Below are 288,358 nucleotides of genomic sequence, written 5' to 3'. Positions count from 1 at the left end.
CGTAATATGGTTTCCGTTCTGCTAGATCTACAGCAGATGTGCTTACAGTTATATCTCATCGGATTAGCGAATCTCGATGGAGGCTACCTTTCTAGGGCAATTGCTCTTGACATATCAAAGGCCTTTGATAGGGTATGGCATAAAGGTTTACTTCACAAGATCTCCAGCTATGGTGGAGCTGGAAATGTCTGCTCAATTATTAAATTATTTCTCTCTGATAGGTTCATAAGAGTTGTGGTTGATGAGCAGAAATCAGAAGCTCTTAGTATTAATTCTGGAGTCCCTCAGAGGTTCAACCTGGGCCCAACTCTCTTCCTGACCTATATCAATGATATTCCAAATCACATCCTTAATCATTTGTAGACATTTATGCTGATGACACTACTCTCTATGGTAACACATCTAAGACCTTAAACGACCAAGTTCTCTCTGATTCTCTCTCCTCTGATCTTGAGCAAGTGGTACAATGGGGAAAGAGGTGGCTTGTTACTTTTAATGCATCTGAAATCAAGCTTTTATCTTTACATCATCAACGCTCTGATCCCCATCTGGCATCAATGTAAATGAATGGCTCTCGTCTTGGGGAGGCCCTATGTTTTGACAAGCTTCTGGGCTTGACCTTTACTCCTGATCTTAAATGGAACACGTACATCAAATCTGTTGCCAAAGCCGCTGGAAAAATGATGGGATCCTTCTATAGATCAAGAGGATATCTCACTACTGATGCAATTCTCTATCTATATACGAGGCAGGTACGTCCTAGGATGGAGTACTGTTACCACATCTGGGAAGGAGCTGCTAGAAAGGACATATCCTGCCTTGATAGAGTTCAAAATAGACTTCGTAGCCTCGTAGGGGATATCTTTTTCTCTTCCCTGCAACCTCTTTCTCACAGAAGAGACGTTGCGAGCTTTTCTCTGCTTTATTGTTATTTTCATGGCAAGTGCTCGACTGAGCTCTAATCTATGCTCCCCTCGCCAAACTTTCACAAGAAACACTCGTCTAGCAGAAAACACTGTAAATAACTTCCCCCACTCTTTATCTGTGCCTAAACCTAAACGTAGATTCCATGAACAAAGCTTCTTTCTTAGAACTGCTCGCCTGTGGAATTGTCTTCCGTTATCCTGCTTTCCAGCTGACTACAATATGGTTGTCTTCAATTCTAACGTGGCCCTGTCGGTGGGGCATTAGAATACGCCGACTGCCCCCCTGCAGAGGGTGAAAGTCCATCAATGGGGGTCCTGGATATGACCTTAAACTATATCCAGTGGTGAGGCCTCAGCTTGTGGGCTTTGGGGAGTGTGGAGCCACCCTTTAATTACTATTGCTCCCAGGTCCACTCTGACCCGGAGTGGTAGTACCTGTTAGGGTCCCAACTATGGGTTAAATAGAAACCGACGTGAAAACAACAAATATATTCTATTAAAAAAGATTTTCAACAAAATCTTTGGATTCGGCATTAAATAACCCGAAAGGGGTTGATATGCCGTAAAACAAAAACAACCAACCAACCAATCATTTCTAACGTAAACAAGTTTTGGATGAGCCGTTCCATATAAGTTAACAAATTTACTGAATTTCCATTACTAACGATTACTATATTGTCCAATTTTCTACTGTACACTCTTTATTTTGATAAGTGAAGATGCCTATAAAAAAAAAAAAACTCTAATAGTTTCTTCCCCAGAACTGCTAGACTTTGGAACTCCCTTCCGGGATTCTACTGACATGAAGAAGTTCAAGTGTAATGTGAACGGACACAGACATCTTGTTGCTTATTTCCTTTCATAATATCATCTCCTTTCATAATATCATCTCCTTTCATAATATCATCTCCCTTCATAATATCATCTCCTTTCATAATATCATCTCCCTTCATAATATCATCTCCTTTCATGATATCATCTCCTTTCATAATATCCCTGCAAATTCTGTTCCCGATAGTATCCCCACACCCCTACTTCAAAGTGGCACTGTGCCTTGTTGAGGTGAAAATGGAATAAATACAAAAAACAGTTCACGTTAGTACTTGAAAAATAATGTTTCATTAGTTCTGTTGTCTAAGAATAGAATTGTGTGTGTGTGTTTTTTTTGGGGGGGGTTGTTTTGTTTTTTGTTTTTTTTGTTTTTGTTTTTTTGTTTTTTGTTTTTTTCGTGTGTACAGTTTATAGATGTTTCGACAAGCTTGAATTTGTAACGATATTTTCTATTTCTTGTGTTTTGGAAGAGGAAAGTGTAGTATACGGTGTTCGCTTGAAGTCCATATCTAAGGGGGTCAACGTCTAAGTATTTCATGAAATAAAATAATAATGTGCTAAGATATGAATTCCTCATAGGTTGTCTGGGATTTTGCTATGCTATTAAAACTTGTTTTTCCTAGGCCGGTCATGACGATGGTCTGTCTTAGTTTATTATATTTTTGGTTAAAGGGTGAGATCCCTCACTGCCCCACGGGCCGGCACTTGTCTAGGCTGGCAGTGGTCGGCTGGTATTAGGCAGCGGGCCAATACAGCCCCTTACTGGCACTTCCAAAATCGGAGAAGCCCAGACCTACATTGCGACCGTAACTAGAGGCTGCTCGCACACAGAGGTCGTTCGTGTGTGCACCGAAACGATCCCGGACCGGCCTACAAATGGGGGCAGAAAATGAGACTGCCCTATCGGCGACATAGGCTTCAGCGGCACAGACGGAAGGAACGTCTCCCCCAAGGTTGACTCATTATAGTGATAGTAGGTCTGTTCTTATGTTCCTCGCATGTAAGTGTCATTCTTTTGAGGTTTTGCGATGCTATCTCTTGAGGTTTTGCTATGCTACATGACATGTTAGTGAAAACAAAATCGCTGCACACATTCAGTTTTGAACCCGCTTTAAAAACTTTGAAAGTTTATTTAATTCTGATTAGGAGTATATTCTGAACCAAAGTCGCCTGCGTAACATCCTTGTACATTAATAAATACTCTGAAACACAGGCAATAATTCTTGGGCGAATCTTTGCTTCTGAAACTCAGTGTTTTAAATCCGTATAATTATAATTATCTAAGCTCTATATGTATAATTATAATTATATAAGCTCTCTCTCCATATATATAAGCTATGTATATATATAATAATATATAATTATATAAGCTCTAATTTATGGAACTGATAAGCTATTAAGCTTACTTAGAATTTCAGAATCGTTTTAATTCACGTAGATGACTCATAGTTTTCCTAATTGATTTTTAATTTACTTGTTCAATTACTTATATAACAAGCAGCCCGTTCGTAAAATACACTTAAATATGATATTTTGATTAATGCAGATTTCGTATTTATTATTATATTATATTGGACCTAATATATAGTAATGATTTAAAAAGTTTTTTTAAATGATTTGTGCGCCACCACCGAGAATCGAAACCAAAATGTTTAGCTTACGATTTATTTTTTCTTCTGCCGTTAATGACTGAAATATGAAGACATGTTTGCTGCAAGGTTAAAAATTAAAACATGAACCCATATCTACTCCGTTATGCATGCACACTCGTTACCTGGCAATTTTTTTTTTTTTAAATTTTCAAACTTTTGTACTTATTTTCCCGGGTTAAAACCCAAATATTAAGTTTCGCATGGATTTAAATATCTTATATATGAAGTTTCATGTCTGTAGACCAAAAAATCTAGGAGGAGTTTGGTATGCAAAATTTGTTAAACAAAAATATATATGCATACATAAATATATATAGAAAGAGTTTTGTGTTTACTATAAACCTTTTTACGCAAATATTATGCAAGTATAAATCATGTAGAATATCTGCATGAATATAATGACACGTAATAGTTAAGTAAAGATGATCATCCGATAAGAAAACCGAAAAAAACTAATAGGGAATTAATTAAAATGAGTGTTTAAAAAAATTTGCAAATTAGCTAGATCTTTTGCTAGTGACTGCAATTCCACGACCCATATGTAAGAAAGTTTTTAAATAAATAGAAAGTAGAGTTTTTAATATGAATATCAATACACAAAAATGTAGAGTTTTTAATATGAATATCAATACACAAAAATGTAGAGTTTTTAATATGAATATCAATACACAAAAATGTAGAGTTTTTAATATGAATATCAATACACAAAAAAGTAGAGTTTTTAATATGAATATCAATACACAAAAAAGTAGAGTTTTTAATATGAATATCAATACACAAAAATGTAGAGTTTTTAATATGAATATCAATACACAAAAATGTAGAGTTTTTAATATGAATATCAATACACAAAAAAGTAGAGTTTTTAATATGAATATCAATACACAAAAAAGTAGAGTTTTTAATATGAATATCAATACACAAAAATGTAGAGTTTTTAATATGAATATCAATACACAAAAAATCAAATTATAGAAGTATAGATTCACACATATACATATATGTGTATGCATGTGTTTTTCCTTTTTTTTCTCTTCTGCTAACCACTTTTTCTTTCAATCTGTCTCTTATTTTTAATATCTTCTTTAGTTTTCTCTTTTACGCGTTTCATTTGTACTTATATCACCCTCGTTTTCCACTGTTATACACCATATGTATTTATATATTCATATGTATTTATTTTGACTGGCCTTCTTCTCTTTCTCTCTCTCCCTCTCTCTACTCTTCTCCCACTCTCTCTCTCTCTCTCTCTCTCTCTATCTATCTATCTCTCTCTTTATATATATATATATATATATATATATATATGTATGTATGTATGTATCCAAGTGCACAAAATGTATTTTATACATCTCTTTTTAAATGCCTCCTATTGTCTTCTCCCATGGCATTTCTTTCCCTCTTTAGCTAACATAGACCGCTAACTCAAACACTGTTCACTCCTCCCTTTTGGCCGCGAACTCACAGTACTACATGACCTATCCAGCGACGCATCTTTACATAAGGATCTCGTTTGTCCTCAATTTAATCCCAGTGACTAAACGAATGACAAACATTTTGTTTATCGGACGCACAACCGAAACAATGATAGCAAGCCACTGACCTGGACAAAGACGGACTAAAACAATTTCGATACGTTCAACTTCTTTAGTAAGACATTTCATGCCAGAAACATTTTCTCTTTGAGATAAAGAAAGAAACAAAAGTAATACATGAAAAAGACGCTGATGGTAAAGAAACAACTTTAGAAAATCATGACATTTCTACGGATTTCGAATGAGCATCGTGCCATTTTCTGGATTCTTACAATGGTGAGAGTCTTCAAAATCTATGTCTCATTACTTTCTCTTATATTTACAGGAATTAAGAATGTAAAACACACACACACATTAAAAATGAAAAATAATTTACTGTGAATGACTGTGAAAATTTAAGGCTTTTATTGCATCATATTAAGAAAAGAAAAAGAAAACCGTAACACTACCTCGTATATAAACACACACAAACACATCATTTATCTATTATTATTCCAAATCTAAGTTTATCAACATTTATTTTTATAAGGCTTTTTTACTCTATACTTTACTAACAAAAGATGTATACGAAAATATACCATTGTTCTTGAATTGATTTATACTTGAAAACAATTCTGTTTTCCTTAATCTATGTAATTAACTGAATATGTCAACTATCTCTCTCACTCTCTCTTGATTATCTGTATATTTATCTTTATGTTGACTCAACCACTCTCTAATGTGTCTTAATATTTCTGTGCGCATTTAGATTAAGACTGGCTTTCTTTTTTAACGTACATATTCACTTACTTGTTTCTGTACGCACCACAAACACCTATGTAAAGTAGATTGCAAAATAATTTCTTTGCTGCTATATATGAATAATAAAGCTTATGTATAATATCGAAAGAGGTGGAGAGTACTGGAAATCTGGGAAAATTGCTGTCACTCAGACTCCAGAGAACACCACAAGTTGTTCTCAAAGAAAAATCTTTGATGCTGACCTGTGTTACTACTCCTTATGAGCAAATAATGGTAAAGAGATTACCTTTAATTATGTAATGTATGTCAGTTTATAGATTTTCGAAGGAAATTTAAGTCGAATAAATAATGGAAGTCGTCGTGAGCCAACCGGTCGCAGGTATAATCTAGTTATTGTGATAAAGTTTTATTTGAAAAAATTATGTCTTTATATGTACAACGTCTATTGTTATAGTATTAATATGAATTAAGAAAAGAGTGTATTTTAAGATAACAGAATATTTTTAGAATAATCGTTGCTTTTTAAATGATATTAGAGTTTTTTGTAGGCAAATACAGTATTAAGTAAACGTCTTTTAGAACACAAAATGGGGAGACTCAGACGTGATTCGAACCTGTTCAGAAGAAATAGAAGTCGTTTTAAGTCAGTGTTAGCGATAATTTATCAAACGATTTAACATATCTGTGTGTGTTCGGGTGTAAAAAGAAATTTGCCATTGTCGCGATCGTTTTCGCCTTCCACGAGTTATCCTCAGGCGTGTGATGAATTAAAAAGTTGCGTTTAGTGAATTGTATCAATCAGGCTCAATGTGAGGGTGAGAATGCGCTTAAGTGCTTTTTTAACGATTTTAAATGATTTTGATTGGCTTTTTCAATAAATTCATTAAACGCAATTTTTTAATTCATCGCTTGTCTGAAGACGACTAATGGAAGTTGAAAACGTCACGACTATGGCAAATTTCTTCTTACACTGAAATAGAACGTTCGAACATTATCCTTCCAAATGGAAAAACTGATCGAAAGAGAAACAAACAGGAATTATACCTCCTATTCAATAAAACATGCATAAGAGAAAAATTGCTACACAAATATATATATATATATATTAGTGTATATATATATATATATATATATATATATATATATATATATATTGCATTTTAAATCATAAAGCAAATTAAATATGAAATCAATGTTAATACCAGAAAAGAAAGTCACATTATAAAGACGATATTTTAAAATAAAGAGGAGTGAATCATGTGGCAACATTACGTCACATACTTTTAAAAAATGGGTTATTCATGAGTTTATTTTCATGGCCAGTTATTATTTGTATTCAAATCTTTTATACTGGCTTGGGTGTAGACATTCTTAGTATTTTTCTTTAAATGAAAGTAAAAATAGCATATGTAATATAAGGTTAAATAATAAAAAAAATGTTTGTGTTTTAAAGAAAACGTCATTTTATAAATTAAAGTTATTTGTTTTTATTCAATGTTTTTAATGTTTATCTCTTACAGAGACGATGCAATATTATCAACTATTTTAGGCAAAAAGTATTAAATCGTTTCTGTATAATTCTTGACGCTGCGTTTTCTGTAGAATACTGTAAAACGGCAAATGAATTTAACGGATGGAACAAAATCGTTTTATTTAATTATTTTAAATCTTAAAAATACCAATAAAATTATTATTTAAATGTTTAAACATTTTAAATATATTTTTCATTGAGATATTTTTATTTAATTTTGAAGCGAGGAATATTTTTTAATTTTTATTCTGTACATGCTAATATAATTCAGTTATTTTATTAACCTAACCGATAATTATTCATAATGACCACAGATGAACTCAAAGGAAAATTTAAATTGTAATTTTAGATTCTCTGAAAAATATTATCTTTATTGAAACTAATTTCTTGTTAACATACCGATTTCTATAACACACAAACAGATACTAATTCAATTTTAATTGGATCAAATTTAATACAAATCTTACATATTTCAATTTTCAAATCATAGGTTCAGCCCATATTAAAATCTATTTACCATAGCAAAAAAAAAACTAAAAATTTGAAAATATTTATGAATTGATAATATTAATTTAAAATATTAATTGATATCTAATTGTTAAAATTTCACAAAAATCGAAGATATCTGAATTTTCACGAAGAGTTCCTAGCTCTTCTTTGTATATTTTTCATAAGACCAAATTAAACTAAATACAGCTCACACATCACTCACGCCGCTGTGTTCTACAATACATAATGATCGGTTTATTATTTTGTGACTGAAAATACAAATAAATAAACTTGTACATATACTTAACTTAATATAGATATTAACGTGGTTTCTTTCTTTTTTCTTTGCGAGATTGTCTATCATTGCGAATCACATGGCATCTTAAGCATTCGTCTACTTCAATATGAGAATGCTTACAACCGAACATTTGACGGAAACTGCTGTGACCACCGTCCGATGTCAAATATTTTACAACCAAAAGATTGCACCGTTCAATGTGATTATGTCCTAAGACTACTTATCACTGGATTAAGCAGGTAAGAAAAGCATTTTTTTTTTCTAATTAGAAACTGTACTATTGGCATTGTAAATGCATATATTCCTGTCAATCTTTTTAATTAACCCTGTTAATCGTTTTCTTTTAAACAAATACATTTACAACAATATTTTGTCAGAAATAAATCTGTTAACACGGCATCTGCATGAATGAAATGAAATTCAGACCACATAAGCTTTTAACTACGAAAGAAACAATTCCGCAATGTGCAATTTCATAATTGTCTTTCCGGAAGCTTGCAGACTGATATCTGATGATTCGTATCTTTTAGTCTCTTGTTATGATGTATATCTCAAAGCAAGTTGTCATTAAGATATCTAATCTTTTTACGTAAATGTTTCAAAATACTTTTAGTAATATGATTTTAAAAAATTTACAGCTTGATGAGGATACCGAGATCAGATACCTAGAAGAGCAGGAAAAATACAAATATCTTGGCATAGACTAAAACGATGCAATTCAACAGAATGAGAGATAAAATAAGCAAAGAGTCAGAAAAATTTGCAAAAAAAAATGACAAACAAAAACAAAGTGACTGCCATCAACCAACTAGCTATGCCAGTGGTGACGTATAGCTTTGGTATTGGTGACTGGCTACAGAAAGAAATTAACAAACTAGACACTAAAACAAGAAAAATCTTAACATTATACCGAGTCATATACAGAAACCAGTGTCTACTAAGACTGTATCTACCAAGAAGAGCAGGAGGTATGGGTTTGTCAGAGATTAACCATCAACACCGAGTCACTATTGTGAGCACTATGCAATAGCTGATAAGCTTCCAAAATCCAAACCTTAAAATGGTATATGAACACCAAGAAAAGAGAGCCAGCAGGACTACTTCCATTACAAAACTGGCCAAATATTTTGCACAACTGAGACAGAAACAGAAAGCAAGCCCGCGACGAAAATAGCCCCAAAAAGTCGGCAAAAATAGGCTTTTCATTGCAGAAAACTGGAAGAATGGGCTAACCAACAGCGTGGATGAATTATCACAGGAATATATCTATAAAGAAAGATAAATGTAGATTGGCTTAAAAAGGATCTCTTCACTATGATCAGGAGAGAATGATAATGCCCGCTCAAGATCAAAGCTTCATGACCAATGTTTTTAAAAGGATGAGTGGTTTCAACAATAACAACAAGTGCAGGTTCTGCTGCACAGAAGTAAAGAGTGTGATCCACCTTACATCCAGTTGTAAAGTCCTGTTGGGGGACGGCTATTATACAATGCGACACAATGGAGTGTGTAAATATCTCCACTGGAAAATCAGTAAAAACTTGAATGAAGCAATTCTTGGGAACATGTTTACCAGAAAGAACAGTTGGAAATAAGTCATACACTATGCACTATGACTACGAAATTCCTACAGCTACATACCTAGAAAATGGGGCTATTAAACCTGACATAGTGATATGGGACAAGAAGGAGAAAGTGGCAACCCTAGTTGAAGTAAGCGTTCCTAATGATGCTGGCCTTAACAGAGCAGAGAGGAAGAAAATAACAAAATACCAAGGACAGAATAGTGCAAGAGGAGACAAATAGAATAAATGTACGACATGAAAAGAAACTGGAATCTTAAGAAGGTATCAACCATACCAGTCATCATAGGAGCAACAGGACTAATGAAAAAGAATTTCAAAAATTATCTCGCGCATATACCCGGTGAACCAAGTGCAAGAGAAATACAAACAATAGCACTTAACGGGACGGTTAGAATCTTAAAACGATCTCTCGGTTAGAGTAACTAAACTAATGGGAGAATGCTTGGCATCCGGTAGAATGCCCCATCCCCAGGGAACACACAATAAGAAATTTAAAACAAAAAAGAATGGGTGTAATTAATGTGACATATACAAATGACTTGAAGTTGAATAATCCACTGATGACGCAATATTAATTAATATTGAGAGATAAAGGCACTTAAATTCTCTATGAGTATAATGCAAGTTGAAGAAAGTCTTTGGTAAGAAACATATGCACATAGTTAAAGTAAATAAATCATACAGATCGATATCTCCACATGGAATCAATATAAATTTCACGTTTTTTACAATCTAATCACATGCGGTATGAATAAAATTCATTGTATGTTTGACTAGTCCACCAAATTTCAGGCATAAATGTCCAACAGCGCAAAAAGAGGAACCTGTCAGAATAATTGACAATTTTGCAAGTCGTCTCGAGATGAGCTTATCGTTGAAATGCGATAGAACAGACTGTTGATCATTTATGGCCGAAACTTTACGAGCAAGTCACATAAATTAAGAGTAATTTATTGTAACATTTTTAGGGAGACACCCTATATTTAGATTTATATATATAATATCGTGTTAGTCAACGTGGAAAAGATCATAGTCACCGCTTTTCTACGATAGGCGGATAACAACATTGCTCTTATTCTATTTGGATGGAAATATGTAGCATAACTAAAACAAACGTAAGATTTTTATCTTCAGCAATCGGAAAGAACCTTTTCTTTTTTGTACATTTTCTATCATTTCATATTCTTTAAAATTGTGAGTGAACGTGAGTTTTATATCACATGTCTCCGCTTATTTATTCTATTTGTCTCCTCTTGCACTATTCTGGCCTCTACCGCATTGCAAACATTATATATATATATATATATATATATATATATATATATATATATATATATATATATAAACTAAAGAAGCTTTCAGTATTTTACAAAAAAGATACTAAAATAAAAAAAATTAAAAACAAAATTAGAAATGTAGTTTAAATTCCATAACAAACAACTAAATTGAACATATCACAAACTTAGCACTTGCATAAAGTGACTTTCTTGCTAGAAAATCCACAATTATACAAAATAATTCAACTATACTATGGTGGGAAAAAAACTTAACTTAAATTGTTAAATAGAAAGCGGGCTTCATCAGCTGCTAACAATGTAGCTGTTTCAGAGATTTAAAAACAGGACTAATAATAATAATAATAAGAAGAAGAAGAAGAAGAAGAAGAAGAAGAAGAAGACAATATAATATTATTTTAAGATATATTTTGCGATATGTTCATTAGCATATTAATTATATAGGAACAACAATTTATAAAAAAAGTTTAGTATCTTTTGTACTAAGCAGGCAAATAGATAAGAAGAAAACTTGGCCATGCAAATCTAAAACCCTAATATATATATATATATATATATATATATAATCATCCACATGCAGCAATGTTTCGCTGTATTACAGCTCATCAGTGCGGCTAGATCAGCACCGTCCCTAGCCAGGGATTGAACCTACAACAATCGAGTTGATAGTTGACGGTTCTACCCTCCGACCCTATGGAATTGGTGCCCGCAAACGACCTCATCAAATGCCCATTTAAATAGACACTTACCCACCGCTTTTGCAATGCTCAATTTGCTTATTTATATGAAAACAAACAAACAGCGAGTCTCGCATTACCGCCAATTAAGCAGCGAATGAATACATTCATGAAAGTGCTTTACATAAGGACTTAGTACTTTTTATACTGTCTATATATATATATATATGTGTGTGTGTGTGTGTGTGTGCGTGTATATATATATATATATATATATATATATATATACCAGCAATTATATAATCAAACTACCATACACTTTTAAAAGAAAATAATTTCCACAGTTTCATTTATATTGGAGATATTATCAGTTTTCGATAACTTTTAGATGCCCTCACTTATTATTCTAAGAGTGTCTAAAAAAGGTGTCGCAGATGAATTGGATAACGACACTAATTGACGGCTTGTGTGAGCAAAGGTCGAATCCAATCGGTACCATAACACCGCTTTAACTCATAGATGTTGACAGCCTTCAAGTAGGCTATCATGTAAATACCTAATTCTAGAAACAAAAAAAAACATTGTCCGTCAATTTGTCACGATTCATTTTTAAGTATCATCGTTAAAAGCGCAGATTGAATAGACGTAACTTATGTAAATTCTCTATTTGATTTGATTTTTATTCATTCGTATTCCAAATTACAATGTCCTCAATTTGATACGTTATTTCTTATTCACTAAAACTACGTCTTGTATTCTGATTCGTATCTGAATCTCCAATTACAAAGAATAATTTCCGACTTAGTCTCCCGGAAAGAGGATTTGCTATGCGCATATGCTTTTCTTTTGTGTGGCTAAAATATAAACGTTCTCAAAGTTTCTACAAACAATCTTGTTTTTTTATGCAGCATCTTCGGCGGCGGGGGTGGGGTAACTTTTGTTATATCTACTTTCGGTCTAACGTATTGATTCCTTTACTTAACCGCATAATCTACTACTCATTATCATTATTAGTTAGATAAACAATAATATAAGTGGGCTGCTCATACTAGTACATCTATGCAGTGGCTATCAGGATCAAGGTACGCTATTCAATGTAGATTTTTATGCGGAAAATTAAAAAAATAAAACAAAAATACATTTGCAAAGAAGGTAATAAACGTGATGAACCAAAAATATTATAACGGAAGCGAAGAAAATGTTTTCGAAAGGGTGAGAATGGAAAACGAAAAAACTGAGATGAAAGGTAAATAATAAAAAAAGAAAAGAATGAAACGATTAAAAAAAAAGAATATAAAAAGCAAAAAGTATGAAATGTGAGTTAAAAATTATAAAAAAGGAAGATGAAAGGAAGGAAAGAACAAAGAAAGAACACAGAGAGAAAGTATATAAGAAAAACAGAATAAAAAAGAAAGATTGCGAAAAGGCAAAGGGATTTGGAAATTTTCAGACAAAATAGCAAAAATATGACGACAGAATGCAAATTTACTACATTATGAAAAGATGTGTTCCCAATTCATAGTGATGTTCTATAAAAACTAAGAAAAAATTGGAAAAGACAAAATAAAAGTAAGAAAGAAAAGATATAAAAGACAAAAAGAACAAGTGACGCATGCATGGTCCCCCGTAAGTGCACAGTGAAGGAGGCATAATAAATATGACTAAGTTCAGCATTTGCCCCTCCTCCACTTAGCCCCCAAAGTCCCCAGACGACGTCAAATCCTGGTGAATATAAACAAGCGCTGCAGTTTTAGGCCTTAACATATGTAAATTTGAGTTATGCACCATGAAACAAAAGAAATCAGTTCATCATTTAACACCCCCACATTTAGCCCCAAAAGTCCTCAGGGACTTAACATATTGAAATTTGAGTCCAGAACTATGCAAAACTGCTGAATAGACATACACAGTAAATTTTTGACAAATATGGTCAAATAGTTCCAAACATGGAGTGTTTTTATTAACCCTAAAAGAGCCCTTGTGAAACACCCAAAAGTTATCGCGAAGTATAGACAAACAAAATTATATAGAAATCAGTTAGTTACAACTTTTCAGAAAGTTTTATAAAAATCCAAACTATCAATTTTTTAATAATCTATTTTAGCCATTTTAACCCGAAAGGCGCCCGTTCTGTTACTTTTTTTACTCATATCATGCTTAATGTTTGTGCAGAATTTCCAAAAATTCCAAGGCGTAGTTATTGAGAAAGTGCGGACAGACGAACGGAAGAACGGGCGAATTTACAGGTTCCCCCGCCTGTTGTCGTGGGACCAAAAATGGAATGAAAAAAGTACATAAATAAAAACGCATATATCCATAAATAAATGCATATAATTATCAGTAAAGTTATATACAATTAGATTGGATTGACCTTCCTCTGAGTGATTGAGGGTACCGGATTGACAGTTCCTGGCTGCTGTTTCCGACTGGTAGTACAGGGGCCCTAACTCTTTGGTAGCGCTTAGAGCGGCTGCTCCATCAACAGTTGTAAAATATCGGGATGTTTGTAGTGCCATGTCATGCATGGAAAGGGACCCTGCACTCATCCCGGTGGGCTTTCCTGAGGCCACAATCCTAATTGAAGGTCAGCTGATGGTCTACTTGTGATGCATGACTGATGCTCTGCATAAGCTCTTGTTCAGCTCCCTCTTACCTAAACTGAAACTCTTAAAAAAATATAACGACAGTACAATCTAAAAATAAGCTTAAACCAGGCTTAGGATCAAACAAATCCAACTTGCCTCCTCCCTTGAGGCTTGCATTCACAAATATCCCTAGGCTTAGAACTAATTAGCTGATGTTGAAGCATTTCTCCTAACAAATACCCCGGATATCTTAGCACTAAGTGAGACGAACCTACACTCCTCCATCCCTTCTAACTATTTTAACAGGCCTGGATATCTCCCACTCTGCCGTAAGGACTCTGACAGACACATGCACGGACTTGGAGTTTACATTCGTAATACCCTTCCCTTGACTAGAGAAACAAACCTAGAATCGGATGATCAAGCCTTTATGTGGTTTAGACTAAACAGGCGACAATACATTAGCTACTTTTACTTTCTCTACCGCTCTCCCTCGACCCATGACTCATAGCTTCACTATATCTCACTCCCTATCACAAATTGTTACGTTTCCAACCCGTTTCCCTGACCAAGAAGAACAACACGCATCACTTCTAGATCTGTTTTTGACCACAGTTCCCGATGACTCGGGAATGCTGATCATGCAGTGATAATGGTTGAAATCGCCCTAAACTCTAGAGCCAAAACTGAAGAGCAAGTGCTCAAAACAACGATATATTATAAAAAGGCTGACTGGGAAGCCATCAGGGAACTAATCAGAGATGCCACATGGAGAAATATTTTTTCTCTCCCTGCTGAATAGTGTGCAAACGAGACCACTGACTGGTTCAAAACTGCAATCGAAGTGCATGTTCCCATGCGGAAATTTTATAGTAAGCCCCACTCTCCCCAATGGTTTACGTCGACTTGCGCAACTGCCATTGCTCAAAAGCAGCATGCATACCGTAGGTTTAACCGACATAAGTCCAGTTCAAACAGACTGAAGTATATAGGAGCTAGAAATAACGTTAAGAAAGAAATAGCGACAGCTAAGAGAGAATTTACGGAAACCACTAAAAAGCGCATCGAAGCACAAAAACTAGGAACTCGAGACTTCTGGAAAATCTACAACAGTATAGTAAATAATGGGCAATCAACAATTCCCCCACATAACCAACAATCACGAGGTTGTCTCCTCAGCAACCGACAAGGTTAACATGCTTGCCAGTCGGTTTGCCTCAAACTCTATACTGGACCCTTCCAACCACCCCCTACCTGACTTTCCTATGCGGAAAGACGCCACACTAGACGATCTGAAAACCACCCCTGCTCAGGTGCATGCTATCATAAAAAAAAACCTTGACACTTCAAAAGCATGTGGACCCGATCTTATCCCTGCTGTGCTATTAAAAAAGTGCTCAGCCGAAGTAGCTCCAGTTCTCTCCAAACTCTACAACAAATGCCTTAATGAAGCTTGCTTTCCAGGCTGTTGGAAAACTGCTTCTGTTGTACCAGTATTCAAGAATTCTGGCGAAAGGACTGACCCATCAAATTATCGCCCCATTAGCCTCCTCCCACTTTTTGCCAAAATATTTGAGACCTTAATTAACCATGCTCTAGTCCATCACCTTACAGATTTTAAACTTCTGACTGACAAACAATATGGATTAAGACAAGCCCGTTCCACAGCAGACATCCTAACTGTAATCTCTGAACGTATATACCATTCACTGGACAAAGCGGGGTAGGGCAGAGCGGTGACAGGGTATGGCATAAGGGTCCCTCGGGAAAATTAGATCATATGGTATCACTGGTAGAATACTTAACATAATTAAATCCTTCTTAGATAAGAGAAAAATCCAGGTTGATATGATATAAATGCGGGAGTGCCCCAGGGTTCTATCCTTGGACCTCTACTGTTCCTGATATTTATAAATGACCTCCCCGACAAAATTGTCTGTGATATGGGTATATATGCTGATGACACCACACTCTATAACAGGCACGACAGGAAAACAAATGAACACATATCTAAAGAAATGGCAGAAACACTAGAGGATGACCTCCAATCTGTAGTGGAATGGGGACAAAAATGGATGGTCGCGTTCAATGCCGCCAAGACTAAACTAGTTTCATTCAATAATTACAAGAAACCTTCTCTCCCCCCCTATAGCAATGGTCAACGACTCTTTATCTGAGAGTACATCTTTCAAACTCCTTGGCCTAACGTTCACAGGAAACATGAGTTGGAACAATTACATTGAAGGCATTGCCAGGGCCGCTGCAAGGAAGGTGGGCTCTCTCTACCGTGCTAGAAAACTACTAACACCCGAAAGTATCCTGTACATCTATACGGCCACCATTCGCCCATGTATGGAGTATTGCTGTCATATTTGGACTGGTGCATCTGCTACTAGTCTCTCGCTCCTTGACAAGGTTCAAAAGAGAGTCGCAAACCTGATAGGCCGTAACTGGCATCTAAGCTTCAGCCTTTGTTCCATCGACGAAACGTTGCATCCCTCTGCCTGTTTTACAAGTATTTTAATGGTGAATGCTCTGACGAACTGCAAGCACTTGTGCCCCCACGACGTGAACACCCTCGACAAACCCGACAGGCTGCTAAATCCCACCCACACACTGTAGAGATCCCTAGATGTAAAAGATCTTTCTACTCCAGTAGTTTCTTCCCCAGAACCGCTACACTATGGAATTCCATTCCAGGTTCCTGCTTCCCCAATTGTACTGACGTGCAGAAGTTCACGTGCAACGTGAATCGACATCTTGCTGCCCAAATCCCTGCATATTCCCCAGTAGTTGTTGCCCCTGATAGTAGGCCCCTACACCAAAGTGGCAATGTGCCTTGTTTGGGGTGAAAATGCAATTAAAAAAAAAAATTAATACACGACTGTAATCCTACAAGATTAGACAAAATATACATGATTAGACAAAATGATGGGGACACCTTAAAAACTCAAACAAACGATAAACACACACAAATATAGGAACTAATTTTGTAAGGTTTTTACTCTAAACACTTTACAAGCTTTGTTTTTGAAAGTAGTAGTTGTTTTTTGTTTTCTGTTTTTGTTGTTTTTTTTGGGGTTTGGTGTCTTTTTTTACAGCCCTTCTATAAAATCAGAATTGACGCAGTTCCTGGTGATTAGATTTGGATTGCAAAATCGATCGAGATTGCAATAATTTCGATGGCTACACTTCTGAGATTTATTCTAAATATATGCACAAAAGTTAGACTAATCTAAAACGTTTTGTTTTCTTCTGAAGTTTTGTTTTGACGAAGTTTATTTTTTCCTCTTTCTGAGATAGTATGTAGTTATCATAACCATTAATATTTATTCCTTAATGCGAAAAACTGTCCTATGGTTGGGTCACAGAATAACCAATATCTTGCATGGCGCATTAATTTCATCTGTATCTTGATTCAATTCTTTTCGGAAATCATGGACAAAAGCACAGAGTATCCCTTAGGACCGACCAAGAAATACGTTAATGTCTTTTCTGCTTGCGGCCACCGGAAAGTTAAGCAATACTCTGGGAAAAAATACCCAGTTCGAAGAAAAGCTTAACCAGTGTAGATATCTTTTAAAAATATCTTGTTTGTTTTCCATTCGTGCGACGACCGTTTTACTTGTTAGAAAAATATTATAGAATTTGGTTTTACCAGTCCATCCTAAGATTAGTGCTTACGTCTTTATAATTATATTATATAAGAGTGGCTATATGTCTATATAATTATATCACAAGTATTATATAAGATTAACTTTGTGTCTATATAATTATATCACATATATTATATAAGATTAGCTTTCTGCCTCTATAATTATATCACAAGTATCATATATATCTATATAATTATATCACATATATTATATAAGAGTAGCTATATGTCTATATAATTATATCACAAGTATTATATAAGATTAACTTTATGTCTATATAATTATATCACATATATTATACAAGATTAGCTTTATGTCTATATAATTAAATCACAAAGATTATATAAGATTAGCTATATGTCTATATAATTATATCACATATATTATACAAGATTAGCTTTATGTCTATATAATTAAATCACAAAGATTATATAAGATTAGCTTTATGTCTATATAATTATATCACATATATTATACAAGATTAACTTTATGTATATATAATTATATCACATATATTATACAAGAGTTGCTATATGTCTATATAATTAAATCACAAAGATTATATAAGATTAGCTTTATGTCTATATAATTATATCATGTATATTATACAAGAGTAGCTTTATCTCTATATAATTATATCACAAGTATTATATAAGATAATCTTTATGTCTATATAATTATATCACATAAGATTAGCTTTATGTATATATAATTATATCACATATATTATACAAGAGTTGCTATATGTCTATATAATTAAATCACAAAGATTATATAAGATTAGCTTTATGTCTATATAATTATATCACGTATATTATACAAGAGTAGCTTTATCTCTATATAATTATATCACAAGTATTATATAAGATAATATTTATGTCTATATAATTATATCACATAAGATTAGCTATATGTCTATATAATTATATCGCATATATTATACAAGAGTTGCTATATGTCTATATAATTATATTACATATATTATACTAGATTAGCCTTTATGTCTTTACAATTATATCACATAACATTTCGCTGTTTTCGTTTATTTTTTTTTAACTGGATTGTTTGAATTTAAGTGATTTATTCTTGTTTATAAGCTATGTTTTACTTGAGTTTTTTTTTTACTTTATTTGGTTGTTATTTTTTGTTTTGATGCATTTGGGTGCGGCTAAAATATGCCATTAATAATGCACATGTGTTGACATTGTTCTTTAGATCTATTATCGTATTTTTATTTTTTGTAACAGGTTTTCTCGTGCACATGTACTTAAGTTGAGATTGTTACTGTTTAATTCACTGTATAGTTTTCTTCGATGTTGGAAAGTGTTTCACTTCTTAGTTTGAGAAATAGCTTCTACATTTTTCTTTATATTTTTATCGAAATATATAAGTTTTTTAATTGAATTTGATTTAAGGGCCATTCCATTCTACAATGCTATGTAAGATTGAACGCATAATTTCAGTCGGTTTTTACATTAAAACTGAATTAGTTAAAGTTACCTATGTTAAAGAATATGCATCTTTTTTAAAAAAATACATCCATATGGTGCAATGTATAAGAACATTATAAATTAAACTACAAGAAAATTAGTCTTGTTAAAAAGATCTAACTTTAACATATATAATGACAACATCATCCATTGGTTGGGGTACGAATTGCAATTATACGAAATGTGTATTGAGTAGAAAAACTAATGCCGATTTGTATTCAAATTAAAAACAATTTTATATACCTGTACGAAGATTAAAACCAATATTTAATGATACTAACCATTCTGCCTATAATCTTTATTTCAATTTTGATCAAAATATATTACACGATTCGGATTCAAGAAAATGAATATGATTTTACGTTTAAAATTAAGAGTTCTCAAGAAAGAATAAAATTTCAGGTAATATTGCTTACCTAGCGTCTATTGATTACCATGAAACATTTGCAATGCAAATCTGAAATGTATTAGCAACTATCTTATGTAACTTTAGAACGATATTACATATACATTTAAGCATTATAATAAAATCTTACGTTACTTCCGAAGAGCGACACGATCACAACCTCACCATCTTTAGAAGAAGTAGTTCCTATTTTTCTCTCAAACTATTCTGTGGCCCCACTGCTCCCACTTGACACCGGCACCGTTTCTACATATTCCTACTCTTCTGGGTTTTCGCCGCTTGTACTTGATTATTCGACGCGTACACATACCATAACCTTTACACACTCCTATTAAAAATTTCTCCCTTGCCAAACTCTGGCACAGCTGATTGACTGCGCTGTAGACATTCTCCTATTCTGATATTCGCATCTTCCATCATTAAATGAACGGTTCGACACTTATAAACACGCCACCATTTTTTATATATTTATTCCTTTCTTTTCAAACCTGTTGCTCTAGATTCATTATATTTTATTAGCTACATTAACTTTGCATTTCTGGATTTTTCCGATATTACGGAAATTCGAGGCGCTAAAACGCATAAACAGTTACGTAAAACTGCTTCTTCTTTCAGTCACTCCCGTCAGTACTCGCTCCCCGTTCTCTCTCACTCCCTCTCCCATTCCCTCTTAGTTTGTTTATCATTTGCCCTCTGCAACGCTGTGTCGGCTAGAAATTTGCTTGATTCGAGATTAATCATTCTGACACCGTCGCGGTTAACCACGTGACGAAGGTCAGAGGAATAGTAGCCCGAGAAGTTGTGAAAAAAACAATTATAAATGATGAGAATATCCGCCCGCAATTATATAAATAACTACACTGTTTCCTATATTTATTCACTTATACCTAAGAGTTTTTCCATGATTTTCCGCTATTTGCATTAAGGAAACATAACATTGACGACATTTCTTATGAAAAACATACATTTTGCCTTCTTTTGCGTTTTTATTTAGTGTTTGTTTTCCACGGCAAATCGGCATTTTTTATTGGTTTTAACAAATGTTTCATCATTTTGGGAGTGATGGAGGTCCGTTTCTTTTTATAACATATGCTAAGAGACCATTATTTTGTAAATTTCCTGGAGAATAACAAATTTCTGTACTTTCACCTATTTACGATTTTCATAAAACTCATTTATTCTTATATAAAAAAAATAGTCTGTTTACAAGAGACAAACAAACGTTCACTGCCAATTTCTTTAAAATAAACAAAAAAAATGCATTTTCTTGAATATATATTGTACATTCAACGCAACGGGATAAATTATTAAAAGAACGTGTTCATGTACTTATGTTACTGCGCTGTTTTGTAACATAGTTTTCTTAACTTAAAAATTCAATTTTGCAATATTTTTTGTATTAGATTGTTAGGTGAAAGTACGGTATGATTACAAAACACCTTCCCCTACTCATGTTTATAATGGCTTTCTAAATAATTGCGTTGTTATTTCAGCGCGCTAGCATAAGTGCATCAGTACCAAAAATATTCATCTTTTATTGAAAAAAAACTTTTGCTTATTAAAAACTATTTTTTTAAACAGCACTCATCATACTATAAACCCCCCCCCCCGACTTCCACATGTTTCGGAATAAACACTAACCCTAACCTCCCCATGTTTTGCCTTTCGAGGGTGTTTACTCCGAAAGCCCTTATTAACATGGAGAGGTTTAGTAGTTTATACTAGACTGGCTACTAAATAATTCGTAAAAAATTATAGGAACGGTTTGCGGAATTAACACCTCCGTAGTTCCCCATGTTAATAACGGCTTTAGGGATTGGGGTCTTCTTTTTTCGAAAACTTTTCTTAGCATGAGGAGGTTGGAGGTGTTTATGCATTGGGTACTGTCGTAAAAACTTCCAAAAATTGCAAAAAAACAATCATAATAATAATAAAAGTAAATAAACAATACACTTAAAAAAAATACTTATAATTTTACAGTATATTTTATTTTTAATTTATTGTATTTATATTTTTTTTGGCTTCTTTGTTTAGAAATTCCTCTGCGTCTGTTACTTTGCGAGGCTTAATTCGGTGACTACCAGTCGGGCCCGAACATAAGTTATACAAAATCCCGAGGATCCGGGTCAAATTCTGCTAGAGTGCCAAACTTTTCTTATAACTAATATGAAACTAAAAATGGCATGGTAACATTTTTTTTTTTTGTAATTATTTACTTTTATTGCTCAATTGCTTATGTCAGTATGATTACGGCTGCTACGCTTTCGGAATAGGGGCATGTGAGAAAAAACATGCTAGAACAGTCGAGACAAAATTTTCACTTACCTACTCTGTTTAGGCTTTGTGCCATATTACCAGTGGGCACCACTGATACACAGGTACTTACCAATTCAAAATGTTTATTCAACATTTTCTACACTTAACATTCTTTCATGACTTCTCGGGCAGCGCCGAGAAATGGGCCTGCTAGTATTAAAGTATCTGTAATGAAAATAAAACAATGGCAACGTAATGTCAGCCGCACGACTTTCGCGGTTTGTTGGAGTTGGTCGTTTGCTTTTGGCTGCATTATGACTCATGAATGAGCAGAACAGCGTGGAAGTTGCAGCCTCTTCTCCGCGGGCGACAACGATTTCAATTGTGCGGAGATTTTGCGTAACTTTTGCAGACAAATTGATCGTTTTTCGTCTCTTTTGAACAATGCAACTTATAGGGCGGGTCATTGTAACCCCGACAGTGCACATATGAATGGAGAAAGAAGAATAGAAATCTATTCCTCGAAGTTGATTGGTTGTATGTTTTGTTACAGTTTAGTCGGAGATTCGGTCATACGCCAAATATTTGTCCGTTTTCTTACTTCTTTAGCTTTTCATTTCTTGTTAATTGGTAGCAACTGATAGATATATTATAGTCATAAGTTTTGTAGATATGATAACTATGAAAATATCAAGACTAAAAATGAGTCTGAGACGCTATAGATTGTATCCGAGAAAATTAAAATAAGGACAAAATACGTGTCATATAGATATATAGACAGAAAAATAAGATTAAAACAGATACAAATATATATAAAACGAGATTTTATCTTTCATTTTTACAAAATTATTTTTTATAAAAAACAAACATGTAGCAAAAGGTCAGAAATGGGTGTGTGGGATTTACGTTCGAAGTCGTCCGTTTGGTTTATTTTCTAAATTACAGAGTGTCCAAAAAGCCACTGAAGGGTTTTGAACTTAGATTCTTTATTTTTGGTGATATCTTTCTGTAATTTTAACACCATCTGATTAAGATATTGGGATTTTTTTTTAAATATGCAAAATTCTAAACACTTTTTATTTATAAAAAACAATGTCCGTTAAATGTTTGCCATTTTCACCTTCGAATATTTGTGCTCTTTCCAAAATATTATTCATGACAGATTGCAGAATCTCTGGATTGTCATTTAATTCCTTATTTCGTTCCGCGAGCTGGCAGATCCCGAAACGTCAAACCCCAAATCCTGTAAGAATTGAAGGAAAACATCAGGAACGATCGATAAAATATGTATTAAGAAACCTCGCTTTCATCAGACTTATTAGGGTGAACGAATAATACGAAATTAAACCCGCCTTTTAAATGACTAAAAACAGAAATTTTAAGCAAGATTAATTATCTATTATTATACTAAAAGTCTGAATCTGTTTGTCACATTCTCAAATGTTCACGTCATGACGTCATTTCTAGCAAACTTTCACGTTGAAATGAAATCGAAATATATTTTGTGTTAATTTTTCATATTTTTAATTACAAACAAAATAAGAAAAAATTCAATTGAGTAGTACTCAGGCGGAATCTTTAATTATATTTCGTGCTTTTAGTAGCATTTTGCAGGGCGCCTGTTTTATGTTGTTGTCTTTTTCGTTGTTATCTTTTTGTTGTTGTTCATTCATCAATTAAATAATTTCTTTCTAGAGAAGAGAGAAGATTAAAAAATTGGTGTTAGTAGTGCTTTGGTGGTCTTCTTACTTACAGAACTGCTCAGATAAAGCCACAATTGAAAATGCTTAATGCCCTGGATAGAGCAGGTAGTAACTCAAAAGTGATTTTTTTCATTCCTTGTACGTATGTTGTGAGTTTTCACATACATTTATGTTTGTATAGACGTTATCACCTTTCACACAAATTAATAGCTAACGTACTTGATTCTTATCGTAGGGTCCCAATATGTTACATCAATACATTTGATATAAATATTAGATGCAATTAGTAATGGAAATATACTGAATTGAAAAACTGTTCAATACGTTAGATAGTAAACTAATTCTTACTACTTATACAATAATAAAATTAACGTCTGCTTTTGAAATAATAGTTTATAAATAACAGAGACAAACTTTAAAATATAGAGAAATTTGAATTTGTGTTTCACCATAATCAGTTATATGTTGTTTTAGGCAGACTAAGACAAAAAGAAAATGCCATAATTTTTTTAAACAGAAATAAATGTACAAAACTTATTGTATATAAACATGTTTTGAATCAATAATTCACATTTTAAATTCTGATTTAATGTTTCATTTTCTTATCCTAAAGAAAATAGTAAACAGTATAGTCTCAAAATGGCTTTTTATTTTGAACATTTTTGTTTATTACCATTCAAAGGCCAACAAGCCGACGAGTAGTCTAATAATAGTGATGGTCTTATTGTTTACTATTTTTTTGTTTTGTTTTGTACTTTGTTTGTCGGCTTATTTTGTATTGTTTGCTTACAAAAATATTCAAATTGAAGGCAAACAGTCTAGAGATTGTTTGCCTTCATTTGGAGTATGCTTTAAATGTTGATCTCATCAGAAAAAAAAACAAATATTTTCGTGTGTACACCCGAGTGAATTCAATCAGTTATTTTCTTTTACGCTGTGTTTTGTTTTTGTTTTTTCTTCTTTTGTTTTAGAGCCAACGAACATGTCTTCCGATTTCGACGTCCAATCAAATACAATGCCAGTAACATCAGATTCAATGACTGCTTTGCCGAAGTGACCATTCCATTTTCATCATGGCCGGTGAGAACTGCTAATATTCCATTTTATTTTTATTTTTGGAAAGTCTTACCAATGATCACAGCTTTCAATCTTCATCATTAAATAACACTTCATTACTATGCGGTTTATCCCAATTGATATGCAAACGGTTGATTTTTACATTGTAATATGCATGTTTCATTTAAAAGAATTCGAATCAATATATACTTTTACCGTTGGCAAACTTCATATCTCACACAATGCCTTGTCTCTTTATATCTTTTGTTGGATTGGATTTTTGTTTAAATATTATTTATATGAACAATAGCGTAAACACAAATAAATAAAACACGTTTCAACAGCGGTTCATAAAGGAAAAAACGGAATTATAACAAAATTGTGACTTGTCTGCAATTATCTCTGCAAACTAAAATCATTTTACTCGCGAAAATAAACTCGTTCTATGGAGTCGTTAGCCTTCAAATACAATGAAGGCCAATCAGCCAACGGCCAAAGAGAAGCCGGTCAAAAACAATGACGCAACACTCTTGTCTCCAAGCTAAGAGTTGGTGAAAAGAAAGAACGTAACGATTATAAACTTAATAACACACGAGATCACGTACTCATCATATACTTGCCTTTATACAAGACAAATGGCTCACGTCTATTTTATTGAACATATATATATATATATATATGGCTGTTTATGCGTCACTTCAATTCAAACATATGCTGTATTCAACGCTTTTGCTCCAGTTTATTAAATTGGGTTTTGTTCAGGTGATATAGAGACAATGACAGGTTATTTAGATCATAGGTAATTACGAAACTCTAATTACTATAAATAAATGCTTATATGGTCAAAATATGTTTGAAAGATGCAAATGTGATAATTTTATTAGCATTCAATTTTCAATAAGTATTCATAAAGCATACTTTCTTGAATATATAATTTTTCTGCAAACTCCCTAGTCGTGACTTTTGGGTTGCTTTCAACGTTTAACTTTACACCATAAATAAATATAATCACAATTCCACATAGGTCACTCATCCAAGTAGTGATCAGTTTCAACGTGGCTTAACTTCGCTAATCTGACGATGACATCAGTCACACTGTAAATGATATGAACTGATTGTACAAAAAACGAAAGAAAGAACCGTTTCGATAAGAGAACTATGAAGACTACATACAACACCACACACACAAATATCTCATACCTTCCCCCACACACCATTTTTCTAAAATGTCTATCATTAAACTTTGGAAAGTTTAAAATTATAAAATATACTTTTAAAAATTTGGATTCAATTTTTTTCAGAATGTCTAACGTTTTATGCAAGCTTGGTTTTTCGATTACTCTTTAGTACGTGTGCTTAAAAAATTGTTAGCAAGGTGATTATTTTCTTAAACTAAAATATTAAACTAAAAACCCCTATACAAATTAAATGAGTAAATTTTTTTCAAACTTATTCATATATACTAAGAATTTCGCGTATAATAATATTTTCCTCTATATCTTTGGTCGGAATAGCTTCAATAGCACACACACTTATTAATTTATATACGGCATAATCACGTTGACACACCGGTTCACGTCAGATCACCGAAGTTAAGCAACGTTGAGGCTTGTCATTACTAAAATGGGTGACCATTTTGGGAATTTCAGGCGCTGTATGTAGGAGGACGTCGACACTTCCCTGCAAGAGCTGCAAAAACCTAACGCCGTCTTCTCCCCTTACAGGGATATACATGCGACTTGGGACCGCTTGTGAATTTCATACTTCCATGAAACTTTCTCCTTCGGAGGAAGCCGGTTAAACCCTGAATAGGGTAAGTGCTTACGCACATACACTTACTAATTTAATTAACAAGCCATTTATTCTACAAAGAAAAGTAAATTAATATTAAAACGTACACACGCAAATGAACGATTCACTTATGAAAACAGTTGTAAAGCTTTGTAAAGCTATAAATATGTCGTGCTTCATCAATTCTGTTCAATTTTAGCATTCTTGATTTTATAGAGAATTTTTATTAAACACGCTTGGGGAAAAAGAACGTAAAAGAACGTAACTATTATAAATTTACGAACAAACTTTAATTAAAGGTACATAAAAGTATGTATCTTGGATTCTTTATGTCAATTATTTATACGTGTTTTCACATGCAGACACTTTTTTTTCACTCTACGTTATCGCTTTTAATATTTAGTTAGGTTTGACAATTCTCAGTCATACATACAGAGGGTCGGAGTTTATACTGAGATCTACAACCATCGCTACTTACATACACTGGGAAGATTTTTAACACATGAACTTTTGTAGTAAGGTTATCATTATTATTTTATACTACCAGGGCTACCCGACGTTTCCCGGGAGCAATAAAAGTAAACAAAAAGTGTTTATTTGTAAATGAAGCAATTGGATAATATGGTAAATATTATCCTAAATTTTTAAGAAGGGCTTTCACCTCTTTTTCATGATACTAAAGGAAAGTAATTATAGATCATATTTAGACACCACCACCACCACCATCACCCTGCGTCCAACTGATATCCTCAAAAATAGATTATTATCAGTCAATTAGTTTTGGTGTGAATTTTATTCAAAAAGTTATAAAACATTTAATGCTGAAATTTTACCGTGTCTTTATTTAATACTGCATCCAATTGTATGCCGACGAGTCGTGCTGAAATAATAACGTTATCATTTGGGGGTGCCTTTGTAAACTATTCTGTACTAACATGTGTTGTGGGGACTGATGCAGAATACGGACCGTGGACTTACTAAAAAAATAACAATATATTTTTATAAAAAACGACACAATAAAATTGTGTAAGAAAGAAAAAAGGAGAAAAGAAAACAGAAATATATTGATCATTCAAAAATAGAAGGTAAAAGAAGAAGAAATGTTATCGCATTGTCAGACGCATGCTAAACCGAACACACGCACAGAAACACACGCATGCATGAACTATAATACGAACCATTAGCTAAGAGAAATACGTGCTGTGTGTGTGAGAGAGAGAGGGGAAGAGTAACCACGTTACAAACACCGTGGACCCCTATAATAATAGGGACCAGCGGTTCGACAGCTACAAAGCCATTAATAAAGTGATTTGTATCGTACACATGCACACACACACACATAAAGAAGACTATAATGACGTATGCATTAAATGAACTTGGCGCCGGGCGAAATAATATGTCGCTTAGTGACACCATATTTTCATTTTAGTAACTGTTGGTTTATAAAGTGAAGAACTGAATTCTTAAATATGAAAATTTTCACAGCTCAGCCAATCAGAATGGACGGAATTTGACGAGTGAGATTTTATTATTTATAAACTGGAAATGGGAAAGATTATATTAGGACTATGCATGTATGAGCTAGTTACGATCGATGTAATCACAGAATCTGTGGAACGTGTAGAATTCTCCCCGATAACAACTAGTAACAGTGATACTTAGAGAGAAAAACAGGAACCTCTTCCTCTAACGATGTTGCGATTGTGGTGGAGTAGGATGCAATGTAGTATTTTATTATCACGACTGAATGTGGCTAAAATGGTGTTCAAAAGCTAAATAAAATAATGGCTATTAGTCTATATGTATTAATTTTGTATGTAGCATCTGTTGTTGCAAACCTATGGTACTTTTGTCCAGAGGGGAAATCCTGCGGCTACTTTATTAATATAGAGATTTCTATTTTTTTTTTCATTGTAGATTAGATACATTTCTTAATATTAATACTTTATTAATATAGAGATTTCTATTTTTTTCATTGTAGATTAGATACTCTACATGCATTTCTCAAATATATATTGATTGGATAATTCAAGTAATTTCTTTTGCATTTGCATAATGCCTACTTTTGGTATTTTTATTGGCCGGGATAAAACTATTTGTTCCTGCTCATTTAAAATAGATTTTATTGTTTCCAGATGTAAACGTCGTCGACATCATTGTTCTTCACATATATTACATTAATAAAGAATCTTATTACAATCGGTAAATCGATGAATCGGTCTTTTTGTCCATTTATTAATCTCGAATAGCAGAATACCAGATTAATATCGGATAAAATGTCTAACTTCTTAATTAAATGGCATTGCTCTATTATTTTAAAGTAAACCAATTACAATTAACCAATTACGACTAGCAAAAACGAACTTGATAAAAACTGATGCTTTCACAACAAAATTGCGAGAAAATGTTTTTATTTGTCGCCTCGTTTTGAAAGTTGTTAGCCCTTCAACAGGTCCTATTTTTGTCATGGCAACTAGGTCGGGTGTGTTTACAGTATTATGTTATGTTAGACAATATTTCACCTGGATACATTTGATTAAACTGGCGCATATTGCCGTAGCAGTGACTGGCGAGTACGTCCCATGTTTTCCTGTGCTAAATAATAGATATTTCAACAGGCCGGGTGATTGCCAAACGATTGGATCGAACGTGCTTACGCAAGCGATATTTTGCGTTAATTGATTTATCAAACTGTTTATAAATTCTAAAAAAAATTATAAATTCGATTGTCTCCGAACTTTTTGTGGAAATAAATTTATGCATTTTTTAATGTTTTCCAAGCCTTTTATTGATTGTTGAAAATAATTGTAGATTTAATTTATGATTCAATTATTGGTCAGTTATATTTAATTTATGATTCAATCATTGGTCAGTTTCAATCAATTTGGGAAAAATAAACGAAGTATTCCGGCACTTGTATGCTACAATTTAAATTTTTTTAATAATTTTTACTCAACAAAATTGCGTACAGGTAAGGACACAAAAACTTCTGGGTACCAATAAGTAGTATTAAATAAATCTTTTTAGGTGGAGGAGAGAGAACGAAAGAGAACGAAAGAGAGAACGAAAGATCGCATGCAGAAATTGCTGAAAATTGAATTAGACGGTTGAAAAATTTAGAAGTCAAGCATTTAAAAATCTTGAACATTTCCTACTTTATAAATCATAATATTTATGCAAAAAATATTGACTAACTTTTTAGAGGTCCTAAGGCCGTCGAATCCGTTCGTCAAAACTACTTCAGGCTTTTTCTTTAAAATCTCGTTATTATCCTAGTTTTTCATACTAATAAATCGATATAGGATATTCCGTTACATTCTTCACAATAGCATTATGTATATGCGTGTATGTACGTACAATAGCATTATGTATATGCGTGTATGTACGTATGTCACAATAGCATTATGTATATGCGTGTATGTACGTATGTCACAATAGCATTATGTATATGCGTGTATGTACGTATGTGAGTGTTTGTGTTTTATGAAACATATTTTTTACCATTTTTCATCTTAATGTATCATTCATAGCTTTATTGTTGATAAACACTTAACTCCGATTAATAGAGGCATCAACTACTTTATTAAATTACTTTTCTTAGAAGGTAGACAGCATTAGATGTCTAGAATCACACGATTGGCAAATTGGCAGCACAATTTTTTTTAATCTCTAGTCGACACATGGCTTAATGATGTACAAACTAATTGTTGTACTTGATGGAATCTTTAACTGGAGAGTTTATGTGTGTATGTTAATGATTTACATTCAGAATTTTATTCAACTGTCGCAGATTTTTATATAAATATCATGACTTGAGTTATTTGACACAATGTTCATTTGAAATAATATTGCGAGTTTGGATTTAAAATATCTGTTTCGTTCTCAACCATGTGCCATACGTGCAGAATCCTAGTTGCCGAAATCATTGCCAAAATATTAAAGTTCAAACATTGCTAATCATACCTTGTTGCTGTTTGTTCTCTTTGTACACGTTTCTTAGTAATCTTTCTGGATTGAGGGATTGTCATTCTGTAATCACATTTCTTATATATACATTCCAAAAAACAGATTGGCTTGAAACACAATTTATGAAAGATAAAGAACATTTATTTGACTTCATCTTTGATAAAATTACTAACGTAAGAGAGGAGAGATCGATAATTATAGTTGTCAGCCCATCTATTCATTTTACAATTCACCACATGCGTTTCCGAACTGTCTTTGTTGTTACCACCTTCCCTTTCTCTATCTTTCTTGCTTTATCTTTCTTTCTTTTTTTCTCTCTTTCTTTCTCTCTTTCTTTCTCTCTTTCTCTTTCTCTCTCTCTCTCTCTCTCTCTTGGAACACTTGGAAAAAGTGTAATATCTGCTACATAATATATTCCTATAGCTAAACTAATTTCACTCTGATCAGCGAACTGACCTTCGCTGACCTTCCGCCTGTTATACTTCCTATTAATTTAGAAGCACTCGTTAACATTAACTAGACAGATAAACAATTCTGTCCAATAAAATTTAACATATAGGCACATCTCACTGACATTACGGTAAAATATAACCATTGGAAGTAACAATTCGTCTTTCTACCACCACTGCAAAAAAATGTATTTTTGTGCACTCAAAACAAAGCGGAATTTCCGTTAACAGAAAGTTTTTCCCCAATTGTTGTCTTTAAGGAATACATGTTAAGCCTTTCATAAAATAATCAAATGTTGTCTATTTCACTCATTACTTCCAATAGCATTGTTCATCATCTAACTAGAAATCTCATCCATCTTTATCCTCGAGCGGATTTTGACCTTAGTGTTTTTTGCAAGTACTTCCAACTGATTTTCTTCAGACAGGGTCGTTTTATTACACACGAGATGCTTCACTGTTTCAAGTAATTAAAATGTAATTTGAACTGAAGCGTATAAAAGCATCCAGATTTTAAACCAAACAGTAATCAAGAACTGCTTTAAAACGACTGAAGAAAATCAGTTGAAAGTACTTGTAAAAAAAGCAAATAGATGAACGAAAATGGCTACGGAACTTTCCTACAAAAATTTGACCGAAACATAAGAATGATCATTCGAAAAATGGAAAAATTACAAAAAAAAATTCATTAAGCAAAAACACACCGTATTATTTAACAATATCTGTCTGAATGAAAACATGCTACCTAAATATATATATATATATATATATATATATATATATATATATATATATATATATATATATATATATATCACTAGCAGGCCGCCAGACGTTGCCCAGTCATAAAATTAACATTATATTTTATTTCATGCAGATTTCGCATTTATTAAAGCTGAAAATTACCTCATTTCATATATATTTTTAAAAAGCGGAGAAATATAGAGTCAGTCCCGGAAATGGCTAAAGCAGTTTACGATCTCAAAATTACTTTATTTCATATGTATTTTTAAGAGTAGAGGAAATATGGAATCAATTACTTGAATACTTGAAGCAGTTTATGATCTCAAAATAACTTTATTACATATATACTTTTAAGTATATATGATATACATATATTTCACATATATATATATATATAATATATATATATATATATATATATATATATATATATATATATATATATATATATATATATATATATATATATATGGAGTCAGTTACGGAAATATGTGAAGCAGTTTATGATCTCAAAATTATTTTATTTCATATATATTTTAAAGAGAGGGAAATATATGGGGTCAGTCCCAAAAATACTTGAAGCAGTTTATGATCTCGAATTTACTTTATTTCATATATATTTTTAAGAGGGGTGTATATTGAGTCAGTTCCGAAAATGACTGAAACAGATTGCGAGCTAAAAATTACTTCAGTTCATATATAAATTTTAAAAGGTAGATATAAGGATTTTGTCCCGGAAATTGCTGAAGCAGTTTACGGTCTTACAATTACTGTTTTTTGTATATTTTTGAGAGAGAGGGAATTATATGGAATCAGTACCGGAAACAGCAGGCGCAGTTTGCGACTTGCAAATTGCTGTATATATTTATGTATAATGTATATATATTTTTAAGTGTGTGGGGGGGGGATATGGAGTCAGTCCCGGAAATGTCTGAAGCAGTTTACGATCTCAAAATTACTTTATTTCACAAATATTTAAAGACGAAGGGGTATATGGAGTCTGTATCGGAAATGCATTTAGCAGTTTACGATCTGAAAATAAACATATTTTATATATATTTTAAAGAACAGGCATAATCACATTGACGCACCGGTTATCGTCAGATTACCGAAAGAAAAGCAACGATGAACCTGGCCAGTACCAGATGGGTGACCATTTGGGACTTCCAGGTGCTATATGTGCTCTCTGCTTATTTCGGCATTGTTCCCAGTCGTTCTGGACCTCTTCTTGCCCCTGGACTCAAGCAATACTGATTCATGAGATGTGTGGTTGTGATTGCGCAACCCTTGCCACACAATTACACGCCCAACTACCCCTACAGGGGGTATCCTTTGCCTTTCAAGACTGAACGGAGGCATCGGAAAGAACAGGGGAGAGTGAATATGGAGTCAGTCCCGGAAATGACTGAAGCAGTTTACAATCTAAAAAAATTACTTTATTCATATATATTTTTAAGCGTGGGGGGGGGGATTTTCAATCAGTATCAAAAACGGCTGAAGCAGTTTAATATATGGGGTATATGGAGTCGGTTCCGGAATTAGCTGAAACAGTTTTCGGTGTCAAAATTACCTTATTTCATTTATATTTTTAAGAGCAGGGTCTATAGAGTCAGTCCCGGAAATTGCTGAAGCAATTTACGATCTAAAAATAATTCTATTTCATATATATATATATATATATATATATATATATATATATATATTAAGTGGGTGTGGGGTATATTGAGCGAGGCGCATAAATAGCTGAAGCAGTTTACGATCTGAAAATTCTTTTATTCAAATTATACTTTCAAGAAGGGGGTATATGAAATCAATCCCGAAAATAGCTGAAACACATGATGATCTGCAAATTACTTTATTTCTTATATATATGTATGTATGTATATATACGTGTGTGTGTGTGTGCGTTTGTGTGTGTGTGAGTAAGCGGGTATATTGAGTTAGTCTCGGAAATGTCTTAAGCAGTTAACGATCAGAAAATTACTTCATTATTTTTTAAGATATTTTGAAAATTTCTATTCATATGTGAAAACGGATGGAGTGAACGAAATTACTTTTATTCAAGCATGATATTGTTTTATTCTGCTCGGATTGGCCACGAAGCAATAAATATGAGAATGCAGTTATATATTTGAAAAGTGTAGCTCCGGTATATGAATTACATTTTTTCAGTACAGTAAAACAAGAGAGAGGAATGAGTTAGGCGAAAGATACTAAAAATTTTACGGATTAAGACGGTAAAAAGAGTATGGGAAATGAGAGAAACATAAAGATACTGTTGAGAGAGGGATGGGAGATAGAAATTTTTATTTAAAGATATTACACATAATTTCACTTCTATTTAAATGTATATAGCCCCGAGCAATGCTGTGTACCCCTGTCAGTCCTATACATATATATATATATATATATATATATATATATATATATATATATATATATATTGGACTGACAGGGGTACACAGCATTGCTCGGGGCTATATACATGTCTGTAATGATGTTTATTTAAATAGACATTCGGACAGATTAATTTCGGCCACCGATTCCGTAGTCAGGGGGTTAGAACTGCCGACTGTCATCACGACGGTTCTAGGTTCGATCCTCGGCTTGGGATAGGTGTTAGTCTAGCGGCACTGATGAGTTGTGAAACAACGAAACATGTCTGTATGTCGATGACTAAAATATATTTTATATATATATATATATATATATATATATATATATATATATATATATATATATATTTAGTTAGTTAGTTAGTCCAATATATAGCAACGATTTAAAAAGTTATGAAAATTGGGTGCCATGCGCAAAAATCTAGGTTTTGTATCGGAATGCCTCTGGTAAGTTGGTAAGTATCGAAAATCGATAATCGAAAAAATCTGATTAAAGAAGGAAGTCCGATTTTGACCAAAGTTAACACTTTCATACAAGCTAACATCACAAGTGCATTTGAGAAATTTTATCGCCGCAAAAGCAGAAAGGCACAGCCTATAAAATCAACTCTAGATTATTTTATAAGACAGAGGCGCATTCAAAATGAATGTTTCTTTTTAGAGCACACTGAACCATGATACTTGACTTTTGTACGTTTAATTCAAGTGATCATGTAAAAATAATTTCATGAAATCAATAGTTTGTTCTTTGATAAGACAGAGACGCGTTCGAAATGAATTTTTCTGTTTAGAATACAATTGAACCATAATATTTTAGTTTTGCATTTTAACCCTAAATCAAGTCATTATTTACAGATTATTTTATAAAACCAACAATATATTCTCTACAGTGCAATGTAGACTACAATGTATTGTGGACTAAGTCACTTCAGGGAGTTATGTAAAACTTCCTTCCGAAACATTGCGAGGAGGGCTAAATAGAGCAGGCAATCAATCGATTTGATTTAAAAATAGGCGATTTTGATGACAATAAAAATTCATCAACTTTGGTGACAATAAAAAGGGATTGGAACATTTGCTGATCCTCATTCAATCCCGGACAGCGTCGGGTCTCCTTATGCAAACACACATATATATATATATATATATATATATATATATATATATATATATATATATATATATAAGTATTATAATCTATATATATATATAATATTATAATATATATATAAGTATTATAATACATATATAAGTATTATAATGCATATATAAGTATCATAATATATATATAAGTATTATAATACATATATAAGTATCATAATATATATATGAGTATTATAATACATATATAAGTATTATAATACATATACAATATTATAATATATAAGTATTATAATACATATATAAGTATCATAATATATATATAAGTATTATAATATATATAAGTATTATAATACATATATAAGTATCATAATATATATATAAGTATCATAATATATATAAGTATTATAATGCATATACGTACAATTTGTGATGTCTATTTTAGAATCGTGCTCTTCTCAATAAGTAGATTCCTATACATTGCCATTTGTCTGATTCATTAACGAAATGTCCTGAAATCTTTTCGTAGACATTTCTCTCGTTATCTTAATATCAATATATCGATCTCGTATCAATTTAATTCTGTTTACTCAACTGACTGGCATTATTGGCTCAGTCTAGTTTTCAGTCGTTTTCATCGGAAATGATTACAAAGTTAATTGACTTGTAAAGATTTCCTAAATAAGAGAAATAGTGATATACAATAGTTCAGTGACTTAATAAACAATACATCAGAGCATTTAGCACTATAAAGACGAAATACTTGATATCTTAATTTTTCATCTTAGCAAACTAGTGATTATTCTCTTCACACATAGTAATAATGGTTTTGTATCAAAAATATACATGTGTGGCAAAAACATAAATATAGAGAAGAAACAGCTGGATAACATTATATTTGCTTTAATCACAAGAAGCAGCGCAGTTGACATACGTATGTTTGCTTTGAAAGTCGCACCAGAAAGAGCACGAGTCTGGTTCTGGATTTTCTACACCTAGATAAAACGAGATTATAAACTCTCTTCATTGAAGCGCCACCTTGTGTTGCCAGTAAAAATATATAATTAAGAGAGGTAAGTCTGATCTAACAAAACTATAAACAAATGATTTTCTGCACAAAATAGAAGGATCAAAAATGTTGCAATTATTTTTAACTATTAAATTTTCAGATGCTTTTCTTCTTTCCTTCTGTGAACTTTTACTAATTATTCACGTTGATATTCTTCGTAATATTTAACTCGTCTTGTTACATGGAAAGGGTTGTTCCCTTCCCATGTAAATAAGAAGAATAGTAGATAAGTGAAAACGATATTAGGATAAGCTTATAATCGAACCCTGTAGGCAAGTGCTAAAGATTATAGAGAATGGAATGTTAAAAATAAAGTGTATTGTAAATTCTATTAGAAATAATTAAATATTGTTTATATCGGAAAAAGAATCAATTGTCCATTCTTTAGAAATCTAGATATTAAATAATGTCAGTTAAATGAATGCACAATGCGAGTTAAATGGTATTGTTTTAAAATAGGTTAAATTAAATTGAGGATTCCTTTGTTTGCCAAAAGTGTGTTTGTAGAAACATATGTGAAGCCACGTGAAAATTAGTCACGTTTGTAAACACACTTCTGACGTCATAAACGGAAGAGATTTCTCAATATAGGATTTTAAGAGTTCAAAGTTACGAGTCGGTAGTCAGTTGATCAGCCAAGAGTTGACATAGTCAGTTGGAGAAGAGAGTCTCTTAGATGCGAAGAGTAGATCCAAGTTTGAATTCCTAACGTCATCGACCGGTCGATCAGATGAATAAAGAAATCACCATTTATGTTTGTAACTGTTCGTCTCGTCATTCCTTATACCAAAAAGGTAAATGCGTTTTTCATCATCTTATAATGAACATTGTGTAACCCTTCGAAGATTATGTACCTCCTCCCCCCTCTCTATATATGTATAAGAACTGTTGTTGCATATATCATGCAGTCCGTATTAATATGGAGTTCCCAAGAATTGTCACAATCGTCGTCGTGATGTAATATATATAAATGTCATCATCTCTATCGTTATAAGTCCCCAATATGAACTCATTCGTTCGTTCGTTCGTCTGTCCGCATTTTTCTCAATAACTACGCCTTGGAATTTGTTGAAATTTTGCACAAACATTAAACATGATATGAGTAAAAAGAAAGTAACAGAAGGGTTTTCCGGGGAAACTCTAAGGGTGCCTTTCGGGTTAAAATAGCTAAAATTGATACTTTTGTGCTTATAAACAAATGATGTCTTGGTTTTTTATAAAACTTTCCAAAAAGTTGTAACTGACTGATTTCTATATAATTTTGTTTGTCTATACTTCGCGATAACTCTTGGGTGTGTCTCAGGGGTTCTTTTAGGGCTAATAAAAACACTCCATTTTTAAGGAATATTTTAACATATTTGTCGAAAATGTTCTGTGTATGTCTATTTAGCAGTTTTGCATGGTGCTGAACTCAAATTTAAATATGCTAAGGCCTTGGGGACTTTTGTGGCTAAATGGAGGGGTGCAAATGATGGACTTAGTTATTTCTTTTTTTGTATGGTGGAGAACTCAAATTTAAATATGTTAAGACCTACAGCGTTTATTTATATTCACCAGGATTTGACGTCCCCTGAGGTCTTTGGGGCTAAATAGAGGGGGAAGGGGAATGCTAAACTTAGTCATTTTTTTTTGCTTCGTTAACTGTGTACTCATGGGGGACCATGCATGCTTCACTTATTCTTTCTGGCATCTATTTAGAATGTTGTCTCTGTTATATGCTATAAATATAATATGGGTGATTAACCATTTTGGTAATTGATTTCTTAAAAATAAAAAAAATTACCTTTAGTTCTAAATCCAACTAGCAAACCGTCAGGACCTTAAGTTAATCATGGGATAAGTCAGTTTTTTCCTATCTTGCAAGCCTAAATAAATATTCGTCTAAATCAAAAAATCGATGACGAACATCGACAAACTATATTATTTACATTTGTTGATTTTACTTAGTGTAATTTATATATTTTCGTTTTTTTTATTTTATTTCATTTTTGTTTGTATATAGATTTTATATTTTATTTTTTGTTTGAATATAGATTTTTTAATTCAATTTTTTGTTTGTATGTAGATTTTTATTTCATTTTTTTGTTTGTATATAGATTTTTTATTTTATTTATTTATTTATTTATGTTGTATATAGGGTTCAGCAGGCTTATTTGTTTTCTTTTACGACTACGATGATACGGATGACTCGGCCCGTTTGGTGGACTGGTTTCAGGCTCGTCTAATCCAGGACAAAGTGAATCCTAGTCATTTAACTTATCGAGAACTTTCAGGAAACCGGAAACTACACAAGACAAGGTAGGCGAGAAACAACGTACAAGTCAATGGCAAGACCAGCAAAATAAACACGAAAATACACTCATATTTGTTCTGTTGCTAATATTGCAATTCATTTATCGACAGTATATGACGTATCAGATTGCTTTTTATTTCGTTGACAATTGTCTTTGTGTAGGCAATGCCATTAAATAAACAGATAATTTAGTCTACATGGCTTACAATAAAGAAAACCACGAATTGAAAACTTGACTTCACGCACTATAAAAAAGACCACCTAACTCGGATGTTGTTTTCAATCGTTTAACTAATGAATCGCACGGTTGGAGAACGCTGAACATGCACAATAATTTATTCCCCAAGTTCTGCGATAAATCTTTGTTTACGTTTTATCCTGTCCGAGTCTCATTTTTCAATTTGTGGCTTTATTTGTTTATACTTAGTCCTGTGGACTAAATTGCCCGTTTATTTAATGGTATCACCTACGCCCACATGAATGTCAATCAAAAAGAGGCGTGATATATAATACACAAATATAAACGCACATATGCACATAAACGCACATATGCAAATCTTTGATGATTTCTGTAACGATGCAGGGAAAATAGTTCATACTCGTAGAAAGTACAGAAATCGAATTTGGGTGACAGCTTTCGAAAAACAGAAAGCAGTTACGATCTATTAATTGAATAACTTATTCAAGTGATAAAAAGCGAAAATCAAAAATGGAGGATGTAAAAAAGAAACCTTTCGCTTCTGCACCGAATATAAGTTCAAATGAAAACAATACTTTAAATCGTAATAAAGTAATTAAAAAAAAATAAACAAGTGCATTATTCATGTTCATGACGCTATAGGAAAATGCATTAAGCCTTCATTTCTTTGCTCAGGAGAATAAATTTTTAATATGTGCCTTATTTTCCCATCAAGTATTACTCACTGTTGTCCAACAATCTTTGTTGTATCACTGTTCACTAAATATGTGAGGACAATTTGGTGATCGGCTCATCAGTATGAATTGTTACCTTGGACCACTTCACACTCATCGAACATTAAACCCCTTGGGGTTTTTTTATCTGTGGAGTATTTCTAAGATAATAATCATCAAAACAATCCTAAACTAAACTGAAAGGATTATTGCGGCTTAAATTAGGAGGGGGCGTGTATCTGAATAAATGACAATTCTGCACTTTGTATCCACGTGTGCTCATCAGTGAATGGCGATAGAACAAAGACTGTTAGACAAATCAGACATAGACTGAAGTTTACTTGTACCAAATATGGTTGGATTTTAGAAAGGATTGGAAATTTTTCTATGTATAGTATTGAAGGAGCAATTTTTTAAAACTGTAAAAAAATAGCGCCCTTTTATTTAATACTCTGATGTAGCCTCGGAATACAAAGATCACCTCAAAATATATTTTGGAGGGGGTATAACCGAATCAATCTAATGAATAAATGAATCTCCTATTTAGGAAAATCTTTCAAATTTTCAGATACCTTTTTTGGAGCAGGCCGTTAGAATAACGAGCATCGATTTTGGTGATATCTATCTGTAACCATATGTTTTATTCGCTGCAGAAATATGATCATATCGATGTCTCTTTGGTTGATTCTCATCCTTAAGGGGTGTAATGCATACTGGTATATTTTCTCTTATCTGCTTTCTGTGGCCAAGTTGCTTCTGTATCAGATTTCTCGCGCTCTCGGTGGGAATATTATTTTAAAATACGGGCAACAGTAGTATATCTCTTACTCGTATGAAAAAAAAACTTGACATCGTAAAGTTAACTTTAAGTTTTTTCCTGTGCCTTGCAAAACCAACTTCGAAATCTGATGAGCGATGTCCTTTTGTTCGCCCGTCTACCTCTTTTTTCACAGAAGAGTGCGTTGCGAGTCTATCTCTGCTTTATCGTTATTTTCATGGTAGATACTCGAATGAGCTTCAATTTATGGTCACCCCTGTAAAAGATTTACGGCAAACAGTCGTCTAATTACAACCACTGCCAAAAAGTTCCATTGTTCTTTATATATACTTAAAACTGAACGAAAATTCCGTGAGCAAACCCTTTTTCAGTACTGCCATCTGTGGAACACAATACCGTCGAGCTGCTTTCCAGCTGAGTTCTTAGCTGTAATCTTCAAAATTAATTTCTAGCCAATTTCGATCATTAACTTTTATCCTCAAATGACATCCGCGGCTTGATAAGCGGTGACTCTCTAGTAAAAAAAAATGGCAGTTTAAATTCAAATTTAGACTTTTCAAGATCAAGATCAAGGTTAGATAAGATGCAGGACTTCATTGGCCAAGTAATAAGTCTCTACGTTCAATAAAACCGAAATGATCAAATATGTGATTTTTAGTAGCAGTGTTTCACCGGTTATCAAGTCTTGAGGACAACTCAAGTATAAAGATTAAAGAGATCGTAAGTTGGGCGATGTCTTTAGTACAGAAATTGAAAAAGGAAAGTTATCTACTACGGTTGCAGCCAGTTGAGTTCTTGCTATGAATGTTTTAACGGAGTTTGTGAAAGAGGCTGTATGGACGAGAAAAAGGTTCCGCTCTAGATTGCGAAGTCGGTTTTGTACTGTCAATGCAAAAAAGGTTGTGCCGAGTGCATCACTCCAGATATGACATCAGTACTCCATCTTGAGGCGGATTTTATACAGGTAGGGAACTGCTTTAGGGCTGTGGTACCTTCTAAAGCAATAGAATGATCCAATAAGTTTCTAGCGAATTTAGCAACAGATTTGGTGTAGTCGTTCATAAAACTTCATGGCATTTCACAAAGAGTAGTGGTGGTAGAGAGTCGCCTTAGAAGATGCTTCTCTGTATTCTTACCTCAGCCAGATGTTTCCCTCAGCTGCCAGTTCCAGTCTATGTTCCCATTGCTTTCTTAATAAGATTGATAAGATCGACGAATACTTTGTACACCCTTAAGCATTCAATTATTTATGATTGAGGTTTTATATATTTTTTTGTTTCTACCTCTTTCAGGATCTTTTGATTTATGTCTAGCAGAAAGGGTGCCCTTCCGGCACCCTTTATGTTCCTCAGGAAGTAGTCCATGATTATTAAGTTAGTAGTACATCTGTTCTCTCAGTTGTAAGATTTTTCGCATGGTTGGTAAACAGGTTGATGATCCGTATTTCCAATTGTTCTCTTTTCGGTATTATTATTATTATTATTATTATTATTATTATTATTATTATTATTATTATTATTATTACACACTGGGAGTTTTCACACAGGTCAGCTTAAAAGATTTCTCCTTGAGAACGACTTGTGGTGTTCCCTGATGTCTGAGTGACAACAAGCCTCCACAGATTTCCAGTACTCTCCACCTCTTTCGATAACCTTTGCAAATTAATTTGCGTTATCGTAACAGCCGTTTAGCATTGATTTCTCGTTGGCAGCGATTATTGGTCTTCGCTGGAATTTAGGTGACAACAAGTCTTACCAAGGTCCCAGTCCTCTTTGTACCACTCCCGTGTAGGCCTGGTTAGAGTGAGTAAATTCAGGCAAAGGAGTATCGTCATCCTCTACATCTCGGTGTATCGATGTAGTAACCAATAAAAAAACGTTTGCAGTCGTCCTCGACTATTGTTGACCATTTACATTACTATAGCTGACAATTATTACATGCCTGGTATTCTTAAATGGCCACTCAATAATGGCCACTGAACAGGCACAGTGTCGCTTAAATTCAATAATCTACCTAGAACCAGTGTGTAAATATGAATGAATATGCTAGTTATATTATTTTTTCACCAATTTAAAATGGCAACGAATGGGAAATAATTCTGGCCAATTATTTTATAGTCACCTTCAGATTCAACTCAATATAAACCTGTGAATTTGCCTTTGTGCGCGTTAACTGCACAGGTCGTGATCGTCTGCTTATTGACTTCGTTTGAATTCGATGTTTCATTTCAAAATTGGCCTTAATATCAAGCATATGGTCTCAGACGATGCTGTAACGAAGGGTGTTTTACCTTCGAATAAGATTACAATTCGAAGTTTAAAAACAAGTAACAATATTTCATTTTATGAAGTTACAATATTTGATTTCTTTACCAAGCGACGGGATTGCAGTAAGAACGACAATCACTTTGAACCAAACACAAAACAATACAATACACTTCAATTACTGACTGCGAACAAGGCACGACCGAAACGAATAACAATCGAACAAACCAGTCGTTCATCTTACTACCTAGAATGCCATCTCGGTCTCTCAGACTAACAGAAATATAGCAAATTCACTCTACCTGTGTTGCTTGATTATGTATATTGCTGCCATATAGAGTCACAACCAGAGCAGTTTAGAATAAGCTGTTTTATAACTGGGCATGAAAACTTATCCACGGGGTAGCAATTATTTTAGAACATTCATTCTTTAGGATCTCAAGTGATTTCATTTCTCATCTGAATAATCGTAGCTAAGAAGACATATTTTAAAGACGCCAGCTAGTTTCTTAGGTGGCCTTTTTTCTTAGCTAAATATTTCTCTCATTGCCGGTCTGTCCTTTGGGGCATACTTCTATGTACCATCGTAAACATAAAGTATTGTGCCTGTTTACAAAATAAACTACTCATTTGGTGAAAATAATTTCTTATTGATTTTATTATTCTTTTCCAGGTTGCGTTTTGGTTGGTCCGTAACGAATGGCAATCCCATAAACAAAGTAAATTTGAGTAATGTTATGTCTACTCCGACTTCAAAGATCACAGAATATCAACCGACTATTAAAAATGCTGAATACGATAAAATTGAAAATATCCCCAAGTATAGGCCTACATTTATTCAAGAAACAATAACAAAAACATCCCCTCATTCATCACTCAAAAATATGCCTGTTTTTCAAGCTGAAAAAAGACTTTCTCGTCATCAAATCAACAGTTTTTTTAGAACTACAACCGTAAAATCGTGGGGAGATTTTCATCGGTTGATCAATGGAAACAATAAAGGCTTTGCTTCTGCGATTCATCCTCATCATTCTAGATCGACTAAGTTTAGTGAAAATAGACAAAGTGGAACCGGCCTATCTGACAATAAAACAACTCGTCGTTTCTATCGACAAACAAGTCGCGGAACACCTTTTCATATTACTCAGTTTAACAGCCAATCAGTACCTTATAAGCATTTGAGAAAGAGTCAGCACGTTCCTTTTCTAAGTACGACTTCGACGAGGTCAGCGGCTGAATATGATGCACCCTTAAAAACGTTGAAAAACACATGGGGACGTTCCAACGTTATAAAGAACGTTAAGCAGAACCATAATAATACTTTTCATGATAGCAATAGTTTTACTATAAGCCAAGCGGCATCCAATATTGATACCAAACTGCAAGAGCCACGTGACCACGCTAAACAACAAATGGTAAGAACGGCTGTTGCTGCTGCTGAGCCTATGGCGAAAATGGCGCTAAAAGAAACTATTTGGGATGCAAAAGTGAAAAAACTCCTCGGTTCTCGACTGAATTCTCGGTTGGATAAAAGCAGTAATTCCAGTTCAAACAAAAGGAAAGACAATTATAATCGATTAGATGACGTAAAACTCAAATATAAAAATTCCGTTAATCAGAGAATATCAAATCTTGAACACAATCTTGGTGTTGCCAAACGTCGAACGATGAAACAAGAAATGGCGAATGCTATTAAACCCGATGAGAAAGTTCTGCGATCCGAAGTTGATTCCAGTAAAATACCAAACACATCATCAGCTACAAATACATCATCAGCTATTACCGAAAAAATCCAAAACTTTTCTTGGGGTCGTGCAAATATTTTGGATAAAAAATCTGGTGGTACTCTTCGTTTGCTAAAGACGGACAATTCAAATGGAAGGAAATCGCTGCAAAGTAAAATCAGAGAAACAACTGATTTAAAAATTATCAATAAAAATGTGGAGAAAGATGAAGATGGGAAAATACAGTCACTACATTTAAGAATATCATTAGAAAATGACGATGGTTCGGGTGATGTTGATGAAGGGCTTGGTACAATTTCGGAGAGCGATAGATTTAAATATATATCACTTGATCCAATTCAAACTCTAGAAATGGTTTCAACTGAGAGAAACATTGCTGCTTCTACTAGAGAAGAATCAACCGCTCTAAATTTCAAGATAAAAGACGTTTCCGCTCAGCCATTTAATCACACATTTTCTCAAGAGCTTCCTACATCGATAAGTAATAATCTCACTACACTGATTAACGTTGACCTTACTTCATCCATTAACGATAATATCACTACATGGATTAATTATTACCCCTCTTCATCGATTAATGCTAACTTGACTAATGATAACGTTACTACATCGATTAATGCTAACTTGACTGATAATAACGTTACTACATCAATTAATGCTAATATAACTAATGATAACGTTACTACATCGATCAATGCTAACTTGACTGATGATAACGTTACTACATCAATTAATTCTAACTTGACTAATGATAACGTTACTACATCAATTAATGCTAACTTGACTGATAATAACGTTACTACATCAATTAATGCTAATATAACTAATGATAACGTTACTACATCGATCAATGCTAACTTTACTGATGATAACGTTACTACATCAATTAATGCTAACTTAACTGATGATAACGTTACTACATCAATTAATGCTAATTTGACTGATGATAACGTTACTACATCGATTAATGCTAACTTGACTGGTGATAACGTTACTACATCAATTAATTCTAACTTGACTGATGATAACGTTACTACATCAATTAATGCTAACTTGACTAATGATAACGTTACTACATCAATTAATGCTAATTTGACTGATGATAACGTTACTACATCAATTAATTCTAACTTGACTGATGATAACGTTACTACATCAATTAATGCTAACTTGACTGATGATAACGTTACTACATCAATTAATGCTAACTTGACGGATGATAACGTTACTACATCAATTAATTCTAACTTGACTGATGATAACGTTACTACATCAATTAATGCTAACTTAACTAATGATAACGTTACTACATCAATTAATGCTAACTTGACTGATGATAACGTTACTACATCAATTAATGCTAATTTGACTGATGATAACGTTACTACATCGATTAATGCTAACTTAACTGGTGATAACGTTACTACATCAATTAATTCTAACTTGACTGATGATAACGTTACTACATCAATTAATGCTAACTTGACTAATGATAACGTTACTACATCAATTAATGCTAATTTGACTGATGATAACGTTACTACATCAATTAATTCTAACTTGACTGATGATAACGTTACTACATCAATTAATGCTAACTTGACTGATGATAACGTTACTACATCAATTAATGCTAACTTGACGGATGATAACGTTACTACATCAATTAATTCTAACTTGACTGATGATAACGTTACTACATCAATTAATGCTAACTTAACTAATGATAACGTTACTACATCAATTAATGCTAACTTGACTGATGATAACGTTACTACATCAATTAATGCTAACTTGACTGATGATAACGTTACTACATCGATTAATGCTAACTTGACTGATGATAACGTTACTACATCAATTAATGCTAATTTGACTGATGATAACCTTACTACATCAATTAATGCTAATTTGACTGATGATAACGTTACTACATCAATTAATTCTAACTTGACTGATGATAACGTTACTACATCAATTAATGCTAACTTGACTGATGATAACGTTACTACATCAATTAATGCTAACTTGACTGATGATAACGTTACTACATCGATTAATGCTAACTTGACTGATGATAACGTTACTACATCAAGTAATGCTAACTTAACTAATGATAACGTTACTACATCAATTAATGCTAACTTGACTGATGATAACGCTACTACATCAAGTAATGCTAACTTAACTAATGATAACGTTACTACATCGATTAACGATAACGTCAATACATCGATTAGTGATTACACATCTACATCAATTAACGATGACTTTATTACCCCAATAAACGATAACAATACTACATCAAATAACACTAACCTTACTGCAGTGATTAACAATGACGTCATTACACTAATTAACGATGATATAACTACATCGATCAACGATACCATCAGTACATCGATTAGCGGTGACGTTACTTCATCAATGAACGATGAACTTACTACATCAAGTAACGATAACATAACTATATCAATTAATACTAACATCACTACATCGAATAAAAATGACGTCACTTCATCGATTACTGCTAACCTAACTACACTAATTAAGGGTAATTTCACTGCATTAATTAATGATGACGTCACTACGGATTACCTCACTACATCAATTAAAGATGATTTCACTACAGTCAAACCAGTAGCGAATCAAGCCGAATTCTCTTATTCCCGCCCACCAAACAGCACTTTTACTTATCGTACATTGCTTTTACAGGACAATCGTTCAGTTACTGAGACGAAATTATCGCCAATAAACGTTACCGATCAAGAAATTCGGATTGCATCTTTAAATGAAGTTTTCAATAAAAATGTCGTCGAGACGGTATTGAAAACCGGGCAAACAGACAAAAAAAAACACTTTTCAGAGACAGCCGATAATTTGGTGAACGCAACCAGCAACGCCCACGATGATTTACTGAATTCATATACAATGGGCCGAGCGCCAAGTAAAATCATTGTTAACGCTTCGTCTCCTGTCGACAGCGAATCGAGAGGGGAAGATCGAGAATGGCAGAGAGCCAATATACACGAACCAGTATCGAACCGTTTCATGACAACTGATTCTTACGCAACCAACAAAGAGACGATCAATAACGTCGCGGCCAGGGAAGAGGGAAACAATAAAAATACTTACGGCCAAACAAAGACTCGACACGACCGTCAAGTAAAAGAAGACGCCGGAGAAAGCACCGGATCGATTGTTATTAAAGACAACAATATCATTGCTGCTACGAATATTAATAATACTACTACTCTTACTACTACTACTACTAATAATAATAATAATAATAATAATAATAATAATAATAATAATAATAATAATAATAATATAAAGAAACCCACTCCTACTCAAATTTCCAAACGTTTCTCTACAAATCAAAACAAGAAAAATCTTTTTTACTCTGGTCCTAGATATCCCATAACGATTTCTTCGGAAGGGGTAAACACAGAGAATTCAAACAGGCGTCTTGCAAATAAACATAAGGGTTCCAGCGGCATCAAACGTGTGTTTTCTTTACCCAATCGTCTTGGTCCAACGGCCAGCAAAAAATATGAATCTACAAAAAGAGCCAGAAAATTCAATACAAAACCAATAATTAAGAAAGGGGGAACAGTTTCTATGTCTCCTATGTCTATGTTTATTACGCTTAAAGATAAAACGCAGTTAGAAATATCATCTGCATTACGTGTCGGCAAAAGTAATTCTGGTGTTCATAAACAAGGACAGTCAAGCGTTGCACCTAACGTACTTAATACAACAATTCTTCTATTTTCTCTTTCTGGTTCGAAAAATAAAATCCCTTGGAGAAGCCATTTTCAGCTAACTAATAACATTTCCAGTGAAAAAATGCGTCTAAACGAAACAACTAGAAGCAAAGGAAATGACGCGGCGCACGAAAACAATGGTGACAAATTGCATTATTCAAACAGATTTTCTTCAAAGCGAACAACTTTACTACCAACACAGTTTGATAAAAGGGGTTTTAACAAAGACGATTATGACTCAGAAAGCAATAAGAATTGGACGAGTGATCTAAGAGAGGGGATACGGTCTCCAAAGCAGGCCGTTTTCCCGCAAAAACAACCGGATACAAAGAGTTTCATCAGAAGGGATTATGATTCAGAAAACGGTCAGACAGGGGTAAATAATCCCAAAGTGAAAACACAGTCGATAATAACATCGAAAATAAGATTTGATGATAAAAATGCGTTGCTCGAACGAGAAAATACTTTAGCAACTATATCGCCTAAATCTGTAAATACCACGTTGAAAACCATTTTGGGGGATAAAATCTCCGACTTGGAAATTACCAACTCGTCTGTTTCACAACATTCTGATAACAAAGATACTAAGTTTATCGGTAAACACAAACAAGATTATGATGCAATGCTAAAAGTAAGCAACAACAAAGAGAAAGAAGAAAATATTTTAACGAATGATATTTCCACCAAACGATTAGAGCAAAACCCTGATGACATGGGGCAGAATATGTTAATATCAGCTGAGTTTGATATAGAAAAAGGTGGAGAAATCGCACCGGCAGAATTACCTTGGAGTCAAAATTTGAATGAATATTTACAAAGGACAAAGAAAAATAAGATGAGAAATGTTACAGTTAGCGAAATAAATATTTCGACAGAAAATCTCAAACTAGAAAACATTTCGTTAAAATCTACAAAAGAAACTTTACTAAAAAATAATTTACAATATTCTCCCGTAACTCAATTGAGTAATAATAATTTGATTTATAATATTAAGGATAATACAGACATACAAACAAATGCGGATACATTAATTCCTAGACGTTATGTGACAATAACAGAGAAAAATCTACAAAAAGATATAAATGTTGATGCTATCGATTACAATAAGCATGACTTGAATTCTAAAAGCTCTTCAGTTCACCCATTTCCAGAGAAACATTTAACCTTTCCAGATTTCACAACCATAGATTTAAACTTGTATTTTAGTTTCGGCTCGACCAAAAGCATGGCGTTACACGGTGTCCATCGAACTAACAAAGACGCTAATATAATACAGATGCCATCTTTTATAGAACGATTTGAAACGTTGGAAAGTTCTCCAACAGATGGGATGTCGAGTAAAAGCCCTAAAGGGACGAAACGTTATAAATATATGAAAGGGTCTACAATGATTGTATTGAATGCAAATGAAAGGAAACCATCGGATGGTAATAGTGGCAAACACATTGAAACAGTTACACCGAAATTGACGAACAATAGTCTCTTGGATTACGTGAGTACGAAAAGGGCGAGTGGTCCCACTGGAATAACACGAAATTTCTTCCAAAAATTTGTTCAACGCGAACTGCAAAGCTCAAAGACGCTTCAAAATCGTATGAAAACATCTTCATCTTTTCAAAGGGATCAGAATTCATTTCAAACTCGAATTATGAAGAATACTTCCGATTCGACAAAAGCGAAAGGTTCTCCGTCAATTTCAGACAAAAATAAAATAACATCCGACAATAAACGAAGCCATTTTAAGGAAAACTCTAAACCGACAAAACAAATTCTCGCAGATCTCTTACGATTATCGACGCGTGGTATGAAATTAAACGTCTCGATATTAACGCAGAGTTCTCCGAAAAGAACCTTACCAAAGTGGATGATATTTCCAAAGAAAGTCGAAGACCTTTTTAGGCATTCACAGCGGAAACCTTACTTGTGGAATAATCCAATAGAAATGGCAACAACGAAGAGACTTCCTTCTTTTACTCTATATGAAATGTATCCGAAAGTTGAAGCTAGAGATGGGCCTCTTTCTGACAAAGGAACAACTTCCTTTCATTTTGTGCCGCGATGGTCGACTGTATATCTTAGAGAACACAAGCTTTATCAACCTCCCAAGAAAGCATTTTTACCTCAAAATGAATTAAAACAAACAAACCAAACGAAGATATCTAAAAAAGTCAGGGCCAGTTTAAATGATACCATGACCGCCGCTGTCAAAACAAATCTTCAACGCCACAATACGAACCAAGTAAAATGGAGATTTCATTCTGTTCTGAGTATCGAAGAAACGTTTGAGAAATACTGGCCGGCTATTTTAGGATCAACTTTTGGTGCGTTATTCCTCGTTGCTGCCATATTGACTTCGTTTATGTGCAAAAGAAGGTTAGTATCTTAATTTGAAAATAGGTTGATCGCTTAACTTAAAAGACTGATTTTTCGTCCATTGTGATTGCTATATTCACAACGTGATTATACATCTCCGATTTTCTTCAGATACATCTTGTCATAGATGATAATCTTCAAAGAATTTCGATTCTACCCTTTATTTAAACCACTAGGTTTGACTGTTCTCATTTCGCGTTTCATACCTTTTAATATCATATTGGTTAATTCGTGTTGTTCCCATGCTAGGGATTGAATCCGCAACCTCTGTACAAAATTCATCTTTAGAATATGCTTTAGCATAAGTATAACATAATTATGCATAAGTAGTTATGAGAATCATACTTTCTAGTTAAGGGTATTCCAAGTAACTTACAATTGTTCTCCTTAATACTAGACCACTTTAAGAATAAATCAGCAGTAGGGGTATAGTTCATGTAAAATAGGGATTTAAATACATGCCTCTGTAGTTAATGTCCGTATATGCCATTATCATTAAATTGAACGAGAGTTCAGTACAACTGACATATAAAATTATAAGTTACTAGCACTATTAACCTGTCGTTGCCTGTGTGGATATATATTGCTGGTCAGTGGGGTTCTTGGAGAAAATACTATCAAATATCGTCATGTTTTCCTTTAAAGAAAAGTTAAAATTAGTATTTGCAATATGAGGTTAAGTAATTTTAAACCCTGTGGTGTTATCAAAAACTACTATGCTGTACTTTTATAACAACAGCAAATTCGTTTTTTTTTCTTTATTTTACATAATAATAATATTAATAAAAATAATTATCTGAATTTTTAAACCTTTAAATGCATTTTTCCCTGAGATATTTTTTTTAATTTAATGTTTTGTTTTATGAAACGAATAACATCTAGTTGGAACAAAATTAAGTAAAAAAGTGAAAAATTCTATTAGAAGTAAAAGTTTTCAATTATGACTATTACGTCAGACAGGAAGTTGCTAGTGATACCTGGTGAATAAGCTAATCAAATCTTTCTCTTTCTTGCTTCATTACGAAAAAAAGAGGATGAGTTGATGGTAGTATTTATATATGGTTGCTGTAAAGAAAAAGTAAAACTCCGAAAGTCTTCTTAAACCAAATAATGTTGTCATTATTAAAACCCTGCGATTAAATTAGGTGCATAGCGACGAAACAACAACGAAAGCAAGATGGAGAGAAAGAACGAGTAACTATTCAGGTCATTTACACGACAAGACTCCAACGTGTATCATTGTGTTTTTTCGGACTACTGGTCTCATCTTGGTGCTATTCTCACAACGTTTTGGCCGATATAACGTCATACCTTCCTATCTTGTCTGGAATCTGTACGGAATTTTGAACGAAATCATATATTTAATTCACATGAGTAGCTTGCTCTGTTTCTGTTACTAATGATCAGGTAAGAAGTCTTACCTAATTCATAATTCTACTCTTAGTATCACCCGCAATGAAAATTGAACCTTATTACCTAGTACTTCTATCTGTTAAGCCACAGGTCCCTGTGGATGTCTTAGTTCAACAAGTTGCACCTAAAGAAGGACGAATATTACATCGGCCGAAATTTTGTGAGAATTACATCCAAGATTAGAACAGTTGTTCTAATAAAATAATACAAATTATCAATTTTTATCTAAAAAAATTGGAACATAAGAAACTGTATGCTTAAGAAACCGCCGTCTTAATTTTCTGTGATCGAAGAATCGAACTCGTTACGCTACACTTGAAACTTGAATTAAAATATATCAGTGTTATCGTTTATAACATTGGTGCAACGCAATCCTTCTTACATTATTTTCTTTCTTCTATTTGGTCCAAATGTATTGTTCTTTTATGAGCATATTGAAGGGTGCTCAAAATTATACATAATATACTTAAATTTGTCGCCATAAAACTACAGTTTATTTTAAAACTTTTATCAGTAAAAATCAATTCAGGTAACTTGATTATGTAATAGAACTGACATCTATTAACTACCGCCTCGATATGGCTTGGGAACTGGGAACTTGCCTTTTCCACAAGCGCCGGCAGGAGCTCGGCGAATTGCGGCGATCAGGCTGCCTTTGATGTTGTGAGAGGTTATGTTGGTGATGTTCTCGACGTATGATCAAACGAAGTAGTCCAGCGGGTTCAGATTTGGGGAGGATGGGGGGGCAGTGAGAGAAGGGTATAAAGTTGTATCACTCCTTCTGAACCTAACCTTGGCTCTCTTTGGGTTTGTGGGCCGGTGCCGAGTCCTGCTGCACACCCAGGGTCTACAAGCAGCCACTTGATTGCACAAGGAGTCACCACACTCTTCAGCACATCCAGATACACTTTGGTGTTGACTTTCAAGCTGACTTCGAAGACACGAGGTAGCATGATGTAGGCCTCACTTGAAATCACACCAAAGACCATAACTGTGGCCGAAAACTTTATTGCGCTGTGCCCTCAAGCGTTGAACCGTCCCGATTTGCCTTTTTGAGGGCGCTGGCAATGGTTCTGTTGTCATAATTTGTCATAAGCTGTCATAGAATGGTAGAGCACAAGTTGTACAGCAGCGCATCTCCGATCTCGCTCGTTGAACATTATGTCACTTTCAGACATGATAGAACGCTCATACCACTCTTGGGATTTGTAGACAACTGGTCAATTCGTAGATGGTGTGCAACCAAAAAATAGAAAACCAGTTTTCATCAAACGGAAATGGAATCATGCCGTCTTTTCTAGGGCGACAATTTTATCGTTCCACTTAGTAGACAACATGTTTGAAACATAACTCCCTGCATATTTATAAAGTTGATATCCAACATTTGAAAGCACTTTTCATAAAGGGTTTCTTGTAATCAAGAACAATGCATTAAACGTGTTCATTCGTGTATAAAAATGCCTTCGGAATTAAAGGTTTCTTTACCTCTGTTTTTCAGCAAACTTGAAGCATAAGAGGATGATGATTTTAATTTGAAAGTAGACTTATATTCATTCACTAGAAGTTTTCTTATCGATTGTGTTCATGGAGGGTACCAATTACCGATTAATCCGGACCTTATATGATGTCTGGCTTCGCTAACATTATGGCCGTAACTGAATCTAACATATAAAGAAAAGTCTGTTGGGTTTTAAAAGTTGGACCAAAATAGCTTTTGAACTGACAAATTAAACGTTGCTTCCGACTAGTAAATTTTCTCTTCTTATTGTTATAACTGACAGAATGGTTAATTGTAGGTATAGACAATTTCATACCCTCGAACAGTTCCAGCAAAAACCTAACAGCCAGCAATGGTTTTCTCCAGAATGTGCTGCTGTTATTGCGCACAGAAATCACTTTTTCCACTGCTTCCAACGTAATAGATGTATGGAAACTAAAGCCGCTTTCAGGACTGCCAGCAACCATTGTAAGAAAGTAATAAAGAACGCAAGAGAGTTGTATGCTCAGTCCGTCAAGTCCAAAGTAGCTGAGCAGCGGCTTGGTTCCCACCAGTTTTGGCAAATAGCAAACAGAATCCCAACTATCATCAATGGACCTGAGTTAATCTCGTCAGCATCAGACAAAGCCAAACTCTTTGCCAAGAACTTTGCAGCTAATTCTACCCTTTGCGACGAAGGCCGCCAACCCCCAATATTTCCTCCTGTATCAGAAAACACACTATGTGATATACAAATATCTGTATGTGATATTGCCAAACTAATCAAAAACCTTGATTCCAGTAAAGCAACCGGTCCTGACGGTATTCCAATTATAGTACTCAAAAAACTTCAACCAGAACTAGCACCCATACTTACAAAACTGTTTAAACGTTGTCTTAAGGGGAATTGCTTCCCATCACCCTGGAAAATCTCATCATTATGCCCTGTATTTAAGAATTCAGGTGATCGCTCATCCCCCTCTCAGTACAGGCCAATAAGTCTCCTGTGCGTTATGAGTAAGTTGCTGGAATCTGTGTTAAATAGAGAAGTAATCAACCATCTCAACAAAAATAACCTTCTTAGTGACACACAATATGGTTTCCGTTCTGCTAGATCTACAGCAGATGTGCTTACAGTTATATCTCATAGGATTAGCGAATCTCTCGACAGAGGCAACCTTTCTAGGGCAGTTGCTCTTGACATATCAAAGGCCTTTGATGGGGTATGGCATAAAGGTTTACTTCACAAGATCTCCAGCTACGGTATAGCTTGAAATGTCTTCTCAATTATTAAAGCATTTCTCTCTGATAGGCTCATAAGAGTAGTAGTTGATGAGCAGAAATCAGAAGCTCACAGTATAAATGCTGGAGTCCCTCAGGGGTCCATCCTACGCCCAACTCTTTTCCTGATCTACATTAATGATCTTCCAAATCACATCCTTAATCATTCGTAGACATTTTTTGCTGACGACACTACCATCTATGGTAGCACATCTAAGACAGTAAACGAGCAAGTTCTCTCCGATTCTCTCTCCTCTGATCTTGATCACGTTGTACAATGGGAAAAGGAGTGGCTGGTTACTTTTAATGCATCTAAAACCAAGCTTCTGTCTTTACATCATCAACGTTCTGATCCACATCTGGCATCAATTAAAATGAATGGCTCTCGTCTTGGGGAGGCCTCAAGTTTTCACAGGCTTCTGGGCTTGACCTTTACTCCTGATCTTAAATCGAATACGTACATCAAATCTGTTGCCAAGGCCGCTCGAAAAATGGTCGGATCCTTCCTTCGATCTAGTATATATCTCACTGCTAATGCAATTCTCTATCTATATAAGAGCCAGATACGTCCAAGGATGGAATACTGTTGCCACATATGGGCAGGAGCTGCTAGAAAAGACTTGTCCTGCCTTGATAGGGTTCAAAATAGACTTCGTGGCCTGGTAGATGTCCTTTTCTCTTCGCTGCAACCTCTATCTCACAAAAGAGATGTTGCGAGTTTGTCTCTGATGTATCGTTATTTTCATGGAAAGTGTTCGACTGAGCTTCAATCTATGGTCCCCCCTCGCCAAACTTTCACAAGAAACACTAGACTAGCTGAAAACATTATCAATAATTTTCCACACTCTTTATCTGTGCCTAAACCTAAACATAGATTCCATGATCAAAGCTTCTTTCTTAGAACTGCACGCCTGTGGAATTGTCTTCCATTTTCCTGCTTTCCAGCTGTCTATAATATGGTTGTCTTCAAGTCCAACGTGAATAAGTTTCTGATGAGCCGTTCCACTTAAGTAAACAGATTTACCGAACTTCCATTACTATCGATTACTATATTGTCCTTTTGACTACTCTACACTCTTTAACCCTTATCCTTGACTGGCCTATCGGCCTTGATAAGTGATGACGCCTATGTAAAAAAAACTACTATTGCTAATAATATGACATGACATAACATATATTATATAATTAGCTATGGCTAATGATATGTCTTTTTATAGGCTGAACGAAACTGACTAATAAACCGTTTGATTTAATCGATTAACTGTTAGATTGGATAATGTAGTTTTGTTAATATTCAATTTTCGAGTTAAACTAGTAAAAAATGTGTGAAGCGAAACGCGTGCAAATGACCTTTCCTCGAGTGGCTGTTATAACAAACGTGTTAACATTTTAGTAACTTTTATAGATTGTACAATGGGGAAGGTGACTATCCTCTATCTGTCCGCATACATTGAGAAATAGACGGCCATTTTTCCACTTTTTTTTAATGAGAGGTGTGAGGGAAAAGAGGAAGATAAAGAGAGATAGAGAAGCTGGAAAATTATATGAATGGCCAAATAAAACAATAAGGAAAGGTGTAACGATAACGATATGTTTTAGTGTGATTTATATAAAAATAATGAAAGAGGGAGTTTTTAATTTATTTTGTTTGTGTTTTGTTGAGAAATAGGAGAGAATATTATTTGTGTGTATAAAAGAATGATTATATAGATAAAGAGTGCCGACAGGATGAGTAAAATATCTGTCTCCATTTGGGCGTGTGATTGTGACATTTTGTCAAACGAGAAAAGTTTTTTTTTATTATTTGTTACTAACTGTTTTCTTCTTATGTGTCTTTTCGAAGGACTAGTTTACGCCGACGTCGAGTAAGAGAATCATCTCAAGAACATAGCTACTCACCTCAACCACCAATGTCCGAATGTTCATCCGGATCGTCCCTGTTTGAAGAAATTAAACCAGTAAACGAGTCCCCGGCGAAGCGTGAAAAAGTCTCGTAGCAACAACTTTTATCGCATGGATTTGTCTTCATATTTTTATTCTTTGTTCCTTCCTTTGTTGTTTCTTGTTATGTGTTACCAGTATTTTTCTTATTGCCTGGTCATTCATGAATTTTGTGCTTAAAATAAATACTACACCGAAAGACAACTGTTTACATACGTGACCGTAGGATTAGGATTCAAGTTTAGTATTTGTTTTTTCCTCAGCCAACGAGAGTGCCTGTAAATAATCTCAAAGAAAAATAAAACACAGTTGTTAGTGATTTAAAGTACAGAATAGTTAACAGCCGAGAAATCGTAAACAAAAAGTCAAACTTAGTAGAGTTAAATTCTCTACTGATCCGAAAAATTATTTGTAAGAATTTTTATTTTAGAATTTTATCTCGATGTTTGTGTGTCAATAAAAACATGGCGATCGAAATTATCGGCTTAACTTCGCTAAACTTTAGCGATTAAGTATGGCATTACGAACTTAAGCTTAGTTGTAGACTATGTATGTTTTACTATCTTAACAGCATGAAGTTCGCCGAAATTAAGTCATCATTCAAAAATCTCGGCATCCGTTTTATGTGTGTGCGCATGCGCGTGCGTATGTGTGTGAGTGTGTGTGCGTTCACGCGTACGTGTGGAGCGAGATTAAATTTGGGAATAAAAAAATTTACAAACAGTTTTCACGCGTTAAAAATATACGGACCAGTGGAATATTTTATTCTATTGTGTCTGTGATAGATTATTATTGTTTTTTTATTTTATTTATTTATTTTTGCAAGTTCACGGCTATTAACTATTCTAGGTTTTTATCCGATAATAACATGGAAAACAAAGCAATTGTTATTTTTGTAACACTAATACGGGCGCTTTTATTGGAGAAGGGACTTAATTTCTTCGCATCTACATCTGAACTTTACCTAACTATGTTCTCATGGGGAGACAAATACGGATTATTGTTTACACATCAAAAGAATATGGCGTGGCTGCTTAAATATTTGCTACAAGTGGAAGAACTCGACTTTGCTGACACCATGCAATAAGAGATGAACTACAGGACTTCAATATGAAGTGAAAATTAAATCATCGATTTATTTTTCACGTCTTATGTGAGCGATATGAATTTCGTGCTCGCAGTTGACGACTGCTTTCTTTTCAAGTTTAATATGTTCTTGATAATCTCACGCAAATGCAGATTAAATCCAGCAAATCTTTTGGGTGTGCCTTTTTGTCTTCCACAATTCTGTGTCGCAGAGAAAACGATTAGATAGCAAAACAGATTTTAAATTATAGATTTTTTTTCTGTTTGTAAATTCACAAAGAATTAAAGTTTTTACAAAGGCTTAAGAAAATCGTTGAACATAAGACAGCGGATTAACATATTTTCATATGTTTTTAAAGGAAGTTGGTTCTAAAATACTAGTGTCAATACTTTTAATCATAATATACATTTAATATGTTATTAAAAAATGCTTGATATCATTCGGGGTCTTAATCTCGGTGAGCAATCTGCTTACTTTTGTAAGTTCCAATGTTTTTGTTTATTTTAAGAAAAAAATTAGAGTAAAAATACTTTTGGTCGAATCCATAATCGCTGCCTTTAAATGTGCTAATTGTTTGAGCACAGAGAAAAATATATGTATTTCACAATCGAATCTTGTTTAACACGTATTCGTGAGAAAGAAAGCGATTCTTTCAGTTTTGCTTCTTTCTGTCAGCCAAACGTGTATATTCCTGTTATAAAAAATAGTGCCCGGTGATTTCGGTAGTAGTATCAGCATATATGATTGTGGGAAGATTATCTACTTCTATGATATTAGCAATTAAAACAAAAATTGTGGATCGGATTAAAGATGAAATTCTATTAAAACTATTTGGAATTATTTTTTTCAACACAGACTAATATTTGCCTTATCTGACTAAGAAAACATTTGTTATCTACGTTTAGCTAATGAAGTTATTGATTAAAATATAAGGAACTTTATTTATATAGAAATATAGAATGAATAAATAATAAAACAATAAAACAATAGTAAATAAATAATAATAAAAAGAAAGATTATTTCTTACGAATGTTTCAACTGACTAAAATGGATGGTACTCCTGGGAGTCTAGTTCATAAATCTCCACAGATTTTCAGTACTGTTCGCTTATTTTAATCACCATTGCAACATTGTGGCAACAGCCGTTTGCCATTGAGTTTTCACTGATAACGGTTGATGACTTTCTCTGGGATTTGAGTGAAAATAAGCTTCCTGAAAATCCCAGTAATTTACATGTGCTTCCAATCGAGATGTGGGTAGTACTATCGTCCCTCGGTTTTCCATTCTCCTACACCTTTCACAGATAATGCATGTGATACCAACTGAAATTAATTCCTAATTTTTGTTTTCGGGGGAGGGTGGGGACAGAATATGGTATTTTCTTATTATATATTAAAACAGTCTCAGTTCCTTTGGTATCATCTTAGTATCTTCCGTCTATATTTCTAGGTGTATTTATGAAGATATATCTCATTTTAATTTACCTGAGGTTTTAATTGTCACTTGACTGGATGGTTTCTTCACTCTAGGATTTTTCTTATTATTTCGGCTGTTTTTATCAATGTGGTGGTTTGAATGATGTCAATCTTTCTTTTTGATTCCCAATTCTCATCGTCATTTTCCCAGAGTTTTCGGTATTTTTCCTTGTGCTTTTAAAATTATTGATATTATGATAGTTTTCTTCATGTTTCATAATCCTTCAGCTCTCGGGCAAGTTGTATATATTTAGTTGTTTTTTTTTCTCTGTTGTTTGAGAAATCTACAATTTGGTGTGTTTTTTTTTTCTTTCTTCTGTATTATTTTGATAGTTTGAGTTGTATTTCTACTTGAAGATGATTTCGTTTCTGAAATTTCCCAATACTGGCTGAAGCTTATGTTTGCATCATCATCATCATCATCAACATCATCCTCATCATCATCATCACCATCATCACCATCATCATCATAACGACGCGCGCCTTGCCCAGACCAATGTGACTTTTCCTCTCCAGATTTTCCTGTCTCCCATCAGTTGCCTCAGATCTTCAGGTTCACAATTGGCGTCGTGTGCTATTTGCTGGATGTACGTGGATCTAGGTCGTCCTTTGCTTGCGCGTCCGTGTCGTGGAATCCATAGCAATACATCACTTACCAATTCATGCTTGCTCCTCAGACAGTGACCGGCAAATCGTGGTCGTTTTACCCTGATGGTATTAGTTATGGCAGGTAGGTTGCCATAAAGTTGCTCTTCGTGGGATGATTTTGCCAAGATATATTTAATACTGTTCGTAACATACGGGTGTATGTGCCGTCTAGTTTTCTTTCCAATCTTTTTGGTGAGTGTCCTGGCTGTATCACCGTAAACAAGGACAGACTTTACCACTAGTCTGTTTTCAGTTTGTCAGTTAGCCTTAAAGTCTACACTGAACGCAGTCCATTCGATGCGGCCCATGCTTTTGAAATGCGAATTTCGATATCTCTCTTTGTGGAAACTTTGTTGCTGCCCAGATACGAAAACTCAGCGACTTCTTTCAGTGTCGTTCCAATCACAGCCCTGATTTCTCCTTCCACATAAACTTTGTCTTATTAATGCGGACAAGACAAAGTTTATGACTTTCAACGTGGAAGGAGAGATTAGGGCTCTGGTTGGAACAACACTGAAAGAAGTCGATGAGTTTACGTATCCGGGCAGCAACATAGTTTCCACAGATCATTATCATTTGCCGGTATGTTCAAAATGCAGCCGTTTCCACAGTAAACTATCTTCGCAACCCAGACATATCTATTTTATACGCTTTGGAGTTAATTTGCTGAATTTACTTCTGGTGTGGTCTACTGTTTTATCCTTTTTTATTTATAAAGTCTGCATTTGCTATTTCTTTTGGTTTTGTCTACCTTAACTCTTATACAGTTTGTTTTGTGTGGTCGTGAGTAGTGATTCAGTTTCTTTTTCCAAATGTCCACTTTTTATGTGTTATTTCTTTCGCCATAAATAGTATATATGTTGCTTGTCTTCCCATTTTTATTTTCTCAATATTTTGTTCCCTGTTTAATTGCTTTTCAAGGTATTTTCCCGATTGTAATCAACTTTTATGTATTTTGTATTATGCTTTTCTATAGTCTATGTATCTGTTACGCAATATTTATAACTCATCTTCCCCAGTATTTTTTTACATAGTGACACTATCATTCTTCAGGTTGATACGTGGTTCTTTGATCTTACTAGTAATATTTCTTAAGTGTCTATTTCTATTATTACGTTTCTACTATATAATTTAGTTTCAAGGAATGTTCCTGTTTTTTTTTCTGAACATTCTCTTAAATGATTCGCCTGGAAAATTATATGAACTACCACGAACTTACTTAAAATGTTACACACACACACACACAATAAAGATGTATACACACACTTCTTACACACTCATGGTTTCTCTTCATTTTATAAACAAAAGAATATTTCATTTTTCAAACTTACATAAACAATAATTCATTCATACAAAAAAACTTTCATAATTTATATTTTTTGTTTCATTTTACTTCAGTTAAAGTTCTCACAAATCAAGCTTCCCCTCTTCCTGAAACCAACACTTGATCTCTATATAAGATACATAGATATTCGAATATTCCATTAATGTTCATCATTTTCCTCTCCAAAATTGATTATTTCAAAGGTATGTTACAATATGTCTTCCTTGCGGTCTACTGAATTCCAGGACAATAATTTATCTAGTCTAGTGGAGTATCCTACTGCATACTATTACTCGAGGTAACATCAGTTGGAGAAGGTGCACCATTTCTCGTAAAGGCCAGTGTGGGTTAGCCCTAACGAGGAGATCTTATTTGGGTTGCGAATACGATTTGATTTTGAATATTTAGTCAGGGTTTACTTGTAGGGAAAAGTATCCTTATGCCAGGGATACCTTAGACACTCAAGGATAGTTTTTAGTCGGTATTCAAGTTATTTACATATGTGTGTGAGTTTAATCCTTTTAATAACATCCATCTTACGTTTACGTGTTAGCAGAATCTTCGTACGCCAAAACAAATTGAACGCTCATCGTTTCTATCATTCATATCAAGATTCATGTTACAAACTCACATTGCAACTTCACCATCGCAGATTTTAGATCAATATGAGTGTGTAAGATTCACATAGCTATTAATATAGTCTGAAATCATATCCATTAAGCTGACGATGCACTCTCTTCATTGATTGAATTTAAAAGTTAGATGAACGAATTTTCTTTCTATTTGTTTTGAATTTTTTCTATTTGTTTTTGGATTTTTTTTTAATAAAAGTTTTTTAAAAATTAAGGAAAAGATATGAACTTTAAACCCAGTTATCTCCTCAATATAATATTTGTGAAGAATATGATAGTATTAACAATTGGAACCATATCTCACTGGGAACTGAATATAATTGTCCGAGACAAAACGAACTAGAGTTAAAATGTTCAGATTATTTGAGAATTCTCAGTAAAATTTTAAGCAAAGGTAGACAGACGATTTAACAAGTTAGCAAAACGAATGTCACAAGACCTGAAGAATGGAATTCAAACTATATAACCTCAATTAAAATGTTGGTACATGGTTCCATGACGGATCCCAAGTTCAACGTAATTCACCTGAAGAAGGTTGAAGAGCAAAATATCCGAAACATTGTCGTAATCAAGATGAAAAAATTGTAAATAATAATGATTGCGTGTATTATTTGGATTATTCGGAATATTGTTCTGCTCTTTGATGTTATTTTCACAATGTTTCAGCTGATATAATTTCCGGCCTCCGTCATGTGTATCTTGCCAAACTCGTGAATTTATGTTGAACTTGAGAATCTGTACAGAAATTCGAACAGAAACCAATTTTAATCCATGGAGGTAGATTAGAACATCATTAATACATATTCATCTTTCACACACACACACACATACATGGATAAACTGTTTTAGGTTACAGACTTTTTTTAATCTTTAATACAAACGATACAAAGAATATAATTATTAATTCTTTAAGACTTCTACCCAGTCATGGCTGATGGAACGAGAACATGGTTCTCGTTCGCATAGTTTAAATAAAGGGTTCTGTTCTAAGTTACATATAGATCCTTGAGTTCAACATAATGATTCTTGAGTTCGACACGGCACGTTTTAAGAAAGTCGGCTGTTACATCAAGTTAAAAATTGTAACGAAAATATACAAGATGAAAACAATAATCTGAATGATTCAAATGATATTAATTAAAATCTTCATCTAAAAAAGTTCGAACTTTTCATTATTGTGTGTTTCTTTCCCCTCTGATAACAATTAATTTGAAAAGTTACACATTCTTAACAACGTTTTTCAATGGAAAAATTTTGTCGAAAATATAGAAGAAAAATCTTATCGAAAATACGAAAGAAAAATTTTGTCGAAAATATGGAAGAAAAATTTTGTCGAAAATATGGAAGAAAAATTTTGTCGAAAATATGGAAGAAAAATTTTGTCGAAAATATGGAAGAAAAATTTTGTCGAAAATATGGAAGAAAAATTTTGTCGAAAATATGGAAGAAAAATTTTGTCGAAAATATGGAAGAAAAATTTTGTCGAAAATATGGAAGAAAAATTTTGTCGAAAATATGGGCGCAAAAAATATTGTCGAAGGCATGAAAGCAAAAGCTTTTGTGAAAAATATGAAGGAAAACATCTTTTTATCAAAAATATGGACAAAAACTGAATGTATTTGTAGTTATTTCATCTCTATAAAATTCGTTTTTAATGACATTGACATTCATTGGCCTAAAGCAAAGTGTAATATCTGTTCTGTACTTCATCTTTTCTTTCCTCAGTCAAATTTCTAGACTAGGAAAAGTTTTGACCCAATCCAGAGTGCTCCTTTTGGGGGAAATATATTTTCTTTGCATTAAAAACAAACGTTTTTGTCTAACTCTGCCATCGCGAAGAAGAAAATATATAAGAACTTTTCAGTCGAGTTTTTAGTAGACATTTCATATTATAGTTTATCCTCGCGTGGATTTTGACCTTCGTAAGTTGTAATTATACAACCAAAATAGTTTCATATTCACCATTATTACGTATCGGTATGAATTTCAGCATCCTCACAGTTAACTTGCAACCCTACAAATATTCAATAACCTTATATTGGAAATTTCTACTCAGGTTATTAATGAATAAAAATTGATTACATGCCCAATTTCGTTAACTAGTGCCAGGTTTAATAACATGCGTGTATTTCACGGGTTGTCAGTCAATATCAGCAAAACTTTACTTTCATTAGTTTCAGTTGCATCAACTGCCACATGATGAATATTTTATGCAGCCAATTGCTTGGAAATTGCGTGGGATAGAAAGTTCTCAATTTGAGAAATATTTTATATACACAGAAAATACAGAAAATAGTTACACTTTTCATAGCAATACTTTACAATGCGAGATTGTCACTTCATAGTTAGTCATCTAAGCACTATTGGTGTTAAAAGAACTAAAATTCTAATCTGGAAGGAAAATTTGACTGATTACCAAGAATATTTTGACAGACACGCATGAAAAATATTATTTCTTTTAACTGGAAGTAAGATTTATTGTATCTTTGGATCTCATTGCATAAATTTGTGTATATTTCTTTTTGTAAAATAAATATATTTTCAACAAATACATGTTCTTACTGCATTTTTATTTAGTACATATCATAGCATTGCCCATTGATATTATGGGATATGCATGAGAAAGTTCATGTTTTCATTTGATTGACGAGAAGAAATAAATAATAATATTTTACTCTTTTTCTGAATTGAAAGACTTAATTTAAAGGCTTCAAAATCACTTTCACATTTTGACATGTCATGATATTATATCAATCAAACGTTTTAATCCATTAATCGATAAAATTATTTAACCGATTAAATTAACTCCATTAATTGATAAACTTATTTCGTGGCCCTTCGAAATTCAAAAGTGATTTTGAAACCTTAAAACTGAGAATAGGACGAAATTAACATTTAATGACAAATAGTAAATGTGGTTCATTTCTTTTTTACTCTTAAACAATTTGAAAATGTTAATGTTAGAACGTAGCATTGTATCCAATGGCAATAATTCGTGACAAATATTAAAAGCAGAAGATTGAATAATAGACATTTTGGGGTGAGGAGTATATTTTCTTAGTAAACAATAATTAACAACTGTAAACTATTTGTTTGCTACAAAGAATTACTCATGTTTAATTTAGTTTTATTATGTGTAGTTAAAAGACAGGAATAAAAATTATTAGCAAATGCAAAAATAGAGGAAGAAAAATTAACACAGAATTGGGATTCATTTGATCCATTATTTCGTTTCATTTATGAAACTTTGTCATGGAATAAACATTTATTGAATAGAAGTCGGTTTAAATATACAAATATCCAAAAATGTTAATCCAGACTTATGCGTAATAGACATCATCATCATCATCATCATCATCATCATTATATGCTGGCATGTGTTTAACAGCTTAAAAAAATTAACTTCCAAAGTAACATACCTCTTGAGCGATTTTTATTTATCCCTGTTTCCCTCAGATCTATTTTTATCACTTATGCGCATGTTTCCTTGGATTTCCTCTTATCCATCTTCGTCATCATAGTCACAATGATGGTGACAAAATAAATAGAAACACTGAATAAATCTTAAAATGTTTATTCCATGAATACAATGTCTTAGAGTAGCAATTTTTATTCATAAATTTACGGAGATAATTCTTTTATCTTTTGGAATCAAAATCCCAAAACATAAAATCAAAATGTGATTGAAAATATTTACGACAATTTCTACAATTAACATAGTTTCTAGTAGTTTAAATGTCATTAAAATTAGGAACAAAATATTGTTTTTTGAAAAGGAAATCTTTTATAAAAAATGCTAAACATAGTACAGGGAAAGGCCGTCCCCTTTCCATGTAAATAAGACGAATATTAGATAAGTAAAAATATAATCGAACCCTGTAGGCAAAGTTAAGAAATGAAATGTTAGAAATTAAGTCTATTGTTAATTCTTTTAGAAATCTGAATATTAAAAATGTCAGCTAAAAGAATGAACAATGCAAATTAAAATATATTGCTAAAAAAATAGGTTAGGTTCAAAAATAGGTTAGGTTAAAAAATAGGTTAGGTTAAAAAAATAGGTTAGGTTAAAAAAATAGGTTAGGTTCAAAAATAGGTTAGGTTCAAAAATAGGTTAGGCTAAAAAAATAGGTTAGGTTAAAAAATAGGTTAGGTTAAAAAATAGGTTAGGTTAAAAAATAGGTTAGGTTAAAAAAATAGGTTAGGTTAAAAAAATAGGTTAGGTTCAAAAATAGGTTAGGTTCAAAAATAGGTTAGGCTAAAAAAATAGGTTAGGTTAAAAAATAGGTTAGGTTAAAAAATAGGTTAGGTTAAAAAATAGGTTAGGTTAAAAAAATAGGTTAGGTTAAAAAAATAGGTTAGGTTCAAAAATAGGTTAGGTTCAAAAATAGGTTAGGCTAAAAAAATAGGTTAGGTTAAAAAATAGGTTAGGTTAAAAAATAGGTTAGGTTCAAAAATAGGTTAGGCTAAAAAAATAGGTTAGGTTAAAAAAATAGGTTAGGTTAAAAAATAGGTTAGGAAAGGATTCTTTTGTTTGCAGAAGTGTGTTTGGACAAACAGCCACGAGAAATTAGTCACGTTTGTAAAACGCACTTCTGACGTCATAGACAAAGGCCAATTCTCTATATAGTTCTATGAGTTCGGATTTTAGCCAGTCAATCAGAGAGTGAGTTGAGAGTCAGTCAGTAATAAAAACACCCACACGCGAATATCTATTTGAAAAGGTACGAAAAATGATAGACCATTTATCACACACAATGTTAAAAAAATAGAAGGATAAGAATAATATACTTACACACGAAAAAATGTACTTAAAAAAGAGATGGTTTACCGCAGAAAAAACAGTAGTAGATATGAATGAAAAAAAAGAAAGAAAAACATTCACACACGAAGAAAGACAAGTTCAAAAGTACTTTTGTGTAAAATTCATTGATAAATGAATTGTTTTGTTTTGATATGCACACACACACACACATAATGTGAAAAAAGAAAGAAAGTATGCATTTGATATACACGGAGAATTTGGGGTCATCTATTATTGTTATGTAATTTGTGTCAATGCTTACATTGTTGAATTATAACTGTCAATCGAAGGAGTCAACGTCGCATGCATTTTAAAACAGCAAAAGTTGGTTGCAAAAGGCATTTTGTGTCATAGGTGAACTTTTCAGCTTTCCATGTGTTTATTTTTGTTTTGTTTTTTAATTGGACAATTTTTTTAATAGACTTTGTTGTTACAGAAAAAAAAATTTTGGAAAAAGTTATAGCTATAACGTTTTGTCTAGATCATTGTTAAATATAATAATGTATTCTTTTTGAAAATGTTATTTGATGTTGAGCAAATATCGTAAATTGTTTTTAATGTATGTATAATGTTATTATATTTGTTCGCCAGAAATTCAAATCATAATTAAGTAGATAAATTAAATGAAAGAAACAAGTCATAGGAAAATAAAAATGGTTGGCCTAGAAATAAGTTAGAATTTTAGAGAGGGACAATAAAAAATTACGTAAACGGGTATTTTGAAAGTTTTTCGGGTGTGATAAGCCAAAAGTGAGAATTTTTCTTTTTGTTTTTATTTTTGTTTGTTTTTATGCCCATAAAATTTTTCGCAAAAAGTGTAACTTGCCAGGAGTCGGCATTAGAGATGCCCCTGTTAGGAAAATATAGATGGGAACCTGCGATATTGTGTGCTTATAAAGCATGCTACACGTAACAGCGCCGAGCAGAATTATAAGTCTCGGTACAATAAATTCAAAAGGCAGGCGTTGAAGGATATGAGAATTCCTTAGGGTACCAAAGGACTATAAGAGTTAGTACCACGAGCAAATCACATGTAGCATTAAGAAGGGGGAAACAGTAAAATATACCCTGATTACGTAGGAAGAAAAGATATAACCTTATAATTTTTTAGAGATGTATGAATGCGGGACATTCCTGTTTTGAGATCTTGGACGCTGTGATGGAAGAAAAAAAAGAAAAGTCACAGAAATCCGGGCCATAGTAATAGGAATTTTTACGCAAGGGATGGAAGTTATTTAGTTAAGGGTGATGTTTTCTAAGTCTTTGTCGAGTTTCAAAGGTCCAGGCAAGGAAAGCCGAGTGAATCAGTGTGATGAAAAGGTATATCTTAATAATTAAAAGCCAACCACAAAGTAAATGAGTTTTGATGTATGTCCCAAAAGAGATAAAATAGTTCGAAAATGAAACAAAGCTCTAATTAGTAGAACAATTAGGCGAAAGAAAGGATCAGAACACATTTTGATGAAGAGTCGTCGATTTCGTGAAGAGGTAAAATGGGACCTCGGTTTATGGCATAAGCGTGGCTGAATGAAGCAGCTGATATGGACCATAGGAGGTATATCGTACACCCAAAAAGGAAATGCCAGGGAGATCAGAGAGAGATTCTGATCTAAACAAAATAATTATGGGGTCAGTTGGAAAAGGGCTGACTAAAGAAGTTTTTATGGTGTCTGATCTTTGTTAGCCAAATGGTTGTACAGATATAGAAAAAAAATGTAATAAAATTTTAAAATGCGTAGATTTTTTGAAAAATAAGAAGGACAGGGATGTAAATAAGACGAATATTAGATAAGTAAAAATGAGATTAGAATAAGACTATAATCGAACCCTGTAGGCAAAGTTAAGAAATGGAATGTTAGAAATTAAGTCTATTGTTAATTCTTTTAGAAATCTGAATATTAAAAATGTCAGCTAAAAGAATGAACAATGCAAATTAAAATATATTGCTAAAAAAATAGGTTAGGTTCAAAAATAGGTTAGGTTAAAAAATAGGTTAGGTTCAAAAATAGGTTAGGTTAAAAAAATAGGTTAGGTTAAAAAAATAGGTTAGGTTCAAAAATAGGTTAGGTTCAAAAATAGGTTAGGCTAAAAAAATAGGTTAGGTTAAAAAATAGGTTAAGAAAGGATTCTTTTGTTTGCAGAAGTGTGTTTGGACAAACAGCCACGAGAAATTAGTTACGTTTAAAAAACACACTTCTGACGTCATAGACAAAGGCCAATTCTCCATATAGTTCCATGAGTTCGGATTTTAGCCAGTCAGTCAGAGAGTGGGTTGAGAGTCAGTCAGTTGGCAGTCAGTGGTCAGTTAATTCCTTGGCAGCGAAAGAGTAGAAGATTAACCATGTAGATACAAGTGAATTTTTGACGTTCATCGACCGGCCGATCAGATGACTAAAGCAATCATCATTACGTTTTGTAAGTGTTGTCTCGTGTCGTCATTCAGTTACAACAGAAAAGGTAATGTGTTTATCATCTTGTAACGAACTTTTGTGTAAAGCCTTCCAAGTTACTCCATCACAAGAAATGTCTCCTCAAGAAATGTGTTAAGAACTTGTATACATCTCCATTCAGTATCAATATGAAGTCCCAAGTATCCCAGAACTGTAATGTATATAAATGTCTTCTCTCCGTCTCTCATCACTATCTTTGTATTCTGTTATAGATGTCATCGTGAAATATGCCCCCGTTCATCTCCTTAATATGTACCCCTATGCAACAAACATTTATATAATCTATCTACAAAAGTATGACCCATTGAGCGTTTTAACTTGTTTGAATTAGTTTTTAAATATTTTGTGAATTTGCAAAGCTAATTAAATTTTTGTCAAAGTGAAAAAACAAATTCAAAAGTAGTTCACTATACCTCTATCTCTAATTTTTACCTCTCCTCATATGTGTTAAATATTATTAATACTTGAGGTGATATCTCTATAATGGACTATTCTTGTTTTCTACTATATACGAGAATCGATTGAAAAGCAATACCTTTTATTTTTAAACTCAAAATGTTGAAAAGCTACGAAGACGAGAGTGATATCATTAAAGCAAGTGACCTTTCATGCTCGAGAATTTATTGTTCTACATAGTCACCGTCATTCTCAATGCATTATTGCCAGTAATAAACGAGAACCTTGATGCCTCGGTCATAAAAGTCAGTTTCTGTCGAGGCGATTCATTTTTTCATAGCTGCGATTATGATGCTGTTGCTGGTGAAATATTGCCCACGTAATGCTCCCTACAGAGGTCCGAACAAGAGAAAGTCTGATGGTGCCAAGTTAGGATTATACAGTGGGTTAGACAGCACTATCCAGTCGAACTTTGCCAAACATTACGTGGTTTTCAAACTTTGTGTGATCTGGCGTTGTCGTATTGCAAAGTTATTTTTATTTATTTATGAGTTGGGAGGGGGCTTAAACGAGCAATTTGGGCCTTCAGCTTGATCAATGTTTCAGCGTAACGGTAAGAATTGACAGTTAACCTTGTTCTAAGAAATCAAGGAGAATGACGCCCTTCCTATCCACAAATATGATGCACATCACTTTACCTACAGATGTCTGCGTCTTGAACTTCTTCTTTGCTAGGCAGTGTGAGTGGTGCAATTCTATTGACTATCGTTTGAACTCCGGCTCATAGTGGTGACACCACATTTAATCACCAGTGATGATACAGTCTAGCAACAGACAACATTTAACTCTACGCGCATTTCATTCACCATCATCGGCGAATCAGTGTGGATGAGTTGGTCGAGGTATACAGTGTTTTCTGGGGTGGTGGCTGTGCATGTGCGTCCGGGACGCTCTTTATCACTCACATCTCTGTTGCGACTATGAAATCGATAAACCCATTTCCTAACTGTGCTGATATCAACTGCATCGACTTCGCCAAGGTTCAACAGGCGCCAGTGAATGTTGATCGTTCAATTTTTTGGCATGAAAGAATCCAGTGATGCATCTCGTCCTCTGATGCATGTTTATGACACGGATTCTAAAAGTCTCACATCGTCAATATATGCAACAGAGAAATGAAACTTTCAAATCGGGAATATATAAGTTTGATCATCATAACAATGTAACTTGTAATCCTTTCTGATCCATTAAAGCGGAATAACAAATAAGGAGTATTACTTTGGAACGATCCTTGTCGTAAATTCCATTAGCTTTGTTTAAATATAGGGAGAGAGACAATAGCAAAGATGATATGGGAACTACTAACGAACGTGTGGCATACCGGTGGTTCAAGAACTTTCACAATGGTGACGACGATGAAGACAGTCGCGGCCAGCCGACTACAGTTGATAACGAACATTTGACACCTTTATTGAAGCCGATCCTTGCAAAACCACACGAGAAGTTGCTGTTGAACTCGATGTCGACCATTCAACAGTCATTCGCCATTTAAAGCAAATAGGGAAGTTAAAAAATTGAATTAATGGGCCCCGATAATCAAAAAAAAATCATCTTTTTGAGATGTCTTCTATGGCTCTTTCTCCGCAACAAAAACAACCCATTTCTCGAGCGGATTGTGACGTGTGATGAGAAGTGGATCCTCTACGACGTTCCGCACAGTGGTAGGATGCCGGAGAAGCTCCACAACACTTCCAGAAACCGAAATTGCACACAAAAAACGGTTATGGTAACTGTTTGGTAGTCTACGGTCGGTCTCATCAATCACAGCTTCTTGAATCCAGGCGAAACGATTACGGTGAAAAAGTACTGTCAACAAATTGACGAAATTTACCAGAAGCTCCAACGTATGTGCCCGAGATTAGTCAATATGAAGGAACCAATTCTTCCATGACAATTCTCGCCCGCATGTTGCTCAACTGATCCTGAAGAAGCTGAATGAATTGGGCTACGCGATTCTGCCTCATCCGCCATATTCACCGAACCTTTCGCCCACCGATTATCACTTTTTCAAGCATCTTGACAACTTCCTGCGCGAAAAGTTATACATATGCCCCACATAGTAGTTATTGTCCAATGCATAAAGTTATACATACGCAACACATAGCAATTATTGGCCAATATATAAAGTTATAGATAGTCAACACATAGCAATTATTGTCCTATATATAGAAGGTTATACATATGCAACACATAGCAATTATTATCCAATAATTATCCAGTCACGCATTGCAATTATTGTTCAATATATAAACACATAATAATTATGCAAACACATAATAATTATGCAAACACATAATAATTATGCAAACACATAATAATTTTTTTCTAATATATATCGTCTCCCGGTATCACTATTTCTGTATGATAGTTATACTATGAGAGTGTAATAGAAAGTATTATTCGCGCAAGCAACCGCGCCTATATATTTTGCATGTAATCGGGTAGGGAAGGAAGAAAAAGAGAAACATTTTTTAAAATGGATTTTTTAATAGTAACGCATTAGCTAGTAATTTGCATATGAGACGACATGTTGTTGATTAAAAGGACAAAAAAGAATTTACGTGACTAAAATAGGATTTAATTCCTGGATAAATATATCGTTCGGTTACAAAAACTATAGACAATCTTGAAACTGCCACATAAAACATGCTATGACTGAAATATGGTTCGTCAGATCAATTCTAATTTGCAGTTCGGTCTTGACTTTTATTGATGCTTATGGAAAAACATAGCATCACTGAAAAGCAAAAGGCAACTCGCTATCACTTGGCATAAGTGGAATTCTCGGAATGATAATAGTTTGACCTTTATACGACCTGATTGAAATCGTTACTTCAATTAAATTGTCATGCATTTTTGTTACAACACATTTTGTTCCATTTGTTGTTTTGGGTCAGTCCAATGATCTCAAAATCATGATTGGACAACCAACTTAAACTTTTAGAAGATGGGAAAGCTTTCCAAAACGCTCAATTGAATTCAAGAACTCTGTAGGATATTTCACAGCATCATCCTCAACTGTTGTATTGTTAAGAGATTGCGATAGATTGTTTTCTTTCCAGGAAATTCAGTTATTAGCCAATTATTTGATTTGTTGACATTAAAATTTAGTAGTGAAACAATTTCTCGCTCAGCAAGCCAAACTGGATGTTTTCTATTCAAGTTTAAGTAAGATTTCATCACATGTAATTCTTGACCATCGACTTGTAGAGCATTTTGTAACTAAAAATCAACTGATCTGATCCTTATGATATATATTTGATGCAATTCTTGATTGATTAATTGATAAATAAATTTCATATGACAATTGAATTGCCACAAAAATATGGATTGTAAAGCACTACCTATTGATTGATGATTTCTTGCTCAACTTGGTGGCCATTTTGTCTCATCTTCATCATGTTAATCTGACCACGATCTCTGACTTCCTCTTTCTAAATTTAGGATAGGAATCGTTCCTCTATTTAGTAGCTTGTAATAAAGATTTGGGAAATTTTGGAGGACACTCTTGTCTACCATACATGGAGAGCCTTCATTGGGAAAGCAAATGAACTATGGATGACGTGTTTCCTGGCCAGATCATGAAGTTCTTTTTCTTCTTCTCTAGAAGAGGTTTCTGTGGAAATTGCTAAATCATATTCTTCTGCTATCAGTTTATGCTCTGGAACTATTCAAGAAAAGAAAGTTCGCATGCAGTAAACCAATCTTCTGATACTGAATGGTGTACAACCATGCTTGCAAAATACCGAAAATTCCTATTTCATATTTTCCATAAGTTTTTTAACTTTTAATCTAAACATTCTTGCAACAATATCTGGTCGATCATGACTTTCTTGTCAAGCAGTCAATTTTTCTTTGCCATATCTCACAAAGCCATTGCGTTTGACCTTTTCTCATAAAGATACCGAGGATCACCAGTATAAGGTGCAGGAAGCAGAATTCGACAATAAACTTGATTTTGATCTCTATCACCAGCAAGTCATGTAAATCTGAGTAATTTTGCTGTTCTCTTTTCAAAAACTGTAATCTTTCATATTCTATTTTGCATCCACCAAGAATTGCTGGAAAAGCTACCTTTCAAGCATGAGATAATTTCCTTATCTGCACATAATATGGAAAGAGTAAAAATTGCGTGATTTTGCAACCATTTCTCCCTTGCAAATATATGTGATAGCCATCTTTAAAAAAATAATGGATATATCAAAGGATCATAAGATCGATGTAACTCTGAAAATCTCTTCAGACAACCTTATTTCAACTGAAGAACAATATCTGTTTTCTGTAGACTTATTTGAGATTAAAATTGCAACTTCAGTCTTGGCTGGTGCATTAAAACGCTGCACATGTTCTCCATGAGCACATTTATTTTCCAGAATTACAATTTTCTTGTCATTAATGTTTTCTTGTCGCCCTTGCTCTAGTATTGTCTTTAAAGTCTTTATATAATGGTTTATTTCCATTTAACCAGACTGAAATTCTTTTTAAAGAATTCAAGTGCTGATGCGCTTCAGTTGATCTTCATGATTACCTAAAAAGTATACTTGTATATATCTTGCTTTTCAATCTTCAGCAAGCAACAGTGATTCAAGTTGATGAGAGATTTGACCTTGGTCCTTACAGATATATTCCAACTTTGGACGTATACATCTTTGTGACCAAAGCTGGTCAAGTCAAAGAGAATGCTATACTCCCTAATCCTTGACAAAAAGCTTTTGCTAAGTGTAGTTTACCCAGTAGACAGCTCATGTAACACGACTGAAGCAAGGATTGAATGGATGCAGTGTAACTTGTCCATTTTCACAACAAAATACTTGTGACTCTCCTTTCATTGTTTTTTTTTTTTTTGCATCACACTGACAAACTTGACATATTTGTTCTATTTGTCACATAAATCATTATTGTTATAGAGTAATGAAGAACGTTTAGCACTTTAAATCATTATTGTTATAGAGTAATGAAGAACGTTTAGCACTTTAAATCATTATTGTTATAGAGTAATGAAGAACGTTTAGCACTTTAAATCATTATTGTTATAGAGTAATGAAGAACGTTTAGCACTTTAAATCATTATTGTTATAGAGTAATGAAGAACGTTTAGCACTTTAAAGTTTGTGTTGTCTTAAATTTTGATATTTGTTTCTACCAACATTCAGGTGCAATTGTGTGACTGATTTTGTCTTGAAACAGCATGGTACAATCTATCCTGTTCAGGACTTTTCTATGTTTAGAAAAGGATTCATTTTGATGGAACTCCCTAGAATTATAGCTTTCATGTTGTCGTGCCACTCTGCCTTTGCTTTTGCAATGAGTCGATCTCGTCTTTCATCCCAATTCTCAGACTGATGATGAAGCCTCATTGTTTTAGGCATGGCAAGTTGTGGAAATATTATTACTTCTGTTGCGCTTCATTATAGCTAGAGAAAAAGACATTTTTTTAAAATAATCCAATATATAAAGTTTTACACATATCAATTATAGTTCAATATATAAAATTTTAGTGAGAAAGTGGGAAAGACCTACTAGTCTCAGAATTTTGCCGGTATTTACACATTATGTATGACATAATCACGTTTGATCGGTTCTCGTTAGATCACCAAAGTTCAGAAACGATGAGCCTGGGCAGTACCAGATGGGTGACCATTTGGGACTCCCAGGTGCTGTATGTGCTCTCCGCGTATCTTGGCATTGTTTTAGCCGTCCTGGACTTCTCCTTGCACTGGACTTAGACAATGCCAATTCAGGAGATGCATGGTTAGAGACTGTGCAACCCTTGCCTCACAATTATACGCCCAGCTGCCCCTATAGAGGGTAGCTTTTGTTTTTCGAAACCAAACGGAGGCATTGATATATGACATTTCATTCGACCAGGATTTTTCAGAAATTTATTAATAATAAAACCATGATTTCAACAGCATCAGTTGTTTTGGAAAAGTTATAAAAGTGTTGATGGTTACTTTATATTTTGACTATTAAAAAGGCTACTCCTATGTCATCATCATCATTATGTTTCATCATCATCTTCTACAGCTCACTGATTTCACAACCCGGGTACATTTACACAGATCTCTGTATAGACATTCAGAAAATATGTTGTGGCTTCTTTGAGCATAAAATTCACTTTTTATAATGTTATGTGATAATAATTTGTAACACTTGATGAGGTAGCCTTTTGACATCACTAAGTGGTCCGTAATTTTCTCATTGACAGAAATAAGTTCCCTATTGACACATTGAAAGTAGACAGCTCAATGAATAGTGATGTATTTTAGTAGTAGTGACAATAGTGATTATTGTTGTGGTGATATAGCAGTAGAAATAGAATTGTCTGTTTGTCTTCTTGTTGTAGCAGCAATAATGTAACACAATAAAAAGTCGCCAAAGTTGTTCAATGAGATCATATTCTTTTATTCTTTCACGGCACTGTAAAATGATATATTGTGTAATTTCTTTTTGCTGTTTTCATAAAGAAAAAAGAGCTTTGGAAAACAAGCATCCAAAGACAATAAAAAACGACAAACTTTATCCTCTTCAACACATTTCACCTCCAACTTCCTGTTCATGACGTTATATCCTGACATGCAGTCCGAATTCTAATCTTTTCGCTTTTCATGGTGTAATCTCATAAAAAACCTAATTGACAACATGCTCATGACATTTTCAATTAGTCTTGTTCTATTTGCTGCCAACAACTCCAGCGTCTTCTCGCCTACGGTCTTTTTATGTCTTTTTAGGGCAGCTAATTCATTGATATGCAAATCAATGAATATTAAACTGCACATGGAATTCACACTTTCTTCTTATTTTAGCCTTATTTAAAAAAATCCGTTTCTAACATTAATTTTACACACTGCATTCAATGACGCTACAAGATTAAACATTCCAAGCAAATACAGTGAAAGATATCTGCTCTAATTGATATGATCATATATATTATACACAGAGGTTTCTCAATGCTTTATTTCTTGTTCAGCAAATGTTGTCTCAAAAGAACAGAAACAATCTAGTGATGCATACAACAACCAAAGCAAGTTCTAAATGATTTGTTACATTAAATACTTTTTAATGTCTCGTATGATGGCTGATGAGTCTTGTTGGCATGCATATTATTTAGTCCAGAAGTCACTCACTTGCTCAGTTGAAGGCTCTCAGGAAAAAAGTGGAGTTGTATGACGTCATTTTCAGTGTCAATGACACCATTCCAATCGTAGTCAGATAGTCTATCATACATTTTTCCTCTCTGATGTCACCTTTTTGTTGAATCCTGATTCATTCAATTCTTTTCTGATTTTTTCTACTATTTTCCTGTTGACATTTTTTTTTTTCTTATCTGATTTGGTGAAAAATCTGGTGAAATCACAGATTGATAAGACTTCATTCAATTGCCATTGAAGCATGATCTTCTACACAGTTTCATCTTAACCGTGTTCATCCTTAAACACGTCATGATTTTTTCTCATGTATTTATAACAAGCAATAAAAATGTTCAGATTTAGTGTGGAGAAAATTTAGTTGTTACTCTAGTCAGGACTAAAATGGGGATTATGTGTTCAGTAGAGTTTGTCCACGTCGCTCGACTAATCATTATCTAACTTGATCAAAATATCGATCATGGTCTAAAAACTGATTTAATTTTTGAATATCTAGGTCAATGCTCAAGGTCATAGAAAATCAGATAAATCTTGGTTAAACATCAATGTCACAAAAAAGTGAAAGTCACATCTTTGGTGATAACTTTTGTTCTGATCATCATAGAGACTCACTACTTATCCCATATTGTAGCCAATGAAGTCTCATATCTTATATGATTTGACATTTTAAAAGTTTGGTTATGATCAAAATTTTTACAGCATTTAAACTTCTGTTTTCAACAAATTTTATGTACAGATCTGTTACTCTTTAATCATCATGCAAATTTTCAGTGTAATAGTTTTACGTTTTCAACATTTCATTCACATAACTTTGAGAACACTGCATAGAATAAGGATAGATTTAGGCCAAGATGAAACTTCGGCCCATCCTTACATTGTCAGGGAAAGATATACCGTTTCACGACTGGCTTACGTTCTTGTTCTTTTCAAAAATATAATCATTTCCATGTGGCTCTCATCATTGTGACAATTTGTTTCATCTGTACATATTAATCTTCAATCATGTTTATATGAATTTCTCAAAGTTATACACATGAAAGAAAAAACATTCTTTTAAAGAAATCATGAAACAATTTCTTTTTTTTACTTAAAAAGATTTTTTATCAAATCATAAATAGGATTGTGACTTTTTCTTTCACATGATGCGATAGAGATAAGGAGACAGGAATGAAACCTAAAAGATGCATCTCTCCAGATGTAACAGATCTGGTAATAACAATATTTGTTTTAGAAAAACCATGTAAATTTTTCTCACATTCAATTATAAATTAATTCAATGCTTTTAATATTTTTTTTTTGTTTTATATCTTGATTTTTTTTTATCACAGTTGTACCCGTTTTCTGTTGCAAAATACATACCCGATGAACCAAGTGCAAGAGAAATGCAAACAATTGCACTCAAAGGAATGATTAAAATCTCTCGGTTGGAATGATTAAAAATTATGAGTGATTAGCATCCGGTACGATGCACCATCCCCAAATAAGAAAATCAAAACAAAAGTATATGCATATGCATGCGTCTGTTTATGTATTATTGCATTTGCTGAGGAATACACAATCTCTGCATATTGATTATTTGTTGTCTTCTGTACATTTTGTATTTTTTTCTTTACTTTCTATTATTAAGAACAATTTTATTAGGGAGTTGGGCAGAAAGTACTTTAAAGCAAATCCCATTTCTCCCAAAGATATACAACATATATATGTACATATTTTTTAAGACATTATTTATACTCACTAGGAGTTTTCACACAGGTCATCATCAGCTATATTCTTTTTTTCTACTTTTTTTCTTCAGGTTTAGTAGATCATGTGTCCCTCTTTTCCTTTTCGGCATCCTTTGTGTTCCTCAGGAAGAAACCCACCATTATTAAGGGAGTGATACATTTGTTCTCTCATTTGTGCAGTTAGGATTTCCCACATGGCGGCTAAACAAGTTAAAAGTCTGTAGTTGCTAGGAGCGGTTCCCTTTTTTGTGTCGTTTTGTATCAGTGTGGTTCTACCTTTGCTCATCCATTCTGGCACATCTTCTTAGTGGGTACATCTTTTCAGCTTTCGAATCATCCTATCATGTAGTGTTGTGAATTTTTTCAGGACCTGGCGCTCTCCAGTTTGCCATTTTCCTTAGAGTTGTCTTGAGAGTTTCTTTGCTAATTTCATTCACTGTAACTCTTCATTCATATCTTTATTATTTTTTATTTTATACTGAAAAAATTATTACACATTGAATTATGTTCACGGTTTATCATTATTGTTTATCTACTAAAATATGAATTTATACTCCATTCATAATGAACACAATAATCTTAATTGTACTGTAAAATAGAAAGACAAAAGTCTCATGCTAACATGTAAAAACTACTTTATTGATCAACTTCGTATGGAGAAATGTAGAAAAGGGTTATAGAATGAGTTCATGCATATGGACAGAGGCAAAAAGTTAGTTTCTGTTGGAAAGGAACAAGAGCCATGATGGATTCTCCTTGACAAAGTCAAACCCAAGGTCAATGGTCCGGGTGAGTTCTGTTGTGCCCCAAAAAAGAAGTTTGGGGAAATTATTCTGAGCCCTGTAAAGTTGTTAGTGCAAAGAGCGGGAAAAGAAGAAAGATAGTTGCCATGCATTTAACCTTTTTATGAACTCTGTCATGTGCTCAGCTTGCCTGAGAGTTAGCATCTGATTGGGCACGCCCAAAGAGAAGTCAGCTGCCAGCACCAATCAGTACTGAGATTAGAAGCCAAAGAGATTCAAACTCTCAAACTGTGAGATGTCGCTGCTGCTGCTGCTGCTGCTACAGTATAATGGAAAAGTTTCTATTATTCAAGTTTTAAATGGCCATCAAATTTATTGTACATCTATAAGACATGCACAGTAAACATTGTGAAATACTCTGTTATCTCATGATGTTTATAAAATAGATGCTGAATGTTCATTAGAAACATTTGTTATTTTGTCACATATTCTAGTACAGCCATATTGCAGTAGTAGTAAAATCATGTTTTGCAAAAATATTAAACAAGTGGACATTGTAAATGAAAATACATAAAACCTACTTCAGTATGGTTGTTGACAAAGATTTACAAAAAGGAGTCAAACAGTGAAGGGCTCATTTCGTTTAAAAATTTGAAAATAATGTTGGAAATGTGTTGAAGTTTTCGAGAGGTTATTTTAAGGTGCACATATGGCAGAGAAAGCAGCAACCCATTGTTTTAGGAGCACAAACCAAACTAGTGAAGTGAAAAAATCTCTGGTTATTGATATTAGTGGCATCTACACTTGAAAAGGCCTTATTGAATTATGATGACAGTGTTTGTCATTGATTAAACACACATTCTGATCGTCTTTTTTCCAGAACTATGTCCTATTTTCTATGCATCTTTAGTGAATCAAAACCTTAATTACTAATTAACACAATAATATCTTACATTATCAAACAAAAAATTATTAGCTTGCTCTTAAAAAAAGTCAACAAATTGCACATTCTCAAAAATAGTAAATGACTGGCATTTGTTAAAATATCGGTTAAAATTATAAGAAGAATATTGTTAGTTTCTTGCAAGTCTCAAACTGTCGGCACAAACAAAGAATACTAATATCTGAACGATTAATTCTTTATAAAACAACCAAAGAAAATGTTTGGAGTAATAGCAATGCCATTCAATTTTATCAGTAAATGCAAGGAGTTCTGATAACAAGGAAACTGGTCTTTCTCCACAGAAACACACACTAATCACTAACCCCCAAATCAACACTTTCTAATCTTGAATACAGAATAACACTTGTATAAATCTTAGACATGTATATTTATGGCTATATTGGCCAAAAAAATTAATGTAGAACACTTAAATATGATAAAAATAAATACTTTCAAGATTTGATTCAAATATTAAAAAAGTAATGAACTGTTTTAAATGTTTGATTCATACTTCAAAAGAATAAAATCAGGAAGTTATTTGATTCAAACATTAAAAAATGGGTGTTTTTTTTTACAGTATGTAAAATGGTGTTGAATTTTTTTTTAAGGTTTTATCAAAAATAAAAAAACAATTAAATTTGTATCAATGTTTGATTGAAACTTGAAAATCGTAAGTAAACTGCTTTCCACATCTGATTAAAATTTCAAAATAAATGAATGAAATATTTCCAGATTTTGATTTAAAAAAAAAAAAATGATTGGTTTTCAACATTTAACTTACACTTGAAAATTAATTATTTTTAAAATGTACTTAAAAATAAGAATGAGTGGTTTTAAAGTTTTTTTCAAATTTTTCTTAAAAAAATGAATTGTTTTTAAGGGCTGATCAAAGCTTAAAATAAAATGGGTGATTTGTTTTCACGGGTTGATTCAAACTAAAGATAAATTAAATGTTTTCAAGTTTTCATTCAAATATAATTTTTTTAAATAACTGAATTTTTTTTCAATTAAAACTTGAAAAACTATTGAATTAATGTCAAAATTTAATGTTATGAAAAAATATTGAGTGTATTGTTTTGTAGGTTCATTTCAAATAAGTGAAAGTTTCAAGATTTGATTTAAATTTTACAAAAAAATGAATGAACGAATTTTTGAAAAAAAAAGGCAGTCATACATTTCAAAATCTCCATATTTTTCAGTATTTTTGTATTCTTTTAGTGGGTAGCATGTCTCGCCTTTATTATTTAGCATTTACATGGAATGGAATGCAGAATTCTTGTTTATGATATTTTCTATAACAGGCTTAACTCGGACAAGATGATGTCACACTCTTAGGGTAGTTATTTTATTGGAGATTTCTCTTAAGTTGTCATCTTCTCCTGATATGGAACTCTTTATTTAATCCATAGAGATAGCATACTTTCATTACGTCAGCCACGACTGGATAGAAGTAATAAGTAATTCACAATTGTATTTCGCAAGGACCTGTGGTACAGTGGATAAAGTACTTAGTAAAATTCAGTTCTAAAAGTTACACTCTTAGATGTGAAGGTTTAATCGTCAATGAGGCTACTCAAAAATAAATTATGAATTACTTAGGATTTTTACGTAGCTATAGCTGACGGAACGTTTTAAATTCTGTGTAGATTCCCTACAAGACACACCTGAAGAATTTCAGAGGTTACATCGACCGAAATGTTGTGCAAATAAGACTCAAGATGAGAACAGTACTCCAAAAAATCCAAATGATATAAATAATTAATCCTTATCTAAAAAAATTCAGAAAATCGTTTTCAAGTTTTGATGAAACTTGAAAAAAAAAAAAAAGTAATGTGAAGCTCCAAGCATAAAAAATAAGCGAATTGTTTTCAAACTATCAAAATTTGAATGAAAAGACAATGAATACAGTGTTTTAAAGGTTTAATTAAAAATTTGTTAAAGAATTGAATTGTTTTCAACCTGATGCAATACAGAGTTTGATTCCAAATATGAAATAATGAGTTTTCTAGGTTTTATTAAATTTTGTAAAGAAATTAATAAATTGTTTTCAAAGTTTGATTCAAATAAAAAGTAAAAAAAAAAAAAAGAAAAAAAAAAGGTTAGCTGCATTTGTATTATTTAGATTATTCAGACAACAATGCTCATCTTGGTGGTTATTTTTATGTTTGGGCCGATGTAACTTCTCACCTTCCATTTAACCAGAGTTTTTTTTATCAACAAGAGGATAATAGTAATCTAAAAAAATTCTGAAATGGCAGAATTGTCTTTTAGATTTTATTAAATTTTAGAAAAAAAATATGAAAATAATTTTAATGTTTAATTTGATTAAAAATTTTGAAAATAAATTATTTGAATTGTTTTCAAAGTTTGAATGACACTCGAAAAATATTAAGTGACTTATTTTCGAGATTTTATTGAAACTTGAAATTTAATGAGTGAATAGTTTGAATAATTGGTAAATTGTTTTTAATGGTGAAAAAAGCATTAAAATATGATGGGTCAATTGTTTAAAACATCTTAGAAACCTGTAAAAACTGAGTGAATTGCTTTTAACGTATGATTTAAACATGAAAAAAATGATTGAATTATTTTCAAACTTTGATTCAAACAGGAAAGTATTTTCAGGGTATGATGAAAACTTTTAAAAAGTGTGAATATGTTTTAAGTTTTGATTCAAAACAGAATAAAATGTTTTCAGGATTTTATTGAATTATTTACAAAATATTATTGAAAGTTGAAATAAATTGATTTAAATTCATTTTCAACATTTGAATAAAAGTTGAAAAAAATTATTTTTCTTTAGTTCAGACATAAATAAAGACGAATTGTTTTCAAAGTTTCTTGAAAAAAAAGTGTTCATTATTTTTCTATGGAAAAGTAGTAAGTGATCTGTTTGTGAGGTTTCGTCGAAACTAATAAAAGAGCAAACAATTTTAAGGCCTGATTTAAATCCATTTAGGGTGAGTGGTTTCAAAATTTGATTCAAACTTAAAAACTAATTGAGATATTTTTTTCTTTCAGGTTTGGTTCTCATTTTTAAAAAAAGTAAAATTATTTTCAACACTTGATTTAAACCTAAAAAAAGGTTTTTAAAATTTTATTATAACTTAAGAAACTGTAAATTGTTTTCAAGTTTTGAGTTGAGTTTAAAAAAATTATTGGTTTATGTTTAGAATAAAATTTTAGCAAACAATCAAAAGATGACAACAACAAATGATGGGAAGGGGAGAGTAAAAATATTTCATAAAATTTCTTTATTAAAGAAAGAAAAATAGTTCCAATAAATTACAAGTTGAAATTATTATATAAATAACTTAAAAACTTGAATCAGAGTCTGTGGCTTGAAGACACCAAAGGGTGGCCATGATGAAAACAAGGATCTTACTTCCAACATAAAATTCAATCAACAGTCAAATTACATCTGTTTCAACAGCAGAAACATGTGAATAAATAGAATATAAAAAATTTGATTAAACAAAATATTGTCCTATTGATTGTTATATTCAATTTTTTCTGATATGTAATTTCCATTCAATGTTTAAGTTTTCAACAAAAAAACAAAATTATTTATGATGTGAATACTTTTGATTCTGATTGGAATCATCTTCAAAGTACTGAAAGAAAATGTCAAAAAAATAAAATAAAAAACGGTTTCAAACTGTAATAGTTAAAATCCACAACAGACTAGCTGAAATTTTGTAACTATTTAGTAATTATTCTAACAAAATTATCTCATATTCTCATAAGAATAAAGATTGCATGAAATTGTTCTATACATGGTTCACTATTGAAATGGCTACATAGAAGACATTTATTTCAAAACCAATTTTAATGATTTTAGTTCATTTAATTTTTATGCAAAAGATCTCAAATATTTGTAATCTTTTTATTATTATGTAGGAGCTTTCAGTGGACAATTTAAATTGGCTAAGAGATTAGGAATAAATGTATGCTTTGTTAGCAAACATAATTCAAATCTAATGTGTGAATTCGTTTTTCTATACAAGGTAGATTGTTTTATTAATTTAAATATGCATATAACTCAAAAGAATGAAAAAAATTATACATAATCAATATTATGTTAAGAATAAATAAATCAACAAAAAATTAATGTGTATATTTCAGAAATTTTTTTAAAAAATCTCTTCCTTTCTTACGCAAAATAATCAAAGCAAAAAGGTCCTATCATTTTGTTACAATGGAATTAAATAACTACAAATACATGAAAACAAAATTACATATCAACATGTACAAACAATATTATATTTTATACAGTTTTTTTTTGTATGGCTGAGTATGAAAATTGGATTCCAGAGTCAACTGTTAATAGTTAAAAAATATAAAATGATGAATTAGCACCTAAAAGTATGTATGGAGCTCAGATGGTTAAAAGTTCTATTATATACTATACTTTAATAAATAATATATACACACACACACGTGTGTGTGCGTATATATTATTATCTATTTGTTGATATAGGATTCAATCCTAAAATAACTGATCATTAGGAATGTTGGAAAATAACTAAGAATAAGGGATTGTAATGTGAGCTGTATTAAGTTTAATTTAGTTTTATGCAAAGGTCTTAAAAAGAGAGTGAAAGCCATTTGTAAAAATTCTGACACCTTCAATTTTTGTGAAATTTTAACAAAAGCTATTAGACATCAATTAATAAATAGTTCTCAAATTGTAGATTTCTTTAGATTATTTTAAAGCGTTTTTAGGGCAGAATAAAAGCACAATTTCCCATTTTAAAATTCATATTGGCATTGAATTGTATCCATAGTTATTACATACCAATTTAGCTGTTCCCTAAATATTAATTACAGATATTTTCTAAAATCAAAATCATGTAATGGATTTGGATCAAAATTGGAATAATTATTCTAGACGTAAGATTTAATATCATATCTTAATTTTCATAAAGTAGTGCAAAACTTATGTTTGAGGAATTCATTTTACCCAGCCGACACAGGCATTCTTCTAGTATATATATATATATATATATACACACACAGCTCATAGAAGCCAAAAGGCCAACAGTGTTACACATATTCTGTTCCTGAGACACATTCGTCTATTCAAATCTTCCTTCAATTCACAAATCTAATACTATCTCCTAACAGTTTTTTGGTTTTCTCACAACACCTGCACAGGATTAAATTTCCACAAAGTGTCCACCATCATCTTTTCTATCGTTTTTTTTTTTTTATAAATCCTGAAAACAGCTATTCACATCTTCGATGCAGGACATTTATAAAGGACACTTCACACTTGGATTTACTGGAAGCGGTTTGACTTTACATTTTCTCTCCTCCCCCTTCCTCTATTTTTACAAACATCACTTTGCACAAACAAGGTATACCAACTTTTTTTACAAACATCACTTTGCACAAACAAGGTATACCAACTTTGCACAAACAAGGTATACCAACTTTTTTTACAAACATCACTTTGCACAAACAAGGTATACAAACTTTGCACAAACAAGGTATACCAACTTTGCACAAACAGTATTTTACATTTTATGACCACAATCATGAAATGCAGTTTCAGAAATGATAAAACAAGCGAATCTTCCATCCCGGCTATCTATATGTTTTGCTAACGAGTTTTCTTTCCTCTGAAGAGAATTCTTCTTACATTCTTTGAAACTCTATGGAATAAGGATTATCACCTATATATGTGTTTCCTTACTGAGTAATAAATGTTTTAAACTCTTGCTAGTGTTTCTCAACATAATTTATTAAAACTGTATTCAGAAAATGTACACAGCATAATCTTAGAATAAGAATGCATTTGATCTATTACGTTATATGCAATGTCTAATATATACATATTCCATGAAATAAGAGTGTGCCAGTACTTTGCATAAAATCATCCATAAGAAACCAAAAAAAGCAATGAAAATGTAAAAACAAAGAGCTTAGATATAACGTTTTAGATGTCCTCAAAATTTAGAAATGTTGTTTTAGTTAAGATGAAGTTTTTAAATAGTTTTCACAAAAAATAATTTTTGCATATTTTGTACACATTGTTGTGCATCAACTAATCAATGTTCATTTTCAGTCTAAATTATTGCATAGTTTATATCAGAGTACAACATCTATTCACATGAAATAGAATTTAAGTTCATGTACATACCTTCAGAAGATCTGCAAAAATTAAGAGAAATTGAAATATCAAAAGACTGAATAAAAAGATTTTCTTATATTTATACTATTGTTGCATACTGAGCTAGGTAATGCCAGAAGAATACAACATTATTCTGACAGATGTACTCTCCTACATTTTTCTATGCAGACACACACACACATATAATGTAGTATCCCATGCATGCTTCTTTTATTAGACATTAGAGGAAATAAAAGACAAATTAATTGTAGAAAACTGTAACTCACTGCTTTGTTTATTAATTTTTATGTGCTTTAATATAATGTTTGTTTTTCTCTTTTTATCCTCTCATTATGGAGCAATTTTTGTGGGATTTTTTTTTTCTAGTGGAAGAATTCAATGCATTGCAGTTAGAAATATTCTATTAATGTGTATATTTCAGAAATTTTTTTAAAAAATCTCTTCCTTTCTTATGCAAAATTAAGTAATTAAGAAATAGAAGTTTAAAAAAATCAACTAAAATTTGAGTTGAAATAAATTTATGAGGAGAATAGGGCCTTTTTAAATGAAAGATTTGTTAAAATTTATTAAATTAAGCTAAATTTTTGGTTTTTCTTTTCTTTTAACGTATGTATTATGAGGTTAATTAATCTGTATTTTTAGTAAAATATAGATATTATTAAGAGTCTAGAATAAGACTACATGACTAGTAGAATATATTAATCAAAGTTTTTATACATTGAGTAAATTTTAAAAATTCAAAGTTTTTTTTTATATTATAATAACACCTAGGAAATAAACATTTACAATGTCTATTCACATGCATAGACATTGTTAAATGTTTATTTCCTACACTGGATTATAATATTTAGAATTATTTCTTTTGAATTTTATGTGTGTGTATAGAAATATGTTTTGAAATCTACTCAATATATGTCGAATACCAAAGCAACATTAAAGATAAATATATTTAATTAAATTTTGCAAACACTGGTCCCTTATTTCATTGTTGTATTTGTTCATTGCTTCCATAGACTGTTTCAGTCATTTTGTCGGCTTATTGAAAATTACAAAAATCTGCCAAGAAATAAAAAGTTGACCTCGTTATGGTACAAAAAATAGTATAATCTTATATATTAGGCATAGCACCTAGTATCATTCATAAATAGGTTAAAAATACAACAATATAAATAAACTAATAACGAAAATTATAAAATGGAACTGAGTTTTTTAGGCAAAAATCATTTCAGTTATGAAGTAAGAAAATGTATCATAGCTTAGTTAATATACAATATTATCAATAATTATGATACAGTTTTAGTTTGATTATTTTTTTAAGATGAACTCTTATTTGCATCATCTTGTTTGCTACCTCGTATTCTCTGGCCTTCTTCAGGTAATTTAATTCATCATCATATTGTATGAGTCCGAAGATTCAATTGTTGGTATTGTTTCTTCATAGTCAAAATTCTTTCTATAAAGACATTGGGTACTTATTAGAGAGATCACAACAAGGTTGCCAACATCCTAAGTGAAAGTGATATGTGTGGAACAAATGTGATTCAAACTTGGAACATCTAGGTCGTCAGTCCGTGTCCAAAATTGGCAATCCTCTGGGAATTTTTAACTGAACCCTTTATTCAATACACTAGGATAGATTGCTCTTATTTCATTGTCTATTTCTCTCAGGTACTTCGGATATAAATATGTTTTTTGTTTTTTTTTTTTCTTATGCTCTTTTATCTCACAATGTCCAAGTAGAATTCACTTGAAAGTTTTTCTTAACCAACGCAAATACTCACTTAGCCATATGTAAGAAAAGGTTTTAACCGATACTAGATATTTTAAGGAACATGGACTACGGTCTAAGAAGGTTATGGTAACACCAAAAGCTACCTGAAGAAGACTAGAGCATACAACCACCAAAATGTTGTGAAAATGACAACTGAAATCAGGAAAAAAGTATGAAACCTGTAAATAATGCAAATACTTTTTTGGGTTATAAAATTACAAAATTACTTTCGTAGCTTTTTCATATTATGTAGATATAGATTACAAATAAAACTAACATGGAATCTGAACACGAATTAACAAAAATAGGATTTAGTTAAAAAAAAAATGTTTTTTAAGATACTGACCTTCCTTAAACATTAATGATATAATCTAAAATATGCGGTATAATCTAAGGGAGATAATTCGGTTCCAATAAATTTTAAGATATTCTTAGTACTTACTAACGAGATCAGAGTGACATACACGGTGGACGGGAACAAAAATTGTTGCCTCAATCAGGAAGGATTTTCCTTCACTGACCGAACACAGAAAAGATAAAGTGTAGTATCACAATATATACTATACTTTGCCTCTAGCCAGAAGACTAAGTAAATTAAAAGTGTTTAATAATTAAAAAAAAAAAATTTCAGTTTAAATGATTTTTCTTCCATTAAATAAAATACTTGGTTAACCTGCTACGTATGGAAACATAAAATGCTTTTAAAACATTTTTTAAATCGTTTGCTTTTTTTTTTAATTATTTTTGTACTGATTTTTCAGGATCTTGAATTAAAAAAATCTTGTGAACAAATTTGGAGCATTTGAGCAATATGTAACTGGATATTCCATGCGTTAATCTTTTAATAAATAAAAAAAAATCAGTCATCTTCTAATATAAAGTTGTCCAGATATTAAAAGTTATACCTAAATAACATGCTAGCAAATAAAACTTTGCTTCTGAATTCGCTAATTTTATTTGTTATATCATGTTTTTAACAGTAAAATATTTCACTACAATCATAAAGTTTTTTGGAGCTCCGAAGAGATTGTTGGGTAAAAATTTAAGCATGTCGAATGTAGGTCGTTTGGCATTGATATTAAAAAAAAAATTACTTCATTCACACATATTTTGAATTTTAAATGTCTAGGTTTTGTTTTTAAAAAAATAATAATAATCATTCTTTCCATGCACTATATATTTTGAAATTCTAACTTCTATGTTTTCTTTAAATTATGAGGAAGTCTTGAAATAAAGACAAAATGTCAATGATCATAAAAACAATTCTGGGTTTTCCATCTTTCATACATTTGTATGTATACAATGATAGCTGGATTGGCTTTTTAAATTGTTGGATTTTTATAGTGCTCAATGCCTTCTTGGACAGTTTTATAATGTTTAAAAAGATTAATAGACCGCTACAAAGGCTATGATTATTAGGAGTGTGAAGTTCTTTACAATCATCAGATTAACCTATTAAAAATGTAATATAAGAACTATGTGTATATATAAACAAACTTTTATTAGAAAGCTTATGAAAATTAATTTGCACTTTTAAAGATGATGCATTTGTCATCTTTCAAAAACATTGTTACAATAAAAATTGCAAACTTTCTGCAATATTTTATTTGTTAAATCTTTATAAAAACTTATCCTTAAAAATAGCTTTAAATCTGTAAAAAAAATTTTCTAAACTTTTTTATTCCTCTATTACTTTTAAATTTTCTTTAAGATATCACTAATGGATTTCTATTTTATTTTTTTACATTTCTTTAAATTGCTATAAATTTATTTTTATTTCTAACCTCGTTTGTTTTTTTGATTTTTGTCTTTTTCTTTGATTTCTTTTTCTTCTCCCTCTTAATTTTATTTGATTATTTTTCTATTTTTTCTTTTGCTTTTATTTTTTCTTTCTTTTTATTTTATATTATTCTACATTTAATTTTATTTTAAATAAACAGTTGAAGTATCTTCATTATCTTTTTACTTGTCGACGGAAGGTAAGTTCTATTTATAAGTTGATTTTCTAACAATTATTGAATTTTGATCTAAGTGGATTTATTCACCTCAATATTATGGATTTTTAACTTGTAATTTATTAACCAATTCATTGATGAAATTTTTCCTTTTGACAATATTTGGATTCATGGACTTCATTTTCAATTTTATCCTACTATTTTAAGACACTTTTTCAAACACTAATTTTGAAAGTTTTCAATTTTATGGTAATATGTCTATACTTTTATTTACTGATTATTTTCTCCAAAGAAAAATGCCTAATTTTTAAACTCCATGGAATAAGGAAAATTATGTTATATTCTTTGTTTTTTTAACTTTTAATGAATCAATAAATGTATATTTTTATTTTTCATGATTTATTTTGTCTTTTTAATCAAGCATTTTGAAAAATTGTACTCAACAGAAAGTCTGTTTTTTTTATATAGAGATGTATATGCTTAACATGTATAGCATCTATAATCTAAAAGTCAAACACAGATTAACATTGGATAAAAATGAAAGAACTTTTATTAATTCATATTTGATTTTTAGGACACATTTAATATAAATGCATCTATACTTACACATAAAAGATTTCTGTTAAATATGATGTAAGTACATTTTAAACACTTCATTAAAAATGTTGAATCCAATGGCATTTTTGGAAAATATCACATTTTCGAAATCATGACATGTTGATCTAAACTATATATATATATATATATATATATATATCAATAGCTTCACGGATCGTCACACCAATGAAACATGGAAAATCCTGTGCCATTTAATTGCCATGTATATTTTCAAAACTTTCTGGTAAATAAGTATATAGTATATATAAAAGGCTGTTTGCAATGTGGAAAAAGTAACGGCAAAAAAGATGAACATAAATATTTGGAGACAATTTATTTCTCAGTAAAATATTTCACTATTAACAGAATAAAATTGCTGTGGTAGAACAACTTTAAAATATTTATTCTCTGAAAAGTTTAGATTGTCTCCATTTGTTTTTTTGTTTGTATCTTTCACTTTTCCCATATTGCAAATATCTTTATTAAATAATAATTTAACCAATATACTTATGAAATAAAATGGAAAAGAGCAGATTTAATACTCAAGAATATATTGCAACATTTCATACAACTCTTACAAAACTTTTACAAGAGTAGTCCTTTGATCTTGAAAGATGTGAAAACGATCTCATCTTTTGCCATTTCTTCAACATGCCATTCTCGAACATTTTCTCATAACGCTTGGATAAAATGTTGAGATGCATTCTGAATTGATAGACTTGCCCTTTTCCATAGGGGCAATGAAGCACGTCTGGTTTGTATATATGTGTGTGTATATATATATATATATATATATATATACTAGCAAAGTCCCAACCATAACCTTTGACCCTGAAAAATAGTGTGCACCATCCTTAGGTGGGGGACCATCATCATGTCAGTTTTGGTCATGATTGGTCTAGTGGCGTTAGTTGTAGGAGAGTATATATACATAGGCTATGATCTTGACCTTTGACCGTAACCTTGAAAAATGGTGTGCACCATCCCTAGGTGGGGACTATCATTATGCCAGGTTTGGTCAGTGGTGTGGGCTGTAAGAGAGTTATACACATAGACACACACAAACACTACTACTTTATATATACAGATTTTAAATTCCTTTAGAAAAATTCTTAAACATTTTCTCATTGAATTCAATTTCAAACTTGAATAAAAATTGAAACTCAATGTTCTTCTTACAATAAAACAAAGCTTAATATATATTCTTTAAATATATATATTTACACGCAAACACAATGATGCAGCCTATATATATATATATATATATATATAAAGGCTTCCTTCAGTCTTGACAGACTATGGATACCCACTGTAAGGGTGCCTGCGCGTGAAATTTGTGTGGCAAGAGTTGCACAATCTCCAACCACGCCTCTCCTGAGTCAACATTGTTGCATACCAGTGGCAAGTTGAGGTACAAGACGACTGGAAATAATGCAGAGATAAGCGGAGAGCACATACAGCGCCTAGAATTCCCAAATGGTCACCCATCTGGTATTAGCCAGGCTCAACGTTGCTTAACTTCGGTGATCTGACGAGAACCGGTGTGTCAACGTAATTATGCCGTACAGATATACATATATATATATATATATATGTATATATATGCACACACAAATACACAATAATGCAGCATATATATATATATATATTGATTTAAAGGTTATGAGGGTTTTTTGAAGCTTGAAAAACCATGTTACTTTTTGTATTTAATATTTTTATTGTTATTTTTTATATTTCAAGCGGACCTCTGCTCTTGGTCACAAAAAAGTATCGATACTTTTTTGTGACCAAGAGCGGAGGTCTGCTTGAAATATAAAAAATAACAATAAAAACATTAAATATAAAAAGTAACATGGTTTTTCATGCTTCAAAAAACCCTCATAAACTTTAAAATCACTATCCTAGAAGAAGACGTGGACTTTTAACATTATATATATATACTACATTATTGTGATGATGTAGAATATATATGTATATACACATACAAAGCAATAATACAGCATATATATATATATACACACACACACGAACACAATGATTCAGCATAAAAAAGTATATATATATGCACACATACACACACACAAACGCAATGATGCAATATATATATATATATATATATATATATATACTAGCAGTTCTGTTCAGCCCCTATGTACTGTTCATAACTTTATGTGCATATGTATAAGTTTGATTCATGTCCAGGTAACCTAATTTCAAACACGACTCAAAATTGGCGAATGAGTTTGGTAGAGTTTTCAAAGGTCAAATCGTTGAACTTTGACCCCTTGAAAACCAAATTTCTGTCCAAAAACCAGTTAAAAAGATTTTCCCAAATCTCAATACCCCTTTATGTCAAATCTTGTGTCTGTACACTGAAAATTGACAGAGTTGTTTAGTAGGGAAATGTACACACACAAGCATACACTCACAGACAATTTCACTATTATAGATATATAGGTATATACACACAAACGCAATGATAATATATATATATATAATGTAATGTAAGTAATGATTGTGCTAATGGTGTTGTTCCTCAGGTCTTCGAGATCCACGCCGTCGTTTCTTTGGGTGTCGTCGTTCTAAAAATCGTTTTTGGTGAGCCAGAATAGGAAACAACTCTGCAAAGGAAAAAAAAAAAAGAAAAAAGTTGTTAAAATTTTAATTCATCATCAAAAATAAAACCATTTTTTATGTTTGACTTGTTTTTTTATCTTCATCTAGCATGGATAAAATGCTATGTTGGTGCTACCTAGGATTGAACCCAGTTCTTAGTGATCAGAACATTTCTGTTCAAATCACTCGATGAATAAATATCAGTTTCATTACTGGAGTCAAAATCGTTTTCCACATGGGAAAAGAATGTCAGCCTCAAATTATTTATTTTTTTTTGTTCACCTCCAAAAAAGGTATATCATCACTGAAGCCTAAAAGATTGTGATCAAGGGCAACCAAGGTGGGAAGTTGGGTAACAAGATGTTTATTCACATTATCTTTAAATATCTGCATGTGAGTATGGTTGGAGCTTAATATATGTAAATTTGACTTCTGCACTATGCAAAAAAAAGAAATGACTTTTGGACAAATATGGTAAAATAGTTAAAAAAAATGGAGTGTTTTTATTAGCCCTAAAAGAGCCCCTGGGTCACACCCAAGAGTTATCGCAAAGTATAGACAAACAAAATGATATAGAAATCAGTTAGTTACAACTTTTCAAAAAGTATTATCCAAGGCATCAATTGTTATTTAATAAGCAGAAAAGTGTCAATTATAGCCATTTTAAATCGAAAGGCACCTCCAGAGGGGCAACCGAAGTTTTCCCAGAAAATCTGTTCTGTTACTTTTTTTACTTATATCACATTTAATGTTTGTGCAAAATTTCAAAAAATTGCAAGGTTTAGTTATTAAGAAAAGTGCGGACAGACGAACAGACAAAGGTGAATTGGGGAACCAAAATGTGGGAAATATATTATCTAATATTGTTCTTCATATTTTTTGATTTACTTGAAAAACATTATCTCAGTACGACATGGCAAAATGGATATTGACGCATACTACTGACATGGCATGCTACGTTTGAGTTATCAGTTCACTAGAATCACTTTAATTCAGTATGTTGGCAACCTTTACAATGGTTCATTCTGGCAAATTACAGTCAACAACAGAGAAATCAAACAGATTAAAATTCTTTCTTATCATAGCTAAGGAAGTTATGTTTTCAGTTGAGTTTGTTGATTTGTGATTGTTTGTGTATAGTCTAGCGACCACATTATTTGACAACTCAAACACAAGCAAAATATCAGTCATGGTCCGACTTAGAATTGATTGAAATTTAAAATATCTAGATTAATAGTCAAGCTCATAGAAAAAGTGTATGTGACACTGTTAATGATAATTTTTGTTATGTTCATCATAGTGACTCGCTACTTGGCCCATATTGTAGCTTATGCATATTGTAGTCAGCTGGAAAGCAGGAAAACGGAAGATAATTCCACAGGCTTGCAGTTCTAAGAAAGAAGCTTTGTTCATGGAATCTACGTTTAGGTTTAGGCACAGATAAAGAGTGGGGAGAAATTAGTGATAGTGCTTTCTGCTAGACAGGTGTTTTTTGTGAAAGTCTGGCGAGGGGGGATCATAGATTGGACCTCAGCTGAGGACTTGCCATGAAAATATTGATAAAGCGAAGACAAACTCGCAACATCTCTTCTATCAGAAAAAGGTTGTAGAGAAGAGAAAGAGACATCCCCTACTAGGCAACAAAGTCTATTTTGAACTCTATCAAAGCAGGATAAGTCCTTTCTAGCATCTCCTGCCCAGATGTGGCAACAGTACTTCCATCCTTGGACGTACCTGGCTCTTATATAGATAGAGAATTGCATCAGCAGTGAGATACCTACTGGATTGATAGAAGGATCTCACTATTTTTCCAGCGCCCTTAGCAACGGATTTAATGTATGTGTTCCATTTAAGATCAGGAGTAAAGGTCAAACCCAGAAGTTTGTCAAAACATGAGGCCTCCCCAAGATGAGAGCCATTCATTTCAATTGATGACAGATGGGGATCAGAGTGTTGATGATGTAAAGATAAAAGCTTGGTTTTAGATGCATTAAAAGTAACAAGTCACCTCTTTCCCCATTGTACCACTTGCTCAAGATCAGAGGAGAGAGAATCAGAGAGAACTTGGTCGTTTACAGTCTTAAATGTGCTATCATAGATAGTAGTGTCATCAGCATAAATGTCTACGAATGATGTAAGGATGTGATTTGGAAGATCATTAATGTAGATCAGGGAGAGAGTTGGGACCAGGATGTACCCCTGAGAGACTCCAGCATTTATACTGAGAGCTTCTGATTTCTGCCCATCAACCACTACTCTTATGAACCGATCAGAGAGAAATGATTTAATAATTAGGACATTTCCAGCTATATCGTAGCTGGAGATCTTGTGAAGTAAACCTTTATGTCATATTCTATCAAAGGTATTTGATATGTCAAGAGCAATTGCCCTAGAAAGGTAGCCTCCGTCGAGATTTGCTAATCCTATGAGATATAACCGTAAGCACATCTGCTGTAGATCTAGCAGAATGGAAACCATATTGCGTGTCACTAAGAAGGTTTTTTTTACTGAGATGGTTGATTACTTCTCTATTTAATACAGATTCCAGCAACTTACTCATAACGCACAGGAGACTTATTGGCCTGTACTGAGAGGGAGATGAGCAATCGCTTGAATTCTTAAATACGAGGCATACTGATGAGATTTTCCTGGGTAACGAGAAGCAATTCTCCTTAAGACAACATTTAAACAGTTTTGTAAGGATGGGCACTAGTTCTGGTTGAAGTCTTGAGTACTATAATTGAAATACCATCAGGCCGGTTGCTTTACTGGAATCAAGGTTTTTGATTAGCTTGGCAACATCATGTACAGATATTTGTATATCACATAGCATGTTTTCTGATATAGGAGGAAATATTGGAGGTTGGCGGCCTTGGTCGCAAAGGGTAGAATTAGCTGCTAAGTTCTTGGCAAAGAGTTTGACTTTGTCTGATGCTGACGAAATTACTTCAGGTCCATTTATGAAAGTTGGGATAGAACACACGCTTCTGTGCTTGTGCTGTTTTACATATAGTTTTTAATCTGTTGATTACATTTATTCATAAGTTTGTTTTGTGGTGTTTCGTCACACTGAAAGAATGGATGAGAGTGCTTAGAAAATAGATGAGGTTGCAGAATCTGTTGAGGGGAAAACATGAAAGGAAGTGATAAAGATAAATCTGAGAAAAAGACAGATGAAGAGTTAGCCAGATGTAGATTAGTTTGGAAGTCAGTTTTTAAAAGCTGTCCATCATATGTCAGCATGTAAAACAGATATTTAAACTGATGATGATGATGATGATGATGATGATGATGATTAGTTTTATCTGAAGGAAATGTTACACATCTGAAAACTCACTACACTTATGTGTTTTTAAAATGAATGTGATGAAGGGAGGGACTGAATTATATTCAAAAGTACAGAAGCAACCAAAGTAGAAAATCTTTCAAAAGTAAAAGATTTTGCTGCTAGTTGAGTAGGTCAGGTGGTACTTAACTTTGTAGGTGAGGGGTACAAATGCAGTAAATTCATTCGAGCACATTCTGTAAAATGTATTTGGAAATTGCAGCATGGGTTTTGCAGTCAGCACAGAACCTACTAGATTAGAAATACTTTTGTACCCTAAGAGACAGTGCACTTGTTGGTGCAACAGACCGGATGCGATAACAACACTCCATGCATAAACAAATGATAACTTTATAGATTCACTGTTCACCTTTCACTAGTGTTTTTGGCTAAAATATTGTCTAGAAATAGACCAGGTTTAAAATATTGTATATAAATAGACCAGGTTTAAAATATTGTATATAAATAGACCAGGTTTAAAATATTGTATATAAATAGACCAGGTTTAAAATATTGTATATAAATAGACCAGGTTTAAAATATTGTATATAAATAGACCAGGTTTAAAATGTTGTGTATAAATAGAACAGTTTTAAAATGTTGTCTACAAATAGACCCGGTTTAAAATATTGTCAACAAATAGACCAGGTTTAAAATATTGTCAACAAATAGACCAGGTGTAAAATATTGTCTATAAATAGAACAGGTTTCCCTGCTGTAAGTTTATTTCTAGATCTCAAATTATATTTATTTTTATGAAGTAAAGATTCCTTATGTTTCACCTGATCTTTGGTTGAGGGCATTTGTGGCTGCGGCCATCTCTGCTTGTTGAATACTGTGACCAATTCCTGTGGCAAGACGCTCTCCTCGGAAGTAAACTGCAACAGTATATTTCCTTGTGTTGGTTGGACCTGAGGATTCAATCACCCTAGAAATACAATCAAACATCAATTAATCCAGAAAATGAAAATACACAATCTAGTGGGATTTTTGTTTTCTTTTATTGTGTGTCTAAAAGAATAAAACCTCAAAAATGTTGTTGCTATTGAGAAAATATGTCACTGCCATTTCATTTCTTATGTTTTTGCATTCATTTTCTCATTCATTTTATATGCTATAGATACTTTGTTTATTTCAGTCAATTGGGCATAATGGTAAGAGTGTTTGCTAATGGGCTGAGAGATTGGGGTTCAATCCTTGGTTAAGTCATACCAAAGACTTAAAAAATGGTATTTGATGCCTTCTTGCTGAATACTCAGCATTATAAGAGGAAGATCAAGGGCAATAATATTTAGTGGCGCTCTCTATTTAGAGGACTTATTGATACTAAGAACCACTATGCTAGAACCAGATATAAAAGTGCTTTCTCAAAGGAAGCAAACTCAAAGAAGTCATTAATTTAAATAAAAAAATGCTTGACTAAATGAAAATTACATGATTTCATATTCTTTTATATTCTTTTTATGCTGTTTATAAGCTTTTTTTTTTTTTTCAAATAATTATTCATTTACTTATTACTTGTACAGGACATTCCTACATATGTAAATTGTTAGAAAACATATTTCCTATTTTTATTCATCGTCCTTGGCTTATTACATAACTATTAAAATACTTAACAACCTAGCAAATTTTTTAATTGTTATTTTACTTTTTATTGCCTAAATGAATAAAATAACTGTTCAATGCGCCCTCTATGAGGGACAATGGATTTTAAGTGATCTTTATGACCAAAACAGTTCTCCATTGCTGGCCTACACATCTGCTGATTTAAACATCAAGAAGTTCATATCACCCAGCAAAAATAATAACAGATGGAAATTACACAGATGACATTTTGGTTGTCAAGCATGATTAATGAAGCTATCAAGCTTCTCCAATAAAGAAATAACCAATGACAATCCAGAAGGAGAAATTAAACCGAAAAATGGCAAAATATCAAGTCCAATCAGGAAGTTGTATTCTTCAAGATCGATATTCAATCAACGGATTGAGATACCAAAACATGAAAAAACTACACAACTATTTGGAAGTTCTCCTTTTCTGACAATCTTAAAATATTTTTTAGAGGCACAGTGGAATTTGTTTTGTTCTATGGCTTAACAACTTGAATACTGATGAAACAGTAAGAAGCATCACTTGATGGAACATACATAAGGATTGGATTTTATTTAAAATTCAATATTTCATTAAAATTTGCTAGCAACTTCTCAAGTTGCCTGCAAACACATGAACTGATTTTACATGGAACACTTTTTTACTTTTAATTTTATTAATTCCTAACTCTTGCAATCACACTAGCACTTGCTCCTCCCTGTACTCCAATGGCATTACCAAGGTAACAAAACTTTTGAACAATCTCAATAGCTTCATCATACAAGAATATCAGTTATATACACATTATATAATTAAAACACTTGATTTTATAAACAAACCCTTGTATTAATGGATGCATATTTATGTTTATATAAAATGTATTAATGCTTGTAAAAAACAAAAAACAACATCAACATAAGACAATAATATAACATACTTGTAAATAGGAATGTCAGGTTCGCCTCCATCCAATTCACGTAGTGTTAAGCAGCATTGCTGGAGTTGCGATTTTGGATCGTTCCAGTCTTGGTTCAAAATGAAATCCTGTTTTTTAGATTCATATATTTAAAAAAAAAAATAGGAAAAAAAAAAGATTTTTTTTTTAATTTAACAGAATTTTAATTATTGATAAATAATAATAATTATTATTCTTTGGACTACTGCTCTCATCTTAGATATTTTTTTCATGATGCTTCTGCCAATGTAACCTCTAACTTTTTTCAGGTACATTTTGTTAAACTTGGAAATCTTTGAGAAATTCAGCCTACTTCAGTGAATTAAATTTTCATATGCATTTTGGTGTTTGACATAAAAATTCCAGAGTACAAAAAAATGCACCTGAAGAAGGTCAGAAGTAATATTTTCCCAAGCATTGTAAGAATAATGTCAAAGATAGAAAGGGCAGTCCAAATAATACCAATTATCATCAATGCCTATCTAAAAAATTCCAAAACAATTTCTAATTGCTTTTGTTATTTTAATAAAATATTTATTAACTTCGAAAAAGAATCATTTTAATTGCTTTAATTATAATTTAAAGTAAAAACATTTTTTCAGTTGAGTTGCTGTGTAGGAAATATGGTATTTTTAGAGAAGTAAGTTCAAATAGAAATGTACCCAAATCCATAATCCATAAAAATTAATTAAAAAAAATTTTTTAAACTTACTCTGAGGCGAGGAAAGAAGCAAACATTGCAAAATACCCGGCAATAGTCCAGGGCTTTATCAACATACAATGCTCCGATAAAAGCTGAAAAAAAAATATAAAATATTTGCATTGAGAGGACATATATTTATTAGATTCTATAAAAATACAAAGGAAATGATATTAAGCATTTTAAAATGAATCTAATGAGAAGCCAATTATTTCCCAAACGAGTTTAAAAATGGGGATATTTACCTTCCAGTAAATCTGCTTTCTCTTTTGGCTTCATTTCCAGATGATCACCCCGTGTGTCCGCATAGATGACATAATTTGACATGCCAAGATCATCACATACAATGGCTTGTGTCCGGTTATTTACCAAGGAACTCCGCAATAGCTGAAAGTTAGGAAAGACATTTATTAATAATGTAGTTAATACTAAGAAATCTGTATATCACTCAATTATAGAACAGCTGTTTTTATATCACTTTAAACCTAACCTCACTCCTTCTCCTGTCTGTTCTAAAGAGTTCCACAAGATGGCCAGGAGCTGAATTTAATTGTCAGAGTCTCTTTTATATGTTTATCATTTGGAATATTTAAACAGCTGATGAGAGCTTATCCTCAACATCCACCACAATAATAACAATCTAGAAAACATACATTGTACATTAACGCATAGACACACACACACACACATTATATATATATATATATATATATATATATATATATATATATATATATATATATATATATATATACACACACACACAAGATGTATATATAACATATATACATTATAGAAATATACATAAATACACCTACAGTATATTTTTTTTTTTTTTTACACAGTGCTCACCACTTATCAAGGCCCGGAAGCCACTCAGGGATCAGGGTTATTGCAAGTACATTACGTTAGTGTGGAGATTTGATGAAGTGTTTACTTAAGGGGACGGTTCATTAGGAATTTGTTAACGTTGGACTTGAAGACATCCAAGTTGTAGTCCGGTGGGAAGCAGGCAGACGGAACAGAGTTCCACAGGCATGCAGTTCTAAATTCAAGTGTTCACAGTTCCCAATTTGTGGGTTAGGCTATCATATGTCAGAATACCAAGCTTGCGTCATATGTTCATAAAAACAAATGTTCGGTAAACAGTGTTGCCAATTTAGCATTTTTTTCCTTGTTAGATCTGAAGATTTCATTTCAAATATAGCAGGTAAAAATTTTAGATCTAGCGAGTAGCATTTTTTTTTTCTCTAAAATCTGATGTCATTTGCTAATAAGGTTTGAAGAATTTTAAACCAAAATAAAAAAAACTCTTGCACTTATGTTTCTTTGTTGCAGTAGAAAATTTAAATGTGTTACCATTACCATGACTACATTTGTGAAATATATAACTGCATGCGATAAGACTACATTTTTAATGTATAGTTGAGTAAGAGTGTCTTTAGAAAATATTTGAGAAGCATTTAGTACCATATATAAACTGCATCCAATATTTGTGGTTTCTTGCTATTCGCAGAAAGGGAGATGTAAACCCCCTACGTGAATAACAAAGGAATACATATAAAGCTGAACGTTTGTGTGTGTGTGTGTGTGTGTGTGTGTGTGTGTGTGTGTGTGTGTGTGTGTGTGTGTGGTCGTGAATAGGCTCCTATATGGTTGCCTATTATAGAAAACTGATCACATATAATGATAGATGTATCAAGACATAAGAATGTGTATGTTTGATCTGGCAGAACGGTGATTCATTAAAATTGTGCGGTCTGCATTCGCGCCTGGCCCCCAAAGTATGAAAATAAAAAATTTTAAAATAAAAAAAAAAAAAAAACGTTTACAGAGGTTTTTGATATAGATGTACATAAGAATCCTTTGATAAGTATGTTTTAACTTAAATAGGGATGGTATAATAAAATTGTGGAGTCTGCGTTCGCGCCTGGCCTCCATGGAATGGAAATAGGCACAAACTTTAATAAAGACTTTTCATATCTATCTGCGTAAGTATACTTTGATAATTATGTTTCAGTTTGAAGAAATATGGTATAATAAAATTATTGGGTGTTCGTTCGCGCCTAACCTCCATAGAATGGAAATATGTCACAAAGTTTAACAAGGTTTTTTAATATAGATCCACAGAATATTGTGATAAGTGTTTCAGTGTGAACAGGTGTGGTATAATAAATTATGGGGTTTATCTATTTTATTTTTACTTTCATCATATGTTGCTTTGGTTTTGATGCCCCCAAATTCGAAGCTATCTCTTTATAACCCTTCCTTTTCATAACCTATCATACTTTCATAAATTAGAATCCATTTTCTGTAGGCTGTTTTTGAACCCAGTCAATGATGGGTACTTTTGCTAGTACATGTATATAGATACAAAAGCTTTGGATATATCAATTGCTACTGCCCTAGCTTCACCCATCTTATTCAGTTTATTGTGTATGCATTCAGAGATGACCATTAGGATATCCACGATTGAACAAGATTGCTTTTTTTTTTAGCTCGACGACTATTGCTAGACTGATTAATGATTCAAAGATTTTAGCAAAAAAATGGAAGGATACTTATGGCGCAATAATTTTGGGAGTCAGTTCTATCATCAGTTCTTTCAACATGGCTGTACCATTGAAATCACACATCTGTGTGATTAAATCTAGACTGTATACTGTCCAGATTTAATCTTCCTCTAAAGTCATTCATTGTGTAATTCTCATATTATTTCTTTCCATGTAATACATATCCTCCTCTCTCTCTGGCCAGGTTTCACTTCCATACATCAGACTTATTGTTGAGTTTTCTAGTAGAAAAATTTCTTTTTTTTTTTTTTATTGCATTTTCACCCCAAACAAGGCACAGTTGCCATTTTGATTTGTATCAGGGACCTAAGTTGCAGGGGTACTATGTAGAGAGTTTAGCAGCAAGATGTCTGTTCACATAACACTTAAACTTCTGCATGTCAGTACAATTGAGGAAGCAGGAAATCAGAAGAGAATTCCAAAGTCTTGCAGTTCTGGGAAAGAAGCTATTAGAGTACAAGGTTTACATCTAGAGATCTCGACTGTGTAGGGGTGGGATTTTGCTGCTTGTCAGGTTTGTCAGGGGTATTTTCGTTGAGGGAGTACAAAGGCTTGTAGTTCGTCGGAGCATCCACCATTAAAATACTTGTAAAACAGGCAGAGGGATGCAACATTTCGTCGGTGGGACAGGGGCTGAAGCTTAGACAACAGTTCGGGATCTATTAGGTTGGCGACTCTCTTTTGGACCCTGTCCAGGAGCGAGAGGCTAGTAACAGGTGCATCAGCCCAAATGTGTCAGCAGTACTCCATATCTTCTATATTGGATATAGTTCTCTAGGCAATCAGTGGTATTAACACAATTAATAGAAATGCACTATAATCTCTTTTACTGACAGGTATTGTAGAAGTAAGATTTCTAACTGCCGATCACACTTGAAAGTGATTTGATATTCAGGTTTTGATTTTAAGTGTGCAGACACTAGTAACATCTAGCTACACTGAGGAGCCATGATATTATGAAACAGCTGTCTGTATTTATAAAAAATAAATTGTTTTAAAAGTTAAGTTGTAACTATTTAGACAACTATCAGTTAAATAATAAGAAAGATGCTTACAGATAAGTGGCCTTCATGATGATCTGGAAAATGCCGGAACAGATATTCTGAGGCAACAAGTTGTAGTACAGTATCACCCAAAAACTCCAGACGTTGATTGTGACCTCTGAAAAATGAATAAAGCAGTAAAGAAATCATCAACGAGGAAATAAAGACAGATTAAGAGATAAAGTTATTGTTGCGGCTTTTGTTTTTAATTCAATTGTGCAACTGTATCACCAACCTATTTGGTGCATCATTTAGACTTGTCCAATTGATTTTTTAACTATAATCAATAATTACATAACTTTCATTTCTAGAAATAAAACTCTTCAACACTAAAGGACTTTTGATACATAACATAATCATTTGCATATGAAGTTTATTCATCTCGCTTGTTCAATCATATTTTCTCTTTTAGTTGGTGTCTTCATATGACTGAAGAGAAATCTGTAGCTGTAATCAAAAAAAGTCTCAAGCTTTTCAAATTCATTCTGCAATTAAATCTTAAAGAAGATGAAGAATTAATTCAATCGGCCATATTGTCTCTAGCTGCAAAGTAAAACAAGGGTGGGAAACAAATAGAGATTTTCATAAACTGATGCTTAGGTATTTTAAAACTTGTCAGGACATTTTAAAACATGTCTATACATCTAAATTGTAACCACCACTCAATTATCTGCTGACGTAATTTTTGTCTAAGCTTTATTGCTTTTGATTCTCACCCACCCTGGCTATTTTTTGGCAGATCAACATGTAACCTCATTGTGACTTCTCCAGAACACATCCTGTTTACACGTAATGCTAGTTCTACCCAATCTATAATAACTAATATGCATATTATCTATTTTACCAATTACTTTAAACAGTTCTAGTATGGGAAGCAATGACATGAGTAATAAGAGAAAATGAAAGAGAAAGAATAAAAACAATAAACACAAGCACTAATTGATGAACAAGAGTAAGATGGAATTTAAGGCACACCATGTAGTCAAAAGGTGGTTTCCAAAAAAGGAGCTTGTGGGGGAATGAAAAAGTTGTCAGGATTTGTTTAAAAAAGTTACAATTATTATTTTTTTTTAATTGTTATTTTGATTTTTATTGCCTATTTGGTTTATAAAATACTTACAAAGTCAAGTTGTTATAGCCAACATTTCGAAGGGTGAAAGCTCGAGCTAACAAACGTATATGACTGAATGTGATTCCAGTGTCGTCTTCAAATTTGACTAATTTCTGTCGTGGCAAAAAAACAAAAAAGAAAAGAAAAATCGAATTACAATTATAAGAAATTTTAAAGTATAACTTGTTTAAGGAAAGATAAAAAAATATCCAAATAAAGATAAAAAGATTTTTGTAATTATTTATTATAATAGACTGGAATCAATAAAACAAAACAATCTATTCATATATCAGTGTTGCATCATCAGAATTTGGAGGAATGAGAGTTACCTCTAAAAATAAAACATATTTGCATATACACATTTCTCTAACACTCATTGGCACAGACTATGGCAATATTTTGCACAACTATTATTAATAGATGCAGTCAGATTACGATTTTGTTTATTTTAATGAGATATTAACAGTTCGGGAATTATTTAAAATTAAAACAAAACATTTTATAAACAATTCTATATGAGCGGGACTTGGAGATTCCATAGCGGACTCATTCATATATAATATATTGATAGTGGCATTCTGTAGATGTTCAGCGTAAATAAAGACACTGATATTATTGTAGCTCTTTTGTTAAAACTGCTAAAGTATTTATCTAAGCTAGCAGGGACGCCCAGAGTAGCCAATAACACACAAAATAACACACAAACTATCCTATTAATATGTAGATAATTAATTGAACAGAAGTTGCTGGGGGCAAATTGTAGGTTCATATTCGGTAGCAACCGAGCAATCTTGCACTGATTCATATGAAGTTACGTCTTGTTATGTGATGGATTCTCCTGTCAAGAACGATGTCCGAGTATGCAGTAAACAACCAATGATCCCCTTTTGTATTTCACAATTTAAAGTAAGGTCCTCTATTTTTTACTGATTTGAACCCTCTTTTGTATTTGAAAATTTTCTAGTAGTAAATTTGTAATATGCAAATTTAGTTAGCAGTTTTTCTTTGTTTTTACATGACTAAAAGCTTCTTTTAAATAAAAATATGATATATAATTCCTGAGTTTATATAAAAAATTCATATTTTTAAGGTAGATACCCCTAATGATATTGCCCAAACTGTTTGTCTTGCATAAAAATCATAGATCTATGCTTGTATAAAGACTGGTTATCAAAAAAATATTGCTCTAGAAAATCCAGGTAACTTTTGGAACATATTTTAACCCTGTCTTTCACTTTAAATGGACTCATGAGTTCATTACTAATAATGCCAGCCCATATCATGATCCGACTATCATTTTGTTGGCGTTTAAAAAAATATCTTGAGTCATGTTATTTGCAAACCCATCCTCTTATTATAGATATTATACATATATTATTTCATTGACTAACACATATCTATGGATTTTACATAAAATATTTGACAATACCAATTTTGCATATAATCTGTAGATGCAGTTTAGGTAAGTATATTTGTTTATAAAACTCACTGTCTGTGTGTCTGTCTGTCTCCAATTTTTCAAAGTTCATTTCCTCCAAGATGCAATGTCACAGAGCAGAACAAGGCAGGTCAAACAATTGCATTTTTTGTAGACCCTTGTTTATATATATATATATATATATATATATATATATATATAGCCTCGTTTCTCTCTCTCTGTCTGCAAGGAATATTCTGCACCAAACAACTGTCAAATTTTGGTCTACAGGCTTAAAACTTGATATATAAGCGATTCGGACCTATGGATCAAATTTGGTTTTGAGCCAGTAAAAATAGTTGTTAAGGGATCAAAATGGAAAAAAAATAGAACTTGGTAGGCATAAGTCAACAAGGTGCTTCTGTACACATGCGCAAATACGGCGTGCTAGTAAAATATAGTTATTAGCTCCAGTAGCCTAAGAAAACTGCATAGTCTAGAGTTATTCTCCTTGAACTCTATCGTCAGAAAGATCAAAGTTGCGTCCCTTTAGTTACTGCTTCAAGCTGTTAGGGAGGAAACAAACTGAAAAGATTCACTACGCACTCTTAAAAGATAAATGTATGAAGTTTTATACTTTGTCCATGCATTTTTCTTTATGTAAATAATTCATAATGAACAGTTCATTACAATACCCACAATAGTTAAAATGCTTGTTATCTTCTCCATCCTGCATTGATGTTTCAACTATCATCTGAGAGAAAAATATTTAGAATGTATTATCAACAGTTATTCCTCCAAGAGGTGTACAGCATCCATATTGTCTCCTCCATTAAAGAACAATAAGTGCATCAATTCATATGTATCAATATATATAATATTTGGACTGAATTTTTTTTAAGATTTTCTTCACCTGAAGAGCAGGTGATGAGTCAACCCAGTGTCTGTCTCCCTCAGGCTCGTCTTCCTGCAAAGGGTGAAGAGGGAGTAGTTTCCACGTGTACACCAAATCTAGATCATCAAATAAAGTTTTGGCAAAAATCTTATCAACCAAGTCGACACCCCCATCAAGGAACAGGGCACCTGCAAAAGTCAAAGGAAAAAATGAAAAGATACAAAAAATAAACAAAAATCGACAAAATCTTTTGTACTTAATAATGACCAGGAAGAACAACACGCATCACTTCTAGATCTGTTTTTGACCACAGTTCCCGATGACTGCATAACGAAGGCCCACAGCCCACTCGGGAACGCTGACCATGCAGTGATAATGGTTGAAATCGCCCTAAACTCTAGACCCAAAACTGAAGAGCCAGTGCTCAAAACAACGAGATATTATAATAAGGCTGACTGGGAAGCCATCAGGGAACTAATTAGAGATGCTCCATGGAAAAATATTTTCTCTCTCCCTGCTGAACAATGTGCAAACGAGACCACTGACTGGTTCAAAACTGCAATCGAAGCGCATGTTCCCATGCGGAAATTTTATAGTAAGCCCCACTCTCCCCAATGGTTTACGTCGACTTGTGCAACTGCCATTACTCAAAAGCAGCATGCATACCGTAGGTTTAACCGACATAAGTCCAGTTCAAACAGACTGAAGTATATAGAAGCTAGAAATAACCTTAAGAAAGAAATAGCGACAGCTAAGAGAGAATTTACGGAAACCACTAAAAAGCGCATCGAAGCACAAAAACTAGGAACTCGAGACTTCTGGAAAATCTACAACAGTGTAGTAAATAATGGGCAATCAACAATTCCCCCACTAACCAACAATCACGAGATTGTCTCCTCAGCAACCGACAAGGCTAACATGCTTGCCAGTCGGTTTGCCTCAAACTCCACACTGGACCCTTCCAACCACCCCCTACCTGACTTTCCTATGCGGACAGACGCCACACTAGACGATCTGAAAACCACCCCTGCTCAGGTGCATGCTATCATAAAAAACCTTGACACCTCAAAAGCATGTGGACCCGATCTTATCCCAGCTGTGCTATTAAAAAAGTGCTCAGCCGAAGTAGCTCCAGTTCTCTCCAAACTCTACAACAAATGTCTTAATGAAGCTTGCTTTCCGGGCTGTTGGAAAACTGCTTCTGTTGTACCAGTATTCAAGAATTCTGGCGAAAGGACAGACCCATCAAATTATCGCCCCATTAGCCTCCTCCCACTTTTTGCCAAAATATTTGAGACCATAATTAACCATGCTCTAGTCCATCATCTTACAGATGCTAAACTACTGACTGACAAACAATATGGATTTAGACGAGCCCGTTCCACAGCAGACATCCTCACTGTGATCTCTGAACGTATATACCATTCACTGGACAAAGCGGGGGAAGGCAGAGCGGTAGCTCTAGATATATCTAAGGCTTTTGACAGGGTATGGCATGAGGGTCTCCTCAGTAAAATCAGATCATACGGTATCACTGGTAGAATACTTAACATAATTAAATCCTTCTTAGATAAGAGAAAAATCCAGGTAGTCCTCGACGGTCGCACATCTAAACAATATGATATAAATGCGGGAGTGCCCCAGGGTTCTATCCTTGGACCTCTATTGTTCCTGATATTCATAAATGACCTCCCCGACAACATTGCCTCTGAGATGGGTATATATGCTGATGACACTACACTCTATGGCAGACACGACAGGAAGACGAATGAACACATTTCTAAAGAAATGGCAGAAACACTAGAGGAAGACCTCCAATCTGTAGTGGAATGGGGACAAAAGTGGTTGGTCGCATTCAATGCTGCCAAGACTAAACTAGTTTCATTCAATAATTACAAGAAACCCTCTCTACCACCCATAGCAATGGCCAACGACTCTTTATCTGAGAGTCCATCTTTCAAACTCCTTGGCCTAACGTTCACAGGAAACATGAGTTGGAACAATTACATTGAAGGCATTGCCAGGGCCGCTGCAAGAAAGGTAGGCTCTCTCTACCGTGCTAGAAAACTACTAACACCCGAAAGTATCCTGTACCTCTATAAGGCCACCATTCGCCCATGTATGGAGTATTGCTGCCACATCTGGGCTGGTGCATCTGCTACTAGTCTCTCGCTCCTTGACAAGGTTCAAAAGAGAGTCGCAAACCTGATAGGCCCTGAACTGGCATCTAAGCTTCAGCCTCTTTCCCATCGACGAAATATTGCATCCCTCTGCCTTTTCTACAAGTATTTTAGTGGTGAATGCTCTGACGAACTGCAATCACTTGTGCCCCCACGACGCGAGCACCCTCGACAAACCCGACAGGCTACTAGATCCCACCCCCACACTGTAGAGGTCCCTAGATGTAAAAGATCTTTTTACTCCAATAGTTTCTTCCCCAGAACCGCAAGACTCTGGAATTCCATTCCAGGTCCCTGCTTCCCCAACAGTACTGACGTGCAGAAGTTCAAGTGTAACGTGAACCGACACCTTGCTGCCCAAATCCCTACATAGTACCCCAGTAGTTGTTGCCCCTGATAGTAGCCCCCTACACCAAAGTGGCAATTTGCCTTGTTTGGGGTGAAAATGTAATAAAAAAAAAAATGAGAGCAAAAGTTGAATGCCACAGTTTTTCTCAGTGTGACCTTCATTATTTTTATATTTATAAATTATTTACCTAATAGTGAAAGATCAATTTGCAAGTGATGTAAAATTTATTATACAACATAAAGTATTAATAGATTATTTCTGTATTTTTTTAGATAAAAATTGATATTATTTGAATTGTTCACTGTCAAAAAAGATTATTACTTCATCTTTCAGTTTTCATGCTGAGGAATTGTACAGTAAATTGCGATGATGTGTGGACCAAAAGTAAAGCATTCTTCATCCGCCATACTCTTGTTCCTCATTTTTGGCCTCTTGCTACTACTACATATACATTATTTTTTTTACAAGGTAGTAACCACTTATCAAGGCCCGGAGCCACTCAGGGATAAGGGTTATTGCGTGTACAGTAATCAATGGGATAGTATCGTAGTAATCGTTAGTATTGGAGATTTGTCTTACTTAAGGGGGCTGTTCATCAGGAATTTGTTTATATTGGACTTGAAGACATCCAGGTTGTAGTCAGGTGGGAAAGGCAAACGGAAGAGAGTTTCACAGGCGTGCAGTTCTAAGAAAGAAGCTTTGTTCATGGAATCTACATTTTGGTTTTGGCACAGATAAAGAGTGGGGAAAATTTTGGACAGTGGTTTCAGCTAGATGGGTGTTTTTCATGAAAGATTGGTGAGGGGGACCAAAGATTGGAACTCAGACAAGCACTTGCCATGGAAGTAACGATAAAACAAAGAAAGGCTCGCAACGTCTCTTCTGTGGGAAAGAGGTTGCAGGGAAGAGAAAAGGGCATCCCCCACCAAACCACGAAGCCTATTTTGTACAAGGCAGGATAGGCTGTTTTTAGCAGCTCCTGCCCATATGTGGCAGCAGTACTCCATCCTTGGAAATACTTGGCTTTTATATAGATAGAAATGATTTAATGATTGAGAAAACATTTCCAGCTATACCGTAGCTGGAAATCTTGTGAAGTAGGCCCTTATGCCATACTTTATCGAAGGCCTTTGATATGTCAAGTGCAATTGCCCTAGAAAGGAAGCCTTTAGCGAGAGATTTACTAATCATATGAGATATAACCGTTAGCACATCTGCTGTAGATCTGGTAGAACGGAAACCATATTGCATGTCACTAAGAAGGTTATTTCTGCTGGGGTGGTTGACTACTTCTCTATTTAATATGGATTCCAGCAACTTACTCATGACACATAGGAGACTTATTAGTCTGTACTCAGAGAGAGACGACTTATCACCTGAATTCTTAAATACAGAGCATACTGATGAGGTTTTCCAGAGTGTTGGGAAGCACTTCTCCTTAAAGCAATGCTTAAACAGTTTTGTAAGTATGGGGACAAGTTCTGGTTGAAGCTTTTTCAGCACTATAATTGGAATGCTGTCAGGGCCAGTTGCTTTACTGGAATCAAGGTTCTTGATTAGCTTGGCGACCTCACGCACAGATATTTGTATGTTGCATAGCGTATTGTCTTTTATAGGAGGAAATACGGGGAGTTGATGGCCTTCGTCACATAGGGTAGAATTAGCTGCAAAGTTCTTGGCAAATAGTTTGGCCTTGTCTGATGCAAGGGCAAGAATGAGTGAAGAATTGCATAATGTTCTTAGTATAAAATCTTCAATAAAGTTTTCTTAGTTTTGCAGCATTCAGGAACAAATATGGTGTCAGGGAATGTGGTTCAGAATCTTTATCATGCTTCATACATACATTGCAACTTTCAATAAATGACTCATTATTTTTTAACAACCATTACAACAGAAATATAGTCTCTCACTTTAATCACTCTCCGTTAGAAATAAGCAAATTAACTGAAATACAGGATCAGCTTAATGTAGAAAAATCAACTCATTCAAAATGTGATCATACGGTGGAATTCAACATGTATTAAAAAAAAGAAATATAGAACAACGAAAAGCTCTTGTAATGTATGCTGTTGATAAGATTCCTACCTTAATAATTTACCAATGGGGACTTGTTAAAAAATTGCCCAGTTACTGAGTCCATTTAAAGAAATCACCAAGGAAACAAGTCATAGAACTTCAACCATATCAATGATAATACCTACAATTTTAGTTTGAAGTTCACTTCTTTCAAAAGATGTCCAATCTAATGCTGATATTTCTGAATTTAGTGGAATCCTTACCACTGTTCAATATTTCAATGAATCAATGGAAACAAGATTTTCATCTTATCTAAATAATAAAAACTTGTGTTTCCTAAATCCAAGATTCACATTTAAATTTCAAAAGAACGACATGGAAAACACTATTAAAAAATGGATTCTACATCTACTGATGATAATGAAGCAGAATTAGCAGGATACAAGAGGATACACTTCTTCAAGCTTTGTTGAAAGTCAAGAAGATCAAAGTGAAAATAAAACTGTCTTTCTTTCAATCCTATTTGATGTATTAGCTTCACACAAATTAACAAATAAAAACTTAGAGCAAGTAGAAGCTGAGTTAATCTTGGAGACCGCAACTACAATAGAAATACAAGAATCACAATCTAAACTCAAAAGGAGTAAATCTCTTATGCTTAAGCACACAAAAGAACTTGATCATTATGTAGCTTTACAACTACTCGCAAGAAATGATGATCCTCTTCAGTGGTAAAAGAAGACACGAGACCTTACCACTGCTGAGTAAATTGGCTTCAAAATATCTAAGCACACTATCTTCATCTGTGGAGAGTGAGAGGCTCTTCAGTACAGGTTTTAATGTGAGGAACAGGGTGTGGCTTGAGAATGGAGAAACTCTGTTTCCGCATTGCAACTTAAAAATATTCAACTTTAAATACTGAGGAGACTATGAGAGCAGAGGAGACAGGCAGCAAGAATAGAAGAGGAAGTAGAACAGCAGCAGGTGCAGAACTTCAGCTTATAATTATTCACTTAAAGAATTACAATATGTTCTTTGTAGTTTTTTTTTTTTTTTTTTTTTTATTCAATTTTCACCCCAAACAAGGCACAGTGCCACTTTGAAGTAGGGGGCTACTATTAGGGAATTAATTTGCGGGGTCATTATGAAGGGAGAAGAGTAGAAAGATGTTTGTTAACATTACACTTGAACTTCTGCATATCATTGCAGTTGGGAAAGCAGAATCCCGGAAGGGAGTTCCAAAGACCCGCAGTTCTGGGGAAGAAACTATTGGAGTAAAAGGCTTTCTTGCACCTAGGGATCTCCACTGTAAAGGGATGAGACTTAGTAGCTTGTCGGGTTGGTCGGGGGTAGTTACGTCGGGGAGGTACTAGTGTTTGCAGTTCGTCAGAGCATTCACCATTAAAGTATTTGTAGAACAGGCAGAGGGATGCAACATCTCGTCGATGGGACAGAGGTTGAAGCCTAGATGACAGTTCAGGACCTATCAGGTTGGCGACTCTTTTTTGAACCCTGTCCAGGAGCGAGAGACAAGCAGCAGATGCACCAGCCCAGATGTGACAACAGTACTCCATACATGGGCGAATTGTTGCCTTATAGAGGTATAGGATACTGGCAGGCGTAAGTAGTTTTCTAGCACGGTAGAGGGAGCCAACCTTCCTTGCAGCAGCCTTGGCAATGCTCTCAATGTATCTATTCCAGTTCATATTCCCTGTAAACGTTAGGCCGAGGAGTTTAAAAGAAGTACTTTCAGGCAATGTGTTCTTGGCCATTGCTATTGGTGGTAGAGAAGGTTTCTTGTAGTTATTGAAGGAAACAAGCTTAGTCTTAGCAGCATTGAATGAGACCAACCATTTTTGTCCCCATTCCACTACGGATTGGAGGTCATCCTCTAGTGTTTCTGTCATTTTCTTGGATATGTGTTCATTTGTTTTCCCCTCATATCTGTTATAGAGAGTGGTGTCATCGGCAAATATACCCATCTCCGAAACAATATTATCAGGGAGGTCGTTTATGAATATCAGGAACAATAGAGGTCCAAGGATAGACCCCTGAGGCACTCCCGCATTTATGTCATGTTGTTTGGATGTACGTCCGTCGAGGACAACTTTGATTTTTCTATTACTTAAGAAGGATTTAATTACGTTATGAATTCTTCCAGTGATTCCATATGATCTAATTTTCCTTAGAAGACCATCGTGCCATACCCTGTTTAGTTATATTAATTTAAAAATTGAAAATTGTACTTTGTATTTTGTAATTTTATTTAATAAAGGCAAAAGCCATAATAGTGGCCAGACATTTGACAAATGTTAAGTTAAATTGGCACTTACTATGTTAATGTGTCAACACTATCTGATAGGTCACTTGGCAGTGATTAAATGATTTAAATTTAATAGGAAAGAGAAAAGTAATTAATTGGCCGATTAATCAGTAATCTGATTTGCAAATTAATTGGCAAAATGGCCATTTAGGCTAATTACCGGTTACCTGCCGATTAATCGATAAGCCTCTAATTTTGATATTCTGTTTGCATCATCTTCTGCATGAAAATCAGGTTCACTGTGCTATTCATAAATATTTTGCCCAGCTACAGCCTGAGCCACAGGGTGAACACTAGTAAGACCTCACATGTAGCATCTCCTTTTCGGGAGTAACAAATATTTTGCTCACTAATGACTATAAACAACAAGTATCAACGAAGATTCTTCATTGTAATTGTCAGCAATGCCTAATTCAACCAGGATTCCTAAATCAACAAGGATCAACCAGGATTCTTCATGGTAATTGTCAGCAATGCCTGATTCATATGAAGTTTTAGGAGGAGACTGTGTTGCTTCTTGGATAGTTTCAAGGTAGCCAACCGTTTTCTGCATCAGTTACATGTGAAGGGTCATTGGAACCTCACATTCAATATGTGATTGATTCACTGATGACGGCAGCATTCTATTCTTCCATTTCCAATACTGTTGTTGTTTTCTTTCTTTTACAAAATTTATTATTTTATTCAGTTATTGTATTTTTTTTAATTTTATCATTTTACTTCACTAACTTTTCAAATGAATTTCTATTCATTACTTGAAATTATTAAAACGGAAATTTCAAAGTCATCCAGTATATTTGTTGTGTTGGGAGTTATATCTATATAAATAAAAATGTAATCATTCATGTGTTACTAAGATGTAATCTAAAAAACTAATTTACTGATTGAAATTTTGCTATAGAATTTTAATTTTTATTCAATAAATTACTTGGTTTTCTTTGTAAAGGACTAGTTATTTTAATATAAGGAAATTAATCACTGGTCATGTGATAACCTTAGTTCATCAACCTTTCCCTCCTCCCATTTACTTTATTGACTAGATATTTTCAACAGGTTTGCCATTTGGTTGTACAAATACTCTCAAAGCCCATATCGAGTATAAGAAACTAAATTCAGTAATCACCATTATGTCACTGAATGTAAACAGGAGTTAATCGATTTAAGTGAGCAGAACTTTTTCACAAATAAATAATAAAAGTTAAGAGCTTTAAATAAAAAAAATTCATCCATTTTTAATAAGCAGAACTTTTTCACAAATAAACAAACTTTTTTTTTAAATGGATGAAATTATTTTTATTCAAAACTTTTAGCTAAAACTTTCACATTTTTTCAACAAAAAATTGGCTTGATTTGTTGTTTTAATATTTTCGCCACGTTCGAATATTCATTTTCCACAAAATTAATTTCGAACATGAAAACCAACACTACTTCACAGTTTATAACATTGTTAGTAACAAATAATTTTGTTAACTATTCATTTTTGCCTTCACAGCCAAATGTAAACTACAAGAGTAAAAACGAAATAATAATAAAGTGGACAATGTGACACAAATTGCTGAAGAATTGTCATTTTTATTAAACATAACATTTGATGAATTGTAAGAAGATAAAAGACATGACTACTTTTTCTTTCATACAAAAGACTTTTGTTTAATTGATATAAAAATGTTACGATACAAGACTTCCTGTTTTAGTATTAACTAGCCTGGGTACCCAGCATTGTCCGGGTGTTTGGAGGTATGCGTTGAGCAAAAAAAAAGTGGTAGTAGGCAGGTAGGCTCGAATTCGTACCATCAAGGAGGAAAAGAATGCGATGTCTTTGCCGTTGCATCCATCGCCAAACTGGCAGCGGCAAAGGTTTAAATTAAGGCTAGTCAATTGAAAAGGGGGGATGACTTTCAAAAATATCAGCGAAAAAAGCGAACCCTCTTTGTAGAAAGGGCCCAGTTGAGGGTTAAGGAATTAATGGTTTTAGCCAATTTTTCGATATTTGTTGTACGAATGGTCGAGCTTCAAAACAATACTGATCTCGTGAAAATCCATCACCTCTGTTGAAAGTTTTAGGCAGACATACAAACATACATTTAAACAGACAGATGAGATTTATATTATAAACTAGCGGAGGTGCCCGGCATTGCCTGTGTGCTTGTCTGTGTAAAAGAAAAAAAAAGTTTTGGTAGGTAGGTAGGCTCAAACCTGAAGCCTTGAGGCAAAGGTGGAAAGAAAGGGAAAAAAAACTGGCATCTTACCCGCTCGGCCATGAGGGGAGAGGATCGAAAAGCGCTTTAATTTAACGATTAAAAAGTTAAGTGACAGGTGTGTGAACTTAATGATGTCAAACATTACGCCATAGAGGGAATGAAATCCCGCACTTAACTTTTGCTGCGAGGCAGTTTTTTTTGGTTTTGTTTCCCCAACTTTGGCTGCACAGTAGTTTTTTTGGTTTTGTTTCCCTAAGATGTTGGGGAGGGGGGGGGGAACTCCCCCATAAAAGGGAGAGTGTCCAAATGAATAGCAATTGTCTGATATATCAGTTTCGCTTTTATACTGAAAAGCCAAAGAAACATGTGTAGACGATGAAATATCTCAAAAATATCATGTAAAAGTCACTCAAATAAAAAGATAGAAGCGACCTCCCTTCGTAAATCATAGATATTATAATTTAGACAGTATATAAAAAGTTCTAAGAATGAGTGACTACCCCGAGTGGCCCCCACAAAAAAGCTTCTGCCGGACATACACAAAAAATGCACACATACACAAACATTTTCGCTTTTATATAGTTAAGTCACTTGCTTACATTTAATACTTCACAGAAATATGTAATACTTGATTATATTTTGCATAAATGTTTTTTTACAATGGTTTGATTCTGCTTTTAGAATTATAAGAATATATTACTTTATCAAATATTTATTGAATAATTTTTATTTTTTATTGTTTTGTGATGATACAAGTGTTAAAAAATAACAAAAAAATGTAAAAAAAATTAAAATTATTTTATTGTTAAAACTAAAAAAACATTATTATTTAAAAAATGTAAAAATTAAAGTTTATTATTTCTTTATTATTTCATGATAACACAAGTAATGTCAAAACAAAAACAATTTCTTGAAACAAAAAATGATTTTTCACTTCACACACAAAACAATTAAAAATAAAGAAAATTCTTATTCTTTACATTTCTATAAATGAAGTCTTTTTGAAATAATCTATCAAATATATTAATACAAAAAGTGATGAAACTGGAATAGTTTTTATAAAATAGGGTCTTTCTGTATGGTTTTATGTTTCTCTTCTAGAGATACCAGCAAGTATATTTAGAAATAGAGACACACTGTACTTACCCATTAAAGCCTCAAAACAGTTTGCCATTGCATGTTTCAGGTCAGATTCATAACACAAATCTGGTCCATGGGCATAAAGCATAAAATCCTGCAAGTGAAGTTTCTGAAAGAAAATATGTAATGATTAATTAATAAAATCATTATCAGTTTTTTACAAATTCAAGCACGAAGCAACTTACCTTACTTGCCACATATTTTCATAACTTACTACCTTATATAATTTGATGTGAATAATAATAATATATACTAGTTGGTTTTGCATAGTACATTACTTAAAATATAAACATTCCATTTATAAGTTTCTTGTAAACACAAGATTTCATTTTCTGCAAGAATACTGGCTATATAAACAAAAATAATAGAGAAATTAAAATTTAAATAAATAACACAGTAATTCGTTATCAACTTTGAATATATAAATAAATTTATTCCATTTATTGCTGATATATTTTCTGCATCCTTGTTCATACTTGCAATCTCAAAATTTGAAACACCCGCCATTTGAGAAAAAGGATTTTCCTCAAAATATATAATGGAACAGTGCATCACTGTATAGAAGTTTGACTGTTTCAAGTAAGTCTTACTGTTGACAACAACAAAAAAACATTAAATATATATGTGTGTATTTGGTTTGAATTAATGCTGAATAACTTTAATGAATACTTTCTTTGAAGATTATAAAAAAAAAAAAAAAGAATTGTTACTTAGTTTTAAAAAATATTTCTGCAATGTTTTTTTTTTATGTTATTATATTAATTTCTTTAAATTTATAAAATACACTTCAGTATTGACATCATAAAAACTACTGCCTTAGTAATGTGTACTCTACCTATGCATTTTTGTCAACCGAATTTAACATTTCTATTTGCTTAAAAACTCAAAAACGCCATACCTTTTTAATAGTACATTTAGAAGTACTATCATCCACTAGTATCACTGCATAGTATTACCCATAATATATAATAAAGTATACTTATTTGCTATAGGAAAGCAGACACATGAAGTTAGAAATTAAAACAAAATTTCACAGTAAGAAATTGGAAAAAAAAGAAATTTCTAATGTAATTTAGCCCCAACTTTTAAATCTGAAGTCATAGTTCCCGGCAACACAGTTTTCCAAACTGGCAGATAATAATTTTAAGTTGTAATTAACTTACCTTGGCTAAAACTGCCAAGTGTTGGTTCTGAACAATAGCAGCTCTGTATGTAGTCAGACCACCTTCTTCAAGGCCAGGGAACATAAAAAATAAATGGACACTGAAATAAAAATAGAAGATCATAAATAATTATATAAACATTTTTTTTGTTTTTATTTTGTTTATGCATCTGCAGCAATCACTTATTCCAATTAAAAAATCGTGTACTACATTCCTTTGATGTAAATGTGAAAGAACATCACTGAAGTGATTACCCTACTCTTGGCCAATCAGAAGTTCTAGCATAGGAATACAAATAGCCAGACTTCTTACAGAACTTATGCAATTCCATTCCTCTGGCAAAAGTTGGAACTAATATACTATCGTAAGCAAAAATATTTCATTAGTTCCACAAATTGTCAACAATATGATAAATTTACCTCAGTACCATGTCATACTTTATAGCAATTGAATGCGTTCTTGTTTAATTCCCTTTTCAGTGCAAACCAATAAAAGGTATTTTCATTTGAAAGTACAATATTGTCTGTTGATTGTTGCAATCGAACTTTCTATTGCAATTACTACAATTTACTATATTTATAAAAGAGAACGTTTAACCACATTATATATTTTAAAATATTATTTTAATACAAATATTTTTTTTTTACATAATCTATAAAGAAGCATGAGTGGCTGAATGAAATTAGCTAAGCAGAATTCAAATTCTATCATCATAATACTGTTGGGAAAGATATCAATCAATATCACACTTCAATTATGGTTAAATTAATTGTATACAATAAATCATTTACAATGTATGATTTAAAATCACCAAAGAAAAAAAGGGTTATATGTTAGACAAACCTAGATATATTTGCTTTTACATTTTGACGTATACTTTTTTAAACCTTATTCTTTTTGTAATATTACAAGTCATTTTTTTTCTATGTTTTTCTGTTTTTATGGTTTTAATCAACTCATTTATAAACTCTAAAATAATAATTTTTGATTTAGGAATTAAACTTAAACTTTTTGAGCAAGCACAAGTCAATTCAGAACATATTAATTATTATCGTTATTATTATTATCAAAGATAATGGAGGTTATCGTGACCAACGTAGAAAGATTATGACTCATCAGTTTGCACTATGAGAAACCACAAAATGAAATCAGTTTAAAAGGAGTCAGTTGCTACATACTTCAATGTTCTGACAAATTCAGACAATCAAATGGGAGGGAGGGGGATAATAACAATGGTGAGTTCGGATGTTTGAAATGTGCTTTCTTTTTGTTATTACATCTGTAATTAAAAAAAATCAATTAGAAATCACAAACAACAGTTGCAGCTTTAGCTATTCCTCTTTGTATCTAAATATACTATAAAGAAATCTCTGAACTTGGTTGAAAAGGGTAATATATATATATCTATATATATATAAAAGTGAACGTGTCTGTGTGTGTGTCTGTGTACATTTCCCTACGCAATAACTCTCGATGTTTTGATTACTGGTCATTCTCCAGTGGGTAATTTTTGGGGGCATTGCAGTTACAGTTATATAATAATAATAATATGATATATATATAAAGTCCCAAATTATATATATTATATATATATATATATATAAGTCCCAAATATATATATATATATAAAGTCCCAAATATATATATATATATATAAAGTCCCAAGCAAAATCTAGGGTTGCATCAGGCACTGTAAATGATGTTCTGTTTTCTGATGACTGTACTCTTAACGCTATCTCTGAGGCAGGCATGCAACACAGTGCAAATATATTCTCAGAGGCTTGTGAAAATTTTCATCTCACAATTAATACCAAGAAGACTGTGGTGATGCATCAGCCTGCTCCAAGAAAACCATATGCAGAACCCAACATTTCAATCGGAGGATAAAGACTCAATGCGGTTGACAAGTTCACCTACCTTGCTAGTACGCTCTCCCGCAATGTAGTCATTGACGATGAAATCAACACCAGACTCGCTAAAGCAAGCATCATCTCCATGATAAAGATAAATATCTCTAAAGCTGTCATACTCACCACCTTACTCTATGGATGTGAGTTGTAGACGCTAGAAAATTAAATCACTTCCACACCACCAGACTGAGGAAACTGCTTGATGTAGGCTGGCAGCAAAAGATACCAGACGCAGAAGTCCTCACTCGTGCTGGACTCCCAAGCATCCCCATTATCTTCGCAGGGCTGGTCATGTAGCCCGTATGCCAGACTACAGACTATCCAAGAAGCTTCTGTTTACTAAGCTCCAACATGGCAGCCAGAGACAATGATTTAAAGACACTCTGAAGGCATCACTGAAGGCCTTCAACGTTGATCCGTCATCATGGGAGCAGACAGCTTTGGATAGAGCCAAGTGGTGGGTTGCTGTTCCTGCAAATATGAAGGTTACTGAAAGGTTGCTGCAGAGAAGTGCAGAAAGGACAGGAAGGACAATATTGTGAAGCTGTCAACATCTGCTAGGATTCCTTGTTCCCACTACAATAGAACTTTTCAAGCAAAGATTGGGCTTATCAGTCATATCCGTATTCACCGATGATGACTCCCCCCATCCTACCTTCAGGATGATCAGATGGTCCTTGTCATTTCGACAGATGAACACACACACACACACATATATATAGTACTGATTTCAAAAGTTTTTAAAAATTGACTTGGATGCCATTTGAAGATTTAAAATTAAAGCACTTCAAGCTATGAATGAATTTGCACATACGCAAAAGTAACAGAAATATGTTGGCAAGCTGAAATAAACATTTTGCATTTTAACTTTCCGGTATATTTCTGTAGCAATACACATGGCCGTTAAAACGCTTTGGATAATCACAGATTTCAAGGGGTTTCTGCTAAAATAATCATATTTTAAAAACCAAAGCACTTTAAGTCTTCAAAATACCACCGTTTTGTTCAGAAATGAATATAATTTCAAATGAATCAGTAAATAATAACATACATTATATATTTTTAGAGTTTTAAGCAAATAAAGTGATAAAAATGTGAACATCATAAAACAGCATTTTCGGTAAGATTTTGTAACGACCCTCCCTGATTTGTAAACATTTGTAACGTGTTTCTGTGAAGAATTTTTTAATGAAATTTGGAAATTAACCAAAATATTTGTCATTTTTAATAATTTTGAGTATCCGGAATTCATTTGACAACCCGTTTTTTTGTTGTATTAAAAAAAAGATTTCAAAATGATGAGTATTGAAAATTTTGAAAAAAATTTTCTTCGGACACTCACTATTAAATAAAACAATCTTTTTACTATGTTTATTCGTTAAAAAGATGATTGAACAGTGTTTTCTCTAGTGGTACGTAGCAATTTAAAAACATAATATCCGAAAAAATCGTTATGAATGTGAATCAAGACTTCTGTAGTATTAGCAATAGTAGCAACAACGATAATATGGCGTAAACAGACGTTTTGTTTTTGTTTATTTTTATTCCAAATCGATTTTTTTTTAAATTGAAAATCTGGTTATAAAAAAATTTCTTACATGTTTAGTAAGAGCTAATTTGTTATCAACCATACAAATATTTTTAAAAATTGGGTAGTAGTAAATTTTAAAATATTTTAACAAGCGAAAATGTGAAATATGATTGTTTTGGTTCACGTGTACGAACAGTCGTCGGCGGCGGTCAATTTCTCGTATCCAAGAATTTCAGTTTCCTCTTCCCTCAGTGTTTGGATCGCAGATGGCTTCTCAGACCAATCTGAGCATGGAATTTGCGTTAGAAGAGAAGGCAAGCAATGCTTGGCAGGGGGCGTTGTTGTTGAGCGCGATTTTTTCTTGCCTGCCTCTTGATCTCCACCAGTCTTCTTTCTGTCTCGTATCCTTTGGTACCGTGTATGATGGATTGGCGCCACAGGCACTGATCCTGAGATGTTGTTTCGCAGATGTGAAGATCAAATCCGGTGTTTTTTAGAGTGGATTTGAGTTGGTCCTTATATCACAATAGAGGGCGGCCAATAGGTCTTTTTCTTGTGGCTAGCTCCGAGTACAGGGTTTGTCGAGGGAGTCTGTTTTCATCCATTCTGAGGATATGCCCCAACCAACGGAGTCTGTGCCTCATGGTGGTGGGCTCAATACTGCGGCTGTTTGCTCTCTCAAGAACGCTTGTGTTGATTACATAGTCATACCATTTGATGTTCAGTATAGCTCGAAGTTTTTGTTGGTGGAATTTTTCGAGTTTAATGAGATCACTTTGGTATATAATTCAGGTCTCACACCCATACAGAAGCGTAGGTATAACAATCGCGTGGTATACCATCAGTTTAGTTTTTATTGAAAGATGTTTATTATTGAAGACGCGCTTCGTCAGTTTACCGAAAGCTCCATAGGCAAGGCCAATTCGGCTTTCTATTTCATTCTCATTTGAGTACTTTTCTGATATTATGCTACCGAGATATAGAAAGTGATCTATTTGCTCAAGAGGAGTGTCATTTATATGAATGCTTACGTCCTATAAGATGGTATTGGATACTGGTTGTACTAACAATGTCTTACCAATATTAACAGAGTCCGAAGCGATGGTAGGCTGCCCTGAAGCTGTTTATGGATCTCTGGATGTCTTCCTTGGAATGGCTAAGGACCATGTTGTCATCTGCATATTGAAGCTCTGTGATGTGTTGGAATTTCACAAGACTTTGAGATTTTAGTCTAGCAGGCTTGAAAAGTCCCCCATCATAACGGTACCTAATGTCCACTCCCGGGTTATTTGGGGGAAGTTCGTGCAGCATTGCAGCAAGATATAAGGAAAAGAGGGTAGGTGCAAGAACACGACCTTGTTTTAGTCCACTGGTAACTGGAAACTTTTTTGTTTCCTTGCCTTGGTGCGATACATATCCTGACATGCCTTCATGCAGTGCCTGGATGCGTTCTACAAAGTGGATTGGGCAACCAAATTGCTTGAGAACTTTCCACATTGCATCTCTTGAAACACTATCGAATGCTTTTTGCAGGTCATAAAATACAAGATAGAGGGGTTTCTGTTGTTCCCTGCTTTTCTCCTGCAGCTGTCTCGTACAGAAAATCATATCTATTGTTCCTTGAGAGGCACGGAAGCCACACTGAGATTCTGGGAGGACAAATTCCGTGACTTGCAGCAAGCGATTCAGTAGTATGCGGGCAAAGATTTTTCCCATTATGGACAAAAGGGCAATCCCACGGTAATTGCTACATGATTTCGGTCACCCTTTTTGAAGATGGTTGCTATTACTGTGTCTTTCATGGTGGATAAGTTCGAAGGGGATATTATCAGGCCCTGGGGCTTTATTTACTTTCATTTGCTCCATTGCAATTAGAAATTCTGTAAATGATGGTGGTGCATTCATCTATAATTGTGCTGGGTACTGTGGGACCATTTTGAGAAAGTCCTCATCTGCAGAAGATTCTTTATTGAGTAGAGTGGCAAAATGCTCCTTCCAACGACCCAGAATTGATTGTGGATCGTTGAAGAACAGTAACACGCTTCTAATTTTTGTCCCTTAAAAATGTTTTCAGTGAATTATTATCGAATGGAAACTAATCTACCAGATTATTAAAAAATAAAATAAAATAAAATAAAAAATAATCAATATTTAAATATTTGTAGGAGGTGCTCAGTTAAAAAATAACAACGGGAGGAAAAGACATGAAATGTAATTAAAAATCAAAATAACATTAATTCAAAATTTTTAACAATTTGTCAGCTTTAGCAAAAACTTGTTTCTTTTTTTATATTTAAATAGAATTTAAATACTTGATATTTTTCCAAGCATCATGTTTTCTGTTAGAGGGATGTCACTTTTTTAAATAACATTTATTTTTGTCTGTTTGTCATAATTCTTATAAAGTTTCACAATGGGTATCAAACACCCTCTTGAAAAAAAAAAAAAAAAACTCGCTTAATTCTTTGTCTAATCCTAGGTATGAGTGGCAAGCCTACTCCTAAAACCTTTAGCCTTAACAATAACGCTAAGTACAAGTGGCAGAGCTCCCCACTAAACAAACTTCCTCTGTGAGCTCATAAGCGTAAAAAAAATAAAAAGCATAAAAAACATTTAAAGAAAAGTGCACATGATTAATCTTCCAAAAAAAAAAAAAAAAGATTGGTCAACTGTCCTAAAACGCTAGGATCGTCTTGAAATGGTAAATTATTTTACATTTATGTGAAACCAACCCCACTCTAAATTCTAAAATTGTTTTTATTTTGTTTCTATCAAGTCTTCAGGATGTTCACACATAATTTTCCCTAGCCCTATCATTAACCCAAAGTCAGAGTGGCAACCTCCCCACCTTCTCATAATTGCACAAAGACCCTCTTAAAACCACGCATAATCGCCTTTTAGGAAACAAACAAACAAAAAAAAAACACCCAAGATTTCTCTATCATAGGAAAATGGTGGTGGTGGGGGGGGGGGATAACTGCCCTAAAACGCTTGAATGATTCAAAATGGGAAATCATTTTACATTAATTCTGAAATAATTTTTATCTTTTATTAAAGTTTTTCAAGTTGTTCACATGCAATTGTCTATAAAGATAGAATCACATATTTTGGAGAGGTGGTCAGATGGGGAGGGGTAACAGAAGGTATTAATCTACAATACCAAAGAAATATTGCAATATATTTTTAACCAATACTAGATTTCGATTTCAGTTTTTAGCACATAAAATGCATATTACAACTAAACTTTGATTTCTCTAACTTTTCTTTTAATGAATACATGGCATTTTTAAGCAATCACATCAGATTATTTGGAAACCATTAATTTCTGGAGATTTTCAGTAGCATATTCAGATTCCTTGCACAAAAATACACTAATATGGCAAATTTCATTGCTTAGTCTTGTGTTTTAACAAAGATATAACATTTTTACTGAAAAAGTAGCGCAAGAAATGTGACAAAGCGCATATGGTCTTAAAGAGGGGAAATTATCCAAACACGCAGGGCATAAAAAGTCATAAGTTCCTTAATTTTAATTGGATTTTAAAAATTTAAAAATATTCTTTCTTAGCTTATCAAGCTCTTTCTATATATACCAATATTGAAATATTTTAAGCCATTCAAATTTTTTCATGTGTATTGCTAATTTCTGTACATAATATTCATGTTGTATGTTATTGTATTACTTATTTCTGTACATGTTATTCATGTCTTATGTTATTATATTACTTATTTCTGTACATGTTATTCATGTATGTTATTGTATTATTTCTGTACATATTATTCATGTTGTATGTTATTGTATTACTTATTTCTATACATGTTATTCATGTTGTATGTTATTGTATTACTTATTTCTATACATGTTATTCATGTATGTTATTGTATTACTTATTTCTGTCCATGTTATTCATGTATGTTATTGTATTATTTCTGTAAATATTATTCATGTTGTATGTTATTGTATTACTTATTTCTGTACATGTTATTCATGTTGTATGTTATTGTATTACTTATTTCTATACATGTTATTCATGTTGTATGTTATTATATTACTTATTTCTGTACATATTATTCATGTTGTATGTTATTATATTACTTATTTCTGTACATATTATTCATGTTGTATGTTATTGTATTAATTATTTCTGTACATATTATTCATGTTGTATGTTATTGTATTACTTATTTCTGTACATGTTATTCATGTCTTATGTTATTATATTACTTATTTCTGTACATGTTATTCATGTTGTATGTTATTATATTACTTATTTCTGTACATGTTATTCATGTTGTATGTTATTGTATTACTTATTTCTATACATGTTATTCATGTCTTATGTTATTATATTACTTATTTCTGTACATGTTATTCATGTTGTATGTTATTGTATTACTTATTTCTGTACATGTTATTCATGTTGTATGTTATTGTATTACTTATTTCTGTACATGTTATTCATGTCTTATGTTATTATATTACTTATTTCTGTACATGTTATTCATGTTGTATGTTATTATATTACTTATTTCTGTACATGTTATTCATGTTGTATGTTATTGTATTACTTATTTCTGTACATGTTATTCATGTCTTATGTTATTATATTACTTATTTCTGTACATGTTATTCATGTTGTATGTTATTGTATTACTTATTTCTGTACATGTTATTCATGTCTTATGTTATTATATTACTTATTTCTGTACATGTTATTCATGTTGTATGTTATTATATTACTTATTTCTGTACATGTTATTCATGTTGTATGTTATTGTATTACTTATTTCTGTACATGTTATTCATGTCTTATGTTATTATATTACTTATTTCTGTACATGTTATTCATGTTGTATGTTATTATATTACTTATTTCTGTACATATAATTCATGTTGTATGTTATTATATTACTTATTTCTGTACATATTATTCATGTTGTATGTTATTGTATTAATTATTTCTGTACATATTATTCATGTTGTATGTCATTATATTACTTATTTCTGTACATGTTATTCATGTTGTATGTTATTGTATTACTTATTTCTGTACATGTTATTCATGTTTTATGTTATTGTATTACTTATTTCTGTACATGTTATTCATGTTGTATGTTATTATATTACTTATTTCTGTACATATAATTCATGTTGTATGTTATTATATTACTTATTTCTGTACATGTTATTCATGTTGTATGTTATTGTATTACTTATTTCTGTACATATTATTCATGTTGTATGTTATTATATTACTTATTTCTGTACATGTTATTCATGTTGTATGTTATTGTATTACTTATTACTATACATGTTATTCATGTTGTATGTTATTATATTATTTATTTCTTTACATGTTATTCATGTTGTATGTTATTATATTACTTATTTCTGTATATATTATTCATGTTGTATGTTATTATATTACTTATTTCTGTACATGTTATTCATGTTGTATGTTATATTACTTATTTCTGTACATGTTATTCATGTTGTATGTTATTGTATTAATTATTTCTGTACATGTTATTCATGTCTTATGTTATTATATTACTTATTTCTGTACATGTTATTCATGTTGTATGTTATTATATTACTTATTTCTGTACATGTTATTCATGTTGTATGTTATATTACTTATTTCTGTACATGTTATTCATGTTGTATGTTATTGTATTAATTATTTCTGTACATGTTATTCATATCTTATGTTATTATATTACTTATTTCTGTACATGTTATTCATGTTGTATGTTATATTACTTATTTCTATACATGTTATTCATGTTGTATGTTATTGTATTACTTATTTCTGTACATATTATTCATGTATGTTATTGTATTATTTCTGTACATATTATTCATGTTGTATGTTATTGTATTACTTATTTCTGTACATGTTATTCATGTTGTATGTTATTGTATAACTTATTTCTATACATGTTATTCATGTTGTATGTTATTGTATTACTTATTTCTGTACATGTTATTCATGTATGTTATTGTATTATTTCTGTACATATTATTCATGTTGTATGTTATTATATAACTTATTTCTGTACATATTATTCATGTTGTATGTTATTGTATTACTTATTTCTGTACATATTATTCATGTTGTATGTTATTGTATTACTTATTACTATACATGTTATTCATGTTGTATGTTATTGTATTACTTATTACTATACATGTTATTCATGTTGTATGTTATTATATTACTTATTTCTGTACATGTTATTCATGTATGTTATTGTATTATTTCTGTACATATTCATGTTGTATGTTATTGTATTACTTATTTCTGTACATGTTATTCATGTATGTTATTGTATTATTTCTATACATATTATTCATGTTGTATGTTATATTACTTATTTCTATACATGTTATTCATGTTGTATGTTATTATATTACTTATTTCTGTACATGTTATTCATGTTGTATGTTATTATATTACTTTTTACTATACATGTTATTCATGTTGTATGTTATTATATTACTTATTTCTATACATGTTATTCATGTTGTATGTTATTATATTACTTATTACTATACATGTTATTCATGTTGTATGTTATTATATTACTTATTTCTATACATGTTATTCATGTTGTATGTTATTATATTACTTTTTACTATACATGTTATTCATGTTGAATGTTATTATATTACTTATTTCTATACATGTTATTCATGTTGTATGTTATTATATTGCTTATTTCTATACATGTTATTCATGTTGTATGTTATTGTATTACTTATTTCTATCATGTTATTCATGTCTTATGTTATTATATTACTTATTTCTGTACATGTTATTCATGTCTTATGTTATTATATTACTTATTTCTGTACATGTTATTCATGTTGTATGTTATTATATTACTTATTTCTATACATGTTATTCATGTTGTATGTTATTATATTACTTATTTCTGTACATGTTGTTCATTTTGTATGTTATTGTATTAATTATTTCTGTACATATTATTCATGTTGTATGTTATTGTATTAATTATTTCTGTACATATTATTCATGTTGTATGTTATTGTATTAATTATTTCTGTACATGTTATTCATGTTGTATGTTATTATATTACTTATTTCTATACATGTTATTCATGTTGTATGTTATTATATTACTTATTTCTGTACATATTATTCATGTTGTATGTTATTGTATTAATTATTTCTGTACATATTATTCATGTTGTATGTTATTGTATTACTTATTTCTGTACATGTTATTGATGTTGTATGTTATTGTATTACTTATTACTGTACATGTTATTCATGTCTTATGTTATTATATTACTTATTTCTGTACATGTTATTCATGTTGTATGTTATTATATTACTTATTTCTATACATGTTATTCATGTTGTATGTTATTATATTACTTATTTCTGTACATGTTGTTCATTTTGTATGTTATTGTATTACTTATTTCTGTACATATTATTCATGTTGTATGTTATTATATTACTTATTTCTGTACATGTTATTCATGTTGTATGTTATTGTATTACTTATTTCTGTACATGTTATTCATGTTTTATGTTATTGTATTACTTATTTCTGTACATGTTATTCATGTTGTATGTTATTGTATTACTTATTACTATACATGTTATTCATGTTGTATGTTATTTTATTATTTATTTCTTTACATGTTATTCATGTCTTATGTTATTATATTAGTTATTTCTGTACATGTTATTCATGTTGTATGTTATTATATTACTTATTTCTGTATATATTATTCATGTTGTGTGTTATTGTATTAATTATTTCTGTACATGTTATTCATGTTGTATGTTATTGTATTACTTATTTCTGTACATGTTATTCATGTTGTATGTTATTATATTACTTATTTCTGTACATGTTATTCATGTTGTATGTTATTATATTACTTATTTCTGTACATGTTATTCATGTTGTATATTATTATATTAATTATTTCTGTACATGTTATTCATGTTGTATGTTATTATATTACTTATTTCTGTACATGTTATTCATGTTGTATGTTATAATATTACTTATTTCTGTACATGTTATTCATGTTGTATGTTATTGTATTACTTATTTCTGTACATGTTATTCATGTATGTTATTGTATTTTTTATTTCTGTACATGTTATTCATGTTGTATGTTATTGTATTACTTATTTCTGTACATGTTATTCATGTATGTTATTGTATGTTTTATTTCTGTACATGTTATTCATGTTGTATGTTATTGTATTATTTATTTCTGTACATATTATTCATGTTGTATGTTATTATATTACTTATTTCTGTACATGTTATTCATGTTGTATGTTATTGTATTACTTATTACTATACATGTTATTCATGTTGTATGTTATTATATTACTTATTTCTGTACATATTATTCATGTTGTATGTTGTATTACTTATTTCTGTACATATTAGTCATGTTGTATGTTATTATATTACTTATTTCTATACATGTTATTAATGTTGTATGTTAGTATATTACTTATTTCTGTACATGTTATTCACGTTGTATGTTATTGTATTACTTATTTCTGTACATGTTATTCATCCAGATGAATGTTATTTATTGTAAATCATCCTTGGTGTACGATTACTATTTCCTGTTAATTTCAGTATTATGTTTAAGAGTTTATGGGTTAAATATTTACACACATGCATACATCTACTGTTTTATAAACACATCAAGTGATGTCCTAGGTCTGACATATCAATGGCACTAATAATAAAAAAATCCATATGATTTTTATTATGATTTCATAAAGTAAAATCAAATGTGTAAAAAGGTCAGCTCACTCTGATTAGTTTAGAAATTACAATTATTTATGTCAATCAACTGTTACAAATTTTCAAATCATAGGAAAAATGTGAATTTCATGTGCTGATAAACTCTTGCTTTCATAGTCGATCAAAAGCAACAATTCAACAGGCATGATTTTGACTTCTGTATTTTGCAATGCACAATGTGTTTCGTAATTGAAAAAGGAAGAATCAATAACAAATAGGATTGTTGGTTCATTTGAAGAAAGAAATCACACAAAAAAAAGAAAAAACAGTCACTAATGAAGAAAGAAAAAGTGATCTTTTGCAAAAACAATGCAAAGTGTCACAATTGGATTGAAAAATGGTAAGGATAAAAAAGGAAGCAGCAGTGTATATATCTACCTGGATAAAAATTCAACAACAGCATCTCCGAGGAACTCCATCCTCTCATTGTGTGGAATTTCAGATGAAGTTTCCTCTTTATGGCCCATCCGCGACATAATATCAATTAAGATATTTATACCTAAACAAAAAAACAAAAAACTATGTATTGATGTAAAAGTATATAAAAATAGATGAATATAATTTGTAATATTTTCTCATCACAACATGTCAATGTAATTGCTGATCTTTTTCAGGTGTACATTTTTAGTTATTTTTTATTGGTATCCTTGGAGATGAGTAATCCAATTTTTATGACTAATTATAGATACCTCTGAAAAAATACAGATGTTGCAGGAATATGGATAATTATCTTTCTGATCCTAAAAAGAAAGAGAGACCATGTGGCACTAATATGTAATAATTTTTAATTTGAAAAACAGTGTAATTATTCAAGGATTGAGTACACATAATCTCTTATATATTTAACTAGTTATATCTACCTGACATTGCCCAGGATCCATCATTTTAGTGAAGTCATTTTAGGTTTTAATTTTTATTTGCTTGTCAATTTTTAGAATTAAGATAAATAAGACTTATTATATTTTCAATTTAAAATAAGTTAATTTTTATTTTTAGGTGATGATTTAAAAATATTTTAGATTAGCAATTGTCACAGATTAAGTAACTTTTTAAATAAATTTTAGCAAAGTATGTTATTGTATGCCAATAACATGGCACAACAATAACAAATGGAAATTGACTATTCAGAATCAAAGTTTGATTTGACTTTAAAAATCCAACAAAATAACTTTATATGTTAGATACAAAATAACTTTATATGTTAGATACAAAATCCAACAAAATTGATTATCTTTCACTTACCTCTTTTTCTTGTGTGGACATAATGGATCTTTCGATCTCCGTATTCGACTTGACGTGATCCACAATTGGTGAGTGAATTCCGGGCATGGTCAGGATTTGTTCCATAGTTGACACGATATGACGTGTGCGTCAAAGCCAACTAAGATAAAGACAAAAAAATATGAAAAGGTTTTGTGTTACTTTTTTTATAAAGAATTTGCAACATGAACTTATAGATAACAATTGCTGAAAACTTTGCCAGCAAAGATGGCAAGTCAGATGAATAAAATCCTATAGCATATTCCGACTTTTACAAAAAATTGCTGACTTCCAATTTTCAATTGCAAGTTGAGATCATTTATAATAATGAATATTTATTTTTCCATTTCTTTTTCTCTTTTGCTTTCCCTCTCTGCGCTATTCTAAGCAAGTCTGTTGACTTATTCCACAAATCCCAAAACACCATCATGAAAAGTTTCCAGAAAAAATAAATGATTAAACCCGGATCTCCAATATCCAATGTAGACCTCCACTACCAGGTCTCCTTCTCCAACATCAAGGGTCTACGTTCTAACTTTCCAGAGGTTGAAACACAATTACAGGAGACTAAACCTGACCAATTATACCTAAGTGTAACTAGCATTGGACTGACTATTTCCCTAGATGAGTTCGTAGTTAAAGGATACTCTACCTTAACTTCCAAATCTGACCCCAAAGATCGCCATGGGCATGAAATATGTGCCTACATTAAAGATGGCTTTCCATGTGGTAGGGATATCTCCGGAGAAGATCTTAAATTACCCTATATGTGTTTCCGAGTTGCACTTGCTCACACTACTGCATTTATATTTGCTCTCTATTGCCCCCACAACAGCGGAGTTACTATCTTTAAAAGCATATCTGAGAAAATTGACCACATCCTGTCTGCTCATCCTTCGGCTAATATTCACGTCTGTAGAGACTTCAATGTTCACAATATGGAATGGTTAACCCACTCAAACAAGACAGAGGATGAGGGGAGGTTCTGTCATGATTTCTTCATTGTTTATGACCTCACTCAGATTGTTCACGAACCCACCCATGTGCCCGACACTGATAGCCTGTATGCAAGTCTCCTAGACCTTTCTCTCATAACTTACCCTGTTCATCTTCCATTCTGTCTCCACTGGGATCTTCCGACCACTTGGTTGTATGTTAAAATAAAACCAAAATGTAATACGTCCTCAAACGTACCTCTCCATCATACGGTATATCGATACACTACTGGGATAGCTCCCGTACATTTATATCTGATCTTCCTCTGCATTCCATGTTTAAAAGGATGTGTCCTCTATAATATCAGACCTGACGAAATGGTTAATTTTAGGTATAGACCGTTTTACTCCCTCCAAAAAATTCCAGCAGAAACCTAACAGCCAACCATGGTTCTCTCCAGAATGTGCTGCTGCCATTGTGTACAGAAATCACTTTTTCTATTGCTTCCAATGTAATAGATGTACTGAGACTAAAGCCGCTTTCAGGACTGCCAACAACTACTGTGAAAGAGTAATAAAGAATGCAAGAGAGCTGTATGCTCAGTCCATCAAGTCCAAAGTAGCTGAGCAGCAGCTTGGTTCCCACCAGTTTTGGCAAATAGAGAACAGAATCCTGAACAGAAGCGTGTGCTCTATCTCAATTATCATCAATGGACTTGAGGTAATCTCGTCAGCTTCAAAGCCAAGAACTTTGCAGCTAATTCTACTCTATGCGACAAAGGCTGCCAACCTCCAGTATTTCCTCCTGTATCAGAAAACACACTATGCAACATACAAATATCTGTGTGTGATGTTGCCAAGCTAATCAAAAACCTTGATTCCAGTAAAGCAACTGGCCCTGACGGCATTCTTATTATAGTGCTCAAAAAGCTCCAACAAGAACTAGCTCCCATACTTACAAAGCTGTTTAAGTGTTATCTTAAGGAGGATTGATTCCCAACACCCTGGAAAACCTCGTCAGTATTTAAGAATTCAGGTGATCAATCATCTCCCTCTCGTGTGTGTCATGACTAAGTTGCTGGCATCTGTGTTAAATAGAGAAGTAGTCAACGACCCTAGCAAAAATAAACTTCTTAGTGACATACAACATGGTTTCCGTTCTGCTAGATCTCCAACAGATGTTCTTATGGTTATATCTCATAGGATTAACAAATCCCCTGAGAATGGCTTCCTTTCTAGTGCAGTTGCTCTTGACATATCAAAGGCCTTTGATAGAGTATGGCATAAAGGTCTACTTCACAAGATCTCCAGCTATGGTATAGCTGGAAAAGTCTTCTCAGTTATTAAATTATTTCTGTCTGATAGGTTCATAGGAGTAGTGGTTGACGGGCAGAAATCAAAAGTTCACAGTATTAATGCTGGAGTCCCTCAGGGGTCCATCCTGGGCCCAACTCTCTTCCTAATCTACATCAATACTCTTCCAAATCATATCCTTAAATCATTTGTAGACATTTATGCTGATGACACTACAGTCTATGGCAGTACATCAAAGACCGTAAATGACCAAGTTCTCTCCGATTCTCTTTCCTCTGATCTTGAGCATGTATTTGGGGAAAGAGGTGGCTGGTTACTTTTAATGCATCTAAAACCAAGCTTCTGTCTTTACATCAAAGCTCTGATCTCCATCTGGTATCAATTGAAATGAATGGCTCTCGTCTTGGGGAAACTCCATGTTTTGACAAGCTCCTGGGCTTGACCATTACTCTTGATCTGAAATGGAACACGTACATCAAATTTGTATCCAAGGTCGGTGTGAAAATGGTGGGATCCTTCTATCGATCCAGTAGATATCTCACTGCTGATGCAATTCTCTATCTATATAAGAGCCAAGTATGTCCAAGGATGGAGTACTGTTGCCACATCTGGGCAGGAGCTGCTAGAAAGTCTTATCCTGCCTTGACAGAGTTCAAAATAAACTTTGTAGCCTAGTGGAGGATGCCTTTTTCTCTTCCTTGCAACCTCTTTCTCATAGAAGAGACGCTTCGAGCAGGTCTCTGCTTTATCATTATTTTCATGGCAAGTGTTTGTCTGAGCTCCAATCTATAGTACCCCCTCGCCAAACTTTCATGAAAAAACACTCGTCTGGCTGAAAACACTATCAATAATTTCCTCTACTTTTTATCTATGCCTAAACCAAACCTAAACGTATATTCCATGATCAAAGCTCCTTTCTTAGAACTGCACACCTGTGGAACTCTCTTCCATTTGCCTACTTTCCAGTTGACTTTTCCAATTTAAACAAGTTCTTGATGAGCCGTTCCCCTGAAGTAATCCAATTTACTAAATTTCCACAACTAACAATTACTATGACATTGTCCCATTGACCACTGTACACTTATCCTTGAGTGGCCTCTGGGCCTTGATAAGTGGTGACCCCCCCTTTGAAAAAAAAAAGCACAGATTCTAATAAAATAAATAACATAAAAAATGAATTTTAAAAATAAGTCAGCACTGAGTTGTACTGTAGCAGTGTGGTGGATCATTGCTTTGATATTCGCAAATTATCCAGACATCACAAACAACTGAAATCATATTGGGCAGATGACATGTGGGTACCTTTCTTTTTCTTTTTCTTTTTCTCTTTCTTTTTCTTTTTCTCTTTCTCTTTCTTTTTCTTTTTCTTTTTCTGGCAATCCTCGTTTTCCTTTTAAATAATGGCAAGTGTTTACATTTTGGTTTCTCTTTGTTTCATTTTCCTTCAGTCAAAGTTCTCAGAAATTAAGAGGCCCCATACCAGGGGCTAACATTTTAACTCCATATGAGATGCATAAACATTTGAATGTTCCATTAATGTTCTTTATCTCTCAAACACTGAGTTACTAAAGAAGTTTAGAACATTATTTTCTTCTTTCTAATTGACTATTTTAATATGTTATAGTAGAACTTTCTTTTTGATCTCTTATTCTTACTAAATTCCAGGACAAGAATTCATCTAGTCTGGTGAAGTATCCAGCTTTGGGCTATTACTTTAGATAACATCACCTGGAGAAGGTGCACCATTCGTCGTAAAAAAAATTAAAAAAAACTAGTGTGGGTTAGTCTTTCCAAGGAGATCTTAATTGGGCCACGATTACTATGTGATTATGAATATTTGGTCAGGGTTTACCCCTAGGGAAAAGTATTCTGATGTTAGGTTGTTCTGACAAATACTTTAGAGAAACCTTAGAAACTGGAGGATAGTGTAGTGTCCAGTAGACATTCAAGTTCTCTCCAAATGTTTAGAGATGTGTGTGCACAAGGAAAAGACCTCATGCAAGGAGGAGAAAAACAAATTAGAGAAGCATGCAGTGTAAGCAGCCTCAACAAGTTATGATTTTAAAACAATCAAATGTTTTAGATCCCTCTAATAGATATAAAATACTAAGGACTGAATTATGCCATACTGCAAAACTTTATGAATTTAACAATCAAGAGTAGGACAACAGTTAAAAACATGAAAATAATGAAAAAAAAAATGTCAAATTTCAGAAATGGAGTAAAAAAATGTTTAAATATTAACAGAAACATATATTTCAAACTAATTTCCGTTTTATTTTTATTGAATGTAAAAATAAAATTAAAAAATAGACTAACCTGCAGTAAACTCCTGTCTTTAAATTTATAACCAAGATAGCCTTCAAGAATGGCAAGAGATTTGTGGAATCGCAAATGACAGAGTAAGACAGGTAGAAGCATCACATGCTGAATAAAAAATTAAAATGGCAGGTTTACTTTCATGATGGATTCTTTTCAAACTCTGGGATCAAAAAATTGAATAAAAAATAAAAAAAATAAAAATGGCAGGTTTAATTTCGTAATGGATTCTTTCCAAAATCTAGGATAAAAAAATTGAATAAAAAATAAAGAATTAAAATGGCAGGTTTAATTTCATACTGAATTCTTTTCAAAATCTACGATCAAAAAATTGAATAAAAAATAAAAAATTAAAATGGCAGGTTTACTTTCATGATGGATTCTTTTCAAAATCTACGATCAAAAAATTGAATAAAAAATAAAAAATTAAAATGGCAGGTTTACTTTCATGATGGATTCTTTTCAAAATCTACGATCAAAAAATTGAATAAAAAATAAAAAATTAAAATGGCAGGTTTACTTTCATGATGGATTCTTTTCAAAATCTACGATCAAAAAATTGAATAAAAAATAAAAAATTAAGATGGCAGGTTTAATTTCATGATGGATTCTTTTCAAAATCTACGATCAAAATATTGAATAAAAAATAAAAAATTAAAATGGCAGGTTTACTTTCATGATGGATTCTTTTCAAACTCTAGGATCAAAAAATTGAATAAAAAATAAAAAATTAAAATGGCAGTTTTACTTTCATGATGGATTCTTTTCACAAACTATGTTAAAAAAAATTGAATAAAAAATAAAAAATTAAAATTGCAGGTTTACTTTCATGATGGATTCTTTTCAAACTCTAGGATCAAAAAATTGAATAAAAAATAAAAAAATTAAAATGGCAGATTTACTTTCATGCTGGATTATAAACTAGAGAGTGAAGATTGTAAACCCAGTAACTTTGTGATCTAAGAATTGCAAAATAACAATATCCAGTCTCTTTGTCTTTAATATGTATTGTTACATTTAAAGGTGTAACAATAAAAAATATGGACGATATGAAATATGGTTTTCGGAAAATGATATTTTCCTTTATTTACAACAACAAAATAAACGAAAAGGTTTGTTCACAAATATTTACAACAATAACAAAACAAACGAAAAGGGTCAGTTAACAAAAGATACAGCAGTTTAGAATTACTACTATCAATATTAGAAGAAATGATGGCTTGGTGAAACTCCGGTTAAAAAACTAGGATGAGAAAGTGGAGGGTACAAGGGAGAAGGGAGGTAGTCAAAATTAAGAACCGTTAACAGGCCAGACTTCGAGTGACTATTCACTCTATTAATAATGAAATTCAATGACAATAAGATTCCTTTTTGTTTTTCTTTTAACTGTTTGGTCAATGAGAAAATTTCAAAATTGTATTTACCACGAGTTCAGAAAACAGTTTCTGCAAACTTGCCGTGGCTTGAGGGGACGTATTTTCCTATTTGTGTTTTGGATTCTTTTGGCTGGACTTATCCATGAATCAGAGACCGGAGTTACCTTAACGAGTACAAGCTGATAACTGATCTGTTTCCCTCTCCACTTTTATTTATATGGCATCTTAACCCATTTTAGATTATTGTAGAACCCTCTGGGGCCTTCTAGATAATTCTAAAACTTCTAATCCTTCCAAACTTTCTTTTACTGTACTTTGGCCTTTAAACTATTTCATGAATTAAAAACTTTGGAGATTTGATCATTAGGACTGCCTAATATACGTTCTGTTTTATTGATTTTTTTTTATTATTATTATTTTATAGAAATGCTCCCTTGTAACAGTAGGCATGTCTCTCTCATATTTTGCCACAAGGGAAGATTTGTAATTCAGTTGGAAGTTGGGGTCCAATTGCAGTCGGTGATGTGTGCCTCAACTCTTGAGTTTTTAAAAATGCTCTTTCTTAAATGTTAAAATAAAAGAATATATTTTTCTAAAAACATACAGTGTTTGTTCTGGACCAGAATGTTTGCCTTCAATTCCAGCACAATGGTCTAGGCCCTGGATAGAATTAATTCTATGGAGAAAATCCTGCCAATAATAACACTGAGAACTCAAACCGTCAAGCAGATGTAGCAGACATGCATCAAACCCTTTGACCTAAAGGGAATGTGCCTAGCATTTTATCATGCTTAACACCCGGGAATCTGATTGCTATGCCTAGGATGTGACAACCCTTCATGAGATGTTCTCACAGCGCAGAGAAACCAAGTTACTCTTGCTTGCAAACAATCCATTGATGTCAAAAACAAATTTCACAAAAGTAGACTATTAATCAAATTTTTGTCTATGGGGTTGTGACCTCAGAAAAACCAACCAGAGATACGTGCATAGCAATATATTTATACCAATGTTGATACATATGCAGAATTTTTGCTTTAATTTAGTTTCAGAAATTATACTCCATATGAGGGGGGGGGGGCTCCACTCTTCTGTCAACACAGATCATAGTCTTTTATGCGTAAAAATAATGTGGATGGTATTCCATAATGGTGGACTGATTTTCAACTTCCAATAGTTTACTGATAAGGCTATTCGTTTGTCATCTATTTAAGAAACATGTAAACAAATACAGCAAATAATAAAGTTATTCAGAGAAGTGAGTATTACTCAAGTCAATTAGAAAATTACCAAAAAGATTTGCAGATCCAATAAAGGATAAGTAAATGATGAAAGAAAATCATATAAACAAAGTTTAAGGATAATAAAACAAAACTTACCTGACAAACATCAGATTTAATCCCAGTTCTAATGAATCCTTCACTACTAATCTCAACCGTCACTTCTCTTTTCATTGTGCTGCAATTGAAAACTGGCAAATTAATATCTACATGGGTCATGAGATAAAGACTATTTATTTTTATGTCACACAAGATATGAAACTTGTATAACGCTAATGACAATATATATATATATATATATATATATATATATATAAAAATTAAGATATTTTTGACAAAAAACAGGTTTTATATTAAGCAAAGTTCATTTTTATTTTTAAAATTACAGCTTTCACCTCACAGTCACTACATTAATGATAATAAAAACTGAATATTATAAACAACAAATCTTCAGGTTTATAGAAAAAAAAAATCAACTTAGATCATATATATTTGAATAAAAACGTCTCTCTCTCTCTCTCATATATAACTGCTCTGGAATTAAGTATTAGTATCTATTGGGCTTATATAATCAATATGCATATATAAAGAGTTGGAATAAAAAATGCAATAAATCTAATTTGTTTAAATTGAAACACTAAACAATAAAAGAATGAATATATAAAATCAAAATTTAGACTAAAAACCTGTTTATTTGAAAGCAAAAAGAAATGCATTTGAACTCTTCAAACACACACACACACATATATATATATATATATATATATATATAGAGAGAGAGAGAGAGAGAGAGAGAGAGAGAGAGAGAGGGGTTGAGGTTTAGAAGAATGTGACAAAGGTTATGAGTGAATTGTAAGAACGTCTGGGTAAGAAATGCAATAAGGAAATAACAAAACACTATGTAGTAATTTTATTTTTATTTTCTACTTATTTATTTTTAATTTGCAATCAATAGCATGCCTAAGTTTTTCTTATAATCATTGTTTCCAGGTGCGTGGGCTGGTCAGAAGTAGGTTTTATATGGCTGCTACAAGTAATTTATCTTTATGCAAAATGTTCTGCTTTCTCCAGAAAATTGAATGTATTTTCATCAATCTTGCATACAAGGAAGTGACTTTAATAAATCTAAATTAGAATATAAAATTATTTTGCAGTGAGAATAAAATGTGTCTTACCTTTTTAGCCGCAGTTGTTGCAAGAATTCTTCCTTCATTTGTAATTTGTTTTTATCAGCATAAGTCACTTTCGGTTTGCTTGTCAGCAAATGTTTGTATTTGACGTACTGTTTCCAAGCCTTCTGATAGCTGAAAACAAAAGAACATTTAAAATCAAAAACAGGAAACGCATCCATTTTGAAGATGCATTTAATTATACAATAAGACATGGAAATTCTATTTCACATCGAAGCATAATCGACAAACTGACCAACGATAATAAAATTTGTGGATGCATCTAAAAAATTTACAATGCTCTGAATGTCCTTGACTGCAGTTGGGGACTCTAAACAAAGTCTTGTGCATGCTTTCTTTTGTAGTTTGATCTAAAGGGTTGATATCAGTCAGGTTGTATAGTCACACCACTTGATTTACTTTGTAGCCAAGATATCCAAACGTGTTGATGCAATAGGTGGCATACTGCACATGACCAAACTTCCTGAAACTCATTTTTTTTTTATATCTTCAAGAGTTATCTAATGAAAGTAAGCATTCAGGAATAGTTGGTTTTTAATTTAAAAATCTCTTCAAAGTGTATGATATATACACAGATACACATAAAAACGTTTAAAATTTCTAAATTACAAAGCACCACAATTTTATGATATCCAATAAAATGGATTTCTCCATGTCTTATTTTCACAGAATTTCTCATCCTCTTTATTGTCTTTAATATTTGACTAAGATAGATTTTCATCAAAGCATCTCAAGTCATTAATAGAAATCATTTGATATATAATATGCATTATACAAGACTTGGCATCGCAGTGTTGGGAGACTATAATAGATGATTTGGTTTAGTTTTACGGCATATCAACCTGTTTTGTTTTTTTTGCTTATTTAATGCCGAGTTCCAATTTTTTTTTTTTGTGGAATAGATATTTTAATTTAATCAGAGTCAAATCAGACTTTTTGCATCCTTTCTTTTTTTGGGGGGGGGGGTGTAAAGTTGGATTGAATTAAAGTTATATTCTTTTATATAGATTTACTTTTTTCAGAAATGTTAGTATTTTGTTGGAGTTTTTTTTTTTTTAAATAGTTCTTTCATATTGTTGACATTGTAATAATTTTGCCAGACATGCGCGAGATCGCCACAATCCAAAAGAAAGTGTTTTACTGTAAAAGGTTCTTGGCATGCAAAACATTCTGTAGGGTCTTCTTTTTTTTAGCAGGAAGGAGTGGGTTATGTGCGTGCGTCCTATGCGAATACGGGACAAAATCACTTCCTCTTTATGCGATCTTCTGGCATCTGGTAATCGTTCTTCTATTGTGGGTTTGATCTTGAAAAGTTTATTATTTGGACAGTTATTCCATCTTTCTTGCCATTTCTTCATAATGAGATTATTTATTTGTTGTTTGTAGTCAGAATGTGGAATTTTTATATTGCTTTTTAAGGAGTCTTAAAGCATTTTTGGCAGCTATGTCAGCTTTTTCATTGCCCTGAATTCCAGAATGACTGGGGAACCAGCAGAATTTGATACTTTTGTTTTGTGAAAGAGTGTGTATTTTTTGTAGCAGTTTGATGAGTAGTGGGTTATTTAAATTTTTATTCTCTAAGGATTCGTGTACCGATAGGGTGTCTGAAAAAATTATAGTGCCATATCTAAGACTGTGGCTTCGGCACTAAAAATTGAGGCATGGTCTGGTAGTCGCTTCTGTAAAGTAATGTTAGTGGATATGACTCCGCATCCAGTTTTGTTGCTGTCTTTGGACCCATCTGTGTATATGTGCTGATGGTTTAGGTATTTTTCCTGAATGATAAGGAGTTTTTCTTGGTAGGTTAGTGGATGTGTTTGATGTTTTGGGAGTTTATTTAATTCAAAGATAATTTCAGGTTGTTTTAGTAGCCAGGGTGGAAGGCTTAGTTGGTTGACATTATGGATATTGGTGATCGTGATACCTGCATCTTCTACTAGTGGTTTTGTACCGAGCCCAAAAGGTTTTATAGCTTTTACTTTTTGGTCATATAGATTTAGGTAATTTGGATTGAAGGTACAGTTAGAGGCTGGATTTGTTGGTTGTGAGTTTTCCCTATCATAGAGCGAGTAATCTAGTGAGTTTGCAATGCAGTCATAAGCAGGATTGTCTGAGCAAGAGAGAATTTTGATCAGGTATTGCAAGGCTAGTTTGTCGCGTCGAATTGATAATGGGAGTTCATTGGCTTCTGCATAGAGACTATTGATGGGGGAAGTTCGGAAGGTTCCCAGCACAAGCCTGAGGCCCTGATGTTGAACGGTGTCCAATATCTTTATGTACAACTTTCTGGTGGCACCGTAAATGAAGCTGCCATAGTCTAGTTTCGATTGCAGTAGTGATCTATATAACTTTAATAGGGTTTGTCTGTCCGCTCCCCAATCTGTGTAGGCAATGACCCGCATTAGCTGGAGAGTTTTATTACATTTATTTTTAAGATGTTTTATATGAGGGATGAATGTAAGTTTTTTGTCTAGTACTAACCCTAAGAATTTATGTTCATTTACAACAGGAATCGGAATATCATTTAGTTTTAAAAGAGGATCTGGGTACAGTTTTCTTAGTTGACAAAAGTGCATACATTTTGTTTTGTTAATGGAAAATTTGAAGCCATTCTTAGTTGTCTATTTTTTTAATTTTGTCAATGCATTGTTGAAGTTGACGCTCAATTAGATGGATATGTCTTGAGCTGTATGCAATTAAAAAATCATTAACATATAGAGAGCAATCCACGCCTTGGTTTATGCATTCAACAATATTGTTAATTTTTAGGCTGAATAATGTTACCGACAAAATACTTCCCTGTGGAACTCCCATTTCCTGTTCCTTGATATCCGATAGGCACATTCCTACACGGACATTGAATAGTCTATTATTACTGAAGTTGTTGATGAAGATGGGTAGTCTTCCTTTCACTCCAGCTTCTTTGAGATCTTTGTGGTATCGTACGCCTTTTCAAGATCAAAGAAAATAGCAGTCATATGCTTTTTTGTATAAATGAATTTCTGATGAAAGTTTCTAAACGAATTAAATGGTCTGTTCTGCTCCGATGTTTTCGGAAGCCACACTGAAAATTAGTTATTATTTTATTTGTTTCCAGAAACCAAATTAACCTGGTGTTGACCATTCTCTCCATGATCTTACACATGCAGCTTGTTAGAGCTATGGGGCGATAATTGGAGGGGTCAGATGCATCCTTTCCTGGTTTTGGTATAGGAATGACTGTGGCTTGTTTCCATATGGCTGGAAGATTGCCATCGAGCCAGATGTCATTATAAATAGAAAGTAAATACTTTAATGGTTCATCTGGTAGTTGTTTTAGAAATTCATACGTTATTTTATCAGGTCCCTCAGCCGTGTTGTTAGCTTTTTTTAATGAATGGATGGTAAAAGGTTTGTTGTATTCTTCCTCATTACTTTTAAAGTTCAGTTTTTGTTTTTTTCTGATTCCTGTTTAATGATCTGGAATTTTTTATCGTAATTTTTAGAAGATGAATTATTTGCAATAGTATCTGCAAGCAGGTTTGCCATGTCCTCTTTTTTAGTTATTTTACTATTGTTTATACAGAGGTGGTTGACAGGGGAACTGGTGTTTTTTTCTGATATTTTCTGAATCATATTCCATACAGTTTTGTCTTTGGTGGTGTTATTGATTTTAGACACAAAATTCTTCCATGATATGCATATTTTAAAGTTGTTTAAATTCTGAGTAGTTGGTTGATTGTTGAATTTTCTTAATGCAGCACATCGTAGCCTGATAGCCTTTTTACAGTCATTATTAAACCAGGGACGATTATACTTGGTTGATGATTTTGTTTTAGGAATACATTCTTCTACTATTGAGATAATGGTATCTGTAAAGCGAGTGATCGGGTCTTTCTCATGTTTTCCATGTAGGAGTTTGTGTTTGCATAGTAATTTGAATTTATTCCAGTTAGCTTTTTTAAGGTTCCAACGAGGAATTTTTGAGGTTATTTCAGGACCAAAGTGTTCTAATGTTATTGGGAAGTGGTCACTTCCACAGGTATCTATATGCACTGTCCAATTGTAATCTATAAAGATACTAGAATCACTTTTAGAGAGATAAATTGCTGAGGACAAGTTTGTAGCAGAGTGAATAAAGGTTGGTTTTTTTGTTGTTATATATGCATAGGTTGTTGTTGTTGTTGATAATATTTTCTATAGTGATTCCTTTTCTGTCTATGTTTGAGCATCCCCAACTAACATTATGACTATTAAAGTCGCCTAATAATAAGGGGCGAGGGAGTTGGGTGATGAATTTTTCTATTTCAGTTTCATCTATGGGGTCGTTTGGAGGCAGATAAATGGAGCAAATTGTTACCGTTCTATATAGGGTGGCTGTGACAGCAATTGCCTGTAAGTTAGTTTGTAGATTTATTTGGCTTTGTGCTGTGTTTTTGTTAATGAGAATGGATGTTCTTCCAGAAGCTCTATTTGGGTTATTTGTTGTGTAGTTGTATTCAGTAAAACTTTGGAGATTGATATTTTCAGATGGTTTTAAAAAGGTTTCTTGTAGGCATATTATTGTGGGACATAGATTGGATATTAGTAGAAGTAATTCATTCCGGTTGACTTTTATACCTCTGCAATTCCATTGGATTATTTTGTTGGCCATAGTTTAGATTTTATGTATTTGATTTTCTTTTGTCTTGGGAATAGGGGTGTTTTCTTTTTTATGGGGGTTTAGAAGTTTTGTCTTCTATTTCCATTGTTTCCAAGGAGGTTTTAAATTCATTTTGGTTTGTAGTTCTTGTATTTGAATCATTGGACTGTTTCATGTGCGTTTGAGTATTTGTGAGCTTTTTATCATTGGTAGATTCGGTTTCTGTTTCCACGGTTTCTGGTTCTTTGTTTACAATTGGTTTGTTAGCTTTTATGCTTGATTTATCTCTGGTTTTAGATGTTGAGCGAAATCGTGGTTTGGTTTTTGTAGAGCTGGTTTTCTTTGAGGAATTTTTCCCATTTATTATTCTTGTCTGTTCAGATGTTTTTGGAGAATCTTTATTTTTTTGCTTGTTGTTATCTGTTTTTATATTAGAACTCTTGTGAGCGATTAAGGGACACTCCTTATTGTTGATATTCTGCTCCTCAAGAGTTCTCGATCTCCAATATCTTAAAGTTATTGGAGAGGGGAATTTGTGGGTTTATTTGTAGTTTTTGTTTAGTTAAGTTTGGTTCTGGTTTGTTTTTTTGGATTTGTTTCTGATCTACTGGGTGTGGCATTTGGATTTTTGGTTCCCGTCAGGTTTTTTTCATTTCTTCAATTGTATTTATCAATTTTTTGATTTGGTTGGTGAGGTCTTGGATTTTAATATCAAGGTTTGTTGTGCAATAATTGTCATTGTGTATATTTGTGTTGGGAGTATTCTTTTTTGTTATTTCGGAATATTTAGCTGTTACTGCCTTTTTCCTTGCTTCTGGGTAGGTGATGTTTAATGAGTGTTTAATTTTAACAATTTCTTTTTCTTTTTTCTAGATTTCACAGTCTTTGGAGTAGGCACTGTGATTTTCTGTACAGTTGGCACATTTATAAGTTTTTTGACAGTTGATATGATTGTTATTTTCTCCACACCTTCCACACACTGGCTGGCGTGTACATCGGTCCTGATGGTGACCAAACTTTTGACATTTAAAGCAAAGCAGTCGGTTGGGGGTGTATGTTTCGACTCTTAGTTTCTCATAGGCTATTTTTATTTCTTGTGGAATTTTTTGTTGGTAAAAGGCTAATATATACGTGTGTGTGTTTATCATTTCTCCATTTTTTTTATTTGAATTCTGACATCCGTTACATTTTGTTCTTTTAGATTTGAACGGATTTTGTCGATGAAGCAAAGTGAAAGTTCAGGGCTTTTCACCACTCCTTTGCATATTTTTAGTGTTTTGTGAGGGTATGTTTTTATTTTTATATTGTCAAAAAGTTTCCATTTTAAAAAGTTCATCTGCCTGTTTTGGTAAGAATTTCTATCAAAAGAGTACCATTTCTGAATTTTTTGACTAGTTTAGGTTTAACTCTTTCTGATAGTATTTTTTTCTATCTTGAAGGGGGAGAGTTTGGTTAAAGGCACTTCTCCAATTGACTCCATTACTATAAAGTTTGGATAGTTATCTGATTCCTCATTCGTGTCACTGTCCGAACTGTCTAAAAATCTTTTTTTACTTGGATTTTTATAACTCATATTGGGTTCGTTGTTTTTTAATTCATCATCCCTGCTCCCCACCAACCTTGGAGCCCTACTTGGGATGCGCACAGGGGGAAAGCCCATTCGCCCTGGCTACAACAGTGTTAAAAATATGATATACTTGTACATAATATAGGCTTCGAGCACTTGTGTATCTTAATTTCTCCCATCCAAGTAAAATATGGGAAAGATCAGAGAAAAACATCCATGTCTAGTCCTTGTTCACTATATACAATTGACCCTCATCCACCGCTTTCACCACTTATTTGGGGATCAGTATTGATGGGGAAGTGTTGTGTAGTATTTATATTTGGTGCAGATTGTATGTGTATAAGTGGTGAGCTAGACGTGACCAACCGATTGATCGGATCGGGCCTCTCCGACCGCCCGTCCGGCCCAGTACGAGGCCAAAGTGGAGTGTTGCAACTGATACCTTTATTTCCCTAGGTATCAGTTGCTCAGCCACCAGGATCTTTTTCGTAAACATTACGGGATGCCACCTACGGCAAACAGGTGGCCCAATTGAGGGACTTTTACTCTCTGCAGAGGGGCAGTCAGTGTATTCTAATGCTCCACTGAGGGAAGGAAAAAGAAAAGAGAAGGGAAGGGGGCTGTTGTTTTTGTTTTTGTTTTTGCAGAACATAATTAAGTTTTACAAAAGAGATTAGAAAACAAAAACAGAAAATCGATGTAGGTGCATTTCGTCTCAGGAAGCCAATAGACAGCCTGATCTGGTAGCACCAGGCTAATAGATGAACTGAGAGATGCACTATCCGATGTGATTGTGTAGGCAGAGAAGTGAATCAAAGTACCTAATGCAACTGATACAGATAATGCAAGTGGTTTAAAGACTGCTCTAGCACCGTTCTCCAGTTTTTTTGTATTTGCAGAAAAATGACATCATCACCACTGCAACATCCTCACAAATATGATACCAGTCAGTTGCTATCACTTTAGTTTCTCTTGCAGGTGTGAGAGATGATAAACCTTTCTTACATCGTTGGATACAGATCCTTCAGCAGTTATCCATTCTCCATTTTACAAACCTGCCCAGTAGTGCGCTACAGTATCATTTTGAGGCTATTATTTAAACCATGTCTACACAGGCTCTATGTAAGAAGGTGAGCAACAAGATGTTTGTTCACATTACATTTAAATGTATGTACATTGTTATGGTGAGAGAAGCAGGAAACAGGAAAGAAATTCCAAAGTCTTGCAGTTTAAGGAGAGAAACTATTAAAGTAGAAAGCTTTCCGGTACCTAAGGATTTCTACAGTGAAGGGATGACAGTTTGCTGCTTATCAAGTTTGTTGGGGTATTTATGTGAAGGTGGCACAATTTATGTGAAGGTGGCACAATTTATGTGAAGGTGGCACAATTTATGTGATGGTGGCACAATTTATGTGAAGGTGGCACAATTTATGTGATGGTGGCACAATTGCTACAAGTTTGTCAGAGCACATTCCATAAAAATGCATAAAGATGCAACATTGCATCGATGGGACAGGGGTTGGAGCTTGGTTGATAGTGAGGGATCTATTAGGTTTGAGACTATTTTTTGGACCTAACGATAAGTGGTGAATACCATGTAAAAAAAAATACCCAGATTTGCCAACAATACACGGGCAAATGGTGGTTTTGTAAATATATAGGATACTGTCAGTTATGAGTAGTTTTCTAGCACGATAGAAAAAGCCCACATTCTTTGCAGCAGATTTGGCAATATCTTCAATGTATCTGTTCCAATTCATGTTGCCTGTGAATGTTAACCATTACTAGTTGTTTCACTTAACACACGATATTCATGAGAACTAATCAAAACATGAGAGAAGTAAATAATAACTTACTTCGGGTCACCAGCATAACTGAGTTGAGCTGGTCTTATTCCAAAATGAATGATAACTGGATAAGTAATAACGTCAGGTTTGAGTTGCTGACGGTCCAACTGGTCGACTCGAATTGAACTTGGTTTCTACAAGTTTAAAAAACATAGATCAAAGTTTTATTGATATTTTAGTAGTTTCATATGACAAGGATGCATTTGAAAATTCTTGTTTTCCTTTCGTTTAAAAGCCCAAATAAACCATGATACTTGATTTTTGTTTTTAAACTTTAATTTAAATCAAAAATAACTTCCTATTCTCCAGTTTAAAAGCCTCAAAATCACTTTCAAATTTGACAGGCTCACATTTTGCCTCCTATTTAAATTCAAGATTACAAATGTTTGACTTTGTGATTGTTTCTAAATATGATTCCAAATACGATTTTGTAGCTTTTAAACTCGCAGATAGAAATTCATTTCTGGATTTTGAATTAAAGTTTGAAGACAAAAGTCAAATATTATGGTTCAATTTGCACTAAAGGGAAACATGAAATAAGAATCAATATTTTAATAATTATATAAATGACCGCTAAAATACTTGTCTGTAATTGTTATATAGATTTATATATTTCTGAAATATAAACAAATATTTAGCAGGTAATAATCATAAGGATTACAAAAAAATGTCATTTAGATATTTTTCTTTTGACGAGAGAAAAAGAAAAATATGTAGTTGTCAAATATCAACATCTCATTTAATGTCTGTTTTACATGCTGGCGTGTGTTGGACGACTTTAAGCACATGACTTCTCAGGTCTTTATCACTTTCTCCCAAACTTATCCTTTTTTCCCATGTTTTCCTTGGACTTCTTCTGTGAACTGACCCTGTTACATCACCTATTCTACGTTTACTAACCCAACAATTCGCATTCATTCTTTCAATATGACCAATCCAACAAACTCTTCCTATACTGTCCACATTTTATATTCTACTGACGTCATTAGATTTAAGCTTGTCTTTAAGACTTACACTGCACAACCATCATATCATTCTCATATCATTTCTCTTCATGCAATCCTCACTGGCAAGCTTTCAATTCCATAGATCATCACACTTCATAGAAATGCCTGAAAGGCTTCTTCTTTGTCGATAATGCTAACACTTTGCTAGTTAGTAATGGCAGAATTTCCCTGAACTCCATTTGCTATTAATTATTGCAATTACACTAGCACTAGATTTAATATCATTGGCAAAGTGTTCCATTGATAAAGTAAATACAGACCATTGGAAAGCCAGTCTATACTTACATGGGGAGAGTCCATTCTCCGAGTTAAACTAAGCATTATCCCAATAATAAATTGTTTACTATTGCAGACACCTTCTCAATAAGAACTCGTCTTTCTATCAACCCTGCAGAGAACTTTTTCTCTGTTTACCTAAAATCAAAAAAAACTTCTAAGAACTTCCCACCTATGGAACATGTTACCATGAGAATGTTTCACTACAGACTACAACATGGTTGTTTTCAAGTCCAGTGTCAACAAATATCTATTACAGAGTTGTCCTGTGAATTAATCAATGATAGTTCTCAATCCTTTCATAGTACTTTTTTTTTTTTTTTTTAATTACATTTTCACCCCAAACAAGGCAAATTGCCACTTTGGTGTAGGGGGCTACTATCAGGGGCAACAACTACTGGGGTACTATGTAGGGATTTGGGCAGCAAGGTGTCGGTTCACGTTACACTTGAACTTCTGCACGTCAGTACTGTTGGGGAAGCAGGGACCTGGAATGGAATTCCAGAGTCTAGCGGTTCTGGGGAAGAAACTATTGGAGTAAAAAGATCTTTTACATCTAGGGATCTCTACAGTGTGGGGGTGGGATTTAGCAGCCTGTCGGGTTTGTCGTGGGGGCACAAGTGATTGCAGTTCGTCAGAGCATTCACCACTAAAATACTTGTAGAAAAGGCAGAGGGATGCAACATTTCGTCGATGGGACAGAGGCTGAAGCTTAGATGCCAGTTCAGGGCCTATCAGGTTTGCGACTCTCTTTTGAACCTTGTCAAGGAGCGAGAGACTAGTAGCAGATGCACCAGCCCAGATGTGGCAGCAATACTCCATACATGGGCGAATGGTGGCCTTATAGAGGTACAGGATACTTTCGGGTGTTAGTAGTTTTCTAGCACGGTAGAGAGAGCCCACCTTTTTTGCAGCGGCCCTGGCAATGCCTTCAATGTAATTGTTCCAACTCATGTTTCCTGTGAACGTTAGGCCAAGGAGTTTGAAAGATGGACTCTCAGATAAAGAGTCGTTGGCCATTGCTATGGGTGGTAGAGAGGGTTTCTTGTAATTATTGAATGAAACTAGTTTAGTCTTGGCAGCATTGAACGCGACCAACCACTTTTGTCCCCATTCCACTACAGATTGGAGGTCTTCCTCTAGTGTTTCTGCCATTTCTTTAGAAATGTGTTCATTCGTCTTCCTGTCGTGCCTGCCATAGAGTGTAGTGTCATCAGCATATATACCCATCTCAGAGGCAATGTTGTCGGGGAGGTCATTTATGAATATCAGGAACAATAGAGGTCCAAGGATAGAACCCTGGGGCACCCCCGCATTTATATCATATTGTTTAGATGTACGATCCATTATCTAACTGAAAATCTCACTAATCCTTATCTTTGAGTGGTTTTTGGCATTAGTATGAGGTAAAGTATTAGTATGACATAAAGTATTAGTATAAAAAAGAATTGGAGAGTTTTTTTTGCCAACTTACCATGCCAGGTTTGCTAACAATCATACCTCGTACTTCGTCAACCAGATTTTGCCATTCATTATTGTCATACTTAAGTAGTTGTGCCAATTCGGTCTCTTCCAGAAGGGCCTTGGAACTATTCAACAGATATAACAGCACTTCATTCATCGATAAAATCTCCTTACCATTATCTGATGAGAAAAACGAATATGAAATTGAATTAACAAAACAAAAATAGAGTGTAACAAAACAAAACTAAAAATTAAATAAAACCCCAAAAATAATAACAAAACCAAAAAAAAACAAATAAACTAAACAAAAAAATTGTAACAAAACAAAAGAAACAAATTTAACTAAACAAAAACATTATAACAAAATATTGTAACAAAACAAAAAGACAAATTAACTAAACAAAAACATTACAAAAAAAAATATTGTAACATAACAAAAATATTGTAACAAAACAAAAAATATTGTAACAAAGCAAAAAATATTGTAACAAAGCAAAAAATATTGTAACATAACAAAAAATATTGTAACAAAACAATTGGATGATCCGCCTCTGAGGGGACAACAGCAGGCACACAAATCAATTGCAGGAATTTTAAGCTAGAAAATATCTTTGTTTTCATCACTATGACAAATTATGGCATGTAAGCCTTTATTGCCTTATTTAATGTCAAATTCAGTCACCTTTTTTTAAGTTGTTATGCTTAAAGTCCTTAATAACTTTAAATAGTTACTTTTTTCTGTAGGCAGATATTTTACAAATAGTCTGCAAACAATTTTATTGATGATACTCAGTCAGGTACTGCTACTCTCTTGATCAGAGAAAACCTGTGAGTAATGATAAAAAGGTTCAATCCCCACAGGATCCATCATCAAATGTTGAAGATCATAACTAAGATGAAGTTAGGGTAAACAGGGTTTGATTAGTTAATATCGTTGACAAATAAGATAGGCAGAAAAATGTTTTTTTAATAATGGCAATAGAAATGGCTGAGAAAAATGGATTTCACAGTGGTGAGTGAGTGGGCAAGAGTAAGAAGCAGATACCCTGCTTAAAGTTGATAGAGGTAGTTTAATGTAAACTGTATAACTACTTGATAAATATTTGCAACTCACCTGGAAGTTCTCGTGCAAAACGTGGCATTAAATGGAAACGGCTACAACTGTTTTCTCCGACATTTGGTCCTTTCCAATCAAGATCAACTAATTCCAAAATTTCATGGAACAGGAAATAGCAGACTTGATCAAGCGATCGCACTGTGAAATTCTACAGCAATCAAGAAAGAGAATAATTAACTCAGAACATTTAAAAGTTTTTACCGTCAAATGGAATAAATGTTATTTCACTCTTTACAATCATCCCTCCCCCTCCCCCAAGTCTCATCTAGAAAAAAGTGTAAAGTTTGTTGGAAGCATTGCGTACAGCAAAACTTTTTGTTTGAAAGCTTTTGACAGAGTGCCAAGAGATGTTTTTGTCAAACGTTTCAAACATTGCCTCACTAATTATAAATTTAACAAAAATGTAAGTTTGTTTTCTGCACTGTATATAATATAGATAGAATTATAATTTGTTAAAAGTGTTGATAATGTAAATCTTTTTTTAATAAAATAACTCAGATGTTAATGGTCATTGATATAATATCTAATGTTTCAACAATACATGCCAGCACATAAACCAGACATTTAACTAACGATGACAACCCAGATAAGTATGAGCAAAAGCAACACAACACCCATCTGCTTAAAGAACATTTGTTTTTTTTTTACTTTTTTCTTCAAATATGCCTAGAAATTTTCAATAGGGTTGAGATCATCTCAGTACATTGTAACAAGTAGGTGTTGTTTTTCTAGTCATTGTCATGTGGAAATATCCAGTAATACAAAGACGGATTTCATGCCATATTTCTATTATCTTTAAGAATAAAAAATATTTGCTCATTATCCATGAGGATGTCAAAACTGAAATTGTAATTAAAATTTAAATTTCACATCTCAAAAAGACAAATATTTGAATCATCTTACTTCAGGCATTTTCTCTTCAAAGAAATGGATGGTATACTCTATGTTGAAACGAATCACTTTACATACAGGAACCTAAACAAATAAAAAACAAGATGATAAAATCAATTCATAAAATAATTGTCAGTGCTGACTTCAATTTGAGACCTTGTCAGCCTGACATCAGAACACAAAATGAATGCATGTTTGACATAATAGTCTACACAATGATAAACCAACCAGCATATTAGGCACAAAAGAAAACACAGCAACCATAAGAAGCTGCATCATCAGTATCGTAAGAGAAGTGAGGGTGGCTAAGTGCTTATCAACATAGACTAACAACCTGGTGTGCCAAGTTCAAATCCAGTTCATCCGATATAAAAACTTTCACTTGGCAACCTTCAAGTGGTTCCTCTTGTAAGTACTCAATGTCTTTCTAGAAAAATATTAGAGAAAACAATGCCAAGAATAGAATCATCTGATTCATATGGAATGAATGATGCTAAACAACAATCAGCACCATCAATAGAAACAAACCACAACTATCAAACAACAAGACTGTACATTCACATGAAGCAATCCAATTTAACATATACACACATATATTAGCATTAACAGTCCAACATGTTCTTTTTGTTATCTTTACAACCATTGGCTTACTATTTTATTTGTTGTTGGATCATTACTTGCCTATTACAATTATTCCTCGCTTACTGGCATTGTCATACATTGATCGTCAGCCATCATTTATCCAGGCCTCCACTTATTATTATATAATAACTAAAATTATCTCATGGCAATGATCGTACTGTATAATAATTAAAATTAAATCATGGTAATCATCTCACTATATAATTAAAATTAAATCATGGTAATCATCTCACTATATAATAATAAAAATCAAATCATGGTAATCATCTCACTATATAATTAAAATTAAATCATGCTAATTATCCTATTATATATTAATTAAAATAAAATCATGGTAATCATCTCACTATATAATAATTAAAATTAAATCATGGTAATCATCTCACTATATAATAATCAAACTTAAATCATGGTAATCATCCAACTATATAATAATTAAAATTAAATCATGGTAATCATCTCACTATATAATAATTAAAATTAAATCACAGTAATCATCACAAAATATAATAATTAAAATTAAATCACAGTAATCATCTCACTATATGATAATTAAAATTAAATCATGGTAATAATCCTACTATATAATAATTAAAATTAAATCATGGTAATTATCTCACTATATAATAATTAAAATTAAATCATGGTAATTATCTCACTATATAATAATTAAAATAAAATCACGGTAATAATCCTACTATATAATAATTAAAATTAAATCATGGTAATTATCCTACTATATATTAATTAAAATTAAAGCATGGTAATAATCCTACTATATAATAATTAAAATTAAATCACGGTAATAATCCTACTATATATTAATTAAAATTAAATCATGGTAATCATTTCACTATATAATAATTAAAATTAAATCATGGTAATCATCTCACTATATAATTAAAATTAAATCATGGTAATCATTTCACTATATAATAATTAAAATTAAAGCATGGTAATCATCCTACTATATAATAATTAAAATTAAATCATGGTAATCATCCTACTATATAATAATTAAAATTAAATCACAGTAATCATCTCACTTTATAATAATTTAAATTAAATCATGCTAATCATCCTACTATATAATAATTAAAATTAAAGCATGGTAATCATCTCACTATATAATAATTAAAATTAAAGCATGGTAATCATCTCACTATATAATAATTAAAATTAAATCATGGTAATCATCTCACTATATAATAATTAAAATTAAATCATGGTAATCATTTCACTATATAATAATTAAAATTAAAGCATGGTAATTATCCTACTATATATTAATTAAAATTAAATCATGGTAATTATCCTACTATATATTAATTAAAATTAAATCATGGTAATCATCCTACTATATAATAATTAAAATTAAATCATGGTAATCATCTCACTATATATTAATTAAAATTAAATCATGGTAATCATCCAACTATATAATAATTAAAATTAAAGCATGGTAATCATCCTACTATATAGTAATTAAAATTAAATCATGGTAATCATTTCACTATATAATAATTAAAATTAAATCATGGTAATTATCCTACTATATAATAATTAAAATTAAAGCATGGTAATCATCCTACTATATAATAATTAAAATTAAATCATGGTAATCATCCTACTATATAATAATTAAAATTAAATCATGGTAATCATCCTACTATATAATAATTAAAATTAAATCATGGTAATCATCCTACTATATAATAATTAAAATTAAATCATGGTAATCATCCTACTATATAATAATTAAAATTAAAGCATGGTAATCATCTCACTATATAATAATTAAAATTAAAGCATGGTAATCATCTCACTATATAATAATTAAAATTAAATCATGGTAATCATCTCACTATATAATAATTAAAATTAAAGCATGGTAATCATTTCACTATATAATAATTAAAATTAAAGCATGGTAATCATCTCACTATATAATAATTAAAATTAAATCATGGTAATCATCTCACTATATAATAATTAAAATTAAATCATGGTAATTATCTCACTATATAATAATTAAAATTAAATCATGGTAATCATCTCACTATATATTAATTAAAATTAAATCATGGTAATCATCCTACTATATAATAATTAAAATTAAATCATGGTAATCATCCTACTATATAGTAATTAAAATTAAATCATGGTAATCATTTCACTATATAAGAATTAAAATTAAATCATGGTAATTATCCTACTATATAATAATTTAAATTAAAGCATGGTAATCATCCTACTATATAATAATTAAAATTAAATCATGGTAATCATCCTACTATATAATAATTAAAATTAAATCATGGTAATCATCCTACTATATAATAATTAAAATTAAATCATGGTAATCATCCTACTATATAATAATTAAAATTAAATCATGGTAATCATCCTACTATATAATAATTAAAATTAAATCATGGTAATCATCCTACTATATAATAATTAAAATTAAATCATGGTAATCATCCTACTATATAATAATTAAAATTAAATCATGGTAATCATCCTACTATATAATAATTAAAATTAAATCATGGTAATCATCCTACTATATAATAATTAAAATTAAATCATGGTAATCATCCTACTATATAATAATTAAAATTAAATCATGGTAATCATCCTACTATATAATAATTAAAATTAAATCATGGTAATCATCCTACTATATAATAATTAAAATTAAAGCATGGTAATCATCCTACTATATAATAATTAAAATTAAATCATGGTAATCATCCTACTATATAATAATTAAAATTAAATCATGGTAATCATCCTACTATATAATAATTAAAATTAAATCATGGTAATCATCCTACTATATAATAATTAAAATTAAATCATGGTAATCATCCTACTATATAATAATTAAAATTAAATCATGGTAATCATCCTACTATATAATAATTAAAATTAAATCATGGTAATCATCCTACTATATAATAATTAAAATTAAATCATGGTAATCATCCTACTATATAATAATTAAAATTAAAGCATGGTAATCATCCTACTATATAATAATTAAAATTAAAGCATGGTAATCATCTCACTATATAATAATTACAATTAAAGCATGGTAATCATCTCACTATATAATAATTAAAATTAAATCATGGTAATCATCCTACTATATAATAATTAAAATTAAATCATGGTAATCATCCTACTATATAATAATTAAAATTAAATCATGGTAATCATCCTACTATATAATAATTAAAATTAAATCATGGTAATCATCCTACTATATAATAATTAAAATTAAATCATGGTAATCATCCTACTATATAATAATTAAAATTAAATCATGGTAATCATCCTACTATATAATAATTAAAATTAAAGCATGGTAATCATCTCACTATATAATAATTAAAATTAAAGCATGGTAATCATCTCACTATATAATAATTAAAATTAAATCATGGTAATCATCCTACTATATAATAATTAAAATTAAATCATGGTAATCATCCTACTATATAATAATTAAAATTAAATCATGGTAATCATCCTACTATATAATAATTAAAATTAAATCATGGTAATCATCCTACTATATAATAATTAAAATTAAATCATGGTAATCATCCTACTATATAATAATTAAAATTAAATCATGGTAATCATCCTACTATATAATAATTAAAATTAAATCATGGTAATCATCCTACTATATAATAATTAAAATTAAAGCATGGTAATCATCCTACTATATAATAATTAAAATTAAAGCATGGTAATCATCTCACTATATAATAATTAAAATTAAAGCATGGTAATCATCCTACTATATAATAATTAAAATTAAATCATGGTAATCATCCTACTATATAATAATTAAAATTAAATCATGGTAATCATCCTACTATATAATAATTAAAATTAAATCATGGTAATCATCCTACTATATAATAATTAAAATTAAATCATGGTAATCATCCTACTATATAATAATTAAAATTAAATCATGGTAATCATCCTACTATATAATAATTAAAATTAAATCATGGTAATCATCCTACTATATAATAATTAAAATTAAATCATGGTAATCATCCTACTATATAATAATTAAAATTAAATCATGGTAATCATCCTACTATATAATAATTAAAATTAAATCATGGTAATCATCCTACTATATAATAATTAAAATTAAATCATGGTAATCATCCTACTATATAATAATTAAAATTAAATCATGGTAATCATCCTACTATATAATAATTAAAATTAAATCATGGTAATCATCCTACTATATAATAATTAAAATTAAATCATGGTAATCATCCTACTATATAATAATTAAAATTAAATCATGGTAATCATCCTACTATATAATAATTAAAATTAAATCATGGTAATCATCCTACTATATAATAATTAAAATTAAATCATGGTAATCATCCTACTATATAATAATTAAAATTAAAGCATGGTAATCATCCTACTATATAATAATTAAAATTAAATCATGGTAATCATCCTACTATATAATAATTAAAATTAAATCATGGTAATCATCCTACTATATAATAATTAAAATTAAATCATGGTAATCATCCTACTATATAATAATTAAAATTAAATCATGGTAATCATCCTACTATATAATAATTAAAATTAAATCATGGTAATCATCCTACTATATAATAATTAAAATTAAATCATGGTAATCATCCTACTATATAATAATTAAAATTAAATCATGGTAATCATCCTACTATATAATAATTAAAATTAAAGCATGGTAATCATCCTACTATATAATAATTAAAATTAAAGCATGGTAATCATCTCACTATATAATAATTAAAATTAAAGCATGGTAATCATCTCACTATATAATAATTAAAATTAAATCATGGTAATCATCCTACTATATAATAATTAAAATTAAATCATGGTAATCATCCTACTATATAATAATTAAAATTAAATCATGGTAATCATCCTACTATATAATAATTAAAATTAAATCATGGTAATCATCCTACTATATAATAATTAAAATTAAATCATGGTAATCATCCTACTATATAATAATTAAAATTAAATCATGGTAATCATCCTACTATATAATAATTAAAATTAAAGCATGGTAATCATCTCACTATATAATAATTAAAATTAAAGCATGGTAATCATCTCACTATATAATAATTAAAATTAAATCATGGTAATCATCTCACTATATAATAATTAAAATTAAAGCATGGTAATCATTTCACTATATAATAATTAAAATTAAAGCATGGTAATCATCTCACTATATAATAATTAAAATTAAATCATGGTAATCATCTCACTATATAATAATTAAAATTAAATCATGGTAATTATCTCACTATATAATAATTAAAATTAAATCATGGTAATCATCTCACTATATATTAATTAAAATTAAATCATGGTAATCATCCTACTATATAATAATTAAAATTAAATCATGGTAATCATCCTACTATATAGTAATTAAAATTAAATCATGGTAATCATTTCACTATATAAGAATTAAAATTAAATCATGGTAATTATCCTACTATATAATAATTTAAATTAAAGCATGGTAATCATCCTACTATATAATAATTAAAATTAAATCATGGTAATCATCCTACTATATAATAATTAAAATTAAATCATGGTAATCATCCTACTATATAATAATTAAAATTAAATCATGGTAATCATCCTACTATATAATAATTAAAATTAAATCATGGTAATCATCCTACTATATAATAATTAAAATTAAATCATGGTAATCATCCTACTATATAATAATTAAAATTAAATCATGGTAATCATCCTACTATATAATAATTAAAATTAAATCATGGTAATCATCCTACTATATAATAATTAAAATTAAATCATGGTAATCATCCTACTATATAATAATTAAAATTAAATCATGGTAATCATCCTACTATATAATAATTAAAATTAAATCATGGTAATCATCCTACTATATAATAATTAAAATTAAATCACGGTAATCATCCTACTATATAATAATTAAAATTAAAGCATGGTAATCATCTCACTATATAATAATTAAAATTAAAGCATGGTAATCATCTCACTATATAATAATTAAAATTAAATCATGGTAATCATCTCACTATATAATAATTAAAATTAAAGCATGGTAATCATTTCACTATATAATAATTAAAATTAAAGCATGGTAATCATCTCACTATATAATAATTAAAATTAAATCATGGTAATCATCTCACTATATAATAATTAAAATTAAATCATGGTAATTATCTCACTATATAATAATTAAAATAAAATCATGGTAATCATCCTACTATATATTAATTAAAATTAAATCATGGTAATCATCCTACTATATAATAATTAAAATTAAATCATGGTAATCATCCTACTATATAATAATTAAAATTAAATCATGGTAATCATCCTACTATATAAGAATTAAAATTAAATCATGGTAATTATCTCACTATATAATAATTAAAATTAAATCATGGTAATTATCTCACAATATAATAATTAAAATAAAATCATGGTAATTATCTCACTATATAATAATTAAAATTAAAGCATGGAAACCATCTCACTATATAATAATTAAAATTAAATCAAGGTAATAATCCTACTATATAATAATTTAAATTAAATCATGGTAATCATCCTACTATATAATAATTAAAATTAAATCATGGTAATCATCCTACTATATAAGAATTAAAATTAAATCATGGTAATTATCTCACTATATAATAATTAAAATTAAATCATGGTAATTATCTCACTATATAATAATTAAAATTAAATCATGGTAATCATCCTACTATATAATAATTAAAATTAAATCATGGTAATCATCCTACTATATAAGAATTAAAATTAAATCATGGTAATCATCCTACTATATAATAATTAAAATTAAATCATGCTAATCATCCTACTATATAATAATTAAAATTAAATCATGGTAATCATTTCACTATATAATAATTAAAATTAAAGCATGGTAATCATCTCTATATAATAATTAAAATTAAATCATGGTAATCATCTCACTATATAATAATTAAAATTAAATCATGGTAATCATTTCACTATATAATAATTAAAATTAAAGCATGGTAATCATCTCTATATAATAATTAAAATTAAATCATGGTAATCATCTCACTTTATAATGATTTATATTAAATCATGTTAATCATCTCACTATATAATAATTAAAATTAAATCACGGTAATCATCTCACTTTATAATAATTCATATTTAATCACGGTAATCATCTCACTTTATAATAATTAAAATTAAATCATGGTAATCATCTCACTATATAATAATTAAAATTAAATCATGGTAATCATCCTACTATATAATAATTAAAATTAAAGCATGGAAACCATCTCACTATATAATAATTAAAATTAAATCATGGTAATCATCCTACTATATAATAATTAAAATTAAAGCATGGAAACCATCTCACTATATAATAATTAAAATTAAATCATGGTAATCATCCTACTATATATTAATTAAAATTAAATCATGGTAATCATCTCACTATATATTAATTAAAATTAAATCATGGTAATCATCCTACTATATATTAATTAAAATTAAATCATGGTAATCATCCTACTATATATTAATTAAAATTAAATCATGGTAATCATCCTACTATATATTAATTAAAATTAAATCATGGCAATCATCTCACTATATATTAATTAAAATTAAATCATGGTAATCATCCTACTATATATTAATTAAAATTAAATCATGGCAATCATCCTACTATATAATAATTTAAATTAAAGCATGGTAATCATCCTACTATATAATAATTAAAATTAAATCACGGTAATAATCCTACTATATCTTAATTAAAATTAAATCACGGTAATAATCCTACTATATAATAATTAAAATTAAATCATGGTAATCATCCTACTATATAATAATTAAAATTAAAGCATGGTAATCATCCTACTATATAATAATTAAAATTAAATCATGGTAATTATCCTACTATATAATAATTAAAATTAAATCATGGCAATCATCCTACTATATATTAATTAAAATTAAATCATGGTAATCATCCTACTATATAATAATTAAAATTAAATCATGGCAATCATCCTACTATATAATAATTAAAATTAAATCATGGTAATTATCTCACTATATTATAATTAAAATTAAATCACGGTAATCATCCTACTATATAGTAATTAAAATTAAAGCATGGAAACCATCTCACTATATAATAATTAAAATTAAATCACGGTAATCATCCTACTATATAATAATTAAAATTAAAGCATGGAAACCATCTCACTATATTATAATTAAAATTAAATCACGGTAATCATCCTACTATATAGTAATTAAAATTAAAGCATGGAAACCATCTCACTATATAATAATTAAAATTAAATCACGGTAATCATCCTACTATATAATAATTAAAATTAAAGCATGGAAACCATCTCACTATATAATAATTAAAATTAAAGCATGGAAACCATCTCACTATATAATTAAAATTAAATCACGGTAATCATCCTACTATATAGTAATTAAAATTAAAGCATGGAAACCATCTCACTATATAATAATTAAAATTAAATCACAGTAATCATCCTACTATATATTAATTAAAATTAAATCATGATAATCATTTCACTATATAATAATTAAAATTAAATCATGGTAATCATCCTACTATATAATAATTAAAATTAAATCACGGTAATCATCTCACTTTATAATAATTTATATTAAATCATGGTGTAGGTTTCAAGTTGAACATAATGTCAGAAATATATTTACTTATGGTGTGCTAGCTTTGATATGAGGGGAATGTATTAATCCAGTTTGGAGAATACTAAACAAGATTGTTATCTGCTTTGCTGTTCATCTCAAGTGGTAAATTTGCGTATGGGTTTTGAGTGTACAAGAATATACAAAACTGAATTTTTCCCATCATGGTACAAATGATTGTTATTTCAATTTACTGAATAGCACATGTTACGATTTTTCTATTGTTATTCTTGTTACGAGGAAAAATATAATTCATTTCAATCTAGACGCATATTTTCTTACAAACCAACAAATTGCTGTTCACCTCCATGTAATTCAGTGGAAATTACAACTGAATAATCTTGTTTAGAAATTGTTGAAATCCAAAAATCAGTTCAGAATAGTATTATTAATGTTCCTACACACACACTTCATATAAGTTATTTAGTCAGATTTTCCAAGTTGGATCTAAAAAAAAAAAAATAAATTGAATAAATCTAACAAATCAATATTTGATTCTGACTAACATCTTTCTATTTATTCTTTAAGAATGTTCTTTTGACGATAAAAGTGCAATTCAGTTTAGTTTCTTTCAGAAAAATAATTATTCTGATAATAAAGATTATTACAATGGAGTCAATTTTGAATAAAAAAAATATATGAGAGATAAATCCTATTTTATCTTAAAAGTAAAAATATAAGTTGCAATATTATTTTGACGCAGATGTATAAAGATAGGTTAGTAGGGTAAATTTTCATGTAAGGTTAAAAATAAGTAGAATGCAAGATTGTTTTCTGTTTATAAATGTAAACTACAAAAAAAAAAATCCGATAGTGATTGTCCAAACCAAAGTAATTTGTGCTGTTTTTCTTTTGTAATGTTTACTAGAAAGGTTAGTAAACACAATAAAAACACATTTGCAATGACAGAGAAAAGAGAAGATAGAAACTTTAACAGCCACATTACCACTGTGACTACAGAAATTTGACTAGCTGATTTTGCAAACAAAGTGGACAAACTGGGGAGATTAAAGAACACACCAGTCACATTACTAAGTGAACTCCCTTAAATTTTGAGCTTTCCTTTTCATTTCTTTGTGACTTACAGATATTTTTTAAATTTAAAAATTCAAACTAAAATGGCATTAATGAATAGCAGACTATGCCATGGTAGGTACAACTAATACATAAAATGAAAAACTTACATTCTCAAGTTGATAATGAGATAAAAGAGAGAATCCTTCAAAGATGTATTCATGGTTATCGTGTTCTATAATTGTGGGATTTTTACTCTGAAAAATAAAGAGATTTTAGATTAAAAAAAATTCTAAATGTATTTGTATTATTAGTTTATTTCAATGAAGCAAGTATTCATACAAGACAACTTGAAATTAAATGAAAAATTAACTGAGGATAAAAGTTTTAAAGCATCCATTTCTTGTCTTGATCATCTTAGTTCAGATAGAAATAAATTTTGATCAAGAAAAGTCAGAATCTTTCACTTTTCTACTAATTATTGTTTTACGTCACATTAAAATTCAAGTCCAGAAAGACCATCTGATATCAATATCAGATGGTCTTTGTTAGAAAATAAGTTGTACATTTGGGGCGGAGAATTTCTTGATTAGGAAAAGAAAAAACCAAAGAAAATGGAGATTTTAAGTGGGGAAGAAAAATAAACATGCAATTATTTTAGAATTTACAGATTAATTTCACATAACTTTAACCTAACAAGTTGACTTTTTTTATTAACTTATATAACAATACCCATACTTTGCTTCCTAATCCTATTTTTCATGTTTTCTTTTTTCCTATAATAAAATATAGAATCAATTCCATAGTGAAATGGTGGAGCCTAAAATTTCTTGAAAAAAAAAAAATTAGCAACTATTCTAAACGACCAAGAAAAAAAATATAGGATCATTCCTGGAGTTCAATGTTCGAGCCCAGAATTTCTTGATTAAATATACTTTCCTGGGCAGCGCCGAAACATGTATCTTGCTAGTAAAACAAAATAAAAGCAATCGACCAACTTTTACTCATTATCCATCAGAGCTAAAAGTAAGGTGTTGATAATGGTTCAAATAGTCAAATTGAAGGGAAAGATGTAAAAAGAATGAAAAAACAAAAAAATGATTCGGAGATTATACATAAATTATATTAAGTCCTACTAACTACTTCTACTTACCGAGAGGGTTGCTAAAACTCAGTATAAATAATTATATACAAGAACATCCTACATGAAAAATACTGTATAAAAAAAAAACATGTATCTATGTATGGTGACACATATACACATGAATTGGATCTATAAAAGTGAAACTGTATAGCTTGTTCCACCATTATATCTTAAGGTGTACCAGTTTAAATCCATCCATCACACGTTTGCATTGTTTTGTCTTCTATAAACATAAATTCCTTCTTATATACACATTAAAACAATGCTTCAAGTAAACTACTTTTACCTATTACAATTATAATAATTTCATCCTGTGTCCCCCAAAAAAATGTCATTTTCTCCGGTTGAAGTAATCCCATTGTTTGATCATTTGGTTTATGATTTCGTAGATATGAAGTGTGTGACTATCTTTTACTTTAAATTTCCCTCTCAAAACTGGAGCAAAACACATGTAGAACCACAAGTATATTTCTCTTCTCTTCTACTCCGAGGCATCACCTCGTCCATAACATCAAAATGAAGAAAAGAAAAAAAAAATCACAGACCAAACTTCTTACCTTGATAAAGCTATCTTTAGTGACTTACAATATCAAAAAAGGAAATAAAAATGATTTTATCATTATTTCAAAGTTTTCAAATTTCTCATTTAAATTTTATTCAAAATAAGTGTCTTCTAAAAGTGTGACCATCTTTTATTTTATATATACACACACACACACATATATATATATAAGCGGTTTGAGCACTATAAAAGTGATGGACAGATGTTTGTTTAAAATAGACATTTGGCGAGGGTATTTACAGGCACCTCTCCCGTGGGTCGATCAGTAGAACTGCTAACTATCAACGCGATGGTTCTAGGTTCAATCCTCAGTTTGGGAGAGATGCTGGTCTAGCGGCACTTATAAGTTGTGATACAACGAAACAGGACTTTATGTTGATGACTACTGAGCTGAATGTGTGTGTGTGTGTGTGTGTGTGTGTGTGTCTGGTCACAAATAGGCTCCTATATGGTTGACTATTTTAAAAAACTGATTACATATAATGATAGAAGATGTATCGAGACACAGGAATGGGTATGTTTGAGCTGGTTCATTAAAATTGTGGGGTCTGCGTTCGCGTCTGGTCCACAAAGTATGGAAATAAAAAATTTAAAAATTAAAAAAAAAACGTTTACAAGTGTTTTTGATATAGATGTACATAAGAATACTTTTATAAGTATGTTTTAACTTAAATAGGGATGGTATAATAAAATTGTGGGGTCTGCGTCCGTGCATGGCCTCCATAGAATAGAAATAGGTACAAACTTTAATAAAGACTTTTCATATCTATCTGCGTAAGTATACTTTGATAATTATGTTTCAGTTTGAAGAAATATGGTATAATAAAATTAGGGGGTGTTCGTTCACGCCTGACCTCCATAGAATGGAAATATGTCACAAAGTTTAACAAGGTTTTTTAACATAGATCCACAGAATATTGTGATAAGTGTTTCAGTGTGAACAGATATGATATAATAAATTATGTGGTTTATCTATTTTATTTTTACTTTCATCATATTCTGCTTTGGTTTTGATACACCCAAATTCGAAGGTATCTCTTTACAACCCTTCCTTTTCATAACCTATCATACTTTCAGAAATCAGAGTCCATTTTCTGTAGACTGTTTTTGAACCCAGTCAACGACGGGTACTTTTGCTAGTGTGTATATACATATATATATATATATATATATATATATATATATATATATATATATATATATATATATATATATATGGAAAAGTGGAAACTGGCATCAAGATATAGAAATCCTACAGTTGGGGAACACATTGAAAAAAAAAGCTAATGAAAAGGAGAATACTCATCACAAATATTTGTCAACCAATGTTAGAAATACAAAACGGATGCCTAATACTTACTAAGAAGTTGGTTGGAGGTGACATGGTTATGTGATAATGATACAATCGGTTTCCATTATTACTTTCTTCTGTGCAAGGTTCAATTGGCTAAAACAGAAAAATTTAAATTATAAAAAATAAATAACACAAAAAAACAAGTAGATAAATAGAAAGGCCAAATTAGTGTGAACAATTCATTCCAATGACGTATTGTGCCTTCAGGCTGACTTCTTTGCATTGTTATTTTTTTTATTTTGTTTTATGGTGTATGAACCATTACTAGATAATTTAATGCCACATCAAATCATTTTGATAAAAGTGTTCATGCTTCAAGTTTTTAAGAATTCCAAATATTTTTATTCTTAGTGATTGCTTTAAATAGTTATCCATCATTTAAATGTATTATACCACCAACTGAAGTTTCATGTCATGCAGCAGATAGCTTTTATTGAACCCATAGATAAAACCCTGACAGATACTACCACTTCAGGTAAGAGTGACCTAGTAACAATGGTATTACAGAGGTGACTCCACACTCTCCAAAGTTTTTTAATTTTAGGCCTCCCATACCAGATGCAAATAAAAGTAAAATGGTAAAACCAAATGAAACAAAAAATGTCATTTAAACAGTTTCTTTAATTTCATCTAAGTTAATAATCGTCTTAATTTTATCGATAATTTAATCGTCTTAATTTTATCGATAATTTCATCGTCTTAATTTTATCGATAATTTCATCGTCTTAATTTTATCGATAATTTCATCGTCTTAATTTTATCGATAATTTCATCGTCTTAATTTTATTGATAATTTCATCGTCTTCATTTTATCGATAGTTTAATCGTCTTCATTTTATCAATAATTTAATCGTCTTCATTTTATCAATAATTTAATCGTCTTCATTTTATCAATAATTTAATCGTCTTCATTTTATCGATAATTTAATCGTCTTAATCTTATCGATAATTTAATCGTCTTAATCTTATTGATAATTCAATCGTCTTAATCTTAACGATAATTCAATCGTCTTAATTTTATTGATAATTTCATTCTCTTAATTTTATTGATAATTTAATCGTAATTATAACGAAAGTTCTTTCCTTTTTACTTTCTACTTGGAAAAATGTTGCTTATGGAATTAATTCACTAGTATAGAGTGATGCCCCCCTCTAAAAAATTCCATCCATGCAATCGTTTACAAAATGCACAATTCTCTCTGTAATCCAACCATATGTGATACACTTCAGTTTATGCCTAACTTGTCCACCAAATTTCATTCATGAATGTTCAACAGTCTTTGTTTTATTGCTGTTCAGTTTATTATATTTGGGAACACTTTATTATTTGTTCCATCGATAGGAGATGTGATCCTGAGTAGACTTTATATTCACTGGACATTAACTCACATGAGGTTATGTGAAACATAATATCAATAAAAACATTCTTTAGCTGCAGAAGGCCATTAAAGCTAAACTCAAACATATCCAAGGTAAACGAGTACATTTGCAGCATATAATTGAACAGTGATAAAACACAAGATTGTTGGATATTTCAGACTGAAATTTAGTGGACGAGTCAGACATTGATTGAAATTTAGTAATGTGAATTTTATTAGCGGTTTCATGGGCAACATTTAATTTGGGCCATCCTATATATCTAAAATGAATCAAATCATAAAACTTACTAACCTCTTCACCAGGAAAAATATTGTGCCTGATTCCTGTTTTTCGAGCCTTAAGACTACATCGACACAGAGGACCATCATTCATCTGTATAAGAAAAAAAGACAGTTTTATAGTCAAGCTTATCTGACACAACCTAAGATTAGGGCTAAAGCAACAAGTTTTTTTTTTTAATTTTTGCTACATGTATTTATTCAGCATAGCAAAAATAAAATTTGAAGTGCATTCCAAAAGAACCAATAAGAATTTACGAAAAATCAAAATTAAAAAATAGGATGGTAGAACACATACCTACATCAAGATAAAAAAAATAAAAGATTACTAAATTAAATAAAATGAAAATCAATATTGGTTATAATAAAACTTTAAAACGATTAATACTTTTAATTAAAATATAAGAAAAATGTTTACATTCTATAACTATTTTTTTTACTGTGGTCACATGAACTATTTAACTTTGATATAAAATAAAACTAAATATAAAATTTTATTTTCTTTAAAGAAAAAAAAAAGTAATGCTCACAATTTTTAATTAAAATCATTATGTAACCAGATTTACGACTAAATTTGTAAAAATTAAAATAAATATATTAACAATCCTGACTTGAAATTTTTATCTGAAGCTGCACCAAAACTGAATTTTTATGAAAACTGACAGCACTTTTGTAATTCTGTATGACCACATACAACATCTGTTGCACATTTCTTAACAATTGTGACCATTTTCATGGAGAAAAGATGCACGAGAAGACATTCAACAAATATAAATTTATTTAAAATGTTTTCAATAACAATTAAAATCAGCATCAATATCTTTTAAACCATGTATATCAGTTTACATGGAGAAAATTCTTCCAATGCATTCTGGAAGATTTCTTGGAGCCATAATTCTTCTATAGAAGTTAAGGGGCTACAGCTTATGATCATTACTATTGTGAAATAAAGTTGATTAATGCCAATATGTAAAAAATAAAGAAACTTTAGTTATAACATCGGTAAAATATGAAATATGTTTAGTTTTCATCTTCTCAGTCAGAACAAAACAATGTAATAAACCTCTTTTCCGCCATATCTTTCTCTCTCATTTTATTTCCTCCTGTTTTTTTTTTTGTTATTACTTTCATTCTTACATCAATCTAAGTTCAATTACTCTACTAGCCTTTATGTACATGTTGAAATTGCATTCTGCAAAATAACCTATGCTTGCATTTTTTTTAGATGACAAATGGCTTTAAGTAAACAACTTGAATGCTTATCACAGTAGTTGTGATTGACTAATCAGATTGCATTTAACTATACAAGTAGACATCACAAGCCAGACAATTTTAGTAAAATTCCCTTCAATTTCGACTTATGACAAATTAAATTGGGGTTATTTTATAAATTTGATGTGAACAAAATTTAATCTTTTCTTTTTATAAATGTACAACTGTTGTTCTTGTGTCATTAACAGTTTTTAGTTGCGTGCAAGCAACTCTATAAGTCGGTCGGTCTGTTCGTAACACTTTTGTGCTTGGCCTTTTTGGTTAAGATCAAAAGTCTGTTCTTAATAGATGCTGTTCCTAGCTTTTAAAGTTTTTCTTGACCTTTTGGCCAAGATCAGAGTGTAGTATCTGTTCCGGCAGATGCTGCACTTAAGATAATTTGTACCAGTCAATGGAGGGGAAACCCTCTATACTGGGACAATTATTATTTTTGGTAACCAGAGTGCTCCCTTTTTGCCTACTTTTAGGGGAGCTGGTTTTTACCTCACATTAAAAACGGCCTTGTGTCTAATTTGCTCAGTGGGGGAGCAAATAAACACCATCAGAGTGTAGTATCTGTTCCGGCAGATGCAAACAAATTTCTTGGCCTTCGGGACAAGATCAAAGTGTAGTATCTGTTCCGGCAGATACTGCAAGCTATGACTAGCTAGGACTAGCAAAGACCAGATGTGGGGGCAACCCCACATGCCTGACCTTTAACCAGTTCCCATTTCCCACCTCTCGGGAGCTGGTCCCCTTTTTCCCTTCCCCCTCCCTTCACTCCTCACATTAAAAATTGGCCTTGTGCCTAATTTGCTCGGTGGGGGAGCAAATAAATACCATCTGTTCCGGCAGATGCTGCAAGCTATGACTAGCTCTGACTAGCAAAGACCAGATGTGGGGGCAACCCCACATGCCTGACCATTAACCAGCTCCCATTTCCCACCTCTCGGGAGCTGGTCCCCTTTTTCCCTTCCCCCTCCCTTCACTCCTCACATTAAAAATCGGCCTTGTGCCTAATTTGCTCAGTGGGGGAGCAAATAAATACCATCTGTTCCGGCAGATACTGCAAGCAAAGACCCTATGTGGGGGAAACCCCACAGATAAGACCTTGGTCAATGTAGGGGCAACCCTTTATACCAATTGTCACTATGCAGCTCCCCTACTCGCCGGGGAGTTGGTCCCCATTTCCCCTTCACTCCTCACTTTAAAAATCAGCCTTGTGCCTAATTTGCTCGGTGGGGGAGCAAATAAATACCATCTGTTCCGGCAGATGCTGCAAGCAAAGACCATATGTGGGAGAAACCCTTCATACTAATTGTCACTATCCAGCTCCCCTACTCCCCAGGGAGCTGGTCCCCATTTCCCCTTCACTCCTCACATTAAAAATCGGCCTTGTGCCTAATTTGTTTGGTGGGGGAGCAAATAAATACCAACCCCACATATAAGACCTTGGTCAATGTAGGGGCAACCCTTCATACCAATTGTCACTATCCAGCTCCCCTACTCCCCGAGGAGTTGGTCCCCATTTTCCCTTCACTCTTCACATTAAAAATCGGCCTTGTGCCTAATTTGCTCAGTGGGGGAGCAAATAAATACCCTTTTCTTGGCCTTTTGGCCAAGATTAAAGTGTAGTATCTGTTTTTACTACATGCTGTACTTATGTTTGTAACTTTGTGATATAAAGTGGGGGATCACTTTTCTGTATTAATTTAATGTAAAATGATCACCCACTTTACAACCAGTCAGTCTCAAAGTTATTCAAGTCATTATCCAGATCATTCAAGTTGTTTTTGAACGATTCCAGTTATTTTTTAAGCATTCAAGTCATTCTTAAGGTCATTCAATTCATCCTTAAGTTCATTAGTCATTCTAAGTCATTTACTTTTTATTTATTTAAGTTATTTCAGCCCATTTTTCGGTCATTTTAATTTATCTTTAAGAATTTGATGTCAATCCTACATTCACACATTCATTCATTACACGAGAGCACGCGACTAATGGCTATCAGCCTTGTTTTTTATATTACTTCAAATTATGTTACTATTTTCAATGGAATTTTAATGTTGGTGTTAATCAATTTTATGCATATAAACGGTTGATATTTTAAAGAGAAAGGACCTGTCATCAATATGATGGGCTTAATGTAGGTTTTTTAAGATATACTTCACCAAAATTATTGTGAACTAATTTTTTCACTTATTATAAAATTGTGTATCTATCAGTTTTTACATGGTCCAAATCTGATTATTTTTTATTGATTTACAATTAAAAGAAAAATCTAGCTTCATATCTATTCTGCTCTGAATCATATTACAAACATTCAATGCATTAGCTGTTGAAATGAATCTTATAAGAACAGTAAAAATTGTGTTCCCATGTCATTTTTGCACACATTTTTTGGGAGTTATGGAATTTTCTGGTTTGATTCAATAATTATTGAATTCCATTTATGAAATTTCCATTTACCACAAAATTATATTACATTTGTAAGGATTTTTCACTTGTAATATACAAGCAAACTTACATATTTTTAGTTATAAATTAGCTTCTTTTACCAAAAGTACACAAGACAGCAAATTTTCAAATTTCCAACAAACTTTGGGCAGCCATAATTCAGTAGCTAATTGTGATACCAAAATAAATCTGGTATCATTGTTTATCTTGCAAATATCTGTTTCTACATTAAAAAAATTTAGATATAATGAAAATAGAATTTTAGTTTAGGATACCTAATTTAAGGAAACATTTTGTAACATTTTGTATGACAGACTATCATAGGTTTCATAGCAATGGCCAAACCCTGATAACCAGGATTTCCTTCATTAAGATAAAGATGAATCTCAAAATTCATACCTCTCCAGTATCATTGTACCAAAGTTCTTCATGCAAGCGGTAAGGATGCCGCTTTTTGCGATTCAGCTCTTCTAACCACTCATTAGTTAATTCTTCCGATGTGCTGTCATCTGTATCATCTGTATCTTCAGAAGAGTTTTCCACAATAGTAGAATGGCAGGATGAGGAAGATTCACTCTCTAAAAGAAAATTAACCAAACAATGATAAAATGAACCTAACAAAATCTAAATTTATATGCTAACAAAGTGAATACAGTAAATAAATTTAGTATATAAATGAAAAGAAAACAAACACTTTGGCAGATGTGCAGTTTAGTTTGTAAAGATAGGTCCTCACCCTTTAATGTTAAATTAAGAGTTGGTATCTTGCTCCATTCATGATTGTTAATTTAAAAACAAACATCCAATTCATCAAATGAAAATACAAACAACCTTTTGATACAAAAATATTTTTTTTTTTTTAAATGCATATTTTGGAATAAGAATGTTTTAAATAATTAAGAAACAAAAATATTTATTTCAAAAATGAAACTGTTCAGATTTATTGATAGATAAAAATGGAAGGTGTTTTGTTTACTTATTGATGATAAATTTCTTTTTCTTTGTTTAGCGTTTTCTACAAAATTTGCATTTACAATATTATTGAGACAGGATAAAAAGCAAGTTTTATACTTTCAATGTTTTTAGATATATTCATTTTTGAAGGATACAAATATTAGCGGTTTCATGGGCAACATTACAAATGATATTATATCATATATTATCATTATTATATTAGCATTATAAAGAATGCAAAAATATTAAGGTTGTTTACAGCTGTTTCAAGATGACGTTTATTTTTAGCTATAAAATGCAACATAAAATTTGGTCAAAACAGCATCTTTAAAAAAAAAACCGGCCATTTGCCTGTTTAGAACAAATTTCTATGTTGCATTAAAAACCAAAATTGTTTACAGCAGTTATGCTGTCATGCTAAATCTATTGCTTCCAGCTAAAAAGGTTTGTGTTGGAATGTAGTGGAGTTTAAATGACATCACATAGAATATCATGTTAAACCTACAGATACAATTTTTTTAATTACCTGTACCATCATGGACATGTGTGGCCACAGGTCGTTTTGGTTCTTCATATATGGGGGGCCGTGTCTCAACAATCTGCTTGGCACGATCACAGAGGTCAGCTTGGAAGCGGTTCTCTAGGTCAATCATTTTCTGTGAAGCCATCAAGCAACCGGTTTGCTGAGATAAACGAAAGAGTTAAATTGTAAAATAATCAGTTAATGTTAGAATAAAAATATATAGAAAACATGAAAAGCTACAATGATTATCAAAATATGGAAATTCAAGCTTTTTTTAATAACTTATTAGACACTAATTCCAATATTTTATCTACTTATATTTTAGTAGTTTTCGATATTCAAAAAATTTGTCATAGATTTAAATATCAAATATAATACATAATATTTTCGACTCATCATCATCAACTTGTAGTATTTAAGATGCTGCTGACTCCAAAGTGGGCAATACTAGGCAACATCTCACATCTGTTCTCCATGCAGTTCGATTCAAAGGGTTCATACCAATCATGTTTCAAGCAATCAAATCATTTTGTATGCATTCAAGCCAAGTATTCCTTAGTCTATCATGTCCCTTTGTGCCTGGAGTATCCATGTGTGCTATTGCATTGATGCAGGAGCTGGTACGCTGTACATGGCCAAACTACCTGAGACACGAAGCACATCTCAAATTGTACCAACACAACAAAAATTCTGACGGAACGTGGCTGAAGAAATTTTTTTATCTCGTTTGTTGTTATTCATCTTATCATGACATGGTTATTACGTTGACGATGTTGCAGATCAAAAACGTTTGGGGTAACATGCCTTATTGCCATCTAAGATGGTTGAGAGATTTATATTTTACATAGTTAAAATATTAAGACAATAAAATTAAGTTAATCTGTTGATGTAGTAAGTATAATTTACTTTTAGTATAGATTTTCCCTTGGTAAGATATTACCTCTTTTTTGCAAGAAAAAAAGTTGGTAGAAAATATCCGAACATCAAGTTCCGAGAAATAACAATGAAGTTTTATTCAAGAATCATATTATGAAGATAATGCTTCAACCGGTTTTCTGGCATACCAATCCTTTTTTGGTTAGTTAATAATAAAATAATCAATTGGAAATGATTCATCAAACACAGGTTAATAACTTATCCATTGTTGGAGGAAACTGTAAAGTTTTTCTAATGGTATTAATGTTTAGATGAAAATAAGTCAAAAGGCTTCGATGTCATTTCATATTAAAACCAATTAAGGCAATAATATAAAACTACCTAAATTAACTTGTTTCTTTGTAAACAATTCAGTCATTTTTTTTCCTTTTAATTTTGAGCAATGTACAGCTAATCTAAAATAATGAATCTTAATTTTACCAACCTTTCACTGTAGCCATAGCCTTTTACTTTTTTCTATTGATTTTATTAGACTTTGTATAGCTTCTAATCTCCATGTTACATTCCTATTTCCATGTCTAAACACTGAAGTCCTAAGTTACATGAGAATAGAACGCCACTCAACAGTAATTCTAAGTAAATCCATGACTTTATCAAATGCCACATGATTTTCTTGGACATTTTCTGGTGTACTCAAAGTTTTAAATCAAATAAAATACTGTATTAATTGAATTATTTTCATCTTAAACCATCATCTTTTCTTTCATACACATCGACACATTACGCAACGGATAAAGGTGCTGAGTGAAAATCAGTTCTAAGTTACATTTATCTGAAATTGACAATTCAATTCTAATAACAAGCTATACTAAGAAAATAAAAATTACATTTCAATCAGGTTATGTCTGACGGAATTAGAACAAACTACCCTTTTGGGTTAAATAAAGGATGCAGTTTGGAATTCCATGTGGATTCTAAGTTCATAAACATGTACTTGAAGCTCGGAGGTTACATCAGCCGAAATATTGTCAAAATAACAACCAAGATGAGAATAATTGAAATAATATAAATTATCAATCCTCTCATGAAAAATTCTGAAATAGAAACAGAATTAAAAGAAAAAACAATTAAATACGTGCTTTATCACGATAAAAGTAGAGATCAGCAGGGGAACACCTGATCCATGCAGGCGTGTCATTTTTCTCAATTTTCTCTTTCTTGTGTTCTGTTCGAGGCAATTCAGGAGATTCAGGTTTCTCAGTTCGCCTCGTTTTCTTTGTGTGACTAAATAGATAAAGAAGAAAGAAAATACATTAATGACAAGGAAAGAAAAAAGAAAATGTAGCAATAAGACAATTTTTCTATTGTAAATAAATGAATGATCAACTAAATTCCTTCGTTATATACTCAATTACAGTGACATGCAGAGGAGGAGACAGTGCATTGAAGGAACATCCAATCGTATTCAAACTATCTCTATTTCTCAGTACTAGATTTATACTCAAGTCTGGAGTATACAATCAAAAAGTTACAAAAGAGACACATAGTTTTGAAATTTGCACCAGAGGGACAAATAAGAAAATTTCAGACTTCTTCAGTATTAGCAATATGACAGCAGAAAAAGTTTTAAAAAATTGAAAGATTCAGGATTCAACTCTGAGGCAATATAAGAAATAGAAACGCATGATCAACAATCTGATGTTGTCAGAAGGTGACATCATGCCACTTCACTGAGAGCCTCAGGCTAAACACAGATGGTTACATCTATGAGCAAGGTAGTGAAACTCTAAATCGACCACATAACTGTCAATGTTATCAGAAGTCACAAATAAAAAAACTTTCACCCATGTTAGTGTTACTAGATTAATAATTTTACTAATTTACAGTTGTTTAGATAATTCCATTCAGAGATTAAAAACAAATGATTAAAATATTTATATCCATTTTTGCAAGAAATAAAAAATTAAATATTCTTGCATCAATATTAACATTGTATGGATTCTTTTGCGATTTAAATTTCTGCATGTTGGTACAGTCAGGGACACATGGAGCAGGGAAGGAATTTCAAAGGCTAGCAATTCAAAGAAAGAATTTATTTGAGTAGAAAGCTCTCCTGCATCTGTGGAACCCCTTCCCCTACTATGAATAGATGGGATTTTGTTGAGTGTGCATTTTGTCAGATATATTTTACATGAGGGGGGGGGGTGCAAGTATCTCGTAGCACATTTCACTGAAGTACTAGTGAAACAAGCTGAGATACAACATTGTCGCAATGGAATATGGACTGGATGCTCATAGACAGTGTGGGATCTATTAGATTAGAGACTTCTTTTGGGGTCGTATCTAAGAAGTAGAGATTAGTGGTTGACATACCAACTCTGTGCATGGGTAAATGATGTCTTTGTAGAGAAATAGGATACTGATGTGAGATTAATTTATCCCCTTTTTGAGAGCTTCAATGTACATTGTACTATGTATATCTCTTTTTAATAATTTTGTGAAAAAAATATTTACATGTTGACCAAATTAACTTGTATTAAATTACCAAATGTTTTGCTTACATTTGGAAAGGGGTAGATTTTGACTGATTATTATGTTGGGATAAACCTGTTTATTTCAGCTGCCAAAGTATTGAATGTACACCTTGTAAAAAAAATAAAGGACCTACCTAGAATCTTTGACATTTGAGGATTCTTTAAGCCAGGAACGTTTCTTGGTGCTGGAACTTGAACTAAAATTTGAACATGAACTTAGTGCTGGGCTATGACGGCGTTCTCTTTGCTCACTACTTTTCCCTCGCTTTCTTGGCACTGGGGATCTTGAACGGCGCCTGCTAATAGACAATAATCCATATTTAACTGGGCTCTGTTATTAGTTGATAGAGACATTTGAAGGAAAATTAGATGAAACTTTAGTATTGTTATGCCCATTCTAAAATGTTTATTGAATTTTCTTTATGAGCTCAAAAGATATCAGCTTTACTTTATTACTGAAGAAAAACAGAGTGATCTTAATTTTTTCTATTTTTCCATCATAAAAACAACAATAACAACCTATGTTGTGTCTGTTGTGTTTTCAAATGAAGCTACGAAACCTTTCAGACTTTTGGAACATTTAACAAAAAACCATTCTGATAAAGAATATTTTCAGTCACTTTGAGAAAAGTCCTAGAAATTAAAAGCTATTAGAAATGTTTGCTAGCACTTCACAACATTTTACTGACAGAGTTTTTTTAAATCAAATATCTTGTATACTAAAGTGTTATAACTTCAAAAATTGTATCAGCTATTTATACTTTCTTCGAGTTATAACGTTGAGAAAAATATAAAATGCTTAAATAATTATCATTTCACTCATTTCTTATATGTAATTTTTCTATTCTTATTGTGAACTTTCAAATCACATATATATATATCCAAGAAGGGAAGGCAAGAGAGACAGAAAGTAAACACACAGCATGAGAAAGCAACATCAGATGAGATCGCTGTTCAATCCATCCCCCCTCCTGCACACCCTCTCCATCTCTAGCTTGGCGCATGCACATGAGAAAAATAAAGTAATATTTTTATAAAAAAAACAATTTTGCATTGCAAGTTGTTTCTGGCTGATGAAAAATCAACCAGCATGCATGCGACTACACCATAGATGGTCAGTTGAATGATGAAGAATATTATCAGACGACTGAAAATGATGGTTAGCAAGGATAAAATATGAATACCTATGAGGATGGTTTATAACAAATATTTGAAGACAAACATGTTGTAATTGGCAGAGAATCAATTCTATGGTAATGTGTTCCACACATGGGAAGTTCTTGGAAGTTCTTGGTAAGAAAGTATGTTCATAAAAATTCTGTTTGATGCTAGGAGGAAGAAAAAAAATCTTTGACACTTTGGTAGAAAGACAAGTTAAATTACGGTAAAAAAATAATTTATAATATGAAAAAGGAAAGGAAACACCTACCTTGATCGACTCCAAGAAGTAGAATATTTATCACTATCCTTTCTCCGCGAATAATGAGGAGAGACTGACCGTTGGTCATAAGACTTCTTTCTATCCTTACTCCTGGAACGACTGCTGCCACTATTCCTGCCAGAACTGTAAGACTGTTTGCTGCTACTGTATGACATATATTTGTCGCGGTCACGCTCAGTAGAAGAACTGACATTCTTACTGTGTGATGAGGAAGAGGACAAAGAATTTGACGATGAAGAATAATTGCTCTCTCTGTTTCTATCTCTCTCCCTATCTCGGTCTCGCTCTCGATCTCTGTTACGGTCTCGATCACGATCTCTATCTCGACTGCTGCCGCCGACAAGACTACTACCACTGCTACTATAGCAGCTATTAATATCACTCGCTTTGGAAGAAATCAGAGGAATGCCATTGCCGAGACGATCCCGGTCATTAGCACTTATACCAGACGAGAGGGAAGAATTTGATTTCATTGGACAACCTCCAACACCACTCATTATGGGCAGTGGCAAAAACATCCCTCCACCTCCTCCACTGGAATGTTGCCCTCCACCACCTGCATTGTTGCTATGCCCACCAGTTCCTCCCAGACAATCCCTTGTAGAAAAGGGTGATGGTGGTGGTACTTGATGCTGCTGCTGCTGCTGCTGCTGCTGCTGTTGCTGCTGCTGGGGATTTTGTCCAGGTGGAGCCTTCCAATGGGAATAATGGCTTGGTCGTGGAGCCATTGCTCTTTGCATTGGAAAAATGGCACAAGATCCCCAAACAGACGAGTACTGCTGACACTGTGCAGCAGCAGCTGCAGCAGCCACAGGACTAACAAGAGATGGTGGGGGTGGAGGTGGAGGGGGTGGTGGCGGTGGCGGCACAGACACCCCCACATGATTGTTGGGGGGAAAAGGGATACCTAGTGATCTGGATGGGGGTAGAGGTGGTGGGCCACCAGAATAGCTACCAGAACTATTAATAGTCTGTGTAGGGGATGGAAGTGGAGGCACCCCAGGGGGTGGAGGAGGCGGGAGTAAAGGAACTGAGCCACCTCCCCCACCAGGGACAGATGTGGGTGGGGGAGGTATGACAGAAGGAAGCGGAAGAATTGGGGTGTTCTGTCTGTTAGGCTGGTTTACCAGTTGTGGAGGCGGAGATGGTAAGTAATTCACAGGACGTACAGCAAACTGTAAAAAGAAAACAATTGTTTATTTTTCAAAGAAAATTCAACTCTATACATATATTTAGTATAAATTGTTTTTACACAAATATTATTGACTCGCAGGCCACCTGGCGCTGCTCGGTCGTAAAATACACTCATAATATTATATTTTAATTAATGCTGATTTCTTATTTATTATAAATAGAAATACCATAGGTATTAAATGTAACGTTAAATTCCTTTTAAAAAAATGAAGTAAAAAAAAAACGTAAAGAAACTGAGACATGTGCATGTGAGTATTATGTTTTTTCTAAACAGTTCACTTCTTGTAAGAAAAAAAACAAAATATTCGAGCTGAGATCGAAACCAAAACCTAAAGACAGTGAGTCAAGTACGATAACCATTAGGTCAGCTTGATACAGTCCTAAAAAAGTGTTTTCAGACCTTCTTATTTTTAAGTAATCTGTCACATGAACCATTCATGCATGTGCATTCATGAAACAGTTGATAACTGATGACCTTCACATACCAATTTTTCAATTTTTAGCCCTTTACAGCCAGTTTTTCCAGATGAAAACTGATTAAAAAGTTTTCCACATATCTGAATACTCTATATACCAAATTTCAAGTCTGTAGATCAAAAATTCTTTGAATATATAGATTGAGAAGTGTTCTCAAACACACATATTCTCACTTTTATAGATATATAGACTACATATGTGCATAAATGTTTCAGCTACAAGCTTATTAGGCTAAGCTTATTTAAGTCAAGTTGTTAGAATAAGAATGAAAAGGAGAATGATTCTGGCAGAAATTTTTAAAAACACAAGAATTCAAGTAAACACTTGACAGGAATTATTAGTATTGGCTTTGATTGTCTTAGAAGTTCTTATTTTTTTTATTTTCTCATTTCTTTTATACTAGCGGGACATCTGGAAATTACACAGGAGACTCGTTAATATATTGATGTTACCATTCTGTAGATGTTCAGCGTAAATGGAGACTCTCTGATATTATTGTAGCTCTTTTGTTAAAACTGCAAAAGTATTTATCTGAGCTAGCAGGGATGCCCGGCATAGCCCAGTCGTAAAGTACGCTTAAATATGATATTTTAATTTCTGCAAATTTCATATATATTATTATAGAGTTAATGTTCTATCGATTTTTATATTTTATAAAGTTGCAATTTCAAAAATAAAAAAAAAATATATCCATATGACTTGGGTGCATCAGCTTGAATTGAAACTGAAACCAAAACTGATGAAAAAAAAAAAAGAAAATATATATATATATATATATATATATATATATATATAACTTGAATTCTTCCAGTTGAAATCGAAACCAAAATTTATGAAGCATTCTTGGTAAAATTATTTATAAAAAAAAATAGATGATTTAAGTGCTATATCAGCTATAATCGAAATCGAAACCAAAACTTACGACGAATTCTTGGTAAAGTTATTTATTGCAAGAAATGGAAGTCCATAATAATTAAACCACAGTCACTCAGATGTAAGTGTGACACACAAAATAAATATATATATATATATATACATACACACACATACACAAATATAACATACAAATTCCTGTTCCAGGAAAAAATTAATTCCTCAAAGAGAACAGTTTTGTATAATTTTTATGTTCCCTTATGAAGATTATAATCAAGATATCTTTTATTTAACATCACTTTTCCCTTGTTCAGGAATTCAATGTTTTCTGATATTATGTAAGTTCACTCTCCACTTATCATGGTTCGGCTGTTTCCAAATTCTATTGATCACATTTAATGAAACTTTGTAATATGTGAATTTTACAGAGGTAGTTGTACCCATACAATGCTCTTTTAAAACCTTCAAAATGCTCCAAAGAAACAGAATGTTTTTGTGGTATCACAATCAGAAAAAATTGAACCTAAGTTTTCACATCAGCTGAGGTTCACTTTAGCATCATTCTGGCAACCTAGAGGCTGACTTGAAATACTAGACCTTTCTTTGTCAAAATGATGTATGGTACAGTTGGTGCTAGAAGATGCACCCTCTCAAGTACTACCTTCTTCTGTAAGGAGAAGATATTCCTGTTCGTCTAAGATGGGTCTGTTCTTTGCCGTTTTTGTACCCGAACAGAGTGCAATAATGGGGAAACTGGTCTTATGTCACATTTGGCTGTAGTGGAAAACAAGACAAAAAATTTTGCTGCAGTGGAAAACAAGACAAAAAATTTTGCTGCAGTGAAAAACAAGACAAAATATTTGGCTGCAGTGGAAAACAAGACAAAATATTTGGCTGCAGTGGAAAACAAGACAAAAAATTTGGCTGCAGTGGAAAACAAGACAAAAAATTTGGCTGCAGTGGAAAACGACAAAAAATTTGGCTGCAGTGGAAAACAAGACAAAAAATTTTGCTGTAGTGGAAAACAAGTCAAAAAATTCAAAGCATCCTTCTTCCAAAGAAAATGCCGCCATGGGTTTTTTTGGGGGGTTTTTTCAAATCTACTCGGAAAAACTTATTTTTTTAGATTAAATAAAAAGCAATAAAAACTATTTGAAAACCAAAACAAATGAACCAGGTATTTATAAAATTAACTTTTATTGGCTATGGTAACATTTATTTCTTGTATATATTTATTTTTCATATAGTTGCTTCTTGACTTCTGTGCAAGCCTTTTCTTATCGTACACAAACACACGCGTTTACATTTCAAACCACACACCTGCTAACGTACACACATCTACACGCACACATACGCACACATGGACAACGTCACTTCCCTTTAAAGGAAATCCACACATGCGCGAAGGACACCAGAAACAACTACAAAAGCAAGAGACCTGAGCTGTTTCCCTCTTTTTGATTCGGCTCCTGATCTGAGCGGTTGACAGACCTACCACTCCCTTCGGGGTGCGCTTCACGTCCCCTGCTACTATGTGTAGGGCAAGAGCCAACTGACAGTATGTACACTTTACACGCTTTCTCTCTCCATGACTTGGATAAACTTTCTCACTCTTTCTCTCTACAACAATAGACTTTCCTTCTCCCCAGCTAACAGCGAGAGAAGCACACCAAACTAAACACGTGCTGTACCCTTTCTTTTATTTGTTTCTTCATGAAATAAATTCTAGTTCGTTTATTTCAATTTAACGCATTGTTCGTTTGTTTCTCAATTCAATTCAATTTTCCTATTTTGTACGACTGGGGGATATATATAATATACTACCAGTCCGCTACACTTCTCTGCTAAATACCCAAAATGGATATCATAAAACTTTAATTAAATTTGAAAATACTATTTAAAAAATAGTGTAGATCAACAAGTGCAAATACTGCATAGTACCAAAAATTCTACAACGGTTCATAGAAGGAATCTGTTGAGATTGAATTTGAAGATAACCCTGTTGTAATCTGCAGAGAAGTACACCTGAGGTAATGTGCTCCTGCTCCCTCCACAGACAAAAATGTTTTGATTTTGTTTAAAAAGCCGAGAATCATGTGGTATATGGTTAAGAGAGCAGAAATAGTGAAATATATATATGTATATATATATATATATATATATATATATATATATATATATATATATATATATATAACAATGATATCAAACGCAACGAAATTTACTTTTAAAATTGCTGACCTGTGTTGATATTTCATTCCTTGAAAAAATAGTTCTAAAAAATAAATGGCTTGCCTTCCCATTAGCACTAAGTATGACTGGAAACCCCCGGATTTAGTGATAATTCTTTCTTTTATAAAACTATCTTTTACGCCTGAAATTAGAGACAATCTGGTTGGTCACCATCTCCAAACAAAATCAACCGACATTTTTTATTTAATCGTGCTTAAGTAAAATTATACAGGTCGGTACAAAATTAAATTTGGATTTGGTAAAAAAAAAATTGTTGCACATTTTGTTTGTTTTCGGTGCTTATCTTTTAAAAGTATTTTCAAGTTAAATTCACGTTACGATATCGTTTTTTAATTAAATTGTTAGGTGAAAGTACAGAATACTTACAAAACACACCCTCCCTATGTTAAGAATAACTTTCTAAATAAGATTATTTCAGCACGGTACTAAGTGTATAAGTACCTCGATTTCTGCTATGTTAACTATGCTACATGAATACCCCCCCCCTAAAAAATGCACTTCTGATTACTTTAATTTTCAAAAGAAAACATTAACAAAACAAAAACATTTGTTTTTGTTTTGTATTTGTTAATGTTATTTCGTTTTTCTATAGCCAAAAAATATTCAAATGTTTACAGCACGAAACGTTGTTGCCTTTCATTACCAAAAGAATGATACAAGCGGGAATAATCATAGGGTTTTTTCTTTTTAATTATTTTTCCATTAAATAAATCCAGTAAATTCGTTCTTCACAGAGAGCGACATTTTTATTTTTCAAACAAAAAAATTTAAACCGAATCCATCTTCGAAAATCTATATTGTTTTATCGAGCTTTGTCAAGAAATCATATCAAGATTTTTCATTCAAGAAAGCTCTAAAGGATAATCACCAAAAAGAGATGAGCCGACCAGATATGACACTGGCATTCCATTCCTGACAGCTGAAAAACTGACCTAAGACTGTAATAAATAGCCGCATTTTGTTTTCAAGCATGTAGTGAAGCTCTCTGGAGTATGCAAATAAATCAAGTCAATATCAAAGAGTTTGCAATTTGATTGCAAAAGTTTGAAGAGATCAAATAATGAAGTGATTTGCGTGTTTACATTTATTTTTTTAAATCTTTATTCGCATTTAAAAATGAATTAACGCGGATATAAAATCTAAATACGTATAATAGAAGATATAATGTTTGTATATGACGCTAGTTTTTCTTTTATCTCGGCCAAAAAGTAATTTTGAAATTGTGAATAACTAAATTTTGAATGCCATCAAGAATGCACGTGTAATTATTGTAACTTTATTCTTCAGTTTAACTAAGAATATAAGAAAAAAAAACTAACACATGTAAATAGATTTACTGTAAACTTACCCGTGGTGGTGGTTGGGGAAACCCTGAAAACCGAGGCCCGGTGGGTCTTCCTCTGTAAGCCATTATATAAATATAGTTGGGCCTGGGCAATCGACATCAAGTTGAACACTAAATAGGCATTTTTGTATTTTTAATTGACACTGGAAACGGTGTATCGCGAATGACATCACCGAATAATAAAAAAAAAGATCTGACTGTTGGTGTTTTCTATTTATTTACCCTAGTCATTCGAATTGTAAATTTGTCTAGTCGTTTGAATTATAAACTAATTATAATAATGTTAATGAATTTAAAACATTTAGATAACTTCTTAATTTTTGTAATCATTTTAACTGAGAAAAAACGGCTGTAAAAAATGAAAATAATTGCAGAATAGTTTCTTTAAATTATTTGGATTATTGAATCGTTCGAAGTCACATTTAAAAGAAAAAAATCGCACGAAAAAATGTAATTTAAAGCTCTTTCTGGTTTCTTATTTATTTATAATTAAAAAAAAGTTTTTATAAAGCTTGGGAAGTATTTAAACAGTTTTCAAAGCTTCATATATTTCAATACAAACATTGGCTTATATATTATTTACTCGTAAATCTACGTATTTATATTTTCAGACTTTAAACTGAGTAAAAAAAAAAGTCTACAAAACAAAATACGAAAATGTGGAAATAAGAATAATAGTTTACATGAGATTTATAAGCGGTGTCGTGTAAACATGAGATTAGTTCCCTTTTTATTCCAGTCGATTTTGCGAAATTACCCAAAATTATTCTAAAGAAAGAACGTTTCGTCATTATTTATTTGTCGGTTTTATGAGTTAAGTAATTAATTACACATCCCCAGATATGGTAAGTAAAACGTTAATAACGTCAATAATGGTTAAATGAAATAATGTGTATTATTAAAGATCTGTAAAACTCATTCAAAAAGCAAACTATATTCGTGTTATCTCATTATTGTTATTGTCTTCCATAGATTCTTTTTTAAAAGATGTATTAAAAGTGTATTGCTTCGACTTTAACTGAATAGAACTCTTGATTCACTATATAGAGTATTGGTACATTATTACACGATACATTTTTAATTCGTCAGATTAAAATCACCGCTAAAAAATTGAAACTGTAATAAGATTCTAATTTATCTTATGTAAACGTGTCTGTGTTGACAATTATAATTCCAAGTTTGAATTAAAACAAAATAGTTTGTTTTTTTTTTTTCAGATTTTCAAATGTTAAATTTCTTTCCCGAAATCGTAAGCTAAATATTTAGAACTCCTGTACGACGATATATATCAACACAACAGAATTTAGTGCCTTTATTGTGTATAGGGAATTCTGAAATGGGAAAATGACTACGTCAATATATAGAACATAATTGTTTTTATTGACAACTCAAGGCAAGCAAAATAAAGTTTTCGTAAAAAATGAGAGTTCAAGGAGTCCGAGAACGTTCTAGTGAAATGTAGAGGTTTAATGGGAAATTGCGTATTTATTACGACCAGTATACTACTGTGCGTTTACGTGTGTGTACATGAATATGTGTGTGTGTATGTGCAAAAAAGGATTAATGATTGCTCGAGAAGAAAAGGATCGACATGCACTTACCTTGAATACTAACCAAGAAGGATTGTTGTTATTCACCCTTTTAAAGTTTTTTTTTTTTAGTGCTCCGGATCATGTGATAGTTAATCATCTGATCCTTCCGTTATATAAGAGGGGAGATTCCCTTGTCCTTTTTCTCTTTCTTTCACCACAAGTTGATTCGGTTGCCGGCGATTGAAAGTAAATCTTTTCCACTTTCGTTTGGCGAAGATACTACAAGATGGTTACGTCACGGAAGGGGGGCAATTCTTTCGCAACCTAAGGTAAGTGCATTGCTCCCTTCTCGATCTGAGCGGTCATTGATTCTTTTCTGGAAATTAATTTTTTCACATATTTGCGAAAGAACCCCCATACTAACATGGATGTAAGTCAACCAGATTTAAGGAAGAGGATTTCTCTTCTGTGGACTAAAATCCGAACGATTCTGGAGATGGCCAATCTGGAGGATGAACTCTCTGTTAAATCCTTCTCTGCGCTGCAGAAATCGGTGGAGGAATATTTGATTGAAGTAGACAGATGTGTCAGTAAAATCCAACTTCAATCTTCTGAGGAAGAGGATTGGATTCAAATTGAGAAGGAGTCTCTTGCGCGCACCCTGAGATTCCGAAGAGAATTAGAGCATCTTGAGTTAAAGCTCCTCCCAGTGGCCATGGACTCTCTGAGTCTTCCTCCATGTTCCCCAGAAGTTGGAAGAGTTGGGGCCTCATTTACTGTAAAACCACCTCAAATTCAGATCATGGGACCCACTTTCGATGGATTGGACATGCAATCTAACCCTATGAGCTTCAAGGATTTCTTGTCACGTTTTGAGAATTGTGTAGCTGGCATGGCCAATGATGCCGAAAGGCTGAATTTTTTGAAGTGTTCACTGTCTGGCCAACCCCTGTTGATTAATCATCTTTCCATCAGCAACAGAAATTATAAGGTGGCTCTTTCGGTCCTGAAGAGCGAGTACTTCGATGAAGATGAAATAATAGATAACATTTTCCAAGACATATTAGATTTTTCCTGTAAACAGGACAGATCCGTTACTGCCCTGGCTAACTACATATCCAAAGTAGCTTCCCTATTGGCTGAGTTGGAGGGCTCCTTCGACTGTTCGTTTTCAAACGACCTTTCTTCTGGGGCTCAGCTTATGGCCAAGATTCTCTTTGCAAAATTCCCCAAGGAGGTCAAGAGGGAGTTGATCCTAATTTCTGGTAGGAGAATCCCTACCTTGTCATCAATTCTGAGAGATACTAAAGAAGCTGTTAAACGTCTCCTTATTAAGGGGGATAAGATCCCTGGCTCGGCTTGTAACACTATGTGGGGGGCCTTAGGGAATGTACCTTCAGGGCCTAGATCTGGTACTTCACAGAGAGATTCCTCTATTCAGTCCAACTCAGCCGATAGCATTCATGGTGGAAAATTCTCAAGCCTTCCTGCTGTTTTATGTGTTACCTTTGGTAGGGGTGACAAAAGTGTTTCCGTTAACTGTTTATTGGACACAGGCAGTAAGGTCTTGGACCTCCTCGGTCACTTGGAATCCATTGGACATGATTGACTACCATCCTTGGAGATTGAGACAGGCATTTTAAAGAGGTAGCTTTGGAGGCTAGTATTGGATCCTGTTGTTCATTTTCCCTGACGGTGTTGGTACACGAAAACATTGATATTTAGGTACACATTGAGAATCTGGATTTTATTTTGAATGAATTTGAACGCCTCAAATGTCCCTTAGCCGCCAGATTTGACAGAGGTACAAATTTTATTCCAATTCATGGAATAATTGGGTTGGATGTTCAACATTTAGGGAGCCTCCAACTGGTTCCTTGTTTGCTTGGACAGGCATTTTTGACTCCAATAGGACTCATCCCCTTCGGTGAGGTGAAGCAGTTTTTACATACTGACCATTCTGTGGACAAGAACTCAGAATGCCTTACTTTCGATGCTGTACTTGCGTCGACTGCTGAAGTCAACCCATCTCACCTATGTTTTGTGCTGGAGTCTCAGGGCACCTATGAAGATCCTCTAAAGGATTTCTTTCCTGAAAGTGATGTACAAAGGGGTTTGGAGAAGATGTTCAGTGTGGAGTCACTGGGTATTGAAGAACAGGAACTGTCTAATTATAATGAACAGAAGATTGCTGTCTTTCGACAGTCTATTTCATTTAAAGATAACAAATATTACGTTCAGTTGCCATGGGAGAACGATAAGATCTTTTGTGTTCCTTCCAACCATGCAGTGGCTCTGCGAATATTGGAACGTGTCGTGCAGAGATTGGAGAAGAGGCAACTTTATGATGAATATTTGAAGGTTTTCCATCAGCAGGAACGGGATGGAATTATAGAGATTTTCATGCCTCCTCAATGGTTTGGAGAGTTTGTCTGGATTCCGCACTAAGATTCGGCCTGTGTTCAACTGCAGCCTCAATGTTGGTGACTCTTCTTCCCTTAACGAGGCTACCTACCAGGGAATAAATCTTACTAGTGACCTACTAGATTTGTTACTTACCTTTTGTGCTAATAAGCACGTCGTGTTAGCAGATATCAAGAAGGCCTTCTTAATGATCCGTCTGAAGCTTGAATTGGACAGGAATAAGTTCTGTTTTTTCCTAAACGAAGGAGGTTGCCTACACTGCTTCAGATATAACACAATTATTTTTGGGTATGCCTCTAGTCCATTTATATTAAATTATGACCTTAAATACCATGCAGCGCAGTTTCCCATGGATAATTGTAGATCCATGATGGAGAATCGGTTTTACGTGGATAATTTGGTTATGTCGCACGATGATCCCGATGAACTGTGCCAGTTATATACACTCGCCCGGGAACGATTGCGTCAGGGAGGATTCGAACTGCAGTCCTGTAATTCTAATCATGTGGCAATTCAAAACAAAATGCAGGAGCAAGGTTCCCTGAGTGACCATGGCAACAAATAGGAGAAGGTGCTCGGATATAGATACTATCCTCTCTCAGACACTCTTCATGTAGCAGCTGTTGAGTGCGACTCTAGTGCCTTTACAAAGAGACGGATCTTCAGCAAGACAGCTAGAGTCTATGACCTGTTATCATTGTGCCTACCGGTTTCGTTACGTGGCCGTATTTTGTTGAGTGAACTTTGGAAGAAGGGATTGGGATGGGATGTAACGGTCCGACCGGAATACTTGTCCTTATGGAGGAAGCTTTCCCTTGATCTCTCTGAGCTGGAGACTGTCTCCTTCCCCAGAAGAGCACTCAGCGAGAATGAAGCTGGCAAACTTTTTCTTTTCTGCGATGCATCTCCAGAGGCATATGGCTTCGCAACATATGTAGTGCAAAATTGCCAATCTGGTCTGGTGTTTGCAAAAGCTAGGGTGGCTCCCTTGAAAAAGAAAACTCTACCCACCTTAGAACTTATGGCCGTGTTTTAGGCTCTCCGGTGCCTGCCTACTTTGTTGAGGAATTTTGGAGGGTTCTCTCCTTCTGAGATTCATGTAGTCACAGATTCGCAGGTGGTCCTCTCTTGGCTGATTTCCGGAACAATTGTAAGCAGAAACCTCTTTGCCCGGAATAGACTGAAGGACATCCAACAGATGAGTGCTGAGTTGGAAGCCACACTAGGTTTCTCGCCCTCATTTCGTTATGTCTCAACTACTGAGAATCCTGCCGATTTGATCACTAAGGGGTTAACTTTGGAAAGGTTCAAGACTTGCCTTCAATTCTGGTGTTCTGGTCCGGATTGGTTAAGTAGCGGGATCAGTCCATGGGCTGCACAGCAGTTGCTATGCCTCAGCTAGCACAGCCAAGTGTTGGCCCGTTCTCCTTGGAATGCTGCCATCCTACAGGGAGAGGTACCACCTATAGTTCTTCCCCTCGAAAGCTATTGAGAGTGACTTCCTTGGTCCTCAGATTCATCCATCAGCTGCGTCAGTTAGAAGTTGACGCGGAAAGGCTTGCAGCCGTTCTGCTGATGAAAACGATGCAGCGCCAGACATATGCTGAGGAACTAGCATTCCAGTTCCAGGTTTGGTGCGTGACCTCGACCTGTTCATTGATGGTGAGGGTCTTATCAGGTCAGGTGGCAGAATTGCAAGGTTTCTCCACTTCGACACCGAAGTTGAACACCCTGTTCTATTAGCAAAATATCACCCAGTAACTCGGCTTATAATAATGGATGAGCATACAAGGTGTCAACACTTGGGGGTTGCATCCACTCTGGCAGAGTTAAGACGGTATGGTTACTGGGTGCCCAAGGGGAGACAAGCAGTGAAAACAGTCCTGGCTTCATGTGCACTGTGCCGCAAGTACAATGCCACACAAGTATTGCCCCCCCAATGTGGCCAGCTTGCCTGCTTCACATGTTGAACTGGAGGTTCCCTTCAAACACACGGGAGTAGATTTTACGGGCCACCTTTGGGTTAAGGAAGGGGCTAAGGTGGTGAAGATGCATCTACTCATCTTCACCTGTCTCAGTATCAGGGCTGTACATGTTGAGGTGGTACCAGACATGAGCGTGTTGGTCTTTTTGCAGGCTTTGGTACGTTTTACAAACCTCCATGGCGTTCCAACAGCCATTTACTGTGACAATGCTAAGACCTTGATAGGAGGTGGGCGGTTATTTATGAGGTTAATGTTGAGCCACGATTATCAACAGAAGTTTGGCTCTTGTCTGATTAAATTCTGTCCTATCCCTCTATTTTCGCCTTGGGTAGGAGGTGTCTGGGAGAGAAGTATTCAGACAATTAAAAATTGTCTGCATAAGGTGGTTGGTAGAGGTGAGATAGATTATTTCACGTTACTAAGCATAGTATCGGATATACAAAGGGCAATTAACAACCGCCTTCTAACTTATCGAGAATCCGCGGAGACTGAGCTGGAGGCAGTAACTCCAAACATGTTTCTGAGACCCAATAAGAGTCCCGCACTACTTTTGAGTTTTTCTTCCCACCTCCCTCCAAGTCGAGAGAAGCTTCTCAGGACCATGCAGGTATGAAACCAGTGTCTGGAGAAGTTCAGAGCACTATGGTATGATGAATACCTCTTAAGTCTTAGAGAGAAGCCCCCTGGGCCATTCGAGGGTGCCTTTGCGAAACAGACTTAAGGTCAGAGATGTCATTTTAGTTTAAAGTCCTCTTAAACCAAGACCCTTTTGGGTTCTCGGTATTATACTGGAAATGTTTTATGGTGAGGATGGTGTAGTAAGGTCTGCAAAGGTAAGGCAGGGGGGCAATGCAGCACACATTCACTCATTGAAGAACCTCTTTCCACTTGAGCTCTCTTTAAACAGCGAGAGTCAGGTTAAGTCCATACCTGCATCGGTCGATAGTGCAGTTTCCCTTCAATCGACTCCTTCCTAGGAAGAAGAGGTGATTTGGCTTTGTCGTGTATGCAGTTCCCCACAAGGTGATCAGGATATGATCTGTTGTGACAGCTGTGATGACTGGTGTCACTTCAGGTGTGTGGGAATTGTTTCTCCACCTCCGGAAAGGCAGAAGTGGTATTGTACGGATTGTGCACCTAAGAGACGATGATGAGGTAGGCCTAGCCTCCTCCCAGAATAATTAGGGACTCCAAAAAAAAAAAATAAATAAATAAAACAAAAAATACTAATACGTTAACTATATTAAGTAATTGCATGGCTTTATATCCTTTGTTTTTTCACGCATTTTCTTTTTTTCTCTTTCTTGGGGATCGTGTGAAAAAAAGGATTAATGATTGCTCAAGAGAGGGATCGGCATGCACTTACCTTGAATACTAACCAAGAAGAATTGTTGTGATTCACCCTTTTAAAGTTTTTTTTTTTTTTAATGCTCCGGATCACGTGATAGTTAATCATCTGATCCTTCCGTTATATAAGAGGAGAGATTCCCTTGTCCTTTTTTTCTTTCTTTCACCACAAGTTGATTCGGTTGCTGGCGATTGAAAGTAAATCTTTTCCACTTTCGTTTGGCGAAGATACTACAAGACGGTTACGTCGCGGAAGGGGGCAATTCTTTCACAACCTAAAGTAAGTGCATTGCTCCCTTCTCGATCTGAGCGGTCATTGATTCTTTTCTGGAAATTAATTTTTTCACATTATTTTGTTGGTAAAAAACTGTTCATTTCGGCTAACTTCATATGAGTTTATGTGTGTGCATCAATTCTGTATGTGTGTTTGTTTGACAACATGTATGCATGTGTGTTGATGCAGTGTTTAGTAGCCGTGTAAGTCTTGTTTGTTGAGGTCTTTCAGCCAAGGTTCGGTGTTAGCTTTTAGGGGTGTTGAATAGAGACGAAAAATACTGGAACAAAGAGCAAACTGTTTTTGGATTTTTATAGTAGTATAGCAAATTTTCAGCACTGAATATTGTGATTGATTGCAGGAAACTGATTTCCGTTTTTGTCCAATCAGGAGTGGATAATAATCACAGCATTCACTACTACTTCAAATATCTTGACCCTGGCTGTCATCCTGGGTTTATGGTTAGTTTTCGGGATTATGATGTGTTTTCGTCAATATCCTCATTAAGTAAATTCTAAATCCAGTTATCTTGTGAAATAATTGTTAAAACACTTCAACAAACTATTCAATCACTCGCTTCCAATGACAGAAGACGATGTTCATCTGGCTAAAGAGGAGTATGACTGCAACACGGACAATGATAACAGAAGTATAGCAGATTCTCCGTCAACTGTTGTGGAACAACAAGACTCTCAGTATGGGAAGTATACAAGATTATGCCAGTGACATTTGCTGCATGGATGTATGGTGTCTTCTGTGCAGTATGGCAACCGAGGCCATCTCTCGTAACTAGAGTGGAGCAATTATTCTACCCTTCCACAAAAATGAGGACTAGAAACTTTTTTTTTCAAATTACAAGGATATTAGCCACAATGATATAGTGGTGAAAACATTTGCAGTTCTAAAATATTTTCAGAAAACTTTTTTTTTCAAATTACAAGGATATTAGCCACAATGATATAGTGGTGAAAACATTTGCAGTTCTAAAATATTTTCAGAAAACTCGCAATCTTCATACACACCCAACTCAAGGAAGTTTCTATCCAGTATTGACCAAATTTTCAGTCTTTATTACAATCTCAATAGTGCTGAGCCATGACTAGTCACTGACAAACGACGCCATGCCTGAAGTACGAGCAAGTAAAATCTTTTGAACAGTCAGACTGTCAATAATAAATAAGAGTTTTTGTATAAAAAGCATTAGAAAACTTTTACAAAAAGCATTGTAAAAGAAAAAAATAAGGAATACAATTTATACTGAAATAAGTTCAATTGAATAAAAGAAAAACAAGAATTGATTCAAAAGGAAAAGTTGTGTGTTGTTTAGTTGTTAAAAGTAAATATTTTGTTATTTCATAGATTTTATTATTTACTTAAAAAATGTATTTACAGCAAGAAAAAGGAACATGATTCAATTTATGCTGAAACCGAATTTTAATATAAATAAAAAACGAGAGCATGAATTATGAAAAAATATGTTTGAAGCAAGAGAAATGAAAGACTGCAAAAAATGAATTTGGAGATAAATTAAAATTGAATGATAAGTAATTTTTAAAAAAAATGAAATCAAGCAATAAGTTTTAATGAAAGCAATAATTTTTAAAATGAATACAATAAATTACAAAAATAAAACAATTTAAATTCAAACAAATAATTTACATACAAAGTTACTAGTGCAGAAATATTTCTTTTTTAAATCAAACTTATAGAAAAATCTATTGGAAAATTAAGTTAAGCATGGCTTTGTAAATAACATTATTTTAGCACAATCCATATTCTGCATAAGTACCAAAAAACTAATTAATTAATGAATTTTGTAAGTGTTATAAAACTTGTTGATGCAAAAAATACAAATGAATACAGAAAAAACATGACAGGATAAACTTTTTTATTTATAGAAATATGTTTGGGTTCTTTGGCTAAATATTTTTAAATTACTTTTTAAAAATGTTATTATACAAAATAAAAAAATTTCTGACAAAAATGATAAACTTGGAACATTCTTTTTATGTTATATACTGATGTGTGTGTGTGTGTGTGTGTGCGTAATGATCCTTTATATAGTGGTCTATATATAAACGTGTTTATATATATTTATAACACTTTACAAATAACGAATAATGGAGACTATATGAAATGTGTATATATCATCTGTTCACCTTTCTCGTGGGTGCATTTGTTACACATTAAATTACAGTTCACCAAATGGAACAATAAGCATAAGACAGTTCTTTAACAATGTATGTGTAACCCTTCTTGAATGTGTATCACAGACAAAGGGAAACATACTTTTTTCCACGGTTCCATTTTTTCTGGTGGTTTGTACTTGAAGGTTCTGTAAACAAAGATATCCATCCAAATGAAACAATGACAACAGGTTATATTTTATAACTTTATTTTCCTCAAAGGTTTGCAACATCACCTTTGGTTTCTACATCTTTTTATAAATGTGCTTCTTCAAGCTCCTGGAATGCGAGAGACAAATTCTCCCAAGCTAGTATCTCCAGTGGCTTGAAACCAACTTGGTTCTGACTCATGTTTTATGGTTTTGTTAGTTGAGCACTTTACATAAAAAATGTCAATCTTATTTTTTTATTTTTTATTCAATTTTCACCCCAAACAAGGCACAGTGCCACTTTGAAGCAGGGGGCTACTATCAGGGACTTAATTAGCGGGGTCATTATGAAGGGAGATGAGTAGAAAGATGTTTGTTAACATTACACTTGAACTTCTGCATATCAGTGTGGTTGGGAAAGCAGAATCCCGGAAGGGAGTTCCAAAGACCCGCAGTTCTGGGGAAGAAACTATTGGAGTAAAAGGCTTTCTTGCACCTAGGGATCTCTACTGTATTTACTGTTAAATCTACATATTTATTCTAACTAGTTTTAGACTAACTTCCAAAGTCCTTTGCTATTGTTAACATTATCTTTTGTTCAAACTAAATTTAGTCACATGCATGAACAGAGAGAATTTAATGAATTTAAATGAAAGAAATAAAAAATTAAAACTCTCAGTGTAAAGTCACAATCAGGGCTAAAATTTCAGATTATGGACTTTCCCCATATTGAAAACTAAAAATATCTCTAAAATATATGGATGGTACTCTATGAAAAGAATTATTAGTAAGCGAGCAGATTGAAAAAGATATATCCTCTAAAAATTGTTTAACAAGTTAAAAAAAAAACTAAATCTTTCAGACTAAAAATTCAATTTTTTTTAGATCCTTATGAGAAAATATATAGCTAAAATAAAAACAATTCAATATAATGTTTGCTGCATTAACAAGAAATAGGATTGTTTTAAGAAACCTCATTTAAAAATTATTTGAAAACTAAACCTGAAATTAGATATGTAAATTAATAAGACACTTTTAAAAATCATAAAACTTTCTGGCAAAAACTTGCATTTTCCTACTTTGTTCTTAAAATGGAACATCATTTTTGGAGGAATGTAGAATTCATAATTTTATTCTAAATTCGATTTTTACCGCAGATTTACACTAAACTTATTTATTTCATGTACATTGCTTTCACATAAACTGTAAAAATTATTTATGTAGTCTCAAAGCTATGATAAACTTGTATTTAAAAAACAAATTAAATCAAAATGGAAATTCTATAGTCAGTAGGATAAAATCTAAATGTAAAATAATTCTCCGTCTTTCAGAAAAGAAAATACTTACATTTAGACCAGTTTTGGCAATTTTTTTGCGAATGGAAACAGAAAAATTACCATTCTTCAAAATAGTCATTTATCGCCTAATACCTTATGATGTGATGTCATCAGCTCACATGATTTTAGTGAAACTGCCTTCCATTTCCGATGGCCACAGCTGACTTCACCAAAAGTTAAGTGTCTTATGCTTCATCTATTTTGCAGTTACTTTGGACTCTACTGACAGACACTTCCTCTGACACATCATGCAGGCAGATGGCATTCCTGCAGAGTTTCTTTGTCTTCTCCAGTGCTATTATAGGTTGACATGAGTTTGGAAACAAGCTCATAGTAAAGACTGGCATTCTACTAAGGTGAAGCAACTCTTATGGGTTAATTAGCATGAACTTGCTAGTGCTTGATGAGTTACTGAACCAGGCTAAGATCATATTGAAGAATGAGCATGCAGTAGAATATCCCATCATTGTATGCAGCTCAAAATAAAGTGAGAGCTTCCCTGCATCCAGCCTACACACTGGAATTGTTTGCTATAGATGTGATGGTCAGGGTTTCATGGCAAGTGATTGCATATGAAGAAAATACTGTGTGCCCTATTCAATAAATTAGGAAATATGAATTGAAAACGAGGTTATGGGTACAATTTTGGCATCGATTTCTTCTCCAGATAATGTGTAAATAAGTCATCAAAATGTCTTTGATCCTGATTGCTCAAAGCAGAACGTTGTCATACATGGAAAACAGTAAAACACTTTGGATTGGTATGATAAAAATTTGCATGGATAATGGAAATTCTACTGATATCAAAGCTACAGTGGTGCGTGAAAAGCCATTAAACTTTAATTTACTGCTTATGATGCCTTGAAACCCATGTGTGATGTTCTTATTAAACAGATTAAAGCAGTAAAGTTTCAGAATTAACCAGAAATCAGTGTCAAATTTAACTTAAGACACAGAACCTGAAGTTCCTCATAGAAGTGGATGGAAGACGGGGAACCAGCTAAGCTACAAAATCGTAGTTGAGTATTATGAACCCAGTGAAATAAGAACTACATACAAAACGTGCTTTGTACATGGATCAAAGATGGAGAATTGATTCTATACTTCATAGAAAAGTATAACCTCCTAAAAACTTGATTCCATTAATGGCAATTGTACAACAGAACAAGTCAAAAGTGAAGTCCATAATGGAGTTGAACCAAAACATGGACATGTTTATGGCAGATGTTATCATCATGCGATTATGACAGATGCTATGATGTCTGTGCTATAAAGCTGCAGAAATTGTATCGGCATGGATCCAATATATCTTGGTTGAATTTCAAAGTTTACTTGGAAGTTTGTTAGTGAATCATTTTGGATGTGCTGTGCCAGTGATGATAATGTTTTACAATGTTTTCCATTTAAAACGTAGCACCACATATAATGAAGTTGATTTTCAGTACTATAGCATTTCATAAAATGATAAAAATGTAAAAGAAGAAATATCATGACAGTGAATATGTGTTATTAAAGCACATAAAAGATAACCTGGTCCAGTTTTTATTTGATTTACGATCACCTGAAATAGATGGTAAATGGTGCTTGTGTATTGAGCCTGGATGTTTGAAATAGAAATGCAGTTTGAGAAGTAAATACTGCTTTATAAAGACACATTTTTTTTTTTTCATGAAAACTTCTGAGGCACTTTGTATGGTGGTGAGCATCATGAAGAGTAGGGCAAGTATAATCACCTAACATTGTGATGACGAGACGACCTATTTATTTGTATGGTGATGGAAACTTTTGTGAGAGTAAAACATTAATCTAGCAATGCTGGACACTATACTGAAAGTTGCATATGCAAAATGACTCCTTTTGCATATACTCCTTCTGTTTCAGACACATTAACAGGTAGAGCCAGGATGTGCACTAAGGCAGAAAGCTTGAATTATCTGCTGCAAAAGGCAGTGTTATCAGTAAGGATTTCTTCTGGTGATTCATGTTGATAAGAAGGTTGGACACTTAAAAAATTGGTTGCCAATATAATCTGTGTATATAACATTGATTATATCGAACTGCAATCTGACCAAGAGACTGATTCAGGTGGCACAAAGATGGTTTTGATGATATAAAAAAGATGAACTTGTACTGTTGGTATTCAGTGCTTTTTTGGAGGAAACACACATGTTAATAAGGATAGACTATTTCAACAGACTTCATGGTGCGAGATGTACATACTGTTTCTGTTTTGCACGACTGGTCAACTGCTTAAAATTCACGAAAATAGTAAAATGAAGAAGGTAACTAGAAGTTAGCATTTGACTTGGACATAACCTATTATAACAGCATTTCCTTGCATATCATAGATTGATAGCATGTCCAGTCAGCAAGACCACAAATTCACAGACTGTAAGCCCATGCAAAGGGATAAACCATCATCCCCTTACTCCACTCCTTGAAAGCAGAGACATTTGTTTTTCTAATTAATTATTTTAAATTGTTAATTTTGACTGAGAATTCATTTTTTTTTTTTCAATCAAGATGACTTCATAGGCTAGAAGAGCTTGATGAGTGGACTTTCTATTCGGTTTCTTGGAGAAATGTTTTCTTTCTAGAAATGATGTTCCTACTCTCACCGGAGAATGTCCTTCTTAGAGTAATCTTTTCTAAGAATACAAAATTACTATCCTACCTTTAAGGTCCCATTGGTAATTTTATTTGGCATTAAATAACTCATAGATGATTGATATGCTGTAAAATAAACCAAACCATAGAGTGCTAGTCTATCTGATTCACAGTATGATGACCCGTGCTATGGCAGGATTCTTCAAGTGTTATTCATCAATGGAATCAGAAGTTGAGGAACATGGCTCAACCAAAAAGCAACATTGTCTTTTGCGGTAGATAATTCAAGCATTTCCTTGATGAATGAAAAATTCAGCTTCAATTGCAATATGTGCATGTACTGTGTGTCGATGACATAGCAGAAGTATAAAAAAAAAAAAAAAAAAGAAAGCAGTTTATACTAGTTGAATCTGAAGGCACAACATGACACCTGTTAATGAAATTTACAATTATCAGGTATGAATCAAAAGGCTCACCAGCACATATTTGCATGATTACAAAGTGCTTAGAATGTATGTCACTACGATCGTCAGTGAGCAGTCTGTATTAGTTGAACCTCATACAGCATAAAGAATTACTGTCTCACTTTTGAAACAATCTTGTTGATAAGTGAAAATGAGAATGAATCATCAAGAAATGAGTTGATGATTAAGACTAACAGTTATTATGAAAGGTTCACTGAGAAAGAAGTTCAAACAGTCCTCCTTCAAAGGAGTACTCAAAACAAAAGATCACATCCAAACTTATTTGTGTATCATAAACAAGGAAGAATGTAGAAGTAGTGAACGAGAAGCCAGAATTTGACAGTGAATGGGGATGAGTGATTTGCTGTATTCACAGTGTTTGTTCATTTTGGATTGGCATCTATGACATCAGTGGGAGAGACAGCATTTTTAACTGAAAAAGGATTCACTTTCTGTTAAACTAACAACATAATTGGGGTTGGTCATTTTTTTATGTTCCTCTCATGCATAATGAATCTCTACTAAAGAAGAATGCAACTGTAACTGAACAAATTAGTTTAATTGGTTAAATATGAAATGATCAATGAGATATTTCTTCTGCTTTCAGGCAACTCCCATGAAGGATGTCGTGATTCCTGAGAAATCGCCAACAACTCTTCTACTACAAAAACATGCTGATTTCATTGCTGCTTACGGTACGAAAAAAGATGACTACGTAAGTATTTTCATTGGAAAGCAATCGCATTCATAGATTGGTGAATAAATTAAATTCACATTTCAATTTGTTCAAGCTACAATAGAAAATGACATTTGATTTTTAACTTTTATTATTGGAGCAGAACATGTTTCGAATGTTTATTCTTTATACACATGGTAAGCAATATTCAAAGCTTGATTTGTCAGCTAAATGGTATTCAGGTCCAACTTTTAAAATCCAGCCAACATAATCTCTATATAAATTTATGTGATGTGTTTATATTTTATTTACTTTCTTTCAAAGAGGTTAGACACAAGGTCAAGTGTGCGTTTGATGAAAATGTTTCTGTGGAACAAAATGGATTTGAACTTAGATACCCGTAAATTTTTAGTTTGTGTTATTACACTTGGCCACCATGTGATCGGTTTATATATTTGTATAAAATGAAATACGCATCAAGTGTGCTTGAAAGCCAAATACAACGTAATATTAGGAAAATAAACAAATATTTTACTTGTTTGAAATTTATCACAAATATATTTCAAAGGTATACTCCATCTTCAGTGTGTTGTTTTCTTTTTTCCTTTTTTCTTTTCTTCTTCCTTGCCATGTGGTAATGTTGGCGAAAGAATCTGTTTGTAAAGAGCCACGCGTTGTATCTAGCAGTTGTATTTTGAAATGCTTGAACTGTGTGTAGGCAACACGAGAATAACGTTAAAGGATGAGAGTTCATATAGAAACGTTTTAATTTGAATAAAATAAAATACGCATCAAGTACGCTTGAAAGCCAAATCACAACATAATATTAGGAAAATAAACAAATATTTTACTTGTTTGAAATTTATTAATAAATATGCTTTCAAGCACACTTGATGCATATTTTATTTTATTCAAAAAGAAAAAAAAGAAATAAAACAACACACTGAAGATGGAGTATACCTCTGAAATATATTTGTGATAAATTTCAATTGGAATATCAAGTGAAGTTTTAACAAAGTCATCTTTTCAACCAAAAGAGAAATTTGTCAAAATGTTTTTCGTGACCATTTGCAATTTATTTCTTGAATATATTATTTTACTATAAAAAAAAATGCTGTCCATCCTAAGAACTTTTTTACTTTGAAACAAAATGGCTATTGACTGAAATCTATAAAATATACTTCTTTTTTCCTTTCTGTAGGAATACTGTATGACAGAGTATCTACGCATGAGCGGCATTTACTGGGGCCTTACAGCTCTTTCTCTCATGGCAAAACTCGACAAAGTTGATAAGCAAGAAGTCTTGGACTTTATCAAAAAATGCCAGCACGAAAATGGAGGATTTGCTGCCAGTCTTGGTCATGACCCTCATTTGCTGTACACACTCAGTGCCATTCAGGTAATTTTTGGGGGGGAAACTCTTTAATCACTTCCTTGCACTCAGCATTCTGAGCATTTGATTGTTGTGGTGGACTGTACCAGGCTACTAAAACGTTTGCTATCAATTAGATCTAGTTGTATGTACTCAGAGTTGCATGTGAATCTTTTTACTTTCGTTTTTGTTAGCTATGTCTTTAGCTTTAGTTTTTAACAAATAGTTTTTTAAGATAGCATTTTGAAATTTAAATTTGATTATATTATTTTTGGAGCCACTAAATTATTAAAATTTTATAAAGCTATGACTAATTATTGTTGTTTTAATTTTTATTTATAAAATTACTGCATTTAAATGAGTTAAAAAAATTTTAATGATTTAATTAAAAAAAATGTTCTATTCCACAGTTTAAAGGTTTCCAAATTCTCTTCAAATCGAAAGGTCATAAAACTAGAATTGGAAGTGAGTAAAGTGTGTGCTGTTGTTCATGGTGAAAACAGAAAGCTAAAGGATGTGTATGAGAAGCCTCCATCACTTTCCTGTGGATTTTTTTCATCAAACATCCATGCAAACCATTATTTATGTTTTAACAAAGCAATTTTGAAATTTCAAACAAAATTATCTCTTTTGATTATTTTTCTTCTACATTGATATTGAAGCTGTCATCTGGATACTATTTTTCTCTGATAGCTGAAATTCATGCTAGAAGGGCAAAAAGACAATTCATCTTAACTGAAAAAATATATTTTACTATCTATGAGTTTATTTCCTAAACTCGAGTTGTTTTTGGTTGTAGGACTTGTACCGGAATTGTCACATTACAAACTTATTTGCTTAAATTGTATGTGACAAATTGTATGCTTAATTTTCTCTACATTTTATTTGTATCAATGTTTTGATGTCATGGGAGGACATTTTCCTCATGAAAGTATTAAGGTATTACAATTTTTTATAATAATTTTCAAAATTATAATTATTACTATTAAAAACATTACATTAAAATTAGGATATAAAAATGTTCTTTTTTTTTTTTTTTTTTTTTTTTTTAAAGAGTTTCTAGAGAGTTCTAAATATAGAATATAAAAATGTTCTTTTTCAAAGTTTTGGAGTTCCATTTTGAGCGTTTCTGGAAGTTTCCATTCTCCAAAACTATAAATAAAAAAAACGCTTATAGCATTAAGTTTTCAGTTAGTCAGTAAAAGAGTCAGATTGAGTCATTAGTAGGGCTGTGACAACAGCATACTCTTTTCATTGTTTTGACTCTTGAGTATATATCCGTTAATATCTTATGTTTTTATATAGACGGATGTGGTTCTTAGTTGATTGATTGTGTCTTATTGTGTCGGATACATACTTGAGAGTCAAAAGAATGGAAAGAATATTCTGTTGTCACAGCCCTAGTAATGACGTCACTCCAGGTTGTCAGATGCCGACTAGATTAACTCTGGTTAATATTTCCTGGGATCCAAATCCGGGCGAAAATAATCTTATAAAAAGAATCAATTACAAGCACCCTCAAAGAAAAACTGGACATTTAGTAATTATAAAAATTTTCTGACATTTTTTCTGACTATTATGAATGAATAATGTTATTATTATTAATAACTGTCTTTTTCTTCGAAACGTAAACTAGACTGAAATAAGAACTTGCTTATCTCCCTTTGATCATTTGTAAATATTTTTGTTTCTTTGATTTTATGTACAATAAATACTTTTTTATTTTTCTTTAAACTCTGAGTTTTAGTTTTTTTTTTTTTTTAAATATCTGTTGCATGTTTAATACCCCTAGAATCAAACATGTAACAGTCTGGCTGAGAGGCCATGTTTGATATCTTAATAAAAGACACATGCAGGAGAGATAACCTAATGCTAGCTCCAAGTGAGTGACTCAAATCTTAGAAGCCATGTCATTTTTTTTATTCATTTGAAACCTGCACATAAAGTGAAAGTTGTGCTTTTATGGCCGTTAGTCTGAATTGATTGCACAGACTTTCATTAGAGCACCACATTTTGGTATATCCAATATGTTCCACATTTTGGTATATCCAATGTGTTCCAGTACAAATTAGTTTCATGTGGAGAACAAAAGTTATTTTGTATTTTCTTTTCTTCTTTTTTCAATTGTAAAATATTTGCCAAGGAACTCCTATAGTTATTTTCTCTCCAAACATTTTTACATTTTAGAGGGTAATTTGGGAAATGAGTTTTAAAATATCTGTTAATTCTTAATTTAACACTGGAATGTTAAATTCTAATTCTGTTCATATTTAATTTCATTGCAAACTTTCTTCAAAAATATGTCTAATAAAAATTCAGTAGTCTATTTTCAATATTGTGTAATGATATTTGGGACACATTTATAATCAAAATTTACAGGGAGAAAAATAAAGATAAATGGACAAATTGAAACTTTTGAAGAATTCCTTTTATTGTATTCCTGTTGAGGAAAGAGAAAGATGCAAATGTTGAACCTTACATGATTTTCAGTTACTGGAAGAACTATTAGTTACTGAGATATCAGGCTTTAAATCAATGCCTTTTATAATGTTAAAATAGCTATTTCCTGTACTTTAGCTTGGATGAGTTAGGTTATATATATTTATTCTAAACAAGCATTGTAAGTACAAATTCTTTTCTTAATTTTGTGACGCCCACATGCAACTAAATATGTCTCTTCTCAAAGAGTTTTTTTTTTTTTTTTTGTAAAATAAATTTTCTTATTTATATCAAGCAAAACCATTTTCATTTTTCATTTTTCTTTTTCTCTTCCCCTTTTTATTTTATAATGCAGGTTACTTTCTGAAAGTCAAATTTATATAAAAATGTATAAATTTTCAACATTTACTTATTTAGAATTGTCTTAACTTCAAATCCCTCTAAATCACAGATTACATGATAAGATCCAAGCAATGAGATATGGGGACAGATGAAACTTGGATCAAACCATGACTCGGCAATCTTATGCATCAGGTCAATTATGTCTAAACTTTATTGTCAAGTAAGATGTAATATCATTTAACTTTTACCATGCAATTACCAGGTCTTGACTGCCATCTTTTTTACTAATGGTTAGATTGGATTGCTTGAAATGAAGGAATAAATATGGACAATGTGTTGGATAAATATACTGCTGCCACATCTGGGAAAATGCTACTAAAGCACTTTTTCTTGCCTCAGCAGAGTTTAAAATCAACCACAACCTAGTGGGTGATGATTTCTTCTGTTCTCTGCAGCCTTTTTCTCAAAGAAGCGACATTGCTAGTTTTTTTCTACTTTATAGTTACTTTCATGAAAAGTGTTTTATTGGACTTCAATCTCTGGTTCTTCCTTATAAAACTTGACTTCTTACCACCACTTCATAGAACATTTCTTTTTTTTTATATGCTTAACATCAAACAGAATTTCCATGAACAGTTTCTTTCCAATAATTTTTCCATCCGTGTAACACATTGTCACAAGTGTGTTGCCCTGCAGATTATAGCATGGTCCTCTTCAAATCATGTGTCAATAAATGTTTGTCATAAACTCTCATTTTGTTCATATTATGAATTGTCATTAATCCTCTTATAATATTCTTCATCGTTCAACCCTTAATCTATCAATATCATTAACCTTTATCTTTGAATGGCTTTTAGCCTTGATAAGTGGTGCCTCTTTTGAAAAGCAAAAAAAAATTCAATTCTGCAAACAATCATCACAGGTTGATTATAAATTGTAACTGCTATTTCAAAATGACCTTTTGCACTTATTCATAAATTGTTAATTTGAACCAAAAACACTTTTCTTTTCATATTTGAGCAATTTGCTGTAAGAGATGAGCTTGAATATTTTTTTATCTTTTCTATTTCTAGATCTTGTCACTGTATGATGCTGTGGACTGCATCAACACCGATAAAGTTGTTGAGTATATAAAAGGGTTGCAACAAGAAGATGGCAGCTTTGCTGGAGATAAATGGGGTAAGTTATTGTTGTTTATTCAATACTAATCCTCTTGTATGTATAAAGGACTAAAATGGTATACTTTGCTACTTTGGGGGGGGGGATTATATTTATCCTTTTCCTTTAAAGAGGTCTTCCAAAGGGCATGAAATATATTTACATTTTTGTTTCTTTCTGATGAATTTCAAAACAAAATTACACAGGAAGGAGATTCTCCCAGTTTGATTAAATTTTGATTTTTAAATTATCAAATTAGAGTTTAACTTCGCAAAAATAAAAATAAAAAATTCCCAAGCATTAATTTTGTAAACTTTATTTTCATATAGCTTTGCCATCGCAGTCAATGTTTCATTTATTTCATTACATTATTTGGGAGAAATTATTTTGGGATTTAAATTAGATTTATGTACTAACAAAATTTATATATTTAAAAAATTGAACAAATGTCGAACATTAGAAGAAAAAAATATTCTGCCAAGTTTTCTAAGCCCATAATTTCAATTGTATGATTTATATTTTTTGAATTTTTACCATAAAAATGCATTTTTGATTGATTTGTTTAAAATCATTCCATTTTCAAGGTTATTTGTCTTGTCATGCGATCTTGAGGTCAAATGTATTTTAAATCCAATCAGAATTTACATTGCCTCAATTTGAAAACACTGTTACTAATTTGGTAGGACCTTGGCTAAACAGCAATTTTTGTAACTTTAACCATGTGAGCAAGATACTATTCTGTTGGGGGAAGAGGAATCTGAGTGATGTCAGATAGTTGGCAGACAATTGTTGATCTTTTCCTCAGGATGTATTGAGGGCTTTTTAGGATAACTACTCACCAGGTGTGGGTGATATCAATAAAAAACAGTTAATTTTATGTTCAGGTATGGAAATGTATGTGTTCAAGTGCATAAAAAATTTTTAATTTTTTGTTTTCTTTCATTTCAGGTGAAGTGGACTCTAAATTTTCCTTTTGTGCCGCGGCCACATTAGCTTTGTTAGTAAGTTAAACAAACTTTTTCACACTTGAACTTCATTTTTCTTTGGAAGTAGAATGGATTCAGCATTCTGAATTCCATCAAGTTTGTTGTGTCCACAATTAGTTTGCATGTTTGGTTAAGTATACTGAGTAAAGACGAAAAAGGTATTTTCCCTCCTGTTTTGTTTATAACTAAGCACATACCTCTACATGAAACTAGCTTTATGTCTAATTTTACCCTCATGGATAAGCAGTAAATACAGACAAATTAAATTTCACAATAAAATTGTATGTTTGATTTTTAAAAAGTAAACGTGTTATCTTTATTTACTTTAATATAAATTCTGTCTGAAGAAAAAATCTGATTCCCAAATGACTTTAAAATAATCTGACTCTTGCAAAAAATTTCCAATTTCAACTCACAAATGACAAATCAGCTGTAAAAACTCCAACTCACAAATATTAAAAAAAAGAAATGACTCCAACTCCCAATAAAATTACTGTCTTTGGTTTTGCACCTAAGTATTTTTCTATATTTATTTTCTTAATTACTCATTTCCTTTTTTAGGGCAAACTTGATGTTCTTGATCTTGAAAAAACTGCTGAATTTGTATTATCATGTATGAACTTTGATGGTGGATTTGGTAGTCGTCCAGACAGTGAGTCTCACTCAGGACAGGTAAGGGCTCCCCAGTTATAAACATTGTTTACTTTGCTACGTCTGCTATGGCTGTCAGGTAAGAAAAAATGTTTCTGTGCCAAGCCAGATTCATTCATAAATTTGTCTTTATAATTCTGGCATGTTTTTCTAGTTTAAAAACACATTTGTTAATTAGTATATCAGTCAGTATCGTATCAAATTAAATTTTTCAATTTTTATTTGTTTTTTGCCTTTTCGAAAGGGGAGGGGGGGGCTCTAGTATAACAATTTCTTAAAATACATACAAAAATACAAACTTCTTCATTACTATTAGATATGTTACCCTGAATATATCGGTCAAAAAGTACTGGTGAACTGATATCTTACTCACATGTGAGCAACAAGTTTATTGGCAAATCATCTACATATTAATTTGTCTTTCACATTTTTTTTTTTTTTTTTTTTTTGTTGATAAAAATATGAAAGACTAAGTGGAGGGAAAGAATATATTTTCACAAAAAACAACATAAAACAATTTTTTTTCTTGAAATTAAAAATCACATCATTTCATCAACTATGTTCAGTAAATAATATGAAACTTTATATATAATTAAACATTAACGCAAAAAAAATCAAAGACTTTTCAGCAATTTTCATTGTGAATTCAATTCAACTTTTTAAGAAATTAAATGGTATTTAAAACTGATTTTAGTACATTAATTTCAAAACTTTGTAATTTACATGTGTCGAGTGAGTGCAGCTTGGATTATTCTCATCTTGGTTGTTATTTTTATAACCTTTCGGCCAGGGGAACATCTGATTTTCTTCAAGTGCATCTTTTCAAACTTGGGAATATTTGTCAAACTCAAGAACCTATACAGATGTTTCAACTGTCTCTTTATCAATGGGATTTTTTGTTCAGTTAGCCATGATTGGGTAGAAATGTTAATTTTATATACTATTTTTAGTTATCATTCGTAGGATTGAACTTCAACCTTTATAAAATTCACTGAAACTTATTGTCGGCCAATATTTTGAATTTATGCTACAGCTTTATGTGCACGATTCTTATATGAATTTTGCCTTAAATGCAATCTTGTTTAGATGTGTAATATTCTTATCTATTACTATACAGTTTATATTTATATATCTATATATCTATAAAAGTGAACATGTCTGTGGGTGTGTCTGTGTACATTTCCCTATGCAATAACTCTGTCAATTTTAAGTCTACAGTCTCGAAATTTGATATACAGGGTACTGAGATTTGGGAAAATCTTTCTGATCGGTTTTCAGTTAGAAATTTGGTTGTTAAGGGGACCTTTGAGAACTCTACCAAACTCCTCCGACAATTTTGGGTTTAAACACTTGAAATTTTAGATATAGGTTCCTTGGACATAGATCTAACTTAATAACTTGATTTGAGCCCAAAACAATAAATGTTAAGGGGTCATAATACAGGTCAAAGTTTAAAAAAATTGATCGCTTTTTTTTTTTTTTTTTTTTTGCTCAACATACACCTCCAAACACCCGGGCAATGCTGGGCTGAAATGCTAGTATATATATAAAAAAGTGAAATTGTTTGTATGTGTGTACATTTCCCTACCAAACTACTGTCAATTTTCAGTCTACAGACTCAAGATTTGACATAAGGGGTATTGAGATTTTGGAAAACCTTTTAAATCGGTTTTCGTCCAGAAATTTGGCTGTCAAGGGGTCAAAGTTCAACAATTTGACTTTTGAAAACTCTACTTAACTCCACCGCCATTTTGGATCTAAACAGTTGAAATTTTAGATGTAGGTTACTTGGACATGGATCAAACTTTTTAATTTGATTTGAGCCTAAAATGTTAAGGGGTCAAAATTGGGGTTAAAGTAAAAAAAAAATTGACCTCTGCGATCTTTACCAAATTACTCAGCCAATTTTTGGTTTAAATATTTGAAATTTTACATAAAGTGTATTCAGACATAGGGTAAGCTTTTTAATTGGTTTTTGGCCAAAAATTTGGCTGCCAAGAGGTCAAAGTTCAAAAGATTTGACCTTTGGAGTCTCTAGCAAACTATTCAGCCAATTTTGGGTCTAAACACTTGAAAATTTACATAAAGGGTATTCAGACATGCAGCAAGTTTTTAAATCAGTTTTGGGGCAAAAATTTGGCTGTCAAGAGATCAAAGTTGAAAGAGTTGACCTTTGTAAACTACCAAACTCTTCCGCCAATTTTGGGCCTAAACACTTGAAATTTTAGATGTAGGTTACTTGAACATGAGTCAAACTTTTTAATATATATATATATATATATATATATATATATATATATGCACATAAAGTTATGAACAGTTCATAGGGCCTGAGCAAAACCGGGCTGAACTGCTAGTATGCATATATATATATATGATGATGATGATTGCTGCATCTTTCCAGATGATCACCATCACATTGAGTTCTCCCAATCTTGTTGTCCATGACATCTCAGATAACTCTGCACTCCTGCTGCAGATTTGCACATCTTGAAGCAGATGTGACATACAAATTGAGCAATTTCCACTAAGTTGACTTCTCTGGAGGTTGAAGTGTATTCCTATGAACAATCACATGTCTTCTCAAACCAACAGTAGACTTGCAAACTTTGCTGCATGTTAAACAGATCATTTGGTTTGGACTAATAGGTGCAAAGTTGACCTGGAAAGGAGTTTTGCGCAACTTAAGATGGTTGACATAGCCAGCTTTTGACAAAAGCACTCGTTCACAAGTGTCACATTTCTAGCTCTGTGTGTCATGGTTAAGACCATCAATTAAACCTTTGTGAAACTCTCGCTTCAGATTGCTGTGGGCCTGCTTTCTTTTCTCTGGAGCATCACAACTTTCATGTACAAGCTTTCGCCACTTCAACCTTTGCAGAATAAGTTCTTCTCATGTGTCGATGTCGATTTGTAAGACTTTCAAATCATTCTTTGTAGAGTCCCTGAACCTCTTTCTAGGCTTGTGTTGAGAGCACTTGCCATTTTCTAGCTCCCCATAAAAAATTTGTTTTGGAACCTACAATCTTTCATTCAAACCAGGTGGCCTACCCAACGCATGTGAGATCTGATTACAAGGGTCTCAACACTTTCACAAGGACTTCAGTATCGGGTACTTGTGCTTGCCACTTGATGTTTAAGATACGTCTCAAGCATTTCTGGTGAAATCGTTTAAGCCATTTAATGTGCCTCTGATGCAATGTCCATGTCTCTGATGAATACAACAGTGTGGTTAGCACACAGGTCTTGTAAACGCAGATCTTAGTCTTGTCTGTGATGCCACAATCAAACCACACTCTCTTCTCCAACTTTCCAAAAGCTATCAATGCCTTCTAAATTCGTCTGCGGATTTCAGTATCAAGACAGCCATCCCTCGACAGAGAACTGCCAAGGTACACAAATGAATCAACTACTCCCAGTCTAGCACCACAAATTATGATGCTTGGCTCCACATATGTCTGGCCCGGTGCAGGAGTAAACATCACCTTTGTTTAAGACAGACTGATCCTCAGACCAAAGGAAGTGCAGGAGTCAGCAAAGCTATCCATTCTATGCTGAAGCAGCTACATTAAATAGATGTCAACTCTACTACATAACCAAGTTACCTGAATATTGATTTTTTTGATAAAAGTTTGAAAATAAAGCTGTGGTATTGTTTTCTTTAAGGTGACAAATTTGTTGTTCCACCCTGTGTGTGTGTGTGTGTGTGTGTGTGTGTGTGTGTATATATATATATATATATATATATATATATATATATATATATAATTTATTTATGTTAGTGTGCAGTATAGTGCACCGATTGTTCCCTGGAGGATCATCTAATGCTGTCTAAAGAAGGTTCTTTGTCACAAATTTGATCAAGTTTTATTAAGATGATCGTTGAAACGTTAGCCCTCTCTAGTGATATATAGAAGAACTGGTACGGCAAAGAAACTGCTTGTTGATTATACATATATATATATATGTGTGTGTGTGTGTGACTTGCTTTCTGTATGTGTCTGCTTGCCTGAACATTATACATAGAATTTTATTCTCTTTTCTTTCCCGTGATAATTCTTGATGATCAAGTTAAAGGTGACTTTAAGACTGGCTTTAATCGGTAGTAATTATCACTTTCTATACCAATAATTACATAAATATGAAATACTAGTATCTGTAGGTAAAAAACAATATTTATTAATTGCTAGAGGAAGTTACTGTGTCTTGCCGAGTCGTAAAATGTGCTTAAATATATTTTAATTCATGCAGATTTTGTATTTATTATTACAGAGCCAATTCTCTTTTGAATATTATATTGTACCTAATATGTAATACTGATTTCAGAAGTTTTTAAAAAAATGACTTGGGTGCCATCAGTTAGAACCAAAACCAAAACATTTAGCGCTCGAGAGATAGGTAAGAAAGATTTAACAACTTGTAGAAATGAATTTAATTTGGGCATGCGCAGAAATAAGCAAAGCTATGTCAACAAGTTGAAATGAACAGTTTGCATTTCAACTTGCTGATATATGTCTGTATGTGTTACAAAGATTTTAGTCACTATAAGCACTCCTTGGTGTATCATTATTTCCTGTTAATTTCAATGTTATGTGACTGGTAGATTAAGAGTTCATCAGTTAAATATTTATGCATAGACACACACACATATATATATATATATCTACTGTTTTATATATATAGAAAATGTTCATTGCATATATAAAAATGTTATATGCATATATTATTAATATATATAGAAAATGTTATAGTATATATTATTAATATATATAGAAAATGTTACATGCATGTATTATTACTATATATAGAAACTGTTATATGCAAATATTATTAATATATATAGAAAATATGTGCAAATATTATTAATATTTATAGAAAATGTTATATGCGTATATTATTGTGTTATAGTCAAAAAATATAAATCATCATTTCTCATCTAAAAAATTCAGAAACAAAATACATTTTTTTCTTTTTCTCAGATTTACTGCTGTGTTGGTTTCTTATCGATAATTGGACGGCTTCATCATATAAATGCTGATATGCTGGGTTGGTGGCTGTGTGAACGGCAATTACCTTCTGGTGGACTTAATGGTAAGAAAGAAAAAAAATATTTGAAAATTTGTTCATTTGAACAATGGCAGAAATGATTGAGAAAATTCATTCACTTTCTGCAAATGATGCACAAGTTTTAAGAATGTTAAAACAGAATATAAAGTTTAGAAAATGGTAGCATTGGATGTACATTCCTTTTTATTAATATTTTCAGTAATTTTATCTTCAACGTTTATCATATTTTAGAAATCTGCCTGATTTTATTTTATATAGTCAAGCAATTCTTTGATTTAAGACTAACATTTAGTCATCTTTTAATACAAAACTGAGGTCTTATTTTGTTGACATGTTATAAGATTCTTACATCAAGTGGCTTTATACAGTGTCTAGAGTGATTTCCATAAAAAGTAGGCAGAAATTGAATTGTGTGATAAATTGATCAGAATAATTTTTATTGGATTATAGAAAGTTTTTTTTTTGTTTTTGTTTTTCAGGACGGCCAGAGAAATTGCCAGACGTTTGTTATTCTTGGTGGGTTTTATCTTCCTTAAAAATCATTGGACGGCTGCACTGGATTGACAAAGTAAGACAAATCAGTTGCAATTCAAAAGCTTTGGTAAAACCTTTTGCCATTTTAAGTCTCTCTAAAGAAGATAATAAAACCATAATACTTGTTTTATTAAAAAGTCTTTTAAAACTTTATCCGGTTAATCATTAAACCGAGGTGAAAAAGAAAAACAATCATTTTTCAAGAGAAAAAAATCTTCAAAAAAATGCCTGAAGTTAAACATTATAAAAAAAGAACCTTTGCGGTGCGAATAAAAACTGGTGTAAGGTAACAATCTCACATTGGCCTAAAAATGTTCCGATAAGACCAGGTTGCATATTTTAGTTAAAAAATAAGTAATAATGGAAAGGTTTTGATGAAATTTTTATTTTTAGAAAATATATTTTACACAAAAATAATAATAAATAAAATGTTATTGTTTAACAGGGGTTTGTTTTCACTGTTTTTAATTTTGTTTTTAGTATTATAAAAATATATTTCTGAAATATTTATTGATTTCTTTATTTAAAAAAAAAATAGAAAAAAATGTGTTAAATATTTTTTTTTTGTTTCGTAGTTGGGTTTTTTTTTTCACTGTTTTTGTTATTGTTTATTAAGTGCAATCTGGGTACTTGCAAAAACTGTCCTCACCTGTACCGATTTCACTTTTCTACATTTTGGACATTTCCAATAGTAGCAGTTGACTGAACACTTACTGCATTGGAAATTCATTTTACTGATTGGCAGACATGCCGAACAGTTGCATGAATTTGCAATCAGTCCATGGCTGCGAACCATTCTAAAGTGTTTTTTCCTCTCGGTTTCCCTGATTAATCTTTGTAGAAAATAATCAGGCACACGCACTCCAGCTGGAGTTAGAACTTCTTCCAATGTACAGTGCATATTTGTATTCACTACTGTAGATTATACTAACTAAATTTAAAATAAAATAAAAAATAATGAAGCAGCATTACCGGAAATAAAATATTCAACAGAATAACAGTATCATCAGAAATAAAATATCTTCATAGAAATTTCCTGAAGTTAAGAAAATATTTTTATTACTTTTCATAAAATACATTTTTTTAAATATGTGTATATATACAGAAATCAATAAATACTTAATTTTATTCTAAATATGCAAAAAAATATTCAAGTATTATTTTTGTAAAATATATTTTCTAAAAATAAAAATTTGATCAAAACCTTTCCATTATTTATTTTTAACTAAAACATGCAACCCGGTTTTGTTGTGGCTTAATGGAAGAACATTTTTAGACCAATGTGAGATTTTCATCTACCATGGGTTTTTACATGCACCGGAATAGTTCTTTTTCCGTTATGTTGATTATATTTGAAAAGACTGCTACTAAAACCATCACTTTTATATCTCAGATCTGCCCTGAAAATTTATTTTTTAAATAGTCCAATTTATGGAGTGTGTACTAGATGTTTAGAATCTCAATTCAATAAAAAAAAAATTTAATTTAAATTTTACTTGCATCATGATACAAAAAACACTTTTCACACTTTTAAATTTATTTTTTAGGAATATAATTTTCTGGGCTAATTATGAAGTCTTAGAAATGAGAAAAATAAAATGATCTTTAAAACGAACTTTGAAATGATTTATCTTAAAAATAAATAGAAACGGTTGAAATTATTTTTATAATTTTCTCATTTCCCAAATTTCATAATATTCAAAATTAGAGACTTTCTGAAAATGATATTCTCAAAACAGTGGAAAATTTCTAAAGCAGCTAAACATGAAAATAGTTAAAGTGCTAATGTAGTCTAATACAGACGCAACACAGCATGACTGATTTCTGTAATTCTAACATATATTAAGTGAAATAAAATAAAAATAACTATGCAACCAAACAGCCAAGATTTTTCTATCTTATTTGTTACATGTCAATCAGGATTCCTCTGTATGATGTCGTATGACACGTTAATTTAATCTAAATTTTTAGTTGAAATTTCTTACTTTATTATTTAATCTAATTTAACAGGAAATTTCTTTTATTACGTTATTCTAGCACTCTTATGCCTAATAATAATACAAATTTGACAATGGGTACCACTTCACAAATTTAACTATTTGAAAACATGAACAGATGTTTTTTTGTTTTGTTTTTTTTTTTTTTCATAAAGTTCTCATTATGAAGGAGCACTGATATCAGGGGACATTAAAAAAAATAGGATGCTTATAAGAAGTAATAAAACATAACAGGACTTAATTCTCCATAATCCTACTACCTCTTGGTATTAATTTCCTTACAAACATTTTTGCAAAGTTGTTATAAAACTGGAACAAAACCATCACGTTTGTGCACGTTTACATTCCAAGACAAAACTATTTTAAATAAAATAAAACAGATTTATAATTAAGTTTATAAGAAATATTTCGGGTTTGTATTATTGTACACACAAAGTTGTAAAAAAAAACGAATATATAACAAATAAATTTTATCAAAGGCAAGATAAGTTACTTTTCTACCTAACTGGATATGTTTTAGTGTTTTTATTTAATGTAACATGTTTATTCAGCTTGAAAAACAGTGTTTACCGATGTATTGGAAAATTAAAAATGGCACCCAATTCTCACTTTGACATGGTAAGTTTGGGAAAAGGAGTTAAAAATAAAAAATATACAAAATACTGTTAAAAACACACCGAATATATGTCAGTAACGAATATATCACAGTAACGTATATTGAGCGAGTTTCTAACAGTATTTTGTCTATAACTCCTTTTCCCAAACTTACCGTGTCAAAGAGAGAGTCAGGCGCCATTTTTAATTTTCCAATACATCGGTAAACACTGTATGTTTTTTGAGCTGAATAAACATGTTACATTAAATAAAAATGCTAGAAAATTATCCAGTAAGTAACTTATCTTGCCTTTGATAACATTTATTTGTTATATATTTGTTTTTTGACAACTTTTTCGAATCTGTGTACAGTAATACAAACCCTAAATATTTATTGTGCAATCATTTCTTTCTCGACAGATATTGAAAATAAATTACTTTTTTGTTCATTTCAAAATTACAAAAAAATTCATCAGAATATTTTTGTAATTTTGTTTTTTATAAACATCAATCAGCATCCAGTTTTGGTTGCAAGTGTCCCGAACTCTGTGATGTGTTGATATTGGTCATGTTGCAAGCGAGCAAATCACTCGAGCTTCCTCAGTCTACCATACTCCTTAACACCTGGGATATCCAGACGTATTATGGAGTTGATGCAAATGGTGGCATGCTGTACCATGTAAAACTATTTAAATCACAGAGCATTTAAGGCACCCATAACCTCACCAATACTAAGTTTTTAATCAGCATCGTTGAATGGATCCTTTCCTTCAGTTTATTTATTGTCTTTTTTCTTTTTTAAATACAGTCTGCTTTTAAATTTATTTCCCCACCCTACCCCCACATACACACCGATTTGTTTAACTTTTTCAGGGTAAACTGGTACAGTTTATTCTTGCTTGTCAGGATGATGAGACTGGCGGCTTTGCAGATCGACCTGGAGACATGGTAAGTTATCAATATTTTCATGTCTCTTATTGTCTCGCAATCTAAATCGATCATGATTGATGATCGAATGAAATAAAACTGAATTTATTAATGAAACTAATTCCGCACAAATTTCCTTTTCTTTTTTAGGTGGATCCATTCCATACGCTGTTTGGCCTGGCTGGACTTTCGTTGCTTGGAGATAAGTCCATCAAATTAGTGAACCCTGTTTTCTGTATGCCACAAGAGACTATTGACAAACTTAACATTCGAGTGCACTTGTTGACCCTTTGACCTTTTAACCAACTAGGATTCTACTAATCATTCCTGCCCTCAACTCCCTTCCTCTTTCATTTCTAATTTGGCATTCCAATCAATCAGATTGGAATGAAATTGACTTTTCAATTGTTTTACTTGTTGTTTATTTGTCTGTTTTACTACTCTCCACCTCAAAATTTCCACCCCACATTTCAATTTTTATGTATACACAATAACCTGGAAGAAAAGACAATTCAGTTGGACAATGCAACAAATTTTTTTGACCCAGCTTGATTGATTTTTTTTTTTTAATGGGTTTTCTCATGTTAATTTATCTGAACAATTTTGTTTTCAATGTTTGTATATCAGCTTATATAAAAGAACAATACTATAAAACAAAATCGACTTCAAGTTTTCGTTTTCATTATTACATTGTAAACCTGAAGTTCATGAATGCTAACTAAGAAAAGAATGCATCAATTTTGTTCGTTTAAAGATCAAAAATGCTATTTAAAACTTAAATGTGACAAGGTGAAAAAATTAAATGCATTTAAAACTAGTAATAAATGTCAATCATGTGACACTGCAAATTACTCTCAAATCTGTTTTTAGCCAAGGCTAACTACTGTCAACTACTGTCTAGATTGATGAAACATGCCTATATATATAAAAGAGAAAATGTATGTATGCATGTGTGTTCACTTTTTGTGTATGTCTACAAAAGGCTTTTTTGTTTCCCGTGATTCTCGGTTGGCTCACTCCTTCTTAAAACTTTTTATATGCTGTCTAAATAATAATATCTACGACTAAGGAACTCGGGTCGCAGGTATCTTTAATTTACCCAACTTTTACAAGCTATTTTCGAGATATTTTTTGATCACCGTATAGCAGGGAAAACAGAAACTGGCTTCCAGCACAAAACTAGGTCAAATATCACGCGACTTAACGTTCTCGCACCTGCTAATTTCGCTTTATAAACGTCAACTTAACACACTTATCAATTCATCTATTCCTGTGGTCGAGATGGTTAGGTCGCAGGTTTTTTTTTCCATTTCCTTTCCACCTCCGTGTCAAAGGTTCGGGGTTCAAGCCTACCTTTCTACTAAAACTTTTTTCTTTTACACCTCCAAACACCCGGCCAACGTTTTTTTTTTAACAGGGTTGTTTTGATCTACCTCCCCTCCCCAACACACACACACACACACACCTCAAAACACCCAGGCAACGCCGGGTACCCCCCCGCTAGTCTATATATATATAAAAGGCAAAATGTGAGTGTGTTTATATGTCCGCTAAAAACTTTCGACAGACAGAACAAAAATTAACAAACTTGGTATCATATTGAAGCTCGACCCTCCGGACAACAAATATCGAAATTTTGGCCCAAAAGGACACCTCTGAGTGTACCAGCCGACCCTTTTTCTGCAGGGGGGGGGGGGCAAAAAAGTGATATTTTAACGTTAAACATTACGTAATTTTAAATCGATCCCAAAGATATTTATAAGTACCAAAAAAAACCGGGCCCCAACTCTCCCACATAAAGTGTACACGGGGCCCTTTTTTTTTTTTTTGCGTCACCCTGTATTTAAAAACCACTGAGTCATGTCACGTGATCTTAACGTCAGCAAGCTGTAATGGCGACATTTGTATTAAGAGACTGTTAGTATCGCACAAATTAATATATTATCTTACATGATATGAAAATGTTTCCAACATGATTAACGGGTTAAAAATAGCAAATATACGAGAGTATAGCGAAAAATGTCAGGAAAAAATGATAAGGAAAAAAAAATTAAGCTTAAAAATATTCACTGATTACAAGACCGATCGTTATATTTACGCTAAAATATAAACAGCCATTTTCTTTTTTGTATTAACACACTAGCGGGGGTACCCGGCGTTGCCCAGGTGTTTGTAGGTGTGTGTGGTGGTAAATAAAAAAGAAACTGGGGGGGGGGGGGATCGAACCCGAAGCCCTGAGGTGAAGTTTAAAAATAAAATCGGCCAGCCAGAATGAGTTAGTGAAAGATGTTTGAATTTATTTAAGTAAGAACCAAATTGACAGGTGCGCGCCCGGAAGTTGTCAAGCGTTACAACGACGACGTCAATGACCAGGTTTGTTTGTTATAAGCGAAGTAAAAAAAGAAAACAACGTTTTAATTAAGTGGGGGGGGTAATCAAAACATCGACAAAAAAAACTAACGTAAGGCAAACGAACGATGAAAACAGAAAAACGAACACGTGAAAAATGGCTTAAATAAGCCTGTTTCGATATTAAAATTTAAAATTCGGTGGGTACCTGGGTGTTTTTGGGTGTGTGGTCAAGGGTGGATAAGCGAAGTAAAAAAAAAAAAAAACAGAAAAATGAAGGTTACGTGAAAAATGGCTTAAATAACACTGGTTCAATATTTAAATTTAAAAAATCGAGAAAAAAAAGACATCTCACACCACGATTCGAACCCAAAAAGTTTAGATAACGAACCAATGCGCTAATCAACTGACCTAATGTTAAGTTTTTCAACTATCAGGTCATGACGTCATCTGGCGCATGCATAGAACCACTCGTCGTCACTAGAAGACCGTTTTTGTTGACCCCCCCCCTAGAAAATTGTCGATTTCGGGATGGAAAAATGAATGTTTTTGGCCAATTTTTCGAGCGAAGGATGGGGCTTCGATATGATACCGTGTTTGTGAATTTTCGTTGTGTCTGTCGAAAGTTTTTAGCAGACAGACAAACATACACACATACATACATACATTTTCGCTTTTATATATATAGATGACCTCCTACCTCTGTTAAACTGGAGGGGGGGTTGATTACTTGTATAATCGGTGTTACATTTCTTTCGCTAAACATTTCATTACCGGGTGACATTTGTTTTTCTAAAGCTGGACATGCCAGGCATTAACGCCTTCCTATTTTCAAATGACGTTTGTTTCTCTAAAGCTAGACATGCCAGGCATTACCGCCTTCTTATTTTCGCATTAGATTAATATACAATCATTGTAAAATATGGAAGTGACCTCCCTTGGATGTAGCTTCATTGTCAAATTTCATTAGAATAATATATAATCATTGTCATAATATGAAAGTTACCTCCATTGGATGTAGCTTTGTTGTCCGATACCATTAGATTAATATACAATCATTATTATAATATGGAAGTGACCTCCCTTGGATGTAGCTTCATTGTCGAATTTCATTAGAATAATATACAATCATTATTATAATATGCGAGTGACCTGCCTTGGGGTTTAACGTCATTGTCAAATACCATTAGATTAATATACAATCATTGTCATAATATGTAAGTGGCCTCCCATAGATGTAACTTCATTGTCGAATACCATTAGATAATAACTAAGAACAGATACTTCACTTTGATCTTAGCCAAAAGGCCAAGAAAAAAAAGATGCAAAATATATATTTATTGTATACTACATTGAGACAAGATGTCATATTCCAAACATCACACATCGCTAAACTGTTGATTCCAAATTCTAAAATAAAAACATTATTATTCAGAAAGCCATTCTTAGTATTGGAAGGTTAGGTTTTTATGAACAATAATTGTTATAATATGTAAGTGATCTTCCTTGGATGTAGCTTTGTTGTCGAATTCCATTAGATTAATGTACAATCATTCTTATAATATGCAAGTGACCTCCCTTGGGTGTAGCTTCGTTGTGGAATACCATTAGATTAATATACAATCATTGTCATAATATGTAAGTGACCTCCCTTAGATGTAGCTTCATTGTCGAATACCATTAGATTAATATGCAATCATTGTAATAGTATGCCAGTGAACTCTCTTGGATATGGCTTCATAGCTGGATATTTGTACTAGTATAATACCCAACGTAGCTGGTGATTGTATAAGAAAGGTGGATATATGTACTAACAAAATACTTGACGTTGCCTGGGATTGGATGAGATAGGTGGGATGTTTCCTAGGAGAATACCTGGGATCGGATAAGATAGGTGGATATTTGTGCTAACAGAATACTCCATATAGGAAGATGGGGCGATTATGTCGTAAAATCATGAAAAATTATTGTCCAAATTAGTAACATATCCCAGAATTATGAAAAATGATGAAGTGTGTGTTATTTGATTGGTGTGTTTGTAATGAAATAACTAGCCTGACAATGACTCATATGTATTTTTTTGTAAGAGGAAGGGGATTATGTGGGTTAAATAATGAAATATGATTGTCGAAATTAGTAACATATCCAAGAATTATGAAAAATGATAAAATGCGAGTTATTTGATTGGTGTGCTTGTAATGAAAAACCCCCAGCCAGACAATGTCTAAAGTTATTTTAGTAAGAGGAAGGGGATTATGTGAGTTAAATCATGAAAAACGATTGTCGAAATTAGCAATATATCCAAGAAATATGAAAAGTGATTAAATGTAAGTTATTTGTGTTTATAAATAAACAGCCCATATATAGTCTCAAAGTGATTATTTTAGTAAGAGAGGGGTCAGTTATGTGGGTTACATGATAAAAAATGATTGTCAAAATTAGTAACATATCCAAGAATTATGAAAAATGAGTAAATTTGAGTCATTTGTTTGGTGTGTTCTTAATGAAATAGAAAGCCACGATGATGTATCAAAGTTATTATTTTAGTAAGAACGGGGCTATAATTAGTGTTAAATCAAGAAAAATGATTATCGAAATTAGTAAAATATCCAAGAATTATGAAAAATGATGACATGTGAGTTATTTGATTGGTGTGTTTGTATTGAAATAGACAGCCCAGACAATGTCTCAAATGTATTTTTTAGTAAGAGGTGGGCGATAATGTTGAGTAACTCATGACACATGATTGTCGAAATAAGTAACATATCCAAGAATGATGAAAAGTTATGAAATGTAAGTTATTTTATTTGTTTGTTTGTAATGAAATAAACAGCCCAGAAAAAGTCTAAGTTATTTCTTTAGTAGGACGGGGTCAATTATGTGGGTTTAATCATGAAAAATGACTGTCGAAATTAGTAACATATCCAAGAATTATGAAAATTATGACATGTGAGTTCTTTGATTGGTGTGTTTGTAATAATATATCTTTAAGTTATTATTTTAGTAAGAGGAAAAGGGATTATTTGGGTTAAATCATAAAAAATGATTGTCGAAATTAGTAAAATATCCAAGAATTATGAAAAATGATGAAATGCGAGTTATTTGATTGGTGTGTTTGTAATGTAATAACCACCCCAGACAAAGTTATGATTTTAGCAAGAGGAAGGAGATTGTGTCGGTTAAATCACTATAAACGATTGTCGAAATTAGTAACATATCCAAGAATTATGAAAAATGATGAAATGATAGTTATTTGATTTGTATGTTTGTCTGGGGTGTCTATTTCATTACAATGTCGCATGGTTGTTATTTTAGTAAGAGAGCGGCGATTATGTGTGTTAAATCACAAAAAATGATTGGGGAAATTAGTAACATATCCAAGAATTATGAAAAATGATTAAATGTGAGTTATTTGATTGGTGTGCTTATCATGAAATAACTAGAGACAATGTCTCAAAGTTATTATTTTAGCAAGAGGAGAGGGGATTATGTGATGTGGGTTAAATCATGAAAAACGATTGTCGAAAATGTGAGTAACTTGATAGGTGTGTTTGTAATGAAAAAAACAGCCATACAATGTCTGAAAGTTATTATTTTAGTGATAGGAGGTGGCGATAATGTGGATTGACTCATGAAAAATTATTGTCAAAATTAGTAATATATCCAAGAATTATGAAAAATGAAGTTTTAGTTATTTGATTGGTGTGTTTATAATGAAATAAACAGCCCAGTCAATGTAGCAAATTTATGATTTTAGTAAGAATTGGCCGATTATATGTGCGCACTCATTAAATTTGATTGTCGAAATTCATAACATATCCAAGAATTATAAAAATGATGAAATATGAGATATTTTATTGGTGTGTTTGTAATGAAATAAACAGCTGAGAAATGTCTCAAAGGTATTACTTTAGTAAGAGGAGAGGGATTATGTGATTGAACTCAGAAAAAATGACGGTTGAAATTAGCAACATATCCAAAAATTATGAAAAATGATGAAATGTGAGTTATTTGATTGCTGTATTCATAATGAAGTAGACAGACCAGACAATTTATGGAAGTTATTATTTTAGTAAGCGGTCGCGATTATTTGGGTTACTTCATTAAAAATAATTGTCGAAATTATTAACATATCCAAGAATTATGAAAAATGATATGTGAGTTACTTTGTTGGTGGGTTTGTAATGAAATAACCAGCCATACAATGTCTAAAAGTTATTATTTTAGTGATAGGAGGCGATAATGTGGGTTTACTCATGAAAAATGATAGTAGAAATTAGTAACATACCATAGCCTATGTATCAAAGTTTTTATTTTAGTAAGAGTGGGGCGATAATGTAAGTTAAATCGTGTGACATGTTTGTTGAAATTAGTAACATATCCCAAAATTATAAAAAATGATGAAATGTGAGTTATTTAGATGATGTGTTTGTAATGAAAAACCAGCGAAGACAATGTCTCAAAGTTATTATTTTAGACAGGTGAGCGATAATGTGGGTTAAATCGTGTGACATGTTTGTTGAAATTAGTAACATATCCCAAAATTATAAAAAATGATGAAATGTGAGTTATTTAGATGATGTGTTTGTAATGAAAAACCAGCGAAGACAATGTCTCAAAGTTATTATTTTAGACAGGTGAGCGATAATGTAAGTTAAATCGTGTGACATGTTTGTTGAAATTAGTTACATATCAAAAAATTATAAAAAATGATGAAATGTGAGTTATTTAGATGATGTGTTTGTAATGAAAAACCAGCGAAGACAATGTCTCAAAGTTATTATTTTAGACAGGTGAGCGATAATGTGGGTTAAATTGTCGAAATTTGTAACAATCCAAGAATTATGGGATTCAATGAGATACGTCAACATATATACTTACAGATTACCCGGAGTCACCCTGGATTCAATGAGATACATGCAAATGTATGCAAGCAGAATACACAGTCGCCTGGGATGTAATGAGATAGATGCAAATATATACTAGCAGAATACTTGGCGTTGACTTGGATTGAATTAGATTGATTGAAATATATACCAACAGAATACCTTGCGTCGCCCGGGATTTAATGAGATTGATTGAGATATATACTAGCACAACACCCAGCGTTGCCCGGGATTGAATGAAATAGGTGAGAATATATATTAGCAAAATACCTTGCTTGGGATTTGATGATAATTGTATATTACCCGTCCTTGCATATACATGCTGTAAATTACCTACCCTATATAAGATACAATTATTTCATATGTGCAATACCCGTCTTATGTAGGTAAAATATTCTTTTGTTCGAAATAGCAAATGATACATAAACATACAAAATTCCTCTCTCATAAGAATAACAAATATATTGCAAAACCAAATTCAATTTTCTCATTGTTTACACGGTCCCGAACAACACCGGGTAGTCTCGCTAGTCTATACATATAAAAGCGAAAATGTATGTATGTATGTATGTCTCGCAAAAACTTTCGACACGGGTCACAGATTTTCATGAGATTGGTATCATTTTAAACTTCCAACTTTCGCCCAACAAATATCGAAAAATTGTCCAAAAACATGAATTTTTTCACCCTAAAATCATCAGTTTTCTACAGGGAGGGGTCAGCAAAAACCGTCCTCTCATGACAAGTTCGCTTCTACGCATGCGTCATACGACGTCGAAACATGATTTACTTTAAATATTAAAAAAACCGATCCAATTTCGTCGACCTCATCTTAGCTCAGTTGCTTAGAGCACAGCCTCATTATCTAAAGGTTTTGGGTTCGAATCATGGTGTGAGATGTCTTCTTTTTTTTTTTTTTTTCGATTTTTTAAATTTTAATATTGAAACAGGGTTATTTAAGCCATTTTTCACATGTTTTTTTTGGGGGGGGGTATTTTTTAAATTTTTTAACGAAGTTTTAACGTTCGTTTTTCTGTTTCACGTTTTCTTTTTTTGATTTTCCCATTTTTACATTTAACATCGTTCGTTTGCCTTACATTAGTTGTTTTTACTTCGCTTATTCTTATGTTTTGATTAACACCCCCTCCGCCACCCCCGCCCGAGCACACACACCTCCAAACACCCGGGCAACGCCGGATACCCCCCCCCCGGGGTTACTTAAGCCATTTTTCACATGTTTTTTTTTTGTTTATATTTTGCAGATTTTTTAAAGAAGTTTTAATGTTCGTTTTTCTGTTTTCTTTCTTTGCTTTTTTTGTTTTTCCGATTTTTACATTTAACATCGTTCATTTTCCTTATGTTAGATTTTTTTGTGTTTTTTTCGATTTTTTAAAGTTTTAAAATATTTACTTCGCTTATTCTTATGTTTTGATTAACACACCGCCCGAGCACACACACCCAAAACACCCAGGCAACGCCGGGTACCCCCCCCCCGCTAGTCTATATATATAAAAGCGAAAATGTGTGTTTGTATGTATGTATGTTTGTATGTCTCGCAAAAACTTTCAACACGGGTCACGGATTTTCACAAGATTGGTATCATTTTAAACTTCCAACTTTCGCCCGACAAATATTGAAAAATCATCAGTTTTCTACAAGGAAGTGTCAGCAAAAACCTCTCATGACAAGTTTGCTTCTATGCATGTGCAAATGACATCGGAACATGATTTACTTTAAATATTAAAAAAACCGATCCAATTTCGTCCACGTCGTCTTAGCTCAGTTGCTTAGAGGATGGTCTCATTATCTAAAGGTTTTGGGTTTGAATCGTGGTGTGAGATGTCTTCTTTTTTTTCGATTTTTTAAATTTTAATATTGAAACAGGGTTATTTAAGCCATTTTTCACATGTTTTTTTTTTTGTTTTTATTTTTCAGTTTTAACGTTCGTTTTTCTGTTTCCTTTTTCCATCATATTCGCGTTTTCTTTTTTGTTTTTCCAATTTTTACATTTAACATCCTTCGTTTGCCTTACGTTAGTTTTTTGGGGTGTTTTTTTAAATTTTTTTTGAGTTTTAACATTTTAATATTTAAAAATATTTACTTCGCTTATTCTTATGTTTTGATTAACTCCCCTCCCCGGCCGAGCACACACACCTTTAAACACTCGGGCAATGCCGGGTACACCCCGCTAGTCTATATATATAAAAGGTAAAATGTATGTGACCATTTCATGTATGTCTTGTAAAGGCTTCCTTTGAGTACGCTCCCTGGGTCATTACGATCGCTTACAACTGTTTATATAGGCCCTAGATAATAATATCTAGGATTTGGGAACACGTGTAGTGTATAGATTTATTTACAGCGACTTTTACAAAATTATTGCTATTTTGGCTTCTCGCGTGTTGATTGGGCTTTTACGTATAAAAAGCGAAACTAATTCAAAGTTAACAACGTTCTCGGCATCGCGCCGGGAAACGTCCAGAAGCAATCAGCTTTGATCAATGTGGGGACAAACTCCTCTCATAGCAGACAATTGCTAATCAATCTGGAAAATGGGGAGCTGGTTTCCCTCTCCCCAACATGTGTTGGGGAAAAAAATTGGGTAAACAAACCCAAGTTAACTGCATGACTTCTATTTGACCTCAATAATTAGGTCAAATAGAAGCAGCAGAGTTAACTTTTATTGCAGCCTGTTTTTAATAAATAAATTCAAACGTGTTTTTATTGCAGCCACCTGTTTTATTAAATAAATTCAAACATGTTCCATTGTATGTCGCGGTGGCCCAGTGGTTAGCGTCGCACGTTTTTTTTTCAAACTTAAATTTCCAATTTTGCCTCAAGGGTTCGATCCTTATACTCACCTACCAAAACTTTTTATTTTATTTTAACCCCCCCCCCCCCCCGGAGTTTGGATTTACCCAAAACCACACACACCTGCAGCGGTCTAGAGTATAGAAGGAAATACGTGTTCAACTCACGTTCGGGTGTCGCCAATTGGTGGTGGACTGGTGGATATATTATACATATCCCCCAGTCATACAAAAAAGGAAAAATGAATTGCTTTGAGGAAGGAACGAACAACGCGTTTACTTGAATTAAACGAACTAGGATTTATTTCGTGAAGAAACAAATGAGAGTAAAGGGTACAACACGTGGTTAGTTTGGCGTGCGTCTCTCGCTGTTTACTGGTGAGAAAGAAAGTCTATTGTTGTAGAGAGAGAAAGAGAGAAAGTCAATCCAGTTTAGTGTGTGTCTCTCGCTGTTAGCTGGTGAGAGAGAAAGTCTATTGTTGTAGAGAGAGAGGGAGAGAAAGTCAATCCAGTTTGGTGTGCGTCTCGCTGTTAGCTGGTGAGAAGGAAAGTCTATTGTAGTATAGAGAGAGAGAGAAAATGAGAAAAAGTCAATCCAGGCCATGGAGATAGAAAACGTGTAAGGTGTACGTACGGTCTGTTAACTCTTGCCCCCACACATACAGTAGTAGGGGACGTGACATGTGCAGACGCGCGCCTGCCGAAACGGCGGCGGCTGGTCCGTAGAACCTCTCAGCTTAGAAGGTGAGTTGGAACAAGGGCTGGAAACAGCATGTCTCTTGCCTTTACAGTTGTTTCCGGTGGTCTTTTGCACATGTGTGGATTTCCTTTGAAAGGGGAAGTGACGTTGTCCGTGTGTGCATACATGTGCGCATATGTGAGTACATGTGTGTACGTTAGCGTGTGTGTGTAGACATGTGAATGTGACTGTATATACGCGAACGTGAATATATGTACGTGTGTGGACGTGCGCACATGTTTGTGTGCGCGCATGTATATGACAAGTAATATAGCTTGAGATGTGAACGCGTGTTTTTGTGTGAGACTAGAAAAGGCTCCCACAAAACTCCTCTTCCTAGGAGAGAGAAAAATATGCAGTGTATATTTTTTTTTTTTTTTAAGTAATGTTTTCGGCAATTGACTTTTCATCCTGTTTTTTTGCTGTTGGTGTGGTTGTTTAAAAAAACGTCAAAAGCGGAGTGTGTTTGTAAAAAAAAGTACTTACGCGTTGAAAAAACGCTTACTCTTTTTTTTAGGCTGACATTTGTTTTGTTTATTTTTTTGTTGTATGCTGACATGTGCAACAAGTTGCTTGAATAGTGAAGTGAATCGTTTGTTTGGAAGGAAAATTTTTGTTTCGTATTGACGTCGTGTGTCAAGTTGACAGTGTTTTCGCAAATGAGTCCGCGGTAGTGTGTGTACATTGCCCGTACGGGCGTTTGTTGTGCATTCGTTCGTGTTGAACGGGTTTCCAGTTGCCGTTGTCTTCGCATGTGAGTCTGCGGTAGTGTGTGAACATTGTCTGTACAGGCGTTTGTAGTGCATTTGTTCGTGGTGAATGAGTTTCCAGTTGCCGGTGTCCACGAAAACTTCCAAGTTGTGAGTTTATCAGCATGTGCGTGGTGCATCTCAACTCATTAATTCAGCTTCTTCCTATGTGTTGATAGGGATGTCCTGTAATTGTTTCTTTGTTGTTGTGTCTGCTGTGCGGGAGAGAATGTGCATAGACCTATGTGATTTTGCTCCCTGCGTTTGTTGCAGGGTAATGTCAGGAAACCGTGAAAAATGTTTGTCGAGCTCGAATTTTCTTTTAAATTCGGTATGAAGTTGACAGCTTCGTGTTTATTTTTCTACCGAGTCTGACAAGGGGTTTCATCATTGTAGTTTGTTGAGTTTCTTGTCGGTAGTAGTGAGAGACGCTCAAGGGTACAAAAATAAGAATTGTCCCAGTCGTGAAGGATTTCTCCTCCACCGAAAGAGAACAAGAAATGGAAGTGCGGCATCCGAAGAACAGATGCTGCACTTTGATCCTGACCAAAAGGCCAAGAGTAGCGGTGAGCCCGAACAACGGGCGTGGAAAAAGAAAGGGAAAAAAGGCAGCTGTAAACGACGAAAGGAAGAGAAAGAAAGACAGAGAAAAAAGATAAGATCATAGCTTATGGCAGGAGAACGTGATGACGATAAATTGGCCATGACAGCCCGTGGGTGGCGAGGATACCAATGAAATTCTGATGTACAAAGCGAACAGTGTCGACGAACAGCTGGGCGATAAGTGACCCTATTGAAAAGACACGTGGCCTTTGTGGAATCGGATTCAGCTGTTTTTATGTTCTCTCAAAAATAATTAAGTATGACAATTCTGTTTTTACGACCTGTCAAGTTCCATTAGGCCACGTCGGTCGAAATGGAGAACGCCCGAATGCCAACAGAGGAAGAAAGACAGCTCTTTTTTTGGGTATAGGCCGCCTGGCGAAGATTTGACGGACAGCGATCCCTTAATTCTGATTGGCCAACAACCCGAAACGGGAAGAGACTCCGTCCACGCCCCCACAATATAAGCAGCGAGCCTTGAGAGATTGACAGTTAGAGAGAGAGCTTTGCTTCCTTGGGTCCGACGAACGAAGATTCCCCCATCGATTAACCCTGTCACGTAGATAATTGAGTTTTCTGTCGGAGAGAGAAGAGAAAACCTCGCAGTTAACAAGTGGCCAGTCCCTAACTGAACAGCTAACTGCGATTGTACTGTTATTGAAATACAAGGAAGTTTGTACAAAAGGAAACGCTTATTGACTTGGTCCTTTCAATTGTTTTGCATGACAAGTCTGTTTCAGGAAACCGGCCGTTGACATCATCGCCGAGGAAACACCAGAACCGACAACTGGGGTCATTCCACCACTGGACGACGCGCGGGTGACGTAAGTGTCACAGTAGGTTACTTGTTTTTCTTTGTTGAAATGTTCGTTTTCTTTGTTTTTTTTTTGTCAAATAAAACGCGCATCTCGCTCAAAACAATTCCTTTAAAAAAAAGTAGGGTCACCATGCGTGTTTGTTTCACGTCAGTTGGGCGCCAGTTTGTTGCGGGGCTTGTGGTTTAGAAGGAAATATGTGTTCATCTCATGTTTAGGTGTCACCAATTTGTGGTGGACTGGTTGATATATTATACATATCCCCCAGTCGTACAAAATAGAAAAAATGAATTGCTTTGAGGAAGGAACGAACAATGTGTTTACTTGAATTAAACGAACTAGGATTTATTTCATGAAGAAACAAATGAGAGAAAAGGGTACAACACGTGGTTAGTTTGGCGTGCGTCTCTTGCTGTTTACTGGTGAGAAGGAAAGTCTATTGTCGTAGAGGGAGAAAGAGAGAAAGTCAATCCAGTTTAGTGTGCGTCTCTCACTGTTAGCTGGTGAGAGAGAAAGTCTATTGTTGTAGAGAGAGGGAGAGAGAGAAAATCAATCCAGTTTGGTGTGCGCCTCTCGCTGTTAGCTGGTGAGAAGGAAAGTCTATTGTAGTATAGAGAGAGAGAGAGAGAGAGAGAGAGAGAGAGAAAATGAGAAAAAGTCAATCCAGGCCATGGAGATAGAAAACGTGTAAGGTGTACGTACAGTCTGTTAACTCTTGCTCCCACACATACAGTAATAGGGGACGTGACATGTGCAGACGCGCGCCTGCCGAAACGGCGGCAGCTGGTCCGTAGAACCTCTCAGCTTGGAAGGCGAGTTGGAACAAGGGCTGGAAACAGCATGTCTCTTGCCTTTACAGTTGCTTCCGGTGGTCTTTTGCACATGTGTGGATTTCCTTTGAAAGGGGAAGTGACATTGTCCGTGTGTGCATACATGTGCGCGTATGTGAGTACATGTGTGTACGTTAGCGTGTGTGTGTACACACGTGAATGTGAGTGTATATACGCGAATGTGAATATATGTACGTGTGTGGACGTGCATGCATATGTTTGTGTGCGCATATGCATATGACAAGTAATATAGCTTGAGATGTGAACATGTGTTTTTGTGTGAGACTAGAAAAGGCTCCCACACACCTCAAAACACCCGGGCATCGCCGGGTACCCCCCCCCCCGCTAGTCTATATATAAAAGGCAAAATGTGTGTGACCATTTCGTGTATGTCTTCAAAAGGTTTTCTCGCACACGGTCCCGGGTTCGTTACTATCGCTTAAAACTGTGTATATAGGTCCTATATAATAATATCTAGGAATTAGAAAAGCACGTAGTGTATAGATTTATTTACATCGATTTTTACAAAATTATTGCTATTTTAGCTTCTCGCGTGTTGATTGGGCTTTTTAGTATAAATAAAGTGAAACTAAACTCAAACGGACGTCCAGAAGCAATCAGCTTTGATCAATCTTGTATATCAGACAGTCAAATTTCGATAAACAAACTCAGACGCTGATGCTGCGTGACTTCTATTTGACCTTCTTAATTAGGTCAAATGGAAGCAGCAAAGTTAACTTTTATTACGCATGCCTGTTTTTATAGTTATAGTTAGATAAATTCAAACACTCTACGCTGTATGTCACGGTGGCCCAATGGTAACATCGCGTGGTTTTTTTTTTCACACATTAATTTCCAACTCAAGGGTACGGGTTCGATTCTCATACTCACCTGCCAAAACATTTTTTTATTATTATTTAACCCCCCCCCCCTCGGAGTTTTGATTTACCTCAAGACACCCGGGCATCGCCGGGTACCCCCCCCCCGCTAGTATATATATAAAAGGCAAAATGTGTGTGCACATTTTATGTATGTCCGGCGAAGGCTATTTTTGCCTGGCTTCTCGGAGGAGTTAGTATGTCTTACATCTGTTTATATGCCCCCTAGATCATAATACGTACGATTTATGAAGAGACGTCGTGTCTAGATTTATTTTGATCGACTTTTATAAAGATCGCGCTATTTCGCCGTGTCGCCTGTTTGTTTGGCTTTTTAGTATAAATAAAGTGAAACTAAATTGAAACTGTGCCTGTTCTCGGCTTTCACGCCGGAACATCCAGAAAGCAAATCAGCTTTTGATCAATGCAGTGAAAACCATCATATCAGGCAATTGCTTTCATTTGGACACCCCTATTTTTTATGGAGAGCTCGTTTTAAACACAACATTTTGGGAAAACAAAACCAAAACAAACTTAACTGCGGGATTGATGTTTGACCTAATTCACTTTTGAGTTAAGTCATCACGCTTTGTTTTTTTTGTTTTTTTTGCTTTCACCTCAAGCATTCGGGTTCGAGCCTACCTCCCTCCCCCAAACTTTTTTTTTTCAGACACATGGGCACCGCCGGACCGTTTGTACTGTCTTTTTTTTTGTTTTTCTGATTTTTTTTTTTAGTAGTTTTAACATTGTTTTGATTTCACCCTCCCCACACACACATACACCTCTAAACATCGGGGCAACGCTGGGTACCCCCACTAGTCTAATATATAAAAGCCAAAATGGGCACAAGCATTTGTGTATGTCCACGAAAGGTTTGCGTCGGGGTTCTCACGTCAGTTAGATTCCGGGAGAACTTTTCTCATACTTCCGAGATCATAACATCTCAAATTCACAAACGGACACAGTTTCTTTCATTTTTTTTTTTTTTTTCAATCGAGTTTTAAAAAATTCCCTCGTTTCGAGTATTTGTTTGTCTTTTTCATATAAATAAAGTGAAACTAATTGAATGCAAATGCCTGGCCTTCGAACCAGATAGTATATGTTCTGTAATTGATCCTTGGTCAACATCGGGGAAACCCCTCATACTGAAACAATTACTATTTATTTAGATACTGCCAGAGTGCCCCCATTTTGGGGGAGCTGGTCCTCCCCCACATTAAAAACAACCTTATGTCTAATTTGCTTTCGTGAGGAAGCAAATAAATACCAAGACAGAAAGTGGGAAGCTTAACTGGCCCCAGGCCAGGTTTTAAAGCAACGTTCATTTCTGCGCATGCGTGATGATTCTTTTGATTCTTAACTTAATTTCCAACTCATTGAATTCGCGATCCTCTTTGGCCTAATGATTAGCGAGGAAGACTAATTACCCTACGTTTTTGAGTTCGATCCCACCTCTCTCTTTATTTAAAAATTTTTTTCACATTCTTTTCCTCCTTTGCTGTTCAGGTTCCAGCTTGCCTACTACCACTTTTTTTCTCGCAACACGCACCTCCAAACACCTGGGCAACCAGACTAGTTTTATCATAAAACCTTGCATAATAATCAGGGCTGTGGAGGCAGTAATCTAAAATGCCCCTACCGTCTCATCGGACTCCTTAAATTTTAAAAGGTTCCACTCCAACCAAAGAAATTTTCAGCTAGTGATAATTTATATATAGTATTTATAGCATCCTTTCTAAAGAGAATGGCAGCTGTGTTGCTCAGGGCCTATGAATTTAACTTTATTTGTTTTTTTAATAAACAAAATTTAAAGAATTCAACAAAAATAATCATACAGAACAAAAATATAAACATTTTTGTCATTATTAAATGATTATTATAAGTTTACTGTTAAATGACAGAATGTAAGATACACTCTATGTCATGTGAAAGAGTCACTTCCAATCATTTTGTTGGTCTGTGCTGTGTCTGTGACAGAACAAAGAAATCACATATTCCAATGACAAACTTGATTGGTAGCTAATGGAAGAGTTTGATTCTACATTTGTTCCTTCCATTCATGCACTCAAATGTGATCATTTGACCTTTTTAAATGCTGAACTCTGTGACTCATCCTGTTTTAAAGGTTAATCTTATTGTTTTTGTTGTGAAGTGGTGAGACACAAATTTGGAGAAATAAATGGATGAAAACGATTCTGTGAAGATCAACAATATAAAATGGTTTTATTTCACAACTGTAATCTGATGTCTGTAAGCATCTTTTTGAATTTTGATGTTTATTACTATTTCGTCAAATCCAGGAAAAGATAAACCATGCTTCCAAATTTTTTTTTCAAGGGAAATAACTTTAGGATGAAAAGAATTTGTCTAAATACAGGGTGGAACAATAAAGTTGTCGCCCTAAAGAAAACAACACTAACATTTTATTTTAAACCTTTTATTGAAAAAATCAATTCCGGTAACTTGATTATGTGGTAGAGCTGACATCTATTCAATGTAGCCGCCTTCAGCCTCAATCATTGCCTAAATATGAGTCTGTAACTGGGAGCATGTTTTTTCCACAAGCGTCGGCAAATACTTGGAAGACAGTGGCAATCAGGCTGGCTTTGGTGTTGTGTGAGGCCAGGTTGGTAATGTTCTCGACATATGACCAAACAAAGTAGTCTAGTGAATTCACATCGGGGGAGGAAGCTGGTGTCAGTGAGAGAAGAGTACAACTTCCTAGCACTCCTTCTGAAGTCAAGCCTGGGTCTCTTTGGATTTGTGGGATGGCGCCAAGCCCTGCTGCCACACACAGGGTCTGCCAGCATCAACCTGATTGCACCATGGGATCATTGCATTCTTCAGCACACTTTGGTGTTGATTTTCAAACCGACTTTGAAGATGTGAGGTGGCATTATGTGACCCTCATTTGAAACCACACCAAAAATCATAGATGTGTCCAGAAACTGTTTTCATCGCCCTGGGCACGTTCCTGTTATTTGTGACAATCCAGTAATACATTTTGATGGTGCTGGCAATGGTCCTGTTGTTATAACTTGAATCGGTAGAGAGCATGAGTTGTACAATAAAGCATCTCTGCTCTCGCCCGTTGAACATGTCACTTTTAGATATGATTGAAGGCTCCTATCACTCTTGGGATTTGTACACAACTGGCCAACTAGTAGATGGTTTGCAACAAAAAAAAAAGAAAAGAAGAAAAAAAAGAAAACTGGTTTTCATCAAATGGAAATGGAATCATGTCGTCTTTTCTATGCCGAGAATTTAATTGTTCAATAGTGTATAAATATATTTAAAATTATTATTGGATCCACCTAATAGTTTTATATTTTTGTTTGCACCAAGCTGACACAAGCCTATTGTCACTTCGTATTATGATCCCCAGAGATGGTTATTTGTTAAGTAATATCAAATGATGTCAAATACTTAGTGAAAAAAAAAATTTTACGTCTTAAATTTTAACATTTTTATTTAAATCCCTGATTATAATTGAACAATCTCCAGAGCATTAAGGCATGACATCCAAAATGGGTGTTAGAAACTTCTTCATAAACATTAAATGGCTTTGTGTAGCTCAACCTGTGTCCACTGGAAAAATAATTCAGGTTAACAAAATATGGGCAGACTGAATAACACATCACTCAAGTTTTGGCCCAACATATAGACGGCATTACTAATAAAAACTGCACATGCTTTTTTATAAAGAACAACTCTTGAAATGGCACTTGTTAAAATTTGAGTCCAGTCAGATTACTAATTTATAAATTGAAAGTCATTTGATTGAAGTTACTATTGCACACTTCCAAAATAAATTATTTCAATGTTTTTGTGTTAATGTAATAATGGATGAAACATCATTTTACTCTAGAATCAAATCAGCAGTCGGCTGAGTGGGCAGCTGCAAGTGAAATCTGTCTAAAGCAGCCAAAGATACAAACATCAGCAAACAAGGTTTTGTCTTCCATGTTTTTGGATGTGCAAGATAGTTTGTTCATTGATTATCTTGAAATAGGAAGAACAATCAGTAACAAATGGCATTATTGAATGAAATGGTCACTATTAAAGAATGAGAACTCTTTCATTAATAAAATACATTCCCCCACAAGGCAATCATAACGTTAGCAAAACTGTGAATTGCACTTGGAATTCCACCTTATTCTCCAGATCTGGCCCCCAGCAACGACTGAATGTTTACAGACCTCTAAAGAATAATCTAGGGAAAAGATTTGGCTCAAATGAAGAAAACTGATCTGTACTTGAGAAGAAAAAAAATGGTATTAACACAATCATGAGAATCAGTCTCCTAAAGTGAAACCCGATATTAATGAATAAAGTTTAATTTTAGCAAATCTTTGTGGATTTAGGCATGTGTTATTGATCCTGATGATCATGTCTGACCAGGTGTTTAGCTGCAGAATGACAACAAAAGGCTTCTTGGCGTTTCTGCACACCAACCCTCTACTATCTCAAAAATGACTTCTCTTTTTCCTAATACATGCTCTAGCATAACCAATCAAGACTTCACATATCTCTTTGTTTTTTGTGTTGATTTTGGCTGCTGTGTGAGTGCCTCTATGACCATCTTGGAAGCATGACGCAGTTGGTAATGTCATCAGTAAATATGGAAATCCGGGTTCATGCTCTATCAGGTAAAACGATTCCACATAGAACTGAACTTGCCTCCCCACTCCTTAGCATGCAAAGAAGTGACTCCAACACAAGAATGTAAAGCAAGAGAAACAGTAGATAGCCTTAACGCACCAACCAGGAGATAACATAAGATTGCAAACACTTTCCATTTACTTGCCAGCAAGAGATACATTTGGAGCAGTTTGGTTTAAAAATCGATGCCAAGAACTGATGGTTGACCTTATCAATAGCTTTGAACGGATCCAAGTTGATCAGTGTGGCCTTCATGTCGTTTTTTATCCACCTCTAGGATTGTATGAATCAGATGCAAGTTGTTTTGAATCAATGTCCCTTACACAGTGTAATTCTGATTAAGTTCAATCAACTATTTGATGATCATCAGCAGCTGGTGCAATAAGTTCTTCGTCCAAATCTTTAACTCTGTGTTTACCAGATTTAAATGCCTGTAATTGTCTACTTGCTTCTCTATTCTGTTTCTTCAGCCATATGATTTGATTCACAATAGAAACGTTGTCAAACTAATGGTTGAATACTTCCATCATAATTGGTACCAACTTGTGCGACAGCCTCAAATACAATTTATAGAGCAGACCAAGTGCTGCCAATATGTTGCAGCCAACATGCGTTAATGCAGACAAGACTTTGCAAACAGCTGCTCTAGCCGTATTGAGGCAGGGAGATTCATCCAAATCAGCCAAACACCTGAACTGGGAAATTGAGTAGTAGAGTGAAGCACTCAATGAAATGCTCCTAAAATCCCTCTAAGACTTTTTGCATCAATTCCAAGGTACGTTCCTCTGGGTGCTTGACTTTTCAGATTTACCTTTTAGCGTTACGATCGGAAATTTCTTTATACACATTCACATAACACAGCTTCATTAGAAACTTTCTTTAGTCTATACTTAACTATCTCGCCCTTGTAATGCTCGTTAGCCTCGCATCAAAGATTTTGGTTAACTAGTTCTATGCTTACAGTATCCCCCCAGGTTAGTTTATCTTCTAAATTCTTCAACTTAACATTATCTAGTGCAAGATGCTAAGCGTATTTGACGAAGTATCATCTGATCTTAGTTTTCAAACTAACTCACCACTTACTCTCAGTAACCACCCTTAATAAAAAGTTGTTGCTTTTTCCTGGAAGTCTTGTGTCTCCAGCCAGCAGGTATTCAACTTCCAGTACTTGGCTAGTTCAGGCCTATTCCCTAAGTTAAATCGGACTATAACTGATTTAAGGTTCAATTGACTGAACCAGCAGAAAGTAGGACATGATAGAAAAGTTACCTACTCTGACATCCTATAAGTATTCTGTTTGAAAGGCATGTTATTTGCCCATCTTCACATGTCCAATCCTGGATGATCGACATGAAATCTGTGAACAAGATTGTATCTAACTATCAAATCAGTCCAGATTGGTCTCACACTGATATTGTTTTTGTGACTGTATTTTTAAGCGAAAAAGAAAAGAATTTCATCAGCATATTATGTTATGAAAATGACACTCATGATGAGAACAGAAGTGCGAAGAATGAAAAGAATGTAGATAATGCATATGGATGTGTCATCGGCAGCTCCAGTAACTCTCGCTTCTCCTTTTTTGTCCTTCAGTCCTCATTTCCAATGAATGATTTTTCTGACAAAGGGTGAAGAAAAAGCTGCTTTCCAGGTCGGTAGTACTTTGTAAAGAGTAGACTGAGATGTCGGAAAATTTCTGTTTCTATGTCTATCCTTGTGGTCATGTCACTAGTAAGGGTGCTGGAGGTAAACGTTTCATCTAGGCTGACGTTACCCACCTGATAGTCAGGGACCCGAACCTTGGATTAACCACTAAGGAGGCTGCCCTATCAGCAGGTGCAAAGTACCGGGGTTGCTGTATTGCCATTTGGTGAATGGATTCTGGACCATACAGTAGTTTCTGGTAGGGCCTCTCGATGCCATACTAGTGGGTAATTGTTATGGCTTCACCTTATGTGCAAAAAAAAAAAAAAAATTTGTCTTTTTCTCTCTTATTTTCCCTCTCTGTCCTGCTCCAACCAGGTCTACCGACCTGCTCCACAAACTCCAAAACCTCCACAATCATGACAAATCTCCAAAAAAGAAACACGAATAAACCTAGAACCCCATCCTCCAACGTAGACCCCTACTACCAGGTTTCCTTCTCCAACATCAGGGGTCTACATTCCAACCTTCCAGAGGTTGAAACACAATTACAGGAGACAAACCGGATGTATTCTTTCTAAGGGAAACTGGCATAGGGAAAACCACTTCTCTAGACGAATGCATAATTAAAGGATACTCCAACTTAACATCTAAATCTGACCCCTAAGATCGCCATGGGCATGGAATATGTTCCTACATCAAAGATGGCTTTCCATGTGGTAGGGATATCTTCAGAGGAGACCCTAATTTACCTTATATGTGCTTCCGGGTTGCACTAGCTTATACCACTGCATTTATATATGCCCTCTATCGCCCCCACAACAGTGGGGTTACTATCTTTAAGAGCATATCTGAGAAAATTGACCACATCCTGTCTGCTCATCATTTGGCTAACATTCACATTTACGGTGACTTCAATGTCCATAATGTGGAATGGCTAACCCACTCAAATAAAACCGATGACGAGGGGAGGTTTTGTCATGATTTTGCCATTGCCTATGACCTCACTCAGATTGTTCACGAACCCACCCATGTGCCTGATACACCCGGTCAATATGCAAGCCTTCTAGACCTTTTCCTCACAACTTCCCCTGAGTTGTGTTCATGTTCCGTTCTTTCTCCTCTGGGATCCCCCTGACCACTCTGTTGTATCAGTTAAGATAAAAATGAAATGTAATAAGTCTTTAGACGTACCTCTCTACCGTACTGTATATTGATGCTCTATGGCTGACTGGGATAGCTTCCGAACATTCATATCTGACCTACCTCTGCATTCCATGTTTAAAAAGGATGTGTCCTCTATAGTATCAGACCTGACCGAATGGTTAATTGTAGGCATAGACCGCTTCATACCATCCAAAAAATTCCAACAAAAACCTAACAGCCAGCCATGGTTCTCCCCTGAATGTGCTGCTGCCATCGCGCACAGAAATCACTTTTTCCATAGCTACCAACGTAATAGATGTACTGAGACTAAAGCTGCTTTCAGGACTGCCAGCAACCACTGTAAAAGAGTAATAAAACATGCAAGAGAGCTATATGCTCAGTCTGTTAAATCCAAAGTAGCTGAGCAGCGGCTTGGTTCCCACCAGTTCTGGCAAATAGCAAACAGGATCTTGAACAGAAGCACGCATTCTATTCCAACTGAGGTCATCTCATCAGCATCAGACAAGGCCAGAATATTTGCAAAGAACTTTGCAGCTAATTCTACCCTATGCGACAATGACCATCAACTCCCTGTATTTCCTCCTACAACACGCTATGCAACATACAAATATCTGTGCGTGAGGTCGCCAAGCTAATCAAGAACCTTGATTCCAGTAAAGCAACTGGCCCTGACGGCATTCGAGTTATAGTGCTGAAAAAGGTCCAACCAGAACTTGCCCCCATACTTACAAAACTGTTTAAGCGTTGCCTTAAGGAGAAGTGCTTTCCAACACCCTGGAAAACCTCATTAGTATGCTCTGTATTTAAGAATTCAGGTGACGTCATCCCCCTCTCAGTACAGACCAATAAGTCTCCTGTGTGTCATGAGTAAGTTGTTGGAATCCATATTAAATAAAGAAGTAGTTAACGACCTCAACAGAAACAACCTTCTTAGTGACATGCAATATGGTTTCCGCTCTGCAAGATCTACAGCAGATGTGCTAACGGTTATATCACATAGGATTAGTGAATCTCTTGACAAAGGTTTCCTTTCCAGGGCAATTGCTCTTGACATATCAAAGGCCTTCGATAAGGCATGGCATAAGGGCCTACTTAACAAGATTCCCAGCTACGGTATTACTGGAAATGTTTTCTCAATCATTAAATCATTTCTCTCTGATAGGTTCATAAGAGTAGTGGTTGATGGGCAGAAATCAGAGGCCCACAGTATTAATGCTGGAGTCCTCCAGGGGTCAATCCTGGGCCCAACTCTCTTCCTGATCTGCATCAATAATCTCCCAAAACACATACTTAAATCGTTCGTTGACATCTATGCTGATGACACGACCATCTATGGCAACACATCAAAGGCCATAAATGACAAAGTTCTCTCTAATTCTCTCTCCTCTGATCTTGAGCACATGGTACAATGGGGGAAGAGGTGGCTGGTCACTTTTAATGCATCCAAAACCAAGCTTCTATCTTTACATCATCAACGCTCTGATCCCCATCTGGCATCAATTGAAACGGATGGCTCTCGTCTTGGGGAAGCTCCATGTTTTGACAAGCTTCTGGGTTTGACCTTTACTCCTGATCTGAAATGGAACACATACATCAAATCTGTTGCCAGGGACGCTGGGAAAATGGTGAGATCCTTCTATCGCTCCAGAAGATATCTCACTACTGATGCAATTCTCTATCTGTATAAAAGCCAAGTACATCCAAGGATGGAGTACTGCTGCCACATCTGGGCAGGAGCTGCTAAAAACAGCCTATCCTGCCTTGACAGAGTACAAAATAGTCTTCGTGGTTTAGTGGGGGATGCCCTTTTCTCTTCCCTGTAACCTCTCTCCCACAGAAGAGACGTTGCGAGCCTGTCTTTGTTTTATCGTTATTTCCATGGCAGGTGCTCGTCTGAGCTCCAATCCCTCGTCCCTCCTCGCCAATCTTTCACGAGAAACACCCGTCTAGCTGAAACTACTGTCAATAATTTTCCCCAGTCTCTATTTGTGCCTAAATCCAAATGTAGATTCCATGAGCAAAGCTTCTTTCTTAGAACTGCATGCCAGTGAAACTCTGCCGCTTGCCTGTTTCCCACCTGACTACAACTTGGACGTCTTCAAGTCCAACATAAACAAACTCCTGACAAACCGGCCCCTTAAGTAAGACACTATCAAAACCCCCAATACTAATGATTACTACAATACTATCTCATTGATTACTGTACACGCAATATCCCTTATCCCTGAGTGGCCTTCGGGCCTTGATAAGTGGTGACCCTCATGTAAAAAAAAAAAAAAAAAAAAAAAAAAAAAATACAAATTATTAGAATATCTTTTAACAAGGTTGAGTAATGTCATAATGGTTCTGTTGTCATTAAACCAAGAAATTACATTTTCATTTTTGAAGAGTGTGAAGGAGAATTCACTTAGATACTACATACTAATTGTTTTGTCATAAGGCCATATTCCCAGAGACTATTTTCTCTTTATTTTTCTTTTTTGGAGGCGGGGGGGGGGTAGGTCGTATAGTATCTGTTGTCATGATATACATGCAGGCATCATCTTCTCCTTTTATGGGGGATGCACTAAGATATTACCTGGTCTTTTTTTTTTGAAGGGGGGGGGGGTGGAGCGGGTTATGTAGTATATGAGGAGGTGGGGTACAGTGTATTCATTCATCATGATACACCCCCCCCCCCGAAGAATAACCATCTCTGTTGGGGCGGGGGGGGGGAATACTCCCAAAGGAGCAAGTAAAGTCTAGCATTAACTAAACTTAGCAGTAAAGTATATATTTGTTTGTCAGGATACCATCCTCTTAGTATTACTGTTTCCTTATTCATTTTTTTTTTGGGGGGCGGGGGGTGTATTTTTCTGTTGACAAGATATTATGCTTCCAGAGATTAACTTTTTTTTGTGAGGAGTGGACAGTGTAGAAAATGTTCATTCACCATGATACCATCCCCCCAGATTAGCCAAAGATATGCAACGTGGGGTAGGGGTGAGGCATTTATGATTACAAAAATGTTTCTCAGTCTTATAATTTCCATTCTAGAATCTAATCAAAGATGACTTTAACAGTTTTACCTTTTTTTAACAATTTATTCAACAGTTTTAAATTGACGTTGATATGCAGTGCCTAAAAAGCAATGTTACGTATTAATTCAAGAAAATTTATCAGCAGTTCTGCCAAAAAGGGTGCAGAATTAGTTATGATTGGCCCTGTCAACATTCTCCAGTTAAGAGTGCGTCAGATGATTGACCTTATCCCCACTTCTCAAAGGAAGTGGAGGAGAGCCTCCCGAGATATTAATAATTAATACAGTTACTACACTTTGATTCTAGTTCCAAAACTATGTGTATGTGTGAACATGTATTATAAGGGGCTCTGGTAGAAGTATCTTTGTTGCCCATCTGCTGCACCCTCTCACTAGTCCTCAACCATCCTTTAATCTCTCACATATGGTTCCAACTGCCATACCCCTGTTCCTTGCTTCAGAAGGCAAACTAAACCATGTGAGGAGGCACCACTGCCTTGTGGTAGCTGTTGGTTCAGTAAAAGCCAAGGGAAACAACTCCCACACTTTCAACCAAATCAAGCGCAAGCCACAGCATCATCGGGGGAGTTGAAAGCCTAAGTTCTGTAGGTATGGGAAAGAGACGATGTAGGTGTGGATGCACTGGCAGCTGCAGTTGCAATCCTGCACGCAAGTGGTTCAGAATATTGGCTGTCTTTTACTGACCAAAGCAGGAGTGGAACTTAGCAGCATTCTGAATGACTAAGCAGTCTTTTTTAGGAATGTACTACTTACCTCTGTAGACTGAGGACGTGCCCCAAATATTACCAGCTTCATCAGACTCCAGCCAGTTCAACACGGCTAGCAGGGATCCCATCAAGCAGTTGAAATACTAATAAAAAAAAAAACATTCAAAGATGACTTTGCTTACTTTAGCCACATGGAATGTGAAAACTCGCCTTGATTGTCAAACAAATAGACCAGAGAGGATCTGTCTTAGTTGCTAGGGAACTAGGTTCCTATAACATCAACATAGCAGTTTTATCAGACATGACTCACAGACGAAGACCAACTGACCTAAGATAAGGGAGACTACATATTCTTTTGGAGCAATCATAGCAGTGGAGAACGCAGAGGAGCTGATGTTGGTTTTGCCATAATGACCAGAATCTCCAAAGTCTTCCAAAGGGTTTAAACAACCACCTTATGACTTTGCAAATATTAACAGGAAAAAGGCAGAGCACACTGATGTGCATTGTGCATATGCGTCAACGACAAATCTTGATGAAGCTAAAGACAAGTTTCCTTAACCAACATCTCCCGTATCATGCAAACTAAACTGTGTCATGCTGGACAACAACTGGATGAAGTAAAAGGCTGATGAAATACAGAGATCTGCCGATATGCATGACTTGAGAAGCTTTTTCCAATGCTCTGAAAGCACTTTATGAACCCCAGGCTTTAGGAACATCTCGCCTAGTTTGTGCTGATGGCTCTGCACTTCTCACCGACTGTAAAAAGATCTTGGACAGATGGGCTGCGCAATTGAACTGTCCTCGACAGGCAATCATCTATCAATGATGAGGTAATATCCCATCTCCCTCAAGTAGAAACCAACATGAACTTCGATGATCTTCACTCAACTTCCAAAGTAGTAAAGGTCATTAAACTGTTACCTTGTGAAAAAGGCTGCAGCAGAAATATACAAGGCATCATCACAGAAAAGCTACTTGAACTCTTCATGTCCTGTTGGGGGTGGGGGGTGAGGAGGCATATTGCCACAAGAATTCAAAGATGCACTGTTATCCATTTATATAAGCAAAAAGGCAAGTGTTGTGACAATCACAGGAGTATCTCCTTTTTCTGTATTGCTGGAAAAATATTAGTCCGACTCCTACTTAACTGTCTGATAGCACACCTGGAGTGTGGTCACTTACCTGAGAGTCAATGTGATTTTCGTGCAGGAGGAGGCACTGTTGATATGAATGATCTTCACAGCCAGACAACTTCATGAAAAATGCCAGGAGCAGTACCAAGATCTGATCACTACATATGTGGATCTGACCAAGGCGTTTGATACAGTAAGCAGAAATGTCCTCCGGAAAATCTTAGCCAAGTTCAGTTGTCCGAAATGCTTCATACTTATTGTCCACTAGTTTTATGATGGTCTGTTTGCTTGATAATGGTGAATTATCATCTAACTTCCTGGTAAGCAATGGTGTGAAACAAGGTTGTGTACTGGTGACCACTCTCTTCAGCATCATGTTCTCAACCATGGTCACAGACGCAATTTCTGACTGATCCTGGTGTTGGCATCAAATATCATACTGATAGTAAACTGTTCAATCGGCGGCGTTTCACAGTCCTTAACAAATTCAAGATCACCATCATTCATGATCTACTTTTTGCAATCAACTGTGTCTTGAATGCTTGCTCAATGGGATATGCAATACAATATGGACAGCTTCTCAAAATCCTGTAATAATTTTGAACTCACAACCAATGTTAAAAAGACTGAAGTGATGTTTCAGTCCTCTTCTAGAGAGAACACTCACTGCCAACAATTGTGGCATTGACCTCAACACTGTTGACAGATTCATCTATCTGGGCAACACTATCCAACGTAGTCCACATTGATGAGAAGATTAACAATAGACTTGTTAAAACCATTTCTGCTTTCAGAGAACTATGCAGCAACATCTGGAATCATAGAGGTATCAGTCTCAAAACCAAACTGCAAATGTACCAGGCTGTTGTCATCACTACATTGCTGTATGCTTGAGAGACTTGGACTATCTATGCCATACACGCAAAGAAAATAAATCACTTTCACATGAACTGTCTCAGAAAAATCATGAATATCAAATGGCAAGACAAGATTCCTGACACTGATGTTATGGAAAGGGCCAAACTACCATATACCTTCAGATTACTTCACCAGTCCCACGTTCATAAGGTTGGACATGTGTGTATGTCAGATGAGCACCTTTGATAGCGGTTCCTGTATGGTGAACTTTTGAGTGGAAAAAGGCGTGTAGGTGAACAGAAGAAACAGTTTAAAGACAATCTAAAAGTGTCCTTCAAAACCTTAGGTATATGGACTGAATTGTGGGAAGTACTAACAAAGAACAGATGTGAGTGGCATGGTTCGATTAACGGAAGCTCCATGGAAGCAAAGACAAACCATTTGGATGAGAATAGGAGGAAGCACATACTCTGCAAGTCGAGGGCAACAAGCACCTCAACGACAGCTACTGACCATAGGTGCTGGACCTGTGGACAATCTCACATTGGCCTGACAAGCAGACCCATTAAACCCAATCAACTACAAATCAGTGATGTTTGTGGTCTTCATCGACGATAGATAAACATCATCAATTATAGGCATCACTTAACATAAAAATTTACGATCATAACTTTTGAAAAGTTTGCAGGCTAAAACCTCCCATTATTGATCCGTCATCTGCATGCATTTACCTACTAAACATGCAGCATTGCACATGTTTACACAACTAGTACTAGAACAAAGAAAAGAATAAATAAAATACAAAATAAAACAAGTCTTTTTCTTTCAATATATTTTTTTTATTTCAGCTACAAATTTTGTGAATAAAGAAATGATCACAAAATAAAAATGAAATCAAATGACTGTACACAAAATGGCTGCCAAAAGACAAAAAAGTATTTTACAATGAAGCAGCAATAATATTAGTAGCATTATATTTTTAGTAGAAATAATTGCAGCAGTTATAAAGAATCTGGTCAGACATGCATTTGGTTTTAACATATTCACACTGTTGATACAACAGTCTGATAGAAAAGAAAGACAGAAGTAGAAGAGATGAATTCATTCACACATGAAAACAAAATTTTAATTTAATCATGACCAGAATTTCAAAAGAAGGTTCTCAGATGTTATGTCCAACATCATATTTACTTTTAGAATTTGCTTATACAAAAAATGTCACTTTATGCCAAGCAAAATTAATTTTACAAATGCAGATAAGAAAATCTGGTCATTTTAGAAAGGAAGGTAGCGCTAGAGAAATAGACAAAAATGAAGAGAAAGAGGGGGAAAAAATGGAATGAAATGAAAAGTCTGACAAGCCACGGTTTATTAAAATGGCAGCTATGAATGCATTAGAATAAAAAACACACACAGAAATGGTGAAAAGGCAATTTGACGAACAAAAGTGAAAGTTTAAATTAGGCACAAAACAAAAGACAAATGAGCATAACTCAAGCTGTAAAAGAAAAAGCAACTATTTTTGAGGTGTCATCTTGTCCTTATAGATTGCTAGAAATTCTTGAACCATTTTGCTTAGTTCACTCACACACTTAAAACAATCTTGCTACGGTCTTGTAGCAGGGAGGGGTATTTTTTTTAAAAAGCATTTGAATGCTATTTTTAACTGGGAAATGGAACTTGGTAAAGAATCACTCTTTACTAATTTGATTATCTGATTTGGACAAGGTGAAAGCAGCAAGGTCATAATGAAATAATGATTTTACATTTATTCACACAGACTGGAGTATTTTTTTACTCTAGAAAATGATGGTGAAGCGATTTAAAGAAATGATAAATAAAAAGTAATCATAGATATACATTAATAGACATCTTGTTGCATATGTGCATTTATAATACAATATAGAGAAATAGAAATGCTAGTTAGTAGAAGTGAGTCTATGATACAAGTCATGTTAGTATTAAATTTTACAGGTTCATTGTACAGTGGGATAATAGTAAAAGCATCAGTGTACATATACGGATATTTTTAAGAGTGCTCTATAAAAACAGAGCCATTTATAATATATTTTGTAACTGTATTTATGTGACCATTAAAATTATTTTATATGATTGTTCACATCAAATAATTATAATAGACAAATTTATTAAATTGTATGTATTGAATAAAAATTATTCAATATTATTAAAAGTATAGCAGTTATAATAATACAACTGATTAATATTAACACTGCCAAGGTTTTGACCAAATGGTCTCTTCTTGGCAATGTTGATATTAACCATATATATATATATATATATATATATATATATATATATATATATATATATATATATATATATGTATATGTATATGGCGAAATCTGTTTGTATAGTTAAAAGCTATAAAGAATACATTCGACTAATATGTTTTGTATTCTTTTGAATGAATTGAACAAAACAAAAAATGTGAATTAGATTTTTTTGCTTTATTCAATTTTATCGTTTTGAAAGCTGAAGATGCATTTCCAGCTTCTTCAACTTTAAAAGCGAAAACACTTTCCCCAATTCTTTTCTTGGCATTTTCGCATCATTCACTCCTTATATCCCTTAAAATAATACATATTTCACATTTCTTAGATTTGCAGACAAAAGAGGCTCAACAGGTTTATTGAATTTCATTTTAACCGCAACACATTATTACATACATTCGGAGCTCTCTGACAGGGTAAGTAACAGTTTCCATTTGATGTAAACTATTACTCCATCGAATGGTAAAATAAAATGTAAACAAATAAAAAACATTGAAGTATCTCTTTTCATGGTGAGTATGATGAGAAAATTGCTGAACATGCAGTTGGGTTTCAAATCATAACTTGAAACACCCATGACTAGCGACAGACAAACTGTAATACAGCAAAACAGTTGTCTGGACAACATATATAATAAATAATTAAAAAGAGTTTTTTCCCCTAAAGAAAAAGATGATACCATCTGCTGACGTGCCATAACATCAGAATTCATTTTACAACTTGATCTGAACCTGTATTACAAATACATACAAAATATACAAACTAATGATGGTTGGTTTACCCTGAAACTAGTAGTGTTAAAGCCTATTTTAGTCCTTTTTCATGTGCAAGAAGTTGATTTAACACAGAAACATAATTTGATACAATATCTCATCTATGTGTGGACTTTATCAAGAATGCATGGTAAAATAACAAGATTTATGAATACATTGGTGCCATCATAAAAAACAAAAAGCTAAAGTGCGAGGTAACCTGGTAGCAAGTAGTGTTAGAGTGGGAGGAGCTGTATTGATAGTGTAGAGTCAGTGGGCGTTAGTTTACAGAGTAATGTGTTAGTTGAAATGTTTGTAGCTATTCTATATTTCTGAACATCCTTATCTATAAAAACATTTTGCCCAGTCTTCGAAAAACTAGGAAACACATTGGCTACCCCCACCACTATCATCACTATTAAATAAAAATAGGGTTTATAATAGGACAGGATTTAAAGAACCCTAAGAAATCATCAATATCAGATGAATTTAACATAATAGAATCCTCCCTAAAAACTAAAAAACTAAAGACATTGCATTTTAAAATGTTATATGAAAGATCCTCACACGCACACACACACTGACAAATCACTCTACCTAGTAACAAACAATTTCTTTAACCAGGTATGATTTCAGGACTGTACAATTTATCTTACTTATAATTAAAATATGTTTAACAAACACAAAAACGCTAGCACTACGCCTATTATGCAAGCAGACTAATCCCTTTAAGTGACTGCAACAATATTAACATAAGCAAAACTTAACATCCTCTCAACAAAATATATGAATAATACAAGATTCAGAAAATTAAGTGACACTAAAAACGTTTTTGTTTCAGACATTAATTTTTAACCAATTTAACTAAAAAAACTTAAATATGACAAAAAAATAAACTTAAATATGACCACAATACCAGTATTTTATAGAAGCAAACTTTATCTCTCAATTCCAAAATCATAGCAACATTTTTTTTCAGATTTCACCCACCCTAACTAAAGTTATCTGATCACTTTATTGATTCTGAATAATTTCTAATTTTCTCTATATTTGCTTTTAACATATCATCCTTACACATCTTCTACCCCTCCCCCCTTTAAGCAATATCCTTCTATGTACTTTACTATTCTCTCTCTTCTCCAGCCATCAACTACCTCTTTACAAAGTTTCCATCCAGTATTCTAGTAACTCCCCTAATCTACTCAAAAACTTCTTATTCTTGCTTTCTCAAACTCTGCATTCACTACCTCAACCCAGTTTATTAATCCTTGCTGTACATTCCTATTAAAAAAGTTGCTATAAATGCTTCAACTAATAATTTCTTATTTCAAAAACTAACACTCACAACATCTCCAATCTCAACACTATCTTCTTTCCCATTGCTTCACAATTTGAACTTAATCTTACTATAGCACCAATCTATACATATTCAGTCATTGTAGCATGCATCTTTGATAAAGTCAGCATATAGACGAGATATTGAATGAAATCAGCTGTGTTTATCTTTTTGTTTTAAATTATGTTTTTGCTTATCCATTCTTCCACACACGCATATATATATATATATATATATATATATAGAGGATTCATTTCAGTGAAGCTCGATACATTTGTAGAGTTTAATAATAATAAAAAAAACATGGAATGCTTCATGTATTATATATAGTTGTGTGAGAGAGAGAAAGTTAAAACAGGCTTTTTCTGAATAGTATATTACATTCTGAAGAATGTAATGTTATGTATTTCTGTTTCAACTTCCACATTGATCTGTCATTCCACACACAATATATATAATTTGTTAAAACTTCATAATGATAAAAGAAAAATAGTTTTAAATTAACTTAATGAAATGATATTTATCTAGACATTATTTTAGTGTATACCACTAACGCCAAAAAAATAATTTCTAAAGTTCAACTTATTCTCAAGTCTCCAACAACCATAAGACACTGCTTTTGCTTGGAAGGAGGAGACAAAGAGAAATTTAGGACATCAAGAAAATATGTATATTAAAAAGTTAGAACTGATCACAGCATATGACAAGTGTTCTCTTAAGGATATGAAACCCAGTGCAATATTGGATCTGTGGGGTGAGTGTGTGTGTGTATATATATATATTTGAACATAGGCAGGTCCATTGAGAGAGTATTTAGTAATTTAAATACAAACTGCTTTTAAATTTTAATGATAAATAATCTTTCTTTGGTCAAGTTTCTCTCCATATCAGACATTATTATAGTTATAGATGGCCCAAATGAACTATAGTTTTTCTCCACCATCTAATATCAAACCAGCAGCGGCAATGGAGAGTATAGGTGTAAAATATAAAATATAAATGGTGCTATAAAAGATGTTGCATTCAAAAACAGGAACAAAAATAAAAACGATAAGTGCTAAGCATAAGAAAGAAACTAAGTGATAGGACATTGAGCCAATAATGTTTATGTTATTGTCACAAGTGGTTTTGTATTATCACACTTGGCAAGTGCTGAGGAGCAAACTGGAGAAACTTATATACCTTACAGCCTTCTATAAGTAAAAATATCTGATTTTCATAAGTCTTAAAAGGTGAATGAATGGTAAATGAAAGAGATAAAGTCACAAATATCAGTGGCACACAAGATTAAGCATAGCTCTTAGTGTACAGGCGAAAAAAAAAAAAAACATTTTTGATTAATTAGTGTCTTTAGATAACTGGGAAAAGAGGGTGCATTCAAAATGCAACATAATTCTAATAAAGTAGAATGCTGAAACACTTAAAAATAGCAGAACAAGTTATTCCACAATTTTATATTTAAATACATTTCATATAAGCGAAATTAATCTCTCAAAGTCAATGCAAATAAAAATTTGTAAATGATAATTTTTTTGGCAGAGATTAAAGTGGAACTTTATGGTTTTTGTAAAACCAACATATTATGAAACTGCTTTATTAATAACTAACTAGAATGAATGTCTTAACAGTAAAATCTGCTGGTTTGTTTAATTTTCATTGGCTGCCAAGCAAATGTTAAGTATTGTTAACAAGTCATCATAGCATCAGAAATAAAGGGAGGATCAGTGATCATGAATGAAATCTTCTCAATCAAAATTTTAATAGATACTTAACATCTTGTATTTATTAACTGATGGAAGATGTAGCACTTTTCAATATTTTAGATGATTTACAAGTTTCTATCACTTCAGTCTTTCCACTCAATTGGAAATAGCAGAAGAGAAAAGACATAACTATTGAGAACCTATATACAATTTATAATTCATGTTCAATCAATAAATTTTATCGTAAATATGTGGCAGCATTTTTTATAGTCCGTTATTTTTTTTGTTCTTTATCTAAACAGGACAAAACTTCAGTTGACCCCCCCCTCCTCCACACAACACCAAAATTTGGTTTGGTTGTTTTATGGCACATGAACAACTTTTAGCTGGAATGCCAAGCCTATTGTATACGATTTATTGAAGACATGCTGCAAACATGTCTAGAAGTTGTGGATCCAGGCCAACAGTATTAGTGCATAAATGACCACAATAAAGCCGTTAAGATTTAAACTCAGCATATCTGATTTCATAGTCTGTGAAGCTATCAATTAGACAAATCACACACATATACTATATCGGGAAAATATTTTGCATGTACAATTGTATATTCACAATAATAAGCGCTACTTTTTCCTTTTTTTTTTTTAGCATAAAACACAAATTAGATACTTGGTACTTGAATGAATTGCTTTCATTGGAAGCCATTTTATTGGAAAAAATTTGGTCTTATTATTAAAAGGAATTTCAAATGACCAATAAAATTGAGTCATTTAAATTCAAACAATAAGTTTTATCTTTGCAATGGTTTGATCTGTAATCAAACTTTCAGAGTAGAAATTAAAATTTATTTATGATCTAGTTTTTTCAGACTTTTCTTAGTAATCAGACATGTTGTCAATAAAAGAAAAGGAAAGAGAATTAACAGAAAATTTGTAATAGAATTAATGAAAGCATTAACAAAAAGTGTTGAGATAAGTGGAGAGATGGAAGATGTTTTGATTAAAATGGTAAAAGTTGTCAGTTATTACGTCTTCTATCAGATGTGGGAAGACAACAGAATTAAGTGGTTCTGTACAGAATAAATAAGCACAAAAGTTAACACATCAAGAACATTATACAAGAAAATAATATTGTGTAGAACAAGTCTGAAAGTAATGGTGCAATATTTTCAGGTTTATGTTGCCACATACACGTGGATAACAACTCTTGGAAAAGAAAATAGTGTCAGATTACCTTGGAATATTCAAAAATAAGTGTTTAAAAAAACAAAACATGTAACGATTCCTATCTTTGTAGTTTTGATTCTTTTAAAATCATACACATTTAATATGTCCAGAATGGTTTTTACTTTTATGGCGTTATTGCATGCTAAGCCAAAATTAAAAATACATGCCTCATAAATAATAATGTATACTAAGAAATTACAAAAGATACCTAATATGAAAAGACATAAAGACCCTTTGTTGAAATGTGGACCCTACCTATGCAACAATGACAAGGAACTCCAAGCTCATATACGAAAATAGCTAGCAGCATGGGAAATTGTTTGGGGTATCAATACCAAAATAAGGTGAGCATCTGTGCATTTAAAGATTTATGGATTACTTTATCCCATCTTTAGCATTCCTCTTGTTTCAATCAAAATTTTCAGATTAACATGAAACATAGTAAAAATATAAGAATTAAATAAAGAGGGTAAAAGTTTTAAGGAACTCAAAAATAAAACAAACAAAAAGATGAACTTGATATACTGAACACACATCTATAATTGTGGGTTCAATATTTTTAATGTGAAATATTCACTTTTAGTCTGATGATAGAATGCAATACATAAACCTCAAATGTACAAAAACAGATAAGCAACGAAAAAAAAGGAATGTGTTGTTGCGTAGGTAAAGTAAAGGGAATATGATGTGCATAAGGCTAAACTATGACTAAACATTCAATTACTTTTTCAAACATTCAATTTTTTTTATAATGAAAAAAAAATTAGATTGTGACTGTTTTGTTTTTAGGGATTATCTAGAGAAAAACTTAATTTAGGATAAAGGCAGATTAATAACTCCAGTGTTCTTGTCAGAAATTTGACAGAAACTAATGAATCTTTTTCAAATTACAGAAAATAATGAAGTAAAAATCCAAATATATGAGGACTTTTACATCTTAAAAATAAAATTACAACAGTTCTGTCGGTAAATGTAACTATGTGCACTTACAATAAGCACAGAGTTACATTTACCAACATCACTTTCGTAATTTTATTTTTAATAACTATACTATAATCCAATCTAATCATACTTTACATTCAATTTTAGTAAATAGCAAAGATTTTCTTTTTAATGATTTATGAACATATTTTCAAAAGTTAATTTATGAATTTTTAATGCGATAAAAGATTATATGTGAAATTTTAGCTTACATTCAAACTTAAGAAACTTGTCCAAGTTCACAGAAAGCAATTTCATTGAAAAAAAATAAAAAATTGTCATAATAAACAAAAGTATGAAAATGTATCTATTTCTTTAATATTAATGTTTTGCATTGTTTTGTTTTTTTAAATACTTTTTACAATGTTAATTCAAGATTAACTTCTTTTACTAAGATAAAATAATATTAGCTTGCAAGTTAATCACACATGTAAAAAAAAAATTTTTTTTTTAAATAGTCGTTGCATTAGAGAAAAAGTATGGAAGTTCATAAAAAAATAACAAGGAACATCAGGAAGCACATTTTCCAGCTTACGTGAAAAAGTATTTCTTCAACGTTTTATAAAGAAACTAACAAATTAAACAGCAACAAAAATTAATTTGGGAAGACAAATTATATCATTTGGTTTAGCTGTTAAAAAAAAAAAGAAAAAAAAAAAAAAAGTTTAAGAAAATATAAACATGCTTTATAAATATTTGTTTAATATTTATCCCAGAGTGTGTCAGTTTCTTAGCAATTATTAAAAAAAAAAAAAAGAGAGCAAAATGAAACAAATAAAATTTTAAAATTTGATTTTCATTTAAAAATATTAAACCATTTTTTTTTTTTTTTTTTAATGAAAAATGATTGCTGAAGAGGACACAGGATTTGTTAACAGAAAAAAATCACTTGTTGATTAGAAATCCTTTAATCTGTAATTTTATATCTTTCGCATCAGATTTTTCAATTCAAATTGACAAAAATTCAAGAAATTAAAGATCTAAAAATAAATATTAACTGAAAGACAGTAGACATTCGATTCAATGATGTGGTTTGTTTATGTTATAGCAAATTACCACTTTATAGATTATTTGATGTCAAAACACAATGGTAAATGATTCATCATATGCAACAAATTGAATAACAGTTAAACTCGTATCAAATTCCACAGGCTGTAATCTTATCCATTAAACCAATCAAAAAACATTCTATTTAAACAATCCTTATATAATTAAAAGGGGGAAAAATAAGAGAAATTATATTGATACCGGCTAATTACAAAGATTATATATATATATATATATATATATATATATATATATATATATATATATATATATATATATATATATATAAATAAACACAAGTATGTATACAAGAAAGATATATAAATACAGGTATCGAAAATACAATGGACATTTAAAAACTGACTCTACATGAATTTGGTTTTGTTCATAAATATCTTTTTTATGAATAAAAACAAAATTAGAGCCCATCAAAATCTCTGCAGTGGGATATGATAATTGTAGTCAAAGTGGATAATGCCATACACCGCAATCAAACTAGCCTATCTTCCCTTGTTTTGCTCTTTAACTTAAAAAATAAGACAGCAATGATGGGCTTTTTTACAACAATAACGCATCAGCAAACAAATAATTACAAAGTGGAAGACATGAAACCATGAAAAAAAAATCTTTGTTCAAAAGAAATGTAATTTGTTTATCTTTAAACATAAAAAATAAAAACATATTTATTCTGTAAAATTTAATTGTGGTGACCATAAAAACAAAAACAGGCATTTCTTATGTACATACTAAAATAAAATAGATAACTACTGTAGGAATCTAATTTAAGATGTAATATAAATTAATAAATAAAATTAAAAAAAAAATAGCTATTGGATTTTCAAGACAAGTAGATTCTTTTCAGTTCATATATAGAAGTCAATAATGGCAGTTAAACATTCATAAGTCATCTCTGTATTGTGCACAAGAGAATCTAAAAAAAATCTAAAACATAAAAGAAATATATTTGTTTCCTTTTTAAAAGAAGAAATGGCCTTTTTTATAAGTATGGCAAGCCTCAGTAACAGGAAAGCTAATTAACTCTCAAACTTGCACTTGGATTTTGATTAGAAAATAACATTTAATTTACCAATTATGAATGTATTTTTGTTATCACAGGAGAAACAGATATTAAATCAAATACAACAGGAAATTAGACAAAACTACCCTTTGGCTAGGATCAAAGTGTAGTATCTGATACCTAATTATCTCCTTCACACCTTCAGAATAGAACATTTCATTCATTGTATTCTCGGTCAGTGAAGGATGTAATTAAAATTTTTGTTCCAATCCAAAATGCCTCTCTATTTGCACATTAAAAACTAATCTCATGCTTTTTAAATGGCCAATATTTAAAGATACATCTCTTTTTTTGTTTTATGTGCTTATCCGTTATAATTGTATACATTACTTCAAATCAACATGTTTTTATTTTTAAATGGAAATGTGTATAGTTGTTGGTAAAAGATATTTTCAAAATGTATCCATGTATTTCATCATAATTGAGAAAATAATTTACTTAAATTTGAGCAGTTTTATGAAAATTCCGTGCTACAATGATATTTCTTTGTAATGAATAGTAGAACTATCACTGTTTTTTTTATAATGCAATATAATAATGTACTTAACTAGAATTTCTTTTCAAAATTAGTCCAGCAAATCTGGAACATTTTAAAATAATCACGTAAAAATAAAAAACAAGGGAGATAATATTTTAAATTGAAGAATATAGTAGTTGTCTATCTTGTAATCAAAATTTAATTTCTTCTTCTGTATAAGTTTAAAAACGTGTAAAAAAAAAAAAAAATTAAAATTTTAAACAAAAAATATTAGAGTGTATTACCAGGCAATATATATATATATATATATATATATATATATATATATATATATATATATATAGTTACATTTTTGGAAAAAAAGAATTCCAGCAGAGTGCTCTATTATATAAAAAAAAAAAAATTTCAAAATAAGAGCATGTTTAAATTTTATTTTCAGAAGTTTAGATGAGATAAGCCATTGGTACCATCAGTTTTCATAGACAGATGAGATGGATCAGCAGAAGAGATATGGGGTCCTAAAACAGTTCCCAATTATCAGGCTTGAAACAGATAGTACTGATGGTTTATCTCAGTTAAACGTCTGAATATATATATATATATATATATATATATATACACCAACAATCTCACAGAATAAGAAATTATTATTTGCAACTTTACTTATGGTGCTTCAAAACATTAAAACAGAATTAGTTTATGAAATAATTCTTGCCAAAAATAAAAACTGAACAGTGCAACATTCAACAAACTGTTGGCAACTTTATCGTGTTCGAAGACGTGATTTGACAAGTAAAATGACTAATAAACAAGAAAACCGTTTTAACAATTATTTCTAGATCTTACAAGAATAAAACTGAATTGGTTCAGTTGAGAAGTAAAATAATTACTTCCTAGAAAAACTAATTATTTACTATTTAAAATTATTTCAAATGATCATAAAAGTTAAAACTGATTTGTGTTAATAAACTGTCAAGCATCAATGTAATAACACATTTACAATTTGTTCTGTAGAAAGAAAAATGGAATTTTAATATGAAATATAAATGCTATGAAGCAAATTGATTTCATATTTTTTACATGCTCTTTCTAAAATTATATATAAATAAAAAAATGTTTTCGTTACTGATGAAAAAGACATAGATAAATATATATTACTGAAGAATATATTAAAAATAATTTTGTAAAAGATAAATCTATACTAAAAAAAAAAAAAAAAGAGAAAACTGTGTCCTCCTCATGAATCAATTCTAAAATCTTTTTATATTCGAAACATTTTTTTAACTATCATAAAAGTATGAATTTAAAGCCCTCCGTTTCTTCTACTTGTACAAAAAAGCATCTTTTAAGTGGATGAAGGGGGTGTAGTAATTGAGAAAAATGCTTATGGCCCACTGACATGAGTAACTGCTCCCTCTTAAAAAAAAAAAAAAAAAAAAGCAAGCAATGGAATGTGGTTTCCATTCATCTATTCTCATTCATCACCTGTTTTTTTTGTTTTGTTTTTTACACTTCATCTTTTGTTATTGATATTCTTGTTTTGGATGGTGGAGTCATTACTGGAACAGACACGTCCCCTGTTACAGCTTCAGGCTGACTAGTGCCATCGTGATCAATCCCATTGGATTCCTTTGACTCAAAAGGATTAGAGGTCAGTTCAAAAGCTTTCTCTGCTCGTTTGACTGTAATCAAGAGAGATAATAAAAGGAGATTAAAATAAAAATCTGTAGAATTTAATAAACATTAACAAGTAAATTTCATCTCATTACTAGCAGTGCTACATTATTGTATTAGATAAAAGCATAATACTAGCTTAGAAATAAACAATTTTTTTTACAAAAGGGTCACCACATATTAAGGCGTTAATGTGTGTATGGTAGTCATTAGCACAGTAGCATAGTAATCGTTTGTGGCATAAAACATTGGAAAGTTTAGCATATTTTTTGGAATTTTTGATGTTATCATCCGGGAATGATGTGAGTTGTAGTGGTGGGTAGAAAGAAGCATGATTATGTTAATTTTAAACGTGCTCTTGAGTTCTCTCTTGGGGGTTGGGTTGGAGAGAGTAATGTCCGTTTTGGGGTCAAAAGGTATGTGAAATTGTTTCATATATGTATTTAAATTACCCATCTTAGTGTAGGTAAAATTATTTTAAATATGTGTTGTATATTACCTGTCCTTGCAAAGGTAAAATTATTTCATATACATGCTGTAAATTACCTACCCTAGGTAAGATACAATTATTTCATACGTCTAATACCCTTTCCTAGGGTAGGTAAAATATTCTTTTGCTCGAAATAGCAAATGATACATAGACATTAAAAATTCCTCTCTCCAAAGAATAACAAATATATTCAAAATCAAATTCAATTTTCTCATTGTTTATACAGTCCCGAGCAACGCCGGGTAGCCCTACTAATTTACAGATAAAATCAAACAAATTCCTTACGTTGATGTACTTGAGTATCATCTTTGATCAGATTAGTTGTGTTTAGTTGGTCCTCAACAATTTTTACTTTCTCATTTGCGATGTCACATTTACGTTGGATCTCATCAAGTTCAGCAATCATGTCACCATTCTAAAACAAAAAATTTAAAATATAAAATTGACATTTTTATGAAAAGTGAAGAAAATGTAATTTCTAAAAGTTCAATTAAAAATTTGAATTCAGCTTAGATTTTTTTAAAAATATTTTTGTACAACATTTAAGAGAATTACATTTGTAATAATTGGATTCGAAAATATCAGTTCTTTCATATTGTTTACAATAGATTTGGTTATTGTTTTACTGGAAAAGAGTAAAACATTTCATGGAATTCAAAGTTAAACTTTAATTTTGAAGTAATTGAAGGGGTACATGTACACTGCAAGTTTCTTTATGACAACGTAGATGACTTTGCTTATGTTTCTCTAGCATGGGAGCCATTCTTTAATTGTTCATGGGTTATTTTAGTAGTTTTCTATTTCTGTTGTGTATCATATTTGTTTCAAGCATTTGTCCACGATGAAATTGTAGATTTTTTTTCAAGGGAGTCTCCGCCTATTAAGGCCCAAAAACCACTTGGGGGTAAAGGGTTAATGAATGTAAGGTGGTAGTGTAGTAATCATTTATGGTGTAAGTTGGGTTAGGGTTAAGGTTAGGGTTATATAAGACGGTTCAACAAGAACTTGTTTACTTGATGCCTACCATACATAGTTAGCCAGAAAACAAGTCAACAGAACAGTGTTCCACAGGCAAACAGTTCTGGGAAAGAAGCTTTGTTCATAGAATCTGCATTTAGATTTAGACACTGATAGGGAGTGGGGGATATTGTTGATAGTAGTTGTAGCTAACCAAGTGTTTTTTTGTGAAAGTTTGGACCATAGATTGAAGCTTAGACGAGCACTTGCCATGAAAATAATGATAGTGCAGAGACCGGCTCTCAACATCTCTTCTGTGGGAAAGAGGTTATAGGGAAGAAAAAAGAGCATCACCTACTAGGTTTTAACATCTATCAAGGCAGGATAGGGTGCACCGAGCAGTTCCTGCCCAGATGTGGCAACAGTAATCCATTTTAGGATGTACTCGACTCTTATTCAGATAGAGGATGCCATCAACAGTGAGATACCTACTGGAGTAGCAGAATGATCTAACCATTTTTCCAACAATTCTTGGCAACAAATTTAATGTGTAAGATCAGTCTCATAAGCTTATCAAGACCTGGTGCTTCCTCAAAACCAGAGTCATTTAGTTCAATTAGGACCAGATGAGTCAGAATGATTATGGTGAAAAGAGAGAAGCTTGGTTTTAGCTGCATTAAAATTAACCAACCAACTTTTTCCCCCATTGCATCACGTGCTCAAGATCAGAAGAGAGAATCAGAAAGATCTTTACATTTGTGTTGTATTTGAACGGCTAGTAAATGAGACAAGATGACTAAGGGGTAAGGCTATATTTTTGTCTTCTTAGAGCAAAGACCTGTGACACATGCATTGATAGTAATGAAAAAAAAATAAACTGATTTCTAATAAAATTATACTAGATCCTTGTTAATTTTGACCAAAAATACCCAGCAATTATTTTCATCGATTTTATTGGATCATATGCATCTATTCGTCTGTATGTTTAAAATAGTTCATATCTTAAAAAAAAAAAAAAAAAAAAAAAACTTGCATCAGAGCAAGTTGTAGATGTTTTGGTGATCAATGATTTTGATCACTAAACTCAAATCTTTTGGCTGATGCATGCACAAAGCAACCATAGTTTATCTTTGCTCTTATTAATCAATGTCATTTGAAAAGAGTCTTTTTATAAAATACTCAAGTATAGACTGCTACTACTTTTAGCCATCTATTGCATTTCTCTCTTAATTCTTTAATATGTAGAAGAAATGATAATCTTAAATCAAAAGTGATGTCTGTGGAATGTCAGTGTCATTTCAATTTTAGGACTGGACTGTATACGTGGAAAGAATGGCAGAAATTATTTGCTTCTTGTTTTATGAACTGTTGCTTGACTTCATTTGTATTTGTGTAGCATTTTAATGCAATAAACACACTTAACTACACAAATAGATACAAAACAATGTCAAATAACTTAGATGGAATAGTCCATGTTAAGAATCTTATTGAAATTCAAGAAATGTAAAAATGATCAGTATCACAATCATATAGTATGAATAAAAGCAAATGAAGATGGACTGGACAACTTACACAGATCATCAATTGGTTTAAACGTGCAGTTACAGAGTAACACTTAAGTAAACATAGGGATTGGTGAGAAATTTACTTAAATATAGTGGAGGAAGGGAGAGTGAAGCAACTGTCTAGATGGTGTCATATCTAAAAGAATGCTAAAGTAAACAAGGTAGAGACCTTCATTTTATACAACAGTAAAATTAACATTTAACTTTATTATAAACATAATATAAATTGAACCATTTTTAATACATTTTTTTCTTTTAAATCATATGCATTCAAATATATACATGTATACCAATCATATTTTTTAAAAATATCGATTAGAAAAATAATTCTTGGCATCTTGTAACATACTATTTAGCAGTAGTAATATGCTTTTCAAGTTAAGTGTAGAATTATACTTTATCAAATGCATAAGGTTATTTAGGTATGATTGACAAACATTGATCCAAAATTAACCTGTTGTAAATAAAAGCGGAAAATAGTGAATTAGTTGAATTACATGAGATATAGAAAGGATTCTCAATTGCAGTTTAAACATTAATGAGGAAACACATTATAATGAAAGGTTCTGCTAGATAAGGGAACTCATATCCCTCTGAAGATAGCCAGAAGTAAGTTTTAACTACATTGGATATCCATAATTAATATTAAAATGAGAATTCTCATTGCCTTTTTCATGTAGGAAGATGTTCCAACTAGCTGTCTGAGATAAAAGGGAAAGCAGTAATTACCCAACACCCCTACAAAAGGGAATATTGATACAGTCTTTCCCTCTTACAGTTAAGAGTGGAGGATGTTATGAAAAGACTTTTGGAATTCAATGAAGTTAAACATAATCCAACAGAAAAAGAAAAAAATACCTTTCTGAATTTCAAAGGGTCATTTACTAGACCTTTCCGGTTCCGAAGAGGAAGCTGGGAAAGCCAAAAGTTGCTGATGAGTCGGCTTTCTTCACCAAGACAAACATTTAAGTTTTCCACTAACAAAGAGAGATCTCGTAAAGTGCTGTATTCTTTGTTCTGCACAAAAAAATGAAACAAAAGTTAAATCTTCATATAAATTTATTTCATTTCTAAGAAATAGGAAAGCTTAAGTAAAAATTTGAGGAACAAACTTAATTTGTAAATGTTTCAATAAAAATGACTATTATATCTATGAAATCATAAGGAAATCCATACAAAAAAGAAAATTCTTTAAAAATGCACCCCACCCCCAGATCTTCATACCAAGAGAAATACTAAATTGGCTCAAACAAAAAAAGACAAACCTAAAACATAAGTAAAAAAAATCTGATATTTTTGATACAATAAGGGTGAAATAAATAAAATAAACAAATAAATAAGAACACTTAATTTTGGTTTAGGAGCACAAACAAACCTCAACTTTTATCTTTAAACATTCATTCAAGCCGAAATTACAATTTATTTAAAAAAATAAAATTACTTTATACTGTTGAATGGTCAGAAAGTAAATGTTTTTTCTTAATAATTAAGACTAACTTGTTTACTATATAGCAACTATTTGAAATTCAAAATTGATTTTGAAGACTTTAAATTGTTGAATTTATGGCTTAAATCAAAATTTAAAGTATTATGATTTTTCATCTAGACCAAAAAAAAATTAAACGTAAATTTTCGGAGATAACCCGGTCACATCAAAAAACGATAAATTGAAATAATATTTTTAAGCTTGTTTTAAACAAACCTAAAATGACACAAAAAAAAAAAAAAAAATCTAAACAACTATTTCATATTGAAGGAAAATAAATTCCAACCATTTCCAATGATGATTGCAAAGTTAAATCATTGGTATTCAATTAAATATGAAATAGAAATTAATTCTAATATTTTATCAGTTTCTTTGCTACCAAATCCAAATTATTCTGTGATCATTTGTAGAATCACTAAATTAAATACAGTTTTTTTTAAAGAAATGCATCTGAACATCAATAAAAAATTATGTTAAATGTTGAGAATGATGTAAAATATGTAGACATATTAATATAAAAATATTGTTGTAACTGTGTTCACCCTGGACTGGTTGATTTCTTTAGCCTGCACCATATCTAGAATAATGGTGGTCCATGTTATGGCAATACTGAGCAAAGCCACTCAAAATAATCAATGAGAATTCAACCATTGAAGACCAACCATTTGTGGATTTGAAAGAAGTATGGAGGTAAATTACGCCACAAATTACCCCCACTCCCACCCTCTAGGTGGCAAGCAATCTATGGTGTCACCAAAACAAGATAGACAAGACTTTAGATTAAGGTTGAGAACAGCAGTTGGGATATGGTTGCATGATGTAGTGAAGGCAATTATCATTAAAGACTTTCTCCAATCAGCTACCCTCACTGATCATGTCTCAAAAGCTATAGAAGAGGATCGATTGAACAATACATTGAGAAATGCTCCTTAATTGACATTGAAATCACTCAAGACCCCCACAAGGATCATAGCAGCACTAATTTGACAACCTCTGCTAGTAGATGTAAAGATATATGATGGTTGAATAAGATAAGTTTTGGATGAAGGTGAGAAAATGTAATTACCTTGTAAAGCTGCAATTGTTTGTGATGAAAAAAAAAAAAAAAGAAAAAATTAATGCTAACGATGTTTCTAAAAATGCTTCTATGAAAATAAAAATTAAATGAAAGTAGAACTTATAGGTTAATTCTGAATGGAAGATGAGAAAAAGCCTGATGCATAAGAGCTCTAATTTTAAAGAAAAGTCGACATGCAAAATAGAAAAGTGGGTATAAGAACTACAACAAAAAACGTTTCCGTCATGCAGACAGCTCTGATAACGTGAAAAGAAAATTTAGAAACAATGGAAGAAGCAGGCTGCATTCCTCAAAGACGTTAGAAAATCTTTTGCAAACAAGAAAAGGCATTTAAGAGAAATGAATCAAAACAGCCATGAAGAAAAATGGGTCAATTATTAAATTTAGAAAAAAAAAAGCAGAACAATGAAGTTTGAGAAAAGATGAAGTTATAATTCAACAAAAATGTTTAAATGTGAAACTTGTGTTAATAGTTAAATTAGAAATGAAGAAAACATATACAAATAAAATAAATAAAAAAGTCTTTATTTAAATTATATAACAAATTTTCATTTAAATGTTAGTATGGCTTATCACACTATATTTTAATCCCTAGACTCACCTAGACGAAAAAAAAAAAAAATGAAAAATAATTTAGTGTTTATTTTACATTGCTAATTCACAACATCAAGATTTTAGTAAAAGAACGCAATTCTAAAATGAATTCTTTCAAATTTTTAATTCATGACTACATGTCAAAAAGAATCAGTCATTTTCTAAATTACATGAAAGCAAGGGTCAGCTTTTATAGACATTTCACCATCAGCAGCTTCAAAAGTTAAAATATTCTTTTATTTAAATTTAGTTTTAAAATTAAATAATATTTTTGTCTATTTTAAAAAACATCTTTTGAGCATTGCAACATAAAATACATAAAATAAATTGTTTAAAATGTCATTTTCAAATATTACACATAGGTAGCATGTCATTTGAATACTATATATATATATATAAACATGCATATATACATAGCATGTCATTTGAAGACTATATATATATATACATAAACATGCATATATACATAGCATGTCATTTGAAGACTATATATACATACATAAACATGCATATATACATAGCATGTCATTTGAAGACTATATATATATACATAAACATGCATATATACATAGCATGTCATTTGAATACTATATATATATACATAAACATGCATATATACATAGCATGTCATTTGAATACTATATATATATACATAAACATGCATATATACATAGCATGTCATTTGAAGACTATATATATATATATATATAAACATGCATATATACATAGCATGTCATTTGAAGACTATATATATACATAAACATGCATATATACATAGCATGTCATTTGAAGACTATATATATACATAAACATGCATATATACATAGCATGTCATTTGAAGACTATATATATACATAAACATGCATATATACATAGCATGTCATTTGAAGACTATATATATATATATATATAAACATGCATATATACATAGCATGTCATTTGAAGACTATATATATATATATATATAAACATGCATATATACATAGCATGTCATTTGAAGACTATATATATATATATAAACATGCATATATACATAGCATGTCATTTGAATACTATATATATATATATATAAACATGCATATATACATAGCATGTCATTTGAAGACTATATATATATATATAAACATGCATATATACATAGCATGTCATTTGAAGACTATATATATACATAAACATGCATATATACATAGCATGTCATTTGAAGACTATATATATATATATATATATATATATATATATAAACATGCATATATACATAGCATGTCATTTGAATACTATATATATATAAACATGCATATATACATAGCATGTCATTTGAAGACCATATATATATATACATAAACATGCATATATACATAGCATGTCATTTGAATACTATATATATATACATAAACATGCATATATACATAGCATGTCATTTGAAGACTATATATATATATATACATAAACATGCATATATACATAGCATGTCATTTGAAGACTATATATATATATATATATAAACATGCATATATACATAGCATGTCATTTGAAGACTATATATATATATATATATATATAAACATGCATATATACATAGCATGTCATTTGAAGACTGTTATATAGAATTAAAAACAAGAGTTCTAATTACATAAACTTAAAATATATAAGAAACAGAATCATATTTGTTTACACTTATTATTTTGAGAGATAAGGCAATTTAAATGAATTCAACTATTCTTCTAAAAAATATTTCAAATTCCACATATTTTTAGTGTAGTTGTTTAACTGAGATTATAATATCAAAGGGTTAAATTTTAGAAAACATCTAATATGTATAATTAAGCATAAATAATCTCATCTCAAATTTTAATTGAAAAATTTTTTTAGAGATAAAATTATCTCACAGAATATATAGATCAACTACATTTAGATATTTCATCAGATGGTGTCCAATAATATCCTTGTAAATTCATTTTTTACCATCTATCTCTGAACTCATTCCAGTTATACTTGAAATGTTTCACACAACTTATATATATATATATATATATATATTTGGAACACATTAAAAAAGTTTAAAAATAATAAATAAAAACTTGATTAATTAATGTGTTCTCAGAAAAAAAAAATCCTAATTATGTGGTATTTTTTTAGTCTACCCTACCAATAATTTCATATTATGAATTATACAAAAATAATTTCCAATGAATATGAGTATTTAATTTTTTATTTTTATTTTATTTTACGATGAGTGAGGTAAAAATTGCTTCTACCATCAACCTTACTTGACTATCCCTCCAAAAGATATTTAATTTAGATCTTTTCTCAAATTTTAAATACCAAGCAAATGCACAAGATAATTTTAAGACACTAAACTTATAATTTTCACATTCACGAGGCATACAAGTTTTGTGATTTTATTTAGACTCATATTTGAGGCCTTGATATTTTTGAAGCTGAATTCTTGTTCAGTTTTCAAATAAAAACTACATCTATTCACTTTCTCTCATTGACAGCAAGTTTGAATGTTGCAAAAATATTAGTTAAAAAAAAAAAAAACTTCTGCTTTATGCATTCATGTACAAAATAAAAATTTAATACATTAATAAATTGTCTTAGTTTTTTAATTTGAAATAATAAATTGTTTCAAATATGCACAAAAATAATGACTTGATATTAAATCATTATAGAGTTTCATGTGTCAAATTTAATTGAATATAAATTTACAATTCTATTATATAATAATCATCTTACCTGTGCAAATGTTGTGGGAAAAAAAAAAAATTTATGTATATCCAAAGATATTTATTATCAAATTGTTTTCCATTTATTGCAAGGAATCAAATTTTTTTATTTTGGAATTCTACCATTTTTTTTTTCAATCCAAAATTAAAAAAAAAAAAAAGATTTAATCACCTTTCAGAATATTAAAAGTATTATAATTTTAATATTCTGAAAGGTAATTAAATATTTCTCCATTTAAAAGTCATTCTGATAATACATTCATCATAAGTGTATCACATTAATTTCTTGTATCTTTTCTAATCACCTTTTAATGGAAGTAATATTAGGCAGAAAAACTATCTCTGCATATACGTGACAGAAAGAAATTCTTTCTGTATACCCTGGTTTTTAAAGTGTACAAATTATTCACCTGATTTGTTGCATAATACCAAAGAGAGATGCAATTAACAAACTTAGAGAAAGAAAAAATAATCCGCTGGAAAATGACTGTTTAATTCATAAGTTATTGCAGAAAGGGCTTTGCAATGAGGAATTAAGGTATGCAGCAAGAAGTTTGCTTTTAGATCTTCACCAATAGAGAATTCATTGGCTACAATCTAATACAGTCATGGCTTACAAACTTGTGAATCTGTCATTTTAATCTCTTATCTCTCCAAAATCCTTTCAAACATTTCCTAACCCAGGATTTCAAACATAACAGCAGATTAACTAATTACAACATTCCCCTTTTCTAATCAAATGGACAAGAACTCAAATCAATGAGTAATAAGGTATCATATTATGTGACCAATTTGTGGCAAGTTTAAAGTGAGCACTCTTTTGCTCTGAAGACGATAACAGACAAGAGGATTAATTTATTCATTAAAACAAATTGGTATAAATATTCTATTTCTAATCTAAATTATTATTTGGAGTAGATAAAATCTGATATCAAACTAACAAGAAAAGGATCCTACATCAGCTAGAAATTTATGCCATATTTATTCTCACTTTTTATGAATTTGAGTAAATAGAAAACAGTCTCAAGTATAAACATTTATATATAAAACAAAAACACATAAATACCTCATTTGGTGTGAGCGTTTTGTGAATTTTGATACGATCCCGAAGCCGAGCTTGAAGGTTCCGAACTACATAGGACATCTCATTGTTTTCTTTACGTAACAATTCATAGTCATCTAGTTTGCCAATAGCAAATAATGAACGCAGATCAGAGCTGATACGTACAGGAGAATTGACTAGAAAGAAAAAATAGAATAAGTACAAAAGAAATTTCAGTTGAAATAAAATTTTTTGTAATTTTAGATTTTGCACCTTGTTTAACAATAAAGACAAAAACTGTAAAAGATTCACTACATATGATTTGATGTGCATTTTTTTCATACAAGCTAAATATCTGTTAGTCATACAATTATTAAAAGGAATTCAATAATTTAGCAATGTTTATGTTGGAATAAATTGTAAATCAAATTTACAAATTCAGCAGATTAATTCAAATAATTTTACAAAATTTAAAGTTTTTATTTTTATTCATTTGAATAAATTAATCAAATTTAATCTTATTTCAATTTATGCACAATTAATGATTTACAATAAGAGTAAGCTATAATCTAGAGATAAACATCTACCAAGATTTATAAGTTTATTTAATTATTTGTTTTGTATTTGTAAACATGTATTTAAATTTAAAGAAAATAAGTTAATAAATAAAAACCTTGATAGATGTTTATACCTGGATTGTAGCTTTATTCTTACTGGAAATAATTTAGAGAATGCTAAATTCTTTCTGTAGAAATGACAAAAATATTTTTCACAGAAACAGCAATTATAAATATTGTTAATCAAAATAAAAGAAAACTTTATTACATCTAAAATTAAAATTTGTTATGCTACCATGTTTGCTATAATGACTACATTGTATTACATTATAAGTTTGTAAATTAGAAAAAAAAAAACATTGAAGATTCAATTTTTTTTTCTGGTGAAAGACAAAATTCTAAGCACACATTTTACATTAGATAAAAATATATAGAATATTATAAATCAAGAGAATGTAATTTAGAATTGGTTAAAGTCAAAGAGAAAGCCAAGATTTCTTTATACAACTGTTCTGTAAGAAAAAATTTATGTCAAAAGATTAACCTCAATAACTTTAAGAATAACCTATTTGAATTGTTTAAAAATGCTTTTATAAATAATACCTGGATTTCCAGGTGGATCAAATGACCAATATGTGATGTGATCTTTAGCCAGACCAGAACTCGCAGGCCAACTTGTTTTCAAGTTAAGATCAATCTTGTCATTATGTAATCCTCCATTAACAAACTCTGCAGATGGTACCCAACCCACGTCAGAATTCGTATTATGATTATCAGAATTGGTGGAAATGCCTGCAAATGAAATAAAAAGCAAAGAATTTAATAGAAAGCTAGTTTAATAAGTTATTGATTTAAAAAATAAAGCGCAAAAACATATTTAATATAATTAGCTGTAAACTAATTAAAATAGCTAGTTGTAGATTAGATGTGGAGTGTGTAAAAATAAGATTAAAAATGGACAATCGCACATGAGATTAACTGAAGTAGAAAAATGAAATTTTACATCTGGAGTTAGAAGATAGTATGATATGTATTTGAAGTTATGTCATTGGAGGAAGTATCGGCAAAGAACTAAAAGTTCCTGCCTATTGAGAGTCAAGGTGGTTATAATGATCAGATGTGGTTTTTAAGGCATCCACCAATCTACAAGGATTCAACTGGATGTATTTGCTGTAAGAAGTTAATCAAATTTCAAAGAAAACAAAATTATTTGTTGTTCTTTTAATTAATTCCATTATTTTAGACATGAAGACAAAAGAAGAGATCAATGTCTCTGCAAATGCTGGTTTTATGCAGAAATGATATATTCTACTGAACAACTTACTATGACAAGATAGAGAAACAGCTGGTTTTGTTCAAGGCACATCGACCAGTTGTTCATAATGAAGATCAAAAAATTTCGCACAGTAATATTGCATAGTGCTGTGCAGAGTCCATTGAAATCACTGGATAGAATACTTTCAATCTAATACAATTTTTTGGAAAAAAAAAAAAAAAAAAAAAAGAAAAAGGCTACTTTTTTTTACTCTTTAATTCAATCTCAAGGACAAGGTAAATTTAAAGTTGGTTTTATTATTTAGCAGAACACAAACTATTGTAGATTATTTACAATAGACTTCTTTTGCTTTGTAGATATTTGGTTTGTTGGTAAGTTAATCTAAAATAAATTTATGATTAAAAATAGTAACATTTTTCTTTTCTGGTGACTGGATTTGTCATCATTTCAATAAAAATGTAGAAACAAATTTTCCTTATGTCATGGAAATAGATTATTTGATGTTCCTTATAAATTCAGTTGCATTATTTTTGAGTGAGAGATTATCTTTTAATCATTTTATGAAAGAAAGGATGCTACACCAATAATTAAACTAGCAGAGTTAGCTTGTGCTTTCTAAATGAATGATCAAGAAAGAAAATGTGTTTAATATATCTGGCAAAAATAAAACATTAATAAGAGAAAAGTAAAGAATTACCTAATAACAAAAAAAAACAAAAAAAAACTATTGAAGTCTTCCTATCTCGAAGTATATATTAATAGAAAAAGAGTAATCTAAAAAGAACGCGATAAAACAAGAATTAATGCAAGCAAATGATTATCATTGTAATGTTGCCAAGTTTCTGACATCATTTTCAAATTTCATTGTCAAAATTTTTTGAGTAATAACGAAAGAAATGAAGTTCTTAAATGAAAAAGAAAACTTCATTAATGTGTTCCCTAGAGACCATAAATGAATATTACATTAAACTGTTTACTAAAACCTGTCCAAGATTATACAAAAGCAGAAAATATTTGGTTTGAGGGTGTATTTTTGGTAATTTCTTAGCTAGATACAGACATACAAATAGACAGCTGTCATTTATATAATAGAATGTTTAAAAAATTATTTGAATTCATTAAAGGAGATTAAAAACATAATAGTTAACCAAGGAGGAGGAAAAGGAGATGAATATTTACTTTTGAGGGTCGTGTTATTGCTGTTGACTGAATTCTTATTCTCCAATGTTCTATCATGGTTATCTACTGGAAGTGGATGAAGATCAGCCATCATATCGTTTTCAATTACGCCATTCTTCGGACTGCCAAACAAATTACGAGACAGTGAGGTTGGTTGTTGATGCAGAGAGCAGGAAGAAGTTTCAATCATGTCAATTGTTTGCTTTAATAGTTCTGATGTGTTATTTCCATAACTTGATGCCAACTCACTATCGCCGCTACCATGTGCTGATAAAAAATAAAAACAATAAAAAATAGAAAACAGGTTCTCATTTTATTACAATAGATGTATAAGTTTGAAGTCAACAACTTTTCTTTTAAAAGCCAAACGTATTGCACTTTTTAAGCTACTTACAATGAACAAATCTAACAAATATAATACAAATAATCAAAGTCCATCAAAACAAAATAGCACCTCACCCTCAAATGTCGTTCAATGGTAAAATTTTACCAGAATGCTGTAAAAGATAAATTAAATCTCAGAACAAACAATAAACATAATACTGTGTATAAAAAGTAAACAATTTTATACACAGTAAAATGGAATTAGGAGAGTTGTAACAATTTAACCAAAAACAATAGGTCTGCTTGGTTTATTTTATGGCATCTCAACCCTTTTTTAAATTTATTTAATGTTGAAACATGATATTAATTATAGACAATCACCAACAATACAAATGATGATGAACACATGTAATAAACAATCAAACTTGATTTGTAAAGGATGATTTGAGAATTGATTCCAGCCAAACATGTAAAAAAAATCTTACCAGAGTCAACCTGTTGGTCATCTTCTGCTTCCAATCTTTCCAATTCTTTAGTCAAAGCACTCCTCTCACTATTAGACAACGCATTATTAGAGTTGTTAATAGCGTTGCTACCCTTTGTAGGATTCTGTCTGAGGACATTGTGTTGCGATCTATTAGTATTATTACTATTAGTATTATTTCTATTAGTATTATTACTATTGCTGTTCTCTTTGAAGGATGCATTTTGGTGGGGCAGCAGCAATTCTTCAAGTTTTCGGCGTAAAATGTTGTTGGTACTGATGCATCTCTCCATACATTTGCGCAGATTCTTCAACTCTAAGAGGAATTCTCGGATGTCAAACTTTTTAGACTTTGGCTGAACTGAAAACAGAAAGATTTAGATTCAAGTTTAACATTAAACATTTCTCTATTTATATAAAGTTAGATGTGTGTTTATGTTTATATATTTCTATCTATACAATTATTTATTCATTTATTATAGAGTGGAGGATTGATCCATTCTAGCCCAATTCAAGATTTAGGGTAGTTTTGGAAGGCTATCCAAATGCAAGAAATGAGAAGTTGTTGGTGTTAAAAAGGGAAAACAAAAACAAGTGATATTCTAATACTCTCCCTATAGAGATATTTTTTATATTAATAATAAATCTTACTTGAAAAGTAGAGTTTCTTGTTCTCTTTTAGTGGAGGAACAGTCCTTCATGACTGAGACAATTTTTTATTTTTGTACCTTTTCTGTACGTTAAAAAACGACCCTGGGTCTAACTGTCCTGTGGGGAGGCATTATAAATAGGTACACAGTACTTTACTGTATACAACTATGTTCCATAATATATTTTGAGGAAAGCCTTCTTTGTCAAATGGCAGGTGTTTCAAATCTCTTGAAACTGTGTGGACTGGGAATTATAATTTAGAACTATTTCGCAGTGAATGAGTACATATCTCAGCAGCAAATAGAATAAAGTTATTTAATTTATTTATATTTTTGTGCTAATTGTGATGTTCAGAGTTCTAAGGCTTCCGTTGTATATACCTAAGAAATATTTGGGTGAGCTTTTAGTGTATTATTAAAAAAATATTGATTAAATCACAATACTGCACAAAATTATTTTATTCATTTAAATTATTCAGATTATTGATTAAGCACCAAGATGAAACCAGTAGTCTGAATAATACTAATTATTAACTCATCTCAAACGTTTCAAAAACATGAGCTGTTAATTTAAAAAATTAAAAGTTCAATTGTGAGATTAGAAGAACGATAACGTGCAAAGTTGTATCTTTAAATAAACAGATATTCATTTAAAGTTTCAAATTTTCGGCTTATAAAAAAAAAGCCTTCATCAGGATTATTTTAAAAAACAATACATTTTTTTTCTTTTTCTTTTTTCTTCTTTATGTGCCATGGTGTCGTTCTGGCATGTTGGTTGTATATTGTAAATCTGGTGGATGGTGCTGTTCGTGCGGTAATGTGAAGTATTAGTTTTAGTAAGATCCACTTTAAGAAGCACACAGACAAAGGAAGTTTGAAAAGTTCAATTAATATGAAATGATCCTAATTTTATTATCCTCTTATAAAAAGCTGAACCAAAATTTTTTGTATTTTTGTATTATTTAAAACTACTGCATTTAATATAAACTTATTAACTACAGATTGGTATTTTACTGAGCTTTGTTTAATCTAAGAGCATATAAAATTTTCAAGAAAATCAATCAGTTATCAGCTTTTAGTCTATCTTAGATGTTTACGTATAAATAATGTCTGTAATAGTGTTAAATATAAGTGCTCACTCGTAGATATATTAGTATATCTACCAGCAATTAGGCTGAATGTTGAAGCCACTTGGTAAACACGTTGAATGTTGGTTATGGTGATAGTTGTGAACATGCTATCACTGCTCATCGTTGAGTTGCATGGGGAAGTTCAAGAAGCTGCTGCCAATTCTTCCATACAGAGACATATCCTTCAAGATTCAAGGCATAGTCTTTTCAGCTTGTGTTCATTCTGTCATCTTGTATGGCAGGGAAACATGGACCTTAAACAAACCTTTGACTTGAAACAGCTTTGGCTATTCTCAATTAGATGTGCATTTATAAACTGGAAAAAAGGATTCCATTAATTATAATTCATCAGAATATTTGACATTGGTGTGATTATGGATGCCTTGCATGCTCCACATCTCAGATGGTTTATCCATATACAGCATGCCACTTATTGCATCAACTTCATAATTCATGTGAACATCCCAGGCACGAAAAAGAATGATAAAGTGAGGAAGACCTGGTCCAAATGCATAAAGAATGATATGATTGCATGCAACCTGATTGATGGAAGAGCTCCAAATGGAAAGCAAGTGTAAGACATTGCCTGGTGTTGGTCACTTCAGAGTTTTGGACATTTGCAGCATGCTAAATACTAAAAATAAATGAAGTGTTGTAGACAGAAAAGTTAGGGTTCAATCAGTTAACCCCACCTGTATAAGCTAAAGTTGTAGGAAAAATAAGTTATTGATATTTAGCCATTGATATTTGTGCTATTAGACATGATTACAGTAGCTCCAACTCTCAGCAGATTGGAGGAAGCATCTAAAGTGAGAATATGAATTTGAAAATTGTTTGATGAAATGATATTAATATCATTTCATCAAACAATATTCAAATATATGAATTTATTAATATCATTTCATCAAACAATTTTCATCTAAAGTGAGAATATGTATTTGAAAATTGTTTGATGAAATGATAATATCATTTCAATTTTCTTCTAAAGTGAGAATATGTATTTGAAAATTGTTTGATGAAATGAAAATATCATTTCATCAATTTTCATCTAAAGTGAGAATATGTATTTGAAAATTGTTTGATGAAATGATATCATTTCATCAAACAATATTATTAATATCATTTCATCAAACAATATTATTAATATCATTTCAAACAATTTTCAAATACGTATTCTCACTTTAGATGCTTCCTCCAATCTGCTGAGAGTTGGAGCTACTGTCATAATGTCTAGTATATATTAGTATATCTGTAACACTATTTTTCTTTCACCAAAGTCCTTTAACCTTTCAGCCACAGGGTGATCGAATAAATCCTTCATATTCTAAGATTGTGTTGTTTGAATTAATTACATTATAATTAAGAAATGCATCAACAGATTTCTGTTTAAGTAAAATTGTAGTCATGAGAGGAAGTCGGTGAGAACTGTTTTTAGATCAGGCAGGACCATGGAGCCAATGAGCTCAATCAATACATGATTTTTAATTTGATAATTAGTATCAAATCACTATGTAACACTGGTGATGTAGAATTAATTCTGCATTTGTTGTCTTTCTTGCTCAAGTGTAAGTATACTATATTCAAACAGGTTTTGAAAATCATAGTAACATAATGTTTATATAGTATATAATAATCATGGCATCATCATGTTGACATACCCGTTCTCATTAAATCATTAAAGCTAATCAACGTTAAACCTGGTCAATACTAAAATGGGAGACCATTTGAGAATTCCAGGTGCTGTATGTGCTCTCCACTTATCTCGGAATTGTTTCCAGTCGTCTAGCACTTCTCTTTGCCACTAGATTCAAACAGTGCCGATTCAGGAGAAGTTGGGGTGGTTACTTTTAATGCATCTAAAACCAAGCTCCTATCTTTACATCATCAACGCCCTGATCCCCATCTGGCATCAATTGAAATGGATGGCTCTCGTCTAGGGGAAGCTCCAGGTTTTGATAAGCTCCTGGGCCTGACCTTTACTCCTGACCTGAAATGGAACATTTACATCAAGTCAGTTGCCAAGGTCGCTGGAAAAATGCTACCGCTCCAGAAAATATCTCACTGCTGATGCAATTCTCTATCTATATAAAAGCCAAGTACTTCCAGGAACTGCTAAAAACAGCCTATCCTACTTTGACAGAGTACAAAATAGGCTTCATGGCTTAGTGGAGGATGCCCGTTTCTCTCCCCTGCAACCTCTCTTCCACAGGAGAGACGTAGCGAGCCTGTCTTTGTTTTATCATTACTTCCATGGCAAGTGCTCGTCTGAGCTCCAATCTCTGGTCCCCCTTCGCCAATCTTTCATGAAAAACACCCGTCTAGCTGAAACCACTGCCAAAAATTTTCCCCACTCTTTATTTGTGTCAAAAACAATATGTAGATTCCATGAACAAAGCTTCTTTCTTAGAAGTGCACGCCTGTGGAACTGTTCCGTTTGCCTGTTTCCCACCTGACTACAACCTGGATGTCTCCAAGTCCCACATAAACAAATTCCTGATAAACCGCCCCTTTAAGTAAGACACTTTATCAAATCTCCAATACTAACGTACTGTACATGCAATAACCCGTATCCCTGAGTGGCTTCCGGGCCTTGATAAGTGGGGACTACCTTGTAAAAATAAATAAATAAATAAATAAAAAATAAATTGCGTAACCCTTGCCTCATAATTACATGCACAGCTCCCCTTACAGGGGGTATCCATTGTCTTTCGAGACAGAACAGAGGCATGGTATATATATATATATAGTATGCGGTGTAGTAAAAAGTGTTAAATATATTACAATATAAATTGCATCATTATGTATATTCAGAGTAAATTTACCAAATTTTCTTGTGCAAAGAGAAAATATTAAGTGGTTAAACAAAAATCATAAACTTGATTCAATATTTTTGATAAAGACATTTAAGGAGTGAAATAAAATTTTTAAAAAAAGATCTTTCTGAAAAAGGAAACATACCATTGGTTTTCATTTCCAATTGTTCGTACATACTCAGCTCAAGTTTTAAGGTGGAATTAAGATCTTTATTTTCAGATAACTGTTCTTTGAGATCAAGCATATCTTGTTCTAATCTGAAATTTAAATAAATTAACAATGCCATAACACAAAGATAAATCAAGTTACAAACTTGAATGAAAAATCTGATTAAAAAAATATATATAATAAAAATATTCATTTAGTAATAGTAGAATTTAGCTTCATTGAGAACATTTTATTAAAATAAGAAACATAGTGCCTAACATAATTTCTTGGCATAAACATGTCTGTAAAAATTTCTATGGATAAAATAATTTATTTCAATCACATAACTAAATTTTTTCATATATCTTTATAGTTACTAAATTTGTTTTAAACATAAGATGGATGAAAGACCTCCTTGCTCCTTGATTATAAAATAAATCTACTTTTTCTAAGTTCAGTTATCTTCAATTGTAATTAAAATTAAACAGTTTCTATATCAAAGAGAAAACATAAATACATCAGTTAAGTGTTGGTTATCAACACTTCAGATAATTGGTGGTTTCACGTGTATTTATACCATAGTCTGAGGTTTGAAAGTACCAGTTCTCGGATTCCCAACTGTCAATTTATCATATACGGGGTGCCATTAGAAAACTATTCTTTATAAACAAATCAAATATTACTATAGAAAGTAACTACAGAAATTATTTCCTACAACATTTTAGTTGGAGAAAAAAAAAATAGAACTAAGACCTTCAGAGCACTGCTAAAACTATCTTCTCATCTAAGAGAAGCAGGGATGTAAGTAGCCAATGACAACCTCTTTCTCCTGAGCCTACTATGTGTTTAAAGAGGGAACAGGATAAATTTTTTTTTTACTATTTAACAACTCCAAACAGTTTTATTAAAGTCAAAATTAAAAGACACCAAGTATACATGTAGGGGAAAATAGACAAGAAGCCATTCTTTGATGAAACAAAAATCATCCAACTTCTTAACCCCATCATGAATTGCTTGATGTTTTAGCATTTATGGCAAAATGACCATTTGCCGTTTATAGAAAGAAAATCAGCTTTTATGTATTAAAAAAAATAAAAAATTGGATAAAAAAACAGAGAACATCCATGCAAAGTTCGCAATTTAAGCAGTAAATCCACTTTATCTGGATTTTAAACAGAATTCTCTGGAGAAGGAAAACTCCAATCTGAAACTTTTGTCGACATATACACATATTCATACTCATTAGAAAAGATTAAAGAAAAATAGAGTCAGTCACAATATTCTGGTAATTCCTACAATGACACTGAAAACGTGTAACTGGACGATTCCAGTGACATGGAAAGGGTGTCGGCCCTCTATACTTATTTGCTGAAACTTTTCACCCTGGAGAGTGCAATTCCATAGTCTTTAGAGACTAAAGATCAATATTTTTTTTGTGAATGTGTTTTTTAAGAAAAAAAAAAAAAAAAATTAAAACTTACGTTTTACTTTGTGCTTGCGCAATCTCCAGTTGACTCTTCAATTGATTAATTTCTACTTCCTTTTCAGAAAGCAATTTGTCTTTTTCAAGTATTTGTGTCTCTTTATTCTGAATAGTTTTTTTCATTTGTTCTATTTGAGTGTTTCTTTCATCTAATTGGGTTTGTTGGTCACCCAGCAGCTTCTGTAGGTAGGTCAGCTGATCTTTCTGCTCTTCCAAACGGGCAATGTCTTTAGCTACACTAGAAGGAGATCCTAGTAAAAGGGGAAAAAGAAAATAGAATGTGCAGATATTGGAAAAACATTAACTTCATAAACAATAAATAATAACAAGAAATAAAATGGAATTCAATGTACAGTTCTTTTTAATTATTTGTAACAGTACTACAGTAACTACATTTATTTGATAGACCGCACTATTAACAGATTGCCTATTTAGTTATTACTGTCATTTTACAAATAGTATGTATGTGAAATTCAATGTAAAATGATCCCCCAATTCTAGATCATTCTAACCTTTAAAAATTTCAATTTGCTTCGGGAGATAAATCCAATGCATTTTTTATGATAAAAGAAAAAAAAATTGACTTACCCTACTAGCAATCCTAAGTCCGAGTGGCAAGCAACACCTAAAAAAAATCTATTCTAATCCTACCACTAACATTCAAAGTGGCAAGCACCTAAAAATCAATTCTTTAGGCCTTAGTATGAGTGGTAACATCTGTAAAAAAAACTTGTAAAACCACATGTAATCACCTAAAAAACTAAGATGCTAGAATGGCCCAGAAATGTGAGGATAATTTTATGTTAAATGTATATGTAGCTGATCCTTGACTATACATTCTAAAATATTTCTTTTTTCCTTCTTTCTACCATGTTTTTCAGGGTGTCCCCAAATAATCACCTAAATAAAATAGAATCTCAATTTTTTTTTAGAAGATGGGTTAGGGAATGGCAAAAGGTGTTAATCTACAATATCGTTTTTTTTTTCATACTGACAATATTGATGTGTTTAACTTCCTTTTTGCTTTTAAATTCATTAAAATTAGTTTTTATCAAAAAAGAATGCTCAAACTTTATTTTGCAGAAAAAAACAAAAAACAAAAAAAACAAATATGGACGTTAGCAAGAGAAAAACTCCAAATGCAAAAGTAGGGAAGGGGATGTATTCTATGGTATAAAAAAAAAGTTTTCTACCCCCACCCCCCACTCATATTGTGAATAGTTTTGAAGTATGAGGAAAACAAAGCAATCAAGCCAAGAAAAGATAAGCCTTTTCTGAATGCAAATAAAAGGCCGAATTCCACTTTTTTTCTGATTTACAAAAATGGTGAATTCTGCCACATCCCTCACACACACGCACACATGCTGAACCAATTAAGTCTTGTGATCTACAATTTTGATTTTAATGAGTCCCTGGGAACATTTACAAGTACCCTCTCCCAAAAATTTGTTACAATTCTGGAACAAGACAAGAAAAAAGATGAAAATTGAAATATTTAATGTTGGAAATTTTCTCGAGTTAGTTATTTCTAACATAGTTTTGTTTATAGAAAACAATCTTTTGTAGCAGAATAGCCTTGTTTTTTTAGACCAAGACAATTAAAAACCAACAAATTATTGCATTCAAAAACAAATTATAGTCACAATTATAATCACACATACAATAAAGAGTAACACTTATGCCAGTTTGAAGTTTGGTAATTTCCAAAACGGGTGTTCTGGAGAAAGTTCTTTTTTGTTGAAGAAAACTAAGTAACAGAGGTGAGGAGAAGTGTTTTCATTCCTTTTAGTAAATTCTTTTTTAGCTCTGCTTGTTCACCGGTTCTTTTTTTGTGTGTTTATAGCCTCTCCTCAAGTAATAGTGGGTAATTTGCATGAAGTCACTTATGCAAATTGCTCTAAAAAGTCTTAAGTATATTTCCAACATTAATAAATAAGAAAACATTTATATTTTTAGGTTTAAATCAAATTTCTTTATGTGTGTGGAAAAGATCACATGACCAGTATTTAAGAATGTTTACTCCAAAGAACTGCTGACCCTAAAAAGCCGCTGTTGGTGTCCGAATGAGTCAGTTTCGATGAAAATGAGGTTCTGAGCTAAGAAATGTATTTTCTTATCCTTATCATACATTGAAGTTGTAGTTACAAAGAAAACGGTGAGTATGTTGGGCTGATTGTACTTATAGCTACATTGAAAGGGTCGGAGGGGGGATAAAAAAAGAAAGAAAAAACAAAAATGAGATAAAAAAGAGAACCCACACCTCTGACAAGATTGTGTGCATTGCAATATATTTATTTTTTACATAAAGAAATTGACTTGCTTCCTCGGGATGCATGGAGGTTTTTTTTTTTTTCATTACATATTTACGTGATCTTAAGTTGTAGGGTTCTGATAGATGTATATTTCTGCTTACCTTAAGCAATATCAGTAATAAAGTTGTTCCACAAATACGTTGTCTGGTGTGACAATGTAATTTTTCTGCTGATAAATATTGTGTTTGACAGATCTTTAATGAAATTTACATGTAAAAATGATCGCTCTCCAATCATTGTTGTAGCTGTATAATTTATTCTTTTAAATGTCAGTGGGATACAACATTGGTAGTATTAGTCAAAGGTTGGAGAATCGCATTGCTTAGCATGTGTTTTACAAAATATGCAAGGAGCAGTTAGATAATCTTAACATGTTGAATTGTATATAAGAGTTAGCTTTCAGTGACCGTTTGATAAGTAACTAGAGTTGTGCTTCTAACTTTAGTGTGGATTCTTTTACTGTTTTCAGCAGATCCACATTGAGATGATTTACTTTAATCCCTCTCTCAGGAGTTTATTTCAAGCCTTAGCATTATTATCCCTGTGATCGTAATTTATAAAAGAAATGTATAGAACTTAAAACATTTTGAACATCATACTTTTGCAAAAAAAAAAAAAAAAAAAAAAGGACCTAACAAGTAAACCAACTCAACATTTATCAGTCCAAAATTCCAGGAAAAAAGATTTATGTATCACATTGTTTTTTTTGTTTGTTGTGTTTGCATACGTAATACTATTAAATAAATGATTAATTTAGTCGATGGAGCTTGGAATAAACAATGAAAATCACAAAGTGAAAAATGAGACTCATACATGGAAATTTATTGATAGTCTTGAGAACATGATAGACTATCAAAGTCGAATGAAAATTACCTTTGTGAAATGATCTAGAATATGCAACGAGTATGAATGCACAAATAAAACCAAAAGGCATAATATACAACAGAAGACGTCTATCATCCATATTTGGTCATGTAATCAAAGTTCCGTTAGAAACATTAACCCAACAAACACTAAAAATAAAAACATCAAACTTGTTAAAATCCACTGGTCAAGCAAAACAATGTGGTTCAGTAGAGTTAGGATTTATATTGAGGAAAATACAGACATTAAACTAATCTATGATAACCTAATAAAAGAGACTTCATGTTATCTTCTAACACAAAAGCTTTGATTCAAATAAGTTAATATGCCAGGACTGACAAAATTTTAATGTATTGAATGAAAAAAAGTTATAACATTTTAAAATCTAACATTTAAAGTTATTTTGTCAGATTTTCCAAATTACCAGAAATCAATTTAAGATGGTAAATCAAACTTTACTACAATTTTCATTTGTTATTGTTGTATCATGTTATTAGAAATGCAATAATATACTTTGTTATAATTTTTTTTATAATTAGTCATCACAGATGATATGAAACATTTTTAATTAATGACCTAAATGTAAAAAAAAAAAAAAAAAAAAAAAAATCGGCAAGATAACTTATATTTTGATATAATAAAAGTTGTCTACATTGCAGCTAATTTTTTTTTTCTTTTTCATTAAATTCAAAAATGTATAAATAAAAATAAAAAAAAAATAAAAATAACTTCACTACATCCTGTAGGTATAGTGTATGAATTTTACAAGGATGTGAGGGGGCCAATGACTAAAAGAGAGACCCCCCCACTCTCCAAATGACAAAATATAAGATGTAAAGCTCAAACTTTCATCAGAATCAGTTTTTGCTTAAAAAATAAAATAATGAAAAGATGTGGAACTTCATTAGCTACAATATTGGCCATGTAGGGAATCTACCTAATGAACAGAGCCAAAGTTATCACCAAAAGTATGACTTTTATATGATCTTGATGTTTCAAAATTAGATCCATTCTAGGTTAGATCAAGACCAATACTTTGACAAAGTTTGGTGATGATTGGTCAAACATTATAGATACTAGACTGTATACAGTTCAAAATCAAAATACAATCTTAAAGGAGGTAATAATTGTCTGAAACATGTGTTAATATTTTAATGAATTTAAATATCATGATTTCTTATATATTTTGAATTTAAACATGAGTACAATTCAAATTAAAAATTTCCTCACTTCACACTAATGAAATGATTGTAGATAAACACTTATTCTTAAATTTCTTTTTAAAGACGATTTGGGGGAATTCAATTAAGAATAAATGGAATAAATGTGGTGTTATGATGACTGATGTTTCTAGTTAAAAGCTGGATAAATGTTTTCTAGTCATCGTAAAAAAGGATGATCAACAACACCCATTTTCCAACACTTTCAAATGGCCTTGTGCCTAATTTGTTTAAAATGTAATTTTTTTGTTTTCTGCAAATAAATATTTCAAAATATATCTTATGTTCAAAAGTAGTACAATAATATTGTGGAGTCTGCATTCATTCTGGATGTGCATAGAAAGAAAATGTCATCACAAACTCTTACAAGTGTTTTGGAGATAGACTGCCATAAGATATATTCTTAAACTACATTAACCAGAATATTTCGATAAGTATGTTTAAGTTTGAACAAAAGTGGTACAATAACATTATAGGATTTGTGTTTGCCCTTAAATTCCATAAAATGGAAATAAGCAACATACAACAAATGAAGGATACAACTGGAATTTCTACGGGTCATGCAGAAATAATAGAGAATTTTGCAAGTTATTTCTATTTAATTAAACTTAATTTTACTATGAGAGTTAGTATAGACGGAATGGTTCACCTTTAAAACCTTGGTGTTCTAGATAGGAATAAGGAAAATGCAGAACTATTTGGTAAAAACATTAACATTCACTCATATATTTAATCACTTTGTCTAATCCCGTAAGCTTTTTTATTTGGGTATCATGCCGAGTCATTTCAGTTTGTTACATCTTTGGCATCAGAGCTACTAAGCAATGCTTATCCATATATCAGCAGGAGACCAGACTAAGCTTGGAAAAACTTCCTGCCAATTTGCTTTGCTCCAACTTTTTCTACAGAGAACTAAAAGTGTAGATACTTGTGGAAGAATTTAGTTAATTACACAATGTCAGCAATGCTTAAATATATTAGTTCTAATTTCCAAAATTTGAATAATTTATTTCAAATATAAGAGTATTACCCTGGGAGGGGGATAACATCACATGGAACAATATAGTAAGGGTTAAAGAGTATCTTTTATGTTTATCTTTGTTCTTAATTTAATAAAAAAAAATCAGCCCAGAAGTTTTTTTTAACATTTTCAAGTGGGAGAGAAGTTCTTCCTGATTTGCATCTCTTAAATCAAACAGCTCATTAGACGCCTTATAATATCTACCATATGTTTTGAATTTCATTAAAGCGTATCAAGATTTTGAAGGTGTAGTTACATTTATTTTCAAGGGTGGTTCTGCTTTCTTTACTCCTCTAAAAATTTAAAATATAATTCATTGGGGTCCCTTTTATGGTCACTGTCTATATTTCAAATTTTATAAAAATCTCCCTACTAACTTTTATTTTCATTTGGACTAATATGTTTATTTTTATTTATATAAAGTATGTATATATTCTACATTTTTTCTGTGTAGAATTCACTCCTAAACTAATCAACCGATCATTATGAATTTAGGAACAGAACAGTTTTGCACCATTTTTCTGACCCTTATAAATATATCAAGATATATGACGATACTAAACCTTATATTTTGAATCCGTATTCTAATTTGGATCAAAACCCATTCCATAATTTTGATTCCAGAAAATATCTAAAATTCAATGAGTCTTAAGAAAATCAAGGAATTTTCCTTAATTGGTGCCTAATTATGAATCAAATTCAATACAAATCTTTGTCCACTTGAATTTTCAAATGTGAGAGTATGCCCATATTATGACCCTTAAAAACTCTTTAAAATACTACAAAGAAATTGAAATTTGGAAAAAAAATATTCATGTCTCTTATTAAAATTACACAAAAGTTTGGGGCATCTGAATTTTCACAAATGGCTTCCACCCTCTTTATATTAACTTAAACTAAACATAATCCACATTACTCACCTTTATGCCTAGCAACTGTATTCCAAAATTCATAATGATCAGTTAACTAGCTATCCTATACATACAAATATATAAACATATATACATAGTTAACTTTATATATATTCGAAAAAATATGACCAATTAGGTATTGTTAGCTTGCTTCAATCACAAAAAAGTGTTAAGAAAAAAAAAAAAAAAAAAAAAAAAAGAGAGACAAAATTCAAAATTAGTTTCCCTCTTACTCTATATCCCTTCCTCTCTTTATTTCTTTTTGTCTACTGATTAAAGAGTATTACTACTTGTCATGGTATTCTCTTTTGGTAATAATTGATTATGTCAATCTTTTCTACATTACCTTCACCTGTTGAGAGATGGTAGTGAGAGTTACCATATAAAAGTTGGGAGGATATCAAATAACATACAAGAAACTTCGTACAAGATGGGTCAGTTGGTGAGTTAATTGCAACTACAGCTAATTAGAACAATTAAAATGATAGGGTTTTTTTTTCTTCCACATTATTCATTCCCAACATTAAAGCATATTTTAGCATGTATTTTGTATAATCAAGCTATACTGGAAAAAAGCCTTATGGAAACAAATGTTGATTAATTCAGCTTTAGTATAATATATATTCAAATTGTAAGAATTTCCAAAAATTTAAACATTTTACTTTTAGTAATTAAAACATCTTTTTCATGTATATTGTTTGTTTTACATTAGAGCACTAAAAAATAGATAAAAGCAATAGACAAGGTTGAAGTCAGGAATTATTAGAACACATGTGGTTGTTCACTTCATGTTTTAATTAGCTGTGTGTTTGCATGTCTGAACAGGATATTGTCCATGATGAGAAAGAGGGCCGAGTTTTGTTTCTATTTCTGGCGATAACTTATAAATGAAATGACTTTCACAGCAATGAGTAAAAATGGTACACACAAAATTGAAAATGAACAAAAAACTTGATGGCACGGATGTTTTGCATGGGCTGATGTACAAAATGAGACACAGCGGTTGCTAACACACGGATTCAAAAGCAAAAAGGGAAAACACACCAAAAGAAAAAAAAGAGGTGCAACAAAGCTAAGGAATATTGAACTACAAAGGAAAGTCAATCACAACAATAAAGGATACAAAACGTACAAGTGAGGATATGAAGATAGAAAAATGGCTAAAACATGGGGAGGATAATAAACCAAAAGCATGAAATGGCAAATATGGTTTAAGAGACCATCCAGACAAAAGCTTTACACACTAACAAATATCATGAAGATAAAAAAGGGTTCTTTGTTATGGCAGAGGCACATGAGAAAATTAATGTTCAAAAACAAATATGAAACTTAATACTTAACTTTTGATTAAAAACTTTTACTTAAAGCCAGAAATTATTTTCTATCCATTCATTTAAAGGAATTTTTTTTTAAACAAGGGAGTCACCACTTATCAAAGCCCAAAGGTTACTTAAGGATACGTTAGGTGGTAGTGTCGTAATTGTTAATGGTGTAGATTGGGTAAAATTTGGATTATTTAAGGGGACAACTCAACAAGAACGTGTTTTCATTGGACTTGAAGGTTACCATATTGTAATCGGTCAGGAAGCAGGCCAGGTGTTCAGTTTTGGGAAAGAAGTTTTGTTCACAGAATCTACGTTTAGATTTAGGTAGAGATAGAGAGTGGGAGATATTGTTGATAGTGTTTGAAGCTTGGCAAGGAGGATCATAGATTTTACTTGGCTCTTATACAGATGGATTGCCCAAGACGAGAATCATTCATTTCAATTGAGGCCAGATGGGGGTCAGAGCGATTATGATAAAAAGAGAGGAGCTTGGTTTTAGATACATTAAAATTAACCAGCCACATTTTTTCCCATAGCACCACGTGCTCAAGATCAGAAGAGAGAGAGAGAATCAGAAAGATCTTGGTCTTTGAAGTATTGCCATAGATTGTGGTGTTGTCTATGAATGATCTAAGAATATGATTTGGGAGATCACTGATGAAGAATCGATGGAACTCTGAGGGATGTCAGCATTGATACTATGAGCTTCTGATTTCTGCCCATCAACAACTACTCTTACAAGCCTATCAGAAAGAAAGAATCTTTTGAATTTTGAAATGCATTGTGTTTCTGAATTTTTGAGATGAGGATTGATTATTCATATTATTTGGAATCTTTCATATTTCGGTCAATGTAACCTCTGACCTTCAGATGTATCCTGTCAAACTTGGAAATTTGGACAGAATTTCACAGGAGTAGCATGCTCTTGTTCCATCAGCCATAACTAGTTAAAGGTTCTAAGTAATTCGCAATCATATTTTTCGATCACTCACACTTCATATTCAGGAGAATATCACTTTACAATTAATTTTTTCAAGTACTCTAACCACTGTGCCATGGGTCCTTGAGGACATATCTAGCACAAATTTTCAGAGCTTTAACCCTATTTTATTTTTAGTTGTGAATATCACTATTCATTACTAATTATTATTCATGTATACTACTACTATATATATATTTTTGTAGTCATACAGTCCTGTTTCGTTGTATCACAAGTCATCAGTGCCGCTAGACTAGCACCTCTCCCAAGCCGAGGATTGAACCTAGAACCATCACGTTGATAGTCAGCAGTTCTACTGATCGACCCATGGGAGTGGCACCCATAAATAACTTCGCCAAATGTCTATTTTAAACAAACATTTGTCCACCACTTTTATAGTGCTCAAACCGCGAGCCTCACATTTTTCGACCAATTAAGTAGCAGGTGAGATTATTTACGACAGTGCTGTTTACTAATTACTATACATACTATCTATCATTTATAATTAATGGTTCCCATATTGTGTTAAATTCTATACTAGGTCTACTTAGTAACTGATTGTCACCCAGCATATGTGCTACTTCTTTGAATTGTCTTAGTCTTCACTGTTTTTATGTTTATAAATTTTACTTTGTCCCACAATAGTAGATATTTTTCCCTTTTCCCTCTAGAAATGTTCAGCTATACCCGATTTTTCAATCCACGTATTACGGCTTTTCAATATTCTTCTAACCGTACTTTTAGTAGTCAACATGCCACACCTTCGTATAGTTTTTTACATTTACATGAGATCTCTTATACATAGTTCTTAGTCATGATTTTTTTCTGTAGGGACTTGATTTGCACAAGTTGTTTCTGGAGAGGTGCATCACTTTTGAATATTGTCCTGATGTCATATGGATCACATATTCTTTAAAGTTTTCCTAGAGAAGACCTCTGTGTATAGTATACAAACTGTGGTGAGTTTCTGGGTGGTGTCCTTTGGTGTCTATTCTAGATTTATTGGAGCTGATGTCATGCTCTCTGGATAGTTGTTTCGGTGGAGGGTTTCTCTCAAACTGCTCATTTCCTCTGGATATGCATTGCTGTTACTACATATTGCTTTTACTTTGTGTTGTAGGCAACGGATGATTCCTTTCTTTACATTATATGGATGGTGGGAGTTGAAGTTCAGGTACTATTCAGTGAAAGTTGGCTTTCGGTATACAGATGAAATAAACCCCCAATTAGTGCAGGTTATCAGCACATCTAGGAAGAATTATTTGTTATGTTCTTTTTCCATTGTGAACTGTATAGTTGGATGGATAGAGTTCACATGGTCTAGTAATGTTTGAACATTTTCCTGGTGAGGCCAGAGTATAAATGTGTCATCCACATATCGCAAGCACATTGTTGACTTCAATGATGTTGATCCTAATGCCATTTTCTCAAAGTATTTCATGTATCCATTGGCCAGTACTGGGACAACAGTGATTCCATCGCCAGATCTTTTTTTTTTTTTTTTTTTTTTTTTTTTTTTTTTTTTATTACATTTTCACCCCAAACAAGGCAAATTGCCACTTTGGTGTAGGGGGCTACTATCAGGGGCAACAACTACTGGGGTACTATGTAGGGATTTGGGCAGCAAGGTGTCGGTTCACGTTACACTTGAACTTCTGCACGTCAGTACTGTTGGGGAAGCAGGGACCTGGAATGGAATTCCAGAGTCTTGCGGTTCTGGGGAAGAAACTATTGGAGTAAAAAGATCTTTTACATCTAGGGACCTCTACAGTGTGGGGGTGGGATCTAGTAGCCTGTCGGGTTTGTCGAGGGTGCTCGCGTCGTGGGGGCACAAGTGATTGCAGTTCATCAGAGCATTCACCACTAAAATACTTGTAGAACAGGCAGAGGGATGCAACATTTCGTCGATGGGACAGAGGCTGAAGCTTAGATGCCAGTTCAGGGCCTATCAGATTTGCGACTCTCTTTTGAACCTTGTCAAGGAGCGAGAGACTAGTAGCAGATGCACCAGCCCAGATGTGGCAGCAATACTCCATACATGGGCGAATGGTGGCCTTATAGAGGTACAGGATACTTTCGGGTGTTAGTAGTTTTCTAGCACGGTAGAGAGAGCCCACCTTTCTTGCAGCGGCCCTGGCAATGCCTTCAATGTAATTGTTCCAACTCATGTTTCCTGTGAACGTTAGGCCAAGGAGTTTGAAAGATGGACTCTCAGATAAAGAGTCGTTGGCCATTGCTATTGGTGGTAGAGAGGGTTTCTTGTAATTATTGAATGAAACTAGTTTAGTCTTGGCAGCATTGAACGCGACCAACCACTTTTGTCCCCATTCCACTACAGATTGGAGGTCTTCCTCTAGTGTTTCTGCCATTTCTTTAGAAATGTGTTCCTCCAAAAATTAGTACTAGAACTGTCCGCTGAGGTTAGAGTACTTGGAAAAATTAATTATAAAAATGATATTCTCCTGAATATGAAGTGTGAGCGACCAAAAAATACAACTGCGAATGATTTAGAACCTTTAACTAGTTATGCCTATAGAACAAGAGCATACTATTCTCGTGAAGTAAATTCTGTCCAAATTCCTGAGTTTGACAAGATACACCTAACAAAGGTCAAAGGTTACATCGAGCGAAACATTGTGAAAATAACACAAGATGAGAAAAGTAATCCAAAGATTCTAAATAATATGAAAAGTCAGACATTTTTATTCATTAGTATTCTGAAATTTGAAACCAATTTTCTATCACTAGTGAATTTTTGGTTGGTGCAGATCACAACGATCAAACCAACACTACATTGTCTTCCTTATAGTTACATATTGATAGCCAGTCAGTGGTTTGCAGGTCTACGAGGATCAAATTTTATGCACAACAGATTGTCTTTTCAAATGATCACCCATCTAAGTACTGACCATGCTCAATGTCACTTAACTTCAGTGATCATACAGTAACTGATTTGTCGGGTTAGGAGATATTTAGTAATAGATTTAAACATTACACACAAAAATATTTTAGCTATCAGTATTAGATAAATACAAAATGTTTGTAATATGAATGTAATTTTGAAGTCTTTAAACGGAAGAATAGAAATGAATTTCTAGCTTAAGTTAAAAACTTTAAAAGGCAAAAGTATGTTTCAAGTTTCATTTTTTTGTTGTACCTCCATATCAAAAACATGAAAACTATATGTGAAATGAAGTTGGACAAATTGAAAACTACAAGAAGCACAAATGAAGCAAAAACAAAACTGCATAATCATTACAAAAGCACAATTGATTCGCAAAATGAGTTTAACATCTGATGAAAAAAAAATTGCAAGTCTTTAAATATAATAAATATACTTGAAAATATATTTTAAAAACATTTTTATAAACTTACAGAAGCTATTCTTTCATCAACACTTAAATATATTAAAATAATTATATAAAAATGGTTATTCTATATCAAAAACACCCAATTTGAAGGGAAAATTAATAAATCACTCTCCTCTCAGACAATTCTTATTTATAAATAACTTAATAATTTAGAACTAAATTTAAAACATAATTTCATATTTTTGACAACTTTATCAATATCAATGGCCTTATGAGATCTGAAATTGAAACACTACCTTTATGTAGTCATTCTGTTAGCTCCACAAAAACTTTATCGAGCCCCATGCCATTAAATGCTAATAGATATAAAGTATCTCTTATCAATGAAGATTTGGTATCTCTCTAAAGCCAACCCTATACTATTATTTCTAAATCTTCTGCAATATTATACTCTTAATACAGATTAATGTGCTAACTTTCAATGGTCATGGGGGGGGGGAGTAGTTTCGTATATGTTCTGTTGCCATAATACCATCCTTGCAGGCATTACCTTCTTCATTTGAAAGGGGGGGGGGATATATCTGCCATTTTATTTTGTTTAATTCCGACATTCTTCATAATCCTTTCATGCAAAACAGTACATTGATGTCATCTCAAGAAAAGGTCACAAAGAGTTATCAATGATGTACAATGTACCAACCATACTTTCACAACAGTAAGACATACATTTGATATTTGAGATATTTTTCAGTGTTGCACAGAAGGAATATCTGATTTTCTGAGAGGATAACTAGTGAAATATTTCTCAAATTGTATGATTTGGTAAGGAATGACCCTTCACATA

At 32.4% G+C, this 288,358-nt stretch overlaps 3 protein-coding genes and 3 pseudogenes across 9 annotated transcripts in view; 2 read left to right on the top strand and 4 right to left on the bottom strand.

Annotated features, from left to right (window-relative positions):
- Positions 1 to 91,817: 91,817 nt before the first annotated feature.
- Positions 91,818 to 91,934, bottom strand: LOC145240422 (5S ribosomal RNA; annotated as a pseudogene).
- A 297-nt stretch (positions 91,935 to 92,231) lies between these two features.
- Positions 92,232 to 184,396, bottom strand: LOC145239851 (ribonuclease 3-like). Of its 3 annotated transcripts, none has more exons than XM_080103409.1 (28): positions 184,103 to 184,396; positions 177,946 to 179,132; positions 176,651 to 176,815; positions 175,122 to 175,266; positions 173,116 to 173,266; positions 172,029 to 172,207; positions 167,935 to 168,015; positions 166,270 to 166,356; positions 163,374 to 163,460; positions 152,701 to 152,772; positions 151,795 to 151,945; positions 150,691 to 150,860; positions 147,943 to 148,067; positions 139,884 to 140,012; positions 138,808 to 138,886; positions 136,053 to 136,160; positions 131,467 to 131,605; positions 130,603 to 130,723; positions 117,967 to 118,066; positions 116,810 to 116,912; positions 106,613 to 106,782; positions 104,292 to 104,395; positions 103,184 to 103,289; positions 99,801 to 99,942; positions 99,568 to 99,650; positions 98,838 to 98,944; positions 97,090 to 97,235; positions 92,232 to 92,987 (listed from the first exon to the last, which is right to left on the bottom strand). In XM_080103409.1, exons 1-28 carry the CDS (start codon positions 184,163 to 184,165, stop codon positions 92,887 to 92,889), a joined length of 4,401 nt encoding a protein of 1,466 aa, XP_079959535.1. In that variant the 5' UTR covers positions 184,166 to 184,396; the 3' UTR covers positions 92,232 to 92,886. The 3 variants fall into 3 exon arrangements, with proteins under 3 accessions (XP_079959535.1, XP_079959533.1, XP_079959534.1); XM_080103407.1 differs by having other exon boundaries at positions 173,110 to 173,266; positions 184,103 to 184,395; XM_080103408.1 differs by having other exon boundaries at positions 173,110 to 173,266; positions 176,651 to 176,812; positions 184,103 to 184,393.
- On the top strand, positions 170,770 to 170,907 carry LOC145240585 (U2 spliceosomal RNA; annotated as a pseudogene).
- A 369-nt stretch (positions 184,397 to 184,765) lies between the features above and the next one.
- Positions 184,766 to 215,810, top strand: LOC145239852 (geranylgeranyl transferase type-2 subunit beta-like). The gene is made up of 10 exons (XM_080103410.1): positions 184,766 to 184,944; positions 199,012 to 199,119; positions 200,282 to 200,479; positions 204,307 to 204,412; positions 205,340 to 205,392; positions 205,939 to 206,049; positions 211,008 to 211,119; positions 211,575 to 211,663; positions 215,094 to 215,168; positions 215,298 to 215,810. Exons 1-10 carry the CDS (start codon positions 184,942 to 184,944, stop codon positions 215,439 to 215,441), a joined length of 999 nt encoding a protein of 332 aa, XP_079959536.1. The 5' UTR covers positions 184,766 to 184,941; the 3' UTR covers positions 215,442 to 215,810.
- Positions 215,811 to 218,708: 2,898 nt separating this feature from the next.
- On the bottom strand, positions 218,709 to 218,816 carry LOC145240507 (U2 spliceosomal RNA; annotated as a pseudogene).
- Positions 218,817 to 255,275: 36,459 nt separating this feature from the next.
- LOC145239850 (uncharacterized) overlaps positions 255,276 to 288,358 on the bottom strand; it is a 242,332-nt gene continuing 209,249 nt past the window's right edge. For all 5 annotated transcript variants that reach the window (XM_080103403.1, XM_080103402.1, XM_080103404.1 and 2 more), the window contains 9 exons: positions 275,570 to 275,822; positions 274,086 to 274,198; positions 269,349 to 269,708; positions 268,540 to 268,806; positions 266,688 to 266,876; positions 265,552 to 265,724; positions 259,460 to 259,618; positions 256,365 to 256,494; positions 255,276 to 255,597 (listed from right to left, as the gene is read on the bottom strand). In XM_080103403.1, the coding sequence (XP_079959529.1) occupies positions 255,422 to 255,597; positions 256,365 to 256,494; positions 259,460 to 259,618; positions 265,552 to 265,724; positions 266,688 to 266,876; positions 268,540 to 268,806; positions 269,349 to 269,708; positions 274,086 to 274,198; positions 275,570 to 275,822 (1,820 nt within the window). In that variant the 3' untranslated portion in view covers positions 255,276 to 255,421. The remainder of the gene's footprint in view (positions 255,598 to 256,364; positions 256,495 to 259,459; positions 259,619 to 265,551; positions 265,725 to 266,687; positions 266,877 to 268,539; positions 268,807 to 269,348; positions 269,709 to 274,085; positions 274,199 to 275,569; positions 275,823 to 288,358) is intronic.

The sequence above is a fragment of the Euprymna scolopes genome, chromosome 19 (assembly GCF_053919585.1).
Source record: "Euprymna scolopes isolate OS-2025 chromosome 19, ASM5391958v1, whole genome shotgun sequence".
Taxonomy (NCBI): Eukaryota; Metazoa; Mollusca; class Cephalopoda; order Sepiida; family Sepiolidae; genus Euprymna; species Euprymna scolopes.
The sequence above is the reverse complement of the archived record's forward strand: the minus strand, read 5'-3'. Positions and strand labels throughout refer to the sequence as shown.

Bases quoted from the DNA above. Each gene is read 5' to 3' on its own strand.
- LOC145239852 (XM_080103410.1), top strand. The intron at 199,120-200,281 runs GTAAGTATTTTC...TCCTTTCTGTAG, and splicing joins GTACGAAAAAAGATGACTAC to GAATACTGTATGACAGAGTA. The intron at 200,480-204,306 runs GTAATTTTTGGG...TTCTATTTCTAG, and splicing joins ACACACTCAGTGCCATTCAG to ATCTTGTCACTGTATGATGC.
- LOC145239851 (XM_080103407.1), bottom strand. From the start codon at position 184,165: ATGGCTTACAGAGGAAGACCCACCGGGCCTCGGTTTTCAGGGTTTCCC. The intron at 172,208-173,109 runs GTAATTAAAAAA...ATTTTCTTTTAG, and splicing joins ACATGTCCATGATGGTACAG to AGAGTGAATCTTCCTCATCC. The intron at 138,887-139,883 runs GTAAGACACATT...TTTCAATTGCAG, and splicing joins CAACAACTGCGGCTAAAAAG to CACAATGAAAAGAGAAGTGA.